The 288,358-nt window shown below is 39.4% G+C and overlaps 1 protein-coding gene and 2 long non-coding RNA genes across 56 annotated transcripts; 2 read left to right on the top strand and 1 right to left on the bottom strand.

Moving 5' to 3' along the window:
- Positions 1–76,476: 76,476 nt before the first annotated feature.
- Positions 76,477–81,727, top strand: LOC134297885 (uncharacterized). The gene is made up of 2 exons (XR_010004834.1): positions 76,477–78,068; positions 80,141–81,727. It is a non-coding gene; the product is annotated as an uncharacterized LOC134297885 (long non-coding RNA).
- Positions 81,728–82,768: 1,041 nt separating this feature from the next.
- LOC103278167 (uncharacterized) lies at positions 82,769–214,410 on the bottom strand. Of its 42 annotated transcripts, none has more exons than XR_010004807.1 (8): positions 213,448–213,587; positions 164,352–164,521; positions 159,705–159,796; positions 158,864–158,950; positions 151,024–151,206; positions 147,647–150,207; positions 91,368–92,882; positions 82,769–83,591 (listed from the first exon to the last, which is right to left on the bottom strand). It is a non-coding gene; the product is annotated as an uncharacterized LOC103278167 (long non-coding RNA). The 42 variants fall into 42 exon arrangements; XR_010004815.1 differs by lacking the exon at positions 91,368–92,882 and having other exon boundaries at positions 148,158–148,222; positions 149,647–150,207; XR_010004825.1 differs by having other exon boundaries at positions 149,740–150,207.
- Positions 211,188–259,498, top strand: slitrk3 (SLIT and NTRK like family member 3). 13 transcript variants are annotated; one of them, XR_010004790.1, is made up of 5 exons: positions 211,188–211,969; positions 216,708–219,506; positions 223,026–223,156; positions 231,287–231,373; positions 249,594–250,528. XR_010004790.1 is itself a non-coding variant. In XM_062976727.1 (4 exons), exons 2-3 carry the CDS (start codon positions 216,728–216,730, stop codon positions 223,130–223,132), a joined length of 2,886 nt encoding a protein of 961 aa, XP_062832797.1. In that variant the 5' UTR covers positions 211,188–211,969; positions 216,708–216,727; the 3' UTR covers positions 223,133–223,156; positions 250,573–250,806. The 13 variants fall into 13 exon arrangements, 8 of the variants coding, with proteins under 8 accessions (XP_062832797.1, XP_062832796.1, XP_062832800.1 ...); XM_062976727.1 differs by lacking the exons at positions 231,287–231,373; positions 249,594–250,528 and adding an exon at positions 250,573–250,806; XR_010004792.1 differs by lacking the exons at positions 223,026–223,156; positions 249,594–250,528 and adding an exon at positions 256,407–259,498 and having other exon boundaries at positions 211,189–211,969.
- Positions 259,499–288,358: the final 28,860 nt, after the last annotated feature.

Genomic DNA, 288,358 nt, shown 5'->3' with positions numbered 1-288,358 from the left:
ATACATTTTTGTCAATGATGAACAAGTTTTCTGAAGCCGTCACAGAAGAAGTTGACACTCTGTTTCCACAACCAGCGTCTCACAGTACCCATCGTGCACAGATCTTCCGATAGCCAAGCAAAGCAATAATGTAACCCACACGTTCTTGTGAAATACTGATTATGCTTGAAATTTCTCTCTGAGTGATACAATGATCATTTTTAATCAATCTGTCAACCTTTTGCTTGTGAAACTCGGTGGTTGCTGTCACAGGACATCCAACTCTTTGTTTGTCACACAAGTCAGATGTTCCTACCTCAACATCTTTAGACTTACTCGCCCAACGACACACAGTACTCACATCAACACAATCACCATAAACTGCTTGCATTCGCTGATGCATTCCTTTGGGGTGACACCTTCTGCTGTCAAGAATTCAGTGACTGCACGTTGCTTAAGTTGCATTGACCGACCGTCTATGCAGGATTCCATACTTCGCACTTTAACAACACAACCGTTCAATGCTAAGGCTTCCAGCCAAATGGAACTGTAGAGGAGAGTCTACTGAACAAGCCAGTACCTGCCGAATACTAGTATTGCCATCTGTTGAGTTACGAAGGTGGAGGCATTACTTTTCATTCAGCCCTCGTATGTTGGAGGGGAAAGTTATGATTGTGGTGACAGTATCACAATTGTGACTAAGTAGTGATTGTGAATATGGAACAAAATCCTAGCAACCACTATTCATAATTGTGACAATGTTGCCTCATTTGGAATCCACCATTTTTACGGGCCATTGGCTCCTTGCTGGTGGCATGGGTGAATGACATTTTTGTTTGATATGAGGAAGGGGGTGTTGAACCAGAAGAGGTTACCTAGTTAGAGTATCTTAGTTAGAGCTTACTTTATTCAACTGGAATATAATTTGCAACCCTTCTTTATGAAGTATCTAAACATTTTTTCAGATGCAGTAGAAGAGACCAGAGGAATTCAGTGTTCTCTGCCTAAGAATGGGATTGTGACTTCACAAAGAACAACGAGAGCCAAATTGCAAGAAAAGTTACTTTAATGCTGTTAATTTAAATATTGCTACCCTTTGTCATGGCTCCCACATGGGCAAGGAGTGGCATCTACCTGCATTGAGATCCTTCCAGGGCAACTGAACTGTAACAGAAACATCTGATACAAAATATTGGCTTCTGACATGAACACCATCACTTTTCTTTTCCTTTATGATTTTTAAACATCTTTTGTTGTCATTTAGGATTCAAAAGTAATGACTTATTTATTCCCATTTGACTTCAGCTGAAGGTTATTGACCAAAAAAGGGGTACTGACTGATTGACTTAAACATATTTTGCCTGAAACCATTGAAGCTTCAAACACTTGCATGATGCATTTTATGCTGTTTTGTGGATTTTGAATATTTAACTAAGTAGCTAATGCACAATACTATATTGAAATGTCTCATCCAAATTTGTTGAGTTTTCTTTTAGAATATGTGCAGCCAGTATGTTTACTCAGACATAATTCTCATTGAAATCAACTGACATGTCTCCGGTGATTATGTAAAGGATTGCTGTCTGATATCAGAAAAGAAGCAAACAAAATTCCTGCTTAGAGCATCTTATAAATACCTACATAGAAGTTAGTCCTACTGAGTTCAAAAGGGGATAAGCTCATGTATGTGAGTAAATGATGGTATTATAAATTAGTATTCAGACAATCCTGGCACAGCTTTGAATAGTATGATGGCTGGCCTCTCCTCAAGTAAAGGAATTTACTTGTCTGTCTTCCAAAGTTGTTGTACAGATAATTGAAGATAGATAGCACAAAACAGTATGATCAAATGAACTACACAAATCATTCTTTAGTATGGCTCATTTTGTCTCTATGGGTATTTTAATGTTTTTAAATTGATAAAAATATTCCTGTATAAATCAAAACTGTTACATGCTAGGGATTACTCATGGTTGTGCCTTTATGTTTTTAAAATGTTAATTAAAGATTATTTCAAAAGATATACTAAGAGCACAAAATTAAAATACAACACATACATCCATGTAGAAGCATAGCTGCTTAATTGTCATCATCTAGGGACAGTGAGTTTGCATATGATCATTCAATACTTTTATACATTAAGTGTAACACCTAATGCATTTATTTTTCCTCTTAACCCTTCTGTTGGTGGTGGTGGTGTTCTCTTTATCTGTATCCTGCCTTTCTCACAAAACTGGGAGTCATGGTGGTTTACAATTTAAAAGCATAAAACAGTGGTGCGTCTGCACCAAATTCTGTGGATGCTTAAGTCTTATTATAATAAATGACAGAATAAAATTGTGTCCCTTATATAAATAAAAAATCAAACTTTGTATATTGGATTTTTAAAATATTTCAAGTTGTGGATAATTCAGTCCATGAATACAGAATCCATGGATATAGGGGGCCATCCATATAACAAAAATACATTAAAAGGTAAGCATTAAAATAGGATTAAATATTTGACACTAATTCAGCAATAGTGACACTAGTACCTTTGATATTTGTGCCTTTGAACTAGGGGTTTAATACAGCCCTGAGCTAATTGTGCTGCTCTACCCACAATTCCAAATGAGTTACTCATACCACCATGCTGATTTCCTTGGCTATCTAGTAGCTCTAACAGAAGGATGTAGAAAGAAACTGCTACAACTGTTTTGTACAACATTTTTTGTGACAGGAAAGAAAAGCTTATATCTATGCTTGCTGCCCTGAGTTACCATCGCCATCTAGCTTGGACTTTCACAAGGATTTTGTCCAAAATCAGTTTTCGTGCTCTTTGGATTAGACAGCGTAATACAGAGTCTTTTGCTTCTGGGGATCAGGACTGGGACACAGTAGTTAACCTAGAGGCTAGGATAAGTAGCTTACACATATTGGTATTTCACTTTGTGCTTTTCTTCTTCCTTGCCAGCCACATAGTAAGATATCACTGCTGAATAGAGGCAAAATATTTAGGGGGCAAATGTCTAGTCAATATTACAGCATTACAATAACTGGGTATCATTTTATGGTGGAAGAAATGCATTCTTACTTGGTGCTGCAAGATAGTGATAGCTAGAAAACATGAAGACAACATTGAACAAGATTGAAACCTACATTTGACTCTTCTTGAAATGGCAGTATTCCACCAATGAATATTCCTCAGAAGTCTCAATATATTTTAAAATATATTAGTTTAAGAAGGACATTTCACTGCAGTAATTCCAAAAATAACTGTCAGATCATGTCTTGTGTATACACTTGCTTAAGAAAAAGCTTCATCTCTCAGGCAAAATAAAGAGAAACAGAAAGGTGTTGTAGAATGCAACTTCTCTGCAATCCTAGATTCAGGAGGAAAGATAGTCAACATTCCACATTTGTAGGTTTAAGTTTTGTACATTTAATTATTCACATATTTGATTCAATTGTGCTGCTTAGGAATTTCTAGGTCCTCCAGCACAACTCTATAGGAAACTTCTGCACTGGAGGTCCTCTATATCTAAGGATTTTGCCTACTTTTATAAGGAGGGACAACTGTTCAGTTAAGTAAAGTCCATTTATCACAATTTTGAGTCAAGCAAAAACATAGTGTGTTTTTGATGATTGGGGAGGGGAAGCTACTTCTGCTCTTGTTTGTTCGTTTCTTTTCTCTCTCCCCTCTCTCCCTCCCACTCCTCCTCTCTCAATGCCCCACTCTTTTCGCAAACATTGCCAAATTTCAAAAGGGTAATGGCAACTGAAAACAGGGAGAAGAAGAACCTAGATATTTTGAAGCTGTTCCCTACTTTCTGAGATTTAGAAGGGATGCTTTTTGAACAAATGGCCTTTGGTTGACAGCAGGGAGAACCCTGCCCACTTAAATCGAGCTGGCAAGTATATGACTTGCATTTGGAAGCTGAATAGCCTTTCTGAATTTCAACCCCCTTTTCCCTCAGCAACAATGATAATCAAAACTCATTTTCATTTCCAAAATAAAACTGGTGTGTGTGCAATAATGCATGGAGTTACAGTGGTGGGCAAAGAAATCTGTGCATCTGCCTTTCTATCCACCCATCAACTCTATTTCTTCTTTACTGTACATCTGCTGCTGATGACAAAGTCACATAAAAATTCTCAGCCATTGCCAAGTATTTCAGGAAGGGTGGTCAGCACATCTGAAGCACATTTACCATCTGCTCATTCTTTGTGTATTGAAGAGCCACCAGAGTAAGTGATCCAGAAATTTACTACCCAGTACTTGAAGTTAAGACTATGTAACACAGACTGGGTAAACTTTACATGTGCCAGATGAAGGAAAACAAGCAATCGATTATCTTGAGCTGAAATCAAAATATTTGGGTCACTTGCCTTTGTAACAAACTTCCTACTAGCATGTGTCACCTTTTTTTCCTTTTTTTAAAATCACCATTTCGTGTTTTGGTGCATGGGAAACCAAAAGCCTTTATTACATGGATGTAGTTCATTCCATTATGTTCGAGTTATATTTCAGACATACTTTGTTTTATGCACAGCTGGGGCAAAAAACTACAGATCCGAGAGGCAAGGGACCTCTTCACACGTCCCCTGGGGCTGTGCTGTTTTGCTGACAGTCGTGGTGTCCCACGTGCCTTCCCTACTTCTTCCATCAGATAGGAACAATGAGCATTTGTGCCTTGTTCCTGTCCTCATAAGATGGGAGAAAGGGCAACAATGCACATTGCAACATTGCCCTTTCCCTCATCACATGGGGGAAAGGGCCCAAAAATATGGGTAGCTCCATTGGGGCTACCCAAAACCCTCTTCCCTTTCCTTAGTTGCCCAGAAAGCATCTTGCAGCACTTCATGTGATGTCGCTCAGCAGGCCCCATCCCCAAAGTGCTTCAAAGGGACAAAATGCTCCAGTGTGATGAAGTGGCTAGTGTTGCTTGAGTGGTGCTTGGAGGCACAGTTCAAAACATGATATTTTCAAACTCTGTCTCAAGCAAGAATATATACATTTGTGTGTAATTTGTATTCTAAACTAGTTTAATGCACAATAAGATCTAAACTGAAACAGTGAACCATGGCTTTGTTCAAACTGCACAACATTTTTGTTGTTTTTTTATTGAATGCATGCTGTGGGGACAGTGCTACTCCCATTTTTAATTATTTTTCATTGCTCTTAGAGGACCCCATTTGTCTTCATTCTTAATTTTTTCTTAGTCTTCTTATTCAATAATCATTCTCTGATTGGGTGAAGTCGCTTTTGACCAATTTGGGAATAGGAAGGATGATGAATAAATAGCTATAGTGAAAAAATGCACAAAAGGGACATATAGCTGTGGGGAAAAAGTTGCCAAATAACACCTTTTAAAAGAATGCAAAGACATAGCTACATTAGTCTGAAATATTTTGTAACTCCATATAGGCAAGCTGAGAGACCAAAATTGGTAGCACAAATTTTGGTAGACTACAGGCATTCACAATGCTTATAATTTTGGGAAGAAATTATCACAGTCTCAAAATCATTTTGACCCTGCAAAACGATCATCTAAGCAAAAGCACAGATAAATGTAATAAAGCTTTGTATATGTTATTAAAATTAATACAATAATTTGCATGCAAAATAATCTGAAAGCTTGCTCCTGATTGACTATGGTTTGGGACAAATTAATCAGAGTCAGACCCTTGATGGATTATGCTTGAGATAACCAAGAAATTGCTGAAGGCTGTGGACATTCTCATGTTATCCAAATGAGATCAGTTCTTTGGTGAGAAATGATAAGAAAAGAAAGATATAGCAAGGCAGAAGAACTATGCTTTATAAAGCATGTGGTGTGTTATGGGCATAGAACTGGCATGGCTTCCATACAGCTATTTTTCCTATTTATCTAACCAGAGTAGATATGAAAAATATTTTAAGCTTTTGAACAGAGGTGTTCTCAAGATCACAGTAACCTTTGTCTCTCTTATAGTTTCCACGTTCTTCTACAAAACAAAACAAAACAAAAACAACAAAACACTAACAGAATAGCCACTGGGATTTACTTCTATTATCAATAATGTCATTGCATCCTTTCCTGCTTAAATATTCCTCATTAAATTAAGCTTTAGTCAATTAACAAAGCACCTGATGGACTGTGTATGGATCTCATGCAAGCTGTGGAGTGCCCTCAGAAGCAGACTATGACAGCAAGGAGAATTTAGTAGGGCTGTGCACAGACCCATTTTCAAAATGGGCTCCAGCTGATTCTGGTCTATCAGCTCTGTTGGCCAGACATAATAGCATGGGTGCTGCTCTTTTATTTCAGCTGCAACAGACCGCGTGACTGCCAGAGACAGCTACTGTGAGCCCTGTCTGTTGAGCCAATCAGAACAGAAGAAAGCTGTGACATGTCTTTAGTGAAGCTGGACCTCGATTTTTCTGTTGCAAACAGACCTCTGAGAGAGACTGATTGTTCTCAAGTCTACTGGTGGTCTAAATGCTCTGCATTGCTTGCCTTGCTTTTTGGCTCAAATAGCAATAAATAAGTGTTTGCTTTCTACACATTCAAGAAACTGCCACTGATGGTGCCCTTCACTTGAAGCAAGCTTCAAATGTGGGGAAGATGTATCTTGCCATTTCTAAAGCAGCCATAAAATGAGGAGTATATATATATATATATATATATATATATATATATATATATATATAGGTTAATTAATGGCTAATGCTCCTTTAGATGGAGTTGTTCCCACTGAAATAAGTGTTTAAAAAGGTTGCCTTAATTCAGCTCCATTGGAAGGATACTGAGGAGAAACAATGCCATAAAACTTGGTTTCTTAAGTCTGATGCCTTAAAACCAGGTCTTTATTGAAGGACCTGAGGAGAAATGATGCCAGAAAAAGTGGTTTCTTAAGACTGATTCCATAAAAATGATGAAAAGGGGAGCCTGGAAAGTTCCCCCATTTCCTCCAGTGGGCCGTGTCTTCCCAGAGCTAAAATGTATCTTTCAGCTGCCGGATCAAAAATGGATTTTGCCCACCCAAATTTGGGAGGCCCCCAAAAAATGGATCGGAGGGGCACCAATATCTGGACACTGAGAACAGCGTGGGGTTTAGCTGAGCTGCACATTTAGTAGAATTTAGTAGCTTCTTCATTCCATGTCCAAACATGTCTTAGGGTGCATCTATATTGTAGAATGAATGCAGTTTGAAACAGCTTTAACTGCCATGACTCAATGCAATGGAATTCTGGGAGTTGTAATTTGTCAATGAACTAGCACTCTTTAACAGAGAAGGTTGAAGATATTGTGAAACTGAGACTCCCAGAGTTTCATAGTATTGAGCCACTTTCATGGTCAAGAGCCACTTTTTCCAATTCAGTAGGAATTGTATAAGGACATTCACTGTTCCGTCCCCCAGGACGATGGTTTGCCTTACCTATTGGTCGTTTGTTTGTTTTCCCTCCTTTGCATTTTGTTTCAGCCTCTGGCTGCAAAAGCCCAGGAAAAGTGGCTTGGAGTCTGCAAGAGCTGGCTGCAGTTTTCTTTGCAATGATTGGTCAAAGAGTACAACATCTTAGGACCGCCCTTTTTTACCAGGGTCTAGTCTCCATTTTGGAGCCTCATTTTGGCTATAGTCTTCCAACGTGCTGCAGCTGTGCAAGCTAACTGGGACAAATCATCCTCAAAACCAGGCCAATCTAAGCCTATCCAAATTAGATAAGTATTGAATTATACTGATCTGGAATAGGAAATCTAGTTAGAGGAGCAGGGTTATTCCGTCGCTTCTAGAACTAATCTTTGCTGTAAAGATAGGGAAGGAAAGAGTTTCTCCTTCTAATATAGACAGCGTGATTAGGGTATAGTGGTTTTATAATCACCTTTGCCTTCTGGAACCAGGGATAATTCCGCAACTAAAACCTATAGAAATTTGTTTCATTTTCTGTAACTTTAAGATCTGTGCCAGGTTTACAACCTTGTATGAATAAACATCCTTTTTGAAGTTTTCCAGACTCAGTCGTTCAATATCTTTAGGACAGCTTATAGGGATTTGCAGTTCGCCCGGATAAAGGACGGCACGTTTCAGCTTTATAGTTTTTTTTATTGTCTGGCGAACGGCACAGTTTTGAGGACGATCAGCGGTTTTTCCGCTTGAGCTAGCCTGCACGGCCATAGAGACTTTGCTTTTGTTGGTCTGTTGCAGTGAAGCTTGCTGCCAGGCCGATAGGCAAGTGAGAGAGTGGGGCTCCATTCCTTCAGCCTCTGCAGTATCCTGCTCTTCAGCTCGCGTGTGTGCGAGTAGCCCCGCGGCTGCTTCTGCAATTGCACAGCTGTGCAAAACCCAGCAATCTACCCTGAGCTCCTTCGGCGGCAGGCATCGAGCCGCGGAGCTCCAGCAGTAGTTCTTGGGCTCACACGGAGGTGGTGAGTCCAGAAGCACCAGGCCGGGACCCAGATAAGCCTGGCAATTCCGAAAGAAAGTTCTGGCTGAGTCTTCACAGTGGCTAGGATCTCGGCCGGGACAGTCGCCTGGCGGTGGTGACCTGCCTCATCGTCCAGCAGTGGTGACCTGCCTCATCATCCTGCGGTGGTGACCTGCCTCATCGTCCTGCGGTGGTGACCCGTTTCATTGACCTGCGGTGGTGACCTGTTTCATCGACCTGCGGCGGTGACCTGTCTCATCGTCCTGCGGTGGTGACCTCCCTTCACAGCGGGGAGGAGGCGTCTCTTCTCTCCTCCTTTCCAAAGCCAGCCTCGGTGCTCCTTCGAGCCGCAGGCCTCGAGCCGCAGAGCACAAGGTGCTTGAAAATTTGGCGAAGTCGCCATTTTGGCAGTTTACGTCACTCGGGCAAGGGAGGTATCATGTGGCAAGTTGCTGTCAGTTGGCATTTTGCAGCTTGCCCACCAAAATCTGGCGCCAAAGGTCACAATCTTTGTAAAGTATAGTTACTTAGTGATATATATTGCTATGGTTAAGTGCTGTGCATTGTATTATATATTGCATTTGCTTTTATTGTAAATTTACTTGCAGGTATATTGCATTTGCCTTTGTTGTAAATTTACTTGCTATTAAGAATATATAATGTCTATGCAATTTCAAGATGATACAAATGGTATATCTCCTTCTGAGGCTGAAATTAGGAATGAAAGGCCCCAAAGGATAAAGCACCCTTCAGCCAAGATGCTAGCCCATCTAATAGATGAAAAGGAGCTCCTCCATGTGAGGTTAGGTTCGGCATGGGAGCGCATTGTAACATTAATGGGCAGAATAGAGAGCTTGGGTATTACAAGGGTGCCATCCATATTACAGACAGACCTTGAAGAGACCTTCGGTCTTTGGAGGGGTTTGGTGTCTAAGATAGTCCAGGTCCTCGAGCGCATTAACGCCAAGGATTCAGAGTTAGAAATAGTGAGTGTTTTAGCTGACACTAATGAGAAAGAAAATAGGGTGAGGGCAATCCTAGCTTCCTTATGCAGCCATGAGACCAATCTTTTAAAATCACCTGCTGTGGCACTTAGTCTTAAGTCCAACCGCTCTAGCCAGGTATCTAAACTAAGGGAGCGTGCATCGTCTAAACACAGCCACTCTAGCAAGTCTTCTGCTGCTGGGAGTGCCATCTCTTCCCTAGCTGCCTTGCACATTAAGGAGGCTGCACGTCTGGAGCTGCAGAGTAAAGTGGCGGGGGCGGAGGCTGATGCTAAGGCAGCTGATCTCACCCTTCCCTTTAAAGAAGAAGAGAAACGACTGCAAATAGAACAGGCCCATAGACAAAGCGAAATGCAAATAGAACAGGCTCGTATAGAGATGCTTAGAATAAAGATGGATGCCGCAGCCAAAAGGGTAAGGGCTGAGACTTTGGCCAAAGCCCTAATTGAGCCACTCACAGAAGAAAATGTAAGCCAGTTACCAATACAGGATCCTTCTGCCAAAGTGTTTGCGCACCTTGGCAGCATGAACAGCCAGTTTTCGGATGAGGAACAGGAAGACTTCTCTCCTTACCCAGAGCAGGGCCCCAAAGTCACTTTTGAGTTTCCTGCAGAGCAGAGCGTCATAGCGGGGAGCTCACCCTTGCTCGAGCTACCTGTGCCTCCTGCTAAAACCCTAGGTCAGTCAATCAGGGCCTCAAGGCCGAGTGCTAGTTGGCCCCTACAGACAGCTGCACAGGGAGCCATCGATTCGTCAGTGGTCGATGTCATCCCTCCAAGAGGCCAAAGGTTGACGCAAGGTGCACGGTGGGAGTCCACTCCACAACAGCAAACTCCTCAATTGTTCCCTTCGACGCCAGAGTCCCAGCTTGTCTCCATCATCAGAAGCCCCAGAAGAGATCTTAAGGACAAGGGTGTCGAAAAGTTTTCGGACAAGCCTGAGGAATTTCTTCTCTGGAAGGCCACCTTCCAGAGAGCAATCAGAGACTTAAAGTTATTGCCTGAGGAAGAACTGACTCTTCTGGCTGCATGGTTGGGCCCAGCCTCATCCTCACAAGTTAAGAAGATCTACGCAGCCCACGTAGCCGATCCCGACAAAGCCCTGGAAAAGGCCTGGGCCAGGTTGCAGCAGAGGTATGGGGCCAGCACAGAGATTGAAGCATCTCTTATGGACAAGCTCCAAAGGTTCCCAGCTTTAAAACTCAAAGACTTCAAACTCTTGTGGGACCTCAGCGATCTCCTTACGGAATTAGAGTCGGCCAAGGAGAATCCAGAACTGCCCGGTTTGAGATGCCTCGATCAGCACCTGTCCCAGAGGCAGATCTTGACCAAGCTGCCCTTCACTTTGCAAGAACGCTGGGGACAGAAGGTCTTCAACTACAAGGAGGCCCACTCCCAGGCTTACCCTCCATTTTCTCATTTGGTCCAGTTCATCACCAGGGCGGCCAGAGAAAGGAATGATCCACAGACGGGCCTCCCCACCTTATACCAAGGGACCCAGCCAGAGAAGGCACCTAAAATGGAGAAAAAACCATCCAGAGAGGCCAAAAGACCGGTTAGTGTTAAGGCCGTTGAAACTCAGCACAGGGCCAACGAATCCAAGTCAGAGGTGAAGGAGGTGCTCTGCCCCATTCACCAAAAGCCTCACAGTTTAGCCAACTGCCGGGAATTTGGCAAGAAGCCTTATAAAGAAAGACAACAGATTGTTCAGAAGCTGGGCATATGTTTTAGGTGCTGTGGAGCAACTCTTCACTTTGCATCCAACTGCAAAGAGGATGTCAAATGCGCAAGGTGTAACAGCCTTAAGCATTGCACCGCGATGCACAACTCTGACGCTGTCTCCCACGCCAAAGGGGACACGTTTTCCAAAGAAGGGTCATCTACTGAAGCCACCAACATGCAGGCCGCGTCACGGATGCAGGAGGATGCTCCATCGGTCGCCTGCACTAAACTATGCTCTGACGCGCACCAGCTCAGAGTCTGCCATCCCATCTGCCTAGCAGATGTATATCCAGCCAGAAGACCTTGGCTTAAAAAGAGACTTTACATGGCTTTGGATTCACAAAGCGACGCCTCCCTGGCGACTCCAGAGTTCTTCCAACTGTTTGACATAAAAACCCAGACGGGTGACTACACCATGTCCACCTGTGTAGGGAAAAAGAAGTTGCAGGGTCGCATAGCATCCGGCTTTGTTGTTTCCTCTTGTGACCAGAAGAGACTGTTCAAGTTACCAGACCTCATAGAGTGTTCCTCTATTCCCCGGAACAAAAGGCAGATTGTCACCAGAGAAGTCGTGGAAGCCCATCCTCACTTGCGAAGGCTGAAGAACGCCTTACCTGCTTTCCGTCCAGATGTGGACATTGCCCTTCTACTTGGTGCGGACTGCCCGAACTTGTTCTATGTGAACGACCAAGTTAAGGGACCTCCAGGGGCGCCCATTGCTCAGCTGCTACCACTAGGCTGGACAGTTACAGGCCCGGTGTGCATAAATAGGATGCACCCTCCATCGTCGGTGGGCACTCGTCATACGCACGTGCTTCAAGGCAGTCGCCCCACACTAATGCATAGCTGTTTGAGTCATATCTCGGTCTATTGTCAGGGGATAACACCAGAGTATTCTTCCATCTTTGAAGTCTCCGAAAGGGATGAAACTACAGCGCTTTCCAAAGATGAACAGAGGTTTTTAGAGATCATGAACTCTCAAGTTTCCCGGAGTCCAGAGGGAAATTGGATAGCCCCTCTGCCTTTTAAAGTAGAAAAACCCACTTTGCCAAACAACAGGCATGTGACAGAAAAAAGACTCTGGTCACTGAAGAAGATAGGATGGGATCAAGAGCTGACCCCATCGGTGAAAGCAGCTTGGGCAAATTGGACTTCTCAAGCTGAAGGACTGGAAACCATCACAGTTCCCAGACAATTTGTTCCCTGCAAGGCGATGATAGAACCCACCACAGAACTTCACATCTTCTGTGATGCATCGGAACGAGCCATAGTAGCTGTGGGATACATGCGGCAAAGGGACAAGAATGACTACCACGTTGGGTTCATCATGGCAAAAGCCAAAATAGCTCCTATGGGAACTTCAATACCCCGGCTGGAATTGTGTGCAGCAGTTCTTGCTGTCCAGCTCTGGCGCATCATCCAGCAAGAGATAGGAGACTTGTTTCAAGATGTCCATTTCCACACGGACAGTACAGTTGTGCTTGGTTACATCAACAACACAACCAAAAGATTCAAAGTGTACGTAGCAAATAGAATTAACAACATTCTATCTAGCTCCACACCTAGCCAGTGGCATCATGTTGCCACAAATGACAACCCAGCCGACATCGCTTCTAGAGGAGCATCAGCTCAACGAGTTTTAAGATCCTGTTGGTTGATGGGTCCCCGATGTTTAGCGGATGTCTACTTCCCGTTGGTCTTTTCACCTTCGGAAAGCATAGAATTACCAGAGTCTGTTCCAGAAATAACAGCCTGCAAGACCACCACTGCAATCAAGACAGGCCAAAGATCTTACCTGGAACTACACCGCTTTGAGCATTTTTCAGAATGGCGCAGTCTTCAGAGAGCAGTTGCTAGGCTCATACATCACTTAGTCTGCAAAGATAGTCAGCCTTTGCAAGTTCAGGACATGTTGAAGGCTAAGGGAGTAATACTCAGGTCAGTTCAGAGGCATGAGTTTAGTCTAGAAATAGCCAGGTTAGAACAAGGGCTTAACACCCCCAGCCGGAGTTTCTTGCGTGAGCTGAACCCATTTCTGGATAAAGAGGGCATTTTAAGAGTGGGAGGGAGGTTAGCTAAGGCTAAACTCAAAGTGTGTATAAAGAACCCTATCATTGTACCCCCCAATAGCCATATTGCTTTGTTGTTGGTTCGTCACTACCATGAGAAAATTCACCATCAAGGTAGAACTCTGACTGAGGCGACCCTTAGAAATGAAGGCCTGTGGGTGGTAAATGCTAAAAGTTTGGTCAGCAGTGTTATTTTTAAGTGTGTCAAATGTCGGCGACTCAGACGTAACAGTCAGAGTCAGCTGATGGCTGAGTTACCTCAGGACAGGACTTTGACAGACCCCCCTTTTTCCCACGTGGGAATTGATGTATTTGGTCCTTGGGAAATTGTTACAAGAAAAACCAGTGGTGTTGTAAATAACAAAAGATGTGCGGTTTTGTTTACTTGTTTGTCAGTACGAGCTGTCCATATAGAGGTTGCAGAGGGAATGGACACTTCATCATTCGTAAATGCCTTGAAAAGGTTCATAGCCCTCAGAGGGTCAATTAAGTCAATTTGGTCGGACTGTGGCACCAATTTTGCATGTGCAGACCTTAGCCAACCACTTCTGGAAGAGGTGGAAGGCCGAATACTTAAGCCAGCTTCAAACCAGATGACTCTAGCAAACCCCAAAGGGCAATGTCAAGGTGGGAAACCTTGTGTTGCTAAAGGACAAAGACTTGCCCCGCCATGCCTGGCCTATGGGCATTATACTAAAGACCTTTCCTTGCCCTGACAGTAAGGTTAGGAAAGTTCAGATAAAGACTCATAGTAAGGACAAAATGTCTGTCCTAGACAGACCAACCAGCAATCTCGTGTTGCTTGTCCAAAGTGTGTAAGTTTTATACTGTTTTATTGTTGTGTATACAAAGGTGTTTGTATGTTTTTGAGTGGTAAATTCCCACATCCTGGGAATTTAAGCGGGGAGTGTTCCGTCCCCCAGGACGATGGTTTGCCTTACCTATTGGTCGTTTGTTTGTTTTCCCTCCTTTGCATTTTGTTTCAGCCTCTGGCTGCAAAAGCCCAGGAAAAGTGGCTTGGAGTCTGCAAGAGCTGGCTGCAGTTTTCTTTGCAATGATTGGTCAAAGAGTACAACATCTTAGGACCGCCCTTTTTTACCAGGGTCTAGTCTCCATTTTGGAGCCTCATTTTGGCTATAGTCTTCCAACGTGCTGCAGCTGTGCAAGCTAACTGGGACAAATCATCCTCAAAACCAGGCCAATCTAAGCCTATCCAAATTAGATAAGTATTGAATTATACTGATCTGGAATAGGAAATCTAGTTAGAGGAGCAGGGTTATTCCGTCGCTTCTAGAACTAATCTTTGCTGTAAAGATAGGGAAGGAAAGAGTTTCTCCTTCTAATATAGACAGCGTGATTAGGGTATAGTGGTTTTATAATCACCTTTGCCTTCTGGAACCAGGGATAATTCCGCAACTAAAACCTATAGAAATTTGTTTCATTTTCTGTAACTTTAAGATCTGTGCCAGGTTTACAACCTTGTATGAATAAACATCCTTTTTTTTTTTGAAGTTTTCCAGACTCAGTCGTTCAATATTTTTAGGACAGCTTATAGGGATTTGCAGTTCGCCCGGATAAAGGACGGCACGTTTCAGCTTTATAGTTTTTTTTATTGTCTGGCGGACGGCACATTCACAGTAAAAAGCAGAGTATACTTACAATATATTTCAGATAACAGTAAAGATGCCTTGCCTACAGCAGTATTGGTAATCTGATGTCTAAAGATAAATGCTAAAGCAATATGTTAATAATGTATAAACTGTTCTACTAGAAAGAAGAAGAACATATTCTGCAACAGCAAGAAAGGTTGGTGGGTCTTGTTCCATTGCAAAGAAAGAAATCTAAAATATCTTTTCTGAAACTAAGTCCCAAGTTCTTAAGTTTCCCTGCCCAAATCCTTAGATTACCCTTTTGACTACTTTGTAGTTGCAAGATTTATTGAAATCTGTTTTAATGACTCATCTACCCATGTTATTATTGCAATTAATAAGGTAAGATGACTTGATATTATCCACCTCAAGAGTTTAAAGTTTCTCTTTATACCAAAGTATAGAAAACCCAGATAAATAAATTAAGAAACAAATATTCATTGAATAAATGAAGCAAAGCAGCCTATCTATTTTATTTATTTTTATTTAGTTTTGGTTTTTGCTTTAGGTTAACATATAAAAGAGTAAATAATTGAAACAACTGTTTTGGAAGGCTTAGACTTTTTTTCAGTGATCAAAGGCAAATAGGCTCTAATCCAGCAAGGAATGTAAAGATGCTATGTGAATTCCTCCTCCCACATTTTATCCCGACTGCAGATGAAATTGAAAAGCCTTTCCTCTGAGTCATATCTAGTTTAAAATCCATTAGCTAATAGTGTGTGCCCAAAGGTGAAAACAGAAGGTCCAGACCATATTTTAGATATATTTTAGGTCTTCTTTCCCATTTTACACAAGACTGCCCCCCACCATTTCTTCAGCAGATGAATAGATATGTGACACCTGAACTATAAATTGTATAACTGAACTCACTTAATTCTAAGTGGCAAATGATGGACACAATCCACTGAGATGTTCTCCTGAATATCATTCCCTCTGAAAGTGTGTTCAGTTGTTGCATATAAACACTTACAACCTCATCAGATGGGCTGTTGGAATCACTACGCATTGTGGCAAATCCGGTGGTGGGCGTGGGTAACCCGGCGCTCCATGGTCTGCATTGCCTGGCTTCTCCCCTACCGCACCCCACGGGGGAAGCGTCTGCCACCCAGTTTCCCCCCAGTTGACTCCAATTGAACATGGGAAGCCTCCTGTGTTGTCACAGTGACAGCATGAACCGGTTCCCATATCATTTTACAACAGAGCCCCACTGGAAGTAGTTCTGCATCATGGAATGGGAGCCTGTGGCACATGCCACTGAAAAATACCCCTTCTGATGAGGTCGTCTGTCTAATGAAATCCTTGGGTAAGAAGGAGGAATAACCAGTTGGCTCAAGGAAAGCCAGTTTTTCAGAAGTAAACAATAAAATGCATGGCTGGGAGTGCAGCAATATCACAATTTTACCAAACAAGGTAAGTGTGTGTGTGTGTGTGTGTGTGTGTGCATTTGGAGAGTGAACGTGGTAACAGCTGAAGCTGACATATGAGATCTGTAGCAGGGGAGCAATATAAAAGAGTAAAATGAATACTGCTCTTTTAGTAGTTGTAGTAATAGTAGTAGTTACAATAAGGAAAAGTAAGTTCACTCAACAAAAACTGAGTATAAGGGGCAGGAGGGTGCTAACCTGAGCCAGTGGGAGGTGGGAATGGTGGTGGTAACATTAACCAAACTTGGCTGAACTAGAAACAACCCCAGGGACTGTAAATTTTCAAAAGCACAAATAGAAATCCTAAAAACAATAAAAATATGTTTGTTTTTATTGTTGTTTTTTGCAACTATCAACCAACTGTTCCCAAATTCCCCTTTAATTGCCATTGAAAAGTGGTTTTTGAAATCTAGTAAGAGGCATGTGAACTGGGCGGGCTCAAATAATCTCTGGTTCCATTTTTCAGCATGCGATGCTTCCTGGCTCCCAGTCAGCTATATGTTAAATTCTGACTTCTATCCATGGAGGCCATCAAAGAGTCCTCTTAGATGCAGAATATTCCCTGCACAATATCAGGTGCAAAGTCCTTTCAACAGTAAGCGATCTTAACATAAATACCTGCAACAGAATGCCTAATTAATCCCTTGGGACATCATCACATTAGATGAATTCCCCATCCTATGACACTTCCTTGGCACTACCAGAATGGAACCTGCCAGATCGCATCCCACAATGCACATCTACCTCTGACGGAGCTCCATGCTGGCTTTGTTGAGGAAGCATGGTAGGAAGAGGAAACCTGAACACAGGAAACTATTTGTGTTCAGGTAGAGAGTCATGGGGATAACATAAGTGATGGGAAAGTAGGTGTTGTGGGTGATATGGGGCACTGGTTGACAGATTTGGCCTGCTGCCCCACAATTTGTTCTGCTGCCCTATTCCCCCCACCCCGGCCACTGTTCCCCACATCAAGGATTTCAATGTGATAAAGTCCTTGGTCTAATCCAGTGTGATTTTCTTTATGCTCTCCTTGGGAGACCTTACTTTAATTGCTTTAAGCCTCAAAACTATATCACAACATTATTTATTTAATATTTAATTATTTAATTACTTTATATTCTGCTCTTTTCCCTCAGGGGGACCCAGAGCAGTTTTACATAAAGGCAAAATTAAATGCCATATATAATATAACAAGTAGAAAAACCAAACATAAAACAGAAATAAAAGCCGATATCAAATCAAAACAAATAAAACCATGTGACCATTACAAAAGGGGAAGTTTCAAGCCAGAGTCAGAGCCAGTCTGTGTTCAAATTAATATTAATCCATCAGGTCATATCAGCTCATATCTTAGGATGGACCAAATGCTTGATCCCATAGCCAGGTCTTCAGCTGCTTCCTGAAAGACATGAGTAATGGGGCTTTCCTAATCTTCCTTGGCAAGGAGTTCCACAGCTGCGGAGCCACCACCAAAAAAGCTCGTCCCCGTTAACCTCACCTTTGATGGCGGCGGGACCAAGAGCAGGGCCTCACTCGAAGATCTTAATTTGTGGGACGTGCTGATGATACATTTTTATGTGAAACATCATCCCTGTTTTCTTAAACATATGGATGGTTTGGTTGTGTTTATGGATGCTCCAGTCTATAAATAAACTTTGTATTTCAGAATATTTCTATACAATTGAAAAGAAAAAAAATACTTTGAATAGCATTTAAAAGACTAATGTAGATTGGAATATTGGCAACACAATGCTCCAGGTGACAACTATATTAATTCTAACAAATTGCAAGTTATAATGATTATCTCTTCTGGCATATTTTTCAGCATGACACTAGTTATTCAAAAAAGAAAAAAACTCTCTACACTCATGAAGTGTGAAATAATACACCTTTGTGCCTTAAATAGTCCCTAACACTATATAATATTTTAAGCCAGCTAATTAAAATGGAATATTCAGTAGATTCGTGATAGCAAAGTTCCAAATTCTGCCAAAACGTCATTTCAAATATTCTGTCTCCCCTAGAAATCTTGGCAGCTGTCAATTAAAGATTATTTTTAATTCATCTCTAAGTGCATAGAACACTGATAGTCATGTAGGACTTTTCCTACTCATACAATATATTACACTCACATGAATACACACACACACACACACATACTTTTCTATGGGGGCATATTCAGACAATCATGAGTACTTATGAATTATGGGGAGATGACATGTTTTTGTTTTTGTCTCATACTGCATAATCTTTTTCAGGATATACATTTAAAGGATATGGGACTTTCAACAGCTTGGATTTGGTAACGGAATTGAAGGAGAGGGATATTGTTGCCCCTTTCCTGTGGACCACACCTGTGTGTGTCAAGAATAACAGAAATACAGTAGAGTCTCACTTATCCAAGCTAAATGGGCCGGCAGAAGCTTGGATAAGTGAATATCTTAGATAATAAGGAGGGATTAAGGAAAAGCCTATTAAACATCAAATTAAGTTATGATTTTACAAATTAAGCACCAAAACATCATGTTTTACAACAAATTTGACAAAAAAGCAGTTCAGTATGCAGTAATGTTATGTTGTAATTACTGTATTTACGAATTTAGCACCAAAATATCATGATATATTGAAAACATTGACTACAAAAATGGCTTTGATAATTCAGAAACTTGGATAAGCGAGGCTTGGATAAGTGAGACTCTACTGTACCACATATACTCCTGCATAAGTCAACCTCATGTATAAATTAAGAGCAGGATTTGAGGCCAAATTTATACATTTTATTATGATCTATGGATAAGTAAATGTCATTGTGCAGAGAAAGGAGGTCACCAGGAGACCAGCAGCCACTTGACACCACACTTTTGCTGCTTAGGCATCCACAAGGTCTAGAATTGACATCACAGTGGAGAAAATAGGTTCTGAGATGGATTAAACTCTCATCTTTAAGCCCCCTACCAGAGATTATTCATTTTAGAAGAACTAAAGAACTTATATTGATCTGTAGTTAAGTCAACCCAGTTTTTTTTATCTATGTTTGACTAAAAGTTATATACTTATGTATTATATATTAGGCCTGTGCGATCAATGAAAAAATGCTTCAATACTTATTACTGAATGGGGGGAAGCAAATTATTTCTAAAGTGTTTCTAAAATATTGCAAGGGGTCCATAGCATAGCTATGATGATATTAAAAAATGTCACTTTTTCGTTAAGTAATTACACAGATGGAAGCTTCCAGGGTTCCTTTCTCCCTCATTTTTAGAGCTATCAGGATGAGATTTGCTACAATGGTAGAACACATTTATCCTTGTTACCTCTCTAAGTTTCAGAATGTTTCACACATCCACTGACTTTTGGGAATTTAATAAACTTTTTATCAACAACATTAAAAAAAACTACAAAGACTATCTCCCCGAATTTCTATTTTCAGTGATACAACATAACTAGGACATAATTCCACCCAAGTTTCAGAAAGATTTGCACACCCACTGATTTTTAGGGAATGTGATCCAACTTAAACTTAACAGTACTATTTCACTGGAAGACCCCAGGGGCCATCCAGTCCAACCACTCCCAACAGATGCTAATAAAGCTTTTGAAAGAAGAAGAAGAAGAAGAAGAAGAAGAAGAAGAAGAAGAAGAAGAAGAAGAGGAAACAACCTAGTAGGTAAACTTTGTAGATACTGCCTCTCAACTTTGCTTACCTCTCAGGGTTGGTTCAGCACCCAACAATCCCCCTTTGTCTCGAAATTCCCTTATAAAATGAACATGGGTTTTTCCCCACCAAAACATTCAGGGAGGGGGAGGAGGAGGCAGCACAAGGCAGTAAGCAGAGTTCTGGGAAATGTAGTTTGGGAAGGTAAGAACCCCTGTGTCAGATAATTCAAAGGCCCCATCCTGAACTACATTTTTCATAATTCTGCTCATCTCCCACATTAAAGCCTCAATGTGAATGTGATCTCTGACTGTTTCTCTCTGGGCTGGCCATGTGCCAGAGGGGCTTCTTCCTTGCCTGGCCATCCAGCCAGGCATCCCTCTCTTTCTTCCACCTGTCCCAGGTCCCCCTCTCCTCCCCCTTTGGAGAAGAGCAGGGTTTCTCTCTCCACTCCAGCCTCACCATCCTCCTCAGGGCTCTTTGGGGAACCAAACCCAGTTCTTTTGGGAGAGACGTGGCACTCACAACAGAAACCTGGAGCCATTTCCAAGAACTTACATAACACTTCCAACACTCATAGATCAGTATTTTGAATCCTTAGGATTTTTGTGTGGCTATCCCTGCCTTTCTTAATATTGCTTCGTATGTAAAAAAAATTTGCAAAATAGATAGGACAAACGAATTGCAAACAAAGTTTTGCACATCCCTATTATATATGTTCTCTCTCTTCCAGACATAATTTCCCACACTTTCTGGCCAACTTCTGTTATTATAAGGTATTTCAAGAGAATAAGTCTGAATTTTTTGTGACACTGGAAGGGGAGGGGGTAAAATTTACCCATCAGGAACAGGAGAATTAAAGGGAGGGGGAGTCAGGATTCACATGGCATTTTGTGATACACATCATCACCAAAAGGGAGGGTACAGCTAAAATGTCAATTTGTTAGCCTTGTGTGTAAAGTCTTGAAACCAATTGAATTTGGTGCATTGTTCTATACAAATCAGTATACCGTAACAATCTTCTTTACCTACATCTTGCATCTTTGTATTCATTTCATGTAATCATTGTGACAACATGGCTCCAAGATTTCAACTGATCTGTAAGACAGTGCTGGGAAAACAAGCAAGGATCATAGGTTTTCATCGTAAGAAAATATCCCTGAGCATTTCAAAAGTGAAATTTCTGCATGGCTGCGCAATGACATTTTAAGAAGATACAACTGCTTTCCATGAATGGCAGCACTCAGTAATGAGGACAATATTGTTTTATACTTATTATGTTTTATGTGCTTAAAACCTTATGCTTTGTGCACATAAACCAGTTAGCAGATGCATGGCATGCTAAACAGGCTCTAGAAATTAGCAGTTAGGTAAATTGTCACGTAAAAGCTCTTGTAGAACTAAGGAAATGCATTTACCACAAGCACAGAAATGTAGAATCCCTCTCTGGCACAGAATTTGGAAGAGACATGATTAGGATGATTTTGGAGGATATAAGACCAGAATTCAAAATGAATCTGATTTTAAATTGGGCTCATTTTGAACTGATGAGACCTCTCTTGAGTTATTTATGACATTTTTATCCTATAGCCAATCCTCAGGAAACCCAGGGTTCTATAAAATCCAGAGAGCTTTTCCTGTGAAATATGTCTGCTTGAAAACTTACAGAGCTATGCCTGCCTTCTCAGCATGAGATCTTGTTGACCCACTGTGGCTATTGTAATTATACCACAGGATCAAGACAAAACCACTATGTGACAATTTAGAAACTAATTCAATAAATGGTGACCATAAGAACATAACACATATTAATGGAAAGCTCTGCATCTTGTTTTGCAGAGTGGATAAGCAGCTACCTCTAACTCAGAGGTAAGGAATGCAGACAACTGGTATTTGTTATTTCTTTAAACCTGAAAATTGCAATGTGGCTTAAAATCTTATTGAGTGGCTAGAGAATAGACCTGCAGAGTTGTTCAGAGTGGTCCGAAATCTGGTAAAATGCAACACAGATGATCTCCCATTCCACTCAACCACTCACTGAGAAGATCTTGCATCCTATTCACCACCAAAATTAGTCAGATTCGCTATGAGTTGGACACCATGGTTGCTACAGCTTCTGTAAATGTAACCAAACCACTATCTGGTCCTCTTTTTATGAATCACTTTCAGTTGGTTCTACCCAAGGATGCCGACAAGATCCTTGGAGAGGTCAGGGCCATCACTTGTATCCTGGACCCATGTGCCTCCTGGCCTGTTAAACAAGCTAGGGCTGCATACCTTGGATAAGGGAGCTCACCAACACCTCATTTCACCAAGAAAAGGTCCCCGTGGCTCTAAAAGAAGCAGTGGTGAGACCTACATTGGAAAAAAAATGATTCCTTAATCTGACCATGCTTGAGAAGTGTAGACCAGTGGTCAATTTGCCACACATCAGTAAAATCATGGAATGGGTGGTGGCCAGACAACTCCAGGGGTTTTTGGATGAAGCTGATTTCATAGACTCATTTCAATCTGGCTTTAGACCAGGACATGGAACAGAGATAGCTTTGTTTGCCTTAGTGGATGATCTATATGGAGAACTAGTTAAGGGGAGTGTGACCTAATTGGTTCTTCTTGACCTCCCAGCAGCTTTTGATACCATCGACCATGGTATCCTTCTGGAGAGACTGGTGGGAATGGGGCCAAAAGGAACTGTTCTGGAGTGGCTCCAGTCCTTTCTCTTGGATTGCAGCCAAAAGATGGTGTTGGGGAATTCTGCTTGACCCCATGGCCATTAGACTGTGGGCTCCTGCAGGGCTCATCACTTTCCTTAATGTTATTTAACATCTGCATGAAACCACTGGGAAAGATCATCTGGAGTTTGGAGTTTGGTATCACCTGTATGCAGATGATGCTCAACTCTACTACTCCTTTTTGCCAGAAAATGCCAAGGAAGCCATGCTGCACCTGAACCAATGCCTGGAGGCAATAATGGGCTGGATGAGGGTACACAAATTAAAACTGAATCCAGATAAGACAGAAGTACTACTGGTTTCGGGTAGGATGGATCCAGAAACAGGGGTACAGCTGGAGCTGAACTCCCCTTGGAAGTTCAGGTTCACAATTTGGGGGTGATTCTGGACTCCTCTTTAAACCTGGAAGCCCAAGTGGCGGAGGTTACCAAGATCACCTTTGCAAAACTTAAACTGGTGTGTCAACTGTGACTATTCCTGGAAAAATCTGACCTGACCACCGTGGTCCACATCCCATCTGGACTACTGTAACTCGCTCTATGTGGGTGTGCCTTGAAAACACTTTAGAAACTTCAATTTGTTCAATGATCGGCAGCAAGGCTGTTAACAGAAGCAGATATAAGATAACATACTATCCTGCTCCTGAAACATCAGCATTGGCTCCCAATTAGGTTCTGAGCCCAATTCAACGTGTTAGTTTTAACCTTTAAAGCCCTTCACAGCATAGGTCCTGATTATCTGAGACATCAGGTTCCTTTGTACACATCAGGGAGAGCATTAAGATCAAGTGGGGAAATGCTGGTGTCCTTAAGCATCTGTGACACTCTCCATTTGAAGATTGCTAAAAAGGGGTCCTTCTCAGGAGTGGCTCCCTCTCTTTGGAATGCCCTCCCAGGCGAGATTAGATCTGCACCCTCTTTGTTGGCATCCTGGAAGAGCCTAAAAACCTCAATTTTCAAGGAAGTCTTCAGCAGAAATTAGTAATATCTGAAGGTTAGGAAGGCCCTTTGACTTTGTTATGTATTATCAGGGTGGTTTTTAATCTATTTTATTGAGGTTTTATTTAGTGTTTCAAGGCATTTGCTAATATTTATGGTTTTAACATGCTTTTAATTTTTATATTGCATGTTTTTACTGGCTGTAAGCTGCCTTGACTGGCAAAAGGCGGAGTATAAATTTTATAAATAAATAAATAAATAAAGTCTGCATCCTTTCCTGGCAAAGAGAAGCTGTTCGATAGATCTTTATTTTTAATCTCAGCAGTCAAGATTTCCTTCCTAAGAATTCTGGGAACTGTAGTTTGATGAGGTGCTAAAATTCTCTTTTCCCTGGCATTTGTCACAGTACTACTGTTCCCAAGGAGGAGATGATATCACAATTAAATCAGTGTTTATTTGTACTGGGACTATGCTCTGTGAATACCATCTTTTTGAGATATTGCAGTTGGCATCCACTGCTAAGCATTCAAGCTTATACAAAACTGTCAAAATTGCCATTTCCAGATGGTGAAGGGGGATAAAAATAGAAGCAGGTTGTCTGAATTGAACGTTATATTGATTCAGATATGCAGCAGTGGAATAATGGCAACAAATTGAGGAAGCATGATAATATTTTAATTGGGGAATTGGATACCTTTGGACACATTGGGTGATTTGGTATTTTTCTCTGTGTTGTCTTCTCATGTTAAATATGCTCTCTTTCATTCAAGGATCTCTTCTTTTCACACCAGTTGTAATCAGAATGCATGAAAAAGCAGTGAGCCAATGACTTCCAGCATCGAGCCAAGTGGAGAGACAAAAAATCCTAGAAGCCATAGAGCAGCTGCAAGCTACATCAAACTTGAAAAATTGGAATTCTGAAGCTATAGTTGAACAAAAAGATAGCACATAGTCACCCCTTTGGATGCTTGAGAAATGTGTTTGTAATGAACACACTGTTGGCCATGAAAAATTCTTTTTCTTGATTCTAGGTCAAATTTCCCTACACTCTTTGATTTTGCTCTGCTTCCTGCTTTTTTATTCCATTTGCATATAATTAACAAGCCCTGCTTTGGTGTGTGATCAATTTTGTCCTGAATTCTAGCAAATAATCTTTCATTTTCTTTTTTTTCCTGCCTCTGTAGGTGGAGGATAAACAGAGATTGCAGTTTATTGATAGGTTCCTTGAAGTCTTCTAGATAGTAATTCTATCAGACTTATAATTATATTCTTTTACTGCTCTTGTTACATTCCTGTTCACTACTAATAACACCCCATTTCTTCTTAGATTTTCTTTGCCTATAACAGATCCCTTCCACACAGCCATATAATACAGAATATCAAGACAGATAATCCACAATAGCTGCTTTGAACTGAATTATCCGAGTCCACACTGCCATATAATCCAGTTCAATGTGGATTTTATACAGCTGTGTGGAATGGGCCACAATGTCCCATTGCTGTTTACTGTTTTGACCCCAAGTATTGTAATGTTCATACATTCCATTTCTTGTCTAGCTTTCCCTTATTCACACTTCTCATATTCCACATCCTTATAACATGTGCTGAGCAGGTTTGGACTTTGCTTTCACCTTTAATTTATTTATTTACTTACTATATTTATACCCCACCTTCTCTCACCCCGAAGGGGAATCAGAGAGGCTTACAAGTAGACACCAATTCAACAGATATAAACAAATATAAAATATAAACAGATATAAAATAAAATAAACATATACATTGAAAACTGAAAAGTAAAAAAAAAAATCTAGCAGTAAAACCAATTGTTTAAAGCCACACAATCCAAAATCATAGTCTAGGAGCCATTCCTAGCATAATTGAATTTTTTTAGTATTCAGTTATTGCACTGAGTTTACTGTCCAAAGGCTTGGTTCTACAGCCACATTTTTAATTTCTTTCTGAAGGTCAGGAGGGAGGGACCTGATCTGATTCTTCTGGGGAAGGAGTTCCATAGCCAAGGGGCCACCACTGAGAAGGTCCTGTCTCTTGTCCCCACCAATCGCACCTGCGAAGGTGGTGGGAACGAGAGCAGGACCTCCCCAGAAGATCTTAGCCTTCAAGGTGGTTCATAGAGGGAGATAGATTCGGACGGGTAAACTGGGGCAGAACCATTAAAAGCTTTATAGGATAAAGCCCACACTTTGAATTGTACTCAGGAGCAGACTGGCAACCAGTGAAGCTGACACAACAAGGGAATTGGATGTTCCCTATATGCTTCTCCAGTGAGGAATCTGGCTGCAGCCCATTGGACTACTTGAAGCTTCCTAACAGTCTTCAAAAGCAACCCCATGTAGAACACATTGCAGTAGTCTATTTGGAATGTAACAAGAGAGTGAACCACCATGACCAAATCTTTAAGCATGTCAACAACTGAATATCCTTTTGGCTTAAGTCCAGTTGCATCATTAGCCATGCCAGTATTCATAGTAGTCCTTTGCTGGACCCCAGAAGCTTGTTGTTTCATCTTCTGACACTATTTCTCATTCTGGATTGTCTCATCTTAGGGTTTTCATCATAAAATATATTCAAAATGGGTTTACCTGCCTCTCCTCCTACTAACAAGTATTAGCTATGGTGGCACTGCTGTTGCTCCTGAGAGATCCTCTGCCAGTGTCATAATCCACTACTACTGTTTCTATTTGACACATTTGGTCTAGCTTCTCAGCAAAAGCCTGTCTGACTTCAGCTTTTATATTCAACACTGTATAATCAACACATTGACTCCATAATCAACACTGTTGCTGTCAGCATAGCCAGTTGCCTCTCAGAAGCAGACAATCTCACCACCATGGAAAGAACTTCCTATGGTGTGTGTGCAACAAATTATTTGTTGACAAAGTTTAGGAGTAATGTGTTTCTCATTTCTCACTAATACTAAATAATGCAATCTATTAGAATCATGTTACTGTCAGTTTTATTTTTATTCATTTTTTTTACCCCAAGCCTGATGAAGTTGAAAAATGGCTACCACCACCACTCAAAAAAGTAATATTTCTGCAAGTATGACTAATATTATTGTGATTAAGTGTGTCTAAATATCACAGTACTGGCTTTCTTTTAAATATTACAATGAAAATAACAAATAACTCATTGTTATTATAAATATTTTATTTCCAAGCTCTGATAAACTTTCATGTGTGAATGCATCCACTTGAAAAGTGTGCACATTACTTCTGTGAAAATAAAACATCCACAAGGAATGGTGCAGATTGAGAGGTGGGAAAAGAAAAGAAAAACTCTGCAGATACTGAAATGACAACTTCGCCCATCTATATCCCCCAAACATTCAAATCCCAATTACATTCAGCCTATGGAGTTCCATTGCCCAGGCTGCAAAATATCGTTTGCTACGAAATGTAATAAAGTCCACCTGCTTATCAGGAGTTCCTAAATCCTTTTCCCTTGTTTTCTTCAAAGTAATGGTGAAATGTCAGTGTGGTGTAACAGTCTGAGTGTTTTTCTTCACAAAATTTGTTTACAGGAGGTTTGCCATCATGACCCCCTGAGACTGAAAGTGTGCAACTTGCCCTTTGTTCGACTTTGGGTGGCCTATATTTGTATTCAGCCATGGAATCTCACTGGCTAACCTAGGGCAAGTTGCACGCTTTAAGTCTCAGAGGGTCATGATGGCAAACCTCCTGTGAACAAATTTTGTGAAGAAAAACCTGTGATAGGGTTGCCTTAGGGTTGCCATAAGGAAGGAGTGACTGGAAAGCACACAAACAACCAAGCAATGAAGAAGAATGTAAGCAACCAAGAGGATAGTACTATCCCAATTCGTAAAGCCTGTTGCAAGATAAGCGCTATCCCTCCTTCATATGAAATCTTCCACTTGCTATTTTCCTACCCTTCTAACTTCCACTGACAGTACAATCCTAACTCAAGTAAGTGTTGGTTGTAGGGCATGAAGCAGCTCTTGAACACTGGCTCTATGAAAGTGAGTTTTAACTAACAAAACTTCAGATAATTAGAATTTGATATATAACTACACATAATCATTATTATATTATTATGAGTGTAATCAATTTCTAAGTAATGACAAATGGGTTTATCTCTCTCTCTCTCTCTCTCTCTCTCTCTCTCTCTCTATATATATATATATACACACACACACACACACACACACACATATACTGATTGTCTAACATTGCATCTATATATTTATTTCTTGCATTGACTTTGTTCATAATGAAGTTGCTTGAGGGATTGCATTGAATTTAAAAATGATTGGAAATCTCCCTAAAGTTCTGTTTTTCCTCTTTTTTGTTTCCTTTGCAAATGAAGCTCTAATACATGGAAATTTTAAAATATTTATGGATTGACTTATGAATCTGCAGGCATTAGCAAATTTCCCGTGAGAGCATGTATTCTTGTATTAAAACTCATCTGGTAACGGCAAGTGTCAAAATTATTTCTCCTCTGCTGAATCAGCTTAAGCCTGTCATCCCATCTCAGAGGAGAGGAAAATTAAAAAGGAATGTCTTTGCTTCATAGTTTCAAATATGAAATGTCTTGTAGAAATGAGATGGTTATGCCCGAACACTGATTCCAGATATTGGGTAAGCAATGCATACTACCTGAATGCCTCGAGACATCTTATAGATTCTTACAATTGTCCTCAAAGGAGCAGTGGGAATGGCTAGCCAATTTCACCTAAGACAAAATTTCAAATGAGTTTTGAGGATTCTCCTACAGGTATGAAACAGATATAGAAATGGAAGCAGCAGTATCACAAAACCCAATAAATATTGCAAACTTTTCAATGCAGAATGAAGAAAGTAAGAGTGATTTATTCAAGACATAGCTACCTACTTCTTGATCAAGTTCCTATCACATTGGCAGGTGTCAGAGAGAGGAAAAAAATGGGAAGATGCAAAACAAGGGTCACCTTCCTAACAAGATGATAGGAAGAAAGTATATACAAAGTTTTGACATTAACTTAACATCATGACTAGAAGTTCTCTGGCTTGGATTCTATTCCGAATTCTAAATAATTCAAGGAGTTGTAATAAGATATTGCAGTTGTTCCGAGTAAGAAAATATTTGCCTGAATTGGAAAACATTTAATAAATGTAGACCTTTACCTCATAATGTCAATTTAGGCAAAATTCAGTTGCAATCTACTTTTTAATTGGAATCAGTAGCATTGAATATTCCAAAATGCTTCACCCACTAATCCATTAAAATGCTCTGAGTAGGTGTAGATGTTTATTTTTCTTGAATGGGAGCTAAATTCATAATGAGACTGAAATACTCAAGTAAGTCATCAAAAAAAAGAAACTGCATATCTTTGATACATGATGAAATCAGGCTATTTACTTCAATGCTTAAATATGGATTTGGGGGGTCTGACTGTAGGCATTCATTTATGGTAATCTTGATGCTCAAATCTGTATAATTTAACACTGCCAACTGCAATGCACACATTGAGAGGAATTCCTTTTTTCTGCAGTTATTCCACTCATTTCAGTAAATAGGATTGCTAAACACTGAGATATGATTTAGCTGATAATTGTTTTTCCTGTTAGTGTGATGCTATTTGTCATAGATCCTCTGATGTTTCCCAGATGAATTAATGAATATATGAATGTATACACACAACACACACACACACGGGATGAGTGACTCATAGCTCTTCATTTCTGTAAGGCATGACATAATAATAATAATAATAATAATTATTATTATTATTATTATTATTATTATTATTATTATTATTATTTTTATTTATACCCGCCCTCTCTCCCCTGAAGGGACAAGGTGTGGCTTCTGCACAGATTTCAATCATGTAAACTCTTGATAAAGAACCTTGTGAGGTTTGACCATTCTAGCCTTCATACTTCTACAATGAAAGTAAATGACAAACAGACTGGATCTCATTAGCCATGGACTTTAGGAGAATCAGAGTGTACACCTGACACAGGTATATTCAACTGCAGCTCCCCTTACATATCAGTAAAATCAATCCAAAGTTATGTCTTTGAATCTGCACAATCAGGCTTCAGGAACAAAGTCCCTCAAGATAAGTTTGCCTTCCTTGGTGAGGCTTATCCAAATCAGGGACTTGGATCCAGGATCCAATCATTTCATGGCCTAGCACAGACAGTGGGAGATGGATATACTGGAGTAGAAGGAGTGCTTGCAGCCACTGGATTTGATGAGAGCAGGATTAAAAGGTTACCTTGGATGAATGCCATTCCTACCTGGGAAGCTCCTGATGACTACCTGTCCTTTCTCTGTCTCATCCAAAATCCTACTCCCTTCGCTAGCATGTCAGTAGGTTGCTGGAAAACTAACTATATACATGATGCTCAGTGTTTACATCACCTTGTGACTTCTGATGCGTCATAAAACCCCACAAGGTCTCTTGCAGCACCTGGCTCTTTTGGAGCAGCTATAGCAGTCCCCTGTTGGCCCAGTGGGTTAAACTGCTGAGCTGCTGAACTTGCTGACCAAAAAGTTGACAGTTTGAATCCGTGGAGTGGGGTGAGCTCCTGATATTAGGCCAGCTTCTGCCAAACTAGCAGTTTGAAAACATGCAAATGTGAGTAGAAATGGAGATGAGCATCACCCCCAGACTAGATTTTATGTCAAGGGAAACCTTTACCTTTTATAGCAGTCCCTTTGCATCTGGTTTTGAAGAGCCCTGAGGAAGTGTCACACTAGCAGTCTTACAGAGCACGTTTAATCTCTTTCCATTCATTCATAACAGCAAATCATCTGCTGGTTTAAATAATAAACAAAATAACCTGACATAGTCATGTTAGTCTGGATTAACAAGTGTTCAAAGGGATTTTGTAGCACCTTGGACCTGAAAGAACCAAGTTGATAGCATAAACTTTTGTAGACTACATCTATTTAGACTTAACATATACATTTATGCATAAATCAATTTTGTGTTTAAGTTGAGGGCAGATTTAGGAGTCAAAATTAAAGATTTTAATATGACCCAGAAATAATTTGAAAGTCATTTGATGGAGATGTGAAAGGGCCAGCACTGCCTAAGGGCTGCCCACCACCAGTGTTTTCCTTCCCAGGCATTAAAAAATGCCAGAAGTGGCAATGCAGCACAGGAAGCAGAAGGGATTGTACTTCTTTTAGATTTTCCCAGAATGGACTAAAGCTTTGCCTTTTACCACTCTACTTTTGCCATCCTTCCTTTTTTATATGTGTTAAGATATCGTACTCAGAATAAGCCATGGATAAATCAACCTAAATTGAAGGTTATTTTTGATTAAAATTTCTAGACTGTCTATGAAAGCATATACTACCAAATTAATTATCTTAGTCTTGAAGATGCTACCAAATAATCCTTGTTGTTAATGGAGAAGTTAAAAGTTCATCAGGCAAATTCAAAGTTCCAACCCTGTAGACACACCCTTTTTTGTGGACAACCACCTGAGGAAAATTGTTGCAAATTTTTGTCTCACCACCTTTATCATGAGCAATTAAACTGATTTTGGGTGCACTGGAAGTGACATTTGTAGCACTTCCAGTTACTATATTGGCCAAAAAAATGCTTTTAAGGGATTTTAGTAGTTTATAGATACTGGGAGTAAGCGAGCAACATATTTAATCAAAATAATGACAGGCCATTTCTGCAGGTTTGGAGCAAAACAATTGCTCAGAAATAGACACATTTTATTAAAAAAAATGCATAGAATTGGAAGGATTTCAAAGTCACCAGGAAGGCTTTGAAGAATGGCAATGGAAGTAAAAACTATTCCTGGTAGGAGATGCAAAAATATGATGGATTGACAAATTTTGCTGTAGAGCTTTGTTACATGAAGACTACTTTTGCTTATGGTGCATTGTCTCTCAGTACCAATCCCAGTTTCCTAGTCAGTGTTACAACTCTGCTTACATGGATGTGCTGCCATGCAGACACTGAAGTGATGTCAGGGAGGGGAATCTCCTCATCTCTCATTGTCTCCCATCCTTCTTGCAGTAATTCATTGATTTAAAGTTTATTTTTAAATAGACTTTCCTGGAATTGCAAAGTTGCTCTTTTTTTAAAAAAAATATTAAAAGCAACTTTGCAATTCCAGGAAAGTCTATTTCAGTGAAAGCTACAGAGAAGCAGAAATGTAGGCACGTGGAGTTACAAGGCTAAGTGGAATTAGGACTATGGATTGGTGAATCAACAGAATTGTGTGAAGGTGGAGAACTGCAATAACAAGGGTGATCATCCTAGTATGTTGCCACTATCCATGATCATGCAACTGATGTGAGAGAGCAGCTTCATGAGATAAAGTCAGTAATCATTCCATACACAAAAACATTTGTGGCTGGCTACTCCACATTTTCTTAATTTTTGTAGTACAGTTTATGGACCAGGAAAGAGATGTCATATGGTATCCTACTATTAAATAACTGAGAGTCAGAAAAATTGCTAATCTAATTAGAATCACTTAGAGATATATCAACAGATTTAACTTCTGCTCCCTTCCTTAGTGTGAAGATGAATTTCACACTGGGCTGAATATTATATCAAACATATTTAAATTATTATATCTTAGAGCAGGGGTCCTCAAACTTTTAAAGCAGAGGGCCGGTCCACAATCCTTCAGACTGTTGAGGGGCCGAATGATCATTTGAAGAAAAAAAATGAACAAATTCCTATGCACACTGCATATGTCTTATTTGTAGTGCAAAAAAAAAAACAACAACAACAACAACGACGAAAGAAAAATACAATATTTGAAAATAAAAACAATTTTAACCAATTCAAACCGATCAGGATTTCAATGGGAAGTGTGGACCTGCTTCTGGCCAACAAGATAGTCAAGTTAATTAGGCTTATTGTTGTTGTGTGCCTTCAAGTCATTTCAGATTTTGGGCGAGCCTAAGTCAAAATTTATTATTTATTTATTTATTTATTTACTACATTTATATCCTGTCCTTCTCACCCCGAAGGGGACTCAGAGCGGCTTACAATTTATATCTATATACAATATATTTTATTATTAGCATAGAACAATATTAGCATTATATATTACTATATTGAATTATACCACTATATTGTAATATTATTAGTAATATTACATGTAATATATAATATATAATTAATATTATATGGTATTATGATTGGTATTACATTGTAATATTTCTATCAATATTATATGTATATAATATTATATTATTAAAACTGATATAAAAATATTATATTATAAAACTGAGGGCAGGGGCCAGGTAAATGATCTTGGAGGGCCGCATCCGGCCCCCGGGCCTTAGTTTGGGGACCCCTGTCTTAGAGGAAGGGATTGCCTTTACATAGTTTAAATTACCCTTATACTGCTTGTGAATCACTACATTAATTGAGTATGACAAAAAATAATTATGATTATTCAAACTGGAGCCTACAACTCTATATTGTGGACTACTAGGAAGCTCAATAACCTTCCCATTTTCACAGCTTCGTTTTTCAAACGTTGGGTAGGGTACTCCACAATATGTAACTGGTGGGTTGGTTCAGCATGATGTGCCACGTTTTGTATAGGCCTGCTCCAATTGAGCTCACAAGAAAGTCCCTTCTACCAAAATCGTGAAGAGAATATTTTATGTCGTCTATCTGATCTTTCCATAGATAGTGTGAACACAAAGTTCTGCAATGCAACCCAAATAAACATCACTGTCTTTCTCAAAACTGGCATTAAATTTGTGACGTGAGAAATAGCCAGCACTTTCACTTCATGCTGTTATTTTCAAATCTCCAATGAGCTAATTAAAGCCATTATGAAGACACTACGGCATGAACTATAGCACGCTCAAGGGATGGTTTGAGGCAGGCAAATGATTGTAGTAGAAGCAATTGTTGTCCTCGTTTTAGGTCAAGAAGAATCTGTGTAGCTTCCAGAATTGTCAGAATCAGTTCCAGGGATTATTTATAGCTGAAGTCATTGTCACCAAATTCCCCTTTCAGCTTTGGCAGGCTTGACCAAAACAGCTGTAACACTGCAATTATCTGTCAATTAAGGAAGGGCCATAGTCAGATGTTGGACTAGATTTTGAAATGAAAATTTTCCAAACTAATGGAGTGCATGATGAAGACACGAGTCATTCCCAGTCTCAGATTTTTAATGTCTTTTTCAAAAGCTAATTAGAGTTTGAGGTTTCAAATTAATATAAATATCAATATTTTATGTTTATCTCGCAACAGAGAATAATGGCACTCACCCAGTCCACAATGTAAGTAAATGACATATTAGTTAAGGACTTTTTTTCCTGAAATTTCAGTTTCATTCTCTCTCTCCTTTCTTTTTTTCTTCTTTTTATAATATTTGTATTTAATATTTCCAGATTTTTTCACATAAGAAGGAAAAATGGACCAGTTGGGTAAAAAGGAAAAAAAAAGGGAGAGTATGGATAATGGAGTTATTGTTAGTAGGTTAACTCTACAAATATCTAGTATGTCACTGGGAAAGCATTGTACAGAATTATAGTTGTTACATCCAATTCTGCATCTTACACACATTACCTAAAGTATTGAAAATGTAACAAATTCCATATATCCTCTATAACAAAAAGAGGAATAGTATTGCCATCTAATTTTAAAGTCATATCTTCTTATATTTTCTGTATTATTCCATGTTCTTCTTTTCTTCTCCAGCTGTTCTTCATTAAAAGTTCATCTTGATTGTTCTTATTTAGCTTATTTCTTTTAACTATGTTATCAAATTTTAATTATTGTCTAAATATTCTAAAGCAGGGGACCCCAAACTAAGGCCCGGGGGCCACATGCGGCCCGTCAAAGCCATTTATCCGGCCCCCGCCTTCTCCCTTGCCCAGTGTGCGCCTTCCAAAGCTTTGCTTGTTTATAATAGTATTTTAATTATTATTTAATTAATAATTATCAAGGGGGTGCTTTGCTAGTGCTTTTGGTGCACAAAGGCAGAAGGGGGCTGGACTATATGGCCCAAGGGGTCTCTTCCAATCCTCATTATTATTATTATTATTACTATTATTATTATTATTATTATTATTATTGACACAAAGACACAGTATAACACAGCAAACAAGATACATATGCTGGATTTCGTATCACAAAATCACAAGTTCCTAAGAGTTTAGGGCTGTGTGATGTATTATTATTATTATTATTATTAACAACATTGAGGCTGGGTCACCATCTGTCAAGGGTATTGCGCCAAATTGCTATATATGTGTGTGTGTAAAGAAATCCTTGCAAAGATGTTTGCAGGAAATCTCTGCAAAAGAGCTCAGCTTTGCAGAGGCAAAGCCACGCCTCAAAACAATGTATCGGTTTGATGGCAGTTGGCAGATGGGTGGATTCGTCAGTTGGATTTTGAGCTTGGAGGGAGAGCACAGAAATAGACAGGCTCTCTGGCTATGGTCAAGTAGCTGATTAGATATGCTATGCTGTATATATATTGAATGCTGATTGATTAGTTATTGATCCTATGCAACTACAAGGACATTGTACGATTGCTGAACTGTTTATTTGAATTCAACTCAACAAGTAAAGTTTCCTTTTGTTCTTTTAATTCCTCTGCCTGGTCTGAGTCTTTTACACATGGTGTTAACAGGACTCTGCTGATTCTGCTGCACACTCACCTGATAACAAAGGGTGCTTGTGATTTTGGTGCACAAAGGTAGAAGGGGGTTGGATTAAATGGCCCAAGGGGTCTCTTCCAACCCTCTTTATTATTTTTCTTATGATTATGATTATTATTAATATTGAGGCTATATTTGTTCCCATTTGGGTTTTTTTTACTTCAAAAAAAGATATGTGCAGTGTGCACAGGAATTTGTTTATAGTTTTTTTTTTCAACTATAGTCCGGCCCTCCAACGGCCTGCGGGACCATGAACTGGCCCCCTGTTTTAAAAGTTTGGGGACCCCTGTTCTAAAGGTTTAGTTTAATCTGTTGGTAAGTTAATATTGTGCAGACAAAATTTACTGTCTCGTTATAATTCTTGCCAGCCCTTAATGATCCAAATCTAATTAGGGGGTACTAACTCCTCTATTATCCAGAGCTTCTTAAGTGAAGGGTAGAGGTGTGCAAAATTCTGGATGTCATTTTGAATTTTGAACAATTTCAGAGATTTGGAGATATGAACCACTGAAATACAATGTGTGAATATTGGATACCTACATTTACATACAGAGAGAGAGAGAGAGAGAATGAGAATGAGATATCCTGGAGAATCAAGTATACATTCATTATTGTTTCATACACACCTTATATATAGATAGCCTGAAGATAATTTTATGCACACTATTTTAAACAATTTTGGTCATGAAACAAAGTTTGTGGACATTAACCATCAGAAGGCAATGATGTCACCATCTCAGCAACCTATTCAGACAATTTTGGAGTTTGGAGTATTTTGGGATTAAAAATTTGAGATAAGAAGTACTCAATCTGCATTTCAGTTCATTTAGAAATAATATCATGAACAAAACAGCGAAAGACTACTAAGATAAGCAAAATTTTGAGTAAGGGAAGAGGAAAGAGTGCAACCTGGGCAGGCCCGTAACCAGGATTTTGTTTCGGGAGGGGCTGGGATTTTGGTTCGGGGGCGGCTGAGTTTGAGCGGGAGAGGATCTACCCTAGCAAACCTTTTGTATTGTTATCCCAATACCCCCATTCATATGGGATATATTAAGCATGGTGATCAGATCATGATATGAATAAACATAATAGTTGAAATAATAAATGTAAGGCTTTCTTGCGAACTACCCTGAGAATTTCGGGGGGGGGGGATGAAGCCCCTCAAGCCCCCCCCCCCCCCAGCTACATGCCTGGTCCTGGGTGAAAACAACATTTTCTTTTAACTATGATTTGTGACCCCATGTGGTCAGAGAAAAACCTGAAGCTTGTCATAGGCATGATTTTAAAAAAAACAAACAAACTTAAATCGCACCAGGTAAAGCAGGGGATTGGGCTTCTGTTATGAAGGCACAATCTTCCAAAGATCAGTATAATGATTTGACATAGAAAATATTTTGATTACTTTTAATGTTCTTCCAGCCACTATTTAAAGCTTGCTAGGTGTCCATTCCAGATTTAAGAAGGAAGATTTACAGTTTTTTATTCCTGAAGACTAAGACACCTGCATCTTGGAATAAGAAACTGTAACAAAGATTGATATAGGAAACTTCAAATGGAAAAATTATTACTACAGAAAGAATAAGGAGAAGGAATATTCAAATAAGCCTAAATCTCATTGATAGATTTTCCATACTCTTCCATTGTTTTGTAGCTTGACCAAAAGGTTGTCACAGATTTTGGTATCTATGGGGGTACTGGAACTAAATCCCAGGATATTCTAATGACCAACTGTAATTAGTTGTGTGGACCAAAGATTTCTTCCATTCTGTTTCATGGATCCATAGGTCCAATACTCCAGGTTATCTAAAACAGAACCTTAGTAATATTGAGCAGACCAAAATTAAGTGTATGAAAGAGAAGTCAATTCAATTTAAACACACTTCAAGTTCCTTCTGAAATCTGGAGACAGTATCAGTGGCAACTCTCACACAGATATGTGAAGACCGGATAAAGAAGCATGGATGAAGCTGTGAGATCATAGTGTGTCTGTAGCCATTAATAGGATTACTTGCTTTGTGCTGGACTAATCAGCCTCTTGTAGAAAAAGGGGGGAGGGGGAAGGTGTCACATTTATAACTTCAATTATTCTGCACAATATATGAGTATTTTGAGTAATGTTTCCCAGAACTGCCTTTTAGTAGTAAATGTGATATAGTGACATTCTGCAAACTTCTGCAATGTCTTTAAATTTCATGTTTCCATGACTGCAAAGGTCATAGACTGTGAAGGCTTAAGCCATGGAAGAACAATTTAAAAATGAGCTGCTTAGGTTTCGTCTCAATTAAACATGAATAAATGGATCTTAAAATGTCAGTTAAATGCACTAGTTGTTCTGCTATGCAACTGACAAAGGACAAATGTCGACCAGCAATGGCTCACTTTCAAAAAAATAAACTTATGACCCAGTTTGAATGTCATTAGGAATAACTATACCTTTAGATTGATGAACTTGGTGCAAAATATCACACCTGACTGTTCCATCTAATGTATATTTCTTCTGTCTCCTTATTTGCTTATGGTTAAGACTATAAAATGGTGTTTTTTGCCAGAAATATCTCAGAGAATCATCTTACCATAGCTCATATATTAATTACTTCAACATATTATTATATGCATTCATACCTTTGAAAATATTCTTCCAAGCTTGGATTTAAATCTACATGTAAGTATTTTTATAATATTTTTTTCTCAAAATGTACAATATTTTGACAGGTTTGAAAATGTTACTTATTACTATAATTTTTCAGTGCATACCTGCAAAAGTACACCTCATTTTTATATGAGGGCCCAACAAGGAATGAATAGTAACATGATGTTGAACAATTACAGTAAACAATTGGACACTTAAGGAACAGTCACAAGTAAAAGTGCCAATTTCTAGAAGTCTGCATTTCTGAGGAAGTGAAAACAGAAGATATTTCTGTTACAGTCTGTTATGCTAAAATCACATTTGCTAAAATTTTAACATGATCACTAGGAAACTTAAAAGGAAACAAATATGTATTTCAATGTAAAATAAAAGGACAACATGTGTTTACAAATGCATTTTTTGTCTCATGTGACTTCTAAGGGCTTTATCACACAAAGCCAAGAAACCATCCATTTAACATTTCTTCAAAAACATAACTTTCAAAATTCACGATTGCTAAATTAGTTTTCCTCTGATGAACTACTAAATGTGTGCATGGTGTCAGCACATGTTTCAGAGATTAGAATTAATTTCTGGGGTTCAGAAAGGCGGGGTAGAAATGTCATTTAAATAAATAAATAAATAAATAAATAAAGCTTGAGAATTCCTTGTCCAGAAATCCAAATCTGAAATGCTCCAAAATCCAAAATACCCACATAGTTGGTTGAAATAAGGACACAATGCCTAATAGTTCAACACAAAGCCTTTGTTCATGTAGAAAAATATTTAAAATACTTTGTATAAAATTATCTTCCTGCTATATGTGGCAAGTGTATATGAAACATACATTAATTTTATGTTTAGCCTTAGGACCCATCTCCAAGATATCTCATTATTTATGCACAAATTTTCCAAAATAAAAAATAAGAAATCCAAACCATTTCATCTCTAAAGCATTTTGAAAATGGGATACTCAACCTATACTTGCTGTGATTGTTTTCAACAGGAAACAAAATTTTCTGCTTAGTGAACTTTTTCTCTGTGTCTCTGCAAGATAATATTATTTTATTTTCAGAAAATACTATGTTCTTTTCAGAAAATGCTGCAATTTTGAGCAAAATTTGTACATGGTTGATTTACACATAAAACTGTGCAAGATGGATGTTTTTACACACAAAGCTGAACTAAAGGACCTGTAAACCAGTTGGGAAAGAACTTGCAAAACCGCTTGTATTGACTGAGGAAAGACAAAACATCAGGGTTAAGCTTTACAGCATATTGTTAATACCCACATGTGAAGTTATGTATTGATAATGTTTTGCAACCCTTATGTTCAATGGCAGAATTGCACAATTGAACCAAAATGCAAAACATTCAAACAAATTAGCACAATGTGTACAGTGCAAAGATATGTACTCTGCATATTGAATATTCATGTACAACTTTGAACTGAATGTGAATATATTGCATTGGACAAAATGGCCAATAGCTTCCACTAGAGAATTACACATGAATTATACAGCAGTAGGATCCTAGTCCATGCTTATTGAATCCAATGATAACAATCAAAAATCTCTTTTATACATTCAGCCTCCTTATTTCATACCCAGGTCTGTTCCCTTGATCATATTTTGCTTTTATCTGGTCAGATGATGCCAGTTCTGAATTACTGGTACTCTCTCAGGATGGACATCAAAACTGGATAGGGTCTATCTAGGATCTGTTCCTCAGAGATAAGCTCTGACGTGCATCTAGGGCTTTGAAATGTTCCACTATTCTTCCGCCAATATCTTATCACTCTGTTGACTGAGAAGCAGAAGCCTCAATTGGGTTTTTTTTTTACCTTTATTTCATATGTTTGTAGCACATATCCCTGCTACAGATGTGCAAAGCAGGCACTGACACAAATGTCATGTGCCATCTTTTCTCTGTTTCTTTCAAGCTGTGCATTTATTTTCCACACTTGCATAGCTTTATACTTACCTACCAGTGCAGAAATTAAAATCAGGCATATCATTAGAGCAGAAAAAGCAGTTTGTGTAAAAGATTACTACAAATAGGAGCTCTAAGGAAAGAAGTCTACATACTATAGAGTTTACATTTGGAAGCTTGACTGGAGGAATTAATGGCCTCTCATAGGTCTTGCATGCATAAGAATGGAACATTCTTTTAAAATAAAGGAGTATGAAGATATTCTATATTTATTCATCACATTTTATCTTGCTTATCTTGCATCATGGAATTCAACATTTGTATTCATATTTGTACATTTGTGACACATAATGTGTGTATACGCATAAACATATACTGACCTTCTGGTGCCTATGCAACAACTAAGATGCTTTACAAGACTTAAAGTCAAGACAATACAATGAAATATCAAGCAACATTATGTGTGGAGTTTTTTAAAGACACAGCTACAGTAAATTGCCTACTTGTAAAGTCTTTGCTATTTGGTGGAAAAAAGTTAAAGAGCCTCCTAGGGTAAAGTATTGCAGACTTTTGTGGCAGCCACCAAGATGGACTTGAGTCTTCTCTCCATCAGCTGCATCCCTGCCATAATTAGAACACAAAGAAGGACATTGACATCACATTTACATCACTAGAGAACAGGTAAGAAAAGAGATGTATGGAAACAAAACTTCCCTGATGGTTTTCTAATTAGATTTGAATCTGCTTACCATATATACTCATGTCTGGGTTGACCTCAAGAATAAGTTAAGGGCAAGTTTGGGGCCAATATTATGGATTTTGATATGATTCATGCATAAGTCATGGGTAAAAACTAGTGACATGTAACAAAGGATGTAAAAGATGAAGCAAAATAAAATGATGCCATAAAACTGGCCACAGTAGCCAATGGCCTTTGACTGCTATCACTTCTTCACCCAGGCATTCAAAAAGGCCAGTAGTGGTCACATGGCAGATAGAGTTGGGGATCGGTGCTCGTTTTAGGTTCTCCTGGGATGGACTAAGCTCTCGCCTTTTGCCACTTTACTCTGAGAAGGGAATAACATTAAGGTACAGTTCTTACATTGACCTATGGATAAGTTGACCTAGGGTTTTGGAGTGATTTTTGAACTAATATTTATAGACTTACACAGAGATATATACAATAATTTTAGTAAGGCTCTTGCATTGTGTCTATATTATCAGGATTCGTCATATATATTTTAGGGCATAAATTGGTGCAAGCAAGGTTCCTTGAACAACAGGCTAATACTGTGTTAGAAGAAATCAAGAAAAATGCCATCATACTATGATACACCAACTATAACACAGTGTTTCTGGTTACTAATTCTATTCAAGAAGTTCCCCAAACTATTTATGATTTTCCCTAGAATAAATAATCTCTTGTAAGCTTATTGAATCATTTATATTTAGCAATTTAAAGAACTGGGTTCATTCATAGATTTTTGTTTAAAAAATCTTGTTATACCAATTGCTTTAAATAACAGAGTGTGTTGGGAGTATGGGAAGCAAATAAAGTAAACCAAATGAGGGTTTATTGACAGTGAAGTAGCTTATATAAATGTAAATCTCCATCTTTGCACCACTCACATAAATAGTGCACAATGGCTGGTTCTTTGCTTAATCAGGTATTAATTGAAATAATTTGCACTTTATGGCAATTTGCCTCTTCATTTTAACTACTGCCCAAATGGAGAAATAAGTAATATGCCTCCAATTTTTTTTAAAAAAGATAATAAATTGAAGAGGTTGTTGAAAGTATGGCTGAAGGAATGATGAAAATGCCCCCATTAGGTGACATGAAAATTGTCACTGACATTTCTGCAAAAGCCCATAACATTAATAATAGTAACAAATCAATTTATTATAGCTGTTATTGCAGCAATGAATATAAAACGCTCTAATGTTGAAGCCATTAGGAGGGACGGTAAGTGAAGGGGTAGTAAAAAAAAAAGGCAACTCTGCAGATTTGCAAAAATTGGAGCTTTCCATATTGTTACTTCCTTGGTAAGATTAAGAAAATGGGGCACACTTTATAATGCATGTGATTGGAAGTCATTTTTAAAATCATGATATTCACAGCACATTTTGTGATTAGGGATGCTAGAGAAAACTGATCTTTGAATATCTCATTATAAATTGGTCTGTTCTGAACAAATTGGACTTCTGTGGATTTGAACATAGGAATTTCTGTGACTATCATTGTAATCCCCTCCAAATGGTTACTGTTCCCAGAGCTTTGGGTGTGTTACTAGCTTGGCTTTTTCATCACATTAGCAGGCCTGTATAGGTGGGGATGGGGAAGGAAAATGGCTCCAAATATGACTAACTGGCCCTATTTTGCAATTCTTAGCGTTGATGTTTATAGTTATACTAGCTTGGGGACCTGGCGGTGCCCGGGTTATTTGAAAAAGGCATTATTTGTCTTTGAATGTTACGTATTCTCAGTTTGGAGTGGGTGAACTACAATTCCCAGAATCGTGGGTCAATGCTCCCCAAACCCTGCCAGTATTCAAAGTTGACCATTTTGGGTCTGTGTACCAAGTGTGGTCCAGATCTGTCATTGGCTGGTCATTGCCTGGCTGCAGTGCTCTCTGGATGGGGGTGAACTATTACAACTCCCAGATTCCCGGGGCAATTGTCCCAAAACATCTGTCAGTATCCACAGCAGGCTATGCTGTGTCTGTGTGCCAAGTGTGGTCCAGATCTGTCGTTGGCTGGCTTCAGTGGTCTTTGGATGCAGGTGAACTACAACTCCCAAAATCAAGGCCCATTCCCACAAACCCCTGTAGTATGTTCAGTTGGTCAGTGTGGCTTCTCTGTGTGAAGTTTGGTCCCGGTCCATTGTCAGTAGGGTCACTGTTTCTCTGGATGCAGGTGAACTATAAGTCCTTTTTCCCAAAACTTGTCCAATATGTTGTATTGGTTATGGGGACTCTGTGTGGCAAATTTGGTCCTGGTCCATCATGGGCAGGGTTCAATTGCAGGTGAACTATAAATCCCAGTACCTACTACTTCCAAATGTCCAGGCTAATTCCCCTCAACCCCCCCCCCCCCAGTATTCAAATCTGGGCATATCAGGGATGCATGGCAAGTTTGGTCCAGACCCATCATTGTTTGGTTCATAGCGTTCTGGGTGTAACTGAACTACAACTCCTATAAATTCCCCAGTAGGAGTCACAGTGCTCTGACTTGATGAAGGGTGAACTACAACTTCCACCATGTGGAGTCAATCCCCCAAACTCCTCCAGTAAGTTTAGTTGCTGCTCAGTTCTGCTGTGTTTGCTATGCAGACAGATTTGAAAGGGAAGGGCAATAGGCGGGATCATGCAAATTCCACACCAATGGAGAACCCTGGGATGCCTGCATGTGGTGGAGGGAAATGCAAAATCTAGGATGAAATGGTCCCCAAACAAAAGCATTCCTTGGGTGGTGGGCCATAGTGTTTGGGGAGGACATTGGCAGGGTCTGGGCTACATGTTCATTGAGCTTGCTGTAACCGCAATGTCAGTGGAAAAGAGTGACTTGATGGCTCCTCATCACTGGGAACTGTAGCCTGTTTGTGGAGGCCGGAGGCTGTCTGCGTGAGCGGACACCCGTGCCATGTACACACATATAGGTTTTTGCTTTTATTATAGATTAGATATAGATATATATAGATATAGATAATTGTTACGTGGAACTTCAGACAGCCCTCCACATTTGTGGTTTGGCTTTTGCAGGTTTGATTATTCACAGGTTTGCTTAAAATATTCTCTCTCAGAATTCTAGGATTTTATGATAAACCTCTGCTGGACATTGACCACAGAGTTGCACCAGAGGACTGAGGCCCCTTCTACACTGTCAGATAAAAATCCAGATTATCTGCTTTGAACTGGATTATCTGACAGTGTAGACTCATATAATCCAGTTCAAAGCAGATAATGTGGATTATCTGATTGGATAATCTGGATTATATGGCAGTGTAGATGTGGCCCTAGAGATTCCCAGAGAGATATTATCTCACACTACCAATGGCATTTGTTTAATTCATAGTTTTTCCACTTTTGTGGTCTTGTTCCACCTAGGTTAAGAGAACTGACTGTTTATTATATCTTTTATCTGTCCTAATTGGGCAGAGAGAGAAATTTATTTTGTTTTTGTTTTTTTAAAAAAAAATATTGAATAAAATCTACAATGAATAAAATTAAACAAAACATACAGCACAAACAAGCTACAAACTGCAAAAACAAAACTATGCACAATAAAGAAAAAGAGAGAGATAAAATGTACCACATAGCCTACAAACAAACCAGAACTAACTATAAAAAAACTAAGAGTGGATGTTTTCCAACCATCTTTTCTATGATTAAATTTTAAATTGTACAATCCCAACATAAACAGTTTTTCAGTCCTTTTCAGGGCTGAAAAAGCCCCCCCTCCCCCAGCTTATACTTGAGTGAGTGTTCTGGTTGGCTTATATTCGGGTCAGCTTATACAGCTTATAGGTAATCAGACTTGGACAGACTTATCTGAAATTATATTTATATAAATATTCACAAACATTTAAGCATCATTTGTTTGATGTTGTTATTCTGTTCATATTTGCAAACATAGATCTGTGCATGTGTTAGCCTTGTAAATGCACATTTATATTTAGTAGTGCATTTAGTTGCATGTATTTTCATTTATTAATGTATTTAATATTCCAATTCTTTCCTGAATAAGATTCATTTCGCATATACTCTCATTGCATAACTATAGCAGTGTGATGCCACCTTGACTGCCATAACTATGCATAATCCATAGTGAGGAAGAACTGAGGAGCCTTATCACCAAGATGAAAGAAGAAAGTGCAAAAGCTGGGTTGCAGTTAAACGTCAAGAAAACCAAGATCATGGCAAATACACCTATTGATAACTGGCAAATAGAGGGAGAAAACATGGAGGCAGTGACAGACTTTATATTTCTAGGCACAAAGATCAATGCAGATGCAGACTGCAGCCAGGAAATCAGAAAAGGTTTACTTCTTGGGAGAAGAGCAATGGCCAACCTTGACAAAATAGTGAAGAACAGAGACATCACACTGGCAACCAAGGTCCGCATAGTCAAAGCAATGGCATTCCCCATAGTAACCTATGGATGCGAGAGTTGGACCATAAGGAAGGATGAGAGAAGAAAGTCGCCTTGGACCGCAAGAAGATCCAGCCAGTCCATCCTCCAGGAAATAATGCCCGGCTGCTCACTGGAGGGAAGGATATTAGAGGCAAAGCTGAAGTATTTTGGCCACATAATGTATTTTGACAGGAAAGCATGGAAAAGATCACGATGCTGGGGAAAATGGAAGGAAAAAGGAAGAGAGGCCGACCAAGGGCAAGATGGATGGACGGTATCCTTGAAGTGACTGGCTTGATCTTGAAGGAACTGGGGGCAGTGACAGCTGACAGGGAGCGCTGGCGTGGACTGGTCCATGTGGTCATGAAGAGTCGGAGACGACTAAACGACTGAGCAGCAGCAATCCATTTGTATGTATGTATGTATGTATGTATGTATGTATGTATGTATGTACATTCAGTTGCCTTTCTTGACAGAGCCTGTGTAGCACAACTCAATATATGGATGTTTATGATAGATAACCTAGGATTTCAGGCCAATCATCGTCGTCTCACTCGTTCAGTTGCTTTCGACTCTTCGTGACCTCATGGACTAGTCCACGCCAATTCAGGCCAATACCTTTTAATATTTAATGTTTGGTGACCTATTTGGGGTATCATCTAGGTGAACTGAAATAGATGCTCAATATTCTAAATTCACAGGTGTTGAGAAAGACTGGGAAATTCCATCAGCATATTGCCACTCCTCCATTTGTGCTATTTGCATTTATTAATTATAATCTGCAGGTCTTTTATTTAAAAAAAAATAAAGAAATACATAAACACACAGCATATTTCTCTTCAAGAAAGTTAGCTGGGAAGCATCGTTATATGTATCATAGTCCTCTTCTTATTCCCCCAATTATAATTAAAGCAGATATTAAAGCCTAGTTAATATACACATGTCCCAAACCTCTGTGGCTGGATATAATAATAATAAATCTCCTGCTCCTCCAGTCAGAAAAACCATCACTGATCCAATTTCAAATATCTGAACTAGTAATTGAAGGCTGCAGGAGGCTGTTCAGCAAAACTGCAGATTAGAGCGTAGTTGCCCGTGTCAGCAAACCACAATATCTCTGCACATCTCTTCCCAAATCCTGTGCAAGAAAGTGCAATGTGGGATAACTTCATATTATTACTAGCTGAAAATTCAATCCATGGTGAAGAAATAGAATGTCATGAAACATAACTCCAGGAGCTTGAGAAAAATTTTCATTTTTGATTTAAGAGCGAATAATATTCAGCACGAATTTTATTGTGGCAAGATTTAACTTCTTTCTTCTGTATAGTTCATCCCTATCCTTACAAATTTTGAAATGAATTACAAATCATATTTCTGCCATTTTGCACACCTTTAGCAGATATCAAAAGCCCACTGTATACCTGGTTGCAGAGTCTTTGGCACACTTCTGAATGTACCACAGATTAGAACACCAACTAGGATATTTTGACTTCTATTATTGCAGTTCAGAGGAGTGGAATATAGATATCTAAATACCTCATGGAACTACAGCCACCCAAGTTCTATAGATGAGAGCACAGCTTAAGACTTTTGTTGGCCCATGGCCCCTTTTTACTTGAGAAATGTTTATGCGGCCCCAAGTATATAAAAGAAGGAGGAAAGGGGGGAGAGAGAGGGGGGAAGTCAGAGAGATGCCCACAAAGACACAAAACAGATAAAGGAAACACACACACACACACACACACACACACACACAGAGAGAGAGAGAGAGAGAGAGAGAGAGAGAGAGAGAGAGAGAGAGAGAGAGAGATGGAGGGGAAGGTTTAAATAGAATCATAGACTCATAATAGAGTTAGAAGAGACTACTTGGGCCATCTAGTCCAACCCACTGCCATGCAGGAAAAGCACAACCAAAGTAAGAAAGAGAGAATGAAAAATAGAGAGTCTCACGCACACACAAGAGAGAGAGAAAGGAGAGAGAGGTGCTCGCAGGAGAGAAAGGAAGGTGACCTCAAAATACAGTTATAGTGATGCCCTTTGGGGTCCCGACCCATAGTTTAAGAAGCTCCGGGATAGAGCCACGGGGTGCATCTACCTTGTAGAATTAATGCCAACTGACATTACTTTAACTGCTATGGCTCAATTCTATGGAATCACAGAAGTTGTAGTTTTACAAGGTCTTTCAAATTATCTATCCACAGGTTGTATCAATATCCATAATTTTGCTCCCAAAAACTGTCCTTGATTTACATATGAGATTGACTTATATGTGTGCATGTGTGTGTGTATGGTAGATATATCATGCTTCTCTGAGTAAGACTATGGGGATTAGTTGTCAAACAGCACAATGATTTTTGTTTTAAAAAGCTGATGTTTAAAAACTTTGAAACAAAAAAACAGATACATGCTATTTATGGTCACCTGCATTGATCTTTGGAAAAATCTATGGCAATATGAATACAAATTCTCTTTTCAGTATTACACTTTTCTTTCTTGAAAATAATAGATAGATTTTTTTAGAAAAATAAACTGTGGAGAATAAACTGAATGAGCCCCAAATGGTACAGTGAATGCAAGTAATACTGTTGCGTCCAGGAATGACTGCCAGGTTGGGAGCTGTGTTTTTGTTATTGTCAGTGTTCTTGGCTCATAACATAATTAGACAAACTTGCTTCCCTTTCCTGAATGCACATTGGATCCAAACAAGAGGAGAGATAAGGACAGCTCAGCAGCTCTCCAGGTATTTTCTCATATTGTGAGCCATTTCAGAATATCAGTGTCAGTTTGCCTCTTGCCTACAGAGTTCTCAGGTGTGTGAATGATAATTAAGACATACACTTTGTGTGCCAAAAACAACTTTCCAGAAATCATCTGTGCTTTGCATTTTTGACACACACTAAGGACCCACAGTGAATAAAATGCAGCTATGCTGTTAAATCACTTTCATTGCATTGACATTTGTGGAAACACCATTTTTTTTACCTGCAATGTATACGTAAGAATTTTGTCCCACTTCATTTTTCTTTAAAAATTTAGCAAAACTTAAAATGGTTGTTTATGTAAAGAATTATAATAACTTGAATTTTTAAGTATTTGATTAATGAATGAAGGGAGAAACTTAAAACCAAAAAAGATCCATCCATCAAAGCCCAGGACTCTGATTGCTCACTTTCTTCTTATATGTCTGATTTTAGATTCCGGGATATTCTATTCAGCTGTTGCCACGTTGGATGAGGGTGGTGACATACAACAACACTTCTTTTTTTTCCCTTGAGAGACTCATCTTTAATGCAGTATGGAAAGTGCATAACATTTAGCCAATTGAAGTGAGACTCAAATGAACAGTTCAAGTTGTTATTTTAAAATGTTTTGATTACCTAAAAAGACAACATTTAAGATATTTTTTTATATAAGGTCATCATTTTAGAAGCAATCTTCCCCATTCACTCTCAAGTTCTATAAGGAATGCCTCATTGTTGTTGCTTTTTCCAGTATAACATATTCTAGTGTAATTTATACATCCCCTGAAGAGGGTTCAAACACTATATTGGAGTTTACCACTATTTCAGAATGACAAGAGCTCTATAAAGTTGCCATTTCAGACCACAGCCCCTAGAATCCTCCAGTCAACATGATCCAACTGGCTGGAGGATTTGTGAAGTTGTAATAAAAAGTTTTTCCCCCTTGAAGCTGTAATAGCTCTGGTTGAGGTTTTGAACTGATGGTGTTCATAAAATTGCCCTCATCTCAATTTATTCCTAAATATATTCTGTTTCAAGAGAGAGACTATGTCATTACAACATCTTGTAGCCATTTCTCCAGCTTCCTATACAACTTTTTTAAAATAAGAAAAAAAATGAAATATTTCATAGTAGCACTGTGTATTCCAGTTCAATAAGGGGTCATATGATTGGACAAGTCTTTTTTGTAATATTAAATACAAAAAATATTTTTTTAAAAAAAGATTGAATAACAGCAAGGTATTCCACATGAAAATATCTTGAATTAATGCTGAACAATTTCACTTTGCTTAATGGAACACTGGGAGACTAAAATGACATCCAAACACTGATACAGCTCTTTAGTTACCCATTTAGTTACCCTGAACATAATTTTTTACATTGGTTCTGTTGCCTCATTTTTGAACTTATGATTCAAATCTTATATCTATATCTATATTCATGGTAAGACATCCTACCTTCTGTTAGTGAAATCCTGTTAAATGTGTTGATATAGAATCAATTTGCATTAATTCTACAGTGTATATGCACACTGAAAGTCTGAGACCCCTTCTACCCTGCCATATAATCCAGGTTATCAAAGCAGATGATCCATGTTATCTGCTTTAAACTGATTATATGAGTCTATACTGCCATATAATTCAGTTCAAAGCAGATAATCAGAATTTTGTATTGCAATGTAGAAGGAGCCAGAGTTTCTCCAGCCCTCTTTCACCATTCTCCAAATGCCAATGTTGCTTAGGGATGATTGGCTAGACCTAAAAAACCTTCTTAAAAATGGATTTCACAACCCGATGCTTTTTTTTACTGAAATACACATGTAACAGCATTTTGTGTAATCCATGTATTTTGCCATGCAAGATCTTTTTCTCAGATTCCGCCACCTCTCCAGGTCTGCAGCTAGTAACCAATTCACAGCTTAAGACACAACAATGGCTTTTTTAACAAGGAAATATTTATTAGGCCCCCGAATTTTTTAACATAATATTAAAATTGCTCTGAAGTTTACTTGAGAAATATTTATTATGAAAGACATTTATGGTGAATTTTAATATAACTGGTTGCAAATTCCAAAGGTATCAATCTGTAAATGCAGTCATTTATAAATCTCTTGCATATTCATGATGCAATATTTCATAGTTTATGAATTACATTAGTGATGCATTCCATCATTTGGGGCAAAATGCCCCATGTTCTCGCAACAATACTTTTCTTCACAGACTGCTGGGTAGTGTTATTTTGAAGAACTTTTAAACCAATAGCTTTAATACCTAGACACTACCAGAAAGCACAAAACCTGGATGGAATCTAGGATGAACCTCCAAGAAGCCTCATCTCACTAGTATACTTTCAACTTTCAAAATACCTTACCAGTGATCATGTTAGTTAACTGGAATTCTGGAAGCTGAAGTTCATCAACATTTTTGATCCCATTATTGGAATCACTGGCTGCATGAAACACCTGACAGTTCCAGTTCTATGACATGGCTCTGTGCAGACCATCTATGGAATATGCAAGGACTTTCCTCCTGTCATAATCCAGTGAAACTATCAAAAAAAATGTCTTGTCAATGAAAGAACTAAAGATAGGAACAATAAAAACCCAACAAGACCAAAAATACTTTAACATTAATTAGCTCCGGTATGACTGTGTCACATTGCCAAGTCCAATATAGTATAACAACTGACCTTCACTCAGTTGTTATACCAAAAATGTAATTTGAGGACTGTCATTTTCTCTTATCTTAGTAAACTTAAATCATAGCAACCCCACATTGAACAGACAAATGGCTTATATCTGCAGGAAGGTACTTTTTGTAACTGTCTTCTGAGAATGGCTGGCAGGTGAAATATCAGCCTTGTGGATATATTGACTCTCAGCATTAAGTAATGTTTCTGTCTTATTGAATCACGCATCACAATTCACTAAGTACAGCATCTTTGTATTGCATATTGTTATTCCCCACTAGCTTTGGTCTACATAGATGCTATTGTGTGGTTATTTGGTTTAAATTTGTAGTTGTTCTTTTATAATTGATTAATTACAAAATGTTTATACAAATAGCAATGTTTTCAGTCATATGGCATTTATTTGCATCCCATCTGCATACATTCCCACTCATTCATCTCCTTCATTCCTTTTCATAGAGGATAAGAATCCTCCAAACTCAAGTTCATTTGGGATGCCTTCAAGTGTCCTGTTGCCTTATTTATTATTATTTATTCATTTATATCCTGCTTTTCTCTCATGGGTGGGATTCAAAGTGGCATACAGTGGTAAAAAACAGCAATTACATAAAATACACATTCAACTAGACACCATAAAAGAACTAATACAGATACCCAATTACCTAAACCATATACAATAAATTCATAACTTTCAACATATACCATTAAAACATTCCCTAACCTGAGGCCACTGTGGTTATTTGTAAACCGGGTTACACAAGATTTTAAAAAGAGTCCATTTTCATTAGCCTGTGTTACATTGCCAGATCCAATATAGTATTTAAGAGGTAGATATTACCAGACACTAGCTGGTAGTTGTCTATTATACACGGTGTTTGAAAAAGAACTCCCTATTTACCATTTAAATTAAATGGTGAATAGGGAGTTCTTTTTCAAACACCCTGTAATTCATCTGGAAAGGCCTAGCTCCACAAGAAGGTCTTAATTTGAGATGGAAAAGCCAGCAAGAAGGAGGCCAATCACACCACTCTAGGAAGGCATTTCCAGAGGTGCGGGGCCACCATCAAAAAGGCCCTCTCTCTCATTCCCACCAACCGCGCTTGTGACAGTGGTGGGACTGAGAGAAGGGCCTCTCTTGATGATCTCAGGGCACTAGTGGGCTGGTAGGCTGGGTCCAAACCATTTAGAGCTTTATAGGCAGAAACCAGCATCTAGAATTGTGCCTAGAAACAAACTGGCAAACAGTGTAGCTGCTTCAGAAGTGGAGTGGTTCTTTCTCTATATCCTGCCTCCATAAGCAATCTAGTTGCTGATCTTTCAACAAGTTGAAGTTTCTGTAAGCTCTTCTGGGGCAGCCTCACATAGAGTGTGTTACAGTAATCTAACCTAGATGTGACTAAGACGTGTGCTACCATGGCCAGATCAGGCTTCTCAAGGTATGGGCACAGCTGGCACTCAAACTTTAACTGTGCAAAGGCCCTCCCATCCACCACCAACACCTGAGCCTCCAGGGTCAGCCCTGAGTCCAGGAAGACCCCCAGACTGCGAACCTGAACCTTCAGAGGGAGTGTGACTCCATTTCAGCACAGGTTGCAGCCCAATATTCTGATCAGCCTTATGGCTGACCAGTAGTACCTCTGTCTTGCCTGAATTCAATTTCAATTTGTTATCCTCATCCAGTCCAACATAACTGACAGGCATCGGTTCAGGGTCAGGACAGCATCCTTATCATCAGGTGGAAACGAATAATAGAGTTGGGCGTCATCCGCGTACAAGTAGCATCAAACTCTAAAACTCTGGATGATCTCTCCCAACAGTTTTATATAGATGGGGGGGCAACAACATGGGGGGGGCAATATTGAGCCCTGTGGGACCCTACAGAACAAAGGCCATGGGGTTGAGCAGGAGCACCCCAGCAACACCTTCTGGCCCCTACCCTCCAGAAAGGATCGGAACCACTGCAAAACAGTGCCTCCAAGTTCCATTACCATGAGGCGGTCCAGAAGGATACCATGGTTGATGAGAGATCTAAGAGAACCAGCAGGGACACACACTCCCCCTATCTAGCTCTTTACGTAGATCATCCAGCAATGGTGACTCCATCGTTTTTATAAGGTTTTCTTAAGCAAGGAATAATCCGAGGAGATTTTGTAAGTTTCTTCTTAGAAATGTTGTCTGTATAGCATCTGGTTTTCATTAGTAGTCTCCCATTGAAATACCAACTAGGCCTGGCCCTTCTTAGCTTCCAAAGTCAGATGGGATCTGGTACTTTTAGGGTATTTTAATCCTCTAAAGTTAAACCCAAGCTTTTATTTTCCAAATTCGTGTTATATTTTGGTCAACTTTTTACTTTTACTGAGCTTATTCTCATCTCTTTATTACATTTTCTCCTCATTGCAATCTCTCAGGTCTGTTCTTTGCATTGAAAAACTTAGGGTGCAGCAAAATATAACAAATTACCAGATTTTCACTGTGTTATGCACTTGATTCTTGACTCCCCAACTCCCATGTGAAAAGTTGTATTCATCCTTTTGTGTAATTCACATACTTGTTTACATACCTTTCAGACAGCATCTGGTACTTTTTGTGTACATTCACCACAGGACTAAAGCATATTTGTATTTCCTTCTATTTTTCTACATTTTAGCTCTTCACATTTTAATACATATGCATATCTTATTCCCTTAAAGCACACTCCAAACCATGAGTATGTTAACATTTCTGAATGTGTCCTTTTTCCCTGAGCAAACCATGAAAGATATAAAAGGGAGAAGTTTGTGGAAGTTTTAAAATATTCTATTCTATCTGTAGTCTTGATTTCTGTTGGTGACTAGTACAACTTAGAAACTGTGAAAAATATAATATGGTCTGTTATCGGCTACTATAGAATATATTGTTTTCTATTTTTCTGACCAATTTCTAAACTAAACTGAAATCAATTTGCCCTTGCTATGGACATACCATAAAATGGCAATGAGTATGTTTGCGGTCAAAAAGTTCCTTCAATGCTCTGGGATACATTTCATCTGATCCTGCAGATTTGAACCTTTTAGGTTAACTAGGCGATTCTTAACTAACTCCTTATCAATCTTGGTTTGCAATCTAGATTCCTTGCCAAGGTCCTTGGTAATTTGTCCTTCAATTCTTTATACATCCTCATTTTTCTTCTCACTTCGTCCTCAAGTTTGCTATGTAGCCACATTGGCTTTATAGATGTTTTCCATTTTTCTTCCTCCATTGAATTATATATAATTGTGTTGTTGTATGTCTTTCGGGCTGTGTGGCCATGTTCCAGAAGTATTCTCTCCTGACGTTTCGCCCACATCTATGGCAGGCATCTTCAGAGGTTGAGCCATGCCTCAACCTCTGAAGATGCCTGCCATAGATGTGGGCGAAATGTCAGGAGAGAGTACTTCTGGAACATGGCCACACAGCCCGAAAGACATACAACAACCCTGTGATCCCGGCCATGAAAGCCTTCGACAACACATATATAATTGTGTTTTTAGCAACTTTTCATGAAATCCCACCCCTTTAGCATGTCTTGCCATGAGATTCTAACCAGTATTTACCTGAGGTTGAGAAAATCAACTCTCCTGAAATCCAAGGTTTGTATTTACTATACTCTTTTATCCCCTGTTCCACAATCATGAATTCTAGCATCACATGATTTGATTCCAGTGGATAACTCCTTCCTGTTGTTTGTGATCAAGTTCAGGGTGGCTCGCCACCTTGTTCTTTTCTTCTCCATTTGAAAAATAATCTTATCTTCTAGGCCAGTGATTCTCAACCTGGAGTCTCCAGATGTTTTTGGCTTACAACCCCCAGAAATCCCAGCCAGTTTACCAGCTCTTAGGATTTCTGGAAGTTGAAGGCCGAAAACATCTGGGGACCCTAGGTTGAGAGCCACTTTCCCAGGCCATTAGAAATTTGTTGGAAATCCTATGCTTAAGAGGTTAGGAGATCATTGAATTGTGTAACCAATGTGTAACTATATGAGTGTACATTTACACAACACAGGCACAACATAGAATCTTGGCTTGGATCAGAAAATACAGGCTTCACCACTTTTGGACACAAAATATTGAGCTGCAGTATGGATCCTCTTATCTTCTTATAACCATTGTGCAAGCTAATACAATGTGTTAAAGTGTAGTGAACTATATTCTGAATGGAAAATAGCTTAAGGACTTAGGTATGATTCATAGAGTGAAATGAGAAATAACATTATATTTCTTGCATAAGAGAAGAACTTATACTTGATCAGCATTCACAAAAGGGGGGGAGTTATTCTACATAATATTTCCCAAGACACAAGCTAAGCCTTTTATTGAAAAAAAACCTCTGTATTTGCCCAAAAGGAAATAAACATAGAGAAGCATATAGAAACACAATGAAGCACGGCTTCATGAATGATTTATGAAAGCAGAAATGATTTTGCAAGACTAGAGCAAGATGTGGCATCTTCCATGACATGTTAATATTTTTTTATTTCATAGTTGGGAGAAATGAGCAAAGGTAATAAAGAGATATGCAATAGCTTTTTACAATATGAAGTGACAAACAGGGAATTTAAACTTAATCAGGTGAAATCGGAGTGCTTCAGTGAGTGTCCTATCTTTTTATTCAGGAAACATGACGTTATCTCGGCTTACTGTTAAAACTAACATCAGCAGAATCCCTATTCCTTTTATAACTTTTTCTTGAAAAGCAAATAAAGGAAAATACCAAAGTTGTTTGCTTTGTAATTATTATATGTATATATACTGTATATTATATTTATCATTTATCACTGTCAATTTTTGCCTACTATAGAACTGTGCTATTCAAAATCCTTGAGACATTGGTGGTGATCCCTGGTGACTTTCTTGGAAGCCCATGGGCCCAGTTATGGAACCAGCCCTTGATACACAGGAAAGGCTACTGATCCACAACATGAGATAGTTTTATAAGAGCCATATTTTCTTAAGTCTGAACTTACCTATTTCAATGAACGATTAATCATTTTGTAGATATCAGTGTCAATATAACTTTCAGCTAACTACTAAGTACTCATATACCTTCCACACAACCATATAAAATCCACATTGAACTGGATTATATGACAGTTTAGACTCAGATAATCCAGTTCAAAACAGATATTGTGGATTATCTGCCTTTATATTCTGGGTTATATGGCTGTGAGGAAGGCCCTAAGTTGCTTTGTTGATTTATAGCAACCCAGCGAAATTTCTGTATTTTTCTTAGGCAATGAATACTCAGAGATGGCCTACCATTGCTTTCCTCTGAATTTAGCCTGTAGCACCAGGCATACATTGGTGGCCTCCCCTTCAACTACTGACCAAGCCTGACTATTTAATTTTGAGATGAGATGGGATACCTTAACCAATTTGGTATCCAATTATTGAGTTAAAGGTATAACTAATTGGTTTTCTACTAAGATTTCTTTGGCTTATGTTGTTGTTTTTTTGTTGTTTTTTCGTGTCAGGAGCAACTTGAGTCACTTCTGGAGTGAGAGAATTGGCCGTCTGCAAGAACGTTGCTTATGTTGTGTCTCATAGGAAAATACTGCAGAAGTGTTGATAAGTGAGCTTACTTAGAGAACATACTCGTTTGTATTTAGAATAAGTGCAGCGTTTAGAATTAAATGTAAGATCCAGTATCAACTACATCTCTAATGACTTAAATGGACTTTTTCTTCATTGCAAAACTTCTTCACATAACTGAAAGCAGAATTGAGTGACAATTTTTCATTGAATTTATGCTTCATTGAGAACCCACCTAATTGGTGGAGATTTTTGAAGGGATAGCCTTGTGAGTTTGCTCCAGCACAAAAAAAGGGACTTTAATTTTAGGGGTTTCTTTCTTTTCTTTTCTTTTCTTTTTTTTTTTTTTTGGAATCCATACAGCTCTTCTTTTGTAAGTATTTTACACTCCGCCAAAATGAAAGCATGGATAGACATGCAGTCACAACTCAAAATGTATATTTTCCTGAATGTCACAATCCCATTCCAACTATTTAAGAAGTACAGTAGAGTCTCACTTATCCAAGCCTCGCTTATCCAAGCCTCTGGATAATCCAAGCCATTTTTGTAGTCAATGTTTTCAATACATCATGATATTTTGGTGCTAAATTAGTAAATACAGTAATTACAACATAACATTACTGCATATTGAACTACTTTTTCTGTCAAATTTGTTGTATAGCATGAGGTTTTGGTGCTTAACTTGTAAAATCATAACCTAATTTGATGTTTTATAGGCTTTTCCTTAATCCCTCCTTATTATCCAAGATATTCGCTTATCCAAGCTTCTGCCGGCCCGTTTAGCTTGGATAAGTGAGACTCTACTGTACATACAAAATATGAAAATAAGAAACAGATAAATGCAATCATTTTCGTTATGTCAAAGACATATATGTTTCCAAAAACATGCACAGAAAAATGAAGTGTCCCAGCAAATTTGATGTGGAAAGAAGATGAAATGAATTTAGGTATGGAAATTCAGCAACCTGTTTCATAGAATCATAGAATCATAGAATAGTAGAGTTGGAAGAGACCACATGGGCCATCCAGTCCAACCCCCTGCTAAGAAGCAGGAAATCGCATTCAAAGCACCCCCGACAGATGGCCATCCAGCCTCTGCTTAAAAGCCTCCAAAGAAGGAGCCTCCACCACGGCCCCGGGGAGAGAGTTCCACTGTCGAACAGCTCTCACAGTGAGGAAGTTCTTCCTGATGTTCAGGTGGAATCTCCTTTCCTGTAGTTTGAAGCCATTGTTCCGTGTTTGGACTGAAAAATTGAGAATATCAACCACACTTAATTTAGGTGGAAGAGAAACCCATGTTTTGTATGGGCTTTTGTATGGACTGTGCACAGCTATTTAACCCTCTCTATTAGCCTTTTCATGTGTGCATCTACATTGTAGAATTAATATAGTGTGATACAACTTTAACTGCCATGCTCAATGCTACAGGATCATGACAGCTGGAAATGTACAAGGCCTTTAGCCTTTTCTGCTGAAATGTGTTGGTGCCTCACCAAACTACTACCCCTCCCCCCCCCAGTTCCATAGCATTGAATCATGGCAGTTATAGTAGTTCCAAAATGCATTACTTTTACAATATAGATGAGTGTTTTTCAAACTCAGGTCTTCCAGATGCTTCAAACTTCAGCTCCTAAATTCCCTAATCATTGGTCAAAGCAGTTGAGGTTTCTAGAAATCTAAGTCTAAAATACCCAAAGGACTAGAGTCTGGGAATCACTGGTACAGCTGCACACTATAATTCTTTTTGAGGTTCATTTGTGTAAAGATCTTCATAGATGAAATTCATGTATATGAATAGGTGCTAGTCATATATGTGTTTGTGCATGTGTATGTAAATTTAGAGGGGGGAATAGCTTATCAAGGGCATTGAGAAAAAGTCCATAAATCATAGTCCTCTTCATATGCCCACCATCATTAAGCATTCTCTTTTAGAGAGCATTCGTGTATAATTAATACACAGTGTGGTGCAAATGCTGAATTATTTTCTCGATCAGCTGAATAATAGGATGGACCTTGTTATATTACATAGTGTTTCAAAAGATACCCGAGGCCCGATCTACACTATCAAAACTATATGGTCAGTGCAAACTGTCATAGTGCAGTTCAATGAAGTTTATAGGCATAGGCAAACTTTCGTCCTCTGGGTATTTTGAACTTCACCTCCCAGAAATCCCAGCTAGCTTATTAACTTTTAGGGCCAAAGTTTTCCCATGCCTGAACTACATTGACCATATAATGCAATTATGATAGCATAGATGGGGTCTATTAAATTAGAGATGGTTAAAAAAAATAGAGACCAGCCAGCTTGATCTGCTAGACTTTGCAGTATGGGTGACTGAGCCACACCTGTAATATATAAATATTAGGCTTGAGCGATCCATGAAAAAATTGATTCTAAACTCGCTTCAAAAGTACGGGGCGCTAGCGTTTTGTTTCTGATGTCATTTCCGAATTTTGCCCCTCAAAAATTTCGAAATTTAACGAAAATTCGTTAATTTCAAAAGTAATTCGTTAATGGCGGACGCGCATGCGCAGTGGCAAAAAAAAAACAGCGGGGGGGAGACTTTGCAGGTCTCTCCCGCCCTCATTTTTTGGGCTATCTTCTTCAAACTTGGTACAGTGGTAGAACACATTTAACACTGATAGCTCACGAAAATTCAGAACATTTCCCTTATCCTTTGATTTTTGGCGAATTTTTATAGCTTTTATAATAAACCATTTTATAATAATTGCAGAAATCTGTTCCTGGTTTGGAAGTCTTATTTCCTGTTTCATTGGGTTGTCTTTACTTTGAAAGTCATTGTTCTACTTCAGAAACTTTATTTTTGTGGCTGAAACTTTGTTAAATTGGTGGACTCAGGAAACCATAATGCACTACACCAGGAGTCCCCAAACTAAGGGCCGTTGGCCAGATGCGGCCCTCCAATGTCATTGACCTGGCCCCTGTCCTAAACTTTACACTTAGGGTTGACTTAAGTCTGAAATGACTTGAAGGCACACAACAACAACAATCCTAATTTTGGACTATTTCACCACAGTCTGGCCCCTCAACAGTCTGAGGGACTATGAACCCCTGCACTACATTACACCATGGTGTCTCTCTCTCTCTCTCTTTTTTTATGAATGCTCCCATGAGAAAATGTATGGGTGAACTACAATTCCCAAAAGTCTTGGGTCAACCATCCAAAAACCCCCTAGGATTCACAGCTGGTGTGTGCCAAGCTTGGTCCAGATCCATCACTTTTCTTCTTATCCCAGATTATCTGCAGAGAGAACTCATATAATCCAGTTTAAATCAGATAATCTGAAACTAGATCCTGGGATATAGGTTTAAAGAAATGGGTATGGCTCCTTGCCCTTACACATAGAAGGCAAGATTTGCATTATTCAGTTATCTGAGCATCAGTCAGCCACCAAGATGTTAGAGGGTTTGCACATACCTTTCTGCCATGGGAACAGGATTGTCAAGTCAACTTAAAAAGTGTCATGTGCTAATCAAAAAAATAAGTACAACACAAAGAATAGAAGGCCTAATCAGTAATCTTCATGGAAGCTTTGGGAAAATCTCTTTCCTCTTCAAGGACCAGTTTTCATCAACCTTTTTCAAGTGGGAAAACAATTCATGCTGTTTTTGTACATACCTGCAAATATTATTTCCCACTCCACTAGTTACAACATTGTTAACTTCAACAAAACTGTTGATTGCCAATTTTTCGAATGGTGTCGAATGTTTTGGAGGGGGCAAGCATGGAGAACGAGCGGGGGAGAGGTCTGGGTGTGCTGGAGTGCTTGGTTGCTTGCAATGGGCTGCTTGAATCCGCTTTGGAGAACGAGCGGGGGAGAGGTCTGGGTGTGCTGGAGTGCTTGGCTGCTTGCAATGGGCCGCTTGAATCCGCTTTGGAGAAGGAGCAGGGGAGAGGTCTGGGTGTGCTGGAGTGCTTGGTTGCTTGCAATGGGCCGCTTGAATCCGCTTTGGAGAAGGAGCGGGGGAGAGGTCTGGGTGTGCTGGAGTGCTTGGCTGCTTGCAATGGGCCGCTTGAATCCGCTTTGGAGAACTAGGGGGAGAGGTCTGGGTGTGCTGGAGTGCTTGGTTGCTTGCAATGGGCCACTTGAATCCGCTTTGGAGAAGGAGCAGGGGAGAGGTCTGGGTGTGCTGGAGTGCTTGGTTGCTTGCAATGGGCCGCTTGAATCCGCTTTGGAGAAGGAGCGGGGGAGAGGTCTGGGTGGGCTGGAGTGCTTGGTTGCTTGCAATGGGCCACTTGAATCCGCTTTGGAGAAGGAGCGGGGGAGAGGTCTGGGTGTGCTGGAGTGCTTGGTTGCTTGCAATGGGCCGCTTGAATCCGCTTTGGAGAACGAGCGAGGGAGAGGTCTGGGTGTGCTGGAGTGCTTGGTTGCTTGCAATGGGCCGCTTGAATCCGCTTTGGAGAAGGAGCGGGGGAGAGGTCTGGGTGTGCTGGAGTGCTTGGTTGCTTGCAATGGGCCGCTTGAATCCGCTTTGGAGAACGAGCGAGGGAGAGTCTGGGTGTGCTGGAGTGCTTGGTTGCTTGCAATGGGCCGCTTGAATCCGCTTTGGAGAACTAGGGGGAGAGGTCTGGGTGTGCTGGAGTGCTTGGCTGCTGCTTACAATGGGCCGCTTTAATCTGCTTTGGAGAAGGAGCGGGGGAGATGTCTGGGTGTGCTGGAGTGCTTGGCTGTTGCTTGCAATGGGCCGCTTGAATCCGCTTTGGAGAACTAGGGGGAGAGGTCTGGGTGTGCTGGAGTGCTTGGCTGCTGCTTACAATGGGCCGCTTTAATCCGCTTTGGAGAAGGAGCGGGGGAGAGGTCTGGGTGTGCTGGAGTGCTTGGCTGCTTGCTATTGGGCCTTCTATTCTTTGTGTTGTACTTATTTTTTTGATTAGCACATGACACTTTTTAAGTTGACAATCCTGTTCCCATGGCAGAAAGGTATGTGCAAACCCTCTAACATCTTGGTGGCTGACTGATGCTCAGATAACTGAATAATGCAAATCTTGCCTTCTATGTGTAAGGGCAAGGAGCCATACCCATTTCTTTGCACATACCAATATACATACACCTCGTTTTTTCAAATGTCTTTTATACACAGTTACCTATTGCTTCTTGAAAGTAGTTGTTTATTTGCTGTATTCTTGTAATCATCTTCTAATTTCAATATAAAAGTATACCAGCAGATGGCTACTGTAATGTCATAGCCTATTATGTGAACTTAGCCTTGATATTCTTGCGTTAGCATGGTCTTCTACATCCTACAGCATGGAGGATCATTTTTATTCCTTTTTCTTCTATAACTTTTGCCTTCTTTGCTAGCCAATAGTAAAGCACATCAAACTGAGATACTTGGATATAGGTCAGGGTATAAATATTTTTACAATAAGATACTGAAATAAATAATAAATCTTAAAACATCTTAAAAGAGTGGTTCCAAAGCTTTGGTCCTCCAGATATTTTGGTAGGGATGTAATTCTTCACCAAGTTTCTTCTTAAAAGTAGCAATGAACAATATCGGCCATTTTTCCCCTCCAGGGGGATCATCTTTGAAAACCACAGTTTTCAAATCATATTTGCAATTTGAAACTTATTATGTAAAAAATTCATACAAATTTATTTTGTGTAGAAAACAGCATTTTCTGTGCAGGAAACATTTTCTTTCCAGCAATTAATAGTTCTGTATTGAAATATTATTTTCCACATGAAATATTGAGTAGATTAACTCACAAACTGCAAATATTTTTTGTCCAGGATTCTTTTCGTTAGCATTTCTCAATATACAAAAACATTTTTTAAAAAACAAAACCATATTCTAAAATATTTATTCCATGCCTGTGTTTTAGATTTCAGTTTCCTGATTTCTTATCTTGTTTACCAAGTTGACTATGGTTTTTGGGAGATGATATCCAAAACCCTGGAGGACCAAAGTTTGGCTACCACTGCCTTAAAATATTAACAGTAAATAGAAAAATAATATGGCAACATAATTACAGTAGGGAATGGAAAGTAGATGGGATGTTCTCGAATCATCATGATAAAGATGGATAAACAGGGGTTGAATGAGTGGTATACATTTGTGGTTTGGGGCAGGGGATTTTATGGTGAGCCTCCACTGGCAGGACCAATATGGAGGTAGCCATACTCACCGAGTGCGACCAACAGCTTTGAATACAAATTATTTTCCTTCTATTCTGCTTTCTTTCATTCACAATGCCAAACAGTACAAATTATCCTCCATTACCTTTTACTTCAAGAACTGAACTGACAGAAATCTGCAAAATTTGTGGATTGTTCCTTGGACGATTTGGTTGGGCAGGGTTGTCAATGACTTTATTTAAATAAAAAAACTGAAATATTCCAATGAACCAATACAGTTCAAACATTCACAAATAAATCCATTTCATTTTATTTAAACAAACCTTTAAGCTAGTTTGCTAATAAAGAGAAGAAGCAGCCTAACTGCCTAAGTATTGGCCATATTTTTTATTACTGTTAATTTGTTTGTTTTAGGTTATGTTTACATCAAGATTATGTTTTAAATTGGTATTTTATTATTGTTAACTGCCTTAAGTGCTTTGTTAGTGGAAAGCTGAGGTATACATAAAAGGAAATGAAGCTTCAATGGTCAATTATCTCTCCAAAGTCAAATTCACTTGCAATAAACAAAAGCAGTTTGATTGTATAACTGTTTTTGCCCCATAACAGAAGGCTTGCAGTTTCAAATGCATGTTAATTTTGTTGAATTCTTTTTCATCTCCTGCTGCTATCAGTGGCAGTGTGAAAATATCTATAGGGCTATGCACACTTCACAGAAAATGAGTTGCAGCTGTTTTTTTTTTCTGTGTAAATCTCATAATTTCTCAAAGTAGTCTGGAAAAGATTCCAGGTGCAGTATTTCACATGGGAAATTTTGAAGACGTTCTGCAGAACACCTGTGAAGCCCATAGATTTTGATTCTGTGAATCTTATTAGATATACTGGTCCCCATCCTTTTTAGTCATTATGATGTTTTATTCTGCTCTCAGATATCTCTTCCTACCTTACAAGGAATTTTCACCCCCAGTTTTCCTGCATCCAGAGTTTTGGGTCTTCAGGCCACATATGAATCTTGATTTCTTGGATACCCTCCATGCTCAAGTGGATGTCTAGGTTCCTTTTTCATCTCCTTCCTAAGGTGTGCTTAATCATCCTATGAGATTAATGACACTGAAAAAAAATATAAAACTGAACTATGTTCACTCAATAACATTATTGTTGTGTGTCTCCAGGTTGCTTCTAGCCTATGGTGACCCTGAAACACATCTACCATAGGGCTTTTTTTGGCAAGATTTGTTCAGAAGAATTTTGCTATTGTGATGCCTCATGGGCCTTGTAGTCCCATTCCTAGTGTCACTGTGGCAGATGAGGATGAAAACATGGGGTTTTCTCCGGATCAACAACAGCCGGACTCCTTCCAAATGCCTGATGTTGATGTTCTTGCCCAAAAGCCAATTAAAACCGACCTTGAACAGCTCTCACCTCCCTTCGCTAGGAGACATTCCTTTACTGCAGACAGGGGAGTTAAAGAGCGGGTTCGCAGGAGTTTAAGAATTGCTGCCAAACAAGACACTAATTAGCCATGTTTCCCCTGGGAAAATCCAGAGAGTCTCACATCTGCAAAGTTAGGTTTCGTTCCCTGTTCTCTAGGGAAAGAGAATGCTGAACACCTGTTTGGCGGGAAAACGAGACCCCAATATAGGTGCCTGGCACGTTAGAATTGTTGCGGAGTCAACTGAGCAGCTCCAGAAGCAACTTCGTGTTTCCAGCCTTGTGTGGACTTCGCAAAGTCCGCAACCCCAGTTCCTTGCTTCACGGATCAAGTATTCATGATTGGTCTAGTCTTGTTTTTTAGCCACGGACCTTGTTCTTAGAATCTCTGTTTCGCCTTGTTACTAGTCACGGACCTTGTTTAATGATTCAAGTTTGTTTCCAGCCTTGTTCTCAAGCTACCTTGGACTTCAAAGACTCTGGGCGCTTTCCCCACACTATTGCTTGGCAATAGTGTGTGTTTCGGTTACTGGATCTAAAACTTTGAACTCTAATATCAATTATTGGACAATACATTTCTGGACTTTATTTGACCTCATTTGATAGGTCAGCTTCTGAACTATATTCTTCACTTGTTTTTATTACTTTTATATATTTACTTAATAAAGATATTAGATAGATATTGGCCTCTGTGTCTGGTTCTTGGTGCTCCGCTGCCTAGGGTCTGACAGCTATTGTCTTCTTCTGAGGCTAAAAGAGTTTGACATGCCCAAGTGGGTTTCATACCTGATTGGAATTCAACTCCTGGTCTCCCAGAGTCATAGTCAAACCACTACAGCATGCTGGCTCCTTCATTCGTTAACTACATTTTGTATAATAAGAAATAGTCAGTCAAAACTATCTACCTTATTTGTAGGCAGAGGAAAAGGTGTGCTTTTGTGGCTAAGGTTGTTAGAGTGAAAAGTGGAGACAAATCCTGTACCTTTAATGATCTATTCTAGTAGTTGATGCTAGTAATCTGGAGGTTTGACAAATAATACTTTAGACAATTTCTTCTTCTACACCACCATTAAAGGTACAGAAGCCCTACAGTTTTCAGTCTGCCAATCCTACTCCACTCTATGTGAAATAATGAGGTTAGATTTCTCCTATTTATATGAGGTTCTTCATATGAGCTGGAGGTTGACACTACTTTAATTGTCATAGTTCATTGTTATGGAATAATGGGAGTTGTACTTTAGTAAAGTCTTTAGTCTTCTTTGCCAAAGAGTGCTGGTGCCTCATCAGGCTACAAATCCCAAAAGCCATAGCAATTAGAGTGGTGTCAAACTGTGTTAATTCTACAGTGCAAATGCACTCCAGGAAACCACCTGTCATAGTCACAAGGGGAAGAAAAATGAAGTTGTTCTCCATCTCCACTTTTCTTCTTTCCCCTTTGCACCCAATATGGCCCATTTCTTAGTTCCTTGAGTCATTCACCTCCCTCCCTCCTCCTGCTCTGACCGGTGAGTGGGTTTAGGATGATTCCAGTCCAGAAAGTTTCATAGCTGCCTTATGGTAGTGGGGAGAGGTTTTCAAAATGGTGTACATTATTTATTTCCCGCATGTGTACCCCGCATTTCTCACCCCAAAGGGAACTCAGGGCAGCCTTACAACAGGAAGCAATTTGATGCCATATGCATATAAGTCCATTGAATAAACAAATACAATTAAAATCCAAGCAATTAAAATATGAATTATTAAAACAACAATTAAAATCACGCAATTCAAATCATAATACAAGGCCTTTCCATTTGTCAATCACATAAATTTCTAATCATTTATTGCACATTAAGCTGTTAATAGTGCCTTCTGGACTATCCCAAGAAAAAGACACATTCATGCATAAATCTGAGTTATGTGTGCTTGACAACAACATAATTCCAACCATTATTTAATACAACTGTCATGGTACTCCTCTTGTGTTGGACAACACAATTATTTGTGTCAGTCAGGCTATTTGTATTGAACAGAGCTCCTCTGGAATCAACCAACCAAGGAAAACCAACCAAGAAGTGATTTGTAGCAGTACATTGCCATAAGGTGCATGCGAAAGGAGGGGGGTTTGAAACTATTTTTACGGGAGCTAATCTACCCCTATTATTTCCCACCATTTTTAATTATGGGCTGTGGGATTGTAGTCCAAAAGAGTATTCCCCCACCCCTAAATATTGGATTATGCTTTCTCAAAACATAACTGCTTCAAGTAATAAAAAATTGAAACAATATTCTGAGTAATCCTATTAAGAACAGTGACACAGCAATAGCAGAAGATTTTATCATAAAAAGGAAAGAAAGAAAAAAAATCATCATTTGCCAAATAAAAATATCCCCAAAGAGGTCAAATTCAACTTTTACAGATTGTCAAGGAAGTAGGTCTCAGTAATAAATTTGCTGCCTGTTTCTGTGATCCCAAAATGTCTTCTGCTTTCACACTCACATTTTCAGCTTGTTAGACTAGCAACATGACAGTACAAAGGGATGAGATATATATCTGCTCATGCATACTGAGAAAGTCATTTTCCAGCATCCTGATTTAGGATTTTGTAACCAAACAGGAAAGCAACAGTAACAAGCCTGTTCTCTCATTGTAGAAAAGATACATTTCTACCTCCACTTCCACAGGTAACTTTTGATACTTAGCGGCAAATATGCATCACCCTCCTTCTTTGCCTCATTGGTGGAGGTTGGGCTCAAACTGGGTCTCTGCCACTCACAGGCCATTCTACATACTCCTGTTCATTTCGACACAGGAAGTAGACTTGTCTCTTTCCATTCCAAATCTATTAAAAAGAAGATTTACACACGAATTAGACGGCATTCAGAGAATCCTTCAAGAAGAAAAAGACATTCCCATTTACTCTAATTTCCACTTCTCTCTTATATCTGCAAAATAGAGCTGGAATATTACTCAGTGAGATGTTGAGGAATACCTACCATTCTCTGATAATACTTTGTAATGTTTCTCCTGGGTTTAGTTCACCCAAAAGTGAATGGGGGGCAGGGGGGGGGTGTTTCCGGAAATAGCCTTAATAGATACTGAAGCAATTAGTGTTTATAGGAAAACTCCAGGTAGATTCTCATGTACTCTTTAAGGAGATGAGCCAGAAGATCCCTGTCTGACCTGGGGACACTGTGGTTAGATTGATGGCCTTCTCCACTTCTTTCCTACCCTTTCTTCCAACACTGCTCCATCACAGTGCAGATAAGCCATTGACACTTGCTAGCTCATGTTATTAACTTATTCCATCAGCTCCTTCTTCTGACACCTACCCCATTGATATTGTTCTACCTTTGTATATCCAGCTATCTATTTAATTGTCTATTCACTACCTGTGCCCTCTTCCAACTTTTATTAAAGCCTTATTAATTTTATTGACTTACAAGGCTGAACGTGATCACTGGTTTCATGTTTCCACTCACTCCCTGCTTCAGAAGTTTCTGACTTCAGTGTTAACAGGGAAGTAAACCTCTGAATTTCAGTACATTTTTTTTTAAAAAAAAATAACTATCAGAAGTTCTGGGCTATATCTCCAAATTAGTTATTTAAACTTAAGCTTAAGTTAATTTTAAATATTAACTAAAACCTTGAGGGAATTCACTGTCTGAATGACATCAGAGTCACTAGCCTCTGTTGATACGGAGTATCTCACAGCTTCGGGATTGTTGCCTAAATTTACATTGGCTGCGATACAAGGATGATCGGTTCAACATAGCTGGGCAGTCAGGACTCCTTCCTGCCTCTCCAGAGGCCTAGGAACTGGTGGTAGAAGCTATCCAGAGGATTGCAGCACTCCAGATTGACCCTGGGATATTGTGTCCATGTACAAGCATCCAGGGTTAGATTTTTTAGTTGGGGAAGCTATTTCACAGAACTGAGCTCTGCTCTGGTCCTTAAGCAGTAATGCATTTAAATTAGTTCTGTTTTGTATATTTTGCAGTAAATTAACCAAATGAACAAGAATTTGACCACTTTCTAATGACATCATTCCTCAGCCACAACCACAGCCACAATTACCATGAAGCCTAGGATCCTTCTGAAATTTGGCATTAGTCTTTCAAAGAAAAATATTTTTGTCTGTTTATTTGGAGGATAGCCAATGGCTAGAAAAAAAATCTGAATTTGTATAAATAGTGGGAAGTCTGATATAACTAACAAAACATTAAACCATTTTTTTCTTCAACTTTGTACACCAGTCCAAATTTTACCTTATCCCACTTCAGAGTAAATAGGAATCTGGAACTGGGGAGGAATCTGAACTGAGAAAATGTTAGTGCACTTTTTATCTGCTCTGAAACTGCCACCAGACAAAATCTGTAGTTTCCTAGGACTCTTGGAGAGTAATGAATATCTAATTGCACTGAAAACCTGGGTGGCGTGTGTCAGTGTATAAATCAAATAAAGGAAACACAATATATTCTGCTTTCTTCAGAAAATGATCTAAGCCTTGTCATGATTGATTCAATACAAATCTGGAGAAATTGCAAGGAGAATTGGTAAAAAGGTGGAATAAATGCATTTACATATTTTATACCTCCCTAAGCCATTGTGCACAAAGTATCTCCATGTGAGTTTAAATCTAAATCAGCAAGGCAATTGAATGCTCTAAAACATATGCAATTCATTATCAAAGCATTATTTACTTAATGCATATTAATGAAGCAAGGACACCCCATGTTCCTGCCTGCTACGCATAAGCTTCATAGCATACAAATTTTTAGTTTTTTATGTTCTAAATCAGGGATGGGCAATTTATGAATGTTATGCTAACATTAGATCTTATTTCCTATTCTTCTGTACCATAGTCTGTGCTGTCAAAGATGTATAGAAGCTCCAGTCCAATATCTATATATACCTTTTCTACATGATCCACACCCTTTTATTACACAATATCCCCCCCCCCCCGAATTAAATAGGTGAAATGAAATGTGTTAAGACAGAGATTTAGATTGTTGTAACCTTGGTCAGAATACTGTATCAATTGCTTAGTTAAGTATGTGAATTTATATTTCCATCAGATCTGTATGTGTGTGTGGGAGGGGGGGATTAGGCCAGGTAGAATTTAATTATGCAACCTCTCCTGGACTAAACCCAGATTTCTTTTCCCCCATGGAGCAGATCCCTGGTAAAGTAAATTGGGAGGGACAATAGTGTCACAATAGTAGCTAAGTAGCCATCATGAATGCAAAACCCTATGGATGAGTAAACCTGGGCAACTATTTTATATTAACAATCACTATTGAGTCATGATCTTGACACTATTTCCACAATTGTAACTCATTCCTTCTCCCAAAACTTACTTCATTAGACATAACTGTATGGAGAAAAAGTTTTGTGTAATCCTAGGCATGGGGAAGAAATGGATTCAGTTTGCACACAAACCTAACACATCTATCCCGGGTTATTTGCATTTATCACATTTGCATACAAAAATATGTACATTAGGAAAACGTGTACTCATAATGCATTGATTTTTTTAAAATATATAATGAACAAAATGCATTCAATTAGGAGAAATTGGACAGAAGTTAAGTAGTTAACGACTTCTTCTGGGTCTACCCATTTAAGCCTGATGGAAACATCATTCAACTCTGTTCCGATAGCCAGCAGAATGGACCTTCTTCTCCCTATGCAGTTGATGCTTGATAAAGAAGATTGAAGGATGAGTTATGATCGTGGCAATAGTGTCAAAATTGCATTTAAGCAGCAATCATGAATACAAAAAGTTACTTATCCATAACCGTTTCATATTCATGATCACACAGCGTCCATCAATATATCCATAGATGGATGATGAACTAGAAGTTCTACATATTCAGTTCCTCCTCTGATCCATCTGTGAAGGCTATGTGATTTTTTTTAAGTGTCAGTGATAAAACTGATCAAGTGAAGTTAGATTTAGGCCCCATCTGCACTGACCTTTAGTGCAGTTCAAAGCTAGATTAAAACTGGTGGCCAGACAACAAACTCCCAGAAAAGCACATGAAAGAAAGCTCTTAATATGCATCAGTGCAGTGTGATTTGTATAATCACTATCCAAGGCTCAAAATGGTTCAAGTATTTCCTGTGTAATCATCTGCACAGCAAAACCCATTTTCTTCAATACCAGTTTGAAACTACATTAAATGGTCAGTGTAGATGTCCCCTTAATTTTCCAGTTTTGCTACCCTTCTCTGCTAATGAACAGAATCTATTATGAAAACTTATTTGAAATTTGGTGGCATACCTTTACATACATATACATCAATAATGTAACAACAACAACAACAACAACAACAACAACAACAACAACAACAATAATAAAGTGTTCATAACATTTATGTACAACTTTCCCTTAGAGAATTTAAGAAATTGTGCATTTCCAAATAGTTGCCTTCCTATCTCTTGCTAAATTAACTGTAGTAATAGTGATCTTTCAGCTTTTTTTTTTAAATACTACATTTTCTTATAATGTGAAAAACTGCTATTGTTTACATTGCTTAATTTTGGAAACAGGCCTACCTCCCCACTGAAGATTTTTAAAAAACCAAAATATATCACAAAAACTAAAACATAGAATTTAATCATTGATATGATTAAAAATCCAAGTGAATTGATCAATAAATTTTACATATCTCCTCTCTGCTTTTTTAAGAGTGAAAGTTGGCCAGAAATACTTTGGAAAACAATTTCTCATTCTTGCGAAGGAAGGGTGAAATGTGTTCAGAAGCTGCAGAATATTTTGCTCTTACATCAGAGCAGGGAGATTACAATATTGGTCATTAGCATTAAATGCAAGAAAGGGGAGAGGGCATATAATATTTCTGTGCAAAGAAACCCAATGTATTTTCCTGACAATATACTGAGGTTTTGTATTTTGTGCAGAAAATACCATATTTTGCATAATAATATTGTTGTTATAAATATGTTTAAAATGTGTTTAAATTCTTCCAACCTCACCCAGTAGGAAATGTGCAAAAACCATATTTCTGGTTCCTCTGAACATGTACATCAGAAACAGAAATTACAACTATTACTTTTTATTGTCAAACTGAGAGAGCCAGGCTATATCATATCCTAGGTCCATTTTCAAAATGGTGCTCATGTTATTATTTCAAATGGGCAGTGTTGTTCTCGTTTTGTATTATTATATTCATCATTCAAAGTACTGACAAACTAGTTTCTGTTGCATGGTTTTTTTTTGTAAGTATTCCTTTTTCAAAGTGTTGACCAGTTTGCTATAGTATAGCCTGCCAGTCCATCATATATCTTCTACAACCACATAAAGAGCTTGCAAAAGAAATCACTGTTTTTGGTTTCTTTATTCATTTTAAATAGTTTTACAAGAACTGTTCTGAAATTTGTGAATACACTAACTACCGCAAATATGGAATTTTAACCTTAAGAAATTAAAAATAAAAAACATTTGTCATCTCTTTAATACATCTATATTTTAATGAGATATTTGCCACCTGCACCACTAAGTACAGCAAAGGGATGATACAGATTTAGAAGTGGGGGAAAAAATGAAATAACGAGGTAAGAAATAAATCCTGACATTTTTGCAACACATTCTCTAGTTTGTGAATATTATTCATGGACGTTAAAAGCTGGTTCATTTCCTCATCCATAACTGTTGGAGGAATGTATAGTTCGATAAATCTCCTGATGATAGCAGATCCCCTTTTGTGCAGATTGATAGAATTTTCCAGAGGGATTTCAAACATCAGTTATTTCCCAGGTGGCTTGATGTTGTTGTTTTTAAATGCATTTGGTGTCTCCCTGTAGAATTCAATTTCAAAATCAAGTGCAAAGAGAAAGGGAAATATTTCTCCATCTGTGCATTACAAATTATAGGTTTCATTATAAGTTTCATTACAAAACCTATGTCAGTTTCATCTGGAAGAAACCCTAGATTTGTCCAAAAGCAATTAATATAGTCTGTTTTCTTTCCTATAAATGAATTCAGTCCATGCTTATTTGCCATATGAACTCTACAAATATTTTTTCCACTTTTTTGATACCTAACTGCGATCCCAAAGTTGCAAAGCTAACTAGGAGATGGAGAGCTCATAAGCTGTATTGACATTGCCAAATGTACCTTTGCCATTCTGCTAATGAGCCATATTCCAGCTTCAAGCAAAAACAACTTGCCAGCTTGACAAGAGATTGGGAAATAGTTATGAGAAACGGGGGAAAGAAAGACCACTTCTTTGAGTGGTCCAGTCATTATTTCTTTGAGCAGAGAAAAATGCCTTAAGGAACTTGGTTCAAATTGATATCCTTACCAAGCAAGCGTTTCTACTAAGGGAATATCCTGAAGATGCTTATCACAGATTGCACTGCTGGAGGATTCCAGTGTGCTCATAATCAGACTGCAAAACAAGAATTGCAGAAAATTCGTTGCTTAATCATTTTCTAATTGCCCCAGACAACCTCCTGACCTTCTGGTCAGTTATCCCCATTCCCCTATCAGCCACAAAGATCTTCAAGTTATTTAGACTTGTGTGGGCAATGACAACCACAGTCCAGTTTATGTGTGACAGAAGGAAAAACACAGAGTTCCATAAGAAAGTATACCCTGTTATGGAACATGCATATTAATGTATAGTAGATTCCACACTTGCTGTCCACTTCTGCTTTCTGACATTAATCTATTCATTGACTCATCTTTATGAATAATACCACCATTAAATTGCCACTAGCCAGTGTTGTCCTCCTATTTTTGCATAACCTAATTGGTTTTTTTGGGGTTTTTTTGTGATTTGGAGGTTCCAGGGCTACAAGTAAATAGAGTGGACAGAAGTGAGGTGGCTGCCAGTACAATGAGCAAGATGAAATGGCAGAGAGCCTTTGGAACAACTGGGATCTGATTCAGCTGGGCATGGGGAAGCATTCTTCCTTTCCTCCCATACAGAGGCCACTTCTCTGGCAGCTTCAGGAGGGATTTCTGAGATGTCAAACTTCCTGGCCTGACAGTAGCAATAGGGATGTGATTCTTCAATAATTTTGTTCTCTAAAAACTCAATAGGTAATTTTTTTTCCCGGCTTTGAGAAAGTCTTCAAAACCAAGTAATTTTTGAATCACATTTACAATGTGTGACTTACTCTGTGGGAAATTTGCATAAGATTGGATTATATATTGGAAATAATATTGGGGCATACTGTTTCCTGTACATAAAAAGTTGCTCTCTGTGTCAATCAACCACATACAAACAAGTCCTTCATTACAGTATTTTCAGTAGAGAAACCAGGTTTTTCTGCTCAAAAGATTATATTTATGTATAGAAATTGCTTGGATTTTCTCCTTCAAAATGTTAGGACAATACAATACTATATGTTGTCTGCTATCCAGTTGAGGTCTATTACAGAAGCAGTTAGACATTGTTGTCTAATGTGGGACATCTACATTCAGTTTAAAGTTTGGAAAGTAGGGTTTTAAATAGACATTCCATTTGAATGCATTTTTCATGCTTTGTCTTTGGGTGTGTTTTTTATGCACATATATATGGACATTTTACTGTGTATATAGTTACACATGTAATATCTTCAAGCATTGCCTAACACAATTACTGTTTATGCTCATGTATAAGCCAGCCTCATGTATAAGTCAAGGGCAGGTTTTGGGGCCACAATTACAGATTTTGATTTGATCCATGGACATGTTGAGGGTTATTCTACAGAGAGGCAAAACCACTAGTGCACTCTAGGGAGCCAGACACCCCACTTCTACCATTTCCTTGCCAGGATATTCAAAAAAGTCAGAAGTGGTTTCATAACAGAGTGAGGGGAGGGAGTTGGTGCTTCTTTTAGGTTATCCCATGATGGACTAAGTGCTTCTTTTCAGAACTCTGTTCAGAGAAGAGGATGGTTCTTTTTTATAAGAGTTAAGGTAAAGTTCATCGACCCTTACATAAGTCAATACAGACAGTTAGGGTTGATTTGTTGACTAACATTTCTAGACTTATACATGTGCAGAAAACTGAATTATGATATCCAATTCTAATGTAGAATATTGACTTTTATTATTAGTTTCAATTTTCAATAGATCTTTTGCCAAATAAGGACAGTACAATGCTGCATGTTTCCTTAAAGAGAATTCCCCATGTATGGTTATATTGGAAGATTAGTGGCTGTATTCTCCTGGTAAATGTTTGAAAAAGCTAGTCAGGATGCTCCATGATGTGTGGGCATAGTCTCTTGTTTTGTTTGCTTTCTGAAATGTGTAACCTTTACACTCAGAAATAGTAAATGGAAGGTAAGAACATAAGAGAGGCGGGTTAGCTCCCGGTGAAAATATGTGGGCTGTCAGCAAACACCTGTACTTTTCCCTTCTTGTTGCCAGAACCCTGGAGGATTTTCTAACATTGTTAGTTTGATAACTGTGACTTTGGCACAGCTGGATGCTGTTTTGTGTGTTCTGACCAATTGTACAACATTTCTCAGCAATGATACGGTGCCCAATTGGTACAAAGGGCATCTTTTTGTTATATTTTGTACCTACCTTTAATAAAGAAATACAATATTTGTGAAAGATGGACAGAAATTATATAAGAGCCTCTGGGCATAAATATGGTCCATACTCAGTTAATCTTTAATTCTACTTGAATTGTTTTTGTGTCAATAATTAAAATCAGTTTAAGAATATAGTAGTTAAGTGCAGAAACCCTGGGCACAACCTTCTTTGACAAGAAAGTATGCTGCATGTTTTGCAATGGTCTTGTATACCAGGGGAATCCTCATATCTTAGGGCAGGTCACCATCAATTGAAATTAAAAATGAATGCAAGAGAAAGAAGAGTCATCTATTATTTCCTACTGTTGCTCCAGCTGCAATCAGGAGTAGCAACTGAGATCAATCCAGTGGGTTTGAAGAATTTTTGCGGCTATAAGGGAATGTTCCATCTGTGCACGAGCATTCAAAATGCCATCACAGGTTAACCTAATTCTGCAAGCAGGTGTACATGTTGCCTGAGAACGCCACTAGTGACAACCACTAGAATACCAAGAAAAAAGGTGAGTGGTATCCTGTTAATGATTTACACATGCATAAGATCCCATACAGAAGTGACTAGATATTATTCTGCAATGCAAAAGTCCGTGTTCAATTAAAGATTGTGGAAGCAGAGTTGTGAATGTGGAACTAGTGTACATGTATCTTGTACATGAAGTTATATCTTGTGTATTATGTGTTGCATCTGCAGATATACAGTTAAATTTTATTTTCACATTATATTGTACAATGTTGCTATTTATTAAAGGTAAAGGTTTCCCCTGATGTCAAGTCCAGTGATGTCTGACTCTGGGGGTTGGTGCTCATCTCCATTTCTAAGCCGAAGAGCCGGTGTTGTCCGTAGACACCTCCAAGGTCATGTGGCTGGCATGACTGCATGGAGCGCCGTTACCTTCCTGCCAGAGCGGTACCTATTGATCTACTCACATTGGCATGTTTTCGAACTGCTAGGTGGGCAGAAGCTGGAGCTAACAGCGGCCGCTCACGCCGCTCCTGGGGTTTGAACCTGGGACCTTTCGGTCTGCAAGTTCAGCAGCTCAGCGCTTTAACACACTTTGCCACCAGGGCTCCTTGCTATTTATTAGTGCACAATTATTTCTCTGAATATAAAGTTGTATTCAACTTCCTTGAAGTAGGATCTCTGCCAATATTTTTAATGGTAGGAAATAAGTTGGTAGAACAATTTGTCTTACTACAAGTGAATCCTCCACCCCTAGGCTACCTCTTCCTTAAACCTCTTATCTCATTGAGGAAGCAAACACTATTCTGTCAGTGTTTGTTTGACTGAAGTTTCCTTATAAATCTGCATTTCTTCAGCATAGTAACTCAGAAATAACTCATTTTTCTTTACTGCATTTCCATCATAATGGTATCTCAAGATACTGTTTGCTATTCATGAGTTGTGCTCTTGTGCCAACACAGGGTATGGCTAGTCTGGCAAGGCTTCACAATTATGTATCTTAAAAAACTTGACTGCTTCTTTACTACTTTATTTCTGACTTCATGTATCAGCTCAGTGCTAGACTGAAGTAGTAAGTACCAGCAAGTGGCAAAATGACTGTGTTGACCCATGGATTTATAGCTTACTAGCTGTGCCCGGCCACACGTTGCTGTGGCATAATCAATTGGCCACCTTGATTAGCATGTAATGGACTTGTAGCCTAAATGTCTGGCTGATACCTCCCTGGGGAGTTCTTTTGTTGGGAGGTGTTAGCTGGGCTGATTGTTTCCTTTCTGGAATTCCCCTGTTTTCAGAGTGTTGTTCTTTATTTACTGTCCTGGTTTTAGATATTTGTAATGCTGGGAGCCAGGTTATGTCCATTTTCTATGGATTTCTGTAGGTTAGAAACAGGCAGGCAAGTGTGGTTGATATACCTGTGGAATAATATACCTGTGGGAGAAAGAAGTCTTGTCTGTTGGAGGCAAGAATGAATGTTGTATTTGGTCACCTTGATTATCTTTTAATGGCCTTGCAGGTTCAAAGCCTGTCTAGTTCCTGTCTGGGGTAATCCTTTGTTGGGAGGTGTTAGCTGGCAATGGTTGTATCCTTTCTTGAATTTCCCTGTTTTCAGAGTGTTGCTCTTTATTTACTGTCCTGATTTTGGAGATTATATTGTTCTGTATATTATATCACAGTATTTATTAAATATTATCACATATATAATCTTATATTATCTGGTAAGAACTGGTTTCTATGAGGCCCATTCTACTCAGCTGCATAATATCCCCACAGAACTGGATTATATGGTAGTGTGGACTCAAGATTATCCTATTCTAAGCAGTGTTGCTGTGTCATAGGAAGCAGCCTAGCTTTGAAGCTGTAAGTTTTTCAGTGTTAATAAAGCTGGGCAACAAAGGGGTTTATATATTTGTGGAATGTCCAGTGTGGGGGAAAGAACTGTTGTGTGCTTGAGGCAGATGTGAATGTTGCAATTGCACTCCTTGATTAGGATTGAATAGCCTTGCAGTCTCACGGTCTGGCTGGTTATTACCTGGGGGAATCCTTTATTGGGAGATGTTAGCTGGCTCTTATTGTTTCCTGTCTAGAATTCCCGTTTTGGGCCCTCCAGGTGTTTTGGACTTCAACTCCCACAATGCCTTAGAGCCTCCCATCCCTTCCTTTTCCCCCTGGTCCTGACGCTGCTATGACTGCTTAAATGGGCTTGCTTGTAAAAAGTTATGCCGGTAGTCCTGAGAGTTGGAGAGGAGGTTTGAGTATCGAGGAGGGAGGGGTGAAGAGTGGGGTTTGAAGAAGCAGCGTCGAAGAGAGGGGTTTCTAGATGCGATGCCACCATGACTGCCTTAATGGTCCTGTTTGTAAAAAACCATGCCGGCAGTCCTGGCAGTTGGGGAGGAGGTAGGAGTACGGTGGAGGGAGGGAGGGGCGAAGAGTGGGGTTTGAAGAAGCAGCATCAAAGAGAGGGGTTTCTACATGCGACGACGCCATGACTGCCTAAATGGGCCTGCTTGTAATAAGCCATGCCAGCAGTCCTGGGAGTTGGAGAGGACATATGAGTACGGAAGAGGGAGGGAGGGAGGAGTGAAGAGTGGGGTTTGAAAAAGCAGTGGTGAAGAGAGGGGTTTCTAGATGCGACGCCGCCATGACTGCCTAAATGGGCCTGGTTTGTTGTAGTATTTGATGTAGGACTGCCACAATCCCAATCCTCTCCCATTGTCCCTAATAGGTGGTTAGAGATTGTGGAAGTTGTAGTTCGCCCACCCTCCTTCCCCCCCTCCCCCCCGCGCGTTCCCATTATTGTCCAAATGTCCCTCACGGATTAGTTTCAAGTTTCTGAAAGCTTGAGATGGGGAAAGCTTTCACCCTTTTTTTCTCTGCCTCATCATCCTCCCTTGAGTGAAGTAAGCCGTCTGGCTCAGCGGTTGGGCTGCTTGCGCACTGCTGCCTGTAATATCCGTATGTCTTCCAGGGGTGGGGGCTGGGGCCTGCTCCGTGCATGTGCAGTTTGCTGTTTTAGGATTTTGGGGTTTTGAGGGACATGGACTTCGAATTGTGTTTTCGTTTTGTCATCTAAACGCAGCAGGGAGGACCATGTGTTTTGTTGCCAAGTTTCATGGTTCTGGGTTTTGTAGTTTCGCTGTTTGTATTAAGGTATAAATGGAGAGAACATTTTTATATATAGATTTGAATCCAGCAGCTTCTACCCTTTTCCTCTTTTGTCAGATTACTCTTTGTTGGCTTGCTCTTTTACTGTTTCTCTGATGCTCTCTGGTTTCAGTTGTTGGAGTCACTTTTAACATTTAGATCACCAGCAGAGGGACCACACTCACCCCTGTGATGATTAATAGCCAGGTGCTCATCTGATCCTCTGATTATCATTGCGTGCCCACAAGAACATCTTCATGGTTTGAATTCACAGACTGAAGGCATACTATCATCTGACATTCCATCCTTATGATGGAAATGCAGTAAAGAAAAATGAGTTATTTCTGAGTAACTTACTTTGCCAGCTTGCCATTTGTCTGCTGCACACCTAACGGCTCTGTGGATGTAGTTACTGTATCATAGGACAGTTTGGCAAGGATACTGCTTAATAATGATGATTTACATTTAGGTCCTTGCCTGTCTCTGAACTTCTACCCGTCCATCTAGAAGATAGTAGGATGGTAAATGGTACCCTGAGTATGTTGACTTATGGGACTTAGAGTTGTTTTTCCTCAATTTGTCAGTTTGTCAGTCTGTAACACCAACTTTTTCTCTTTGCCTGATTTTTTTCTCTCTGCCTGAAGCCAACCTCACCTGAGCCAATAGTTCACTTTCTGCTGCTTATCATTATGCTCCCACTCACAGGCTGAGCTGTTTAACATAGGCTTGTGCGATTTGTTCATATGCTCATCAAATTTGGATCTAATTCAGATCTAAAGCACTTTTGAAGTGAGTTCCAACCTACCTGCTCACTGCCTTCTTAATATTAAGAATTTGAATCCAAAGGTGCCTTCGTTTCTTCTGTCTCTGATGTCTTCATGTGTAGCTGTGACCAAGGCCCTCTGAGAGGTGAAGCCAAACATGTTGGCATGCCTCTCAGCCAATTGGGGCTGACAGAGGAAGGAGGGAGAGGCAGGGGCCTCATTCTTGTAGCCTTTTAAAAAATGTTGTTTTAAAAAACTTTGAAAATTCCCCCAAAAATCGTGGATGGGTGAAACAATATAAAACTTGATAGGCAAAGAGTGATAAATCTGTTCCACCATTGTATCAAGTTTCACCCCAATACCTTTAAAAATGAGGCAGAACGGAGCCTCTGGAATTTTCCCCATTTATTTAATGGGAAGGGAGAAGCCACATGTCTGCACTGAACTACATTTCCCAGAAAGCATTGGGCTGGAGCAGAAGTTTCCCCAATAGTAAGGGTTATGGAGTATGCCTGCTTTAAAACTACAATTCCCAGATGTCCCAGTTCCTCTCTCCTCTTAATATTCCCCACCGCCTTTTGTCCTCACTCGTTCCTTATTAATAACATTTACCATCTTGACCAAACTTTTATCAGTGAATTCTTGGAAGGTATGAGAAATTTAGAGAGAGAGAGAGAGAGAAAGAGACAGAGGGAGAGGGAGAGGGAGGGAGAGGTTTGAGAGTTGGACTCTGATTATGGCTTGATTCCCCACTCAGCCATGGAAACCCACTGGGTGTTCTTGGGCAAGTTACACACTCTCAGCCCCAAGAAACCCAATCAAACAGGAAACAACACTTTCTAACTAGGAACAGATTTCCTTATTCAGAGGCTGATAGCCAATTTGTCAGGAGTGGTTTGATGGTGTGATATAATTTCTGTTCCTGGTTGATAAATGTCATTTCCTAATTGGTTCTGTCATAAAAAACATGGCAAAACTTTATTACACTGCCAAAACTTTGTCTTTGTGTAAGAGACTTTGTCCTATAAATAGCACATTATGGTTTATTGTGTCTTCATAAATTTAACAAAGTTTCAGCCACAAAAACAAAGTTCCTGAAGTAGAACAAAGACTTTCAAAGTAAAGACAACCCAATGAAACAAGAAATAACACTTTCAAAGCAGGAACAAATTTTTGTTATTATTAAAAATATTTTTTTTATAAAAACTTTGAACATTCACCAAAAATCTGAGGATAGGTCAAACCTTATTAAATTTTGTGAGCTAACAGTGGTCAGTGTGTTCTACCACTGTAGCAAGTTTAATCAGGATAGCTCAAAAATGAGGGAGAGAGAAGCCCCTCAAGTTTCCCTATTGACAGTAATGTTTTCCTTCATGCACATGAGCGTCCACCATTAACAAGGTATATACAAATATTTGGAAGTTTCAGAAAGTTTTGAACTTTTTGCCTTCAAAATTCAGAAATGACTTCAGAAGCGAAGCGCCAGCCCCCCTACTTTCAAACAGAGTTTAGAACCATTTTTTTCTGGATCGTACATGCCTAATAATTATGCTTATGTTTTTTGTGGTTCACTGCATATGCACCTCACTGTATATCTAATAGAAATAAATATTATTAACACTAGATTCCAGAGTGTGAACTAACTTCTGTGGCTGCTTTCTTCTTTCAATCTTAACACCTTCTTGCCAAATTCTTCATCATGGTCATGACCTACTTACATTGCATGGCTTTGCCTAATCACTGATCACTACTACCATGATTTTTATAGTGTCTTGATCTCTCTCTGGGTTCAAAAAAATAAATAAATCAGCCTTAGAAGTAAATTGACCTTTGCATTTTTTTCAGGTCAGGAGTGACTTAAGAAACTGCAAGTCGCTTCTGGTGTGAGAGAATTGGCCATCTGAAAGGACGTTGCCCAGGGGATGCCTGGATGTTTTGATGTTTTTTACCATCCATGTGGGAGGCTTCGCTTATGTCCCTGCATGGAGCTGGAGCTGACTGAGGGAGCTCATCCATGCTCTCCCCGGGATTCAAACTAGCAACCTTCAGGTCAGCAACCTTCAAGTCATCAGTTCTACTGGCATAAGAGTTTAACCCACTGCACCACCGGGGACTCCTCACTTTGCATGACTCTTAGCTCAAGTATGCTAGTAGTAAACTATGGTTCAGGTCCAAGTATTTGGAAGATCACATCTCCCTGTATGAGTCACGCCCATTTTGCGGAGTCAGGTGTTACACAACCCCAAATGGGGGAAAGCATGGGAAAGATAGACTCGACAGGGAAAGTTTGTGGGATAGCTGGCCATCTCAGAAGATGGACCGTGATGGGAGGGAACAGATGGCCAGTGGCAAGAGACAGAGGTGCTCAACTTTGCCATGAGGCATGGGGAATCCGGCATGCTTCACACTGCCTGCATCGCCGGGAGGGCGATCACATGAGGAGAAGCATGAACGCACAGTTTCCCACATAGATTATGGCAACACGGGAAGCTTCCCGTGTTGCTGTGGTAGCAGTGGTGTGCCGGTTCCACCCTCCTTCACCCTCGGAGCTGGCACAATGTTGTCTGATGGGAGCCGGCCAGCTCCATTGGTGACTGGGGCAAGGTTTTAGCCCCATATGATGAGGTTGTAAGACAGTTCACTCTGCTTTCCCCCATTTCCCCCCACTCATGGAATGAGGTCCTCAGTCTCACTACAATCATGGTTGGGGGAGACTATGGTTACCCCATGACTCTAGAATTCACTTTCAAGAAAGCCAAAATAACACATTTCATGCTGTCCTTCTAGTGGGAGACTAAAACCTTTTTATTCAGACAGGCTTTTTAAATCCAAAATGTTTTAAAGAATGGGCTTGGGAATGCTATAGCCAAACAGTTTTTAAGAGCTTTTTATTTTTAATTATATTTTAAATTTAATATTTTAATGAGTTTAATTCTATTTCAATATTTACATTTTGTATAAACAACAACTTTTCCCTATTTTTTAGCCAACATGTTTTTAAGCAGTTTTTAACTGTTGTAAATTTTACCCATTTGTGTGTTGTTAATCTCAATATTCTGCATCCCGTGTACGTCTATGGTGCATTAGGGATCTTTGGACCATAATAAAATGCTGTTGTTGTTGTTTTTGTTTATATTTTGCATACTTGTATTGTGTTTTTTTCAATTGTGAGTTGCTTTGCATCTCAATTGTAACAACAATGCATAGCATGATACATTTGTATCTATCCTACCTGGAATTAAAAAATAGTAAAACATGTAATGAATTCTCCTCTTACAAATCTGACATTGTTGTAAAATTATACAGAAAAGTAGGAAATTTTGGTAGAATGGCTAATGTAAATCAGATATTGAGGAATAAGGATAGCCCATGAAAAGGTTATTCTTCTAATGTCATCACACTTGACAATAAAAATAATGACATTTATTTTCAGTCAGGTTTACTCCCTACCTCTCTATTTTAAAACTTAGCTTTTTTTTCTTATGTGGAGAAATATCTATGGTATCCAAGTTTCATAATATTCCCCCCCCCCCCCATGCAACACCTCAAAATGTCATGGAGAAATGCAAATCCTCTAACAATGTGTAGATTCTCATTCAAAAAAGAAAACTGATGCACATTTCCTTCTGATACGTCCCTGTTTTCTTACTTATTCTCATTTCTATGCTATCTGTCATATTCAGAACAATAGCCCAAAAGAGATTAGAGAGTTAACTGTAGACTTTCTTGTTGGAATACCCTCAGAATGTAAAGGTCTATACTTATAGATGATATCTCTGCACTATTTATTCCATTAGGAGAGGAGACAGTGAAATCCTTCTAAACCTGCTAGGAAATAAAATTATTGGTAGTTCCATGTTTAAAAAAAATCCAGGCTGCAAAGCAGAAAAAAGCAATATATCTGTGGTAATCCTCTCCTAAGGGCTCCTATGACAGCAATTTCCATACAATTCTAACAAACAGGAAAAATATACCTTATGTGTTCATTTCCAATGATCATTAGTAAGCACAGATTTTTGGATCTTAGGTTCATTATTTGAACTAAATTAGATTGCCTCTGATTCAGAACAACAAAATTAAACTGTTCTTAGAACCACAACATAAGGATTCAAATGACCTGTGTTTGATTGTTATATATCCCTGATGCAAATGTCATTCAGAAATAAATAATCTGCCTCCATCTTCTGGCATGGGTGCAGCGATCTAATTAAGATCAGATTAGTTGTGATGATGGGGGGAAATGTGACCAAGGAAAGTGTGGCCATTAGTTCTAATTTGGAAACCATTGTGTCGGTAAAACAGCTCAAATTCACACTAACTAATTTTCTTGACCCAGAGGTCTTTAAAAAAAATATATTCCTGGCATTAGAAATATTATCTATTATGAGTATTGTACAGAGTTGCTAAGGGGTCCCTCCACACTTCATCTGAGTCATTGATACAAATCTAGGACACAGCACAGAGTCTTATGGATTCCTATTTCAGACTTTATTTAATGAGGAATCATTCTCAAGTGTTCTTTAAATAAACTGAAAATCCACCTGATCATAGCCTAGCCTACATTTAAGTAGTCTGCTAACTAAAATGTAACAGAGGAATTTGTCAGCTCTTTTGCTGAGATCAAGCAAAAATGTTCCCAGACTAATCTTCTACAGCCCACTTATGTAATAACCCAATAAAAAGAGGGAGATAAAGTTGGTGTGAAAGATTTGTTTTTGATAAAGCCATGCCAGCTTCTACAAACAATGTAGTCAGCAAATTATTATCATGGTGTTTATACTCTAGCTGCTTTCTTCTTCAATCACGCAGTCGTTTTGGTCAAGGTCAAGCCAGTCTCTTCAAGGATACCATCCATCCATCTCATCCTTGATCGGCCTCTCTTCCTTTTTCCTTCCATTTTCCCCAGCATCATGATCTTTTCCAAGCTTTCCTGTCTTCTCATGATGTGGCCAAAATACTTCATCTTTGCCTCTAATATCCTTCCCTCCAGTGAGCGGCCGGGCATTATTTCCTGGAGAATGGACTGGTTGGATCTTCTTGCGGTCCAAGGCAATTTTCCTCCAGTACCAAAGTTCGAAAGCGTCTTTCTTTCTTTGCTCATCCTTCCTTATGGTCCAACTCTCGCATCCATAGGTTACTATGGGGAATGCCATTGCTTTGACTATGCGGACCTTCGTTGCCAGTGTGATGTCTCTGCTTTTCACTATTTTATCAAGGTTGGCCATTGCTCTCCTCCCAAGATGTAGATGTCTTCTGATTTCCTGGCTGCAGTCTGCATCTGCAGTGATCTTCGCGCCTAGAAATATAAAGACTTATTGCTTAGAAGATATTTCTGAATGTTGCATAATAAGTTTATTAGTAAATGAACCAACTGTTTAGAATTGGCAGGCTGAGTTAGGGCTTTAGAGAGCTTCAATTCTTACCCAGTTGGTCCATTTACAACATGGAAGGGCAGTACCAAAGAGCTAAGCAAGAATGCTGTGCATTAACTAAATTCACAGACCTCCCTAGTCCTGTTCCTATATCCCAATGAAATCCTATCTTTGTTGTCCACTTATATAACCAAATAGACAACAATGATTTACAAGAAGTTATTTCCAACAAATATGAAATATAAACATGGTATTAAATATTACATTCAATCATCTTTTGTCTGTAAAAGAAATAATTGAAAGAAAAGTCTTTACGGTTCCAGCATGAACCATTTTTAAAGAACAGGCTAACAGTAAATGTTGGAATCACAGACGCCTTAAAGGGACAGACTTAAAAGTGTCTTCAAAGCAGAGTTTATTGAAACAAAAGGAAAAGGACGCAGGGAAACTTAAATGCAGTTCCACTGGTCAAAAACTCAAAAACCTAAACCAGACCTGGTCCAAAAGGTAAACAGAAATGTAATCCAGATCAACTGGATGCAAAAAGCAACAAGTCAAAGTGCTCTAAAGCAAAACAAAAAGGCACAGTACACAAATGGTTAACAGAGGGAATTGCAAGAAGAGAAGCATCGTCAGCCGAAGTCCAAGGTCGAAGCTGGAGGAATCTAAAACAGCATTGTTCCAGTGTTCACAGAAGCAGTGTCTCCAGCCAAACCGGTACAGGTCCAAGCTGCAGATCTGAGTCCAACACCGAACATGAAACAGGCAGCAGCAAGACTACAGGAAACTTTCCCATTACACAGCATCCAGCACACGAATGCACTAGGGTCGTCCAAATTTTCGTTATGTTTCTCGTTTCGTAATTATTTTGGATTGTTCTCGTTTTTTGAAACGAGTATTGAAACATTTTCCCTGGGCGCAACTGGCAATGTAATTCAAACCATCGTTGGCCCATTCTCTAATTGTTTCTTAAAATTTTCGTTAAATTTTTTCCTTACAAAATTTTTTAATTTTTTTTTGTTTCTGCAACCTAACATGAATGGGAGCCTAACATGGCCAATCCCTGGCCAATCAGAGACTTCCACGATGGCTAAAAAGGTGGGGGCTAGCGTCCTCCGCGTCTACGTGGAGGATCTCTATAAAAATCCCCTCCCCAACTGAGCCAAGCCATTCTGGGCTAGGATACTGAGGAGAGAGGGTGGTTCGTGCGCGCTGGGAAGCTGCTTGCTTGCTTGCTTGCTTGGGGGAGAGAGGGCTAAGTGACTGTTCTGGCTATAGGGGGTAGAGTGTCTGTCTGTTGTTGCTGGCTCGATATTGTGTTTTGTTTTGGTTTTTTGGGAAATTTGGCTTGGGGCTTGTGGCAGAGTCCTTGCTGTGGCTTTAGGGAACTTTTATTTTCCAAAGGACGTCTGCATTCCTGCAAGTGCAGAGCTTGGGGTGCTTTACTTTTCTACTCCAGAGGGAGTCCCTTTGCCTTTCTGTTTTCTTTTTTGGAATTTAGCAATCACCACATCAGCCCTTCTTTGCAATCCTGAAAGGGGGGGAACTTGAAAATAATAGTTTCCAAAGGACGTCTGCGTTCCTGCAAGTGCATTGCTTCCCTCCCGCTCCATTTGTAATCCCAAGCCCCCGGGCTGAGTGTTATTGCAGCAATCACAAAGACACACATTGTTTTCAAACCTAAAGGGTACATTGGAAGAAATAGTTTCCAAAGGACGTGGGGCACCCGCCAAGGCATTGCTTCCCTCACGCTCCATTTCTATTCCCGAGCCTTGGGCTGAGTTTTATTTCTGCAATCACAAAGTCAGACATTGATTTGATTCAATAGAGGGTCCACAGCAATTTATAGTTTCCAAAGGACGTTGCCAATCCTGTCAAGGCATTGCTTGGCGTGTGCTGCATTTCTAATCCAAAGTCTACACAAGTAGAAGAGGGACTTTTACAGTGATAAGAACCCAATTGAACAGGAAATAAGACTTTCAAACCAGGAACAGGTTTCTTCAAATATTGAAAAATAGTGTATTATAAAAAGTTATGAAAATTCACCAAAAATCATAGGAGACAGGAAACATTCTGCAATTTGTTGAGCAAAGAGTGTGGAATGTGTACCACTGTACCAAATTTGATGAGAATAGCTCAAGACATGAGGGCGGGAGACCCCCAGAAAAGTCCCCCCCCCCAGTTTCCTGTTTTTTGGTGATTGCGCATGCGCGTCCGCCATTTTAGAAACATTTTAGAAACATTACGAATTTTCGGAAATATCCGAAAATTTTGGGTGAAAAATTAAGAAATAATTTCTATATCGAAGAGCCGGCACCCCCTACTTTAGAAATGAGAATTGAAACATTTTTTTCCATCGATCGGACAAGCCTAGAATGCACATCAACACCTTGCCTTCTGCAAGGACCCCTCACCCCTGAACCCACCTTTATCTACAATCACCATCCCCCGCAGCTGCTCCCAGCTATTCACATGAATTCCCTTGACTCTCCCTTGAATTCCTTCATCTCCTGTCAAGACTTAGATCCCCCCAAGAATCAGTTGGATCCCCTGATTGCCAGTCTTCACTCCCAGAGAACCCCATAACGGTATCACTAGTTGTTGGTGCCTCACAAATAGCTTGCACTTCTCTTATCTTAGTCCAATCCATGGTGTCTCCTTCTTCTCCTTCACTCATTGACCCATCATCCCCAGATAATCCCTCAAACAACTCCTCATCTGTAGATGCTGTAAGTATGTCCCAGATCCTCTTTCTCTGCTGCTCATTATTGGATTCCTGCTCCCGAGTAACCCTTTTCCCCCTTCTGGCACCCATACTACTGTTTGTAATGTTACTCACGGGCTCTACTAAAACAGTAAATATTAAAAAACAAAAACAAACACATATCTTCACTTTTTGGGAGAATAAGGCCATCTGAGAAATATCACTAATTCTACAATAAATGTTTTGGTACTTTTGGAAATTCCTCTGATGGGCAAGAACCTCCCATTTCCCCATAGATCCACTTTGAGTGAAATTTATTGCAATTCTACATTAGACAGAACATGGCCAAAATCATATATATCATATTATACTATGTGTGGGGAATATTTTATACCAAGTGAAGGGGACATGGCTGAAGTGTTTCAGGTTCTACTCAACTGCAAACCTAAATGGACCCTGCATAATGTGTAAAACATCACTAAAACCATTGTAACCCATTGAAATCCACAAGGATCTGGACAATTTCAACAGAAAGGAGAAAACCATGAAAATGAACAAAATCTGCTTCACCAGTATTTACAAAGACCAGAATCAAGACAGTAAATAAAGAACACTACTCAGAAACAGGAATTTCAGACAGCAAACAATCAAGTGCCAATTAACACCTCCCAAAAAAAAAAAAAGGATGCCTCCAACAGCCAGGCTTTGCAGCTGCAAGGCAACTCAAGGTTAATCAAGCTGAATAATTTCAACATTCACACTTGTTTCAAACAGACAAGAGTTCTTTCTCCCACCCTGGATGTTCAATAGATACACCTCACTTGCCCCATTTCCAACAGACCTCTAAACAAACCGCTGAGGGTGCCTGCCATAGATTGCAGACAAAATGTCAGGAAAGAATGCTACTGGAACATGGCCATACAGCCTGAAAAACTCACAGCAACCCATCATTAAAACTACTCAGTGGAGTTTTGTTTCTGTCCCCAGTAATGATCAGTCCCAACACAGGATTGTTGTAATGATTTTGCTCTATGTTGAGAAATAATTGACTTTCTGCATCTCTGTAGTTTACAAGATTGAGAATAGCATGAATCAACAAATCACGGACGTTGGCTGCCAAACACAACACAATGGACATGAAGATACAAATCATCTTTAATAGCCCAAAGTCAACTGATATGAGCCCTTCATTGTCCCATGCTGTGACTTAAATTTTTGAAGCAAGGCGAACAGCTTTAGGGGTGGCCCTTTCTATAAATCAGCCACCAACCTCACCAACTGCTTCAGCAAAGAACTGAACTAGGTCAGCTGGAGAAAAAGCAATGTTTCTTAATTAGTGGCAGATAACATTCTAAGTCTAAGAGCAGATGCTGCATAGCCAGAAGCTAGTGAGGCACTGACAATTGTACTAATGATGAGACCCATAACTAGAAGGCACTATTGAGCAGCCACATTGTCCATGAGTCCAATCTACAGATGGTGAAACTGACCCCCAGGGTTTCATAGCCTACATGAGAAATGACTGGAAATCAAATAAACCTGCTAGTTGTATTATTCAGAGAAAATATATCTAGCAAGTGACTGATTGTTTGGAGAACTAGAGCAGGCAGTAGAAACAGAAAAGAAGTGAGAAGAGTATCAGAGGTATTGAAAGATGGCAAGAATAACCCCCATGGTTAATAAGTGAAGGACAAATAATGCTTAAATATATAGACAGCCCCCCTCCCTCCCAAGTCTCTGATTTGGCAGAATGAGAAGAAATATTCATGTTATTTCATATGATCTTGTGCCAATAATTCTACAAAGATTCAAAGAACAAGTATACATTGAACTCTCTTTCTTTTTAGAGGTCTTTTCCACTTCCCAGTTTATATCTGACCTGAATATTTGCATTCAAGGAATCTATTTTAAGTTTAGAATGTGTAGTGAAGCAATGAGCTATAATTCTACCACTGATTTGACAAAGAAAGGAAAAGTAATTCATTTTAATATGCATTTTAATGTAGTGAAGAGTGGTATATTTCAGCTTATTAATGAAAACTGAAGACACTATATTGTATTGTGTTGTGTTGTATTGTATTGCTTTTGGCGCTGTCTGGAAGCACCCTGATAGATGCCATTTCCAAACCAGGACAATTCTGTACTAGTACTTCCCATTTTATAAAGAAATACAAATAATTTTTCAAGACGTACTTCCACTGTTTAACTCATGTATTATTGTGCCTGGTCTGGGAGTTTGTCAGCAACAGGGCTCAGGTCTTATTGAGCTTCTCTCCAACTATCCTTCTGGATGCCAATGGAGGGCAAGTACCATTTCTTATTAAAACCCTTGCATGTCAGCATCTTTTTACTGGAGTCTGCAAACTCCAGAGCATATCTGGAGGTGGGAAGGAGATTAAATCAACACCTGTTGCAAGGCAATAGTGAAACTTCTCTGCTGTGAAAGAGAGAAAAAGCACCTATCCTTTTTTTTCTTTTTTGCCTGAAAGATTAAGAGCTTTATGAGACAGTTTGAGGTTTACAGTGTACACCAAACACTATAGTAATAGTGTGGAGAGATGGAGGAAGTCATCCATCCTTTCAAGAAAATCAAACTTTATTATTTTATTTATTTTATTTATTTTATTTATATACCACTCTTTTCCCCCAGTACTGTCCTTGCACATAGCTATCTATACCTATTTATTTAGAATTTGGGAAGTTCATATCCTTTGAACAGACTATCTGCTTGCAAATGTCATCCATTTCTGACAGAAAAAGTTGCAAGATATTGTTGATACAGTACACGTGCATATCTGTGGGACCAGTATACATCTGACAAAATATGTTATTTCTAAGCATTTTCTAGATACTCCATTGTGGGTCTATATAGTATTCTTGGTCCAGAAGTCCTTCATTTCAGTTGGGTTTGCAATTATCAATTGGTGCACACTGCACATATTCATGCAAATTTCAACAGTCTTTATTTCACAGACATGAGGGACATACTTGATTCCCATTGTATTCATTCACGCCTTGTGGACAAAGGTATGTATGACATTCTTGTGGACATAGGGCACTGTTCTTTATCTTGCGGGTTACTGAACTAGGAATTAATAGCATGAAGTTGTATGTTTTGTGATCTGAATTGCACTAGATGGCTAATCCTGACACAGAACTGGGACAGTGTTTACTTAGATCACATACAAATATACTGTGAGTCTACCACTTTTGCAAATTGAGATATTGAGTCAGGGCTGGCAGAGAGTCAGTTTTGATGGAATATCTTCTCACTCAAGTGGAAACATCAATCCAGCTTTCAGCTTCAAAAGCCAACTGCCACTGCTAAAACCCTTATACTAGATGTGCAGAAGTGCATCAAATAGCCTGACTGTGCTTTGCCAATAGCTTCATAGCATCCAATATGTGCTCCAACAAAAACTGACTGAAGCTGATTCAGATATCTTCTGAAATAGCACTTATCTTTCCCCAGGATGCAATTGTGAGCAAATGCATATGATTTGCACTATTTGCAAGTGCTTGCTGTATGACTAGCCCAGTGGTTCCCAAACTTAGTTGGCCTACTGCCCCCTTTCCAGAAAAAAAATTACTCAGCGCCCCCTGGAAAGAGAGGGCGTGGCTTAGAGGAGTGGGCGTGGCTCTTGCTCAAGAGGGCGGGACTGAGCCTCTCCTCAGTTCAAGATGCAGGGTTGGGAGGGGGAGGTGGGCAGGGCCACAAATGGGCGGCCAGGACTGGGATGGGAGGAGTTACGAGCTCTGAGGCAGGGCTGAGCTTCCATCCCTGTCCTGCAGCACCTGCCAGGGCACAGGGAGCGGGGCTGGAGGTGGGGGCAGGGCCTCTTCCCAAGTGCCTGACAGGGCACTCTATATCCTGCCCCCATGTTCTAACAAGTGCCTCAGGGGAGATATACAGAGGCTCAGCCCTGTCTTGCACTCTTGGGAAGAGGCCCTGCCCCCGCCCCTAGCCCTGCCCTTTAGTCCTACAAGGCCTCTCAGGAGAGGTATGGCTCAGCCCTGTCTTGAGCTCTTGGAAGGAGGCACCGCCCCCTTCCTAGCTCTGCCCTCTGTGTCCCAACAAGTGCCTCAGGAGAGGTATAGATTCTCAGCCCTGTCTCGGGCTCTTGAGAAGAAGTCATGCCCACTCCTCTAGCTCCAGCCCCTGTGTCCTAACAGGCGCCTCAGGGGCTCAGCCCTGTCTCTGACACATAGGAAGAGGCCCTGCCCCCAAATGCACCTGTGGCCATCACCACCCCCCTGGATCACTGCAGCGTCCACCAGGGGGCAGTAGCACCCACTTTGGGAATCACTGGACTAGCCAAAGAAATGACTTTATTCTGTGTTGCAAGAGCCAGCGTCACTACAGGTTGATCATCCATTATCTGAAATTCTTGGACCAGAAATGCAGGTATATTTCATATATATCTTAAAGACATAATATAAAAATATTTTTATACACAATATTTTTCAATAATTTTGTGCATGAAACAAAGTTTGTGTACAATGAAGCATCAGAAAATGAAAGTGTTACAATGTCACCCCACCTTTCCATGTTAGCCGCCCCGAGTCCCTTTGGGGAGATGGTGGCGGGATAGAAAAAGAAAGTATTATTATTATTATTATTATTATTATTATTATTATTATTATTATTGGATTTCGGAATAAGGTATGCTGTATTAATAGCATTAGTCTGTATTATCTACACCAGTATATTTTAGGCTGAAACTTGGATAAGGGAATCACCTTGTATTCTTGATCAAAGATTATGGAATGATGTCATATTAAAGTACTTTTGCACATTTTTATGAGATATATTTTTATAAAAGGTGAGCTTCCACAGGCTACTAGAAGTGACTGTTATTCCTTGAAAAACAAAAGTGAAATAAATAAGACTTGATCTGCTCTGAGAGTTTGATGCTACTTTACAAAATGATGCAACCGAAGAGACAGAAACAAAGTGAAATAAACCAGAATTTTTTAATAATAATAATGTACATACTTTCAAATAATGAGTAAGACGTAACATTGTAGGTTCCAAAATGAAGTTCTCTTTTTTTTCCTAAAGAGTGGTCGAGGAAAAAGGTAAGTAGTTCTTCCATCCAGAGCTTGGGCAAAATGTATTCACATCTTTGAAATCCAAAAGGGAAAGTAGAACAAAATGGAAGGAAGAAAAGGTTATAAAGTGCAGCACACTGCAGTCTGCATATGTGTGCCAAGAACCAAGTTCCATTTCACTCAAACTGGCAATAGTACATTTTTCTGATGTAATAGTTTGCTCAAAGATTCCATGAAAATTTCAATACTTCTTACATCTATATATTTTCAGAGTAGGCATTCTCATGCTGGGATGGTTTGGCTAGTCCTCTAACCACTAGAATCATGGAAACATAGGCCATTAAGTCCAACTCAATCCAGGAAATTCATCTAGTGTGTTCCCAGAAAGTATCCATCTAATCTCTTTTTTAATACACCCAGAGAGACTACACCATTTTTCTAGGTAATTAATTTCATTGTTAAACTACTCTTACGGTCAAAAAACCCTTCATTTCTGTGACATCCCTTTAGTTATTTAAAGAGGGCTCTCATGGCACATTCCTCAGTCTTTTCTTTATTAGTCTGAACATGCCAAACTCCCTCAATCTTTCCTTGTGGTGGTAACAAGATAACAATAAACTAAATAATTGACAGTTTACTGCACTTTAAAGGTTGCCAGAAATTTGCCACATGAGATGGGCTATTCACTTTCCTCACAGTAGATGCATCTTGTTTGCAGAATCTTTTCTACTCATAAAGAGTATGAAAGGTTGAGCTATACTTTAAAGTAAGAATTAAATCAAATTTCAGCATATGGTATGTATGTGAGAGAATTAAGATTTTAATTGTTGCTACAATAAAGGTTGCCTTGCTAGTCTGTCTTTTTGGTAAAAGGTAATGCACAATTAGCTCAGTTAAGCAAGAGTCTACATAATTTGGATATTATTCGAAAAAGCACATTTCCTAAATGCCCTTTTTTATTTTAGACTGTCTGAATTCAGGGAAATAGATTGTGACTTTTTACTGACAAGCTTAGTGGCAGGAGACATACTTTAACAACTAGAGTAGAACAAACAGTTCCCTTTCCTCCCATATCTTCCCCATGGTGTACTCATGGGTTTTCCCCACCATTCCATAGCACTGAATGTAAAGACAGCTAAAAATTCAAGCATTTGGAGAAAAACAGCCCTCAGCTATGTACATCTCTATCCAAAAATCTCTCTGCATGGATCCAAATTAGTCCATGTGGCTACATAGATACATGAAGTCTGATCTGCAGTCTCCCAACAGGCTCTCACTAACTTTGGGAACTGGGAAAGAGAAGTTACTGAATCTGTTGAAATATGTATGAAGTATATCTGAGGACAGGCTTTTCATTTCGGTCTTCTTCTTCACGCTTAGGTTTCAGCAGGAGTGTGTGAAGAGAGATGTCCTGAAACATTTTGGTGCCCCAGGCAGATTTCCAAATGTCACTTCCCTCCTGATGGCAAAGAGATAACAATAAAGTGAATAATTGACAGTTTGTTGTATTTTAAAGGTTGCCAGAAACTCACCATAGGAGATGGACCATCCCACCTTCCCCAACAGTAGCACCATCTTTACTCATAACGAATGGGACAAGTACAGTACATGTTTTGAACTAAGGATGAAGAACAAAACCCTTTATATCGCAGAGGGAAAGACATAGCACAAAACATGTTTGTTGAGACAATTTCATTTCAGAAGACATGGACCTCCTGAATGATTTTTTTTACCTATTAATGATCTTACTTATTAATTAAAGTTGTAGCCTTTAGATATGTAGAATCCTAGAATCCTAGAATAATAGAATAGTAGAGTTGGAAGAGACCTCATGGGCCATCCAGTCCAACCCCCTGCTAAGAAGCAGGAAATTGCATTCAAACTACCCCCGACAGATGGCCATCCAGCCTCTGCTTAAAAGCCTCCAAAGAAGGAGCCTCCACCACACTCCAGGGCAGAGAGTTCCACTGCCGAACAGCTCTCACACTGAGGAAGTTCTTCCTGATGTTCAGGTGGAATCTCCTTCCCTGTAGTTTAAAGCCATTGTTCCCCATCCTAGTCTGCAGGGCAGCAGAAAACAAGCTTGCTCCCTCCTCCCTATGACTTCCCCTCACATATTTGTACATGGCTATCATGTCTCATCTCAGCCTTCTCTTCTGCAGACTAAACATGTCCAGTTTTTTAAGCCGCTCCTCATAAGGCTTGTTCTCCAGACCCTTGATCATTTTAGTTGCCCTCCTCTGGACACATTCCAGCTTGTCAACATCTCCCTTCAATTGCGGTGCCCAGAATTGGACACAGTATTCCAGGTGTGGTCTGACCAAGGTGGAATAGAAGGGTAGCATGACTTCCCTGGATCTAGACACTATACTCCTATTGATGCAGGCCAAAATCCTGTTGGTTTTCTTAGCAGCCGCATCACATTATAGCTTGTTGTCCACAAGGACTCCAAGATCATTTTCATACGTAGTGCTGTCGAGCCAGGTGTCCCCATTCTGTATCTTTGCATTCCATTTTTTCTGCCAAAGTGAAGTATCGTGCATTTGTCCCTGTTGAACTTCATTTTGTTAGATTCGGCCCATCTCTCTAGTCTATTAAGATCATTTTGAATTCTGCTCCTGTCTTCTGGAGTGTTAGCTATCCCTCCCAGTTTGGTGTCATCTGCAAACTTGATGATCGTACCTTCTAACCCTTCATCTAAGTCGTTAATAAAGATGTTGAACAGAACCGGGCCCAGGACAGAACCCTGCAGCACTCCACTCGTGACTTCTTTCCAAGATGAAGACGACACATTTCGGTTCGTTCGCTTAGCCAATTACAGATCCACCTAACTTTATTTTTTTAGCCCACATTTTACTTGTTTGTTTGCCAGAAGGTCGTGGGGGACTTTGTTGAAGGCCTTACTGAAATCCAGGTACGCTACATCTACAGCGTTCCCTGTATCGACCCAACTCGTAACTCTATCGAAAAAAGAGATCAGATTAGTCTGGCATGACTTGTTTTTGGTAAATCCGTGTTGACTATTAGCAATGACCGCATTTGTTTCTAAGTGTTTGCAGACCACTTCCTTAATTATCTTTTCCAGAATCTTGCCTGGTATCAACGTGAGGCTGACCGGACGGTAATTGTTTGGGTCGTTCTTTTTTCCCTTCTTGAAGATAGGGACCACATTCGCCCTCCTCCAATCTGCTGGGACTTCTCCCATTCTCCAAGAACTCTCGAAGATGATTGCCAGTGGTTTTGAAATAACTTCCGCTAGTTCCTTCAATACTCTTGGATGTAGTTGATCTGGCCCTGGGGACTTGAATTCGTTTAGAGCGGCCAGGTGTTCCTGAACAACTTGTTTCCCTATTTGGGGTTGGATTTCCCCGAATCCTTCATCCATTTCATGTTGCTGAGGTTGAAGACGGCTTTCTTTTTGTGAGAAGACTGAGGCAAAGAAGGCATTGAGCAGTTCTACCTTTTCCCTGTCCCCTGTCGCCATCACCCCATCTTCTCCTCGCAGAGGCCCTATCGCCTCCTTGTTCTTCCTTTTTCTACCAACATAAGCAAAAAAGTCTTTTTTGTTGTTTTTAATGTCTCTGGCAAGCTTGAGCCCATTTTGCGCTTTAGCCATGCGAACCTTTTTCCTACAGGAGTTGGCTATATGTTTGAATTCTTCTTTGGTGATTTCTCCCCTTTTCCACTTCTTGTGCATGTCTCTTTTGAGTTTTAGCCCTGTTAGAAGTTCTTTGGGCATCCATTCTGGCTTTTTTGCACTTGTCTTATTTTTTTTTCTTTATCGGCACTGTTTGCATTTGTGCCTTGAGTATTTCACTTTTAAAAAACTCCCATCCATCCTTAACTCCCTTGTCTTTTAATATTGGTGTCCATGGAATGCCACTCAGTATTTCCTTCATTTTTTTGGAAGTCAGCTCTCTCAAAGTCCAGAATGCGTGTTTGGCTTGTCTTAGTTTCAGCCTTCCTTTGTATGGCAAACTGCAGGAGCACATGGTCATTTGCCCCTAAGGATCCGACCACTTCAACTGTATTGATCAGGTCCTCCACATTTGTTAAGATTATATTGTTGCCTCTTCTACCTTCTGGACCATAAAATTGTCTGCAAGGCAAGTGAGGAATTTGTTGGACTTTGTACTCTTGCCCAAGTTTGTTTTCCAGCAAATATCGGGATAGTTGAAATTGCCCATGACTACTATATCTCTTCTTTGTGCCTGTTTGGTCAGCTGTTGACAGAAGGCTTCATCAAGTCTTTCATCATGGCTCGGATGTCTGTAGTATACACCCATGATGAGATCTTTATGAGTCCCGGTTCCCTTGATTCTTATCCAGATGCTTTCAAGCTGGTTTCCCGGATTACAGTCTTGCATTTCTTCTGCAACATAACTGTTTTTGACATATAAAGCTACTACTCCTCTTCTCCCCTTTGTTCTATTTCTGTGAAAGAGGTTATAGCCCTCTTCCAGTGATGAGAGTCATCCCACCAGGTTTCAATGATGCCTATGGCATAGAACGTGTGATGTTGTGCTAAAAGTTGGAGTTCATCTTGCTTATTTCCCATGCTCTGTGCATTAGTGTAAAGACATGTAAGCCCCTGTGACCTTCACCTGAGCTGTTTATTTGGGGTTATTGTGCTTTCAGTACTTGGTCCTTGTTGTTTTTGTGCAGCCCTCCATTTAGCCTTTTGGCGGTTCCCTTTGGTCGTGGGTTATATAGTGTTCACCAGGCTGTTGTTCCCCTCCCCCAGTGGATCTAGTTTAAAGTGCGCCTGATGGGGTTTGTGAATCTGTGCGCAAAAAGATGTTTTCCTACTTGTGTGAGATGCACCCCATCACTTGCCAGTAGGCCATCCTCCTGGAAGAGTAGGCCATGGTCGAGGAAGCCAAAACGCTCCTCTTGATACCATTTTCTGAGCCAGTTATTGACCTGTACTATTTTTCTGGCCCTTGTAGAGCCGTGTCCTACAACGGGGAGGAGGGATGAAAAGATCACATGTACATTACACAGTTTTAGCTTTGTTCTGAGAGCTCAAAAATCATTTGTGATCTTTTGAAAAGTATGCCTAGCAGTATCATTGGTTCCTACATGAATCAACATAAGGTGGGGAGGGTGATGGGGCTTTAGAAGCCTGGTGAGTCTCAGATTGATATGGTGTATTTTTGCCCTCCGGGAGGCAGCATATTTCTCGAGCCATCCCATCCGGTCTGGAAACGATGGCTTCTGTTCCTCTAAGGAGGGAGTCACCTACTACCAAGACCTGTTTCCTTTGAGGATTGACAAGGTCCCTTTTGTGCAAGACAGTGTTCAGGTCCCTTTTGTGCAAGAGTGTTCCTGTTGAAGTGAATCGTGTAGGTGTAAAGTGTTCTCCTCCTCCTCAACATCCCCAGTGCATTCATCAATGACAATTCATTGAGATGCGTCCAAGAGCCCATCACTCTCCCAAGTGTGTTCCTGTTGCACCTGGGGATGGAGCATCTGCATGATTGTGTAAGTGTGAATGTAGTGACGCATCACCCCTGTTAGGGCTATCCGCCATGCATTGATCAAGGGTGGCCCACTGAGTGGTATCTAAGTAACTGGTCCTCCATAAGATTGTTTCCTGATCAGATGTTAGTGGTGTAAGAATTTGGAATCTGTTGTGTAAATCAAGCTGAGCAGAAGTATTCTGCAGAAGCTGCCTGGTCCTGTGTCTCTTTCTATGGGTGACCTCCTTCCAAGCCTGAGGGTTGTTCACATTCAAATAGATCTCCCCATAAAGTTCCTTATCATGCTGTTGGTCTGATGTGCGTTGTGTATCTGGAACAGCATGTTGTGCAGTGTCCAAGAAGAGCTAGATTTTCTGAATGTCCTTAAGGGTCTTAATACGGTCCTCAAGTTGTTGGATCTTCTGCTCCATCAGAGTCATCTGTTTACATTTGGAACAGATGTAGTTGACTAGTTTTTGTGTGAAAAAGCGGAACATGCCACAGTTGGTGCATGTGATGGGAAGGTTTTGCTTTTGTTGTACCTCTTGGGGAGTGAGATTGCCTAGCGGGATCTGTATAGTGTTAGGTAATGTGCATGCACTTTATGTGTAGACTGCCAAAAACCACCTCTTTGTGTATTTGTTTATGTTGTTTAGTTTTCTGTATGTACTGTAAAGGAGAGTTAATAAAGGTGTTTTACTAACAGCGCACGTAATGGTAAGTAAACTTCACAATGGGACTTTTTTCTATTTCAGGGATCAAATTATGTATTCCTTTAGCAGTTGTTAGATTGTTACTTCCAGTATTCATCACTGTTGGCTATACCATACACTTCAGCTATACCAATTTGGCAGAGACGGTCCCAATCAATCCTCTGTTGTCCCATTTTTTCAGCTGCTATGCACGTATGTATATGTCCCAGTATATCTCCCATACTCTCAGTCTCTCCCCTTTGTTTTCAGCTTGCTTCAATGGACTCAAATTGATTTCAAATTGCAAAAGAAATTTGCATTCAATTCAATAGCAGCAGAATATAGGAAGAGGCAGAATCTTGCCCTTCCCAGAAATATCAGGTAATAACAAACTCCAACTGCCCATCTAACATCTGAAGGATTGCATGAATCCCACCCCAGTTCTATATACATTTCTATGCACTGTTAAATAATAGAAATTGTGATAACACTAGCAATTAATTGTATATATACCAGTAATTCTAGCACCCAAGAGAAAATAGGCATAAAATCAGGAAGGTCCTTTTAGTATGACATCATAAAATCAAACTAATCAATGAAAAAATCTGTACATGCTAAGGTACCATTGATCTATACAAAGTCTTCCACATCTCCAGTAGGTCATGTAAGCCCAGAAGAGGTCTTTCAAAATATGCCAAAAGGCTCTCATACCTTCTAGAATCTTTCTTCTGAAATGAGAGTCAAGGAAGCTCACCAATGAAATTGCAGTCATCCCTCCACATTTGTAGTTTTTGGTTTTGAGGATTTGATTATTAAAAGATCTGATTTAAGTGTAAAATGTTATCTCTTGGAATGTTTATGTCCCCCACTGTGACTCTATGGTCAACTTTCTCCTGTAATATTTGGAGGTCTATGGCCAGCTTCTAGCTGGAAGACATAGAAATCTAGAAGGACTAGAAATATCCAGAGTGGTATTCTCTCAGGTTAAAAATATTAGCAATTTCTTTATTCACCGTTTTTTATTTTCATGGTGATCCAGTGCCCTTAACCCCAGAGAATGTGGACGGCTGACTGTAGTTAAAACTTAATTAAACGAGAACCTTTTAGATAATTGTTATTTCAATGATATATTCAAACTTTTTTTCAACCCCTTGGGGTGCAATGAGGGAGTCACATGTAGTCAATTGGTCACATTTTGCCTATTGGTTTCTTGTAGTATAGGTGCCTGAAATTGTGTTTTCTTAGATATGTTGCTATTTTTGTCTACCATAAGTGCTTTTATTTCTTGCTTGCGGTCAAGTATTCCAGATGGCAAGTACTGGCATTTTATTCTTATAGTAACAGTCCCATACTGTGCTCCAACCTGCTTCACTTGGAGAACTGAAGAGATGACTTATATAATACTATAATTCTTGCACGTAAAATATGACCTTAGAGATTTAATAATAGAAATAAGGTGGCAGTCCTAACCATCCTAATATGAAAATAAAAGCTAATGGAAACTTATTACTTTTATTTCTAGGAGATATATATATATATATATATATATATATATATATATATATATATATATATATATATATATATCCTAGAAATAAAAGTAATAAGTTTCCATTAGCTTTTATTTTCATATTAGGATGGTTAGGACTGCCACCTTATTTCTATTATTAAATCTCTAAGGTCATATTTTACGTGCAAGAATATATCCTAGAAATATATATATAGTTTCAATCCTCATATATATATATATAGTTTCTGTGTATGTGTGTATTACTGGAAATGATCTGGGAGGGTTTGGAAACCACAAATATGGCTGCCTAAAAGCTACACAGCTATAAATTGCCCACTCTAGTGTTACTTTTATAACATTTAGCAATGAAGCTCACACACACACACCCCAACCCCCAGGGTCTTGGCTGGTAGAAGTCTGGTACAGTGACACACAGATGTTTTTCAGATTCATTTTTTGGTCTGTCATGACATGCCTTACTGAAATGGAAGTTGTTAGCTACAATTTCCCAGATCATTAAGAGGCAAAACATGTCTGCTATAAGTGCTTAAAAAACTGCCCTCAGAGGTCTCTTTTTAAACAAATGGAGACAAGGTTGTGCCTGGCCTTCTTGATGGTTCCCAGGATGCTTGCTGTTATTGTCAGCCACTTTACTGAGCTTGCAATCTCTAGTAAAAGACAGTGCAATGTCCAAACTCCGGATATAGCAAACCATTTACCTTAAAGAAAACAATAATTTAAAACTGCTTAGAAAACTGATGTTTTTCTATCAGGGCAAATAATTGTGTCATATATTACCTGAATGCTTTTTAGGCTTCAATTTCCCTCTGGTGAGTGGGGGGAGGGGGCTCAGTTCATAAAACTTTATGGTGGAATCTCCTTCCTTGGAGGCTTTTAAACAGAGGCTGGATGGCAATCTGTTAGGGGTACTTTGTGCTTTTCCTGCATGGCAGCGGGTTCGACTAGATGGCCCATGTGGTCTCTTCCAACTCTATTATTCTATGACTGAAAGTTCTGCTCAAACCCCTCTCTTTTTCAAAGATAAAATAAAGAGTATGAATTTTATTCCTAGTTCTCATATTAATCCAAAGCAATTTGTAGAAACTAGAAGTGAAACAGAGATGTAAACCTGTGCAGAGTGATTTCTTGAATGAAACCAATGTTGTTAAAGACTATTGGTTAACTGCAAATGTTCTATATTCCTCATGGAAACAGGGAAGCTTCAACACTGCAGTGTTATAGCATTTGTGGACTTTGAAGATTAAAATGCCCTCCACTTTAACAGCCATGACAATATCCTATGAAATCTTTGGATTTCAGTTCAGGGAGGAGTATCTAATTTATTTACAGGCCTAGTACCTCACCAAACTTCGAAGTCTAGAATTCTGTAGGATGAAGTCATGGGGGGAAAAGTTAAACTCATACTGCCATGATTATATGTACTATGAAAGGGCCCTAGATGTTTTGGACTACATAATGAATGACTATCAGACATTCTGGCAGGATCTTAGCAAAGTTGTACTTTAAAACATATGAAAAAGAACAAATTGTGGCTATTGTATGGAATGAAACCAACATAATTGTTCATTTTGTAATATTCCTAGAATTGTTTGAGTTGAAGCCATGTCATGGCAGGGAAAGCCAATTACATGATAGATCAACCCTACCATTCAGCATTAATGGGTCAGAAACCACTGCCTGAAGAATTTCCTAATAATTGAGGAATGAGACAGATTAGTCATGGGACATACAAGCCTACCAGCCAGTTCATACAAGCTAAAATTTACAATGCATAATGGCTGCAGCTGTGTTGAGGAAATGACATATGCAGCTAATTACTCCATTAGCGAAATGTTGCTACATTGGGGAAAAGGCATGCCAGCTAATCATATGGGCATACAGAGAAATGTTGGCAGAATCACCTAGGATGTGTTTTGTTTGAATATCCAATCAGCATGTGTGGAATCATGATGATCATACATTAAACCTCACCTTGACAGTTCAATAAAAGGTAATTCATTGTACCATCCATGCTCATTTGGTGTACAATCGAATAGACAGTAAAACTGGGATGGACAATTGAGTTCACCAGAGAAATAAATGTGGGTCTTAATTAAAAGCAGGATAGAAAAATTGCTCCTTCGTATTTCAATTTCAGACTAAACCTCCAATACCTTAAAGCATTATTATGCAAAGGGATTATGTAGCACCTTAGAAACTGACTGAAAGAACAGAGTTGATGTCTCAAGCTTTTGTGGACTAATTCTATCTTCTCAGTTGCATGAAATGAAATGCCTAGGAACAGACCTTTATAAACAGTCTGAGTATATGAATAGCCATAGAAATGGAAAAACTGGGGTATGATGCTGAGGTGATAAACTCAGTATTAAGGATGGTTGTTGGAGGACAGAAATGAGAGATAAGATGTTGTCTAAAGCAAAGTGAGTAGATAATCATGTGAATGGTAAAGGCCAAATCTACCCAGCTCCCTAGGGCATGGTTTCTATATCCTCCCTCCCCCCCCATTTTGGTCACCCTTCTCTAGACACGTCCCAATTTGTAAAAATCCTTCTTGAATTGTGGTGCCCAGAACTGGACACATTGTTCCAGGTGAGATCTGACTAAAGCAGAATAAAATGGTACTATTACTGTACTTCCTTTTATCTAGACCAGTGGTTCCCAACCTTTGGTCCTCCAGGTGTTTTGGACTTCAGCTCCCACAATTCCCAACATCTGGTAAAGTATCCGGGATTTCTGGGAGTTGAAGTCCAAAACAAATGGAGGACCAAAGGTTGGGAATTACTGATCTAGACACTTCTATTGATGCAATCTACATCACATTGCTGCCTCATGTTCTGCTTGTGATCTGCTAAGGCCCCATACACACTGCCTTATAATCCAGTTTCAGAATGCAGATTAATTGCCTGGTATATGGCAGTGTAGATTAATATAATATAGTTCTGTGCTCTTCAATCTGCATTATATGACTCTACACTAACCATTATAATGCAGTTCACACTAGATTATATGGTAGTGTAGATAGGATCTATGTGTATTGTTGTCAAGCTAGATGTCACCCATCCTATATCTATGCATTTCACTTTTTCTTCCTAAGTTTCATACTTTATATTTCTCCCTATTGAAATTCATTTTGTTAATTGTGGCCCCACTCACCAATCTGTTAAGATTATTTTGAATACTCAAGCTGTCTTCTGTGGTATTAGTTATCCCTCACAATTTGATGTCATTTACCAATGTGATAAGCAAGCATGCCTTCTGCTATTTCATCATCTAGGTCATTGATAAAGATGTTTGAAAAGCTCCGGGCTCAGGACAGAATGCTGTAGCACCCACTAGTCATATCCAAGATGAAGAGGAGCCATCAGTCAACTAAGTACAAAACAGTTGCATTGTCTAACCCACATTTTATTAGCTTGTTTTGCTGAATGCCTTACTGAAATCAAGATATGCTACACATTTATCTATCAAGCTTGTCAGCCTATAAAAATATTTAATATTAGTCTGTCATGACTTTTTTTTTGAGAAACGCATGTTTACTTTTAGTGATCAGGTCATCACAATTAGGATCAGATCTAAAATAGATCATCCACTTGTTTTCCACTTTCTGCATAATGAAATTGTCTGCAAGGCAAATGAGAATTTATTGGACCTGAGATTCTTGGCAAAGTTTGACTTCCAACAAATATCAGATTAATTGAAGTCTCCATTATTGCTACATCTCTCTTTTTTTAATTGTATGGTCATCTGTTCTGGGAAGGCATCATTCAAGTCATTCGATCCATGGCTGCGGGGGAAACCGAACTCTGTGAGACCTTGCAGAAGCAAATATACCTATATAAAGAAAATTATGAACTTTTGCTTTGAAATCTAACAAAGGCTGGATCTACACTGCCATATAATCCAGTTTCTGATCCCATAAAATCTGTTTGAACTAAATTATATGGCAGTGTAGACTCATATGATCCAGTTCAAAGTCGATAATATGGGATCAGATACTACATTCTGTGGCAGTGTAGATCCAGCCAAAATAATTCATTACATGGTCAGAATATTAAGAACATAGAAGTGGAACATGTGGACATAGTTGTGGCATGAGACATTAAAGGCTTAGGCTTGCCATTTAAGAACAAGCAGCTCTGAAAAATAGCATTAAGGCAAATGCTAGGAGATGGTAAATTTCACCTACATAAAGAAAACAATAAAACTATTGATTACCCAATTAGTTTATGCAGAAGGATTGCACAGACTGAATTTAAGACATGTCACAGTCAAATAGATGCTTTGGTTGCAGTGACAAGGGAGGAAACTCAAAGAGCTCATGTCCCCTGCACAGGTTTTCCATTATAAAAATGAGATCCAAGTCCCATTTAATATATAAATAGACAGATATATGAAAAAATATGCCAGTCTTCTCTGCATTTAGTTTGAGACAGATTGATACCAGTTATACTCCAAAATGTTTTGTGCTCATGCTTGGTTGTCTTTATATCCCAATGTCAAATGAAATCCTTTAAAATAGGTCTATTTTAATGAGGTATTTAGTTTATCACATTGGTTTTCCAACTTATTACATGATGGTGCATATGTTAACTCAAGTGCACAGCTGCTGCTATTTGTGAAATCAGCCTAGTACAGGCAGAGACTCTTGTATAAAGATTTAAATGTTCGGTTGTCTGGGTCACTACATGATCTTGCTGGGTTTCAGTTATTAATAAGCCCAAAGGTGAATTTCTCTACTATTAATTATATCTCAGCTGGTTTGAAATGAAGAAAGCACATAAAATCACCAAGTGTTAAGCCAGCAGTGACTTATATTTAAAATGATGAAAAATAAAGGAACCAACTTGCTCATTTAAAGGGGTCAAGGAAAATAATGTATTCAAAGTGGGAAATGAGTACATGTATCAAAACATGCACATTTTGAACACTCTGTGCTAAAATAGCTTTGCCAGTTTTTAAGTTAGTCAGTAATTGTTTCTTTAACAGTCATTTTGATCTGCAGCAGTTAGCAAAGGATCTCCATTTAACTTTGGTTATTCAGAATCTTACATAATTGGGCAAAAGTGTGTGTTCCCATGGCTTTGGACCATACTCAACAGCATCCCAAAGTAATGGTAGAGAAGAGATGTAGCTTTCAAGATGGTTGATTTCACATTCTAACAAATTCAAACATCTTGGAAATTTATATTTCCCAGAATTATTTTTCAGATACTCCAGATACAGTGTTCCAGGTGAAAAGGGTTGGAAAACAAAGGCCTATATAAGGCTGGATCTAAAGGTCCTTCCACACTGGCCCATAACCCACGATAGGTCACGGGTTTACCTGAGGCATCCAAATGACTGCTTCAGTAAACCCAGACTAATCTGGAGTAAACTGTTTACTCTGGATTAATTTGACACATGGAAAAATCCAGATCTAAATGTAAGGTCCAGATCTTTCCAGGTGTGGTCCTATGGGGATTAGCCCTTGGGACTGCATTCTGCGATCCTGGGGGTCAATCCCCATTGCCATCCCGGTTCTTTGGGTTCTCAGAGCCTGAAGGAACAGAATGGCACCTCCATCCTCCCCTCCCAGATCCCCATTTTGCCCCAAAACCTATTGGAGGGGTCTGGCTGCATGTAAAGGCCCCTTGAGCACAGCTTCTAACACACCCAAATGGGATTTCCCTCCCCCCCTCCCGCCCACCTCTTAACACATCATTTGAATGCCCTTCTTGGCCAAGCTCTGTTTGACCTGGGAGGTCATGTAGCCACACACACACACACCAGGAAAGTGCAGGGTTTTGGGGAGGTGTGAGGGTTTAAATCTCCCAGGATTTAGCCCTGTCTGGATGGGCCCTACACTGCCCTAAAACCCAGGATCTAATCCCAGATTATCTACTTTGATCTGGATTATATGAGTCTATACTTACAATCTGAGATTATAAACCAGATTATATGGCTGTGTAGATCCACTTTAACTCTTGCGGCTGAATGCTATGAAATCATGTGAGTTGTAGTTTTACAGTGTCGTCAGCCTTTTCTACTATATAATGCTGGTGCTGCCCCTAACCACAACTCATACGATTCCATAGCATGTGTCAGAAATTAACTACCTAGGCAGTTTAGATTCTTGGCTGCCTGATGGTTTTTGACTACAACACCCAACATCTCTTACCATTAGCAATGCTTTCTTCAGGTGATGGAAATTGTATCCCTGCACTATATGGGACTCAATATTGCACCCCAGCAGTGTATGAGACTCAATGAGGAAAACTAACACTTTAAGGGCTGGAAAATTTAATTAGTAATGCAGCACTACATCTGCTTATTCAATGTTAGAAATGATTCTTACTGAGTTCATGGAGGTTTTCTCCAAAGGAATTGCATATGGGATTGAAAACCCATCTGGAATTGAGTAACTTTTACAAAGTCCAAGTGGTTTTAAAATAAACTATTTTCTATTTTTTGTAATTTTGTCATTATTAGAAGGTTTCTTCCTTTTACTTTTCAATGCCACTGAAACTGTGATTTCCTGAAATAGATGCAAACTACATACTGTGTTTTTAATTGCATACTGTGCCTTCTGGGTTTTCCCTCTGCCACCCCACTTCCCTAACATACGCATCATTCCAAAACTGTTCCATTACAGTTTGCTTTTCTTCTTATATTGATCTCATTGGTTCTCTCAATATTCATTAGATCATTTTAATTAGGTATCTCTGGAGACTTGATGAACATCTAAATCGGTGACAGTTTACCGAGATGTCTTTACATTTCAACTCCTCTAGGGTAGTACAAATAAATTGGAAGCAAGGAAGGAGCTTAGGGAAAGACCTTGCACTGTACTACTATTATAGGACACAAGCTGCTAACAGAGAACCACATATTGGACACATTGTTTGGGGCTATCATTTCCAGAACACCCAAGAGACCACTTCTAAATGCAACAAAGTCGTGAGGCTCTTGAGACAAAGGGCGATGATCTCAGCAATCAAGGGTCAAAGGTTTAACAAATGTATATATATCTTGACTGGTTAATCTAGCCTGTCATGGGAAACTATCTAACTCTGGTGATTGCTCTGGCTGGGAAAAGCCGGAGGGATTGCCCAACCTTTCCTGCTCAGGAAATGCCTCAATGGGCTTACAAAAAGGTGATTGCTCTGGGTTAGATCTTGCTACATTTTACAGGGAAACTTATACATTTTATATAAAGAAATGGATAAGATAGATACAAGATAGGCATAAAGGATACATTTTATTGAAGAGTTGAAACAATAAAATCTTAGTGGGGAAGGAGCTGCCGCCAGTCTGCTCCCAACCTCTGATGCTTCAAAATAGTGAAAGTTCAAAAAAGTATATAATAATAATAATAATAATAATAATAATAATAATAATAATAATAATAATATTTTTGTTATAAAGTCCTTGGAAAACTACAGATTTGAGGGTGGGCATTGTGGCTTGACAACACAAGGGTGAATGGCAAAATCAGAATGAATAACCATTCTGGCACCAATTAAATTTTCCTTCAGTCTCCAAATTCCTAGCCTTGCAGAGAGAGAGAAAAACAGTCGAATCTAGGAGTCCTCTATTTTCTGTGTTCTCTTTTATAACTTTGCCTACTTTCCTTTGTATTTTGAAAAACTCAACTGAACGTGTAAATTGCTAAAATACTAGAAATCTGAGCACAAAATGAACATTTCATTTTGTGGAGGGACAGGATTCTTTTTGTGGGGAGACAATGTCTTCATCCCCTCCTGCATAGTTATAACCATGCTTGAAATCTCAATGAAATCGAAGTATGGTAGCCACATAATGAGAAAGGTATGGTTTGTTGTTGTTTATTCGTTCAGTCACTTCCAACTCTTCATGACCTCATGGACCAGCCCACGCCAGAGCTCCCTGTCGGCCCACCACACCCAGCTCCTTCAAGGTCAAGGCAGTCACTTCAAGGATACCATCCATCTTGCCCTTGGTCGGCCCCTCTTCCTTTTTCTCCAGCATCATTATTTTCTCCAAGTTGTCCTGTCTTCGTATTATATGGCCAAAGTACTTCAGCTTTGTCTCTAATATCCTTCCCTCCAGTGAGCAGTTGGGCATTATTTCCTGGAGTATGGACTTATATCTTTGATCTTCTTGCACTCTGAGATATTGAAGAAGGATATACTGTTTGATAAACTATCAGCTCTCATGCCCCATCAAAATAAAATGATGGTCCTGTATTTTAATGGCACAGCTCTTCCTCTCTCTTTTTTATGAGCTTCGAAAATAGCTCATTAACAGCTTTGCAAATTAGCACAATAACTTATGCAGACACACTCATTTGTCCTCATTTGTGAATAGGCTTCATTGACAAGCTTAATGAGATATTTTAGGGAATTCCCAACTGCAGGAAGGGGGCAAACATTTCAAGCACCCCTCCCAATGGAAATGCTCTTGGGCACTAACTCTTCAATAAAATAAGGTGTAAAATGCAATTTCCTCTGAGCCCACGCCAACATTAGAAATATTTGCATCACATTTGCATGATAAATGTTAACGTTAACGTTTGGCAAACGTTATTTCTCCCCACTCAGAAATATTTGCATCACACTTGCATGATAAATGTTAACGTTAACGTTTGGCAAACGTTATTTCTCCCCACTCAGATCTGTGATTCTAGCACTTCCTCATAATTTGGGCAAATTCTCCAAAGAACAAGAAAACAAGTGTCTTCCAGTATCTAATTTGGATACATATTGGGGGACATTATTTTAATAATTTGGGGGGGGCATTTAAGTACAATTATTCATCTTCTGATGGTTTTTCGTTATCGTTCTAATTTAAATAGTGTTGGAATCTAAGTGAAAGGATACAAAAATACTCCACTTTGACATAAATGGTGGAGAGGGAAAGGGAATCATAACATTTGTATTGTAGATATTTGCATAACATTTGCAGTGTAGCTAGGACATTACATTCCAAACATTTTTGTTAAGATTTTATTTTATTTTATTGTACCCTTAGTTAAAGGAAAGTGGTTAATGCATAATTAGTGCAGTTTGCCACCATTTTAACTGCTATGGCTCAAGGCTATGGAATTGTGGGAGTTGCAGTTTTATAAGTTCTTTAGCCTTCTCTGTCAAAGAATAGAGGTGCCTCACCAAACTATAATTCCCAGGATAAATGGAAGGGTAACTAAACTGAGGAAAGACCTAAATTCTCATAAGGCCCCTCTCTAAGCTACATTTAGTAACGTGGACCAAAGATTGCACTGTAGAATTGAAATATCCAATTTTACTACATATATATAATTGAAAGAATACCTAGAATCTGGTAGTCAGATGGGTTGAGAATGGCCTCTTTCCTTTTTTCTTCTTCTTCTGGATGCTTCAGAGATAGGCCCTGCAGATGTTGTATTGAGCTCTCCTCTCTCTAATTCCTGGCTAAATGCCAATTGGGGATGCATAAAATGGCATCCACCATAACTTGAGGAACAATGATCATTTGGAGATAAAAGAAATGTGAGATACATGTCAAGATGCTCAAAAGATAGTTATTTGTTAATAGAAATGTCTTATTTTGTAGATTTTCTACCAATAATATAATCATTTGAGCATCTTATAGGATGTCTCGTGTTTCTTCTGTGGATCCCATTGGATGCTCCCAGTTTATTTTCATTTGGAGATGGACAATGTATTCTAAAGCTACCTTTGTTATGTTTTTAGAAGTTGCTTCCTTTCTTCCCTGCCTTTCTCCCAATACTAGAGCCCAATTCATAACATATTTTTCGAAGTCATGAATAACTAAAAGTATAATAATTTAGAATACTGATAAACAATTCTTGCTCTGTGTGTACCTTCGAGTTGTCTATTGACATATGTCAGCTCCATGAATTTCATAAAGTTTTCTTAGGCAAGGAATATCCAGAGGTGGTTTTGCTGGTGCCTTCCTCTGAAATATAGCTCAAAGCTCACAACCAAAAACTGAACAGCGTTCTTCCTATTTAGCTTCCAAGATCAGACATGATTTGGTGCCTTTGGGTTATATGCAGTTAAGCACATAATCATATTAAAACAACACTCAAAATAAGAACAGCTTAAAAGCACTTTAAGTTTTGGGAAAATTCATAATACACACACATCATTTAAGCCCTTCCTCAATCAATGGCTGAATGCTTCTTTGAGCAGAAAATCTTCAGAGGTTAACATGCTTTGCAAAGAAAAAATGGCCATGAAATGTGAAAAATCCGAAATATTATGTCTTGTCATGCCAGATGCATCAATGCAGCCTCCAGTAGGTGCAACAGTCCAAAATGTATTATTGAAAAACTGGACTATTTATTTATTATTTACTGTATTTATATCCCACCCTTATCACCCTGAAGGGGACCCATAGCGGCTTATAAGTAGGCAACAATTCAATACCGCATAAAACAGACATATAAATAAAAACATATACAGTAGAGTCTCGCTTATCCAACCTTCGCTTATCCAATGTTCTGGATTATCCAACGCAGTCTGCTCCCACCTGGATCTACATCTGTTTCTCTAGGCAGCAAGGACTGAACCTTTTACAGATTTACTTTCTGACATTGTTGTTACTGAAGCCATAGCTCGTACTGTAGTTAAAACATCACAAGTCTTCTGGGGTAGCCCTGTTCTCAACATATTTAATTAGGAAAAAATAAACCTCACTGAGCTGAGTGTTAGAAGTCAATAAGATTTTATATAGATTTTTTTTCTCCAAGTAAAAATGTGGTAACCACAGAAGCAGATGAAGATTGCAGTCTTGATCTTCTAATGCACAGTTTGTTCTCAGCTGCTTCTAGGCAAATGTGATTAGGAATGTGATGCTCTGCTTTATGGCTGATTGGAATTTAATGCAACATCTACATAACATTACTGGCCTCTGCTGCCAGTGAGTGGAGAGGTTGGGTGTCTAGTACTGATGAGGAAAAAATATTTCAGTTTCAGTTTAATGGGAACTTACCTACATTTCTCAGACCTGTGCCCGAGCTAAAACATAATGATCCTTTAACATCCATCCTCCTCAAAATGCTAGAATTCAGTTCTCTTCTAAGGAAAAATGCAAACAGAAATTCTGTATTGGACAAAATGTACACATAACATGAAAGCACTGTTTGTGAAAAAAAAGATGTGTACACCAGGAGCATTACTTACAAAATAACTGGGGGGGGGGGGGGTGTTGAGGAGAAATCCAACAATTGCAGAAATGATATGAACCAAGCTTAAGTTTGGAAAATAAGTAATTAAGTCATACTAAAACTGAAAGGTTTGACAATTTCTGCTGAACTCCAGACTGAATTAAACCAAGGACTTCATCGCATTAGGAATTAATCTGTTTCTATCCGTATGTATCCCATAGTTGTTTCTGACTGAATGCATACTGAATGCAGACAAGATGCATACGGACCCCATCACACCCAAATACTATGATTCTTACCTTCATAAAATGCTGTGATTCACACCACAGAAGGCTGGCTCCCCCCCAATCTGCTCAAAACACTCCCTATGTAACACCGTGATCTTTTTATTTATTTATTTATTTTTTAAAAATCTAAATCTATGAGGGACATATCCTCCAAGTGATTACTACTTCAGTTTTATGAGGCTGAACTCAAGGCGACGAAGAGGCACCAGCCACTTCTGATAATGCTGTTTCTCCTTCTAAGGAGGCATAATAGTTAAAAGTAAAAGTCTGTTGCTTCAATACAGATACGACAGTGGAAGAAATTGCACAGATTCCAGTTTAAAAATTGCAAAAATATATAATGAGGTAAAGCAGCAATTCCCAATTTCCTTAATCCTGGAGATCTTTTTCATTCAATGTCCCAAACAGAAATGGCAGACACTTCCATCATGAGCAGTTCAGGCTCATGAGACTCTGCCCCCAGACATGCCCCGTGATGACAAGTTGTATCGTTGTTGACGGGATGTTGATTTCCCGATCATATGCAAAAACTGTGATTTTGGGATGGAAAACTAAGAAGTTTTTAAAATGCTACGAATAGAATATTGTCTACTAATACTCAATTTCTGTGACTTTTGTAGATGGATTTCAACTTATTACCAATGGGATGGGGTAAACGTCATTTGAAGGGACCTGTTGGGAATCGTCCTCAATCAGTCTCAGAAACAGAGTATTTCCTAATGAGATGAGATCCCAGATGTATATTCTGACAGGTATATTGTAGGGACTTTTCTTTGCACTCCCATTCATTAGCAATATGGTTAGTGTTTTTCTTGCACAATGTATCCTAAGCACTTGCAGTATGTGGAAGGTCCTCTCAGTTATTAAATAAAAACGGTTCAAGATAAATATTTTTAAAATATTTTAATTCATTACCTTTATTTATTGAATATATTTTCAATTGATCATTTATCTTTTCCAGTTAAAACCTATGGAAAAATGCAGTCTTTGAGGAATTAGCAGTGGTTTTAAACCATTATAGAACAATATCGTATCAGATGTGATCTAGTAATGTGAGATTTTCTTTCAGACATGGTAAAAATGCTGGTAGGTGAATAAAATGGCATTCTGAAATTTTTAATTTAGAACACTAACATTTAGAACTTTAGAAATAGAGAACTATAATGTATCTCAGACTATTAATCCTAGGAGGCAGTCATGACAGTTAGTGCTACAATTATGTGCTGTGAAAGAGACCTTAGGCTGGCATTGTATTAGTGACATATGCACATATCTTTTATTTTTTTACTATTGTTTTTGGTGGTGGTGGTACTATGGAGATCAGAAGTCTCTTCCTCTCTCACATAACAACCAGAATATCCTCAACCCCAATACAGCTATTCACTTGAAGTGAAGAAGAGGAGAGGGACAGGTGAGAAGTATTGAGTTACGTGTCTGTAGCTGGATGCACTGTAATGTGGCATCCTAGGGATCTTCCAGAGATCATGGAAGATTGTGCCTTCATGATGTGTCCACCTATTGGCAATACAGTAGTCTCTCGCTTATCCAAAATAAATGGGCCAGCAGAACATTGGATAAGTGAAAATGTTGGATAATAAGGAGGAATTAAGGAAAAGCCTATTAAACTTCAAATTACATTATGATTTTACAAATTAAGCACCAAAACATCATGTTTTACAAACAAATTGACAGAAAAAGTAGTTCAATACATGGCAACGTTATGTAGTAATTACTGTATTTATGAATTTAGCACCAAAACATCACAATGTATTGAAAATATTGACTACAATAACATTGACTACTAAAAGGCAGACTGTGTTGGATAATACAGAATTGTTATGGGACCGATTCCAAGAGCTGAGTTTGCAAGCTCTTGAATCGGAGCCATAACAATTTACACTCCTCTACAGCTCCAACGGAACACCTGGCAATGGAGCATGGGAAACTCAGGAGAGAAAACCAAAACAATTTTAATGAGTAGTTTGTTTGTAGCGATGATGTTAACACGTGGTGTGAGTCTGTGGTGATGGTATTTACGTGTGGTGTGACGTTGTAACAAAAGTAATAAAGAGGATTGAATGTAAACATTATGCCATTCTCGACTTTGCCTAAGTCGAGTGTTCTTCAATAAAGATCCTGTTGATAGCAGATGCCTTTGATCTGTTTTCATGCTGGTCGTTTGAAGTAAGCCCGACATAAAGTCGAGAATCCCATTCTCACCCTCCTGCGGAGCAGCAGTGAAGTGAAAATGAGCGGAGGGGGCGATCGGAGCCCGAAGGGGGCAGAGGGTCCCTTGCCAGATGTTCGTCCGGAGGGAGGAGAAACGCCACAGGCCATCGCTTCCTCCACCGGCTACCCTAGGCCCAATGGAGTGACCCACAGAATCCCCAGAGGGGGAAGAGGAGCTTCAGTGGCTGCGGAGACCAGTTGGGGATCCGGGGGGAGTATGCCAGAGACCGTGGCACTACGGTTATCCATCCTGGAAACCAACCTATCCAGGCTATCGGAAACTGTGGGAAGATTGCCGTTGTTGGAGGAGAATCTCCAGAGGGAGCCCACCCAATACGGCACCAAAAGAGGACCGGGAAAGAGTGAAGCCTGGGGCCAAAGGGACCTGCGCACATCAACGCAGAGCCCAACGGCAGTTGGCGGTGACGAGGAGTATTGGCAGGAGCTGGAGTTTCGGGAAAAGATGGAGCAGGAGATGAATCGCCAGCGAGCCTTAGGGACTCTGAGGCCGCCAACCCCAATGAGAATCCCAACTCCCCGACTCGGTGTTGGAGTCGAAATACCGCTAGGGCCAGGGATCGGGTCCAGTGGATTGGTGGAGGAGGACGGAGAGGAGCCGGATGCCCATGGAGACGGAGAGGATGCGCCATCCGACGGCGGGGACGAGGGGAGAATTGGTAGACGAGACGAGGGAGCAACAGCGGGGCCTACATTTAAATGGATGGAGGGGCCTACGGCAGCATCGGGATTCGGAGGTCCACGGAGGGCAACTACAGGACTGGGGCGCGGCATGGTCGAAGAGACAGTTCAGAGGAACCTGATGCAACCCCTCCCCATGCCACCCGTTCAAAGGCACCCTGTCGCAGGGTGGGCACCCAGGAGAGAGGAGCTCAAATTAGAATATGGAGGAGAATCATCCGAACTGAACTTTTTCCTCATTTGCATTAGGGGATACATGGAAGACAACGCACGTACATTCCCCTCCGAAGGAAGTAAAGTTCGAGCCATCGGAAATACCCTTAAAAGAGGGGCAGCCAGCTGGTATGTACAATTACATGCTAGGCACGACCCGTGTTTGAGGTCGGTACATCGATTTCTAGCTGCCCTAGAGAACCGTTTCAGAGATCCGCTGGAGCAATTGAGAGCTCGCGACCAGTTGAAAATCATAAAGCAAAAGGACAAAACGGTGTCTGAATTTGCAGAGGAATTCCTCCATCTTGCGGAAAAGGTACCAGAATGGTCCGAAGTCACCAAAGTTGAGATGTTTAAGGAGGGACTGCGCCCTGAGATATTTAGTTGGGCGGCGCACAGAGATGATCCAGAGACTTTGCAGGGGTGGATTCAACTGGCAGGGCGCGTTGAATCTACTCTATCCCAAGTGAAGCGCTATTGGAGCAGCAGGGCCCAGCAGCGACCGCCAGCGAGGGGTCGAGGGGAAATGAGAAAGCAAGAACGCCCCGGGGGACGGCCCGGGATTGCTTCCAAGGGCGAGGACTACAAAACCAAACAAGGATGTTTTGTGTGTGGGAAAGCAGGCCATCGGGCGGCAGAATGCTGGGCCCGGAAGGGGGAACCGCCGAAAGCCCCGAAACCCATGCCAGTGGCCGGGAGACGAGCGGAGGAGGAGATACAAGCCCCAGAACCTCCGGAGAAGTTGGTGAGTCAAGACAGACGCATGATGGTAGTGCCAATTTGCTTATCGGGACTAGAGAATCGAGCCACCTGTAGAGCATTAGTGGATTGTGGCTGCTCCAGGAACATTATAACTCCGGAATTAGCCGAGGCTCTAAAATGCCAGCAGGCAATACTAAAAGTTCCAATTGCGTTCTCGCAGTTGGATGGATCGTTTGCGGCCGGGGGATTATCAAAGAAGGAAATACAGGGGATTCCATGTAAAATAGGCAAATGGGAAGGAAGAATACCATTTGTAATATCCCCTATCGCCACGTACAATGTAATACTGGGAATCCTGTGGCTAGAGCAGGCTAATCCCGAAGTAGATTGGAGGGGAAAAAGCATGTCTTTCAGAGAACAACAAGCGGAAGAGGAAATAGGCAAGATAGCAGTGGAAGGGAGCGAGGGGGATGAGTCAGAGGAAATAACTAAAGAGCTACTGCCCCCGGAATACAGAGACTTCGTAGATGTGTTTAATCAAAAGGAAGCAAGCAAATTACCTCCCAAAAGGGATCTAGAAGTGGGGATTGAAATAACCCCGGGAGCAAGTTTACCTAAGCCCAAAGTTTATCCCATGTCTGTTCAAGAAAAGGAAGAACTGAGGAAATATATTGATAAAAATTTGGCACGAGGATTCATCAAGCCTTCTGACTCCCCTTTGGGGGCCCCCGTTTTGTTCAGAAGGAAGAAAGATAATTCGTTAAGATTATGCATTGATTACCGAAATTTGAATGCCATTACAAAAGACAATAAATACCCCATGCCACTAGTAAAGGACCTAATTACCGTGTTGAAGAAAGGGACCATATTTACGAAGCTAGATTTAATCGAAGCATACCATAAATTGAGAATTAAGCCTGGGGATACTTGGAAAACTGCATTTTCCTGCGCGTATGGACTTTTTGAATATTTAGTTTTGCCTTTCGGATTAAAAAATGGGGGCTCCTGTTTCATGCAACTCATAAACGAAATACTCCGCCCATTATTATATCGAGGAGTATTTGTATTTTTAGATGATATCCTTATTGTGAGTGAGGGTAGGAAGCAGCACACTAAATTGGTCCGGGAAGTCTTACAAAAGCTAAGGGAAGCTAAGCTGTATGCAAAATTCTCCAAATGTGAATTCAACAAAACACAAATTGACTTTCTGGGGTATCGAATATCTTCAGATGGATTAGCTATGGACCCGGCCAAAGTGTCGGACGTACGGGAATGGGGAGTCCCTCAGACGAGGAGACAATTACAATCATTCTTAGGGTTCGCAAATTTCTACAGGTCATTCATAAAAGACTTTGCTCAGCTGGCGGCGCCCCTTACTGAACTTTTGAAGACGAAAGGAAGGGGGGAAACAGCAAAAGTAAAAGCCCCTGGCGCTAAATTAATTTGGATGCCAGAATGCCAAAGAGCTTTCAAAAGTTTAAAAGGACGCTTCACAGAGGAACCCATCTTAAAGCACCCAGACACGCAGAGTCCGTTCACAATACATTGTGATGCTTCAGACTGTGCATATGGAGCAGTATTATTACAAAAAGATCAAAACGGGAATTTGAAGCCATGTGGGTATTTATCGCGAAAATTTAGCGAAACTGAAAAATGCTGGCCCATATGGGAAAAGGAAGCATTAGCAATATTGAAAGCATTAGAATGCTGGAGGCACTTCCTCGAAGGGAGTGAAATTCCGTTCGAAGTATGGACTGATCATAAAAATCTCCAATATCTAAAATCTCCACGAAAATTATCTCCCAAACAAATTAGATGGGCACAGTATTTCAGTAGATTTAATTTTCAATTAAAATTTTTCCAAGGGAAACAAAACATTCTGGCTGATGCACTCTCCCGCATGCCCCAACATGAGGACACAACCGTAGCGAAAGAAGGGACTTTGTTTTCCGAAAAACAATGGGGATTAGCAGTCACTACGAGGGCACAATCGGAAAAAGAGGGTTTGGCCGCAGCCAAAATTACCGAAGGCAGTGTTTGGGAAAAGGAACTTGCACAGTCGTACGAAAAGGACCCATGGATTTTAACCAACCCAGACAAAGGGGAACAAAAGGGGGGATTATGGTTTGTGAAAAAAAAGCTGTACATCCCTGCGGCACTAAGAACCAAAATATTGAATCGTTTTCATGACAACCAAAGCGCGGGGCACATGGGAATTACAAAAACTACCAAGACAGTAGCGAAACAGTGTTGGTGGCCAGGAATGAGAAAAGACATAAAGAATTATATTACCCAATGCGACGATTGTGCCATGAATAAATCGCCGGGGGGGAGACCAATGGGACTATTACAGCCAGTGGCGGAACCTACCAGACCTTGGGAATGTGTAGCGATGGACTTTGTGGGGGAATTGCCTACCAGTAAGGGTTATCGTTATATTTGGACTGTGTTAGACCTATTCTCCAAGCAGGCTCACTTTATAGCGCTTGCAAAGCTACCATCAGCAGAAAAACTAGCTGAGTTATATATAAATCACATTTACAAACTACACGGATGTCCTAGCCGGGTGGTCAGCGACAGGGGTGTCCAATTCACAGCCAAGTTTTGGGGGAAGTTTTTGGAAATGTTAGGAGCGGAAAGGAGCATGAGTTCTGCTTTCCACCCTATGACAAACGGAGCGGTGGAACGCACGCAACAGACACTTGGGCAATTCCTTCGCATATATTCAGACAAAAGACAAAACGATTGGTCTAGGTGGTTAGCATTTGCGGAGGTGGCATTTAATTCTGCAGTTCACTCCGCGACAAATAAATCCCCATTTGAAGTGATTTATGGACATGAAATTCAGCCTTTACCCCAATTGCCGAAGTGGCCAGAGAACGGAGAAATAGGGGCAGGGAAATGGACAGCTCAAATGCAAAAATGTTGGGACCAAGTGACTGCGGCTTTGAAAGAAGCGCACAAAAAATACAAAACATTCGCAGATCGAAAAAGAAAGGAAGGCAATAAGTTGGAAAGGGGAGATTTAGTATGGCTAAGTACAAAAAACATAAAACTGGGTCTGCCTTCAAAAAAGCTAAGCCCTAAGTTCATTGGCCCCTTCAGAATACAGAAAATCATAAACGAAGTAACCTTCCAATTGCAATTACCAAAAAGCCTAGGGAAAATACACCCTGTGTTCCATCGTAGCTTACTGAAGAAGTATATGGGTACTTTGGATAAAATGGATACATAGTGTCTATGTCTATTTTGTTCCAGGATCAAAGCGACTGAGATGCAGAAGAAGTGGTCAGACGAAGGGGAAGTACCATGTCATGGGACCGATTCCAAGAGCTGAGTTTGCAAGCTCTTGAATCGGAGCCATAACAATTTACACTCCTCTACAGCTCCAACGGAACACCTGGCAATGGAGCATGGGAAACTCAGGAGAGAAAACCAAAACAATTTTAATGAGTAGTTTGTTTGTAGCGATGATGTTAACACGTGGTGTGAGTCTGTGGTGATGGTATTTACGTGTGGTTGTAACAAAAGTAATAAAGAGGATTGAATGTAAACATTATGCCATTCTCGACTTTGCCTAAGTCGAGTGTTCTTCAATAAAGATCCTGTTGATAGCAGATGCCTTTGATCTGTTTTCATGCCGGTCGTTTGAAGTAAGCCCGACACAGAATGCTGGATGAGGGAAGGTTAGATAAGTGAGACTCTACTGTAGCTAGATGCTTCTCTGCTGCCACTGACCCCTCACTCTCCACTGATAAACTATCATGGAGGTACAGTATGTAAAAAGGTAGGTTTATTCATTTATTTATTTGATTATTTTATAACTTATCTTTCTCCCATTCAAGGAGACATACTAGCTGGCATACCATTTTCATGAAGCATAGCCTGTGATCAGGAATGATGATGTCACAAAATGTGTTTGGTTGCCTGTTACCACTCTTGTGCACACATTTTTCCTTGGCTTTTAAGACTCATCAAAATGGGGGAAATTGGCCATCTAGGGTCTATAGTGGATATATTACACCATGAAAGTGGGTCATCAGATGTTAAGTCCAGGACATTTCCTAATTATCTGTATCCTTTTAGAGAGTTTCAAACTTTAAATGGTGGAACAAATTTTGAGGACAATGCACTTATACAAAATTACATAACATTTTTTAATATTTTATAATATTACTAGCTGTGCCCGGCCACGCGTTGCTGTGGCTTATGGGAATGCTTTGTTGGCCAGGTGGAATAGCAGTGAATAGCCTTGCAGCCTCAAAGCCTGGACATTTTCTTCTTACGGGAATCCTTGTTTGATGAGCTGGAATACAAAGGAATAGACTTGCTGCTTGGAAGGCTGGATTATATGGCAGTGTGAACTCAAGATAATCCAGTTCAAAGCAGATAATATAAGATTCTAAATGGGTTATATAGCTGTGTGGAAGGGCCTTGAGTCTACACTGCCATATAATCCAGTGCAAATTAGATTATCTGTGGAAGAAGCCTAAGTGAGGCCTAACTCTGCCTGTCCCCTGGGCTGAGTGGGTTGCTAGGAGACCAAGTGGGCGGAGCTTAGCCTTCTAACTGGCAGCAATTGGATAAAAACAATTATTCCTCTCCCTCTAAGTAGGACTTTATTTTTCTTTTATTTTTGTTGTATCAACCTAGAGGCGTGGATGATGGGTTGTGTCGTCAAATTTCGAGGTTGGGGGGCCTGTAGTTTGGTTGTTTTGTTGGTCGCCATGATGCCATCACTCATTTATATATATACTCATTAGTTTTAACCATTGTTATTTTATATTTCCAAGGAGACTTTATTTAATCTATTCATTTCCATACCATTTTATTCTTCAAATGTCATACTTCAGATGATAGTATATAGCAGTGTCATACTTCAGATGATAGTACATAGCAGAAATGGTGTGGCATGCTTCTTCAGCATATTAGGGATGGAAAGAATACCCAAATACTGGGGTCAGGGAAAGGTTAAAATGTTCTTGAAAACTGAGAAATCTGATAAAAAGATCATTCTTAATACCTAGTACAATATTTTACTCTAACACAAATTAAATAATTCTTATAATGCTCTGTTTTTGTGCACATAGGTCATCACCATGGCTGGGACAGGACAAGGACTGTAGGCACAAAACAAATGGCATCACCTTGCATGACTTCATTCATGGAAGGTCTCAAAGTATGCCTGCTTCATTGTGCAGTACCTATCAAATTGTAGATAGAAGATGTTCAGTTGCCTTCCACCTTACCACTCCATGACCGGAGGGGAGTGCAGGAAAGCAGCATATTCAGAATGGAGGGAGTCTTTCTTTCCACTGCAAAAAATCATATAAATAGCAGCTTAAAAACTATTCTTATAGTTGGGAGAAAACTGTGAGAACAAATTTAACAATGAGTCAAATCCCTACATTGTATCTTTATTGCTGCACCTGATTGAAGGCTTCATGCTGTTGTGATTTCTAGTGCCACAAAGGATATTTTATTAAGAATAAATGAAGCCCACTTATTCCTGATTAGACCAATTTTTCATGTGATATTGTGGGCTCTAATTGACAATAACTCCCTCTAGAACAGTGGTTCCCAACCTTTTGTCCTTCAGGTTTTTTGGATTTCAGTTCCCACAATTCCTAACAGCTAGTAACATGGCCGGGGTTTCTGGGACTTGAAGTACAAAACACCTGGATGGGAACCAGTGCTTTAGCACCTCTAGGAAAGCAAGTTCCTTTATTTTGTATGTGAAGGAGAAGCTCTTTCTCCAGTAATTTCAGGGAAAATTAGAAGGCCATGATAGTGAAACCAAGATTCAACACTCTTGAAAGAATGCATTTCTATTCCATATTCTAACAGACCAGAAAATCGATAAAATAAGATGTTGACTTCAATTTATGCACTGTGCATTACCAGAGTAATTTTGATACAGATGTATTTCTCCACCTCTATCCCTTAAAACTAAGGAATTGAGGGACCTTTGCCACTTGTTAATCTAGATTCTGTCTGGGACTCCATCAAGACCATCTGATTTACAGAGTGCCTAGTTCATGATGGTGGGGTTTTTTTCTGTGTCAGGAGCAACTTGAGAAACTACAAGTCGCTTCTGGTATGAGAGAATTGGTCATCTGCAAGGACATTGCTCAGGGGATTCCCGTATTTTTTTTGATGTTTTTACCATCCTTGTGGGAGGCTTCTATGATGTCTCTGCATGGAGCCAGAGTTGATAGAGGGAGCTCATCCGTGTTCTCCCCGGGTTGGATTCAAACTGTCAACCTTCAGGTCAGCAACCCAACCTTCAAGTCATCAGTCCTGGTGGTTGAACCAGACGGTCACGGTTATTATCAACACTCAGCTAAAGCATTCTTACATATTGGAATCTTGGGATATTTAAATGGGAAAATGTTATTGGGTGCTCTGTTACATGCATCTATGGAGATATACAGCATATACAGTCTCCTTAAAAAGAAACACAGGCATGTCAACAGAATGTGAAATAGCTGGGAGTTCAGCTTAAAAATATCTTTGTTTTTGTTTTAGAAAAATATGGTGCTATAGGTAGCCAGCCATACTTAATTACAAGAAAAGATTCTCCTGGAAATGGAAGGGGGCTTGGAAAACATTGGTAGAAGGGGATACATGGGATACATTTGCTATGGGCTTCCCACTCCTGCTTGATCTTGATGGATCAAGTTTTTATCCTTTATCCTTGTGGATCAGGTTTTAGCCAATGGGGTTTGCTATAGTTTAATATCTTTTTTAAGTCTGATTATTGCACTAGGATCTGTTTGAATTTTATTTCTATAATGTATTGATTTTAATGTTTTTATCTGAATCTTGTGTTATTGTCTCAGGTGGAGGTCACAAAGGTGACTTATAAATAAATATGTTAAATAAATAAATAAAGATGGATGGTAACATCTGATTTTAAGCGAACATGTTGGTCTACTTTTTAAATTAAAAGGTTCAATATGTGGGAACTGTTCCTCATATTGATGCATGTCAGATGCACCACAGTGCTCAGACTGCACTTTCCAAAGTACTGTATTTCCCATGCAGGCTAAAGGATTCTCAGAGTGGTAATCAAAAAGTTACTAAAAAGGATTTTTGGAAGTTTTGGTAGCAACTTGATTTGCCTATCTGACTACTTCTGAAATCTCTCTCTACTTCTATTTTCTCATTTTGATTTCCCCAGTGATTCTGATTCCCATAAATTCAATTTAGTCCATCCATCCATCCATCAAAAAGTGCTTCTGCTTAATTCCATAGCAGTCATGTTAATGGAAAACCTACATCAGTCAGTAGTTTTGGCTACAAAATGGTTTGGGCCTGTTTTCTACCCTGTATTAACAATAACCACACGTGCACTTAAGTAGTGATAAATGTTCAGAGGTACTTTCCTGACATCTACGGAGAAAATACTCTAAAACATGGTCCTTCAAGGACTGGAAATCGGTTTGATTTATGAAAAACTACTCTAACCCAACCTGAGCCTTTCCAACAGGGCACATTTTAAATTTAATGGAGACTTCAAAGCACCATATACTATCAAGTTGTTCTTCAGATTTTTAGAGATGGAGAAAGTAAAAGCTGATTCCTATTTATTCCTTTTATGATATATTTTAGAATTATTTCCAATTTCAACCATCATAAACTTAACCTTTCTAATGGATAGGATTTGCTTATGCTCAGTTTATTATTCCAGCATTTGTCTGTTGGGCATTGTAAGTCTGCCAGAATAATCTAGCAAATGCACAAGACAATTACAGATGAATATGAACAATTTAATATATTTTGAAGAAATTGCCTATCTTGGGAGGAAGTACCACATAGTTGTCACAACCTATAAACCTTTCATAATGTGGCATCTGTACTCCAGATCAAGTTCATTTGTTGCTGTAGGTTGGTGTATATTGGTTATTATATTTTTTGACTGTCTGGATAGGACTTCAGGTTTCTCAGGCCCCATCCCCAGCCATTTTGGTGCACTGCTGTCATCAGAAACAAATCAGTACATTCTCAGCTTTATGCTGTGCAGTATAGATTAGGGAGTCTGCATGAATACTATTTATCTCTACTGATTACCAATTTAGGAGACCCTCAAGCAAGATGCTCTCCAATGAGATGGAAAAGAAAATCACAATACAGTGGAACCTTTACTTAAAAATGTCCCAATATAAGAGTGTTTTGAGTTAAGTGCTGTCACTCAGCCCAGGTTTCGCTTTGATATAGGCCCAGCATTTTGAGTTGAGCGCTGTCACCAGAGGGAGCGCTAGCATGAGAGTACAGGACTTTAGGGCTTCAAGGGTGCAGCCTCTGTGCCTTGGTGCCTCATGGCTCCATGTCCTGTGCTCTTGTCCACTTTGGGAGATTGCTGTCTGCTTTGCTCTTGTCTACTTTGGGAGAAGGCTGCTGCCTGTTTTGTTTCCGCTATGAGGAACTTTGGGTTAGTTGATTTTGTATGGATTTTATTCCTGGTGTGTTTGGCTACATGGAGAGAGAGAGGGAGAGCAGGAATGGGAGGGAGGCTGGAATGAGTACAGTATGAAGAAAATGATGCTTCTGCCTCTTCACTTTGTGCTTTCTGCTTCCTTGCCACAACTTTGTGCTTCTACCATTTAAAAGTTTATCTTTCTTTTTTATTGTTCCATCTGAATGTGCATTTATACATTATTATTATTATTATTATTATTATTATTATTATTATTATTATTATTATTATTTAAAAACACATAACAAAAATTGGGGTGTTTTGGTGGGGCAGAACGGATTAATAGCATTTCAATGCATTTCAATGGGAAAATCACTTTGTGATAAAAACATTGTGAGTTAAAAGCTCTGTCACGGAAAAAAAAATAAACTCTTAAGTCACCAATTTTAAAAGGAATTGATTTATCTTCCACAAAGCCCTTAACAATACTATGTACAGGCAGTCCCCAAGATACAAACTTCCAACTTCAAATGAATCATAGTTAAGAATGGGGGTGAGACAATTGGAAGTGAAAGAAATCTACCCCTATGAAGGGAAATTCACTTCTGAAAGTTATAATGGAGAAAAGGTGTCTTAACTGAAGATTTATCACCAACCCTTGTTTCCATGACAAGCCAAATTTTTCAAAATCCAATTAACACAAGGACAGAAAATGAGGTGAACTCTTCTGAATAGGAGCACAGACAGCAAACCAAATGCCACTCTATGCTATTAGAGTGTTAACCCTTCACTGTGCTATCCAAATATATATGGGGCTGGAGTTCCACATTAAATGTACCTATTCTGACTTACATACAAATTCAACTTACTTAACAACAAACCTACAGAACCTATCTTGTTCATAAGTTGGAGAGTGCTGCATATATCTTTCAGTTTCATATTGTTGGGACGAAACTACAAGTACATCTCTCCCAACTTGTTACAGATGAAAACTAGGGCATATTAGGTCAAATGCCCTCAAGTTTTTGCTTGAGTTTACTGGGAAGGGAAAATCACTCACTGAAGGTTTTTGAATACAAACTATGATTGCATTTTAGATTCAGTTTGCAACCACTGAAGACATTAGCGGAAAAGGAGAGGAAAAGCTATTTTTGAACAATTCAAAATGGCATAAAAACAATAACTGGAAATTATTTTTAAAAATGGTTGAAAAACATGTTTCACAAGTGTCAAGAAGGCTTTGTGAGGAGAAACTTCACAATTCAGATGAGCAATTTTTCTTCTACAGGAAACAATTTTCTGCATGGCAATTAGCTTTTTTCTACAAAAAAGAAAATTTTGAAATATTATTTTCTGTGTAGAAAGTGCTGTTTCCTGTCCAAAAATGTCAAATGCAAATTTTGTGGGAAATAGCATCCAAACTTCAAACAGTCTCCAAAATAAGAACAATTTTGGAATGTTTTCTCACAAGGAAAGAAAATTGCTAACATTATATTGCTTTGGACTAGATGGCCCATGTGGTCTCTTCCAACTTTATTATTGAATGATTCTATGATTCTTTGAGAAGAAAATTAGTAGATAACTGCATCCTTAATTCAAAAATGCTGTGAAAATGAATTTGACAGACAATGTTAGTTCACAGGGAAAATGCGGACAAAAATATGTATAATAAAAATGAATATAGAAAGGAAGATGTGTTTCAAAATATGCACCTTTCTGTATAAGCAGAGCAAATGAAGTCTTGTGGCATAACACAAAACAAGGAGGGAGGTGCAAATTAAATTCAGAGATACTTTCCAGACTCTTTTTTACTAATTTTATTCAGAATAAAGGAAACATAGTAAAATAGTAACACTTACACAAAAAGAAATACATATTATATTGTATATTACTAAAACTAATAGCATCAGACTCTTAATGCCCCTCTCCCTAAGTCTTCCTCCTACACCTTTTCTTCCTAATCACAATAGCTTATACCCAGTTGCTCCCCTCTAGGCCAAGGTTCTTGAATATGTGGCCCTTCAGAGGCTGTTGGACTGAAATTTCTAAAGGTTTTCACTATTCACTATACTGACAAGATCTGATGTGGTTAACAGTTCACATTTCTAGCATTGCAGTTAAGCACTTAGAAATGTAGTTGATGCATCATCTCACAGAAAGAAAAGATGTGATAGAATTTTACCACAACCCTAGTTTTCCACTGTGGTGTGATTGCGTGCTTCTGCTAGGCATCAGCTCAGGTGCATTGTGACTGTGTTGTTGCCACCACCATTTCTAGTCAGCCATGGAGCTTCTTATATGTCCTAGAATGAGTCAATTTCCTTTTTTTATAAAAGCAAAAAACAAAGCAATATTCAACAGTATCACTAGGAGAGAACTGATGGGTTCATGCCAAGATTGTGTCCGAAATTAACATCAGATATTATTTCTTGTAATATAAACCAAGGAAACTTAACAATTCACCTCCATCTGCCAACTTTCCTTTGGACAACATGCCCTAATTCAATCTGATAGCAAGAATCTGAGCCAAATAAGCAAGTATTTTCCCCATCTAAATGTTGTCTGTCACATCATGTTACTCCAATCTGAGATTTTTCATGCTTTGTACCAACACGATGCACGATAAGTTAACATGATGCGTCACATGTGACATAATGCAATGAGACAGAAGAGCATAGCTGCACTTTCAGAACAAACACCTGCTTTTACAAATTATTCCAGCTCTTCTGAGGGCACTTACATAAAATCTCCAACTTGAATATTTGCATCAGATATTGCTTGTTAGAGCTATGTCAGTATTTGGCTTCATACAACTTATTTTCTTTCATAGTATGACCATTTTGTCTCCTTTGTCCTAGAATTTCATTTCTGCTAGTTTGGGGCAGGAGAGGACTATCAGCAATGGGGAGTGATTGCACTCTGAAGCCACATCTATACTGGTCAGCTTACATATGTGCTGAATTCAGGGCCAGTGTCTTGATAGGATGGAACCCCATCAGCCCCACTGGGATGTTATCTTGTCCTCCATATCACTGCCACCAATTCCAACTAACCATGGAACTCTCTGCAGGTGCTGATTACATGGGCATCCTTTTCTGACATCAACAGAAATGACCACAATGGTCAGGCACTGATTCAGAGCTCCATTGCTGGCAAGGTGTGATCATGCTGACATGAGAATGAAACACCGCCTTTTCCTGTGCTGCTCAGTACAAGTAAAGGATGATGGTGTGTTGTCCATATGGATAGTGCATTGGGCTGAATAAAATCTGATCCAGCTGTCAAGATAGCCACGAATTCTTGGGATGCTTTAGAAATACTAACAAATTCTGTACTATTCTCCAATTTTGTCTAAAGTAGAGCAAAGTTGAACTCAACCCAGAAAACCCAAGATACTCACTGGAAGTTACTGTGTGTCATGGAAACAGAGAGTGGTGCATTTCTGGTGAGTTCAGATTTTTTGGTTAGCATAGACAATCCTAAGTTTTCATTCATATTTGCAAAAATGCTGAATTTATTTTGTGGGAGACTCATTTGGGAATAAGATTTAGTATAGTAGGCTGCTAATTTAAAGTTTGGACTAAAACCCACATCAAACTGATCACTCCACCAGTCATGACTGACTACTAGCACTAGCATATGCATAAATTAATAAATGTGATGTTCCCCATACAGTGCAAAAAGAAAGGGGGCTGGAAATGAAAAATATCATCTGGATAGGGGACAACTAAAAAACCGCAATCTACCATATTATTCTGAGGAAGATAGTTTAGATTATTTACAAAGTGCTGAAATAATTTGAACTCAATCACCAGCTCCAATTTAATTCATAATCTGAGTTTGTAAACAATTGGCCCTTCCTGCCCTTGACCAGTCACAGCTTCTACCCTCTTGTGTGACCTCTAATGTCTGTGTATGAGACAACTTCACAGTTTTTCCCCACACACAACAGTGAGGGGACAAGGGATACTGAGACAGCTTCCAGCTCCAGTTTTGCAGCCAGGAGAAAAATGGATTTACTATTCCTATGGGTCTCCAGAATAGGTTTTCAGGTTGTGATTGCATGTGCTGACACTAAGATGCTGCTTTTGTATGGATGGCAAGGAGAAGTCATAAGTGTCATGTATGGTAAAACATCATGTAAGTATTATGCTCATAGTGTCACAGTCACATTCCATATCCTTTCAAAAGTTCCTGTTAGGAAATGACATTTTTTAAAAAGATTTTCTGAACAATAATTGGACACAGGAAAAAAAGACAATGTTGGGTGACCATTTATATAGTCCTTCACCATGGCTTTTCATCCCATGCTTTGCCCTTTTTATGGAGAATGAAAATCCCTAAAAATTAGCCTCTGATCCAAAATTAGAAACTTTTGTTTTTTCTGTGCTTTTTGTGATCTTGATGGCTGTGGTGACAATCAGATTTGGTACATGAGGACATTGGTGGAAAACATACTTGTTCTTTGGCAAGGCTGGGGCTATGGATTACAATACATGAGAAGTTGCAGTCTGGGAATTTCAGATTCAGCAATCTCATGTTTCCATGGGTGGTGGTACTGATTAAAACAAACAGCCACATATGGGTCAAAAGATTCCAATAATCAATACTGGGGGCCCTTGCCAGAGCATGTTCATTGGCACATACCTATGGCCATGCCCAATGCCCTTCAATTCTTAAAATCTCCCCATCTGCCTAGCCAGCGGATGGATGGATATGGATATGAAAGGGAGAGAGAACAAGAGAGATATAAAGAAAAAAAAATAAGGCTCCTTAAAGACAAGAAAGAGAATACATACCCACAACACATTTCCATTTTCCCATGCATTCAAAGTAAAAACAGGGAAATCTTTAAGACAGGAGGAATATGTGTATATACACTGGGGAAGGGTGGGAAAAAGAGGGACGTTTCAGTATGCCCCAGGCTAGTTGGGTCTGCAATAAGTGGGAAGACATCCTGATTTCCCAAGAGACAGAAGTTATTTTTACCAGAGTGCTTTCAGTCAGCAAGCAACAGCAGCTGGAATACAACACTGCAGCACTGGAACGTGCACAGTAAACATCATACTTGCATTGCAAGCTGCCCCTTAGGGCAGGAATGTCTCTCCTTCCCCCACCCAACCACCACCAACTCAATCGCACAGCCCTGACACATGGCTCTTTGTACTTGCAGGTTCGTTAGTCTGTCTGAATTTGTCCTGGAGGTAACACAGGAAGAATTAATATTAATGTCAGAAGGTGATTTGGTTCTAGGAAAGTGTCAGTCAGATAATTTGTTGTCTGCATAACTAAGCTATACGACACATTGTGTTTTAGAGTACGTCAGGCCTGATTCTGCAGACTTGTCCAAACACAAAATTCCTTTTGACCTTCACTAAACTAAGCACAACATGACAGTTTGAAGTAAGCATTACAGTTAGAAGTCCTTTAGCCAAATGCCCATCATTATGACAGGCACACCTAGGCAGTCTCTCTCTTTCTCTCTCTGTTAATTGCATATACCACCTTTTACTGCTCTGGCAGCCCTTACCAAAGAAAAGCAGACCATCTAGTAGAAATGATAATTGCAGGCAACCTTGCAAATAAACATTGAGGGCATATATTGAGACCATCTCTTGAGCAGGATTGCTCCACTCCCCTGTGCTCCCCTCAAACCAACACCCCTACTTCATGTTTTCTTCAAAAGTGATCCCATAAGTGGACTGCCTGCACCCAAAGGGGCCCTGCTTTTATCTACAAGTGTACTCAATTCATACAGCTGGAATAGATAATACCTGCTGTCAGAAAATGATGAATAACACTTGATGGGCCAGGGTCTGCAGGGTGCTGGGATGCTGAACAGAAGTCTTTCAAATAGAGTCAACCCAGCAACTGAATGTAACACTTCCTTTCCATTCTCTATCCTGTACAGATATTTTGGAGAGGGGGCTTTCCATCCTTGTAGAAGAAATGATAGGCTAGGAAGCAAGCAAAGAATTCTTAACATAACAGTGAGATGCCATTGCACTGTTATATCGCACATTCGCTAAGGTTCAAAAGTGTTTCACATGTAATTTAGCATTGCTTTGCACTTGTGGATGTGAAGCTATGGCATGAACAGAACAAATTAACTGCCTGCCTTTAGGAGATGGCAAGCCTCAGCACTGCAGCCACCTAGTGGTAACAAACAAACAGAGCCTCTAGAATTGAGTGTACAAGAGCCACCACAGTAGACATTGTCCTTCTGTCTCCATAAAAAATAATTCCAGGAACATGTACCTAAGGATGAATCCATGTTTGGCATAATTGGAGTTTGTTACGGTTTGCAGGTTGGAATTTCAAAAGTAAATACAAAAGTGATTGTTCACATTCTATTTCTCTTCTGGTTTATCCCCTAGTTATTCTTCTGAATTCTGGTATGAGTTCAGAGGATTTCTAAACCTAATTGCAGAAGATTCAATTTCTTCTATTTATTTGAATTCCACCCACTGTCCCAAGTTACCTTTGCTGATAGATTAATCCAGGGGTCCTCAAACTTTTTAAGCCGAGGGCCGGTCCACAATCCTTCTGACTGTTGAGGGGCCGGATTGTCATTTGAAAAAAAATACAAACAAATTCCGATGCACACTGCATATGTCTTATTTGTAGTGCAAAAACAACAACAAGAACAAGAACAATGAAAGAACAATACAATATTTAAAAATAAAAACAATGTTAACCAACATACATTTATCAGGATTTCAATGGGAAGTGTGGTCCTGTTTCTGGCCAATGAGATAGTCAAGTTAATTAGGGTTGTTGTTGTTGTTGTTGTTGTTGTTGTTGTTGTGTGCCTTCAAGTCATTTCAGACTTTGGGCGAGCCTAAGTCTAAAATTTATTTATTATTTATTTACTGCATTTATTTACTACATTTGTATCACACCCTTCTCACCCCAAAGAGGACTCAGAGTGGCTTACAAATTGTATGTACATACAATATGTTATATTATTAGCATAGCACACTATTAGCATTATATATTACTATGTTGAACTATACCACTGTACTGTAATATTATTAGTAATATTATATGTAATATAGAATATATAATTAATATTATTATATAGTATTATTATTAGTGTTATAGTGTATTACATTATAATATTATTATCAATTTTATATGTATATACAATATATTATATTATAAAACTGAGGGCGGGGGCCAGGTAAATGACCTCGGAGGGCCGCATCCGGCCCCCGGGCCTTAGTTTGGGGACCCCTGGATTAATCAATAAAACATTGTAAGAAAGCAGTGTTTGATGCTTTTTTCACAATATTATAGTTTTACAGTTAACTACCATATTTACTCAAATCTAGTGCACCATTAAATGTAATGCACACCTCAATTTTCAAAACCCTGGAACCAAAAGAAGTATTTGCTGGCTAATGTAATGCGCAGTGGCAAAAAGTGCACTCTTTGTAATTTCTTCCAAAAAGAGAGACAGGGCTTTTTCGGTGGTGGCTCCGCGGCTGTGGAACTCCTTGCCAAGGGAGATTAGGGAAGCCCCCTCACTCATGTCTTTTAGGAAGCAGCTGAAGACCTGAATGTGGGACCAAGCTTTTGGCCCATCCTAAGATACGGTTGATATAATCTGATGCATTTATTGGATTAATGTGAAATTGAATACAGACTGGCTCTGACTTTTGGCCCAATGCTACTGGCCCTGTTGTAACGGTCACACAGTGTTTTACTGTTTTAAATGGGGTATGATATTGGTTTTTAAGTGTGTTTTTATGATCGTTTGTTTTACTATATTTTGTATTATATGTGACATTAATCTTGCCATTATGTAAGACTGCTCTGGGTCCCTCTGGGGGAGAAGAGCGGTATATAAATTAATTAAATAAATAAATAAAAAGTAGGCATTTGCAGTTGCTGTGTGCTTAGGATTTCTCATTTAAAAACAGAAAGTGTTAGAAAACCAAAGCTTCCAGCAATGGAAAGTAAAGCCAGAGAAACAGGTAACCCTTCCATCAAGGGGACTCTCCTGTTTGTCCCACCTCAGCTTCTTTGGGCGAATCTAACCATGCAGTAGAATGAATGTAGCCTGATACCACTTTCACTGCCCTGGCTCAATGCTATGAATCCTAGGGGCTGTAGTTTAAAAGATCTTGAGTCTTCTCAGCCAAAGCGTGCTGCTGGCTTGCCAAACTGCATTCTATTAGAGTAAATATGGTCTGTCCACTGCAACTCATTGTGAGATTCCTGAAGCACAGTCTTCAATATTCATGTGTGTGCGCGTATGTGTGTGCTAGCTATGTATGTATGTAGAAAGAGAGAACACATATGTTTGAGTATCCATGCCAGATCCTGGATCCAAACCCCAGCAGACACCAAAAGGCCCACTGTGTGTGTTACAAATGGAGCTGCAGGGTCCTGAACTGTAAAGGACATGAACTCTGGTGAAAAAAATGGAAGGAGAATAAATCATCATTATAGGCAAAAAAACCATAAGTGAAGGCAAAATGATTTTTTTTCCTTTTGTGAAGTAGAAGATCCACTTTATGAAATCTCATGCTACAAACATCTTTCTCTCAATCTCAAAGATGTTGCAATATCTCTTTGCAATTTTTTTGGTCTTTTGTGGCCCTCCACAGTATCAAGCAGACATGGAATAATAGAATAATCATTGGAACAAACCCCATGGGTTATCTAATCCAACCCCCTGTCATGCAGGAAAAATACATTCAAAGTACCCCTGACAGATGGCCATTCAGCCTTTGTTTAAGTCTCCAAAGAAGGAGCTTCCAATATACTCCAAGGCAGAGAGTTCCACTGCTGAACAGCTCTTACAATCAGGAAGTTGTTCCTAATATTCATCTGGTCAAGGAAGGCTTCACTCAGTTCTACCCTCTGGCTTGGAGGTCTGTAGAAGACCCCAAAACTATATCTTTTTAGTCCTCATTCCCTTGATTCTTACCTGGTTTCCAAGATTGAAGTTTTGCATCTTTTCACAGGTGTTAATATTTTTGACATATAATGCTACTCCACCCCTTCTCCTGTCTGGTCTATTTCTCTGAAATAGATTATACCCCTCCATTGCTGTATTCCAATTACAGGACTCATTCCACCAGGTTTCAGGTATACCTATTACATTGTAACTGTCTTGTTGTACTAAAAGTTGCAGTTCATCTTGTTTATTTCCCATGCTCTGGGAATTAGTGTAAAGACATCTAAGCCTGTGGGACATTCCCGTTAGCTGTTTATTTGAGATTATTGTCCTCTCACTGCTTGGTACTTGTGTTTGTCCAACCCTCTCTTTAGCCTTTTGACCGTTCACTCTGGACCTGTTATACTCCGGGGCAAGAAGTAACTCTGTACTTAACCACCACACTCCAGTCCAAGGTAAATCAGCAAAGCAATTTATTGAAGATTATATAAAAAGAACTTCAGAAAAAAAACCCAGTAAAAACATCAAAGTCCAAATGTATGAAATAGTCCACAAGATTCAAGGCACAAGAGTAGATTCAAAAACACAGGGATACAAAAGAACCAGAATACACAGATTGTATTGAAATCCAATACAAAAATCCAGGAAACAATTCTTCAAAACTTGGAAGCATGAAACACGAACAAATGAAAACATGGAACTAGAATTCCCTGAGCAGGCTTGTCTTGGCAAGAGATGTAGCCTCAATAACCAACATTGGGCCCGGGTTGTGGCGCAGGCGGGAGAGCAAGCCAGCTGCAATTAACTACAATGAATCACTCTGATCAGGAGGTCATGAGTTCGAAGCCGCTCGGAGCCTATGTTTGTTTGTCTTTGTTCTATGTTAAAAGGCATTGAATGTTTGCCTATATGTGTAATGTGATCCACCCTGAGTCCCCTTCAGGGTGAGAAGGGCGGAATATAAATGCTGTAAATAAATAAATACATAAACATTGACCACACTGCTGGAAATTCCCTCTGGCCCCTCTAATATAGACATGAAATCGTGTCATTTTCCCTGACTACCTGATAACAGCTTTTTTTCTAACAAGTGCTTTGACCTTCAAAAGTTCTGCTGTGCAGTCCAAAGTTTATGAAAACGAATCCTCCTATCACCTCATTAACCTCTCCACCTGTGATTTCATCCACTGAACTAAATTCATCCCCTGACCTTGTTTCCCTAGAGAAACACTTCTCAGCAGCATCTGGGCCCCTCTCTGGAATGTGGCCTTCACTAGGTGCTGGAGACACAGACTTCTCAGTTTCAGGACTTAAAATCTCATGCTGGCTCGCAGGTCCAGCAGGTCCAGAAATCCCATGATCCACTTCCTCATTAACATGTGGGGAGATAGGAAACAGGAGCAAAAGAATTGATTTTTTTTCCAGTTGTAAGGGTTATTTATATATTTATAAATATGGTCCTTCTCATCTCAAAAACATGCCTGGCAGTAATGCAGGAGAAGGTCTTCTGAGTGATTGTTCCCAGATTCCTGTATTTGGAAGAAAACTTCATGTCTAGTTACGTAGGGGGCAGGCTGTTTCTTTGTACATCTCAATCTTTGATAAGATCTTCAAGTGAGGACCTCTTGAAAATACCACCAACTGTTCAGGCTCACTTAATGAGAACACAGCAGAGTGCTTTCTCCTGTGTTTCTTCCAAACAGTAGAATTCACTCTCTGCACAGATACCATTCCCGCCTACCCCTGTGACTGTTACAGACACATTTCTTCAAACTGCTCTATTAAATTGTTTTGATATTTATTAATTATTGTGATGATTTTAATATTTCGTACTGTGCTAATTTTAATGAGTTTCTTGCTTAATTTCTTTTTAATGATGCCTGTTAGCCACATCAATCACTTTTGTGAAAAAGGTAGGATTAAGATATTATAAATAAATAAAATAGAAATACTTGTTATTGTGGGGATGGTGAATCCAAGGTTTGGGAGATAAGCTTGTTGAAAAGAGCTGAGGTTTTTTTCCCCTAATAAAAATATCAGATACTTCAAAAGGGTTTATCTGACTGTTACTTAAAGTGAGCATTCATTATAAAGCCAGAAAATAAGTAGCTATGAAAAATTGTTAGTTGCTGTGAGTCTTTCAGGCTGTATGGCCATGTTCCAGAAGCTTTCTCTCCTTACATTTCGCCCACATCTGTAGCAGGCATCCTCAAAGGTTGTGGTTGTCAGTTTCTTTTCTATGAAATTGAGCAATTGTTTGCTGGTTTTCTGCTTGAGCTGCCTTTGGATATTTTCACTGTTTTCACCTGATTTGGAAAAAGAAATGAATTTCTCCAATTCATAATGTTTAGGTGTATCTTGAAAATAGGATCATTTTGCTTAGTTTTCCTCTGGTGTCAAGTGCAACACAAGAATTTTAATTGAGTCTGAAGCCCCTTCCACACTGCCCTTACATCCCAGGATCTGATCCCAGATTATCTTCTTATCCCAGATTATCTGGCAGTAAGGACTCATATAATCCAGTTTAAAGCAGATAACTTGGGACCAGACTCTGGGATATAGGGCAGTGTAGAAGGGACCCGAGTCATCGCAGAACTCATGAACATATATATTCCTACAGCTGCTAAGCATGTAAAGGAACATCAGGTAGTGGGGACTCATTTCACCTTCGATACTGTCATGAGCATTCTCCATAGTGTTGGAGGCTGGAGAAGCACTAAAACAGTAGTGCCCAACCTTTGGTCCTCCAGGTGTTTGAGACTCTAATTCCAAGAAGCCCTGGTCAGCTTGTCCAATGGTCAGGAATTCTGGAAGCTAAAGTCCAAAACTCATCCAAAACCTAAGCTAGGACATCACTCCTTTAGAGTTTCCATGATGTTCAGGGCCCCAGCTGTGTAGGATGACCAGACATTTAGTGTTCCAGGAGAAATAATTTAAGAGAGAGAAGACATGTAATGTGGCTTAATGTTGTGAAGGTTCCATGAAAAATATTGAAGGACTTGAAGAATATGGTAAGCATTTGGTATAAACATTTGTGTCTCCTTGTGCACTTGGCTATTTTGGGGCTTTACCTCTTCAAAGAAGCAACTCCAGAACATGGGAGAAAACTGGTATATTCATATATTCAGGTCCATCTTGTACAGATTGTAAGTTTGGACTTCAGATTTTATAAATCTAGGCTTCAGGCCCATTTTGGTACTGAATAGAGTTGCCACCTAAGAGGTTCCTCATCTTTTATCTCTATATGTCCAGTGAGCAAAATCTATTCCAGGAGAATAACTCTCTGATAGTAAAACATAAAGCAGTTATAGAACCCTCCAAAAAGGTCTCAGTAATTTTAAAGTCTACAGTTGCAGTATGTTTTACATTAATAATTTAAGCAGACAGTAATTACACTTGTTTATGCATATTCTGAAGAAATTAAGACCAAAATGAATATCCAGTACCACTGATTCATTAACTTCCCTAGGCCTTACACTTCTACCCATCTGTTGCTTTCTCTTCCTATTGCAAAACTGCAAGACCAGCTTCATCCCATTTGTTCATTTGCTCAGTAGTACTTTAGCACTCTTTTTTTCATCATAAGCAAATACTGTTTAGCAACACCAAGGGTGCGGCCCCAGAACCTGAAGCAAGAGCACACTTATGCTTCAGGAATGTGCAACTCAAGCCAGCTAAAGCATCTGGAAGCATGGCTCCGTTTAGGCCATTTTGTTCTTTATTTTAGCAAAACCATCCGCAAGTATGATTTTTTAATGCTACCCATGCCTTCATTTTTGTTTATCTCCAAAGGTAGAACATGTTCCTGTTCATATTCCTACAGTTTGTTTTCAAAAGAACATATCAAGACTTAGAAATCTCTGTGTATTCAAGTCAAAGAGACATGACAGTTGTTCTCATTCCAAGAGGAGACTTTGCTTGTACATGTCAATCTAGTGCCTTCATAATTGGAGCTGGGGTATAAACTGGAGATTTCCACAATGATTCTTGGTATCATTAAACTAGCACAGGTAAGTAGCAATATTTTTGGTGAATCTGGTGTGGTTAGAAGAATGGTAATTGAGATTTCAGGTGGAAATATATGGAGCTACAGGTCTCCTCCATCCCCATGCTCCAAAAGAACTGATTTCTTTTGGAGTATGAAAATGAGAGAGCCAAATGTGGTGTAATAGTTTGAGTAGGACTCTGAAGATCAGGATTTAAATTCCTGCTCAATCAGGGACCCCCATCCTGCACATATCACTCATTCTCAGATTTATCGGAAGGCCATAATAAACCTCTTCTGAAGAAAATTTACCAGGGAAAGTTTGTGAGATGGTTGCCATAAGAAGGCAAGTTACATCATCAATGGAAAATAAGTTTACAAGGAACATTACTGGCACAGAACAAGTAAGAGGTTGGGTAACTACATGGTTTGCTGGCATCAAAAGTTCCAATAAAAGGTGGAGGGGGATTGTCCAAATTAATGCTTAATTTAAAAATGCTGTTGCCTGACACAACTTCAAGCTAGTTTAAAGTACTATCAATTCCCAGATAATATGACCCTGAGCTCTCTCCAGAATGACTTAGAAATGTTGAAATATGATATTACTCATACTGCTATTCAGTGTAGGCCTTCCATTCAGCCATAAGGCTGATGAGTACCGTATTTTTTTAAAGCAGCATCAGTGTCATTTTCAGCAACAACAGCAATGAGAAGGATGGGACAAAAAAGGTGTAGGCTATGGAGCAAATGTGACTCCTGACCCTATCTCTGCACTTTTCCACTCTCCCTTCCTCCCATCTTTCATTTAAACATTGTGCAGATTTGAGGGCATTGTTGTCTCAAAATAATCTCAAAGGCAGCTTTAGATCTTCCATCCCCTGGGAGCCTGCAACTCTCTACCCCAAAATGGAGGAAATAGCTAAAAGTCATCCAAAATGGTAGCCAGGAGTGAGAACTATGTGGCCCATGGAAGGGAGTGTCGTGAGGTGAAAATTGCCCCTCTTGCCATTTTCCCAGAAGGAAAATCAACATCATTTGTAGGTATTATATTAGGTGGGTAATTTATTGATTTCCTTTTGAACATACAGCCTGTCCTCCAAGGAGCTCAATCATAACCCCACCATCATAGATGTATTCTGTTAGCAATGCACCTGAGTGATAATGTCTGCTATAAATCCCCCCCCCCCACACACACACACACCTGAGCATCAGGGGTGAGTGGAGACTTGAGCTGTGGGCCTTTAGGTCCCAGTCAAATACTATATTACTCCATGCTGTTACATCAGTCACGCCTTCACTGTAGACCTCCACAGATTTCAGTCAGGTGAGTTTGTATCTTCCCAGTTCATCAGCACACCTTGCTGTCTTTTTCTCCCTAGTGCTGTTCCTCTTTCTGTTTGTCTGTGACTGATCCAGAAAAGAAAGTATGAACCATTCTGATTTTTTTAAATGCATCAGCTCTTTGGAGGTTAGGAGAGGCGCTCTCTCCCCCTGATCTGTAACTCATACAAGATTCACCTATCCTGCAGTCAGATATCAATAGCCTAGAGATTACTTCTGTGGTTAAAGAGGGCAAGCTCAAAGCTTTTCTTGCTCTGCTAAGTTCCTTGCAAACACAGCAACTTAATCGTTTTGACAATTTGCAAGCAAAATGTGTCCCTAAACTGTTAACCTCCAAAAGTATCTGGCAACATAATAACATCTCCGATATCTGTCATCATAGGGAATAAAGGTGTTTGAAAATGGAATCCATTTACTATCTCAACATTACTTCCATCCTACCCCTCAAATGCTTGGAACTATTTTAGTGTCTTCCCAGAAGACTAAACCTGGGGAAATATAATACTCTTAGTATTTTCTTTCAGAAAAAAAAATAGGACTTACTAGGAAATCAGGTGTGCAGTTGTTTCCTATTTATTAAAGCCTCTTTTTCTTTCTGCAAGAAGAAGAAGGAGAAGGGGGGACTGCTATTATAAAGCAACTGCAATTGTTTTTATAGGAAAACAAGATTGTTGTTGACCTTGTTTCTTATACCAACCTTGTGAGAAGGGTCATGACTATCCTGCTTTGCAGTAGGGGAGTCATTATGAGCAAATCTGACTATTTACATGAGTTTGTGAGATAGCTGCCTAAGGCTACATTTTAAAGATGATCATATAGATCAGTGGTTCTTAACCTGTAGGTACCTAGGTGTCTTGGCCTACGACTCACAGAAATCCCAGCCACTTTACCAGCTGTTAGGATTTCTGGGAGTTGAAGGCCAAAACATCTGGGGACCCACAGGTTGAGAATCACTGCTATAGATGATTACTAAAGAGAATTAAATAGAATATTCATGGAGTTTCCCATAGAGGCGCAGAACCAAACCCGAATTGACACATCCACGATCCTTGACCAGGCACATTCTGTTACCCAAAATATGTGTACAAGCAAGTAATCCTGGGAGGCCATTGTCTGAAGCACTGGAACAGTGTTTTAGACAATGAAGTACAATCAGCGCCCTCCTTAATGGCCTTTCGTTCGCAAATTAAAACCTTTCTGTGGAGCCAGGCCTTCCCAGACAAATGATAATTTGATAATTTGATAATTTTTTAAAATAATAATTGACAAATAACTTCAGTGGTCAGAGGTTATGGATATCTTTAATATGGTGCTTGATGCAAGTTTTTAAAAATTGTTTTATTTGATATCTTAATTGGGTTTTAATCAGGATATGATTTTTAATTGATTATGTATTGCTGTTCAATGTATTTATATGAATTTTATATGCTGTACACTGCTTTGAATCCCATCCATGGGAGAAAAGCAGGATAGAAATGAAATAATAATAATAATAATAATAATAATAATAATAATAATAATAATAATAAGTCACAGTTGGTATTTATGGATATTTGGGCAAATACGCCACCATCACCACTTGCTGTGTGAATGACACTACCAATGTCCTGCAGAAATTCCAGCCCATCCACAATCTCTCAGGGAGCACTGTATTAGACACTATAGATACGGAATCTCCATATATCAACATTTCATGCAAAGATGGTTTAAGAACTCTCTGATGCATTATTCTACATTGAACCATAGCAAACTAGATGGCCCACACTCACATCACCTAGAGGTGTAGTCTTGACATGAATATCTGGATGAAAAAACAGTGAGTTCAATTTTATTACATAAAACAAAGACGGCATTTGCACTGTAGTACTCTGATTCTAAACTCTAAGAAGTCTTCTGTGCCACTACAATGTTCCCTCCCTACTTTGTAGTTCACTTTTTTCTCCCTCACTGCTTTGCATTTTTTCTGAGAGGTGGCGCATGTGCAAAGGTGCCAGTTTCCCAGGCCACTCTAGATGCCGATGAGAGAGAGGCGCATGCGCAAAAGGGAAACTGGCAGGCACCGGAGAAGAAGCCACCAAGAAGAAGCGCAGGAAGGCAGCTTGTGAAGGTGAGAAAGGCCTGCTAACAACTAATATATGTGTAAATATTAAAATAAATATAGCGCCCCTACTTCGTGGATTTCACTTATTACAGGTGGTCCTGAAACGCAAGCCCCGCAATAAGTGAGGGAACACTGTATTCTGGTACCATTTTGTGGTGGACCTTAATGTTCCAATGAAGAAACAAGGTAAGCCCATCAAAGCTGCAAAGATTTTACCTCGGTTTCTTGCCTTCTGTCTGGTATCCCATGTTGTTGTCTCCTTTTTTTAAAGAGCACCCAACTTGTTTTCAGCACCTGGTGGGCATATAATAGGGTAATAGGGAGAACACAACCCAAAAAAGGTACTCTAAATGAATTCAAGTCTCCAGGGCCAGATGAACTACACCCAAGAGTATTGAAGGAACTAGCAGAAGTGATTTCAGAACCACTGGCAATAATCTGAGAATTTTTGAAGAAAAGGAGAAGTCTCAGCAGATTAGAGGAGGGCAAATGCTGTCCCTATCTTCAAGAAGGAGAAAACGGAGGACCAAACAGTTACCGTCCAGTCTGCCTTACATCAATACCAGAAAAGATTCCGAAGCAGGTCATTAAGGAGGCAGTCTGCAATCACTTAGAAAGCAATATAGTGATTACTAAAAGTCAATATAGTTATGCCAGATTAATCTTATCTTTTTCTGAGAGAGAGAGTTACAAGCTTTGTACAGGGAATGTTGTGGATGTAGCATATCTTGATTTCAGTAAGGCCTTTGACAAAGTCCCCCATGACCTTCTTGCAAGCAAACTAATCAAATGTTGTCTAGGCAATGCTACTATTAGGTGGATCTCTAATTGGTTAAGCAGCTTAACCCCAAGAGTGCTCACCAATGGTTCCCCTTCATCCTGGAAATAAGTGAATAGTGGAGTGCCACAGATTGGTCCTGGGCCTAGTATTGTTCAATATCTTTATTAATGATTTAGCTGAAGGTTTAGAGGGCATGTATATCATGCAGATGACACCAAATTAGGAGGGATTCAGATGACAGGATCAGAATTCAAAATGACCGTAACAGACTAGAGAGCTGGGTCAAAACTAACTGAATGAATTTCAACAAGGACAAATGCAAGATACTACACTTAGGCATAAAAAATGAAATGAAAAGATACAGAATAAGATATGTTTGGCTTGACAACAGTCCATGTGAAAAAGATATTGGAGTCTTTGTGAACAACAAGTTGAACATGAGCCACTTGTGTGATGCAGCAGTTTAAAAAGCCTATGGGATTTTGGGCTGCATCAAAAGAAGTACAGTGTCTAGATCAGGGGTACCCAAACTAAGGCCCGGGGGCCGGATGCGGCCCTCCGAGGTCATTTACCTGGCCCCCGCCCTTAGTTTTATAATATAATATATTGTATATACATATAATATTGATAATAATATTATAATGTAATACAATATAACACTAATAATAATACCATATAATAATATTAATTATATATTCTATATTACATATAATATTACTAATAATATTTTAGTATAGTGGTATAGTTCAATAAAGTAATATATAATGCTACTATTGTGCTATGCTAATAATATAATATATTGTATGTACATATAATTTGTAAGCCACTACAGATAAGACATGTGCAGTGTGCATCGGAATTTGTTTGTTTTTTTTTTTTTCAAATGATAATCCGGCCCCTCAACAGTCTGAAGGATTGTGAACCAGCCCTCGGCTTAAAAAGTTTGAGGATCCCTGGTCTAGATTGAGTGAAGTCATGGTGCCTCTCTATTCTGCTTTGGTTAGACCTCACTTGGAATACTGTGTTCAATTCTGGGCACCAGAGTTTAAGAAATATATTGATAAGTTGGAATATGCCCAGAGGAGGGCGACTAAAATGATCAAAGGTGTGAAGACCATGCCCTATGAGGAGCATCTTAAAGAGCTGGGTATGTTTAGCCCGCAAAAGAGAAGGTTGGGAGGAGATATGATAGCCATGTATAAATATGTAGAATGATGTCATAGGAGGAGGGAGCAAGCTTGTTTTCTGCTGCCCTGGACACAAGGGTTCAAATTACAAGAAAGGAGATTCCACCTGAACATTAGGAAGAACTTTCTGACTGTAAGAGCTGTTCAGCCATGAAACTCTCTGCCTCTGAATGTGGTGGAAGCTCCTTCCTTGAAGGCTTTTAAAGAGAGGTTGGATGGCTATAAGGTACTTCAACTGTGTTTTTCCTGCCTGGCAGGGGGTTGGACTAGATGACCCATGTAGTCTTTTCCAACTATTATTCTATGATCCTGTGATTCTATGTACTAGGCATCTTAGTCAAATATTTGGGAAGTCTTTACAATTGTGTGGAAATAACTTACTGCTTAGTATTCTATAGCAGCTGTCTGTTCTAGAGACATTTCCTTCTCTTCAAAGTTTCAATTGGCTCCATATATTTGCTACAGAGAAGCAGTCAGCTGATGTTTACTGAATCACAATGTTATACAATTTGCTTTTCTTTCTGTGTTTTAAAATGTTACATTTTTATAATTGTCTGATCAATGTTGCCAATGTGTGTGCATGTATCTGTGCCTGTATGTTGATGGAGAAGGAGTACATCTGAAAGGTGTTCCATAAATTACTCCTATATTGCATTTTCATGAAGTTCAAAACATTGAAAATGTAGTTACATGTAACACAGGGCCTGAGGCCTCAAGCACACCTCACAGTCTCTCCAAATTTCCATACAACTCTTTTTTGCATAGCGGTATTGGTCAGCAGTGGGCTGCCCGATCCATGATCTTGGACCCATGCATGCCAGCCAACCCTTGTTCAATCAATAAACAAGTTGTGGCCATTTGTTTTCCCAACCCTGCATTTGCATCTTTCTTGGTTCTGTCGGCTGGAGGCATGTCCTCCATGCACACGCAAAGGGATATTGAAGTAAATTAATAGGTATACTCAATATAGCCTGGAAAGAAGAGCTAAGGTGTATTAACACCTTTCAGGATGATTTTGAAAAAAATCCCCATGCCAAGTAAGCACATAAACAGATATAGTTTTATTGAAGTGTTTGAAGTACCAATTCTCTCTAAGAGTCAAGCATGAGAGTTGAGAACTCTGCTACATCATCCCCTGAGACTTCTTTCCCCTAAATCTAAATCTTCCCCAGAGGCAATCTTGAACACAAAAACTCATTCAAAAACTGATTTGTCAGATGGAAAATTAGAATGAGATTCCATCTCTTTCTATCAGTGTTCAATAAAATGTATATTAACCAGTTCTCACTGTGTCAAGTACATGATACTAGAGAAAAATGCTTCGGCAAAAACGAAAAGAAACATCTGGCCAACTTAGCACAAGTTGGCAGTTTATAGCAGAATCCTAGCCACCTCTTCCTCACTTCACACTATCCGGTTCAATTAGTTATTTCCTCTTTGAACCCAACCCTATTTTGCTGTTATATCAGAACCAGTATATTTGATGTCATTTGCCCTTTTCTTGAGCATTTTGAAACCAGATTTAAAATGATGTGAGTAATTTTATTTTGTCTTCCAAGAGCATGCCAGTTTTTAGGTTTGCAGGCAATATCTTTGCTGTCTCAAGTTGATAGCAAGTTGGCCTCATATCAAATGATCAGGCATTCTAAAGTGATGCTTTGGTAAATGTGGGTACTTGTCATGAAGGTTACTGTAGGCACTGGGGAATCCAAAACATGCAGGCAGCTGCTTTGATCCCTATGTACACACCTATACCACAGAGCAAGCAGTACAAAGCAGAGTACCCCATCAATTAGGATCACCTCAGTCATAGAACACTGAACTGACAAATCATGGTGAAGTATGTTGGCCTTGGTCTGGAGACATCACCAGGAGAAAGAGAAAAGGAGGGGGACAACATATGACTAGCAGCACAAAATTTTCAAGAGCTTCTTCTCTCAGCCCCAAGGACAAATCTTTTGCTGTCTAGTCTACAGTTACTGTAAGCCTGACAGCTAAGGTTAGGTGAAAGGAGAAAGTCCAAGAAGAATGTAAGGGGAATATAATTTATGTCGTTTCCCTGCTAATCAAAAAAGGCTGGTGCTTTGAACCTATGATTTCTGAGTTTTCTATACCAGTGCAGTTATAAATGATGTCAGAACAGAGCCTGAAGATAAAACTATATCTTGTAAGTTGTTGTGGAAGTTACTGAACTGCGAAAAGGCCAGACTTTAGCTAGGACTTCTGTGTGCATTTTTAAACTGGAAAATATGTTGTCTCAATGTGTGTTTGAATGACATACTATGAGTACATGTGGTTGCACAATAGCCAATGGCATCATAAGGCCTTATCCCTAGGTGTCAGGTTCTGGTTGATAAATTTCAGAACCTGGAATGATCCCGAACTGGCAACCTTATTGCTGAGAAAAATAGCAACGTTATGCTGTCCTTCCTTGACCTCTAAAACAATACCCTTAGTTTCTGATCTTTTGTTCTTTAATAATGATATATTGGGCTTTTCTTTCTCTGCTCCACATATTTGGGTGTCAATATTGATAATAGGGAAATTGCATTATGCTATTGAGGTATGTGGTAAGTTGTCTTTCTCCTTACAAAGAGGGAGGGAATAATTTAACACCAGGCTGCTGTTTTGAGTTGGCAACACCTTGTATTTTTTATTTCGTTCACCCTAAAAACACTGTGTAGTGATTTGTGTAATTTACTGTTAGAATTTTGAATGTGAAGGAAACAGTTTTAAAATCAATCACTGATCATGCAAGAAGATTATGTTGCAGCCACATAAGACTGCTCAGGATATATATATATATATACTAGCTGTGCCCGGCCACGCATTGCTGTGGCGAAGTCTGGTGGTATGGGAAATAAAGTATTGAGGAATTGGTGGTAGTTAAGGTCAAGGGTAAAGGTTTTCCCCAGACATTAAGTCCAGTCGTGTCTGACTCTGGAGGTTGGTGCTCATCTCCATTTCTAAGCCGAAGAGCCGGCGTTGTCCGTAGACTCCTCCAAGGTCATGTGGGATGACTACATGGAGCGGCGTTACCTTCCCGCCGGAGCAGTACCTATTGATGCACTCACATTTGCATGTTTTTGAACTTCTGGGTTGGCAGAAGCTGGGGCTAACAGTGGGGGCTCTCTCCGCTCCCCCAATTCAAACCTGTGGCCTTTCGGTCCAGAAGTTCAGCAGCTCAGCGCTTTAACACGCTGCGCCATCAGGGGATATTATTTCCTAAAGGTTGTGAATATACAATATTTCTGATTGGTTTTTTTTGTTTGTTGGAGGCAAGTATGAATGCTGCAATTAGGAAAAATTATTAGGATATAATGGCTTTGCAGCTTTAAAGCCTGGCTGTTTCCTCCCTGAGTGAATTTTTTGTTGGGAGGTGTTAGCTGGCCCTGATTGTTTCCTGTCTGGAATTCCCTTGTTTTCAGAGTGGTGTTGTTTGCGATATTTTATGTGCTTCTACTGTCTGTGGCCCTGAGAAAACAGAGGATTTCCCAGACTTTGATGATGGGAATACTTTGTTGGGAGGTGTTAGCTGGCCCTGATTGTTTCCTGTCTGGAATTCCCTTGTTTTCAGAGTGGTGTTGTTTGCGATATTTTATGTGCTTCTACTGTCTGTGGCCCTGAGAAAACAGGATTTGCCAGACTTTGATGATGGGAATACTTTGTTGGGAGGTGTTAGCTGGCCCCGATTGTTTCCTGTGTGGAATTCCCCTATTTATTTACTGTCCTGGTTTTAGAGATTATATTGTTCTGCATTATTCTATCCCAGTAATTATTTCATATTAAAGAAGAATCTCACTTATCCAACATTCGCTTATACAATGTTCTGGATTATCCAACGCAGTCTGCCTTTTCATAATCAATGTTTTTGTAGTCAGTGTTTTAAATTCATTGTGATATTTTAGTGGTAAATTTGTAAATACAGTACAGTAGAGTCTCACTTATCCAACATAAACGGACCGGCAGAACGTTGGATAAGCGAATATGTTGGATAATGAGGAATTAAGGATAACCCTATTAAACATCAAATTAAGTTATGATTTTACAAATTAAGCACCAAAACATGATGTTAGACAACAAATTTGTCAGAAAAAGTAGTTCAGTACACAGTAATGCTATGTAGTAATTACTGTATTTATGAATTTAGCACCAAAATATCACAATATATTGAAAGCATTGACTACAAAAATGCGTTGGATAATCCAGAACGTTGGATAAGCGAGTGTTGGATAAGTGAGACTCTACTGTAAATACTACATAGCATTACTGCGCATGGAACTACTTTTTCTGTCAAATTTGTTGTATAATATGATGTTTTGGTGCTTAATTTGTATAACGATTACCTAATTTGATGTTTAATTGGCTTTTCCTGAATCCCTTCTTATTATCCAACATATTCACTTATCCTGCCGGCCTGTTTACGCTGGATAAGTGAGACTCTACTGTATATTGATAATCTTAAATTATCTGCTTAGAACTGGATTATATGAGGCCCCTTCTTCACAGCTGTATAAAATGCACACTGAAGTGGTTTATATGGCAGTGTGGAGTCAGGATAATCCAGTGCAAAGCAGATAATATAAGATTATAAATGGGTTATATAGCTGTGTTGAAGGGCCTTGAGTCTACACTGCCATATAATCCAGTGCAAATTAGATAATCTGTGGAAGAAGTCTAAGTGAGGCCTAAATCTGCCTGTCCCCTAACTGAAACCTGGCTGTCCCTTGGTTGCTAGGCAACCAAGTGGGCAGAGATTAGCCCTCTAAACTGGCAGCAATTGGATAAAAAATTATTGCTCTCCCTCTAATTAGGACTTTATTTTTCTTTTCTTTTTGTTGTATCAACCTTGAGGCGTGGATGATGGGTTGTGTTGTCAAATTTTGAGGTTGGGGGGCCTGTACTTTTGTTGTTTTGTGAATTGCCGTGATGCCATCACTCTTTTATATATATATATATATATATATATATATATATATATATATATTCATTTTTAGTTTCAGCTTTCAGTTTGCAAGTTCAAATTGCTTTTGCTTGGATCTTGCTCTGCTATAAATGCAAATTCATTCTGATTTTCGAGTGACCTGCGCTTCACTTCAAGCACACAATATCCTAATTAAACCAAGTCGTACAAGCCAACAACATTTTGGGAGAAAGTGCATATAAATGAAAATCAAGGGTATGACTCATTCATGCATATAATGGCAAAACTCTCCTCGACTCCCAAGTGGCCAGGATGCATTTCAGTAGGTCAGATCAGTGCTAGTGTATTAATTCCTTCTGTAGGCAAAGCCTATTTGTATAGGAAACAGAGCTGTGTGATCGTTGTGGGAGGAATTCAGCCTTTTATTTTTGCTTTCCAGTCATGAACATTTATGGAAAATCCAGCTGCCAGTTTGGATTTTGGCAGCCTCTGGTAAGCACATGAGTCAACACATTCAGTACAATGAGATAACAAACAACTTCCCTGTCATTATGTTCTTCTATCAGGCAGGGTATTGCAGAGAGTGGAGTTGTACACTGCATGACAGCTCCCCATTTGATTGCGTTGGGCAAATGATATGATCTGCTAAAAACAACAGACAGGTGTTCTGCACACCAACACCTGTTCTTTCAGTTAACACTTACTCTGGTTAACGCTAAACGAAGGGCATATTTTCTCTTATATAGTACATAGAATCCAACTCTTAGAGAACATTATTAGGTTTAGGCTGGTCTACACTGACCTTGCAAAGGCTAAACACTGCAAAAAGCTGCTCTGGTTTAACTTGGAGCAAAGACACGTGTTAAGGTGGCCTTGCCCCAGGTTGAACTAACTTGGGTGAAAGTTCAAATCCTAACCCAGGATTCTGGCTTTCCCAAGAATCAGGGCAGTGTAAGCAGTTGCACCACTTCATAACCAAAACCAGATGCAATAGTCGATGCTGCCATTCATGTTCCGCAGGCTTAGGCAGCCCGGAGACATGGGTTGGCAGCCCCTGATCATTATGCCCTCCCACATTGTGGCTGTTCCGAGCTGTGACACTTACTTACCTTGTTCTTGGGCTTACAGCATGACATCAGTCGGAGCACCTGTGTGCTGAGTGAAATGGGAGGGTTTTTTTGCCCCTCCCAGCTTCCTTAGCAAGTCAGCCAGAAAACCCAAGACCAGATAGGTGGCATGTTGTGTCTGGGGGCAGCTGTGACATGGAGATGGGGGTGGCTGCCCAGCAGCACTGAACAGTTGGGACTCTGTTACCTCTGAAGCAGTTCAATGAGTCCCTGTATAGCAACCATGCAGATCCAATACAGCATCCCAGATGCCAGATCAAGCTCTCATTAGTGGTCAGTGAAGAATGGCCTGTGTCTTCATAGTGCTGGTGAGGTCACTAAGATTGTTCTAAGCATGCTGTAAACTCCCTTAGATCCCATGTTAAGAGAAATGCAGGATAATAAATTAAATCAATGATTAACTAAATAAATAAATAAACAAGCACCAGATGTGGGGGCATATACAAGAGAAGGGTCCTACATGGAAAAAAAAGGTGGGTTACGACTAAAATAAATAAAATACTTTACCCTATTTTTCATCTCCTGGGCTGTTATAGACCAAAGTCATTCTTACACAACTGGAGGTAGCTAGTAGGTTGCATCTCATTTCCATCAATCACTGATGTTTTAATTTATCATCAAGACCTGGGAACTGTCCAGGATTTTGAACAGCTAAACTGATTTTCATACTTTTTCCTATAAGCAAATCGTATAGAAAAGGAAATTTTGGAACAAAGATTAAGATGATGAGGCTCTTAAGTAAACAGATGTTTTCCGTGATGTAGGCAGGAAAATATCTATCATGACATTTTACAGTCACTCACCTGAAAGCAGATCTAGTTCTTAGGAGGAATATAAAGGATTTTTTTTTGTGGTTTTGAGGTTCTCATTGAAATTGCTTTTTTCTTGTTTGATAATTCATTGCCCCAGATGTGTAAAGTGTGCAGTACTTTTACATTTTTTAAGCAAACACATAAGATGTGAATAGGTAAAATATGCACAAGCACTTATTAAATCAAAAAGAAAAGGTCATCGTTACCATCAACAATATCATTGACATCATCATCCCACCTTTCTGCTAATGCTGCTACTCAATTCAAACTTCTAGAAATTAAAAGAGACACATGTGTAAAAATTATTGATTGATTGACTGATATAAATGTGTTCATTGCAGAAAATGTACATGGAATATGTATATAAATTTCCATTAAAGAAGAAAAATATCATTTTTTCTACATAAGCACAGCAGCCAGACTAACAATAGCGAAAGTCTGGAAAGGGAAAAAACTTCCTACTTCCGAGGAATGGTTAATCAGAATCTTGGACATGATACAAATGGATACGCTAACACAAAAAATAAGAGAGGGTAAAAATAAAACAGACTGGACAAACTTCACAAAATTCTTGATAAAAAGAAGAATGGACTTCATGATAGACTTATCTACAATATAAAATGTTTTAAACGAAAAGAGACTAAGGGAAAATACCAATATGTAATCAACGAAAGAGAAAACTCTGAGGTCAAGATGGGAAATCAACCAATTTTTTTTCTTTCTCTTTTTTTTCTTTTTCTTTTCTTTCTTTCTTTTTTTCCCCTCCGGTTTTCTTTCTTCACCTATTTTCAGAACCCTTTTACCTCCCTCACTTTCCTATCAATATATTGTTCCACCACTTTCAATATATTATGTTTCTTTACAAAATAAAATAATAATAATGAGGAACAAGAAGAAAAATATCATAAACTGACACAAATAAGGGTAATATTCAGAGAAACACAACAAAATGGTCAACATGGTTGTGGTTTTTGGTTTATCCACCCCACTTGCTGTGGGAAGATTGAGTTGATTTATAACATGGACCTTTTTTTTTTAAATGACTTGTTCCAACAGATGGGCACATTGTTTTCGTAGAATGAATCTACCCATAAAACTTTCTCCTAAAATAATTTAAGATAACCATATATTAGAATAAGGATAGCTACTTCTCTGGGATTAGGGAATCACACCAGTCCTTTCTCATCATGTCCATAAACCATCCTCCTATATGTTTTTTAAACCATAAATTGGTTGGTCAATCTATGGAGCAATCTAATCCAGTTTCTTTTCCTGTGTGATTTGTTATCTTTCACAATGATTTGGAAATAATTCCCAATATTTCAGTGAAAGTAATTCATATTCACTTGCTTGTCTATTGACAATATACATCCTACTCTTCATATGTTAAGAGGCATACATAAATGTAGGCTCACTGCATTGGTCATCTCTTGATTATGTTACTTTCTGGGTCAGCTCATCTACTGAAAAAGGTCAGCTATTGATTGATTATTATTCTAGATGCTACCTTTCTCCCACATAGCACCCTAGCACCTTACAACATTAATTAACACAAAGTACATGATTGAAAACAACAACAAAACAACAACAGCAAGAATAAACCCTTTGAAAAATTAAATGCCATACATAAATACTGTAATACAATATAAAATTATTTTAAAACATTATAATAGCAATAAAGTGCAGCACACACACCTTGCTAAAAGCTCTTTCTTGATGGCTACTTAGGACTTTATCATACTGGCCTGTTGTCTTGCATTAAATCCTGTTAAACAAATGAAAGCATACCATTATTGGAATGATCTCTTTCATACTTCGGCACAAATGCACAGTGCTGGCATTTCGTGGATGCAAATTCCGTTCTTCTGTGTTCTGCACAGCCTGGTTTCTTACCGGTCTTTACTCAAAAATACTGCATTGCACACTGCTTTTTTTGGTTTTGTTGTTGTTGTTGTTGTTGTTTTGGCTAATCATCTTACTTTTTTCCCTTTGCCACAATGATGCAGTCACGAAGCTTCAGTGTTCTTGTAAGCAGAAGGAAATTATTGTGCCAGGAAGAGTGGCGGAATGACAGTGATACTTGATTCAGTGGCAGTGTTTTCCTGTCAGTTAAAAGAGGTGCTCCAATCATGATTCAAACACAATGCGTCTTCAGGATAGCCACAATATTGTATGGTAATTCCAATCAACAGATTTCTTTATCATTCCATAATTGCTCTTTCCCAGAACCGTGTGATAAACTCCTGTCTCCAATGCCTGTTCAAGTAAAATAACACAACAGCAAAAAGGACACCAGCTTAGTCCCTAGGGTCAAAAAGTTTGACTGCTTGGAAGCATATACCAGAAAATCTATCTTCTATGTCCTCACCAAGCATACCTTTGAAGGTAGCAAAACCAAGAAGAAGTCATTCCTTAAGGATCTTAAGAAAATGGCAGACTTATAAAGGAAGATATGAACTTTCATTTAGTTTGTGCCTAAACTCTTAAGGTAGAAGAGTCTAGATGCCAGTGAAATCAATGGTATATAAATGTGCATAATGAAGCTGAGGATTTCAGCCATAGGGCTGGCCAAAACAGAAGATGGTGGACTAGGGTCCATGTATCAGAGAAGCCTCTGGGTGACTTCAGAAGCAATCTGTTCTGACAGCTGCAGAAGGCAATCAGACAGACACCTTCCAGTCTTCTCTGTATTACTTTGACTTCTTTGTTGCTCTTTCCTACAATAAGAAGTGAAGTACTGCCAGAAGGCAAGTGAGTTGACAGAAATGAAAGAGAGCTGGAAGAGGGCTCTCTACAGGAAAATGTAGCAGCTGTTCAGACAGTAGCAACCACTTTTACCTGGAGGCATCTTACCATGTAGAGGCTCATTGCCAGACTTTTGTGTAAAGACTCATCCACTAAACATTTAATCTCTATTGACCTTCCATGGTCTTAACCCACTGTTACTTGGCATATTGTTCAGGGGGTGGGGGGATAAGTCTTTTTCACTTTGCATTCTGGCATCTTTCAGAACTTTTTTGAAAATGGTTTTATTGGAGCAGCTGAGCTGCCTTCCTTTAGATTCTAACTCACCCCTCATTCTTCCCTTCACCTCTCCTGAGGCTAAACATCCATAGGCTTTCTTCTTTTTGTATGATCTTACTTCGAGATATTTTTTCTCCCTTGTTGTTTCCCTTTCTGTTGCTGTCTTGGTGCTTTTGTGTAAGGCGACGGCAGTTCTTTTCAACTGGCATTCATGAAGTCTTCCAAATAGTCCTGGATAAGGAGATCACTAGCTTGTTGAAAAGATCCACTGAAATGCTATATACAAAGGCAAGTAAACAAACATTGCTTCATTACACAGTTCACTACACTCAGCAACTGATAGGCAGTCCCTAGCCTCCTATCACATACAGTATTTCAGCAGTAGTGCAATCCAGAAAATAAAATGTGAACGAGGATTGCTAAAGCAAAGTTTTAAGAGTTACACTGTTTGTTTAGGGATAAGATTCAATGTATGGATGATATACTGATTTAGAAATGTGTTTAGATAGAAATGTGGGGTTCCCCCTCTCCTCCCTGCCACCCACCCTTACTTCACTTGAGGCTGAAATCAGAAAGCTTGGTAAAAGAAGATTGTGAAAGGTTTGGTGGTACATAAAATAAATCCAGCTTATACTTTCAGAGAGCCCTCTGGCTGTATAAAAAGATGATGACAGTGACAGTGGGAGAAAAATTGCTTATATCTACAATTCTCCATTATTTTCTCATTAACTCGAGTTTTAAAGGGAATCATATTAGTGCCTCCAGAGGATGAACTATATAAACAAGAACTACAGATTTATCTGTGCATTAAAAGAAATGCTATGGTAACAGGGTTGATTGCCTCTGCTGCAGTTTAAAATCCTAAAGGATGAATTATCCTGAGATAATCTCACCCTTGTATCCTTTTCTATATTGTATTTCATACCTCTAATCCTCTAAGGTTATGACTATCTAATAATAACCTTTCCAATTTCCTCTTGTTTTTCCATGCTACTGCTGAAAGTATCTCCTTGCAAGTCAACTAAACCACATCAGTTAATTTTACTTTGATTGCCATAGATGCAGTGAGATACTATGCAAGATTTACATCTAAAAGATTTATAGAAATTAATATGCATTGTTAGATGGGGAAATATTGTTTCAGCAACTTCCATACTTAAAACCATATTTAGAATGCTAGAATACATCACCATCTTGATCTTTAAAAACATTAGTATCATGTTGGCCATCAAGCGATGTAAGACTGGTAAAGCACCTGGCCTAGATGACCTGATGATGGAGCAAATCAAACACTTGGGCCCCAAAGCTGAAAACTGGCTTTTGAAATTCTACAATCAATGCTTGGCACACAAACAGATTCCCAGAGCATGGAGGAAAACTAAGATAATTGCCATCTTAAAACCTGGTAAAGATGCCTCCAATGCCAGGAACTACCGACCAATCTCCCTCTTATGTCACCTATATAAAGTCTATGAGAGGATGCTATTAAATCGACTAGGACCTGTTATCGAACCCAAGCTTATTGCACAACAAGCAGGTTTCAGACCAGGGAAAAACTGTACAGGTCAAATTCTTCATCTGACTGAACATATCGAGGAAGGCTATGAGAAAGGCTGCATTACGGGAACAGTTTTTGTGGACCTTACGGCAGCCTATGACACGGTGCAACATAGAAAAATGCTGCATAAAGTCTACCATATCACCCGGGACTTTGACTTTACAAAAACTGTCCAGACCCTCTTAGAAAACCGCAGCTTCTATGTGGAGTTTCAGGGCCAGAAAAGCAGATGGAGGAGGCAAAAGAATGGTTTACCCCAAGGCAGCGTTCTTGCACCAACCTTATTTAATATCTTCACGAACGATCAGCCACAACCACCACTCACAAAGAGCTTTATATATGCTGATGACCTTGGCCTTACAACACAAGCAAAAGATTTTGAAACAGTTGAAAAGCAACTCACCAATGCCTTGAAAGATCTCTCCAGCTACTACAAAGAGAACCACCTGAAGCCTAATCCTGCCAAGACACAAGTGTGTGCTTTCCACCTATGTAACCGCGAAGCCAACAGGAAACTGAAAGTTACTTGGGAAGGCCAAGAGCTCGAACACTGTTTCCATCCTAAATGCCTTGGTGTCACCTTAGACCGAACACTAACATATAGGAAACACTGCATGAACACCAAGCACAAAGTAGCTGCACGCAATAATATCCTGTGGAAACTGACTGGCAGCGCATGGGGAGCAGACCCACAAGTAATAAGAACATCAGCCTTGGCCTTGTCTTTTTCAACTGCAGAGTATGCCTGTCCTGTTTGGCACAAGTCTGCCCATGCAAAGCAGGTGGACATAGCACTGAATGAAACATGCAGAATCATCACGGGATGCCTTAAACCTACACCTGTTGATAAACTCTACAAGTTAGCTGGCATTGCCCCTCCTGACGTGCAACGGGAAGTTACTGCTAACGGTGAGAGAAAAAAGGTCAAACATTGTGAAAGCCACCCACTGCATAGCTATCACCCTCCTCCCACCAGACTCAAATCAAGGAAGGGCTTCATGAGAACCACCACTCCTCTTGATGTTCCTCCAGCAACAGCAAGGGTATCTCTCTGGGCAGCTAAACCTGGCAATTCTAACTGGATGGCCCCCCAAGAGGGTCTTCCTCCAGGGGCAAACCAAGAATGGGCAACTTGGAAGTCCCTGAACAGACTCAGAAGTGGAGTGGGCAGATCAAAAGACAACTTGGCATGGTGGCACTACCTGGAGGAATCCTCCACCTTGTGTGACTGTGGAGCAGAACAAACAACTCAGCATATGTATGCTTGCCCACAATGCCCTGCCTCATGTACGGAGGAGGAGTTGTTTAAAGCTACAGACAATGCAGTTGCTGTTGCCCGTTTTTGGTCCAAAACTATTTAGTTGCTTGTGATTTTTTTTTTTAATGTCCATTATTTGAAATGTATTTGTTGTACAATGCTTTTGATACGAAATAAATAAATCATGTTGGTTCTTGGCTATTTTAGATATGTAATGTATGAACATGATAGTGAATAGTAGAGGGTCTGAATGAATTCATTGGATTTGAGTTCTTTGGAAACTATTGTCTGGCTATTGTTTTCACACATGAAATTAAAGAATCTTGGGTATTTTTCCATGCTTATAACTGGTAGGGCGTAATTAAAAGCAGAAGCGGGATATTTATTTTTGATTAAATTTTTATTTTTAAAATTATTCTAACTATTGTAGGCACTCTAGAGTAATGTAGCAAAACATCACTTTAAGGCTGCTTACTTGGGAGCAAGTCACCTTTAACTTCATGGGGTTATTTCTATTTTGAGAAGACTACACAAGTTAGCTTGTACACTTTAACACTACAAGCATGTTCACATCTATTCAGAAGTATGTCTCACTTAGTTCAATGGTTCCCCTGTGAATACTGGATTTAAGCCACAGACTATGTTTACAGCCCATGGCTGTGAACCATAGGGGTAAGACCAAATAAAGTACAAAACAGCCTTTGCTATCCGTGTTTTAAACTGAAACACAATTCATAGAGGCAATAATATGGTTGCCTCTGGTAAAGTAAACGGTATGAAGAAAAGCTCTTGTTGAGATGTGAGCATCCCTTTAGAGCAGGCATGGGCTACGTCAGGTCCTCCTCATTTTCCCTGTCCTCTTGGCAAAAGGACAAAGTGGTCTGCCCTGTCCTTATGCCAAAAAGATGGGGGAGGAAGGCATGTAGCGCTCTCAACTACCATGTGTCTTACCCTTCTCCCGGCATAAGGACAGTGCAAGTAACCCCATCCTTATGCCGAGAGGATGGCTAGAAGAAGGCACACGGTGGCTGAGACCCCGCTGGAACACACTCAGCCACTGCCAGTCTCGCTCTTCTCCTGGCATAATGCCAAGAGGCCAGTCCAAGGATCGGGGGGAGGGGGGAGGATGGGAAAGGGGATTGGGGCAATCACAGTGTATCCTACCTTCCCTCCAGCATAAAGATGGGACGAGCAGCCCTGTCCTTATGCTGGGAGGACAACACGAGGATGACCTGGGCCCTGCCCTGCCCCCTCCTGGCCCCATCCCTTCCCAGGCCCTCCTTATCCAGGGTGTGCCCGGCCCCCCTCCCTCCTGGCCCAGCTCTCCTGTCTGGGCCCACACTGCGCCCCCAAGGCAAAAAAGTATGCCCATGCCTGCTTTAGAGGATCTTCATGATGTTCCTTTTTCCTACCCACTAAAAATGAATTGTCTTATTTGGAAACTTTCAGGACTGCTGATATTTTAAAAAAGATTTGTAGGAGTCTCTGCATTATTTAAATATGAAAGAAACCCACTCCATTTTTTCAATGTTAGCAGAGGACATCCAACTATTAAACTGAGATAGGCAAGTACAGAGGGTACAGAGTGGCAGCCACATCATTCCCCAGGTCTTTCTGCCAGATACAGCAAGCTTCAGTTTCCCACCTTAAAAAAAATTATTTCAGTTCCCCTGCCCGGAGCAACTTGAGGTTACATAGCCTAATATAGAGGAATGCCACTGCTGGAGTTTTTTTTTTATTGTAGTCTAAACTATTTTTGGGATCTGGGATGGGGATGGGAATAAATCATTTTTAAGCATCTCCATTTTGCAGACCAAAAGGTCACAGGTTCAAATCCTGGGAGCGGAGTGAGCGCCCGCTATTAGCTCCAGCTTCTGCTAACCTAGCCATTTGAAAACATGCCAATGTGAGTAGATTAATAGGTACCGCTCCGGCGGGAAGGTAACGGAGCTCCATACAGTCATGCTGGCCACATGACCTTGGAGGTGTCTACGGACAACGCCGGCTCTTCGGCTTAGAAATGGAGATGAGCACCAACCCCTAGAGTCAGACATGACTGGATTTAATGTCAGGGGAAACCTTCACCTTTACCTATATGTTAATTAAAAGCTGATCAGCTAAACAATACAATACTACTTTGATCTTTAAAACCTTTCAGTTTTAAAAGTCTGTTTTAATAAATAGGTTTTGGCCTGCTGCAGGAAGGACAACAAGAAGGGACCTGTTCTGGCCTCCCCAGCCACTGAGAAGGTCTAGTCTCACCTCCCCACCAACCATCTTTGTGATGGTGTTGAGTGAAGGGCTTCCTTGGTGCTCTCAGAGCCCTGGCCGGCTCCTACAGGGAGAGATTATTTACCAAGTAGCCTGGACCTGACCTTATAGGGCTTTGCAGCTCATAGCCAGCACTTTGAATTGTGTCCAGAAGCAAAGTGGCAGCCAGTGGGACTTGCAACAAGGAAGTTCTATGACCTCAAGAAAAGTGAAGGTTGTATAATAATTATTAATCCTTGGATGTATTTTATAAGAAATCAAGTTATCTCTTTAACTTCAAAATATTTTGCAGTGCTTATGCAAAAAGTATCCAAACTGGTTGTTTTCTTTCACATGCTAATGATGCACTGTTAATTTTGGATTAAAACTGTGCAGAAACATGCCAAACTTCTATTTTTGTGCTATAGAAAGCTATCCCCATTTAATATCTATTTTATTTCTACCTGTGTTATCAAATTTGTTTGTTAATGAAGTAATACCCAGGAATACATTGGCTTTACTTGAGGTATGCATTTTGTGGCCACCATGGCCTGAGTTGACTTTGAACTGCATTAATATAGACCAGGGGTCCCCAAACTAAGGCCCGGGGGCCGGGTGCGGCCCTCCGAGGTCATTTACCTGGCCCCCGCCCTCAGTTTTATAATATAATATATTTTGTATACATATAATATTGATAATAATATTATAATGTAATACAATATAACACTAATAATAATACCATATAATAATAATAATAATAACAATCATATATTCTATATTACATATAATATTACTAATAATATTACAGTATAGTTCAATATAGTAATATATATAAAAGAGTGGCCTCTTCCACACTGCCTATAAAATACAGACACCACCAGACAACGCCACAGCAATGCGTGGCCGGGCACAGCTAGTAGTAATATATAATGCTAATATTGTGTATGCTAATAATAATAATAATTTTTAAATAAACTTTATTTGTACCCCGCCACCATCTCCCCGTGGGGACTCGGGGCGGCTCACAATGTTACAAAAGTAACAGCACAAATACATTAACAATACACACAGTTTAAAACACAAGAAGGTGATAAAACAAGTTAAAACAAAGATTTAAACAACAATAATAATATCAATAGTAATAATATCAAGCAACCACCAATGCGATTCAGTCAACTTCAAAGGTGGGGGGACTATAGCAGCAATATAAGATAAAATCATTAGATTAAAATATCCCAGTGAAATATAATATATTGTATGTACATATAATTTGTAAGCCACTCTGAGTCCCCTTTGGGGTGAGAAGGGTGTGATAAAAATGTAGTAAATAAATGCAGTAAATAAATAAATAATAAATAAATACATTTTAGACTTAGGCTCACCCAAAGTCTGAAATGACTTGAAGGCACACAACGACGACAACAACAACAACAACAACAACAACAACAACAACAACAATCCTAATTAACTTGACTATCTCATTGGCCAGAAGTAGGAGCACACTTCCCATTGAAATCCTGATCAATGTATGTTGGTTAAAATTGTTTTTATTTTTAAATATTGTATTGTTCTTTCATTCTTCTTCTTCTTCTTCTTCTTCTTCTTCTTGTCTTTGCACTACAAATAAGACATGTGCAGTGTGCATCGGACTTTGTTTTTTGTTTTTTTTTCAAATGATAATCCAGCCCCTCAACAGTCTGAAGGATTGTGGACCGGCCCTCGGTTTAAAAAGTTTGAGGACCCCTGATATAGACAGTGTAGAAGGGCTCTTAAATTGCATAAAAACTGATATTATCAAGCATAGGAAAATACTGAATCCCATGGCTAGAGATCTTAAAGACATCCAGTGTGCATGAGATATTGTGGAAAAGGAACTGCTAAAAGCATAATCACAAACTAGTTCATAGAAGTAGCAACATGGGAAATAAAAACAGTAAATTTGGGGTGGAAGAGAAATGAAAAGAGTATGTATAGATGAATCTCCAAAGAAGAATACACACGTGCAGTCCAAGCTTGCAGCAATAATGTAAGGAAAGTTAAATATTATTGTGAGTTGAGGCACGCTACTTAAGCAGGGAACAACAAAATGTCCTTTTTAAAAAAAGGATTGAGGCAAAAGAATGATATAGAAAATTGTGGGACTGCAGCTCAGCAAACATAGTAAAATGATAATAGATTATACAGGAAAGGCAGAATTGCTCTATAGGTTCACTTTATTTCCCCTCTTTCTCCTAACAATATCCAAACCAATTTTACTTAGATTTCTCACATGCCATAACATCGGACCCTACATAGCTGTAGCACTATGATTTTAACTCTTATAGCAATGGGTTGATAGGGTTTGTACTGTGGGAGAGCACTTGAGCTATGTGTCTAAGAATTCTGAATACCCCTCCCTTAACTACAAATCCCAGGAAACAAAAGGATGGAACCAGGGCAGATAAAAAGAATCATGTGTCTATCACTGCCATATAGTGCAGTGTGAAAATGCACTATATGGTCAGTGTAGACTCTTATAATGCAATTCAATGTTATATGAGTCTGCACTGATCATATAATAAGGTTTCAAACTGCATTATATGGCACTATAGGCCGGGCTGTTAATAACCAGCAGCAATAAATCACCACTGGCCATAAGGTTATTGATTCAAAGCCTGGGTCAGGGTTAAGCTCCCAACCATAAATAGCCTAGCTCACTGTTTACCTAAGCATCTCGAAAGCAGATGTGCCTGCAAGTAGAAAATTCTAGGGAGGCTAATTTAACTTAATTTATGACACCATAAATCTGCTGACAGTGGGTGAAGAACATGAGGAAATACTACCATCAAAAGGACTCGGTGTCACAGTGGATGATGAAGCGCCAGCTCCCGCTGTGGCTGGAATCGAGCATACCCTCATGAAGCTGGAAGCTGGAAAAATGGTAAATAGCTTCTGTTTGTCTGTCTGTATATGTTGTATGTCTGATAATGGCATTGAATTTTTGCCATGTATTGTAATCCACCCTGAGTCCCCTTCAGGGTGAGAAGGGCGGAATATAAATATTGTAAATAAATAAATAAATAAATAAATATAGACTGGGTCATTGTGTTATAAGATAAAATGTGAAAATGCCCCTGGAGCCAAACCACACCATATAATAGAAGGCCATAAAAAGCATATCAGCCTTTGCTCTCAAAGCAAGTTTAGTTCTTTAAGTTAAATTTCACCCCATTTTGAAGCAATAGTATTTTACTCACTTAGTGATTTGTATTATTCACTTAGTACTTGGCATTTGAGGGGTGGATTTATCATGATATTTGCTATTTCTAGTGCAACTCCCAATGTTTCCAGTGATCTAAGTAGATTTATTACGTAAACTATCCCATTCAAGTATAAAATAGTACTGAAATAGATTATACACTGAATCAGAGAGGCCTTATTAAGGAAAACAGCTTCTCTATGTTTAAGGCAGGGCCCTTGAAGGCTCATGAAACCATGCCACATTGCATAAAGGGTTTATTTTTGTCTGCTTTCCAGGGTCTAAATTGGCTCTGTGCACACCCCTACCTGTCAGTAATGAGCAGCAATTCCATGTGTCATGAGCTCCCACCTCTTAAGGCCAAGCCTTGAACGAATCACTGTTATTATCTCACAATAACATAGAATAGAACAATTGTAACTTACCAGATATAATGGAAAGCAATTGTGAGCAGGAATAGGGATTTCCGACTGGTACATATGCACAAATGTCCATTTTCATATGGAAATGATAGGTTCTGTAAAGGCAAAAATACAACTTCCTCACGGTTATTCCAGAGGAATCATTCAGAAAACTCTCATTCACAGTTTTTCTACAGGCAGAGAGTTCACCTGTTTTCCTACAACTGAACCTAGAATTTCAAGACACATCCACAGAGTTTCAGGGTAAAGCTGATACCAAAAACAAGCTTCCACCCATGGCAGCTTTAGACTTTGGTATAAATCCTTTTGTAAGACCTGACTAGAGAAAGGCCATTGAATTGATAAGATATAGTTGTTGACTCACTATTCAATAACTGATTAAGTGGTTCTCCTCTGGTTTGGATCCACCAAATAGATGGCAGCACATATTGTATAGTATTGTGCTTATGTGTTTGTTTATGTGTAAGGTGGGGCAGGGGTGGGGGTGAAAATGGGAGGAGAGTATATATTGAACATTTCCTGGAATATATTATGATATAAGATGCTTTAAATTAAAACAATTGTTAAAATATAATGCAATATAACGTATTATCTTGCATTGCAGTATTATAACATATTACTACACTTTCCTATTAAATATTATGATACAAGCCTGATGTTTAGGATTGGTGGTGTATACAAGCAACCCTATATATATAGGCAATATGGGCCAGATCAGATGTGGCACTGTATAATTTGGACCCAAGATGCTGATTTGAAATGGATGCGCTACTTTGTGAGTATCAAATTTCTTCCATTTTGAAAGGGAAAAGGAGAAACACTGATTCAGTAGGCACCCAATATAATTTGGGCAGGATCCCCAAGTATACTTGTTCTCAAGATCTACTAAACAGAAGTATTTTTACTACTTTCTCCATAGATTAACACAAGTTTTTAACTAGATAGTTCCTTTTGCTCTGTACGTAACAGCTCCACAATAAATACTGTCATTAAAGCATTATGAATGAGAGCAATCTTAATTAGAGGCTTTGCAACAAATCAATGCTACCTTAAGCACTTAAAACAAGCTGCTTGCATCATTATCCTGTCATTGTTGCTCTCAGGAATTGTAATGTGATTCTAAGTCAATCAGATGCAGTAACGGAAAAGTGTGCTGGAGGCTTAGGTCCATGACTCAAACATGGACATTGTTCTAGCCTTTCACCCTCTCCTCATGAAAGAGGAAACAAGAAGTACATCTTCAGTGATAGCAGAGACAGAATTTAATTTGTCATAATAAGTGATTCTCATCTTTCATTCCTAGTTGGAATATGGCTGATATAATACATTAAAGAGGCATAAATCAATCCTCTTCCAAACACACATTTTCTATGTACATTTTTTCTATGTACACCTGTGTTAATTTGAAATGATAAGCTAAAAATGCCACATGGCTGAAGAAAAGTCAGAACTCTGGTCTTCATGTCTCTGAGGAAACATTCTCTGCTATGGAAGACATTTTCATACCTTATCTTATCCAAAATGCTTGGGACCAAAGGTGTTTCAGGTTAGGAATTCCCCCCCCCCCAAGCCCATAAATTTTGAATCATTGTATTTGTATATATTTCACATAATGGAATAACTTAGTAATGGTGCCCAAGTTGAAACACAAAATCCATGTTATACATGAAACGAAGTTTGTGTACACTGAACCATCAGAAAGAAAAAGTATCACTATCTCAATCATACATGTGGACAATTTCAGATTTTAGATTATTTTGATTTTCAAATTCTGGATGTTCAACCTGTATAAAGTTCAGTTTCATTTTTGGCAACTAAAGACAGTGAAAACCAAAATATCTTGCTCTTGATAGATATTTTCAAGTTAAGTTTGTTATTTGGTTCAAAATCAACATATCAGCACTTTATCAGCTATCTACCTATCCATCTATCTACCTGTCTGTTGTAATTGTTGTGTGCTTTCAACTCATTTCGGATTCATGATAACCTTAAGACAAATCTATCACTGGGATTTCTTGGCAAAATTTATTCAGAGGATGCTTGACCTTTCTTTATATATGAATGATTTGGTGGGAGATCCAGGGGACTGAGAGTTGCCTCGTTCTCTCCAGCAGAATCACATGGACTTTACTTTTCCAATTAAGTAGGGAAGACCAATTATTAATTCCATGCATATATGAAGCTGCATGTGAAGAGGATACAATTACAGATCTAGATGAAGGGCTTCATCAGAAAGGCCAGGCAAAGTCTCCAGTTTTGCTTGGATTTGCCAAGAAAAAAGGGGCAGTGGGGCAAATCCATCACCTTGCGTGATGCTCTCTCTCAGTGACACTTTCCCCATAACATGAGGAAAGTGTCACCCTCCTGGCATGGCCTCATGCTGGTTCCAATGGAGCCAGCATAAAAGGGAAACCTCTTGTGTTGTGAGGAAAGCGTCTAATGACGCTTCCACCCTGGTTGAGGGTGGGGCCTCCATCAGAAGTTCCCAAGACAGGGTGGAAGAGTCCTTGGACACTAAATTTTCCTGGTCTAATGAGGTTCTAGATTGGTAGTCCCCTCTACATAGGCCAGCATGAAAGGACAAGAAAAACACCAGAAATATTAGTAGTACTGCTTTTATATTTATATTCTTCAATTATTATTTTTAAATGCTCTAGAATTGGTATAGTTCTGAATTGTGGAAGAGAAAGAAACAAAAAAAATCTGCTTGTTACCTGACCAAAATTTGTGTCCTTCACTTCTGCCTTTCCTCAACTTATTTATCCAACTTGTTTGCTTTCTCTTATCCATGCACATGGGCATAAAAATGACTTCATTTGTATTCTAGCAATTGACAACCCAATTTATCCTGACTTGCCAGCTTATTTAAAGTCCCTAAATATGAAGTCATATAAGACAGCTGACTCCTTTGAAATAGGATATTTAAATGCAGGCTGACAAACATTCCAGCAGACGGACAGCATCTACAAGTTCCTAACTGACCTTTCTCTGCATTCTGCATGCTCAGTTTTAGAAACAAAATCCTTGTTTTTCCCTCCACCAGATGTCTTAATTAAAGGACACCATAACAGCTATCTACTACAAAATAATTCAAGACAGAATTTAAATGATGTGCATCAAATGTTCATTGCCTTGCTTCCAAGGAAAGGAACAGCAAATGTAACATTTCCATCAACGGACAGCAAAAGCAGCAGTGAAAAAGACCTTGGGATTTTTGTTAATCATAATTTGAACATGACCCAGCATATGATGCTATAGCAAAGGCAAATGATATCGTAGCCTGCATTAAGAGAATATGTTCTCCTAGACAAGGGAAATAATAATCCAACTATATTCTGTACTATTTTAGGCTTCATCTAGAGTACTGTAGTCAATTCTGGGTACTTCATTTTAGGAAGGCTATAGACATGTTGGAGAAAGTTCAGAGAAGGGCAAGAAGAATGCTTAGATATCTGGAGGTATTGCAGTTTGTTCCTTTTCCATTCAGATAGGAACATCATAAGCTTTGGCACAAATGACTGAAGCTTCCTTTAACCATTTGGGTAAAAAAAAAACCACAATGAGGTAGTCCTCAAGCAAAAGCAGGCAGGCTTATCAAGATACTCAGAATAGTACTTTTATTTCGTCTTCATCACAGACAGATTTAAGGGCAGATCTCCTCATCCTTCTCTCCCTTCCCTTCTCTGCATCTCCCTTTTCAATCTCCCTGGCCCCACTTGTAACATGCGCCTCCCTTACAGTTACTTAGCTGATTGTCATCACAGTTCTTGAACCTCAGCTCAGATCTCTTTCTGGTGAATTAAGGGAATATATTTTATTTTTCCCAAGGACAGTTCCCTCCTAATATTCACACTCATACCAGAGAAAAATAACAAAAGTTGAGGGAGTTGAGCATGTTCAGCCTGGTGAAGAAAAGACAGAAGAGTGACTTGATTGTATTCTTTAAATATCTAAAGGGCTCTCACAGAAAGGTGAAGTTTATTCTATGCTGACACAGAGAGTAGATCAGGTTAATGGTTTTAAATTACAAGAATATAGATTTTGATTAAACATTAGAAGTAACTTCATGAGAATAAAAAAAATGGAACCAACTACATGGATAGGTGGTGCGATCCATTAAAAAAGAGGATAGATAGCTTTATGCTGGGGATGTTCTAGCTGGATGTCCTTCATTGACTATGTGGTTGGAATCAATGACTCTTTCCAACAATATGATTCTATTATTCTCACAGCCTAGATCTTACAGCCTAACGAGGGCTCCTATGTCATTTTATAGCTTGGCTAATTTAAATAAATACTGGGCTACTGAGGACTACCTAGTCTCCTCTTCTCACCTAAAAGCTATTAAGGGCTACCTAGTTCATTCTGACTACCAATGTGAAAAATGTGACAACTAGATGAAGGCAAACAAGCATGCCTGAGGTAGAGTATGGGTAAGATTTAGAAAACTAGTAGAACAATTGTTAATGCTAGTGGTAAATGTGACCCACTCCTCCCAAGTATCACTGTGATAACAATATGTGATAATAAATCCAATGCTGAATTGCTTTCATCTCATATTGAGACTATTCTTCACATATCAGACGAAATTGAGAGAACTGGGTGGTCATAAACCAAACATTAATGCATAGTCAGAAAAGTGGCACTTACATTTGTGCAACTGCATCTTCAACAGTGCCCCTCTTTAGATCTTCAGGCACTACAGACCTTTGGGAACTGAGATGTGAACATCAGCACATTTCTACTCCCACCGCTTCTCCATGATTATAATTTATGTCTGGAGAGACCTCCACATACCACTTGGTACAACACATGACATTCTGCAAAACAAAGTTTATATGACATAGATATAACAGACAGAGTTTCATCCTTCTACGCATTTTGTACCCCCATCTACAGCCCCAAAAGATATCTCAGATGTGTTCCTGACTAAACAACAGAAATCCATATGTGCCTTGCATGTTTACATTGTGTCTTATGTCACTAGTTAGTGCTCAGGAGCCTTGTTTTAGTACTTTCAGAATACTGATAGAATAACTGCATATGTCCAGCTTATTAACAAGATGCCATAACGATAATCCATTTTGACTTTGAGAAATTGGTATGGGATGAGGAAAATCTTAAGGGGCAGTGGAAAAGTTGAGAGAAAAGAGACTCTAGATTAGGGCTTTTTAAAGCCAGTTTTAAATTGAGATAGCCCTTGAAACAGGTTCACATTTTGAGGATGCTCCTGGATTTGGATTTGAATCTAAATGATCACGTCATGGTAATTCAGATCAATACACAAATATCTGAAGATGTCAGGCTTGACTATAGTGACTGACTACACCAGCACTCAGGAAGTGTACCAACAATAGTAAGGGCAGTAATGTGCACACATTGAGTCAAAATATAGCAATATTACAACTTCTGAATTCAGTGAAGGTTTGTGTCACTATACAATTTTAGCTGTTGGTGATCACCTGCAAAGACCAAAATTGGGTACAGGATACTTTAGAGATTGATCCCGTGGGCCCCCCCCCCCTTGCCAAAAAAAAAGAGAGAGAGAGAACTGCTAAGATTCAAAAGAGAGAGCTTTTTATATCCGACTTATGATTGATAGGTGGTTGAAGGTAAGAAATGTCCTATTCATTTTACCCTTTGACATAGATAGGCCACTCTCTAGTTTTTATAATAGAGCTGGTGAAGCCATTTATATTCTTGCAGGCTTTCACTTGCTAAATATTTGTTCTCTTTCCAGGCTGTTTTATCAATAATCTCCGCCTCCATATATTTTATTGAGTGTATAGTTTTATATTGTATTGTGGTTTTAAATTGTTACGAGCCGCTCAGAGCGGTGCATGCGAGCTAGAAGGGCAGATATATATACATTTCCCTACAAAGAAAATAAATATTAAATTGCCAATGCAGAAATTTGATCTAGAGAGTCTCTTCCACAGAGACCAATTTCTTGCAGCTCTGTAGCACACCCGCTCTAGCCCTTTCCATCTTGAATTTCCCATGGTGTCATCTTATCTAATCATAGCTTAGCAAATGCTATCTCCATAAGACGCCTTGGATGGAAAATGAGAGTTCATACATCTGTCTCTTGTTGCAAATATTCATGAACAGCTTATGGCTCTTCTAGTCCATTCAAAAACCAAGTACTCCTATTCCAGCTCTATTATGAATGGAGAAAGGTGGCAAAGGTTTTTTTTTATTATTTTAAATAGGAAAAGGGGAAATAAGAACTTTTAAGGCAGTTAGTATTCATTCCCTCAATGATCTTTTGACAGCCTTTAATCTTTAGATATTCTACTCTATCTGAGCTGAAATCGGAAGTGTTTATTTGTATTTTTATTTTTTTAAATCCATGTTGTGGTTGTTGCTTTATTCACTTGAAAGGAAGTAGATTACAAATTGCTAAAGCAAGTACACACACAGTTTTTTATGCTGTGTTTGTGTGTGTATGTGTGTGTGTGTGTATTTTACTGATAGTGGTTAGTTGATATGTGTGTGTATTATTCAGTATCCCTTATCCGGAATTCCAAAATCTGAAATACTCCAAAAATGGGTGATTGATGGGTGTTACCTTTAATTTCTAATGGTTCAATGTAGACAAATGTGTTTCCTGCACAAAAGCATTAAATATATTTTGTATAAAATTACCTACAGGCTATATGTGTAAAGCATATAAAATACCAATAAATTTAATATGCTCCCCTCTCTAAGATATCTCATTATAGATATGCAAGTATTAAAAATCTAAAAAACATTTCCAAAATATGGAACACTTCATTTCAGATAAGGAAGGACCAATCCCCTCTACTCTCTCTGCCACAGTACCAGTTCTAGCCTTTTTGCATATCTGGAGAAAATAAATGGTAGCAGTGGCCTGGGCGGTGATACTGCTTTCCCCTCTCTGCAGAATGTGTCATATCAAAATCCACAATTCTTATCCCAAAAGTATCATAAAATTCATTGAAAAGTAGAATATAAATAACCAACAAAACAACATAACATTAAAAGAGTATCACAGTCAATTCCTAAAAACCTGAAAGAAAAGTCAAGTTATGAGAGCAAAGAGGAGTCCATACCAGTTTCTCCAGGGACAGGGATCCAAAACCTCAGATCAGCCAAAGAGAAAGACTTCCCCTTTAAAATAATATTAAATATTCTGCAGGTAGTGGGTTGTATTATTGTGCCAAATATTTAAACTGGGTTGCTGGGATTGGGGGTCACCAAGAACTCTATTCAACCTACAAGCTGGGTGATTTGTACATCAGCTCGAAAAGGCAAATATGTGGAGTTTTTTTTTTATTTATCATGATAAATGGTGAAATTGTTAATGAGAAAAGCACCAAGTCTGTAAAGGACTGTTGCCTATGTGCACAATATAAATACAGTTATACAAATGCAATTTGAGCCAGGGCTTATAATGGCTTATATTACCCCTCTCTTTTTAGACAAAATTATTAGCCACATTTACATTAATCATTTTTAATGAGATAGTTGTTTGCCACTTTGAAATGAAATCAATAAATATTAAATGTATTACAGGTCTATTTTAGTGACAAGGCTTGTGTGGGAGAAAAATATACTCTTAGTGATCAAACTAATTGCAGTTTGGTCTTTCTGTCCTTTCAGAAAGCTGTAACAAGGTGTAGGGGGCAGGCATATTAAAATATAGCCAGGACAGCAGCTTTTCTAGAAAGCTTATAATACAATAATAATTAACATTTAATGTCTGTTTCAATCAAAATAAAAAGCCATTAAATCAAGCAAAGTCTTGCAAAATTACTGGCCAGCTTTTGAGCATCAACATTTTAGTTGCTGTAACATAGCTCTCTACAATGTGCAATTATTTTCAGGAAATTGCCAACACAAAGAACTAAGCAATATATCAGCAAACCACTATTACATCAGTCTGTGATGGCTTTCTTATATTTCTGAAGTGCTTTAGTGAGTTAGAAAATCAATACAAAGCTTCCAAACTTTTCCAGAGGTTTTGTCCATTAACTAGATCATCAAGAATTCAGCTGCAGCCTAGCAGAATGTGTCAGCTGTACATTTATTCGCCTTTCTTTCTTTTTAAATAAATTGATTCTAGATTTATTGGAGGTTTTTGAAATCACAAGTACTGAATGTACAAAGAAAATTCATTCAAAATAAATAAAGTTACCTTCAAATTGGAGAATAGCTCTCTTTTTTGCGGGATAAAGGATATCTCTGTCTATATCATACTCTCATACATTTCACATATAAAAACTAAGACACTTATAGCTAAACAATATCACTGTGGCAAAAGTTAGACATTAGGAAAAATACATAAACTAGGGGAGGCAGTAGTGTTTTGTTTTGCAATGGCTACTGGGAAGATCAAGACACCATCCTACCCCATCATCCTCATCTCCTCTTTCTCCTGCTCCGTTTACTGAGGATTTTATTGCAAGACAGAGGCAAACAGGAATCCCTCTCACACAGTATAATATGCATCCTATTGCTGGGTTACCTGCTCCTTGCGATTAACTATGAATCAGCACTATTGCACTTATGGGAGAGTTGTGAAAATGAGGGTGATCATGCCAGTATGTATCCGCTATCATTGCTTGCATGACTAGCATAATGGCTTTGTGTGATAAAGTCTTGACTGTAATACTAAAAAAACTGGGGAATGTTAAAATCAGCTCAAAAAGAGGATTAATCATGACTGTTCCTCCTAAATGGGGACACTTGGATGATATGCTATATACATATACATATACGTATCTAATCTATACATTTTTAAAAAACTTCTGAGAATCTGCAATCCTTTGCATGCTTACATAAGGGTAAATCCAGTTGAAAATGCTGAGTGGGACTTCGAAGGAAGCATGCTTGAAATTGAACTGAAAGTGTATATGAGGAGCAAAATCCAACTGCTAGTCAAACTTGATATCAACATAAAACAAGCAGAGTTTCTCTTCAGCAATTCAAGAATCTAGAATGGTGTTTTTTCCCCTCAGCTGCTATTATTATTGCCTGATAAATCAGGGGACTAAGGATGCATCTATACTGTAGAATTAATGACATCACTTGATTCAATGCTATGGAATCCTGGGGTTTGTGGTTTTACAAGGTCTTTAGCATTCATTGCCAAAGAGTGCTAGTGACTTACCAAACTACAATGTCCAGGATTTCATAGCATTGAAGCATGACAGTTAAACTGTATTCATTCTACAGTGCAGATGCAGCCTAGCTAGATTAATGGACCAAATGATTGCACTACTAAGCCCTGCTGAGATGCCTGAGATAGAGCAGCTGTAATAAGAGTCTGGTGCTACAACTAGTCCATGACAGCTTCATAGACTCCTACATCAATTAGACACCGCTGGGCCCTTTCACACTACACATTTGTACCATTTTGATTGTACAGGCAGTCCCCAAGTTATGAACAAGATAGGTATGTTTTTAAGTATAACTCCAGGCAAATATATCTTTCTGTCCCTGTGATAATAGGATTTTGAAAAAAAAAATTCGCTTGCTGTGGAACCAAGGATTTGTGAAAAAGCTTCAGTGAAGTCACATTTTCCCTATGATAACTCTTTCAGGAATGAATTCCCTTCCAAGAGTTACATTCCTCTCACTTTTATTTTATTTATTATTTACTGCATTTATATTCTGCCCTTCTCACCCCAAAGGGGACTCAAGGCAGACCATATAACATATACACAACAAACATTCAATGCAGTTGGACGTACAGGACAGACACAGATGGCATTTTTCCAACTTTGGCATCCTGGAGGTTGTGCTCAATTCTGGCCACAGGGGGATGCTGTCACACCATCCTCGTTGTTCTTTGATCACCAGCATTTCTGATATTTCCTTTTTTATGGTGCTGTAAAATACCTCCCCGCTTAAGCGGTGCCTAATTTCCCCACTTACAGCTCACAGCTGTTTTCAAACTGCTTAGGTGGACAGTGAGTTGGACTGAAAGTCAGATGCTCACCCCGACCTAGGCTCAAACTGCCAACCTTTTGATTGGTAAGATCTATTGCTGCTGGTGATTAGCCAGCTGTGCTAAAGCACTTGCTGTTGTCTCACCCTGTTTGTAACTATGTGTAATTTGTAAATCAGATGTTTGTAACTCAGGGACTCTCTGTACAAGCAGCCCCCAAGTTATGAACAAGATAGTTTCTGCATGTTTGTTGTTAAGTTGAATTTGTATGTAAGTCATTGAATTTGTATGTAAATTGTTAAGTTGAATTTGTCTTTGCATACTGATGATAAGATCACTGGCTCACAAGGTTTAGAACAGAGGGAAGAAGCTTGGCTAGGATTTGTTATTGAGACTTGAACAGAGTTGATTTGCTTGGAGGTAAAGTTGGCATCTAGAACATTTGGCTATGGTGCATGGAGGAGAACAGAACATTTGGGTGTTGATCTGTGACTAAAGATGGGAAACAATTTCATTGGTTGCATACTTTTTTAACAGAAAGTGTCTATCTCACAGCTCCTAAGATTCACAGCAAGACAAAATCTGCATTGACTCCAAGATCTGCATGTTTACAAAATGTGTTGTGCATTTCAGAGAACATTACTGCGTATTGAATTACTTTTTCTGTCAAATTTGTTGTAAAACATGATGTTTGGTGCTTAATTTGTAAAATCATAACCAGGGCCGGCCCAAGGAAAATTTCAAGTGTAAGAGAAACAGGATTTTGGTGCCCCCCCCAAAAAAAAAAACCCCAATCACCGAGAAATAAAAGGTAGAAGGTAGAGGTGAATAGAATGGATAAAAGAGTTTACCTTACAACCAGAAGTTTATTAACAACATTATGTTCATATAGTAACATTACATAGAATTAACACCAATCTTGCATTTTAATAAATAAATATTTTAATAAACTTTGCAACAATTTTAATTTTTTTGTTATTTCTAGTCTACAAGTACTACATAAAGGTTTCCTGGTCATGATATCTCTTCAGAAGATTTTTCAGACTTCGGACTAGCTTCAGATCAGTTTTGTTTGGGAGAATGCAGCCCCAGGACAATAGACACTTCCTTTCTCAGGAAGTGAACTCTTGTCCTTCAGAAGTGCCACGCCAGCGTGGACCATTGTAATGAGTGTAGCAAAGCAGGGGAAATCCAGTCATGAATCAATCAGGGCCAGCTAACACCTCCCAACAAAGTATTCCCATCATCAAAGTCTGGTAAATCCTCTGTTTTCTCACGGCCACAGACGGCAGAAGCACATACCATATCGCAAAGAACACCACTCTGAAAACAGGGGAATTCCAGACAGGAAACAATCAGGGCCAGCTAACACCTCCCAACAAAAAATTCACTCAGAGAGGAAACAGCCTGGCTGTAAATCTGCAAAGCCATTACATCCTTATCATTTTTCCTAATTGCAGCATTCATACTTGCCTCTAACAGACAAAAAAAACAATCATAAATATTGTATATTCACAACCTTTAAGAAATAATATGCCCTGATGGCACAGCATGTGAAAGCGCTGAGCTGCTGAAATTCTGGACCGAAAGGCTGCAGCAGGTTTGAATTGGGGGACCAGAGTGAGCCCTCACTGTTAGCCCCAGCTTCTGCCAACCCAGAAGTTCAAAAACATGCAAATGTGAGTGCATCAATAGGTACTGCTCCAGCGGGAAGGTAACGCCGCTCCATGCAGTCATCCCACATGACCTTGGAGGAGTCTACGGACAACGCTGGCTCTTTGGCTTAGAAATGGAGATGAGCACCAAACCCCAGAATCAGACATGACTGGACTTAATGTCAGGAGGAAAACATTTACCCTTTAGGGTTGTTGTATGTCTTTCGGGCTGCGTGGCCATGTTCCAGAAGTATTCTCTCCTGACGTTTCGCCCACATCTATGGCAGGCATCCTCTGAGGTTGTGAGGTCTGTTGGAAACTAAGCAAGAGAGGTTTATATATCTGTGGAAGGTCCAGGGTGGGAGAAAGAATTCTTGTCTGTTGGAGGCAAGTGTGAATGTTGCAATTAATCACCTTGATTAGCAGTGAAAAGCCTTGCAGCTTCAAGGTCTGGCTGAATTTCCGTTTTCAGAGTGTGTTTCTTTATTTACTGTCCTGATTTTAGAGTTTTAAAATGCTGTTTGCCAGATTTTGTTCATTTTCATGGTTTCCTCTTTTCCGTTGATATTGTCCACTTGCTTCCTCCTTGCCCAATTCTCCCTTCTTGGACGCGGCCGCAGGTCCAGGAACTAAGGGAGGATTGGGCGATCTCCAGGAACTAAGGGAGGATTGGGCGATTTCTGCTGTGTGCATGCACACAGCAGAGATCGCCCAATTCTCCCTTCCTGGACGCGGCCGCAGGTCGCCAGGGCGAGCTGCGGCCGCGTCCAGGAACTAAGGGAGGATTGGGCAATCTCTGCTGTGGCGCTATGGGCTGCTGTCGACGCCTCGACAGCGCCCCTAGCAGCCAGCGCCCGAGGCCGCCGCTTCAGCAGCCTCATATGTCCAACCAGCCCTGATCATAACCTAATTTGATGTTTAATAGGCTTGTCCTTAATCCCTCCTTATTATCCAAGATATTCGCTTATCCAAGCTTCTGCCGGCCCGTTTAGCTTGGATAAGTGAGACTCTACTGTAGATGTATTCCCAAATTCTCCAGGTCCTAAACATTTTGCATAATCAGCCCGTATATAAATACATTTTTTGAAAATGGGAGCAAGAAATGCACACACTTTTTTGTGAGAAGGGAGCAAAGACTAGACAAGAATGCAGGTCAGATTTAGAGAAATACAATGACACCACAATTAAAACCTTTACAGGTCTTCCTGTGATTTTAAAAGACAATTGTGTTTGAATAATTACTTATTGGTATATATACAGCAAAAAATTGACACAATTAATTTCATTACTTACAATAAGCCATTAAAATATATTATTACTATTGATAAAACCCACTGAAAATGGATGCTTAGGAAGTTAATGAGTGAATCTGCCAATTTATTTTTTAAAAATCATTTTTCATGAGTTACCAACACTGAACTTAACATGCATCTGAGAGAAAATTGCTTGGAAGCAATAGGCAATTCCAGGAATAAGCGGAAAAAATAGAAACTAAGTGGAGAATCAAAATAAGGAAACAGGTTGACAGAAACCATAGCAGGTGACTAAGATACCTGCAGAGTTGAAGCACTGCAAAATTGATGGTCTCCACAGGTCTCATTCTTATTGCTTTTTGGTAATAGGTTTCTGTAGTTTATAAACTTCAAACTACCCAGTGCTACTTTCCCCAAGTATGTGTAATATGTTGTTTATTAGAAATGTCTTATTACTTTGCAATAGAATTTGAGTGTGGATGCAGATCAATAGTATGGTCTTAGGGTCTTTCATTCATATTCTTGTGGGATTCACTTTTTCCTATTTAGTAACCTCAATTTCTCTTTCCCAGTGGAATCTAAGGACACATCTACACTGACACATTATCCTGAGGTGTGTGTGTGGGCAGAGAGGTGCTGCTCCATAGCAACAGCACAACACATGAAGCTGATTTGGGTTAACACTGGACAAAGCTGTTTAACACTGCCTTGAACTGTGCTAACAAAGGTGTGGGTTGCTCCAACTTCTCCCTGAGGATATGGAGCAAACTGTGACTTTGGTTTCATGTAAACAGTTGGATCAGTTCCAAAACAGAACTGACCACAACTGTTCACATAACCATCCCTATTCTCAGTCTTGGGAACATGAAGTTGCATTCATTCTTTCCCTCCCGTTCTCATTGTTATGGTGGTCAGCAGATTTGACATGGTTAATATCTGTCACCAGTTCCCTGGAGTGACAGGATTCCTTCTTGCCTCCAAAATGGGCAGGGGCTGGTAATCAAAACCATTCTGAGGCCAATCCAGCATTCAACACTTCAGATCAACACTGAGATAAAGCATCAATGAAGAACTGCTCTAAATCACCTGTCAGAAAAATGTCAGACAGCTCTAATATTTACTCCAAATCTATAAAACTTTTTGAGGTTCTCCAACTAGCAAAATCTATTTGTTTCTGCTCTTCTAAGACTTAATGGGGGAGGTCTTTAATAATGGACATGAAAACAAACTGGTAGTCTGTATATACATTTTAAAATTGTGAATTCGTTACTTCTATTTGTCTAAGTTAAAAAAAAATTACCACTGTATTTTGTACTATAGGAAGTTTTGAACCTGCATACTATCCAAGGAGAAAGCATGATCACAATCCAGTCTGATGTTGACTTTTTATGTTCTCTGATATTCACTTTGTTGCTGACTTGCTCCTTTAGGTGGTCTTCAGTGGGAAGGAAGGAAGGAAGGAAGGAAAGGAAGGAAGGAAGGAAGGAAGGAAGGAAGGAAGGAAGGAAGGAAGGAAGGAGAAGGAAGGAAGGAAGGAAGGAAGGAAGGAAGGAAGGAAGGAAGGAAGGAAGGAAGGAAGGAAGGAAGGAAGGAAGGAAGGAAGGAAGGAAGGAAGGAAGGAAAAGGAAGGAAAAGGAAGGAAGGAAGGAAGGACCTGGGATGAAAGTGAGACCAAGGAATCCTCTCACAGCTTGATTAGGCAGCTGTTACTACAAGACTAGTGTCTCTGGGGATAGGATTGTGTGCACTAAACTTTAGCAGGGAAAACCTTGGCTGCGGGCTGTGGTCTGTTTTAATTCACCAGCTAGGTCCAAATATTCCAGAGGCACTGAATTAAAATGATGGCATGAATCAATTATGTGCTGTATCAAGGTGCGAGAATCGTTTCTTGCACAAATTGTTCATCTCCTTCGGCACTGCATGTATATTGCATACATCTCTCTGGATATACATTTTACATTGCAATCATTAGGAATCGTGCATGAGTTTCACCTGCACTGGAACAGCTCAAAAATAGAAGAGGGAGCACACTCTGATCTGATGTTAAAAGCACCTAGGAACAGAGTGAGAATAGATATCGGTTTAAAGAGTTGAATGAGACTCCCGAGAAAAGTCTTCTTCAATAGTGTATTCTGTGGCTGAACTAATTAGGGGAAAGCTGCAAGCCATTCCTAGGGAGAAGAGGCATTTGTGGAGGTTTTCTCCCACTCACAAGGTTGCAAAGTTCCCAAACACAGCCTGTTTCATCTTTCAGACAGTTCCTCCTGCCTGCGCTAAGCAAAAATCTTGCGGAGGTGGTGGAGGTAGTGGGAGGGAGGGACAACATTATGTAAGCCAGGAAACATTTATGGAATAAGATTTGGATGAACAGAGGAAAACAGAGGAATCTCTTCTAAGCTGTTGCTTGACTGCATCCTCTCCTCCCCCCTCCCCGCCCTGGAAAAAAAAACCTGGGGAATAGTGTGTGACTAATTCAGAGAGGCTGCTGCTGTCCCTGCTGTTTCGGTAGGAACAGTCTTCTTTGATCCTCAACCTGAATCCCTCTCTGCCAGTTGGATCCTCTCTTTCCTGGTTGCTTTTTTTGTTGGGATGGGAGAACAGAGCGTGCCAGCGCCACCTGGGGGTGAGTGGAGGCCTCTGCGGGCTTTTTTCCCTGTGATGACGCATTAGCATTTTTAGTGGGTGGGAAACCTGAGATCTCCATTTAGATGAAAATCAACCTGGGCAAAGCAGATTTTGCAGCTTGGCTTGTGGATGCCAGAGCGTTCGCCTGTTCTGTTCCTTTATAACAGCTGAGGGTCCTAATGAGGGGGTTTGATTTGCATATCTTTGCAAATCAAAGAGCATTTAAGAGCCATATTTAGCTGAGCTGTGAATGTTTCAGGAGATATTTCTAGCAGGATTATGAAACCACTCTTCGTTCCCTATCTCCTTTTGAAAGTTATTAAATGCTCTGTATGCGTGCAGGGTCATTGACAGACAGCTAGAAGCTTCAGTCATCCCAGATTCACTGGGGTTAGGTGCACAGGACCCCCGTGAAAGTGAAAAGCCATAAATACAAAAATGTTATTTTTTAAACCTGAAACAACATCCCTCTAGGAGTTTCTAGGATTCCAGCATGACTTTATGATCAATTTCCACTGGAAAATGAGTGGAAAATACATTTTTTAAGGAATGAGAAACCCTGACAAGAAGGATCCTTGACCAACAAAAATCTTCACAGCTGAGAGCATATTCTGTGACTAATTTGCACATGAATACTTCACACATCATTTTCTACATAAGTAACAGTTCTATCTGCTCATAAAATAAAATTTCAATGTAGAAATATTTATTCCTGCATAGAAAATGTTGTTCTATGTACAGAAAATGCTGTGATTGAGGATGAATTCCAAATAATATTCACAACTTAAATTGTATTCAAAATATTTGCACATTCTCTAAATTGGAAGTCATTTCTGGTTATTTTGTGTTTGAGAAAAAGGCTTCTACTAGGTCCAAAATGGCTATAAAAGTGGGCTTTTGATTCAGGGCATATTTGTAAGGGCATGTAAATCTGTGGGCAGTCTGAAGCATTGCTCCGCTTCTGAACCACAACAACGGCAGAAACGGAGTCCTGACTGTCCTGCCAGGTGCAACCTGTTTCAGCCTTGCTGGATGGTCACTCTTCCCTATTCCATTTTTGTCCTTGCCTTCATCCATTTTATCTCCATTCTGAAAAGATGATTGCATGCATCCAAACTCTGTATACTGTTTGCTAAATACATGTACAGACGTATGTGCCAGCATTCAATGAGATCATGAAGGAAATTGTACTGGAATGGGAAGCAGTAGTTTCCTTTTATTTCACAGTTCTAATCACAGTTCTGATCAGAACTTGGGAAAAACCTTTAAGATCAAAGTGCTAAAATACAAGGACAGAAATAGCTTTTGGAGGTCATACCCAAGCCTGAATGGAAATTAATACTTACTGCTTTCCCTGCAGATGGCCCTGGGTATTATCTAAATCGAGAATTTTATGTGAGTTCTAAGGCTGCATCAATCCATGATAAATGCTTAATTGGAATAATCTTGAGCAAAGCTCTGTCTGTCGGAAATAGCTGTTTAAGTGTGTGTATATATAAATTAAAATCTAAAACTCAGATATCAGGTGTGAAAGTAGAGAGAGATAGAATTTGGCAATAAGGCTGTGACTGCAAACCTATCCTTCCCCAAACCCATCATTCCCTATCAACTTAGTACGCTTGAGATAGTTGATGTCTGTGGTTGCATTGTTACAAATCTCTTTTGATTAGTTTTGCCATGATATGACTTTGTATTTTTTTATATATCAATGAAAAGTCCTTTGGATTAGTGCGCCCTCAAATCTTGGTAAGCAGCTTTCCCTAAAATGTGCTTTATGGGGATAATTCATAGAACTGCATGAGATAAAGCATTAATTATTGCTCTAAAGAAGTAACTTTATTGTTTCACAGATCTATTTTGATGCGCTCTTTCACATCTTTGCATACATGCAAACAATGTGGGTAAAACTGAAAAAGAAATTCAAAACATCTCTAGCCTGTTTTTTAACTACAAATGAAAGCCAGGAAATAAAAAGACCCACTTTTGTTCCTTTTATCAAGTTTACTTCAGTGAGCTTCATTTCGCGCTGCCTTCCATCTTGCTTAAACATATACTAAATGGATGCTCCAGTTTCAATTGGATAATAAGGAGCCCCTGGTGGCACAGTGGGTTAAACCCTTGTGCTGGCAGGACTGATGACTTGAAGGTTGGGTTGCTGGCTTGAAGGTTGCCAGTTCAAATCCAACCCAAGGAGAGCCCGGATAAGCTCCCTCTATCAGCTCCAGCTCCATGCGGGGACATGAGAGAAGCCTCTCAAGGATGATAAAAACATCAAAACATCTGGGCATGCCATGGACAACGTCCTTTCAGATGGCCAATTCTCTCATACCAGAAGCGACTGCAGTTTCTCAATTCACTCCTGATGTAAAAAAAAAAAAAAAAAAAAAGGATAATAACTTTAAATCTTCTTTGAGCAAAATTCATGGTGCAGGCTGAGATACAGTTTGTTCATTCATAGTTTTCTGTCCTTTCGGCACAATGCAACATTTCAACAATCAGGTGACAAAGGTGCTTTGAATGCAATTTTCCTGTTTCTTGGCAGGGGATTGGACTGGATGGCCCATGATGTCTCTTCCAACTCTATGATGATTTTTATTTTCAAAGTCTGCACATTTTAGCATTAATTACAACAGTACAACTGGGTGACATCATCAGAGAGGGTGACATTAAAATTGCTGTCTATTCTTTTTTTGTAGACTGTTTCCATAGAAGTACATTATTTTTGATTAAAATATCCCTGTAGTAAGATACAACCACAAAAATATTTTTGTAAATTTACATGTACTGCATTGATATACCATAAATGCTAAAACACTATGCCAATTTACTTTTTGAACATTCTAATGTATACATACTCTGGTCAGTACTGTCATTATCACCCAATTACAGTGATTACACATGGATTCTTCTGCATGGGCTACATGCACATACTGTTGTTTCTGTTGCTGCTCTTTTGTGATATTTTCTGATATTTTCACAATATTATGGTGTGGTGTGGTCTGGCATGGGAGGAAGTCCATGGGTTGATAGCATGAGTTACTACTGCACTGGGTGACACTACCCCAAGAGATGCTAGTGTCTTCCATCCTAGTACTAAATGCAGACTTGGTCTTGGCCAATGTCAGGAACATATAGTAGGTGTAGAAGGGGCATCCTTTCCCTGCTTTCATATGCCACATTGTATAGCATTGGGAAGGGTTAATTAATGCCCCTGTGGTGTTTGTTTTGCTCTATGTGCTTCTGTTCAGAAGATTTCACCTCACTTTCTGTCCCTATTATAATCGGATTTTGAAAAATTTGACTTGTTATGGAAACAAGAATTGGTGATAAACACTTTTCCCCACATGATAACTCTTTCAGGAGTGAATTTCCCTTCCTAAAGGTAGGTTTCTCTCGTTTCCTTTTGTTTCACTCCTGTTCTTAATTATGAGTCATTTGCAGGGCCATAACCAGAAGAAAAAAATTTGGGGGGGGGGGGTGAACTTTTTTTTAGTGAATCATGAGAAGTAGTTCCACAACGCAAAATAATTTAGAAATCAGGCTCCATCGATAAACTTCAGTAGACACTCATAGGGATTTGTTTAATCAGTTAAAATTCATGAGTAAACCAGGTTTTTTTCAAACCTGAATAATTGGGGGAGGGGGTGAATCCCAACCCCCCCCCCCCCCCTTGGCTACAGCTCTGGTTGTATGCCAGATGTTTGTAACTCGGAGACTGTCTGTCCTCAATTAATTCAACATACAGGAAAGTACAAGAGAGAAGTGGAGAGATGGAATCTTAACCCTTCCCTGTAGACTCTGGCTATAGCCAATTGCTGCAGCTTTTCCTAGCTTGGCTGTCTCATGAATAACCTTGACCATCTTGACTATATTTCTATGTGTCTTGACCACATATCTCCAGGTTGTGAAATGTTGGATGGAAAGAAATGACATTTTGAGGCCTGCCTCTGTACTCTCTTAGCTAACCTGACATTCTTTCACATGATCTAGTTATAATATTGTACCCTCTTCAATCCTGCATTATCTCAAAGTTTCTAGAAAGCCATACTGGTGGCCAAAGTATATAACACATATATGAGGAATTTCCCCTTTTCCTAGTCTTGAAAGAAAAAATGCCAGAATTGTGCCTGAGAACATAAAGGCATATCTGGAGTTAAGAAAACTCCAGAGATCATGTAATCTTAAAACTGGATCAAAGGCACAAGAGAACACTTCTTTGTTTACATTTTCTGTTTATCTTTTTCCATATATTTCTCATCAACTTTACCTTGTATTCATGGTGGCTTACTCTTATGACAGTGTATATTTTGACTCTAAATTGAGCAGCAGCCGGGTCTGCAAATCAATACACCAAAGTAAATGGTATTTCAAAATGATGGGCCCAATTTCAAAGCAGTATGGCATCATGCTACAATTATACAAAAAGTTAGAAACAGTTTAATGAGTTATCAAGTTTTACTAACCATTTTGAGCCAGAAGCAAACATAAAAATTAACTCTACAAATGCAGAATATCTCATTAGGTCTTATGTTGCAGGGCACCATCTTGCGAATGACTGAGGCTGGGAGCTGTTTGTGCACTGAGAGAAGCATCTAGCAGTCATAATTATTTGGGCAGTTTGTGACTGCAGAGATATAGCATCATTTTGAAAAGCACTGTATAAACCCCAGGATTCATACAGTGTAGTTAACACAGAACCAGAGCACTATCATTGGTAATATGAAAGCACCTGCAATGTGTGTCAGTGGTTAACATTGGTTCAAGTACTTTGTCTCACAGATCCATGAAACTCACTGGGTGAGTTTCACTCTTCTTTTCTAAAGTGAGGGTACTGCAAAGTGGGGTGAAGAAGAGACATGCATGATACACTGGTTTGTGGCAGAGCTTGAAAACATTGTCTTTGGACTGCCACTTCCCAAACTCATCAGACAGCATAGCAAGCTGAATCCAACTCAAACCAATGGGTGTTTCTATCTTTAATCCCTCACACAAAGAATGATCAATTTCATACCCGATCTTTCTATATGCTTCACTCTTTGAGATTGTGAGCCTTGTTGCAAAATGTATTCTGTTTACTAGAACAATTTAACATCCTAAGAAACAGCACTACACTGATGGTTCGCCCTGCACATAAACAAAGCTATACATTTTATTTCAGTTTGTGGTTCGCAAGTAAACAACCCAGCGCCAACACAAGTATAACTGACAGTCAGAAGAAAGTCACTCTCTTTATTCCTCACAACCTGCACAGACTTTGCTTATTATTAGAAAATCAGCACCAAGTCCTACTCTTTCAGAACTCCTAATATTTAATACATTAAAAGAAAATATGGATATTATACAATATGCCACTGTGTTAATATGTTAATATCTTGGAATTTGTCTGCAATCTCTGCTGCTGTGTTTTAAGTAAGTTGTTAAGATGTTGAATGTTACAGTGTTAAACAGTTTATTTGGACCAGCTCCAATTTCCTTTATGGATCATTATTATTTGAATGACACAATGTGTTTACTGAAAGACTGGTTAATGAATAGCTTTGACTGACCTCTATGGAAATGCTCCCTTTGTAAAGAGAAATTAGAGAAGTGTGTTTATTTCATTCCCTAATGTAGAGAGAATAATTGTTGTGGGTGAATAAACACAGGGCCTAATTGATTACTCAGACAGCAAAAACCCCAATTAGAGGAGAGGAAGGAAGCAAGGAATTCACAAGGATTTGATTAATTTATCAAGAAGCCATCTTTTTTTAAAAGACTGTTTATCATTTTGCCAAAATCAACAAATTTTGAATGATCAAATAAAAACATTTACTAACCAACTAAAAGAAAAAGCAAGTGTCTTCAAATTACAGCTTCTGAGGAAATGTAAATTTTGGATTTATTAATTTGTTTAGAAAAAAGCTAACAGGACAAGCAGGCCAAAGCTCTGGAAATTTGGTCTGTCCCTATTTCATCACTTTGATTGAACCCTTTCTTGCAGATAACATTGATAGAAATTAGGAAAGGGTGAGGAATTACAGCACGGCTAGGCAATTCTAATGGAGACACTCCTAGTGTTCCTCTGCCAGGACTCTTTCCCTATTCATTGTCTTCCTACCCTACTCATGGTGATTTTTATATTCTATATAGGCTACAGGCCACCCAAATCAAATGGAGGACTTCATTGTGAGTCCTATCATCCCGCATAGCAAAAAGAGATTGAGTGGAAAATCCATCTGTTGTAGGACTCATAAGACTGCCCTGAGCCAGCTGAACTAGGAATTGTCATGAAGAAAAAGGCAGAAAAAGCCTTGGTGACAACCACTTTTTGATAGACTGAAGACTGATCAGAGCTTCCACCTTTAACAGCCCAGTTTCAAGTCTAATTTACAAATTAGAAACACTGGGGACCTGTATAAGCAGTAGTTTTCAATCTCAAACTCAGTTCCCATGCTTCAGCCAACACGGCCAATGATCAGGAATTCTGGGACCTGAAGTTTGAGATATCTGGAGGACCAGTGTTTGAGAACTATTCCATTAAAGCAGTGGTTCTCAACCTGTGGGTCCCCAGATGTTTTGGCCTACAACTCCCAGAAATTCCAGTCAGTCTATCAGCTATTAGGATTTCTGGGAGTTGAAGGCCAAAACATCTGGGGACCCACAGGTTGAGAACCACTGCATTAAAGGCTTTTAGCTGAGAGTTCTACATATATCATTAAACTATAAAACTGAGCATTCCATAGGATGGATTGCAATAGCAGTTAAAGAGCTATAAAAGTGATGTATGCATCATGGATATACTTCTCATGTGTAAAACATGGTGAAAAGCTTCAAATCATATCAGGATTCAAATAGTATCTGGAAAAAAATGTTGCAGCTAGTTGAGCCTTTAAAAATAATATTTCTACATACCACTCTCATCCCCCCAAAAAAGACAACATTTTGTGGCCACTGAACAAGCTCAACACTCAGCCCCATGCAAAAAGGCATCTTCAATAGTCTTGGAGCCAATCTACCTTTTCAGAGACCCACTGTGATTACAAGCTTTGAAAATGGTTTTCAAGGACCATTTAATCACTATTAACTCTTTTTGGGGAGCGGGGTATTTGTGGACATCAGATACAAAAATGACCAAAGGGAATATGTAGGACTATCACATGAGGCTGATGTAGCACAACTACAGCAGGATAAAAGTGTCTATGAATAGGGCTTGCTGTACAACATCATATCTATCCAGTAGTCACACTGAGCTTCCGTTATAATTGGATCATCCCTTTTCATTGATGGAGGGAAAAAAGATCAGTGAATCTTTTTAATATAATTTTTATTTATAGATTTATCAATCAAAATGTATAAGTATACATTATTTGCTCTTTTTACAATATCTTAGACAAAGGAGTATGCCATATTGTATACAAGCCAACAGTAAAAGAAAAAATCAAACATATTTTTAATCATATTTCTTATCCGTTTTTAACTTTTCCATTATAACTTTACCACATATTTCTCTACTACACACCTTTTATCTACTTATATGTTTTATTTCATTATTATTATTATTATTATTACTGACACAAAGACATAGTATGACACAGCAAACGAGATATATATTCTGGATTTCATATCACAAAATCACAGGTTGAACACTTCCCAAGTGTTTAGGACTGTGTGATGTATTTTTGGATGATGTATGCAGATCCCAGTAAGGTGTCCTTTTGCAGTTGACAGATCGTAATTTTGTCAATGTTTATTGTTTCCAAGTGCTGGCTGAGAGCTTTTGGTACGGCACCCAGTGTGCTGATTACCATCGGGACCACCTGTACTGGTTTATTATTATTATGATTATTATTGTATGACACAGCAAACAAGACAGATATGCTGGATTTTGTTTCACAAAATCACAAGTCGAACACTTCCCAAGTGTCTTGGACTGTGTGATGTATTTTCGGATGATGCGCACAGATCCCAGTAGGGTGGCCTTTTGCAGTTGGCAGATCATAATTTTGTCAATGTTTATTGTTTCTAAATGCCAGCTGAGATCTTTTGGCACGGCACCCAGTTATTATTATTATTATTATTATTATTATTATTATTATTATTATTATTCCTTTCCCCCCTTCCCCTTCCCCGAAAAGGAATATGAGGAAAAAACATGTTTTGTGTTCAAAATACTTTGGTATGAAGCAAGGCTGTACAGCAGATTGATTGCAGGGATTTGCATCAACAAAGTGCCACCATTATTGTAGCAATTGCGTAAGTGTGTGCTATTGTGAAAGTGATTATTCTAGTAACAATATGTTCTTGTTTGCTTAAAGGATACAATTGGGACAAGACAAAAGGTTAGTGTGATAATGTTTATAACTAAGAAGCACAATTTACCAAATATTGTTTTCTTATAAATTTTTTTACTGGAAATAAATGTAATGGAAAACAATGGAAATTCTGAGTAAATTTGGATATGAACAGATTGCTTGGCACCTTGTACAAGTTTCTGTCATGTGAACAGTTGATTTTTAGTAACTTTCTTTGTGAGGTCTGCCAGTTTTTATTGTCAACATGAGGAAGTGGTTTATTTTCCAGATAAGGAGAAGTGTGTTTGTATGTGCATAAGCTTCCAATAACATCTTGAGCAATACAGCAAATGTATTGCATGTTGTTTTTTTCCTATGCTGCCTTTTATAAAAAACCTTCTCCAGCAGAGTGTGAAATGTTCTTTTAACTCCTGTGGAGTAGAATTCCCACTTCATGCAGAGACATAGAAACTGGGTTTGGGAGTGGATGCAGGAGAGGGGTTCTGAACTCCTCACCTACCTTAGCAATTGTGAGCCTCAGAGGATCATTACATGGAAGTCAAATGTGTCCTTTCAATCCCTCATAAAAATCATTAAAAGGGTGTTAATGGGGATAATTCATTTGACTTCAGAGAACTCATGTATGTGCCCTTGAATATGAGAAAAGGGCACATACATTGGTTCACTGAGGCCAAATAAGAAACCTCTTTTAAATAGCAGCAGTTAGAGATCTCATTTTAGTGAAAACAATAAATGAAGGAGAAGACATAATAAAGAGGGGATCTATGCCGCAAGAAAAGCAGCTTTCAGTTCTGGGAATTGGGAGCTTCAAACACTCAGGGACAGAGATGCAATTTCTTGTTTTATCTTAGACAGCCAATTGTAATGGGCCAGATCTTGGCTGGTGGAGTGGTTCCTAATGGCAACTAGGAATTTTGCTCTAAGCTGCAGCTGGCTGCAATTCTAAGTCTCCCCATATCAAAAGCCAACAAATCACCACTATAGGGTGAGCTTTATTAATGGCAAACCAATGTAGTAAGTAATTGCTATTGCAGCCCAGTAGCAATGAGTCCAGCACTCCTGCATAGTGAGTGTAAGAATCAGGCCTTTAAGCAACAAATTCTAAACGGCCAAATATATTTTGCACAGAGCTTGACAAAGTTATGTTTTGGACTGCAACTCCCCGACATTTTCAGGCAGCATGGTGACTGGGAGCTGCAATTGGATTTGGGGCATTATAACTCCCAGAATATGTGATTTTGGTCAAACTCTAACCTTATAACATGAAAACAATATATATCAAAATTCTTCACACAGGCAATAGATCTCTGTTCAGGAGGATTTCCATTCCACTTTAATCCTAAAATCGTTAACAAGTTGTTTCTTGTACCAAGCTTCAACTTAAATTATTTGATGTTCTTACCATATGGAAAGGGTTTCAGGCTGCTGTATTTTAGAATTGGGTTTGTGCAGCTGCCAAAAATTCTGGGACTTGTAATGGGAATCTCAGGATCTGGTGGATGATGCTAGCCTAGTAATATGATCATGAGTTATATGTGGCTTTAGAGTCTTTCCCATGTGCAATGGTAAAGAATTTTCTTTCTTTTTAAAATTGTCAGGTAAAATAAAACACCTGGATTTAATGCATGTTTGTGTTTAATGTGTTAAGGGTCCTCCCCCCACTTTGTTATGGGGCAAAAGGGGAAGAATGTGGCTGCTGCTTGCACCCCTGCCATGCCACAGACTAACAGATGCTTTTCACCCTAGGAAGAGATGAACAATACTTCCTTTGAGGAGTACAAATTCAGGGGGAAGTTTAATTGAGATAATAGTGAAAAGGAAGAGTAACCCCTTCCTGACAGGATCCCTGTCTCTTGCCCAGACAGAGCTATTGTTGTTCATTTGAAATAGAATATTCTCTCCAGCAGAGTATGGCTACTTATTAACTATATTCATAATTATTTGCTACTCTGCTGCTGAATATGCATGTCCAGTGTGGAATGCATCTCACCACGTTAAAATAGTGGATGTGGCTCTTAATGAGACATGCCACATTATCACAGATGTATACTCTCTATACCACTGGAGAAATTATACTGTTTAGCTGCCATTGCACCACCTCCCATCCACTGGGAAGTAGCAGCTAGCAATGAAAAGAACAAGGCAGTGACATCTCCAGCCCATCCCATGTTCAGATATCAGCCAGTATGCCATTGTCTTAAATCAAGAAATAGTTTTCTAAGATCTACAAACATACTCACAGGAACATCTCAGCAAGCGAGAGTCCAGAAGTGGCAGGCTAAAACCTGGAACCTCAACCCATGACTGATACCGAATGAGAGACTCCCTCCTGAGCACACAGAAGACTGGGCGACTTGGAAGGCACTGAACAAACTGCGCTCTAGCACCACGAGATGCAGAATCAACTTTAAGAAATGGGGCTACAGAGTGGAGTCCACAACATGTGAGTGTGGAGAAGAGCAAACCACAGACCACCTATTACAATGCAGCCTGAGCCCTGCCACATGCACAATGGAGGACCTTCTTATAGCAACACCAAAGGCATTTCAAGTGGCCAGCTACTGGTCAAAGGACATTTAGTATAATGCCAAGTTACAACTGTACCCTCAGTCCACTTCAGACACGATTAAATAAATAAATAACACATAAATTACACTACCTCTTCTGAAATCTCGACGTTTTTGTCTGATGGGGAGGATTAAATTTCTATCACTTATATATGCATGTGGCACCATATCGAGTTTTCTCTTCATAATCTCAACAAATTTGTCTCAGCCCCTTCTACACTGCCATAAAATTCAAATTTTCAAAGCAGATAATTCAAATCATCTGTTTTGAACTGGATTATCTGAGTCTACACTGCCATATAATCCAGTTCAAAGCAGATAATCTGGATTTTATTTGACAGTGTAGAAGGAGTCTCATTCCTACAGGGTACAGTCCTGCCCCTTCAAATTTGTTTTCTAAAACTTAAAAAAAAAAAAAAGCTTAAAAAGGTATGACATATGACCTTGCTCTTTGGGGCTTTCAGGAACAGCTATTATTCTTTTGGGAGGTATTCTAAGTTTCCCAGTTCTAGAGCTATGGAGACAATATGGTCTTTGTCTATTTTATTATTACAATAATTATTTTCAAATTGGCATTACAAGTTGCACTGTTCTTCCTTCTATTGTATGTGTTGAATGCAAAGCCTTTTAGAGATGTCATTTTATCAAAGAATATATAGGGAGCTCATCCATTCTTCAAGGATCAGTATGTTCACAGTGGCACTGTGTGAAAAATGTCTTTCCTTAAAGGCATTCCGGGATGCTGTATTTTAGAGGCAAAGCCAGCTCCAGTCATGTCTGTGAAGCATAACAGCACCAGGAAACTAAATTTCTTCACTGTAACAGAGGAAGTTGATAATTTCTACAGCTCTGATGGGAAGATGTCTGATAATTCCCTCAGGGACCTACTCTTCCTTTGATCCACATACGAAACTCCTTTCCCCATCCAAAGAAGTTGCGCTTGCATAACCATGGCAATATATCACCCTAATAAAGGTCAATGAGACATTCACACAGTAAAATAGAACGCAGGGTTTTCTGGAGCTCTGAATAAAAATGTGATTGCCCAGGGTGGACCAAAATGTTATTATTTGAGACTTCAGTTGTCAAAGGCAGCTAGCATGGTATAGTGGTTTTGAGTGTTGGATTGAGATTTTATGAGGCCAGGGCTCACATTTCTGCTCAGCCACTGAAATCTACTGTGCGACCTTGAGCAAATCGCTCTCAAGAGACCTAAGAGGGAGGCAATGGTAAAAGGTCCTCTAAGTAAATCTACTTTTGTTACCCTTCTGCCCCCTTCAAAAAAAAGAGAGAAGGAAAAATGACAAAGAATATAGCTATTGGGGACTGGGGCTAAACAAAACAAAGGCATTGCTATTTCAAATAAGACATCTGCCCTTCAAAGACAACTCCTTCAGCCCCAAATGTCTAGTATCCCAGAAAGTGAAATATTGAAGACCATTTGTTATTTGTTGAATCATTTGTTTTACAATTGTGTAGTGAAATATTATATTTTTATATTTCTTCCTCCTTTCTGTGTATGTGTATACACATATATTTTTGATTGTACAGCTTTGGCCGACCCACAGTGTTTGGTTGTTTGATTTGTAAGGCACCACGTACATTGACGGTAAGATATCAACAATAATAAAAAATAATGTACACATTTAATGCTTCTGTTTGCTGTTTTTGCATTCCCTTCATTCATAACTGACCTTGTTCTCTGGACATCTAAACTGTGTTTCTAAAGATGATTCTGAAGTTTTATCTTGTAATCTTGCCAGAAATTTGGGGAATGAATGAAAAATTCATTTGGGAGTGACAGAATTCTTATGAGGGGTCAATGCTCTCCCCCCTATAGTTTCAGCCTGAGAGTGTCTATGTGAGAAGATCCAGTTTCCAGTTTCTCTATTTTAAGAAACTGTTTCAGGCTTTGTTTTTGCCCAATGTATCCCATGGCAGGGACTGACAACTGATTGACAGTAATTTGATGACAGATGGAGTGAATAGCTCAAGTAATCCTGAAGCCTGAATATGTTCCTCACTCTAAGATTCGATTCCTTCCTCAGAGACCTTTGGAAAGAAATTAACTCAAGACATTTCAGTTCAGTGCCTGAGACATAGTATCCAGATCCATGATTCTACACATTGACTATTGTTATAATACAGGGGTCCCCAAACTTTTAAAGCAGAGGGCCGGTCCACAATCCTTCAGACTGTTGAGGGGCCGGATTATCATTTGAAAAAAAAATACAAACAAATTCCTATGCATACTGCACATGTCTTATTTGTAGTGCAAAAACAACAACAATGAAAGAATACAATATTTAAAAATGAAAACAATTTTAACCAACATAAATCTATTAGGATTTCAATGAAAAGTGTGGGCCTGCTTCTGGCCAATGAGATAGTCAAGTTAATTGGGATTGTTGTTGTTGTTGTTGTGTGCCTTCAAGTCATGTCAGACTTTGGCCGAGCCTAAGTCTAAAATTAATTATTTATTTACTGCATTTATTTACTACATTTATATCCCACCCCGAAGGGGACTCAGAGCAGCTGTATGTACATACAATATATTATATTATTAGCATAACACAATATTAGCATTATATATTACTACTAGCTGTGCCCGGCCATGCGTTGCTGTGGCGTTGTCTGGTGGTGTTGGTGAGAAATTGTTGAGGTAGTGGTGGTATTGAATGTCTGTTGTATGGTTGTCTTTATGTTTAGTATGCACACTGAAGTGGATTATATGGCAGTGTGGACTCAAGATAATCCAGTTCAAAGCAGATAATATGAGATTATAAATGGGTTATATAGCTGTGTGGAAGGGCCTTGAGTCTACACTGCCATATAATCCAGTTAAAATCTGATAATCTGTGGAAGAGGCCTAAGTGAGGCCTAACTGTGCCTGTCCCCTGGGCTGAGTAGGTTGCTAGGAGACCAAGTGGGCGGAGCTTAGCCTTCAAACTGGCAGCAATTGGATAAAAACTATTATTCCTCTCCCTGTAGTTAAAACTTTATTTTTCTTTTCTTTTTGTTGTATCAACCTAGAGGCATGGATGATGGGTTGTGTTGTCAAATTTCGAGGTTGAGGGGCCTGTAGTTCTGTTGTTTTGTCCGCTGCCCTGATGCCATCACACTTTTATATATATATATAGATAGATAGATATTGAACTATACCACTATACTATTATATAATATGTAATATATACCATATAATTAATTATTATATTGCAAGATAATAATAAGATTATTATCAATATTATATGTATACACAATATATTATATTATTAAAACTGATATAAAATATTATATTATAAAACTGAGGGCGGGGGCCAGGTAAATGACCTTGGAGGGCCGCATCCGGCCCCCGGGCCTTAGTTTGGGGACCCCTGTTATAATACTTAAAATGGACTCATACACAAATGATGGGGGGAAATCCTCAATGGTCTGGTATGTATGTGAGGTGGTGAATCTACTATGGGATATAGTTGGAATGTGAAAAGTGTAGTATCCTTTTCTACAGATCCCTTAGATCACTTCTTTAAAGTTCAAAGTAAAACCTGGAGCAGATGGAAGTCACCAGTAGCAAGCTAATGCACCCTATCCTAGTTTAGATCTCCCTCCAACCTCAACTTGTCCACCCGTGTAAGTATGTATGCCAAAGCTGCAAAAATCCTAGGTTGAAACAACAAAAAGAGGGTGTCAAATGTGTGGCTGGACTAGAACTCTCATCACCCTTGACCAACACAACTAGTTAGCAAGTCATATGGGACTTGCTGCCAAGAACATGTAAAGGGCTAGAGGTTATCTGTGAGATGTATGTGTGTGTGTGTGTGTGTGTGTGTGTTTGAGCTACAAAGGCTCCTATGTGGCTTGATGGATCTGGACTACATTTGCCACATATTCCCTTCATCATTCAACTTGAAACAATTGAAATTGTGTGTGTAAAGGGGGGGGGGGGGTGAAAGAGGACAATAGGAGGTGTAGTCCATCCATATGTGGAGAGTCATGTAAATTCCACCCTGAATGGATCTCTTCCAAACTTGGTACCCATCATAGTCCATTTTAAACTATTGGTGGGATGTGGGTGGGGGCTGATCGAGGATTATGGGCATTGTAATCCAGCCACATCCAGACAGCCATGTAAATCGCACTCACGAAAGATCTGTACCAAACTTCATGATCCATGTTTAAAAACTGGCAGGGTTTAGAACACAGCCTGATTCAGGATGATGGGAGTTGGGGTCCAGCCACATTCAGAGACCTGTGTCATTGACGGTTGCAACACAGCCTGATGACATTTCAAGCTGGTCAGATCTGGGGCTGATGAGAATTGCACCCTCTCACAATGACCACACCTGGGGTTGTTGGGATTTGCGGCCTCACCAGGGCTTGGGCTAATGGGAATTCCAACCCACCAACTATTTGGTTTTATAAAAGGTCTCATTATACTGGTATACATTTTAAATGAGATCATTGATAAAATTGTAAAACTAATAATGAGTAATTTCAATTAATAGCATTAGAATATGCATGCCTGGGCAACACTGGATACATGAGCTAGTCCTTAAAAAGGAGTAAGCTAACATAAGATATTGTTCTAAAATGCATAGCTTTCCTTGCAGCTTTGACAGAATCCTAGAATGTGTCATTGGGTTTAACTGAGTCTTATTCCCTCCTCTTGAAAAATGCCCTCCTGCTATATCCTATATAGTACCATGACCCCTACATTCATGGAGAATGAGACTATCAATGGGTACTACTTTTGACAGTTATCTCTTATCTGCAGTCTCAAAGGCAGACCTCTGATATTTCTGGCAAAATCCCTTTTGCTCTTTTGCTACCCCAGTGAAATCTGCAAAAGCTGAAGAGACATCTGAGATGTATCCAGACATCTGTGCATGGAGACAGGTACAGCTTTAATGTGCCTCAACAAACCTCTCAAGACCAAAGAAAAATACCAGATGTTCCTTGATACTTCTTAATCCTGTCAGCATGCTGAGCCTTGACCCATGCCACTATCATCCTGAAACCACTATAGTTTGCCAAAGAACTGCCTCGTGCTTCGCTTCTAAATTCCCATCCTTCCTGTGAAGAATTATGTAAGTTTTGTCCATTGGTTTGGCAAAGGTGTCGCAGCTCGTTTGATCTAAAATGCCTCCAACCATCAAAAACAGTCCACTAATCTGTGTCTTTCTGAATGCAGTTTGAATGCCAGTTCTGCTGCTTTCTGAAGCTGGTGGGTTTTTTTCCTATTTAAAAAAATGTAAAACACAATGAGTCAGAATCTGAGAGAAATTTTACTCGTGGGAGCATTTTGGATAAATTTAAACTCTGCTCCATGTGATAAATGATCTAATGAAAAAACCCACCAGATTTATGTTTGTAACAGATTGTTCCTCAGGGCTGTGACAATATGTGGAGCAAAGACTCAGTGGAAGTGGGTCCTTTCTGAGTCAATGGGTACAGATGTATCCCAGTGATAGATGGGACCAGTGACAGCTGAGCGAATTTCAGCCAGAGAGAAAACAAGAAAGTGAGAGGAGAGGGATGCAGGGTGAAATTAATTGCTCTGATAAGAATGCTGTAATCTAGGAACCATGGCATGCTGGTCACTTTGTCTGCAATGGGCTAGTCAGATTTATATCCACTTTTTCGCAGGAAATAGTCATTTATGAAATTGACAGAGTCCCCTTCAGCTGTTCTAAATCTCCAAGACAATTGGGAGAACTGAATCCACCATCTGTACTTACACTGAACTATTTGCAGTAAGACTAGCTGTCTCCTGGAATGTATCCATATTATATTTTGGTAACACTTTAATTGCCATGGTCCCATCATATGCAATTCTGGGATTTGCAGTCTCATGGGGTACTACTCATAATTGTCTACCAGAGATCTCTTTTGCTGTAATTCAAGAAAGTACACTAGACAAGCAAATTACAAATCCCAGAATTCTGTAGATGGAAGTGATATTTAAAGAGGTATCAAACTGCTATAATTGTGCAGAATGGATTTACCCAGGATGCTAATAATACTTACAACAGACTGAGATCATTTTAAGTGGATTCATCCTACAGAATCTAGGAATTTTTAGTTTGATGAGGTACTCAGAAGTCTTGCTAGAAAGCTCAAGTGCACTCCAGCAGTCAGATTCTCTAAAAAAATTTAAGTACTTAATGCTACAAATTCCAAAAAAAAATCCATACCCCATGGACCCATGCCAAAGTCAAATCCTGCTTCAAAAAGCCACCATTCATAAGAGAAGGGAAAGTGAGGGAAGGACCGAGCTAGTACCATCCTCACTCCTATCCCCCTTCTTGCAATTCTGATTGCATGAAATATATTAATTCCTGGAATGGGCTGATGCAATGGGACACTGTTGTCTAGATATGGAAGCTCTCAAAATGAAATGGAAACTCTCCAATGGGAATCTTCTGTTTGAATGCTCTCCCATACAAGAGGAAATATACATATAGAAAATCATCACCTCTAAGAGAAAGGTAGACATTTTCTTCTAGATATACTATGTATGCTAGGCAGGGGTTCTTTCTGTGAAAGAAAGTACGACTATTTTTAGAGGTGTGCCTTAGCTACTTTCATAATAAGGATATATGAGGCTTTGTATTGCCAGTCCACCTAACCAGTCTTGTCTGTTTTGACTGAAATATGACTCTCCATGTTTTCATGTCAATGTCTCACCTGGGACCTCATCATATGTGCCTCCAGAATCACCACAGATCATGGCAAATCCAGCAGTGCCTGGCAGATGAAACCTATCACCTCATGCCCTGCATTGCCTAGCTTCCTCCCTACCTCATTCCACATGGGGAAGTGTTTGCTACCTGTCTTCCCCCTGTTGATCTCAATGTAACACAGGAAGCTTCATGTGTTACTGCCATGGTGGCAGGGCCGGTCCAACAATGAGGCAAATTAAGCGATCGCTTCAGGCGTAAAACATACGGGGGCGCAGTCGAGACTGCTTTTTCTGTTGATTTCTTGTAAAACATGATGTTTTGGTGCTTAATTCGTAAAATCTTAATGTAATTTGATGTTTAATAGGCTTTTCCTTAATCCCTCCTTATTATCCAACATTTTCGCTTATCCAACGCTTTTATTTTTCAGTGATTGGTTTTTGGGGGGGCACCAAAATTCTGTTCGCCTACACTTGAAAAATACCTAGGGCCGGCTCTACATGGTGGCATATGTTGGGTTCTCTTTAGTTTTGCAACGGAGCCCTGCCAGAAGTAACTGTACATCCTGGGATGGGAGCCATTGGGCTCTGTTGCAAAACTAAAGAGGAACCAGCATTGCCATGAAATTTACCCCATTTGATAAGGTCAATAGTCAAGAGTGAGAAACCTCTTTCAGCCCAAAAACTAAATTCACTTTTTAAAAAGCCCTCAGAGGTTTCCTTCAACTGCTGGGTTAGAAAAAAGAATGGAGACCTTAAATATCATATGTTAATTTAAAGCTCTTGTTGTTAATAACTAATGTTTTCATTACAATTGGAAAAAACACCTACACAAGCTAGGAAACCACCACATGACAGTAGCATTGAAAAACAGACATGAATTTCTGGAGAAACTGAATATTGAAAACTGAAACTGGAAAAGGGGGCTAAATTCATGCCTGCTTTGAATGGAGTACTTGGAATTTCAAAATGCAGTTCAGCTACTAATCTTTGAATTCTAACCTTGGTAGTGTGAAACTCCCTGTAACAAATCTGGCCATTTTCAAAAAGTCTTAGGGCAATTCCATTCAGCGGAAATCTCCATCCCGATTCGGGTTTAAGAAAGCAAGGTCAGGGCAGACTGTAGTCTGCACACAGGCCCCAAAAGCCCACGCTTCTTTGCAGGGGGTGTCTAGATGTCCTCCCAGTATCTTCCAGGAGACAGGAAAACACCCGAACCACCTGCCAAAAAAGACTTTAATAAAATAAAATAACTTACGGGGCCAGCATTTCCCTGTTGCCAGCCCTCTCCTGATGTGTAGCAGGGGAGCAGGTTGATGCCCTCACACTTTTCCAGGCTGAATCAGCCTGGAAAATGCAATAGAGAAGTCTGGACTTCCCACTCACAAGTCCAGGACTTCTGAGGGTGCAGTCCAAACAGCAGCCATAGTGGGTTTGACCATGCCTTTCAAGAAGGTGCGGATCAAACCCACTATCAAATTACTTTGGCACAAAGCAGGGTTTTCCTGCTATGTGCCGAAAGCATTCGTGTTTTTGTGGAGCTTCTTTGGACACGCCCTGCAAATATCCAGGAGGGTGGGCATTTTGTACCCTGTCTGGATGGGTCCTTTGATGAAATTAGGGATCTTCGGATGGTCTTCCTAACATTCTCCCAACTGAGCTACTTTGAATGATCTAATCACATGGAGTTGTGTTTTTGTTTTTTTTAGAGTCCTAGGCTTTTTCTCTGCTAATCCAGCAACAGATGGATACACTGCCCATCACATGATGTCTCTGGACCTCTGGCAAAGGCCCCACCCACAACTGGAGTGAAAGTGTCATATGATGCTTCCCTTGCAACATGGGAGACTTCCTGTGTTGTGCTGGACTCCACAGATCCATGATGCTTTGGCAATGCTTCCCCTATGTGATCTTTTAAGAGTCACTGCAATTATAGTGACATAGTCACCCCTCATCCCTGCCATTTCTTCATGGAGGCTGGCAAAACTGTACAGGGGGAGTCCCCCCATGTGATGAGGTAATATTTCATATCCTACCTGTATGTAACCATCTGTCCTTGACAATCCTGCTGTGGTATTGAAAGTCTATCTCTGCAGGTTCTTAACACTGTAGTTGGAACCTTGGTACCTGAAATTGCTTTCATGGATTATGGGTGAGTTATTCCCTTGCTCATAATTATCTATTCTCAAGCTGTTTATACTGTATTGCACCACATAATCAGTTTAATTTTCCTAGTTGACTCATAATGCCAGTACACCTGGCCCAGATTGCAATTATATTATACAGATACCAGAGATGAGAACTGTGCAGCCGTCCAGGTGTTGATGAACTGTAACTCCCAGGAGCCTCATCTGGCAATGGTGAGGAATTCTGGGAATTACAGTTTGACACTTCTGATGAGCCACACAATATATTTTGTTGTTCTAAACACTCCAGGTGTACGTATGTACCTGCAAGTCATCCGTCAACCTATGAATTAAACAAAACAGTTTATAAAGCAATACTTAAATATTGTAATCTCCCAATCCTCAGTGATATGCTGTCACCTGCATTAAAGATGAAGGTATTTTGCTATGCTATCATTCTGTTATAAAATAATTATGTTTGCATGGGATTGTCCTAGACCACACTGCAGACAGTCCCGAGTTGCAACCATCTGACTTATAAAAACAGGAGTGAGACAACAGGAAGTGAGAGAAATCTACTCCTAGGAAGGGAAATTTACTCCTGTAAGAAATATCAAGGTTACCTCCCGGAAGCTTTATCATCATTTCTTGTTTCCACAACAAGCCACATTTTTCAATTTTTCCCCATTATTATAGGGAAAGTGAAGTGAAATCTTTTGAACAGGGGCACAAACAGCAAAACAAACACCACAGGAGTGTTTACCCTTCCCTATGCTATCTAAAACACACACGGGTACTTGTTCAGACCTATATACAAATTCAACTTAAGAGCAAACCAATAGAACCTATTTTGTTTGTAACTTGGAGATTGCCTGTACTGTTATCTCTGTTTAGGCTATAGATCTCTGTTAAGACATCTTCTCTAAGTCCAGAAGCAGGAAACTCCAGCAGTGCAGACACATGCTTATTTGCCATCACTGCAGCTTGACAGCCATAAGAGAATGACCTGGACAAAAAGAAATGCCTTCAGGATAATGCCTAGGTGAGCGTTTGTGGGGCACTAAGAGAAGATCCCCTGTGAATCAAATCCACCAAGAATCAAATATACAGTATGGCTAGAAGTCTTAGCTACTAGAGCATAAAACTGCTCTGTAGAAACTGACTGAAAAACAGTGCTAGTTCTATTACCAACCATCCTGACTGGCAGTTTGATATCACTTTGCAAACCAAACCCAACTTAGATCATTCACATAACAGAATAGAAATTTTAGGTCCGGTATCTAATACTAAAGTTAGATGAAGATACATCTACAGTGGATGTCCAAACAAGCTGGGGGGAGAGTGAGAGAGAAGGAGAGGGAGAGAGAAAAAAAGAGAGTGAGCAAGAGAGAGGGCAAAAGCCATTTTGTAGAGGAATGCCCTTGCCATACAATCTGTATTTTATCTATTACAACTCAAGTTACATTCCCATTGCTTGAACTGGTGATCTAGTTTGGGGTACAGAAACTGTAGCCTTTGCCATGTTTTAGAATCGACGCCAGTCAGTCCCTGCCACCATGGCAAATAATAACGGATTGTAGGAACTCTTGTCTAAAACAACTGAAGGGACAAATTCCTCCCACTCTTGGCTGGGGAAGCTTTGTTTCTCCTGATCCTACACCATGGCTGGCCATGCTATTGTGGGCTATTGTAGACTAAAATTTCCAGGGAGCCAAAGCTTCTCCACTTATTGTATAATTTTACTAGAGCTTTACATCAGAGGTAATGGTAGAATCATGAATGAATTCTTGCCTGATGTTTCTGAGGTTTGGTTTTCAGTCTACAGTCAAACCACTGTGAATCTTAACTGCAGTGAAGTAGAAGCTGTCTGATTACTTGAATGGCCTTCCTAGAGATTGAAGCCGGAACTGTAAACATGATCATAGGCAAAGTTTTGTGTTCTACCATTGAACTGTAGGCCATCCCTTTACAAGATGGCAGACTTGAAATTGATTTCTAAGACTCATTGACAGTTGATCAGGTTTTTATTTCTAGTATTTTCCCCTTTATAGCAGCTCATAGTTTGTGAACTGATCTGTGTGGAAGTGGCGTTTGGGACATAGATGGCTTTTTTTGGCTCCATGCTGATTTGTGACCTTTTCACTCTCACCATGGTTAATATGTCTAAAATAACAATGTCCCAAATGCCAGGATGAGGAAGAATAATAAATCTAAGTGTGACCATTTTCAATGTATTTATCTTAACCAGAAATACATATACATATTTAGGTACATTCTATAGTAAACATGAATGGCTCAGTAGTCTGGTAATCAGATTCGAAAACTTTCATCTCTTAGCCAGTAGTTAGAAGCTATTTCAGATCATAACTGACTCCAAGGCACTATCACAAGATGAATGCCCTATGCACTGGAGTTTTTTATTCTAGTGACTGACTACTCCTGTCCCCATTTCACTTAGGGAGAATGTTGCCACCATGCCAATCATACTACAGGTTGATTGTCCCATATCTGTGCTTGGGACCAGAAGTACAGACTCCATTGTAGTAGGTGGTCTGTGGTTTGCTCTTCTCCACACTTGCATGTCATGGACTCCACTTTGTAGCCCTATTTCTTAAGGTTGGCTCTGCATCTCATGATGATGATGATGATGATGATGATGATGATGATGATGATAACTTTATTTTTGTACCCCGCCTCCATCTACCCGCAACTACTCGGGGCGGCTAACATGGGGCTAAGCCCAAATTTCCACAATAAATAAGATAAAATGCATTCAAAATAAAACAGACATCACTGACATTTAACATTACACAATTAAACCAACATTTCAACAACTATATAATGGTAAAACCACCAAATAAAAACAATACAGTAGGTTATAATAGTAAAAGGCTGGGCAGTAGAGCGAGGAGTACATGATTAAAATCTGATGAAGTAGATAAAAGTGCTGTAGTAAAGAGGAGAATTAAGGGTGGGATAGACGAGGAAAGAAATTACCAAATAAGGGCAGGAAACGGTACATCAGGCCCGATAATACCAATGCTGAGGAGGTTATTCTTGTGATCAGTTGTTGAAGGCACACTGGAAGAGCCAGGTTTTTAAGTCTTTCTTAAAGGCTGCCAGTGTGATCTCCCTGGGAATGCCAGAGCGCAGTCTGTTCAGTGCCTTCCAAGTCGCCCAGTCTTCTGTGTGCTTAGGGGGGGGGGGGGGGTCTCTCATCCAGCGTCAGCCACTGATTGAAGTTCTGGATTTTAGCCTGCCACTTTTGCACACTCGCTTGCTGAGGTGTTCCTGTGAGTATCTCTGTAGATCTTAGAAAACTAAGAACCACAATCAGAAGCAATGAAGGCAGAGGAAATCATTTTAATTCAGTGGCACCTGGAAGCTTTCACGTCTATGAGCTTTGAATTCATCCAAAGTATTTGGCCATATTTACAGGTGCAGAACCCTAACTTCTCAACTATACACTTTGGATAGTTCCTTTAAAGTTCCACTGACATCAGAACAGCCACACATTATTGGTCTGATAGGATATTCCTCCTTCTTCAAAGGTAAATAATTTATTTATCCTAAAAATTCACCAAAGTGAAAAGCCATGCACGTTTCAGCAGACCATAAGTATAGGTGGTAATTAGATTGAGTAATAGTAGAGGACTTCAAATGTCATTACAATCTGTCTTAATTTAATTCTCCTGGCATTGAAGCACCTGTGCTAATAAACTCACAAATGTTGCTAGCATGTAGTATTTTTTGGTCACCTGATGGCAGAAGAGGGCTAGATGCTTCAGCTGTATGTTCTATGTGGACTGCAGAGGAGGTGGCCTACCTTTTCTCTCTGCCCACTTGATTTTCACACTCAATACAGGAGAGGGATGGACACTCACTTTCCTATATAGAATCTACAGAGATAAAAAAAAAATCTTCCATCTCTTTTTTCTTTTTGTCCTCAACAAGAACAGGGTGTCTTTTACCACACCATGGCATCTTTTTCCAGAAAATCATCATCAGCCTTGGGATTTTTGGTGAAAGTTCTGTGAAGAAATCCCACCACGGCTAGCATCCTGTTGAGCAGTTACAGATGTTTATGCTTATTTACACATTTGTTTGGTAGTCATGTTTATGACTGTGGTACTATTAGCATGTTCAAAAATGTCCCAAACATACCTTAGCATCCATCTGACACCCTGTACAATAGAGGCCTGTTTTGCTGTTGATTTTGTAAGAAAATCTTCAAATGTGAGCATTCACTGGAAACATGCACTATTTTGTTTTATAATTTCTTCTGAGGAGAATTTTTTTTTCCTTGAGTGCAACAGAGAAAATTCACATCCCTGATATTATTCCATATATTCATCAGGATACTGTTCCTGGTTAAGAGCACAAGCTTGATTAAATCATAATAAACTACTTTATGCTTTATTGAATTGAGCAGTCTATAAATCTTAAATAATTACAAACATCTGCCAAGATGAGTAAAATGCACTTTTCTAGTAATACAAAAAAATGAACCCTTTAAAATAAATGGCAAATTCAAGATAGTGTACCTGTGATTCAGTGATGCTTTTGGGCACTGATTCCACATCACAAAGAGGATTAGCCTTAACAAGACGGCTGCCACATACCTTTGGTTAACTAGTGACACCTGAACTTGATCCTGGGAACCTCTGCATATAAACTATACCTTATATCCCTGAGCAGTTGCCCCTTCTCATTCAGACTATTCTCTGGACTTCATCCATTTCTCTCAAAGTAATTGGGCTTCACCAAATGAATCAGCTTCACGATTCTCTTGTCTGTGTTTCACCCTCCCACTTAGAATTGCCACATGTTTGCCTGCTCTGATGAATCTCATCTCACCACTGAACTGAACCCACTCTGTTCTCTCCACATAGAACGTGCCTGCAAAGCTACATATTCATGCTTGTTCTGAGGATATTATTAGAAATGCAAATAGAACTTGAAATGCTGCATTGGACGCATGAGGCTCATCTCCTTCCAAGCCTATATTTTCTTATCCTTTTTGAGCATAGCCTTTGACTTAATAGTCTCACAACATTATTGTCCCTCAGTATGATGTTTCTAGTTAAGGTTCAGTGGGAGCTGCCGCTTAATGATGGCTTGCCTCTATTATTTTCTTTGCATCTTTGATGTCAGAGAACTCTGCATCTGGGTTACAGGCTTACCATATTTTTTGCAAATTAGAGAAGCCCTATTTAGGCATTATGCTTAAACAGAGCACACAAATGCATGAGTAGGGGCATGAGTAGGGACCGTGTGTCAAGTGGGCTATGGCCCCACCCTGTCAATTCCTGAATTTTGAACAGGAATTATATTGTCAAACATGAGAAGAACTTCAGCATGCTCATGAACCTTGCTTCATGGGCGTACCTGATTACAAAAGGAGTTTTGCATGCATTCAAGGAAATGCAAGCACATGTTCACACAATGTTTAATTCTGAAAAATCAGGAACTGAGAGGGTGCAAGTATGGCTCCATGTTTTTACCCACCCATTAAATGTGCCCTATTCAGGCTTAATACACAAATAGGACTAAAATGAGGCTTGAGAGTATGAGGCAAGATCTATTAATTAAAGATTGAACAAAAGCTTACCCATGGAGTGCAAAGATCTAGTCCAGTCATTTGTATTTTTAAGCCTGGGGACATGATCCACTTCTGCAACAGAATCATGATTCTGTCTTGAGCCATCTCACTTCCTTTCTAACAATTTTAGTTCTGTACCTTATACATGAGAATAATAGGCCCATGCTGTTCATGCTGGTTACTGAGCAGGATTTTTTTAAAAAAAAGACAGCAAAGTGTTTAGCAAATGAAATTAAAAAGGAAAGGTGTCAAATAGGTATCAGCACAATGCTTCAATAATAATTATGGCTCAAATCCAATAACTCCAAATTTGTAAGAACCATGGTAAGTCAACACTTATCTGAAATTCCATTGATTCTGTTATAACCATTCAAATATAATATTTCTTTACAAAGTGAATAGCATTGGCTAGAATTCAATGGTAGGTTGTTGGACTTAAAGACAGTTTCTCTCTATAATCTCCCTGAACTTGAAATGCATCAGAAAAAACCACTTACACAAATCCATGGCACCACCACATATGGAATACTTTGTACAGTTCTAGTTGACCTATTACGGAAGACATTTCATAAAGCCATAAAAGGTACAGAAATAAAATATCAAAAACAGGGTGATTTCCATTACGAAAGATAGAAGTGCTTGTGGCTTTTTATTGATATGATAAAAGTTTAAAAAACTATACATAGCAAGAACAAAGTTCAGAGCTGGAGGAACATTCATTCTTCACAGAATGGCAAAACATAAATATTTGCTGCCATGAAACCTGGTGATGGGCTTTTTTATCTTTTTATTTTTAAATTTGCATATCTATCAAATAGAATAAAAATCTATGCACACATTTATGTGTGTGGTACACATGAACCAATGCAATATTTCCTAACATCTATACAGCAATTTTACTTGATGATCATTGGAGGGAATCCCATCCATCCTGTTATGGTGACTTCCCATCCTTTCGGCTAGATATAGTACAATTTTGTTCTTCCTTCCTATTATAATATTTTTCAATACTTAAGTCTAGCATAATAGTTATTATTTATAGATTCCATACACAAGTTAGAAATCTTCTATAAAAACTTTTTCCCCTTTCTTTCATTTTTTTACAAAATGTAAAAATGGTTCCAAGCTTTTGATAAAGGATTTTTGTTTTTTCTTTCTTTGTCATTGCCAATTTATTAATTTATGATATTCTAAAAATGTATACAAGCCATTATTTTATTGTCTGCAGGTATGACTTTTTCCAATGTTGTGCATATGGCATCCATGCTGCAACTATCACGTATTTTGTTTGCTTATTTAACATTCCCTATAAAAATAATTCAGGCTCTAATTATATCTTTGTCCTTTAGTGTTTTTTTATGTACCTTGTCCCAGAATTCCCTTGCTTTTTTACAAGACTACTACATGTGGTAGAAAGTTTCATCATGTTTTGTTTCTATTGTTTATTATGGCACTGAATGTTTGCCATCTTTTGTTGGAAACCGCCCTGAGTCCCCTCAGGAAGATAAGGTGGGTTATAAATAAAGTTTTTTTCTTCTTCTTCTTGATCGTTACATCTCCAACACTTGGTGTTTCTTTCCTTATATATTTTAGCAAGCTTTGCTGAGATCAAGTACCATTTGTTAATTTTCTCTACGGTCACAGCACAATTTTTTCTTTAACGCAACGGTCCACATTTTCCTTATTTATGTAATTCTTTGTTGTGTCCAACATGTTGTGGCCACGTAATCATACATTCCTTTACAGTTCTGGCTCCATCCTCAGTAATGCTTTATATATTTTTCCAATAAGGTGTTCTTCATTAGTACATGATTCCTTTTCAAATTTTGATTGTTCTCTTTCAAATCGAATATTTTTCCTGTCTAATGTAAATCTTCCTTTCAGTTGCCATTATCTGTACAATTGTAGGTGTAGTCCTGCATCCATCTTGAGTTTTAAAATTGTATTTGGTGATGTACCTTTTGTTAGATAGTTTTAAAAGAATAGACAATTCATGGAATAATGACTTTCAGTCATACTGATTGTATGCATTATATTAGGGAATAGTCAACACTATGCAACCCCCCCCCCCCCCACCCTGCCATGTATATAGCGGTTCACTTTTCATGGATTCACTGTTTTGCGGTTTTTCAATAAACTCTAAAAGAATATTATAAATCATAAAAAATTACAATTTACAGCGTAAGGAGGGGAGGAAGGAGAAACCAAAGGGAGAGAAAAGGAGCCCAAGTGGCAACGGGAGAAGAAGGAGGCAATTTATCAACACACAATTGGTTGATAAAGACTTAAAATAGTGTATAACTACTAAAATAATGTATAAATATTAAAATAAATATAGTGTCCCTACTTCATGGATTTTAACTTATTGCAGGTGGTCCTGGAATGTAACTCCCTTGATAAGTGAGGGAACACTATACATTGTAAAATGGAACCTTTTTGGTTATCTGGCTGAAGAAGGAAAGGGATAATTAGAAAGCCTCTCCATTTCAAACTGATAGCTAATATCTTTACTGAATGCCATTATTTATAACTACCAGGTGTACTAAGAATTATTGAAAAACCAAATACCTTCTGAAAAGGTTCTCTCTGTCCCAGCATGTTGCCCTACAGTCAGTAAACAAAGCATTATAGTCAGGAAATGCATTAGGGAAAAGGGATATCACTTCTGCGACACAGGGTGATCAGTTTGACACTTCTCTCTTTGCTAGCAAGGATAACATAGTACTGTGTCTTAGGTGAGGAAATATCCTGAGACAGTACAAGCCTTACGGACTTTTATTTTGGAGATGTTTTAAAAGCATCACAAATTCAAAGGCTGCTGGTTCTGGGAGTGGAGTGTACTTCAAACATAAACCAAAATCCCTGATCTACCTCCTCTATCTGAAAGCCCATTTCTGAAATTGCAGCTAAACCTTGGATCCTTTTAAGATGAAATAACTCTTTCAGCCCCCTCCCTCAAAGAATCTGGGATTTTGAGCAGATCATTTCATTAGCTCACTTTCTTTTTCAAAGGCCTGACTTTGGTTTAGAGGAATTTGGTTAGCACGTTCTTCTTTTCTATAAATTGTTCCACACAAAGCTCCCTGGATTTTTTCCAAGGAAGGTTCAACAAGACCAAAGAGAAGTATCTTTTTAAATCTCTAAAATCCATCTGGCAGTGTGTGTGTGTGTGGGGGGGCGGGGGGATATCTATTCTCATTTCCAGGGTCTTCCCATTTTTCTCCTCGTTCTTTGGTGTTTTTGTGTGAGGTCTTGGGATGGTATTGCATTGTTCTTACTCTTCAACCTCTTTCTTTCTCTCTCCAATCCCTTCACTTAGCAACATTTAAAGCTTCACATTGCTAAATTGTAAACCCTCAAACTTGCAAATTTGCTCACTGGGAGTCAGTATTTTCTCATCTTAAAGAAACGGTGCTGATGCTTGTATGTATTCTGCATACACTATTTGCCATTTATGGAGTTCTACTACAATATCTGCTATTCCCCCACCCCACCACCCCATGCAATTATTGTGTTTATTGATTACTGTATGTTCAACAAAATACCTCTTTAAGAGCTCTGTGTGAATATGGTTTACTGAATCCAATTTGCCTAAGACAGTGATTCTCAACCTATGGGTCCTCAGATGTTTTGGCTTTCAACTCCCAGAAATACTAACATCTGGTAAACTGGGATTTCTGGGAGTTGTAGGCCAAAACATCTGGGGACCCACAGGTTGAGAACCACTGGCTTAAGACATATATATTAGCAAGATCACCAGTTCAATCATTGCCATACATGCTCAGAACATGTAAGAATTCATGTGCTCTGAGGGCATCCAGTAACAACAATGCTAGCATAGATCACTTTTTAAAAAAAATCTAGTGGAAGAGGAACATGGCCCTGATATTTTGCTAATGAGCTTCCTAGTGACATCTGGTTTTGCAATAGAATCTGCTAAAAATGAGGCACCTTTGCTTTGATCCAGCAAAACTGTTGTATAGTAATCACTATCTAAACTTATTCTGAATTACATAAATAATGGCAAATGTTTTATTATGAGAAATGTTGACTCAATGCTGTAGGGAGAAATTGAGGCATTGACCCACGATCTAGAGAGGCTATTACTAAGTAAAATAGTTTTAAAGATATAGTTGGATTTATTGAAGAAAGATCTGTTTCTTCAAATAGGTCCTTTAAACCGTTTTTATTATTATTGTGATTTAAATGACTTTGTGGTGATACTTTAATTATTTCATCATCTCATTTGTTTATAATTTGTTTTGAATGTTGTTGATAGCAAGCAGAAGTGTCATTCACTAACAGAAAGGTGGCAAATGAGGCAATAAAATAATATAACAACTACTCATTATAATAGCCAAGTTCAGAGGTTTAGTATACCTCTGAATACTGGATGCAGGGCTTCAACAGCAGGAGAGTGCTGTTTCCTTCATTGCATCCTTCTAGGATTCCCCAAGAGAAGAAGAAATCTGGAAAAGTTGAAAGGGGTTTTTCTGTATTAGTAATTATTTTGGCTTAATTTACATGCAGCAGGATAAAAACTACATTCAGTGACTCATGGGACATTTCCTAGTCTCACTGAAATTAAAATGTTTTAGCATTATGATTGGGATGAAATGTCAACTTCTTGCATTTCCTGAACCCACTGAGAATTCCAATGTCCTCCATAAATGGGGCTAAACAGGGCATGTCACTTTTGCTTTGAGGCATCACAGTTGCAGAATAATGGCACAGGACATTTTTGTCCCAATGGCTGAGTAAAAAGAAAATGAATCCTAAACTGGAGAAGGGAGTAAAGATTTGTTGGGACTGTTTCTTTCTGTCCACATGGCTGTAATTTGGGCACAAATTTTGAACTCTACAAAGCTAAAGCATGTATTTGCGGAAGATCTATTTCTGTGGTGTATCTGCAACAAAACACCACTAGTGCCATCATGGTACTTTGAATAAAGTGGGCCATGCAAACTGAGAATTTTCTTGTGTTGCTGTTGAACATATTTGTGATCTGAGTAAATGGGAGCAGTTTCACTGGACTGGTGGGCTTCTTGCTAGTTTTCATAATGATCCTCGTCCTTCAACAACCTTTCCCTTGTTGCTTGATTCAATTTTATCTCTTGGTTAAACTTCTCCATCTTCTTTCCTTCCTCTCCCACATCTATATTTTCCAAAGAAGTATCAAGGGAGGACCTATTTGAAAAGACTATATTACACAGCAGATTGAATGGAACATTAAATGACCGCATTAAGGAAGACTGCAGTGAAGTTAGCAGTAGCCTCTCCTGAAAATACAATGGTCTACTAATGCTCTGAGAAAGAGGTATTTCCTGGACAGTTTGGATCTGTGCAAAAGGGTTTATGACATGAAGAATTGCTTTTCAGAGGTGGGCAGTCAACCGAATAATCAGAATATCATAATTTAAAAAGGTGATTATACATATAATTAAAGTTGTACTTCAATATAGTAGCTCCCTTTCTTCTGAGAAAAGAAGCTACTATATTCCTGTATGACTTGGTGTGAGAAAAAGAAATATTATGATCATTTAATGTTTATTAATGCTGATCCACCATAGGATGCATTATTTATATGTATAACTTCTTCTGCCCACCAAAGTTCAAGGCAATACTTAGGAATATGGAAAGAAAAGCTATAAAACGATCAATAGCTTTTAAAATCTCAGCGATTGCTAGATGGACAGGCTGGAAAGAAATTGCAAAGCATAGATGAATAAAAAGAAAGAAAAGAATTGGGTAGAATGACAACAATGTTTGTAATAGCAATATCAATACAAAAATATTTCAAGGTCAGCATTTTGTACATTTGAATATCCTAAAGATCACCCTTGCTAAGGCGATATGTTTTTGTAGTGTAATATCTCCTAGGCTCTTTTCATTTCCTCATATAGCCCAAGCTCAGTCATTTTACCATGAATATTTTTGATGAGATTACATTTGAACAAAACACTCTGGGGGAAAAATAGGATGCTGTGCATGAAAGAAGCTTCTTCTTCATCCCATGACCTCTACCAGGAATTACCTTCCTATTTGTGTTATCTACATATTTAAAAAAAGAAGGCAATACTGTATATTTGGGGAAGAAAACTGACCACCTAAAAATCTAGTGTCACCTCTTCCAAGGTGTTTTTTTTTCCTTGCATGCTACGCACTTGGTCTGCTTTCTCCTGAAACAAGGAACCCCTCTATGGACAAAATTAAAAGTTTGGACATAAAAACTGGATTCATTATTGACAAAATCAAATTGCAATATATTTTTTTCATCTACCTACCAAAAGAGCAGTATATTGCACACTTTTATCTTCACAAAGATCATGCAAGGAAGGTTAAGCTGACATGTAGCAACTGAACCAAAGGCATTGTGAACTTCACAACCAAGAGTGAATTTGAACTTGGATCTCGCCAGTTTGAGACAGGCATTCTAATTATAGTTCCCAAATTGTGGGTTCCCAAATGCTGTTGGATAACTTCCAAAATTCCTAACCACTGGGCTGGCTGCAAGGAGGGGGCTTCCACTTCAGCATACCTGGGGACTGAAATTCAGGGAGTATTGCAATGACTGCTGCGCAAGAGAGCAATTTGCTAACGTCATTACCAACTTTGTCTCAGTTGAATTCAAAATGTGGCTCCTCTGTAAAGAAACCAAAACAAAGGACCATGCTGCAAATGACCATATCTACTCTACACTAAGCACTCCAAATATACGTACTATCTCTATAGTGATATATCTAAAGTAAATAATAATAATAATTCGCAGTTCTCTCATGATATATATTGAAAAAGTAAGAAATCTACCATTTGAACACTCCAAGGAATCATGTTTTCTCATGCCTTAGGCCTACTAATTCAAAAAACCAAGCATAATTAGGTACATTGATGTAAAAGATGTACCTCACACATACATACACACACATACGGTGTTCTCTGAACTCTGGCATAGTTCTTCATTGTTTCATTTTGCATTCTTTCTTTGCCTATCTGGAGATTTCTGACATTCTCTGGTGATGTCCCATCTAAGTACTAATTGCGTGTAATTATGGTGGGGAGGATTATCCTAGGGTACTTCAGGGCAAAGGGATATCAGCCCCCAAAATGAAAATGCATTGTGTAACTAATTCATTTTTTCCATCTGAAAGTGCATCCAAACACAGTTTCTACTCTGCAATTATTCTGTCTTGTTAATGAAAATGTATAGGCGTTCTTGACATCATCATTTTCACTTTTGACCCTCACACATTTTCCCAATATTGTTCCATTTTCTTAGCAGAGAAAATGCACTAAAGAAAAAATCAAAGTACATGTACAATGGTTTTTAATAATATGAGCTTTCTTTCTGTAAGTACCCACTTTGTTTTGTTTTGCTGTTGTTGTTTTTGGTAGCAAATAAGATAGATAAAGTAAGAGAAAACCACAGGGCAATAAACTGACAAAAGTATCATCGGTTCCGCCTCATACAATTCTGTGAAAGAGGTGGTGTGTGTTACATAATAGTAGTTGTAATAATAATAACAATAATATACTTTTAGGAAGCCCCCCAAAAGATGAGTATCCAACCTACAGCTGAGTGATCCAAAGCTTGAACTTGCAGCAGGCAAGCACCATGTAATTATACTGTTGAGCATGCTTTAGGGACAGACAGATGGAGTATCCTCTTGGGTAAATCATCACCTGCATCCTATGATTTTGAAAAGAGGGATCCTATCTAAATCACATTCACCATGGCAGCAGGGGAGGACAGGCTGTCACTCAGTGGTAGAGCACATGCTAAGCTTGTAAAAGAGCCTTTCCCTCTACCATTGCTTGATAGGCCCAAGAAACCCCTGTCTAAAACCCTGGAGAATTTCTGGTGATAACAGCAAGGCCAGGGGACAATTTCCTGCCCTTTCCAATTGTGGGGGACACACAAATCTTCCCTCAAAAATGCAACAAAGAGCCACAAAAAATATAAGTAGACTCATGTACATTTCTAGTTTTGAAAAAAATGATTTGTTGAATAGTTGGTATAAGATCTACATTAGATTGTTGGGTTTGGTGGGACGAAAACACACTTGCTCACTTGACAAACATAGCTCTCAGCTTTACACTGAGAGGACTGAACAGTTGTGGTGAATCCAAAGAAGCAACCACTTAGAAGCTGCACCCCAAACTGGACTAATGTTCAATCCCAGGTATCATTGGGTAATGCTGGGAATTCAGTTTAGATCAGGCACGGGCACCTTCTGACCTTCCAAATCCTAGTTGAATTGAAAGTCCCATCACTCCTAGTGACCTTAGCCAATATCCTTAGCCATGTCTTTGGAGTGTAAGAGGATTCATGTCCATAGTATAAATAATACTATCTATCTAGTATTAGGAATTGACAGCTGTGATCCTTTAGTTGCTGCAGGATCACAACTCCCATCACTGTTGATGACTATGATGACAGGAAAATGGCAGCTGTAGTTGAACTGCCTCTGGAGGGTCATAAATTGCCCATCCCTCACCTAGAAAAGACCAGTGACTTAGAATAAGAGGTGGAAGGGGAAGCATGTCAATACTATGCAGATAAAGAGCCAACATGTTGGAGTGGGTTGAGCATTGTACTTTGACTCTGGAGCGTAGGATTCTAATTCCCACTCAGCTATGAAACTCACTGGCTGGCTTTCAGCAAGTCATACTCTCGGCCTCAGAGGAAGGCAATGACAATCCTCTTCTGAACAATACTTGTCAACAAAAAACCCTGTGATAAGTTCATCTTAGGTGAAAGCATGCTACAACAAATAAGCCCTACCCTTGTACTTTCAGTGTTCTTGCACAGTTGTCTTCCTCTGCGACCCTTGGATGAGTGGCATTTCTGGGAACTTCTATTACACTGAAAATTGAATGTAGTTTGACACCACTTTAACTGTCATGGCTCAATGCCATGGAATCCTGGGAGTTATAGTTTAGTGAGTCACTGACACTAAAGTGGCTAACGACCTCCTAAAACAAGAAATTCCATGATTCTATAGCATAGAGCTGTGGCAGTTAATATGGTATCCAATGGAATCCATTCGTCAGTGCGAATGCATCCCAAGTGCATCCCACTTGAGCACCTTGCTCCCTCATTCCACAGCCCTGTGATATCCCATCATTTTCCCAACCCAATAGCCTTGGAAGTGGGTTGCTGTGAGTTTTCTGGGCTGTATGACCATGTTCCAGAAGAATTATCTCCTGATGTTTCACCCACATCTATGGCAGGCATCCTCAGAGGTTGTAAGGTCTGTTGGAAACTAGGCAAGAGGGGTTTATATATCTGTGAGAAGTCCAGGGAGGGAGAAAGAACTTTCGTCCGTTTGAGGCAAGTGTGAATGGTCCAATTGGCTACCTTGATTAGCATAAAGGTGATTTTTTTTTGTGTCAGGAGCAACTTGAGTCGCTTCTGGAATGAGAGAATTGGCCGTCTGCAAGAACATTGCCCAGGGGATGCCCGGATGTTTTGATGGAGTGAGAGAATTGGCCGTCTGCAAGGACGTTGCCCAGGGGACGCCCAGATGTTTTGATGTTTTTACCATCCTTGGGGGAGGCTTCTCTCATGTCCCCGCATGGAGCTGGAGCTGATAGAGGGAGCTCATCTGCGCTCTCCTCGGGTGGGTGGCTTTCAGGTCAGCAACCCAACCTTCAAGTCATGAGGCTTTAGTCCACTACGCCATCGGGGGCTCCTATAAAGGTGATAATCAAGGTGGCCATTTGCACCATTCACACTTGCCTCAAACAGACAAGAGTTCTTTCTCCCATCCTAGACTTTCCACAGATACAGTATATAAACCCCACTTGACTAGTTTCCAACAGACGTCATAACCTCTGAGGATGCCTGCCATAGATGCAGGTGAAACATCAAGAAAGAATGCTTCTGGAACATGACCATACAACCAGGAAAACTCACAGCAACCCAGTGATTCTGGTCATGAAGGCCTTTTGACAGCCCTGGAAATATTTTAGTCCCTTTACTGAACTCTAGAGTAGTGGTTGTCAACCTGTGGGTCCCCAGATGTTTTGGTCCTCAACTCCCAGAAATCCTAACAGCTGATAAAACTGGCTGGGATTTCTGAGAGTTGTAGGCCAAAACACCTGGGGAACCCAGGTTGAGAACCACTACTCTAAAGGAAACACAATTGGCTTGATGTCCCCAAAGACTAGGGTAATGTTAAAGGTTTTCCCCTGACGTTAAGTCCAGTCGTGACCGACTCTGGGGGTTGGTGCTCATCTCCATTTCTAAGCCGAAGAGCTGGCGTTGTCCGTAGACACCTCCAAGGTCATGTGGCCGGCATGACTGCATGGAGCGCCGTTACCTTCCCGCCGGAGCGGTACCTATTGATCTACTCACATTGGCATGTTTTTGAACTGCTAGGTTGGAAGGGCGCTAATTCCGCTCCTGGGATTTGAACCTGGGACCTTTTGGTCCGCAAGTTCAGCAGCTCAGCGCTTTAACGCACTGTGCCACCAGGGGCCCCCTTACTAGGGGTAAGGGGGGGGGGCGGTAATAAAAAACAAGGAACCCAAATAGAGATCTAGGAAACAGAGCAGTGTCCCCTCGATCCCTAACTGCTCTTTGGCCTTCCAGGTGTTTTGGACTTCATCTCCCAGAATCCCTTGTCAGTGGCCCACGCAGCGGAAGCTTCTGGGAGTTGAAGTCCAGAACACCTGGAAGAGTAGAGTTTGGGGAAGAACCCTGCAGAAGTGTTGATGCTGCTGCCTCACTTGCAACCGCTGGATTCGCACAGCGACAGACTGCAGCAAACTGCCATGCTTGCTCCCTCCCTCTTCAGGACCCCCTGCCTCCCCGGAGCCTGAAGCGGGGCTGAGGAGTGGACCTGTGGGCAGCCTCTCCCCTCGCCTGCTCCCTCCCCCCTCCTCCTCCTCGGAGCCCCCCTCCCCTTCCAGGAAGGATGCGGCGGCGCCGTGCGGGAGCCCGAGGAGGCTGAGCGGCGATGTCCCACCTCCTCCTCCTCCTTTTCCTGCCTCCTCTTTCGCCGGAGAAGGAGCGCGCGGGAGAAGCCGGCCAGCCCGCCGCCCCGATGCTGCCGGAGAGCCCTTCGGAGGGAGCGGCCAGGATTCCTCCTCCTCCTCCTCCTCTTGCCTCCCATTCCCTCCGGGCTCCCACCCTCCTTCCCAGGAAGCCCGGGGCGAGAGGGGGGCGTCCGGGAGGCGCGTTTTCTCCCGCCCCGGAGGCGCCATGACCTGCTGGGCTCCGGATTGGCACCCTTCGCCTTCTTCATCTTCCTCCTCTTCCTCGCCCGCTCCTCCTCCTCCTCCTCCTCCTCAGCCCAGCTTCGGGGATCGGATGTCATCGGCCAAGACCCAGGAGCAGGAGCGGCTCCCTTAAAATGAAGGCGGCGGGTCCGGGGCGAGGCTGACGGGGTCTTCGGGGAGGCGCCCCTCTCGCCCGCGGATGGAGCTTCCCGGCCGGGAAGAGGGAGGAGGAGGAGGCGGCGGCGGAGGAGGAGAAGCGCCGGCGTCACCACGGACGGAGCCGAACCAGGAGAGACCCGCCAGCCCTGCCTTGCAGCGGGAGCCTCTTTAGGTATTCGCCGCCTTTCCTTCCTTCCTTTGCTTTGAGGAATGAGAGATTTGGGGATTTATTTTTTCTGTTGGAAGGGTTTTCCTCCCATCCTGCGCCCTGTTATGTCTGTCAGAGGAAAAAGGTCCCCGTCCTCCCTGGAATGGGATGGAGCCATCTCCTAAAGCGACTCTCCCTTGAATCTAAGGGCCTTTTCCACACAACCCAGAATATCAAGGCAGACAATATCGGAGCCCAACCCCCCCCCCCCCCCGTTAAACCCTTGTGCTGGCAGGACTGCTGACTGAGATGTCGGCGGTTCCAATCTGGAGAGAGAGCGGGTGAGCTCCCCCTGTCAGCTCCAGCTCCCCATGCGGGGACATGGAAGAAGCCTCACACAAGGATGGTAAAACATCAAAGCATCCCCTTGGGCAACGTCCTTGCAGGCGGCCAATTCTCTCACTCCAGAAGCGACTGGCAGGTTTCTCAAGTCGCTCCAGACAATGTCTGCTTGGAACTGGGTTATCTTGAGTCCACACTGTTCCAGTTCAAAGCAGATATGGTGGGATTTTCTGCCTTGATACGCTGGGTTATAGGGCTGTGTGGAAGGAAGGGCCCTAATAGACAAAGAGCTTCGCACTCGCATCGCTTGCCTCCTCCTTGATGATATTAAGCTTCGTCGGATTCAACTCCCTCCCTCCCTTCCATCCTTCCCCCTCCCCCAAAAGAAACCCCTGCTTAGCGAAATAAACACTCCTCCGAGCTCCCCATGGAACCGATCACCCCTCAGAGAAGCCAAGAGAAGAACGTTCCCCTCCAGAGAGAGAGGCCGCTTCCCCTTCGCGACGGGGCAGGAGGGTTCGGGGCTGCCTGGAGGGAGGGAGGGAGGGGGCGCCTCGGCCGGCCTCTTGCGAGATTCCTTCCTTCGTCGCCCAGGCCCTGGGGGTCCAAGGCATCCCGGCTGCCATCCCCGCCCACGACGGGTATCGGGGCCCCTTGGTCCCTGCAGGCAGCAGCGGTTGCCGAGTCTCCCGCCTTCACGGGCCTGCTCTGCTCGCCTTCAGGGACCGCGAACGCAGCCCCTCCCAACCCACCTGTCTTTTGACATTGTTGGGGAATCTGAGCTGTTAGGCTCAAAATAACCCTCGGTTGGGGTGATGGAAACCCAAGCGACACCCACAGCCCATGCTTTTGTGCCTGCTCTCCGTGAAGCCCATTCCCAAGAGCAAGGGAAGCATAGAACTGGGAGGGATCCCAAGGGCCACCCAGCAGTCCAACCCCCTTTGGAGGCAGGATGTCCTTTCTCAAAAGGGTAATTTGGAAAGCTATAGCGAGGACAATAAACCTGACTTTAAGCGTACTTGGCAAGTTAGCCTGGATTGTTGAGGGCACCTTCCTTCTTCTGCTGGTCCCTCTTGTGAGGAGACAACCCCCCCCCCCTTTACCAACTTAAAAAATTAACCCTTTGCTTTCTAGAGAAAGAATAAAATGGATTCAGTTACCTTTTGGGGATTCTTTGTTGTCCTCTTCTTGGATCCAGGAAGAAATTAGAGTGACAGCTTTCTCCTTGTCTTGTGCCAGATGGTGTATGGAAGCCAGTAGGGTGTGGGCAGGTGGGGGGTTAGAAAGAGGAAGGGAGATTTGATCATGGGAGGGCTGGTGAAGGAGCGAAGGGGTTAAGATCATGTCCCTCTTTTCTTCTTTGTGGCAAGGCGAGATCTAAGACGCTCCCTTGTCACCCAAGTGCTTCTAACACTTGGCTAGGTGCTTTTAAAAAAAAAAAGCTTGCAAGGAAACAGGTGCCTGTTAGGTCGAGTAAGGGGTGGACTGAGACTTCCCAGCTGGGAGGAGGAGTAGAAAGAGGGGGTGGGGTAGATGGGAAAGAGCAAAGGAGAAAGAGAGGCTCTTATCCTATCCAAGTTCTGCTCCACCTCAAGATGCCTTTTCCTTTCCTTTCCTTTCCTCTGCTGGGACAGGATTAGGTGTGATGGAGAACTGCAGGCAGTGGCTGGAGAGAGAGAGCTAGCTAACTAGACCTCAGACTTCCTAAATTTAGAGAAGGCTCCTTCTTGGCTGCGTTCAGGGGGCGGGTATCCTTCCTCTTAATGGCTGCAGCTCTCAAGGATTTGCTGGAATTTGCACATTTAGCAACCCAGCCCGGGGTACATTCCACACAGATATAGATGCCTCCTTGATGAAGCCCCCCTCCCCGCCCTACCTCATGCACTCATCGGAGGAAGGAGGGATGTGACCACCCTCACCCATGAATGATCACTTCTCTTTTGGCTGCTCCTTCTTTCCCCCCAAGTCATCTCGGATTCCCCCCATCCCTCCCTCCCCCCCTAACTCATCCTCCTCCCCACCCCCTCACAAAGAGAGAGAGAGGGGGGGAGGGAGGGAAAGGAAGGGGGTGGCAAACCCTGTACAGTCAGGGCTTCCCATGCGCGCGCCCCCGACCTGGTGCCAAGCGCGTCCTCCTACATTTGTTCCTCTTCCTTGAAGCTGGGATTCATGACGTGGGGAGCAAGAAGCCTGATCCAGGGGCAACAAGGCACACCAAGAGGCACACACACACATACACAGGGAGGAAGAAGTAGCGGCAAAGGGGAGATGCCCTAGACTGGGTCTTTCTGCCTGCCACAACCTCCTCTCCCTCCTTCTGGAAGATGCGCCGGTGGTACCCAGGGAAGGTGGTGGCAGCGGCAGCAGAACTGGGAGCCTGCAGCAGCCCCCTTCGTCTCCCTCCTCCATTGACTCTGCCAGGCAGCATCTCTGCATCCTAAAGAAGCTCATTGCATTCCTAGCACGTCTCATCTTGGCTTGCTCGACCCCCCTTTCCTTTTGCCTCAGCCCTCAGCAGGAGTATAGAACCAGAACAGAGAGAAAGGGAGAAACCAGCAATCATTTTTTTTTTGTAAAAGATACCCTCTTAATTTCTATATGTGTCTTTATATGTGTATATTGATACATATATATGGGTTTGGCTTTTTTTTCTCCTTCCTCTCCAAATGTGCTGAAATCTCGCCTTCAAGCCGGTAAGTACAACCTCTTTCTGGATTTCTCTCTCCATCCACCCCTTTTTTTCCACTGGATAGAACATTATGTGTGTGTGTGTGTATGTGTGTTTGCTGAAAAGAACTTAAGTGGCTAATATGTATCTATCTACAACCAAACAAAGGGGGGAAAGCAAATGCCGAAACGAGACTTCTCTTATTTTCCTGTTCCTCATTTGAAGCATAGCTGGTATTTTCCAACCGACTGCTCTGGTTTTCCTACATTTCCAGATCAATCTCCTTTGGTTTTGTTTCACTCAAAATTGTAAACATTTTCCCTGCTTCTTTTTCTTTTCATAAATGTGTCCTTTTCTTATTCAGGGTTTTCTTTTGTCCTAGTGGGGAAGGAGGAATTCCCTTCCCTTGCATGGAGAGAGTGCAAGATAATCCATATCTGTGAAGCTGCTTTGCTACAAAGAGAGAACTAAATGCCAGGACTCTGGCGAAGCCTTTGAATGGCCAACAGCAAGTAGGGCTGCAAAGCTAGTAGCTACCATTGTCAGGATTCATAGCCTTTAAACTGTGATTTACTCCTCTTGTGTTGGAATGATTTAGGAAAAAGAGTAAGGAAAGAAAGATCCCTTCCCCCAATGAAGCAAGACGTGTATGTCAGAAGGTACCAATCAACCTCCCCTAAGTTGGTCTTTTTGTCAGCTTTGGACAGTAAAGAGAGTTATTTTTCCTGTATAAAGGGTGTCTTTGTCTTACTTTCAGGCTTTCACCTCTCTTTCTTTCAATGGATCACTCATGGATAGTCCTACAGCCATCAGACATCCTAGTTCAAAGAATCCCCCTATACACACACACACACACACACACACACACACACAACACACGTTCAACATCAGCCTTTTGGATTTTTAGCCTTCAATTGTCACTTCCCCCATGGATATAGGACAACACATGCATGTGCGTCCCAAAGATTAATCATCTCTAAATGCTTTAATCAGCTGAAATGACTAATATGGAGTGTGCATTTATCTGCTGCTATACCAGTTGCATTAATTCATTCTGCTTGCTTGGAAGAAAAGAGACTTCTTCACCTCCCCCCTCCCTCCAATTTAGAGACAAGCATTGCTGCAAACTATATAGATTTATCAAATCCCAGCTATGAACATTTCTTCAGGGATCTGAAACATTGCCAACTTATTTGTCCCCTTCTTCAACAATGCTTAATATAGTACTAGGCACTTTGGCTACTCCCCCACTTGAACCAAAACCATGGGGAAGTTAGTTGTTTTTATGTCATTATAGACTGGATGTGTTTATCTCTACTAGATAAAAAATTGATTCCCTTCCCTTCTTTTTTAATTGATGCAGTGGGGGTAAGACTGATATTACATACCTTATGTTCCTTGAACATTGGCTTTTGTACTGAAAAAAATGTCACACTTTTCACAATCTAGGGCCTGTAGGTTTTTGTTGGTGTTTTCTTTATGGTTTCTTATATCAAACAGCCTAAATAAGGATGAGCGAATAAGTGGGTTAAGGATCCATTGTATGGTTAAATGTTTTCCCCATATCACACACACACAAAAGGTTCAGTGTGGCAATATTGAATTTGCTTTTTGAATGAACTTTGAAGTAATCTAATGATTTTATTTCCCCTTAATTAGTTTAGATTGTTGATTTTTGATATATATATCAGCCTGAAAAAATAGTGATTGACTGTAATCTGTTTGTGTGTTTTTTTGTAAACCCTGCTGCAGTTTTATAATCCATCACAACCATGAAGTCTCCAACAACCGATCCACCCCGTAAAAGAAGGATGCTGTGGATTATTCTTCTAAGCACAATTGCTGTAGCATGGACTACCCCTATTCCCTTGATAGAAGACTCGGAGGAAATTGAGGAACCTTGCTTTGATCCCTGTTACTGTGAAGTCAAAGAAAGCCTTTTTCATATACACTGCGACAACAAGGGATTTATAAATATTAGTCAGATAACGGAGTCGTGGTCAAGACCTTTCAAACTTTACCTGCAGAGAAACTCTATGAGGAGATTATATACCAACAGTTTTCTCCATTTGAACAATGCTGTTTCTATTAACCTTGGGAACAATGCATTACAAGACATTCAGATAGGAGCCTTTAATGGGCTCAAAATTCTGAAAAGATTGTACCTGCATGAGAACAAATTAGACATTTTCAGAAACGATACTTTCCTGGGATTGGAAAGTCTGGAATATCTGCAGGCAGATTATAATGTCATTAAGCGGATTGAAAGTGGGGCATTTCGAAATCTCAGCAAACTTCGGGTCCTTATCTTAAATGACAACCTTATTCCCATGCTGCCCACCAATTTATTTAAATCTGTGTCTTTAACTCACTTGGACTTGCGTGGAAACAGATTGAAAGTGCTTTCCTACCGAGGAATGCTGGACCATATTGGCAGGAGCTTGATGGAAATCCAGTTGGAAGAGAATCCTTGGAACTGTACTTGTGAAATTGTTCAGCTAAAAAGCTGGCTTGAGCGCATCCCTTATACTGCCCTTGTGGGAGACATAACCTGTGAGACTCCTTTCCACTTCCATGGTAAGGACCTGAGAGAAATTAAAAGAAATAAACTGTGCCCTATGCTATCTGACTCAGAACTGGTCAGCATTGGTGTTCCTCAGCTGCCATCGAGCAAGGAGAATGCATGGCCTACTAAGCCTTCTTCCATGTTGTCCTCCTTCCACTTCACTGCTTCCTCTGTTGAATACAAAACTTCTATTAAACAGCCCAAACCTACAAAACAGCCCAGGGCACACAAGCCACCCCCTACACCTCGAGGCCTGTACCCTGGGCCCAACCAAGCTCCTGTTGCTGCGTATCAGACTAGGCCTCCTATCCCCATCATATGCCCTACTGGCTGCTCCTGCAATTTGCACATCAATGATTTGGGTCTAACTGTTAACTGCAAGGAAAGAGGGTTCCACAATATTTCTGAGCTCCTTCCCAGACCTGTCAATGCCAAGAAATTGTACCTGAGTGGAAATTTGATACAGAAAATTTACCGTTCAGATTTCTGGAATTTTTCTTCCTTGGATCTCCTGCATCTTGGGAACAATCGAATCTCCTATGTGCAGGATGGGGCTTTTATTAATCTGCCCAATTTAAAGAGTCTGTACTTAAATGGCAATGACATCGAGAAGCTGACTCCAGGCATGTTTAGAGGTTTGCAGAGCTTGCATTACCTGTACTTCGAGTACAATCAGATCAGGGAGATCCAGCCTGCCGCCTTCAGTCTCATGCCCAACCTGAAGCTGCTCTTTCTCAATGACAATCTTCTGAGGACCCTGCCTACTGATGCCTTTGCTGGCACCTCCTTGGCCAGGCTCAACCTGAGGAACAACAAATTCCGGTACTTGCCTGTGGCTGGTGTGCTGGAACACCTCAATGCCATTGTACAGATTGACCTGAAGCTCAACCCTTGGGATTGCACATGTGACCTAGTGCCTCTCAAGCAATGGATTGAGACCATCAGCTCTGTCATTGTTGTGGGGGATGTTCTTTGTGCCAGCCCAGAGAACCTCACCAACAGAGATATACGCTCTGTGGAGCTGGAGATGTTGTGCCCAGAGATGTTGCATGCTGCCGCTGCCTCACCAGCCCCTCCAGCGTTGGGCCACCCCAGCCCCACAAGTCCCTCACCTTATGAGCTCCCTCCAGATGGAGGAGGTCCGGTCCCTCTCTCTGTGCTCATTCTTAGTCTACTCGTACTGTTCTTCTCTGCAGTCTTCATTGCTGCGGGCCTTTTTGCCTTTGTCCTACGCCGACGGCGCAAGAAGCTACCTTTCCGGAACAAGCAGAGGCAGGAGGCCCTTGACTTAACAGGCATCCAAGTGCAATGCCACCATCTATTTGAGGAGGGAGGAGGTGGAGGAAGTGTGGGAATTAGTGCTTCCCCAGAGAAGGCACCCCCAGTTGGCCATGTCTATGATTACATCCCACACCCAGTGACCCAGATGTGCAACAATCCCATTTACAAGCCACGCGAAGAGGATGAAGTGGTAGCAGAGGAGCCTGGGCAAGCCGGGGACATGCTTCTGGGAGGCGGAGGTGGCAGCTGTGCAGGGGAACAATTTGCTGACCCTGCCAAGGACAGCGGGAGCAGTAGCTGCTATAGGACCTTGCTGGAGAAAGAGAAGGAGTGGAGGTTGGCTGTGTCCAGTTCACAACTTAACACCATAGTGACCACCAACCATCACCCCCACCCTCACCCCCATCCCCACCCACCTGGAGGGGGAATTGGTGGAGGGTTGCCTCTCATGGGGGAATTAGCGCTGGTGCCACCTGTCTTCCATCATGAGAAGAATGGTGGGGTGGTGCTGTTTCCTCCTAGTGGTGCCGTTCTAGACAGCAGGGAGAGGCCACCCTTAGCCCCTCCGTGCACAGTGGGCTTTGTGGACTGCCTCTACGGCACAGTGCCCAAATTAAAGGAACTGCACGTCCATCCCCCTGGCATGCAATACCCAGACCTGCAGCAGGACGCCAGGCTGAAAGAAACCCTGCTCTTCTCGGCTGGTAAGGGCTTCCCAGACCACCACCAACCCCCCCAAAGTGAATACCTCGAGTTAAGGGCCAAACTCCAAACCAAGCCGGATTACCTCGAAGTCCTGGAGAAGACCACTTATAGGTTTTGAAAATGTCTAGCTTTTACCGCCAAATCCTAGCCCCCAGCCCCTCCACACACCTTCCTTGGTCCCAATCCTCTCCTCTCCCCTTCCTCTCCCCAGACCACCGCATGCTGATACTAGAGGATACAGCTCTGTGCTTTCCCCCTGCCAGATGTTGGTTTGGAGGAGGGGCCCAACTCTCAGATGATCATTAATCGATAAAAGTGCCTTTGCAGACTTTTGCCAGCAGATGTTAATCAATCATTATTTTTTATACTGAAAAAGAAAAAAAACTTGAGACTTTGACTGTGCCATGTTGTCTAAGGTATAGAATATTATTATATTAATTAGTATCATGGGGGATCTTCATCTCGATCCTGACAAAGTAAATTCATTGTGTATTGCGCTATCTCTCTCTTGCGTGCGCGCTTTTTTTTCCCTGCTGTAGGGCTTTTTTAAAAAACAAAACAAAACAGAAAATACAAATCTTTCCGTTCATCTTTTTTATGTTGGGGGGAGGGAGTCGAACTTAAAGACAGCATTCTTTTGTGGCTTTGTTTCTTCTTTCCCTCACCATGGCACAGATTTCTGTACATTGATTTAAAAGAAAACAAAAGGGGAAAGGGAAATAACAACAAAAATGCAGTTTGCTGCATGTCTGGAAACTGCAGTAGGGGAGGGGGGTCTTTTTTGAATGTTCTCACTCTCATGTCTCTCTCTCTTTCTCACCTCCATGCACACAGATCCACAGATCCCCAGTTCTAAATTCTCATCCCTCCCCTGTCTCCTTCATAGCCATTCCAGTTTGCCTGCACCCTTTCTGTTCTCCTCTCTCTGTCCCTTTCCCTTTAAATGGGTGCCACAGTAAATTCTCCTTCCTTTTGCCGAAGTGAGACTAGAGACTCACTGCTTACCGGAAATCTGCTTCTTAAGTGAAGAGATCCTTTATTTGTTCAATCTTGTGGCTCCCTTACACTAAAGGAAAGGTCATTAGCATTTTGTTAAATGGGGCCGGGAGAGGGGGGATTGGAGGATATCTGCCTTTATAATTAAAGTGACTCCAGCATAATAACAACATACAGGTGGGGGAAGGAAAAGAAAACTTACTGGGTGCCTATCACAGGCATTTCTATTGAAGAAACACTGTTAACATTATCTCTCTCTCTCTCTTCCTTGCTCACACACACAAACAGCCACACACAGAAATTCAAATGTGCATATATTTATTCTGTACTTTCAAGTGAATATAAATTGTAAAGGTAATGTTTAATCATTGTACAGTGATGCGTCTGGTATAGCTTTCTTAATAAAACATTTTGGAAAAAAATAGATATATACTAGAATATAAAAAGCTTGAATCTTAAAACTTCAGCTATACCCTTCTACCGATGCCTCCTTTCTTTTTCTTTAAGCCCCATGCTATTTTATTAATACTAGCAGAACCCACTATGACGCTTAACAGAATATAATAACAAAAATAACAATTTGCTCATTTTTTTGTTCTTCCAAAATACTATTCTGGAATTTGAAATTAATTTCCAACCTCCCTCTTTCTCTATCCTCTCTCCCTCCTTTGTTTTCCCATTTTTATTTGTTATGCTTTTAACTTAGTAAGTTTGTCATCATAAATGGAAATATGCAATATAATAATTTTTTTTTAAAAAAATGATAATTTTACTCTTAGGCTTTTTTATGTTCCATTGTAAGGATATGAGAAAAAAAATGGTGGAAATCTCTCTTCCCCTTCCCCCACCCAGGGCAGTTTAAATTGGGTAGAGTATTTAAAAATGCATAGAAAGAAATGTGTTTCTTGATAGAGGGGTACAGGATGGTGGGTATAAGCTGTATATCTTTTTAGAAAGCACTGGTTTGGCATGTTTTGTATGATACCTAAAACAATTGAGAAAATTAGGCCTAATACCACAGATTCAGCCTTTTGGTTTTCCCACTTGTTTTACTGAGATGTGGGCTGAGGATAAGATGATGAAATGGTTTTTCCTTTGTGTGGTGTGGAGTTTTAATTTATTGTTTTTCTTTCTGTCTTTTTCTTTCCTTCCTTCCTTCCTTCCTTCCTCCTTTCCTTTCCTCCTTCCTTTTATTTGGCAGTTGATATGATGTTGCTTAATTGACTGGTTAGAGAGTGTTATATTTTAATGGTTTTGGTTAGAGTGAAAAACCAAAGAAGAATGGGAGGATTGTTTGTTTATTTCATTCCTTTCCAAGGTATCTAGCTGGTATCTTGTTTCTTGTAGAACTGGGTTGACACATGAATAGAGCCGAAGGAAAAAGCTTTGTTTGGTGGAGGAAAAACATCCAGTATGGCCAGTAGATGGCGTCCGAGCTCCAGCAATTGCCGCACAGAGACCAGAGGTTACTTTTGAATTGTGCACAGCCCATCCGGTGCTTTCCGCTTGGACTCCTGAATCTGCCCTTAATAGAAAATCATCACGTTGAATGTAATTCACCAGACGTCACTAATGCCTTACATCGAGATAGAGATCAAATTAAAGGGGAAATGTGGATATTAGCTCCTTTCGTGTGTACAGATGTGATGGGGCAAAATCCATATTCTGAAGATTTCAAGCAATGATTTTTATATTTATATAGAGATAGAAATATACACACCTACAGAAAGAGAGGGAAATGTATTTAAAAATAAACTAAATTTTAAAAAATCTATTTATTTGTCTTACTAAAAAAATGTTATCCAGGGAAAATGAAATGTTTTTACTGCAGAGGAATGAAAAGAAACTACAGCTGCCTCCAATGCTCTTGTATCATACTGTGGTTGTTATTAGTTTTGTTAAGGAATCACTGCATAAATGTCAGCTTTTGGAACAAAATAAGAATTTATCCAAGTCATAATGTCATATATGTGCTAATCACGCCTATTGGAAACAGTTTGTTCATTTTTAAATAATAAATATTTTTAAAAGCTGGTATACACATAAGACACACAGAAGCACCCATCCCCACATCTGTCATGATCCAGAAATCAGTACAAACAAAACCTTTGACCTTGATTTAGTTTATTTCCAGAATGTCTGATCTTTGCCAGCTAGAGATTCACAACAAACATGCCTCACTTGCTGCAGTAGAATTAAACATTTAAGCTCCACTGACTGACCCAGACTGTAAGTTTGAAATTGTCAAATTTAAGTAAAAGCTTTCTAATATGCTTTGTATACAGGGCACACCAAACTGAGATAAGGCCACACATATGGCTGAAAATCTCCACAAAATGTGAGTGTTTCTTACACTGTGGCCATAATCAGGACTGGATTGGCTATTATGCAAATTTTGTTATAACGGGGATCTAGCCACACTAGATGCCTTGTATTCAAGGACTCAGAGAGATGAATGGACCTATGTTTGAATGCAGGCTCAGGCCATTGGTCCTTCTAATCCAGTATTTTCTATTCTGCAGCCATTCTCCAGGCTTTCCCCCACCCTACATATCAAGATCACTGGATTTATGAGAGATTGAACCTGGAACCTTCTGCATGCAAAGCATGTAGATTACTGAAGACCTAGTCTCACCCACAAAAGCACGTTCAGGTATTGACCCAGGGGCCTTTCATATCTTTAAGGTGAATATGATAACTTCCCACTCAGCCCATGTCAAATTCCTAGGTACAGTCGTTCAAAATTACCCTTTAAAAAAGCATCCATCTTCCTAGATGTAGAAGGGTTAAATGCTGAGAATGTGGCTTGGAATAGTGTTATAGATTATACCAGGAATGTAATAGGATAGGAATGAAGAACATTATGGGGAGGTAATTTTGAAGGTCAAGAGGCATAGGGTTGCTGCATTGCTCTATGGATCATGGGTCAAAATATACTAATCCGTTTCGTGTTTAGACCCTTGTCTTTGACACTTATGTCTAAAAAGTATGTATCCCTGAATTTCAGATACTGAAAAGTCTACATAAATCTTTCAGTCATTTTTATTTTTCCAAGTTATAAAACAGATATCAAGCAAGTATGGTTTCATACTGTTTTCTTCTTACATTAAACATTAAGCACTTAAAAATGGGTAGGCACGCATGCATGCACTTTTTAAAGAAGCATTATAAATCATAACATTCAAGGGCAGATACTTTAAAAGGCTATCATTTTCGCATTTACAACACTACATGTGTAAACATTGTTCAGTATTGTAGAGAACGGGTTAAAGTCCAGATCTTACCATGTCAAGGTGCTCAACACATTTGAAAAACAGTCTTATTTTCCAGCACTCATCAAGAATAGCACATATCAAAAAGTGGGAGAAATGTTATAAATAATGTTTATATATTGTTTATATTACCAATGGCAAGAGCATCACAACTGAAATATAAGGAAACAATTTTCACCTGGAATAGCGAAGCAATTATTCAGTGGAAATAAATTTATGAGATTGGAATTTTTGTATTAAAAGATATACTTTTTTTAGCTAATATGTTGTTATATCAATTTTTGTTTCATTGCTTAGGCAGTTTCTGTCTCTTGTGTGCTCTAAAACTGCTAAAATATGCTGTGTGTAAGGAGGATATTTATCTGATTTTGACGTAGAAACTGGAGACTGAGTTGCTGATGGACAAAACTGCTGTTGCTCGTTTCTCAAAAATGGGTATTTGAATCATTAATGTCAGTGAAGGGTGGAAATGATTTATCACTATTAGCTTTATTGTTGGAAATGGAGGGGGACAAAAATATATGCATTCATGGGTAATGTTTCCAAATGATGGAGTATAGGTGGCTGTGTGTGTTTGTGCGCACACATTGATGTACATGCTCCTTCAGCAAACAGTTGAAGTTGCTAGTGCTTGTGCTAAATATCATATTGTAGAATTTGTTTTTTTTTTTCCGAGTGTTGTCTTCATTTTATGTCCTCTGAGATGTGTGATAATCCTAACTGGGGGAGGAGGTGTAGGCTGGTCAACAGATGGGGGTGGTGGAGAAATGTCAGTTGCTTAGCAACTATGGCATCCCTGCATCCTCATCACCATAGCTATGTAAGAGAGAAGTATAGACTGCATAGAGATTAAAGGTGGGACATTGAAGCAAATTCCCATCTTGCTTTAGGTATGTTTGTCAAACATTGGTGGAAAATTCAACTCCAGAGCAGTTGCATGGGTTGGCTGTGTTCATGATGGCTTTATAGCAGAAACCAAATCCTATTCTTTTTGTATCTTAGTTTCCTTCTATATCTTTGGTCATGACATGTGGACAGGAGTCCGTATTTGGAGTCTTACTTACCAACTATATGTCTTTGTATTAGGTTAGATTGGTGGATATCGATACTTACAGATAAAAAAAATCGTGGGCAATTTTAACATTTGGGAGGGGAGGAGAAGAGAGATAAGATCATATTTTTATTGTTCAATCTTTGTGTTACATCTCTATATGTGCTTAGTAAAATGCCTTTCATGCATGTAAGAAAAAATATGGGAATGTCTTGAGATTTTAAGGATGCTAAAGCAGAAAGTGAGAACAGTGTCTATAAAGTGTTTCTCATTTTTATAGGCTTTCATTGAAAATGAACTCTTGGAATAAGTCAGTCAATAATGGTTGTTGTTGTGTGCCTTCATGTCATTTCTGACCTATGACAACCATAGGGCAGAACTTCTCATGAGATTTCCTTGGAAGATTTCTTCAGAGGAGATTTGTCATTGCCTTCCTGTGAGGCTGAGAAAGTGTGATTTGTCCAAGATCAGGCAGTGAGGGATTCAAACCCTGTTCTCCATAATCTGATGCTCAAAGTACATTTTGAGATTTAGTCACATGTCAGTCCAGTTCTTCATGTTCATCAGTTTGGAAGTGAGCAGAATTTTTTTAAAAGGACAGGATGGTACTGTTGCACATTATTAATGAATATTAAATATTATTCAAAAATGATATAAATTGGTTTTGGTGCTCCACTCCAGAAATGGGATACTGAGGAGCATGCAAAAATGCTGTTAATTTAATGTTGGGGTAGAAATGCTGACATAACCTTTAGACTATTGATGTAGTACAGTTTTAAGCCACACTGCATGCTGAAGTATCTGTTGTCTGGCTGGCTGAGAAAATATTGTCCTTGGAAAAGTCTGCAGCATATGACGGTGTTTGGACTTACTCAGGGAATGGTGCAGAGAAATTGATGTGAACCTACCAAGGTCAGGCCTAAGTGTCATGTATGAAAGCTTATTTCAAAAGTGGTTTATCTTACTAAATTTATGTAGATTTATATATTTACCTTCCAGCCTTTGAGACAGTTCACAGTTTTAAAAAAAATCCTTACCATCGTCTTCCTGGTTTTCAAAATAGCAGTAAGGGGCAGTCAGAATTCATGATATGCAATTAGGAAGTAGCTATTAATAACTTGGTACTTTGCCTAAATACCAAATGAAAGTATTGATTTCCATTAACTTAGTCATGCATTTTTCTGTGACATTAACATTGTCTGCAATCATAAGTGTGCACACATTTCTGCTTCCATGAAGGATTCGCACCACAAAATTCAAAATGTTTCAACATTTTGTCAAATCTGTATAAAAGGATATTTTTTCCAACTTTCAAATGGAGGGCACCCCTTTTTATAAGGGAAACAGGCAGATTGATAAGGGACAGGCTTTCCTGGTCTCAGATAAAGGTTATGCCTTAAAATAATACTTAACAAACCTATTAGGAGTAGTTGTAAAAGTAAAGGTTTTCCCTTGACATTAAGTTGAGTTGTGTCCGACTCTGGGGGTTGGTACTCATCTCCATTTCTAAGCCGAACAGCCAGCGTTATCTGTAGAGATCCTTCCTGCCAGAGCTGTACCTATTGATCTACTCATATATGCATATTTGCAAACTGCTAGGTTGGCAGAAGCTGGGGCTAACAGCAGGAGCTCATCCTGCTCCCTGGATTCGAACTGCCGACCTTTCGGTCAGCAAGTTCAGCAGCTCAGTGGTTTAACCCACTGCATCACCAGTGGCTCCTATTGTTATTATTATTATTATATTTATATCCCTCTTTTTCTCTCCATACGGAGACTCAAAGCGGCTCACAACTAAAAGCATTGCAATACAACTTAAAATGTACAAGTATGAAAACAGTATCAAACATCATTGAAAGCTTATAAAATCACAGCAGCTCCTGATGATCTTAAAAACCTTTTTAAAAACCTAGGTCCTCATGATTAACCTTAACCATTATAGCCAGTGGTCAAGTATGATGGGAATTGCAGTTCAGCATTTGGAGAGTCACAATGTAACATACTTGGGTTCAAAACAATAGATGTCATGCAAAAGAGACAGGAAATAAACAAAGCCAGGTGCTATGACAATTGAATGAGGCAGTTCTGAGAGAGAAGACTCAAGTGGCAGTTGTTTTATACTAGACTAAAGGATGGCTCCTTCTCTCACTTCTCTCTCTAGTTGTTTGTATTGCATTTGTTGAAAAGATACCCAGGAAATACAGTGTTCTGATTCATCCTTTGATGTCAGCAACAGTCAATTAAAATAACTCTGAATTTGCTATCTCCTTTGCAGACTCGTTTGAACATTCTAAAGTGATATATGAATGCAATTTCTTTTTACAAAAGATTATTAGTACATGGGAAAATATTCACATTCATTTCCCATTCTTACCCTAAAGAAAACCTCTTGACAACAATATTTTGCAGATCATTTTCTGAAAACACTCATCATTAATATTTGACTCAGCATTCTATAAATAAATGAGATGGATGGAGAAAGAGCTAATCAGTATAATAAAGTGCAGAAGGTACAGGCTACTGGAATGCTGAAGCTGTGATTGTGATCGGTTTTGGAGTCAAGGTTCAACTACTTGACAACCATTTTGTTAAGTAGTAGTTGTTCAACTAGAGTTCTGTTAATTGTAAACTCTCTTATATTGTGTGTGCAAAACATTTGTTTTAGGTTGTTTCACCTATTTTCATTATACTTGTTTCACAGAGAAAAACTATATTTTTGTTATTATAGATATGCCATTTACCAAATTTTTATTTTGTTGATTTGACCTATATTTCATTCACTTTTGAATTCATAGTGGCAAATAGTAGCTTATATTAAGAAAAATAATTTACATTAGGCTAAGCATGTTGATCTTCAAAATGTGTACAGCTCAGAAGAAAATACTTCTGTTTTTGCATCAAAATATTGAAAATGTTTACTCAGACGCAGGACCAATTGTGCTCACAGAGACAAACTGGAAACTAGGTGTGGTAAAGTACTGATCATATTATACACAAGGTTCATTATAGGTTAAATTTGCAGCTCCTGAGATAAATTCTCACTTTGAGAAAGATATCCCTATGAGAACTCAGAAAGGTAGCAGCAATTAAAATAGGCAAGATTGAGGCAGATAGATTAATGATCTAACCAAAAGTGGTTTTTTTTGTTTTGCTTTTTTTTTCTTTCTTTTTTGTATACCAGCCACACCCATTCCTTGGAATGTCTGATTTGGCTACAGGGACACATTGCTATAATGTACTCTTTGTGAAGCTGCTTTTGAAGAATCTTTGGAAACTTGAACTGTTCCAAAGAGCTGCAGCCAGATTGCTAATATGTGCTGTTTTCATGGTTCATACAACTCCCTTGTTGCAACAGCTCTACTGATTGCTTCCAGACAAAATACAAATGCTGGCTTTGACTTATATAACCTCAGGTCCACCCTATGTGAAGAACCACTTCTTCCTATAAGAGTCTCACCGAGCTTTTAAGAGGCACTTTGTTCTATCCCACCATCTTCACAGTTACGACTGGTGGAAATGCAGGAGAAGATGTGATTGCTCCCACAGAGGGGGGAACTCATTCCCTAGGGAAGCAGATTTGGCTCCTTGTTCTCTATTTCTTGAAAGGTCAACACGTACTTGGAACTAGTTTTTTTAAACAAGAAAATAGATTTCTGTAATATTGCACTGTTATCAATCTTTGTTTTAAAGTAAACCTTTAAATACTTTTAATTCTGTTATTGTTTAATAACTGTTATAATCTTAATATTGTATGTTTTAACTGTATGTATTTTTATTGTGTTTTCTTCCTTTTTATGAACTGCCTTATGTCCAAGTCTGAGAGAAAGTAGATCTATCTAATCTAATCTAATCTAATCTAATCTATCTATCTATCTATCTATCTATCTATCTATCTATCTATCTATCTATCTATCTCAGGATGGATGGATGGATGGACCAGTATTTTTAGAATTCCTTAAGGAACATAGGGATTCTGGGAGCTAGGGTACCAAAAAAAGTAACTTTTCAAAGTTCTCAATTTGACCAGCTGCTGATACGTTTAAATTAATTGAAATCAGAAAATATAGCATATCACAGATTATATAATAAGGTTCTGATTTTCCTCCATGCCAAAAACAAAGTTGTCCAGCTTTCTCATTTACTTGATTTCAGTTTTCTGAAAACATGTTTTTAAAAAAATTATATGGGGATTGGCATTCGAACTAAGTACTCTCAACTGAAAGCCAACATGTTATAGTCCAAGAAAAGATGCTTCACTGTATTTCCAAACATTTATTTTTATTATCACTGACATATATCTGATACAGACAATACAGATGTCTACATGAACTGAAAGCTACCCATTTAATTCTAGTTACTGGAACCTGAAACTCTTTATCACATGCTGAATCTAAGTCAGTGGTTCTCAACCTGTGGGTCTCCAGATATTTTGGCCTTCAACTCCCAGAAATACTAACAGCTGGTAAACTGGCTGGAATTTCTGGGATTTGAAGGTCAAAACACCTGAGGACCCACAGGTTGGGAACTACTGATCTAAGTGCTATGATGTTAGCAAAATAATTGTCATATGCATACTATTATTAACATCATATAATGTGAATGTGTGGATTATTTTAAATATGTTTGTTTGCTTTTCTGTGGCATAACCATGACCCTGAATTTATGAATTATATATCAACATGCTTCCCCTGGATACACTAGTGAATGTTTGGTGTAACTACCAATCAATGTGTAACCAAAACAGTATTCCCCAGTTTCCTTTTGATTTTCATTGTCATTATGCATGTCTCTTTAAACATTGATCATGGACCCACCCATTTTGCATAAAGGCAGTCTCAAGTTACAAACATCTAACATACTTGACTCACAGTTAGGAATGGGAGTGAGATAACAGGAAGTGCAAGAAACCTACTCCTAGAAAGGGAATTCACTCCTGAAAGAGTTACCATGAGAAAAAAAGTGTCTCTACTTAAGGTTTATCACCAATCCTTGTTTCCGCAATAAGCCAAATTTGAATGTGAGGTGAAATCTTCTGAACAGGGGCACAGACAGCAAAACAAACACCATTTACTCCTATGCTATCCGAAGCTAAAATTTACATATAGTTGGCTGTAGTTACACTTAAAAATGTATCTGTTCCAACTTACAAACAAATCTACAGAACTCATCTTGTTTGTAACTTGGGGACTGCCTGTATATGGGTGCTGCAGTAATGGCTACGGTTGTGAATATAGATGGGAGAAGTAGATAAATGTGTAAAAGGGGAGGGATTATTGGGCTCTACTATTGAAACCTGGAGCTGCATGGTGGATATAGAACGCATGAGATATGAGGATTGGCCAACAGCAGCATTCAGTGTGCTGAACATTTATGACTACTGCCATATAATTGTATCTGCACCTTGTGGCATATAGTCCATGATCTGTATGTTGTCCTTTCTTGTGCCAATAGCTATCAAAGCAGTTTCAGCTTTTGAAAATAGTAATATATTCATTATAGAGTAGGTAGAGTTTACATTAACAAGAAACCATAAACCGAAATGAGAGAGTTTGTGTAAACATAACTCAATATATACGCCAAGGGTGATCTGGAGATAATTTCATGTTCATGTGTGTGTCTGTATAAGTGAGCAAGTTTGCAAGTGTGCATGCATATGGTCCAAATCTATTAGTTATTGTTCTTCTCAGCTTAGTTCAACATGCCACTGTATCATGGTGTCTAGAGTTTTGTTTTAGAGGAGACAGGTCTGGTTTCAAATCCCTTATCAAGCATGATGTTTACTGAATGAACTATGACCAGGAATTCACCCCTGGACTAACTTGCCTCACATGATTGTTGTGACAAATGCAAGAAGACAACTATATTAATTACCCTGAGAAAAGATGCTAAAGGCTAGGATAAAGATGCATGACAACATATTATTCTATGCAAATCAATACATGTTTTGTGCCAGTTCATACCCTGATCCAAAATATCCATCATTAGACTGTTTTTTAAAAGGTCCCATCACCTGACATGTTGAGTGTGTAAAGAGAGATCATTAGGGAAAGTACATGAGCAGAAATAGGTTTATGAAGTCAACCATTCCTTATTCAGATGAGATTTTCTCAATTTTTGAACTGAATTTTACATTGGTGCTTAAAAGGAATCATAGTCTGAATATCTATTCCATTCTAGAAATTTGACATATTTAAGAAGCTTATGAGACATTTCAGATAAGATTTTGTTTACCACCTATGTGGAGATGTCTTCATAAAAAAGCATCATAAAGAGTTAGGAAAACATAACTTTCCTGCAATTGCATGTGTTGGAGAGCTATTATTTGCCTTTATGGAGAGGGGGGGGGGAATCATGTGTGAATTGATTTTTATGTTATTTGTAGGGCTTTTCACTGTGGGAAGTATAACCATAGCAGCACTTTTCTAAAAAGCACATATGTTCTCAACATCTCTCTACATTACAGACGGGGATTCAGTGGAGCTTGTGTTTGTTGTATAGCCTATAATGTCTGCTGACCTCACAAGGATGGTATGGCAGTCAGTGAAGGCTGGTATGTAAAAACATTTCTCTTTCATTTACAATCCATTTGATTTCCTGTTAGAACATTAGTTTGTATTTGAGACAAATCCATTACAAAGTATGTTTACAAAATTGGTGGAGGTTACTTCTCCCATTTTAACTAGTGGATTCCTTCACATGGTTGTGCACCTTTCCATTTATGGAATAAAGCTCAGGATCCATGACAGAGAACCTAGGAATATATGAACTGAAATTCATTCCATCTGGAAATTTATTAAGTCAGTGCAAGTTATGCATTCATTGAGTTGCTAAATTGCCATTTCATCAATTGGTCTATTATAGTTGGAAGAAACAATAGAATATAATACTTGATGTTTAAAATAAATTTAAAATCCTACAAATTCAGAAATTACTTGAGAGTCAAGTTGTCATAAAGTGATTTAGGTTTTCTTATTATTTCTCCTTCAGCAGTATAACTCTCATACTATATTTTCACATTTAACCACAAGTAATTTCATGTAATCAAGGAAGTGATGACCTACATTCTAGCTCTTGAAATTAAAATTGCAAATATGGACAGTATTCTTTTGAAGAGAGAATTATATTAATATAACAGGAAAGATACATTAATTACACTAATATAGCAGATTTATGTTAAGGATTATTTCTTTAAAAAAAAAGTGTGTTCTGATAATATAGCATCTCTCTTTCTGTGTTTTGGGTTACCAGATCAAAAATGTACATATAATTCTATGTTGTGTCTAGATTGTATGTTGAAGGGATGCACCACTTTGTGTCTCTAGAGGCCAAAGAAAGTATAAAAATGCTCGAAAAATGGGAAAAGAAAGAACAAATTGTGAAAAAAACAATATTGTGATGTAAACAACGCAAATATTGAAAAGATGAATTTCCATTTGTGGAAGCTTCTAAAAAAAAGGAGTTCTCAATTTTTTAGCTAAAAAAGCTATTGTCCACAGACGTCAAAATAATTGCCCTCAAAATAATCTTGAAGGTTCTTTGTCCATCCCTGGTTTATGGATAACTATTCTATGATGAAATTTTGTATACTGGTGATGTTCTTTATCAAGGATCAGTTCCTCTGCCTAAATAATGCATCAGGATGTATGATAACATTATTAAAGGCCAAGGATAGAGTATGCAAAGAAGACAATTTAAGAAAAAAAAAAAGAGAAACTGGGTCTTCAACATGCATGGCAAAATTTCAATGTAAATGTTTCAATTGGAAAAGTGAGTAGGGAGATACAGTTGAGTTTCATTTGCATATGGCATTAAAAGACATGAGACCTGAGGAAGTCACACAGTAAAAGAAATATTAGTAATAGACAGAGAAGACCAGAAGGTCAAAAACACATACCAGGGACCCCAACAGAAATATTACAGCAAAATTAAGAAGAAGCCCATTTGAGGACAAATCAGAAGTATAAAGATAGTCAAACAGAAATGAACAGGATGTACTCATGAAAGTCAAAACATCTTATATACCATGCTGGCAGCTTTAATAATCTTTTCAATTTGTCCACTCATAATTTTTACTCTTCCAGTACCTTAGATCAATACTACATTGTTTTATTTATTTCATTTTGCAATTTTATAATATGAGGCACAACAGTATGCATGCCGTGGATGAATGAATGTGTATCTTGGCAATATAGAAATGACAATGTTTCAAAGCAATCAAAAAGATTGCAAAGTGCCATGGATATTCTTCTGTTTCACAGTATGAGATAGCATTCTTCCAGCTAATTGTCCCCCCTCACACACACACACTTAGATTATGCAAATACTTGTTTTAACATAAAATCCTGTTAGGAAGCACTGTCTCATGTGCTACTGGCTCTCTGGGACATCCACTCACCCAAACTGCCTCTTCTTTCTGGAAAAACAAAGTAAGCGATCTGGTCCAGCAACATAGAAAATGGTATAATCTCACACTGCAAGATAGCCAGTCAGATTATGCAATATCTGGAAGGGAGATGAGCACATTCTGTGAAAGAATAAGTGAAGTCATTTGGGCAGGGGATGGATTAAAGAAAAATAACAGTTTCCCTCAAAATAAGCTGCCAAAATATGCTAACGTCACAAGTAAATTTGGCTCAGCTGTTGCTATATATTCATGATTGCAGTAATGCATAATAAATAATGTAACTCGTTAATGCCCGTTTGTACATCTAGATGGGTTGGAAAAGGCTACCTACAAAGGAAATGCTTTTTGTTTCATGTAAATTGTTTGTTGACCCTATAGGAATCAGCTTTCTTTTTCATCGGCAAAATGTGTGTGTATATGCCTTCAAGCCATTTGTTGATTTATGACAATCTCATGAATTTCATAGGATTTTCATAGGCAAGAAAAACTTAGAGATTTATCTGCCAATCATATCATTGTATGTCCCCCCCCCCCCCCCCCCGGAAATATAACCACAACATCTGACGTTTGTTAGGAGTTTTCCATCCAAGTATGAAGCAGAAATCACCCTCTTAAGCTTCCAAGAATGCACATGATCACAGGCCACAAAACTGCTTATTCTTGATAAAAGCTGTTTTGAAATGTTCATGTGCCTCTTTTAAGAAATTGGCAAATGTAAGGTTTCTTGTCTCCTATATGAAAGCTACAAGCCCTTTAGTTTCAGTCAGGGTTTCTGCAATTTGACCATGGTGCCTCTGTATAAAACTAATCTTTTTTTTTCCTTTGTGAAGACACAGACACAAAACACAGAGGACCTGATTCCTTGATCAAAAAGAGACAAACAACTATTCAGTTCTTATTCTTTTAAAAAGTCAGTTCACCAAGGCAGTAGGAATTGTAGTCTGCATTATGCAATGTCAAGCACAAACATCACAAACATGAATAGCCCCTCACTGAAAATACATAGAAACTATTACCATCCTTTAGATAATGAAAAACATTTTGAGCTGCCTCATTTTAGCACATGGGAGCAAGTAAGTACAACCCCATTTTATATAACTATAGTTATGCACATCAAAATTTTAGTGAGATGGCTCAATGGTAGAGCAAGCACTTCGCATATGAATACCACAGTTTAAATTGTGAACCTCTGTAATAAACCCTGGCAGCTGCCCTACCTTGTAGATGGGTCATAGGGTTGTTATTGATGTAGATTTGATTGTTTTTTTTTTCTTTTTTGGCATTTTTCATGGGATAAATGGAAGAACATTGCCTAGAGGAGTAGGGAGTTTAAAGTGTTCTCAAAGATTTAATAACATAATTAATCAGATCACCCTAGTAAATGGTATTCTAAAGTACAGGAGACTATTAGGTCTATAATTCTTCCAAAGGATGGATGGATGGATAGATAGATAGATAGATAGATAGATAGATAGATAGATAGATAGATAGATAGATAGATAGATAGATAGATATCAGTCCAATGAGGTGACCTTTGATCTCTTTCCTCTCAGAAAGGACTTACTGCAGTGCCAGCTATTTTTGAGTCGAGGGAAGGAAAAAGGGAGTTTGGGAAGCAAAAGACAGCTGTTTGCTTACTTTGTTATCATAGATATGTGAAAAATTTCAAAAGATTTTATCACAGGAAAAAATAACAAGAGTTCTGGCAAATTTGTAATTTCTTTGGCATTTGTAATCTTCTGCAGACATTTTTGGAAAAGCTTTATTTCTAACAATGTTAGGTTTTGTGTAAAAAGAAATATTTTTGCAAAATACGACATTTTGCACCAGCATCTTTTTCTTTTTTGTTATTGCTGCTGCTGCTGAAAAAGTGCTGGTCTTCTGTTCTTTTCTTCTGGTGTTTTCTTTTCTTACAGAAGCAAAGGGCAAAAACTTGCTGTGATGGGCAGTTTTTTGAATGGGGTGTCTCTACATGTCAAGGCATCATTTTTCATAAAGATGCAAATATTCTTTATAACCCTAAATGGCTAGAATGATTTACAGGAAGTGAGGAGGGCAGCCAAGAACACTTCTTGTGCTTGGATTTTGCTTCAGATAGGAGAAGAACATTGGCCTTGAAAATTTCCCCCTTTCAGCTAGGTTTCATCGCTTTTTCACATAGTCTCTGAAGCCTGGTATTTTGTTCTTGAATCTCTAGGTCTTATCATCTATGTCTTGTAAGGTATAACCAACATGTTGGCTTGCTTATGGAGTACTTCTAGTTTGCAAGAAAGCAGTGAAAGATAGAAACAATGTGCTGTTTTGTTTTGTATTGTGGAAAGACAAATTGACCCATGGTGTAGTAGAGCTTAAAGAGCAATGAAAAAGGTTGGGGTGGATAGGCAGAGGGTCAGGTCAGGGATCATGCTGAACTCTTTGCAGACAGCTGAAACTAGGGCAGGGTCACATTAGTTCATGAGATAAAAAGGGCATTTTGTTAGATAACCAGTGTGCTGTAATGATTTCCAAATGTCAAAGGCAAGGAGGCTTGATGTAATCTGAGCATTGCTTGCATTGGGTGGCAATAATATAGAGATGTTAGAATCCACATTTGTAGGCCACCAAGCCAAAAGTTAATATATGGTGAGAGTTCTATGCAGTTGCAAGTGTCCAAGTCAATACTGAGTAAATAAATACCCAAATGGTTATTGTATGAAGGGTGGGGTGAGTGGGCGCTATTTTGTCTTTTATAGCAAAAGATCTTGGGCTCTGTGATGGGTAAATGAGGTATACAGTATGTGCATCCATCATTGGCTTTGACACTTTTTCTATGCTGGGATGCAGTCCAAGAAGGTTCAACATGGAAAAATGTACATTTTTGGATTCAAACGTTTCCCTGTTGTTTTCTGCATCATGTTAAAGGTGTATTTTGCTGTTTCTAGCTGAGGCTAATCAGATAGTTAGTGAGAAGAGCAAAGACCACTGAGTTTTAGAATGTCTCAGATATGCTGGAATATGTGGCCAATGACAATGGAGAGTTCTTTAAATGCCATAGCTAAAAGCCACGAACAGAACTATAGTAGACTCTCAGGATGAATCCACACTGACATATACTGTTGTTTCAGAAAGCAGATTAATTGCATTGAACTGGATTAAATGGCAGTGTAGACTCATATGATCCAGTATAGTGCAGTTAATCTGCATTCTAAAACTGGAGTGTAGATCCAGCCTCAGCTAACCAGAACCCAAGCAATGGGATATTCTAAGCAACTCCCCCCCCCCCCCAAAAAAGAAATAATACTTTTTTAAAGTCCTGTTTTTATAATACAGTCAAACACTACAACTATTATATTACATTAAGTTCTCTTTTATTTGTCTTAATTTGTTTTCAATTTCATTATTTCAATATTACTATCAAGTCAATTCAGAGCTTATGTTATGGTATAGTATGGGGTATAGTGTTAGGCCTGTTTTTAAGATTAACTCTCAAGTTATCAGAAACTACATTTATTCGGCATCTAGCAATCCCCAAGGAGCCCCTGATAGCACAGTGGGTTAAACCGCTGAGCCACTGAACTTGCTGACCAAAAGATCAGCAGTTCAAATCTGGGGAGCGGAGTGAGCTCCCTCTGTTAGCCCCAGCTTCTGCCAACCTAGCAATTCAAAAACATGCAAATGTGAATAGATCAATAGGTACCTCTCTAGCAGGAAGGTAACAGTACTCCATGCAGTCATGCTGGCCACATGACCTTGGAGGTGTCTATGGACAATGCCAGCTCTTCGGCTTAGAAATGGAGATGAGCACCAACCCCCAGAGTCAGACACGACTACACTTAATGTCAGGGGAAAACCTTTACCTTTACTTAGCAATCCCCATGAGTGCCAGTTAATTGAGAGACTACTGTGCTTGTCAATGAAACACAGTTGCTTTTGGAATTGTAAACCTTAAACATAAACTTCAAGCTGGCACATTCAAAGTATGCATTTATAAATATTTCGTACTAAGTGCAACATACGCCTGCAGAGTAGCAATTTGGTCTTTTCTCTCTGTGCCTTCAAAATGCCAGAGTTGACAGCAGCCTTTAAGAACAACACAGAAATTGTATTGGGGAAGAACCAACCAGTTTGGTTTTGTCTCCTAGCAAAAAATAACTTTGTTCTTTGAATGATGCATTTCTAAAAAGGATTTGTGTGAGGTAGAATGTGCCCTAGTTACTCCTCTGCCATAAATATTCCTACCTGTCTCCTGATGGTATGTTGGTGCCCTGAAGGGAATTCAAATTTCCTTTTGGAAGTTTCGTAAATGTGGAGGAGAGAAAAATTTAGAGGAAAATAATCATGCCTTTCTTGGATGAATCTGTTCCACATGCTCATATTATCTCTTATTTATCTTCCTAAAGCTGAAGGTTGTTAAATTATCTCCCCAAATCTGACGATTAGATTTGTATACAGGACTAGTATGTGATATGACTCTTCTGTTCTTCATACATAAGGGCAAAAATGGAGAAAGAGAGATAGGTTCATTCAAACATCAATTATTGTTTTAACACCTTTTTAAAAAATTAAGAGAAATATAATTAACTATACCTTAAAATATAAAATACATATTTTGCATGAAGCATTTAAATATGATCCTTGCCCCACTGCCTTGGGGGCAAAATAAAAACAAAAGGAGAACATTGGCAACAGTAGTCTAATTTAGGAACAAAACTTATGAATGGCCACGTGTGAAATTGACATGGGCCAGAAATAGAATTTCTGAAAATGTTAAGGTAAATATATAATAAATATTTCATGAAATTAAAATATTTAAATATGCATTTAGGTGGGATTCTCCTCCCCCTAAAAATCGTATCAGTGGCAAACCAGCATAAAAGCTCATATGAATGGTCACATGTGAATTCAGTATATACCAGAAATAAAAATAACATGACCATATGTATATTTATAAAGTACTATCATTGCACACATGCATGCTGCTAAATTAGAAGAAGAAAAATAGACAGGCGTTAAAGGAAACGTGTGACAAAGTCTTGCATCAACAAGACTCAGAAATGTGTGTTCTTTTAGAAATCAAAATCTTAATATTTTGTTCTGAATCCAGTTGTATCATTACTGTGATGGCAGGTTGTCGTATGCTTGCAGAAGTGAATTCCCACTTCTCCTCCCTCCTTTTTTCTCCAGAACATAGGGACAAAAAGACAAATTCTATATACATGCTGTTCTGTCCCATTGGACAAATTGCACAGCCTGTGTACATTCTCTGTTGGCCTACTACTTGAGCAGCGGTAAATTCCTGTGTGTGAGTGCAACTCTGCTTTTCCCTCTTTCAGCATTACATTACATTTAATCCTTTGGTTTCACTTTAGAAACAAGGGCAAGTGAACTCAAGGGACTATAGGTCAGTGAATACAGTACAACCCTGTTTTTTTTTCTTCCTGGAGGGCTATTGCCATTAGAAGAGACAAATGGTCTACTGTAGAATAAAGCAGTTTCCGGTGTTCATATAACTAGCTAATAGAGAACACAAAATGCAGTCACAATTTGAAGTTGATGAGAATTTTGGAAGCATTCTTATTTTGAAATTAGACTGTTTTCTGCTTGATTTAAAGAGCAGCCGGAATTAGTCTTGAATTTCTACTTTGTATGGCTGGTGGCAAAAATATTCCAGAGCAGTGCATTAACACAGAGAGGGAGAATTCCGTGATCATTTTGTTCATGCAGTAAATGAAAAGAGCCTTGAGAGCATTTAAAGCAAAGGTATGTCAAAGAGATTTCAAACCCAATCGCTATGGATCCAGTGAAGTGTACTGGGTAGTTCAGAGGATCTATGAAGCTTCAACAGTTCAAAGGAAAAAGGCCGAGGACTCGTATCATTTGTAAGTGATTCCCTAGGCTGCATAACTTGAGATGATTCCTGATAGCTAAATTTTCATACGCTTTGTCAGATTAAAAGTAGGTCATCACAACATGGACTCATGATTCAGACTCTTGCTTCCTTGAGTTAAGAAATGTTAGGATCTGTGGTGGAGCCACCAGGGTGAACTGGGTTCTCTGCTTTGTGAGGTAGGGTGGCAGGCAGGAAGCAAGCAGGCTTTCTGTCTCCTTCATAGCCATTATAATACAATCTGGCAAATGCCAACCTATCATCATTTGGGCATTCTGACATTAGTAAGGAGAGATGGGTGGCACAGCAGGAGATAGACTGAAGGGGAGGGAATTAGTTTTCCCCTTCTGTCTTTTGTACATTTCAGTGTGGAAATCAAGCAAACATAAATTTGAATTATTACTGTGGCATGAAAGTTATTTCTTCCCCTCCTCTTAAAAATGTTATATCAAACCTTTCTTACTTGACTTTGCTTTCTGACTTTTTTTTCTGTCAAAAAGCATCAGCCTTACTACGAGTCAGCATAAGGTGACTGCTCAGAGAACAGAATTCACATATTAAGAAGCAAATCATTAATTGTTTACATAATTGTATTGCTATTTCCTACTAGAATTGAGAAGTGATCACGGAACTTTCTTCCTTCTATGTCAAAAGAACTTGATAGGTTGACTGTATCGCTCTATTTGCAACTCAGCTTAAGCCAGGAAAATTCTGCAGTCAATAACTTTCATATTTCTTGGTCCTTTATAAACACAATTAAAAGCACTAATGCAAGTCTTTCAAGTTCTAAAAGGCATTCTGCTTGGATTACCTGAAGGATCAGTATATCCCACATGAACTTGCTTGTATACTTAATCAGAAACTGAAGTTAAGCCAGTGTTAGTGGAGAAAATAGCCTTTTCAGTAATGGAAACCAGCCAGGAGAATACTGTTCTTAGGAAAATCTTACTCTGGTTGATATCCTTTGGCTCCAAGCCCTTTCAGTCATCTTCTAACTTTTGTTAATGTGAAATGTATCACCCTTTGCTTTTAAAACATTTATTACTGTGCATTGTATTTGCTATGCTGAAACAAGACGCTGGCAATATAGCTTTTTGTTGACTACAATTCAGATTGTTCTGCTAAGGCCAGGAATCTCCTGGTCTGTAGAGCAGTGGTTTCAAAGAAATATTCATTAATAACTATCCTGTATAAAAATGGTCCCACTCAGACTTGGAAATTTTGTCTAAGAAATATCGATGTGAGACTTGCCAGAAACTTTTTTTTCTATCCCCAGGGATGTAGCTATGGGAGGATGGCCATTACCAATAAGGGTTCTGCTTCATAACGAATTTTTCCTTCACATTTCCAACATTGCAGATGGTGAGATACTGAAAATAATCCACACTTAAAACTCTTAATATTTGTTTTGTCTGGAGGCAATGCCCTTATTTAGATCCCCTATAGCTGCATCCAAGCCTATGTCTCCAATTGATTCATTACTAATCTTTTTAATGGTTTATTTGAAATATACCCAGTTCTTTTAAACAAAGGTCACCAGGTGGCTTTTTTTTTTTTTGAAATTTCTTCATTTTTTCCACCTTGGAAATGTACATTTCTATAGCAACTTACGATACACACCTCTCATTTTTCCTCCTAACTGGAACAATTAGGAATTGTTCCTTCATGATGGCATTTTAATGAACTCATATTCATCATGACCTCTCTTCTCGTTTAGCGTTTCTAGCCATGGGATCACACCCAGTATTTCCCTAAGTTTTCTGAATTCAGTTTTCTTAAAGTCTAAAATGCATGTTTAACTATTCTTGGCTCCTCCTTTCCTCAATGTAGCAAACTCTATGGTCATTCTCACCTAAGAATTCTGTCACTTCCACCCTGTTAGCCAGGTCATCACTGTTGGCTAAGATCAGATCTAAAATGCCCAATCCCCTTATTGTATCTTCCACCTTCTGGGTAAGGGAAGTGAGAAATTTGTTGGATATATTTAGCAGAGTTTGCTGATATTTTGGCAGAGTGATTTCCAACAAATTGTCAGAATAATTGAAATCACCTATTACTACAAAATCCCTCCTTTCTGAATATTTGGTCATCTGTTCTAGGAAGGTATCAGCCCAGTCTTTAGTCTCACTTTGGGGTTGACAATGGACCTCCATAATGGTATTACTGTTTCTTTCTTCTTAATTTTTACACAACAGTTCTCAACCCGACTTTCAGGATTTATACAACAGTTCTCAACCCGACTTTCAGGATTTCACAGGTGTAAACATATTTGGCATGTTATGTTATATCTCTTACTTTCCTATTTGGTCTATTTCTCTGAAAAAGATTTTGGCCTCCTTTTAAGTACATTCCAATTATGAAACATTGTCCATCAGGTTTCAGCAATTCCTGTTATATCATATTTGTTTGTTGTATTCAGCGTTAAAGTTCATCTTGTGTTTTTCCCATGCTCTGTTCATTTGAGCTTTCTGAATTTGAATAGTGTCATCTAATACCATTGGTTATTTCTCTTAGCTGTTTATTTAAGGTTTGTTTTTCCTCACTGTTGTGTACTTATACTATTTATCTAGTTTTTGATAACATTCATCTCCAGCACCTGACAAACTCCTGCCCTTAAGAATACTGCTTCCTTTCTCCACATCATTCCATTTAAAGTCCTCCTGATCAGGTTTCTGAGCCTCTTAGAAAAAACATCCCTGTCAATTGATGTAAAGTGCAACTCATCCCTTGCCAGAATTCCATCTTCATGAAACCACAGATCATGGTCTAGGAAACCAAATAATTACTGACAGCACTTTCTGGGAAGCTAATTGTTCACTTACACCCTTCTTCTGTCCTTCCCTGTGAAGTGTCCTTTAAATAGAAGGAGAGATAAAATAACGGTCTGTGCATCAAAGTCCTTCACTTCCAACCCAGAACCCCATAATCCCTTGTGATATCCTGAAGGCTATGCCTTGCAGTGTCGTTGGTTCTCAATTACACAAAGACAAGCATTAAGCTGGATCACCCTGTGAAAAGGGATAAGGCTTCAATGAGCAAAAAGGGACCTAACACATCATCTGCCAACAGTTGATTTTCGTGCTTGCAAACAGCTGCCTTCTACACCTTTTCCTCCTCTTCTTGCATAAATCTGATATTCAGCAGACATAACCAAGAAAAACAAAGGTCACTTCCTTACAAATGTCAGAAATTTTTATGCAGAGAATGTGCTGAAAGTAGATAGCATGTATAGTGCCAAAGTAAGCTTTTGCAGGATTTTTCATTTCTATTTTTGTAGCTACCATATTTAAAGGATGCTATTGATGAATCATTTGTTATGTATATTAAAACAGATAAAATGGGTGAATAAAGAATCATTGAAGTAAGGGGGAACATAGAACCTATTATTATTATTATTATTATTATTATTATTATTATTATTATTATTATTATTATTATTTTATTATGACACAGCAAAAAAGATAGATATGCTGGATTTCATATCACAAAATCACAAGTCGAACACTTCCCAAGTGTCTAGGACTGTGTGATGTATTTTCGGATGATGCACGCAGATCCAGCAGGGTGGCCTTTTGCAGCTGGCAGATCGTAATTTTGTCAATGTCTATTGTTTCCAAATGCCGGCTGAGATCTTTTGGCACGGCACCCAGTGTGCCCATCACCACCGAGACCACCTGCACTGGTTTCTGCCAGAGTCTTTGAAGTTCAATCTTGAGGTCCTGATAGCGGCTGAGTTTTTCCTGTTGTTTTTCGTCAATGCGACTTTCACCTGGGATGGCGACATCAATGATCCAAACCTTTTTCTTTTCCACAACTGTGATGTCTGGTGTGTTGTGTTCCAGAACTTTGTCAGTCTGGATTTGGAAGTCCCACAGTATCTTTGCGTGCTCATTTTCCAATACTTTTGCAGGTTTGTGATCCCACCAGTTCTTTGCTGCTGGGAGGTGGTACTTGAGGCATAAGTTCCAATGAATCATTTGGGCCACATAGTTGTGCCTCTGTTTGTAGTCTGTCTGTGCAATTTTCTTACAGCAGCTGAGGAGATGATCAATGGTTTCATCAGCTTCCTTGCCCAGTCTGCATTTTGGGTCATCAGCTGATTATTATTATTATTATTATTATTATTATTATTATTATTATTATTATTATTATTCACTTTATCTCTCCAAATGAAGGGCCTCCCCTGAAGATCTCAAGGCCCAGGCAGGTTCGTACAAGGGGTTGTGGTCAGCCAAGTAGCCTGGACCCGAACCATCTGGGGCTTTAAAGGTCATAAGTAGCACTTTGAATTGTGTCCAATAACAGACTGGCAGCCAGTAGAGCTGCTTCAACACGGGGATTGTCTGCTCCCTTCAGCTAGCCCCGGTTAGCAACCTGGCTGCAGCTCTTTGGACCAGCTGAAATTTCCGAGCAGTCTTCAGAGGCAGCCCCATGTAGAGCATGTTACAGTAATCCAGACAGGATGTAACTAAGGCATGTACCTCTGTGGCCAGATCTGGTTTCTCATGAAATTGGCACAGTTGGTGCACAAGTTTTAATTGTGCAAATGCCGTCCCAGCCACCTTAGATACCTGGATCTCTATGTTCAGCGCTGAGTCCAGGAGGACCCCCAAACTGTGAACCTGTGTCTTCGGGGGGAGTATGACGCCATCCCCTGATCTGTCTTCCGACTGACCAGGAGTACCTCTGTCTTGTCTCAATTAAGATTCTATTTGTTCTCCCTCATCCAGTCCACTACTGATGACAGGCACAGCTTTAGGATCAGGACAGCTTTCTTGGCATAATGTGGAAAGGAGCAATAGAGTTGGATGTCATCTGCATACAGGTGGCATAATACTCTCAAATTCTGGATGACCTCTTCCAGCGGTTTCATGTATATGTTAAACAGCATGGGCGACAAAATGGAATCCTGAGGAACCCCATAGAACAATGGCCAGGGATTTGAACATGAGCTCCCCAGCACCACCTTCTGGGTACGGCCCTCTAGCAAAGATCGGAGCCACTGTAAGAAAGTGCTTTCCCGTCCCATCCCAGCAAGATGACCCAGAAGGATACCATGGTTGATGGTATCGAAAGCCACTGAGAGGTCCAGGAGAACCAACAGGGACACACTCCCTCTGTCTAGCTCTCTGCAGAGGTCCTCCACCAAGGTTACCAAAACTGTTTCTGTTCCTTAGCCAGGCCTGAAACTCAATTGAAATTAATTTAGATAATCCATTTCAGCCAGAAATCCCTGGAATTGGGAGGCCACCACATGCTCCAAGAACTTGCTCAGAAAAGGGAGGTTGGACACTGGCCAATAGTTATCCGTTATAGAGGGGTTTAGGGTTGGCTTTGTAAAATATAGGTCTCACAGTCGCCTCCTTTAGGAAGGTTGGGATTTTGCCATGTTCTAAGGAGGCATTAACTGCCACCTTTACCTATTCCGCCAGACTCCCTGTAGCCTGTTTGATCAGCAAGGAAGGGCAAGGATCTAGAATACATGTGGTAGCTCTCATATCTCCAAGTATTCTGTCCACATTATCAGGCTGCACAAATTGAAAGCCAAAGTTACATCCATTGGAAAATTTATCAATAACAGCATCTGGATCTCCCGGCTATCACATTCAGATGTCCCCTGGGCAACGTCTCTGTAGCTGGCCAATTCCCTCACACCAGAAGCAACTTGCAGTATGTTCTCAAGTCACTTCTGACATGATTTTAAAAAATCTTTACATGGAGATTCCATTCAGATCATAATCAATTGTTATTGATAACTTTATTAATTTTTGACTATACTAGTAAAGTAGGCCTGGGGAATGTGTGGTTCTCTAGATGTTGGATTGCAATTGTTATCAGCCCTGACTGGCATAATCAGTGATTGGTAAAGAATTGGACTTGCAGTCTAATAATATCTAATACTGATGCATGATGTGACTTGTAATCAAAGGGCCAGAAGTTCCTCCTTTACGCATGATACTAACCTTAAATATATCCAAGAGGAGATTTTAGAACTCTAGTTCCTTCCCACGCCACACCCATACCCACACTCAAATGTCTTTTAAAGAAATGAACTGCTAAAGAGGACATCACAAGCGAGATGTGGAAATTGTAGCTGTTCTTGGCTATATATGAACAAACTATGAAATCGCTGAAACATGTCATTCACTGTGTGCCCTATTTTTAAGTGGAAACAAATTCTACAGCACTACATATCTACTCTCAGAAATATGCAGTTACATTTTCATTTTATAGACATGAGACTGAAGCAGTTTGATTAGGCAGTGGAGCACTTAGATAATTCTAGATTTGGGGAGCAAACTTCTCATCCCTGGATGAGTGTTTAAGAAGTCATTCAGTAATATGACTGCCACCCCTTGTGTGTGTGTGTGGGAGGGGGGAGGAGATCTCTATCCACATAGAGTAATTTCTGCTATAGAAACCTTCATTTGACCAGTAGTAGGAAATTTCACTATCGCCACAACTCTGGTGGCTTCTAGGGCAGGATGGAGATACTCAGAGGGCATTGCCAGGAAGACTGTGGATGTACCAGATGCCGACCTCTGCCCCCATCCTTCATACATGCCCCTAGAATGAGTGAACAGTCTAAACCAGCCCTGAAGCTGGTATAGTTATTTTCTCTGTCATTAATGATCAATTAGAATAAAATATTTGTAATCAAATGTATAGAGCAGGGCTTCGGAAGTCACATCCCCTACTATTATCATAGCATAGTTCTAATAAGGGCTATATGTGGCCTTTATACCTGAACTTAATGAAAAACTGTTCTGGCAGTATGGAGTGAAGGAAGTAGATGGCACCTTATCAATGTTATCAATCCATATCAATGTTAATTTTGATAATTTCACAATTTCATTTCCTTTAAGCAGGCAAACTTTAGATGGTAAAGATTATTTCCCTTAAATGTGGCAAACTAGCCTGAGGGTGACTGAGGGTCTTTCTACTCACTCATTCTTTTGAGATCCTGGATATTTCCTTCCCAAAGCTCTTTCCTGAGATTATTTCTTAATTGTAGCCACTCAGTAAATCCACAACTAAGCAGAAACTCATGACTTGGTTCTGGTGTCCACATTCACCATATCACATGCTGTTTTTATATAGTTCTCCTGTGTTGTCGATGTGTTCTATTTTATTGAATCTCTGTGATCCAATCTAAACCTATTCCATCTTTTCTTTTGGGGGAAGTTTGTTCTTGTGTGTAGGTCAGTGAAATTCCAGCTTCATTTACCTCTTAAATTAATGTGAAAATTTGGAGTGGTGGACCAAGAAAATAGTTGTATGCTTATGCAAAATTAAACCTTTTCCAATAAGACAATCTTTTCTCAGAGATTGTTGAAGCATTCACAAAAGATAGAGTGAACCTTCATGACAAGGAGCTAGAGCTCTTCATGGAAGGAATGCACACCATCACTACGGGTACTCAGTAAACATCCCATTGGTGATAGATTTGTTGCTTGCTGATAACATTTTATTAATTTATTTACGTCATTTCTATCCTGCCTTTCTCACCTGTAGGGACTCAAAGCGGCTTACAGGTCTGGCAAAAATTCAATGCCGATAAAAACAACAATACAATAAAACATAAAAAACTTAAGAAACAATTTGCATTAAGCATTTAAAGGCTTCTTCCCAGCCATTTCCAGCATTTCACTTGACAGCCACAATTCTTTCATTGGTTCCTCCCACTAGCCTGAGTTGTTCAAGGACATAGAAGGAACTTCATGTAGCTAATGAGCTCAACTTGTAATTTATCCTGAAAATAATCCAAAACATTGTGTGAAAATACCAATGAAAGCATTGTTCTTACTCCATTATTCCCTCAGCAACCATCTGTTGATTACACTTAAACCTGTTGGCACCAATCAAATCATACCCCCTTCCCAGTCCTTGATTTTATTCTTTATGCCCACTGCCAAAAACACAAGTTGAGAAAGAGACAAAATATGCTGTCACCCATCCAGGAACAATGGAACAATAGCCCATGTCACCCTGTGATAGTAGAAGACTATAACTGCATGATGACATAAAGAGCTCTTTTTAAAGATCTCAAAGCACTAGTTCTGTGCTGACGTGCATTCAGGAAAAATTAACTAACGTACGGCATACCCTACAGTGTTATTAGCTAACTTCTTCTATTTCTGATTTTTAAAAGCACAATTGTAATTTACAAAATTAAAGTATCCTTATCACTGTGAGAAAATTCACTAGTGTTGAAATTCCCCAAGCTGAAACAATAACACATCTCAATATTTTTTTCTTTTTTTTACTTCATTGTTTGTAAATTTATATCTTCCATCTGTGCTGGAAGAACACTAAAGTCAACAAACATTGTAAATGGAGCAGGAGTGGGCAATGCCAACAGTTCCAGGAGCCAATTTTCTGCCTTAGAGAGTGCCAAAATGCATTAAAAAATAAAGCCAAACCAAATCTGAAGTGGTCAGAAATCCACTCTGAAAAATGGAAGTGGATGCATGGAAAGCTACCATTCCTGGAGGTTTTTAGAAGAGGCAAAGACACTGATGGTTCAAGTAGTCTAGAGGAATCAATATAGATCACAATAAAAATAACTTTGGAAGTTATATACAAGCCTTTTACTGCCCTTTGCTTACTCTCATGTAGGTGTAGACTTGTAGAAAGTAGAGTGATATTTGAGGAATTAGCACAGTGGTTTCCAACCTTTGGTCCTCCAGTTGTTTTGGATTTCAACTCCTGAAAATCCAAGCCAGTTTACCAGCTGTTAAGAATTATGGAATCTGAAGTTTAAAAACTGTTTTAGCATGGTATGTCATTTTAAATGTTGGCTTTTGATGTATTTCAACAGATGCTCATGTGATGGGACATAGTATAGTATGAATCCCAAACAATGTATGACTGATTGACTACCATGAGTATCAGATGATGTGGATCCACTGCAAGAAATTCCTACTGTATTTTGTATCCCAATTTTGGAGCTCAACACATTGCTGTTTTTTTCCAGGCTTTACTTTGAGACCCATTTATTTTCCAGTTCCCATAGATACAGATCCCAAAAGCAAAAACACATATCCATTAATATTTGTCAAATAATGTAAACATCACTTGTCACATCTCCCTCCCCCACCTCAAATTTTAATTAGAATGCTTTAAATCAATGTATAATTTCTGGACGATAATGATTTCAGTGTAGATAAATTTGATCATTATCAATGCTTGCTTACTCTTGTTGAAGACATCTTCCTTATGATTTAGAAGGAAAAGCAAACACTTAAACTGCCATCTACTAAAGATAAAGACCACACTCACGGGAAGGAATGCTCATCTTTAATTCCCTTCCCCACCATTTTAAGATTTGAAATATAAAACATATGTAGTATATTCCTGACCCACAGTTATAATAGTCATCACAGTAAAAGGAACTGATGTTAATTTCAGCTGTAGATATTCTAATTCATCCTAATAATACATAATTCTTCTTTAAAATTGTGCTGTGTCTTATTAAATTACTTGGCTTTTGGTCACACTCTGCCAAATGCTTTCAAAAGGAAGAGCTGTACCTTAACATTTTCCTTTGAGAGATTCATTCTGATGAAGAATGGCATTCTATAGCAGATGTATTATCAAATATAAAATATTGCATATTTACTAGATTGGGGAATAATATATCCTTTTTATCTTCTCTCTCTCATCCCATTCTAGTGAATAGAAGAGACTACCTTTCCAAATCTGAAATCAATTAGGGTGTCTTTAGGGCAGTGGTTCTCAACCTGTGGGTAACCAGGTGTTTTGGCCTACAACTCCCAGAAATCCCACCTAGTTTGCCAGCTGTTAGGATTTCTGGGAGTTGAAGGCAAAAACATCTGGGGACTCACAGGCTGCTTTAGGGCATACACTAGGGCTGTATGAAGAATTTTAAAAAGTTTCAAAATTTGGGGGCACCAACGTTTCGTTTCGAAAGGGTTTCTAAATAGTAGTTGGGAACATTTTGTTACAATAATGAGAGAATTTAACGAATTTGATACAACTTATGATAACTAATGACAAATTTGCATACACCTGTAAGATACCGTAAGAGGAAGAAGTCATTTGGCCCATTTGCATGGCTACTCCATTTACAACTTCCTGGTAAGAAGTTCTACATTAGTAGAGCTTTTCTGAAGACACCATAGGATCATAAAATCATAGAGTTGGAAGAGATCACATGGGCCATTAAGTCCAACCCCCTGCCATGCAGGAAGGGCACAATCAAGTATCCCTGACAGATGGCCATCCAGCCTCTGTTTAAAAGGTTCCAAGGAAGGAGCTTCCACTGCACTCCGAGGCAGAGAGTTCCACTGTTGAACAGCTCGCATGGTCAGGAAGTTCTCACTAATGTTCAGGTGGAATCTCCTTTCCTTTGAACTCATTGCTCCAAGTCCTAGTTTCAAGGGCAGCAGAAAACAAGCCTGCTTCTTCTTCCTTATAACATACTTTCACATATTTATACATGGCTGTCATGTCTCCTCTCAACCTTCTCCTCTGCAGGCTAAACATACCCAGCTCCTTAAGATGCTCCTCATAGGTCATAGTCTCCAGACCTTTGATCATTTTAGTGACTCTCCTCTGGACAGCTTGTCAATATGTGGTGCCCAGTATTCCAGGTGAGGTCTAACCAAATCAGAATACAAAGGCTTACCTAGATGTAGAAACTATATTCCTTTTGATACAGCCCAAAACCCCAATGGCTTTTTTAGCTGCTGCATCACACTGTTGGCTCATGCTCAATTTGTTGTCTATGAAAACTCCAAGATTTTTTTACTGTTGTACCATACTGGAGGTTGACCTGGTTCAGTTTTCAGCAAACTCACAGAGCATTACTAAGGTATATGTACAAAATAAGTTATTTTGGAGATAGTATCCAAGTCTAAACATAAAATTCACTTATGATTTGTATACACCTTATACACATAGCCTGAAGGCAATTTTATACGATGTTTTAATACTTTTGTGTATAAAAGTAAGTTTCTCTACACTGAACTATCTATCAGAAAGCAAAGATGTCACTATATCAGCCAGGTGGACAATTTAGGATTTTGGAGCATTTTGCATTTTGGAGAAGAGATGCATAACCTGTATTATTTTGAGTTTGCAGATATGCATATAAAGTAGGATATTCAGATTTTGTGCAAATCCTAATCCTCTCTGTCCTCATTTTTGGTAATGCATAGACAGCCATCTATTTTTGTTATGTGCAGACTAAACAAGAAGCTTGATAGTCACGCCAATTAAGAATAGCTTATGAGCAACATATAGTAGTTGTGAACTGTATATGACATTCAGATTGGAAAGTTACTTTGAGTAGCATTTCAGGTTCTGCATAGGAGTGAGCTACATGTAGAACTGCAAGTTCTTACGTTTAGTCCCTGTAGCTTGTATTACTGGCACAATTGCAATAAACTTTGGCAGGCTGGATGCACACAGTATTTCTTGCTGCAGTAAGCAATCCTTATTCCTGTTTTCACAGATGATGGACATGAGGTTGAAAGGGGAACAAGCTGACCAAGGATATGCCGTGTGAACTTTTGGATGAAAAGGGATTTGAATCTGATTCAAACTTCCTATGCACTGAACCATGTTGCCTCTCAGTTCAAAAATTAATATGTACTCATTTCTATTTCTTTTTGTTGTGCCATTTGTTACAAATTGTCCTCAAAGCAACTTGTAATTAAAGTTAAAAAAAATACCAAATCTGCTTGGAGCTGATGTCCCTCAACAATATCAATCTCTTTGGCTAATTGTTGATAAGACCCCTAAAATAGATTTTACAATCAATAGGAAAAACGAGAAATGTATGTTATCTCGAATCACCACAAATGGTAACACTCAAAACACTCAGAAAAGAGAGATCCCAAAATGCTGATTTTTCAATGGTAATGAGAAAGAAGCTTAGATAATCCCTTGGCAAGCATCCTCTAAGACAATTGTGACTTTTCAAGAATCAAAGGCTCCTTCCCAAGTTTTTTCCCACTGATTCTTAGAAGCATGGTCTTGTTTCTTATATCCCAGCTGTGATGCAGGGGAGCCTGACATTTTCAAGGGTGAAAAAACAGACACTTTTTAACTGCCAGAGACTAAGACGTGGGTGAACAACTAAGCTGAAATGGGAAACAGCTCCCCCTCCCTGAGGTCCAAATGATCTGCCATGATCCCCCACACAAACAAAAGCGGAAAATGAGTTAACATTACTTTTAGTGCCATTTTGGGCATTTCACATGATCTTCATACATGACTTGAGCTAATTCTAGAAAAGAACGACAATCTGAAATGCCATGCAGTCTCTTCAATTGTCTTTTTTCTACTCAATGGATGACCATAATTATTGTAATGTCCTTTTTAAAATACTTATTTGTATATGACCAATGTTTCGATCCCTTTGGATTCCTATACACATTTAAAAGTATCAGTGGTTAAAAGAAGAAAATCAGTGATAGCTCTTAAGTATTTGTCTTAATGACGAAATGGTTCAATGTTGACAAGCATTCTTGGGAAAATGGAGGAGCCCTACCTGCACACAATTTCCTTTCAGTTGAAAATACTGACCTATGAGTTAGAACAGTAACATACTATTTTTGTCTTAATGTCTGCAGGTATTGCAATTTTCTTTCATCTGTTCAGGGCCCAATCAGAACATCACATATGGAAAGATTGTGGATTAACAGAAAACTGCATCTTCCTCTGAATTAAATTTGGGAGAAGGTGACATTATTGCAGGAAAATAGAAAAGGGAGAAACTTGACCAATTGGAAATTAGAAGATCCTTCCCAATAAAATTCATTTTTGGATGGTTTGGTAGCATCATTCATAGCAGTGAACAAGCTTCATCAGGACTGAATGATCCAGTATTTTATAAAATGTTGTTTGCACATCTTCAAAATATCATTAGCACAACATTAAATAATTTCATGAATTGGTTCTAATGGTATGTAGAGTTATACAACACAGCTAAGTTTGCATTCCAAATCTAACCCTGCTTGTAGATATTCAGAATCATGTCTCACAGGTATGTATAGTACTAATCATTTGGAACATGGACATGGTATTAAAATCAAAACTGTACCTTGTGGATAGTACATCTTTACAGATATTTTCTTTCCTAAATTGAAGTTGAAGAATTATAAGTTTCAGTATGATGGAAATTAACAGAATTACTACAGAAGTTTGAAGCAAATGAGATAGGAGACTTCTCTGCTATCACAACTAGAATTTATTGAAATTTAAGAGGGTTTTGTACATGTAGCCATGCTATACACACATAGTCAGTTGGTCACAACTCTGATATGCTCATCCACCTACATATATCATGCTGAGGATGTTAACTAAATAATTGATTACTTGATTATTGGGAAACCTTGAGGGAAAGACTCCTTGAGAGATGGAAATCTTCACTGTTTGAGACTTATTCTGCATTAAAAAAAGCATACAGGCTTTTTTTTATACAAAAAAAGGAACATGGCTTCAACAAAAGCTGCTCTTTGTACAGAAGCATTGTCTTTTGGCACAGAATGTCCCTAATTGCACATAGTCTTCAAAACTGTGCAGTTTTTAATGCCCTTTTTATATTGGGAAGAAAAAGTATTCATGCCAGCTAGAATTAAATTTACAAAAATTTACATGCTTGCTTTGAAACTTGTTATATGTATAACACTTATTCTCCTGCATGCTTAATCAGTTTTTAAACTTAAAAGAAAAACAATTAGGATTGTTGTTCCTTTCCTTCAAGTCATGCGTGATTTATGATAAACCTTGGAAGAATTTATTCAAATGAGGTTGCCTTCAATTTCCTCTGAAGTTACGAGAGGATATAACTTTCCCAAGGTCACCCAACAGGTTTTCATGGCCAAGCAGGGACTTGAAGTCTGGATTCCAGAGTCATAGTTCAGTGCTCAAATCACTACACCATACTGGCAAAGCAATTGTGCCAGTAAACACATTACAAGCTTCACTATATGAGCAGTCCAGAAACAAAAAAAGTTTATTCTTTCTCATTCTTACAGTGATTCTTTTCAATCAGTAGTAACAATTCAAAATAACAATGCAGGAGTCACTTGCTAGAGTGAACATTAAAAAGTGACACATTGGGATTGCCAATACCTATTACATGCAATCTGGTTATCTGGCTTCATAATACAACTACTATGTGCCAAGCATCATACTAGGGCGAAACTAAAGAGAACAGTAGTTATCTGGATCACTAAACCCATTCAAGTTTTCAGTCAAAGAGAAGAAAGATCGAACTGGTTCTTTATCCATAGTTCTGCTCACCTGGAGTTTGGCTAATTGTCCAACAAAAAGTAGAAAGTGTTCCAAATGCTGTGCATGATAGATACAGTATGTATAGCTAACATTTCCCTAGGGAACAGCAAACATCAGTTGGATTTGAATCATGTTGGCTCTTATATGTATAGTTGGTGCTGCTGGTACTCTTGCCATGGCAATACATGTCAGAAGTAATGTTTGCTTGACTCCTGCATGCAAAAACACTCGCAGACCACCAGTAGATAGTAGCGGAGTCATGGGCAATCATTTGTGGTCAGGTAAGATTGTCTTTCAAAGGTAGAGTCTTGGCAGTGGGTCAGAAAATGACTCTGAAGACCTATTCTGAGATATTATTCAACTTTTGAAATCTGACTTTCATTTGAAAGAGAGATGTGGAATTCCACTGTTATGCCAGTTCATTGCCCTGCCTGAATAAAACAGTGTCCTAACCCAGAAATGACACATATGTTGGCAGCAACTGTTGAGGGCTGGGGCTACATGGCCTCCCCAGGATGCCCTGGAAAGCTGCATGTCGAGGCCACAGCCCCTGAAAAATACATGTTGCTCTAGAAGTGTCCCAACATCAGTTGGGACCATGAAATACAATTTCACAGTTTTTCAGTCCTCTTTGGGATATTTTCAACATAGGATATTAATTTGGAGATTACTAGATGTAAATTTAGAGATTACGTCTTTATTCAAGAGGATGTGGTAAAATTGCCCCCCACATGTTTTTTTTAAGTTGGGGAGACCACCCCTAGGCTGCACTTAGCCTGCTCCTAATATAGATGCTTCTAATATAGAAGTTCATCACCACAGAGTGTCTGTGATTCAATACCAGAAAGTGACCCTGTGGGGTAGAGCTCAACTTCTCTAAAATCATGCCCCTGGCATAAGCTCAGAAAGATTATCCTAAAATTTACTAAGGTTAATTGTATAAAAAGGATTTTGAGAGGAAGAAGGGTAGCATCACAATCCCTGTTCCCTACACAAGTCAGTCAATTGTGTGACAAAAACTGATTGTCTTCCCAAACCAAGCCTGAACATAGACTGGAATGCAGCATTCAAGAATATTAGTAAAATCATAGAGATGGAAGAACCACAGGGGCCATCTAGTCAAACTTCTTGTCATGCAGAAATACACAATCAAGGGACCCAAACAAATGACCAATCGGTATCTGTTTAAAAACTTTTAGAGAAGAAAACTCCTCCCCATTCCCCTGTTAAATGGTTCTTACTATCAGCAAATTCTACCTGATATTCAGGTGGAATCCCCTTTTCTGCAGTAGAGATACAACCACTCTCTGTATAAAAATCAAGGTTTAAAGAATTTTACCAGGAATTACTGCATCACTTTTGACCTCAAAGCCGTTAGGACTTCACCTTCACACAATGATTGATTTATCACTGTCCTGATCTTCTATGGCTAGCTTGAAGATGTCACGTTGGGCAGGAATCAAGAGACTATCTGGTGGATCAGACAGATGGAAGTATCTTGTCTACAAGGAGACAAAGCACTGAAAACCGCAATAGACATTATATCAATAACAGTGTTTAAAGTCTGCGTGAAAGTGGACAATTTTGTCATCAAAGTGCTTGGTTTACCTTTGAATGCAGGTCATTAATCTATGACAGCCAAAGCTTGAATTCTTCCTGCACCATAAATTCTCTCAGCTCTTTTGCTCATTCAGCGCTACAAGGAAAGGTTCACATATAATACAGGGTGTTTGTTTCAAGTTTACAAAAGAAATAATAATCCTGTTTGAAAGATGTATATTTAGAAGTGAGGAAAAATACCTGTGACCATATCAGAGGGATGGATTATACAAACTGTCAGATTCATTGCTAGTATAAAAATCTGAATGGAATTACTTGCGATATACATTAACATCATGTAGCAATAGCATCAGTGGTATGCAAAAACATCATGTGTGTATTTCCATTGAACAGAGGACTAACAATTAGGTGCATTCAGAGGCGGTCCAACCATAAGGCGAAATAGGCACTTGCCTGTGGCGCCATCGTCCTGGGGGCGCCATCGTCCTGGGAGGAGGGCACCACTCTCCACCTCCTTCTCTTTCGGGCCTTCCGGAGGCCGCACTGGGCCTCCCGGTGCCCGTGCTGGGCCCTCCGGCCGGCGCGGACCCACCTTCGCACCACGCGAGCCCACATTTGGGGCCTTCAGAGATTGTGAGGTCTGTAGGAACTTGGAAGCTAGGTATGTGGGGTTTATATATCTGTAGAAGGCCCAGGGTGGGAGAAAGAACTTTTCTTTGAAGCAGGTGTGAATGTTGTAATTAATCACCTTGATTAGCATTTAATGGCCCTGTGGCTTCAAGGCCTGGCTTCTTCTTGCCTGGGAGAATCTTTTTTGGGAGGAGTTAGCTGTCACTGATTTGTAAAATCATAATGTAATTTGATGTTTTATAGGCTTTTCCTTTATCCTTCCTTATTATCCAACATTTTTGCTTATCCAACACTTTTATTTTTCAGTGATTGGTTGGGGGGGGGGGCGCCAAAATTCTGTTCGGCTACGCTTGAAAAATACCTAGGGCCGGCTCTGGGTGCATTCTTCTACCCAGACTACTATTGCCTAAATGACATGGCCAATATCAGCTTTGTAGTTAAGTAAACCCCCACATACCCATGGGACCATACCCACAGTTTCATCTTTCAACATCTGAGAAAATATGGACTCTTTAGGAATTTTCTAGGTCCTCACTTAGCTGGTACAGTTCTTTAGCATTTTTGAGCTTGAATATTTTTATTTCATTTAACTGAATATTTAAGCACTGCATCTTGTGGCAAGTGTTGCATGGCATAGATTATTTGGATCTGAATTATGGTGAGATCAATAGTAAGGACCTAAGTGCAGTCTGGCACCAGTTTCCCCATATAACAATACAAAATTAAAGAACGGAAGAATAGACGGGATAATTTTTCTTTAAATTGTTATGTTTATGATAGATTTTCTGCACCTTTTCAGATACAAAATGTATATTTGAAACAAAATTATTGATTTTAGTCATTTCCTTTCAACAGAAGCCTCTTTTTGAAAACAAACAAGCATTGCTGCTGCTGTTGTTTTATCCTTCACTCTCAGACTCTCAGCATCAAATATAACATTATCCACAGGGCTAAATTATTGTCTGGTGGCAATATTCAAATAATACATTGATTTGGCTGACAGGAGAAGAATCTGGTTTTTATTTTATTCTGTCAGCAGTTTTGTGTATTGATTGACAGTTGAATGATGGAATGTTGCCAGAGATGGACTCTACTCTGCTTTTATTTTGTTTTTTAAAAAAGGTCTTTCCCTCAACATGGAAAAACCAGATTGGCAAGGATCTTCAGACCATTAAAATTCATAGAGGGAAAATATTTTTCATCCTTCCTTCCTCCCCTTCCTCCTCCCCTTTCTTCTTAATTAGCATTGTTTTGCTTCCATCCTTGCTTGTTCCCTTGTTCATGTCATGGACAGCTTGGAAAATATGGATGAGGAGATACTGCTGGATGGCTCAGCAGTAGAGCTGGAGCTCAGTAGGTCCCTCAGCCAAGCTTTGAAGCAACATCCATGAACGGAGCTACTACTCAGCCTGTTGAACAAGTACAAGTTAGTTCCTCTGAGAAGGCTGAGGAAGAGCTAACTGTTCCAACTTTTATGGACATGTAAAAAGAGAGGCCTCTCCTGTACAGGTCATTGGGATTACCTGAGAAGAGAGCCAACAACATGTAGCACCCGTAAATCTAGGATTTAAGGAACTGAAGACTGGTACCTGGTTGCTGGCTGCATTGTCAGTTCTAGAAGCTATCACCCTGGACTCTTGATATCTTGTGCTTCCTGAACACTGGACATACCTTGGATATCGACTTATGTTGTACTTTGGACACTCTGGTAATGAGCTCATGACCTTGGAACTGACATTTCCATTGTTTTCTTGTGTTATTCTGTTAATTATTGCATTTCTGTTGAAATAACAGCTTGACCTTGGACTATTAATGTATTCTCTGCTGGTATTTAGAGGTCAAGGCTTTGATAGTTCTTTGAACTGGTAATAAAACAATCTAGATCAAGGAATTCATCACATGAGGCATTACAACTGGACAGTCACCATAGGTGATGGACCTTATTACTTGATGCTGTATGCAGTGGGTCCATTCCACTTCTGTGCTGACACACTGGCAGTAAAGTGATGTTGGGGATGGAATTCTCCTTAACTCTTGCTCACTACTCCCAAGATGCCAGTTTTCTGTTTATTTTAGATTTTATAGTTATACCTATCTTTTTGTAGCTGCTTTTTAAAACTGGAATATCAAAATTCCTCTAAAATAAAAATTAAACAATTACAGTATAGCAGTATTGCAGATATGCAGAGTTATAAGGATATGCAAAAGTACAATAATGGGACCAAGAATTGTGAAATGTTGGCAAGTGTGTGATTGAAGAAAGGTGCAACATCGAAGGTACTCATCGTGGTATGATAGCCAGACTGCAGTGGAATAGCGGACTTATGCAACAAAGTTCATAATATCATTCGATTATACATTATCAAACATGGTCTTATAACTTTAATAATAACTTTATTCTTATATCCTGCCCCATCTCCCCGAAGGGACTCGGGCGGTTTACATGGGGAACCAAGCCCAGTGGAACAAAAATTAAAATACATCACCATAAAATACATTTACATTACAAGGCATAACCAAAAAACATGCAAAACATCATAAAAAACATAAACCCGAGAACAACTGATACCAGTAGCTGAGCCCAGTAAATATGGTATTCAAGTCAATAAGGAGTTGGCTTGTAATATATTTGGATAAGAGCAAAGGAAATTCATTTTAAATGGGAAATCTTGCCCATTTCTATATAGAATATACATCCTCTTTCTTCTTGTTTACATTTTACCACTGAAATTAAGGCTATTTCTTCCACAAGGAACATACAGAGAGCTTTTTTGGAAACCACTGTTCTGTCAAACAATGCAAGTTTTTAAATTAAAATAGTCCATCACACACCATGCTTGGAGCAACGGGTTATGAGCTTCTTAATTTCATTGGGATCATTATAATCTAATAGTTTATGAAAATACAAAAATTAAAATAAAACAATGCTGTGTGTTACCAAAGTATGGCAGAGTTTTCTCTGTTAGGATTTCCCGAATGTGTTGCAATACAAAGTATTCTCTCAAGGAGTCTCTAGATCATAGGAGTCCCTCGAATTATCACAATACATTGCGCCTGAGTGTATTGAGACAAAACTGCATTTGGAATGTAATTAAATCTCCATATTAAAATAGATTAAAATCACCCATCAAACTACCCATTTAGTTTAAGAAAGTTATTCAGCATCCACAATAGAAAATTAAATGGATTAGTTTATTAGAAAACAGGTAAGTTCAAAATTTGATTCCAAACTTCATATTATAAATTGGCTATATGTTGTTGTTTTCCAGCTAAAAAGGCAGTCCACAGGGATGTAGTCAGATCCGAAAGAGGGTCTAGATGGATAGTTAATCCTTCTCTTCTAGCTGTTAGCTCAAAATCACTGATCCAAACTGCTTTCTACTTTCTACAAATCCATAGACTGAAAGTGGTTTACAAACTCAAGGGTTTTTAAAAAACTTTTATTTAATGCATCTGAATCTATGTTTATTTTACATCAATTTCAGATGGTTTGTGGAGGAATTTTTTCATCTCCAGGCTTGACTCCTCCAATTCCCCCTTTTTTTGTTTCTGTTAATTTAGAGTCTTGGGGGTGCACTTTCCTAACATAAAAACAGTAATTCCAAAAGTTTCCAGGATCAGAAAAATTATCAAGACAAAAATGGCCCCTGAATCATAGCCTGCATAAAACCTGTTTTAAAACTATAATTGTTCAGTTTATGAATAGTTTTGAACATAACACACTTTGACATTACTCTATGATGATATGCACAGATATGTGTCACTGCTTCAATTGCTATTCTGTATTCATATAGGATGCCATGGAAACTGAAGCAGGTCATCTTGAATTAACTTTAAGTATTGCAAGTGTGGTAGGTAAAGATGGATTGTGCTCACACAGGTCTAAATCCATTTGTTAATCCCTTCTAAAGTAGACATGTTGAATAAATGGAAACTTGCTAAATCAACACTTTTCTGAGTTTTTTTTCAGTTTATATATTCTAGTTGGGTTTAACAATTAACTTTGTTCCTGCATAGAAATTGGGACCAATGGATAATGATGTTGAGGGCATTTATTCTATCATTAAAACTTAAAGCAGAATATAAAGATTTTTTTTCAAAGCAAATTAATGTCTATTAGAGGATATATTCCAGAAAATGGGGAAGGAGGTCATTTTTAACTACCTGGTTTCACCTCTTTATCAGTTCACCTGTCCTTTTTAGAATTTCCACTGTGTGGGAAGTGACTGAAAGTGGAAAATAGGACAGCAAAGAACAGATAAAAAGAAGAACCACAATGAAGAAGACTATGGCGTACTTCCTCGTTGTCCAGTATGCTCTTCAGCAGCCCCATTCTGGAGTCCAGAAGTCTAGACTCAAAAGGTCTCATATGCTTCAGCATGAGTAGTGTCTACAATGTGCTATGCATTTTGCAGAGCCAATTTCATCCTAGATCCAGGATACACTGACATCTGCTACAGCACATTTATTTAGCTGAACTTGGACTTTCCTAGGACTTTTTAATGCACTCATCTTTACCCCTAAATGTGTCTTGTAGTGTGCACTGATGGTCTGCATTTTGTGGTCACTTAGGCTTTGAGCAATTTCAAAGCTGCATTATAGTGTCAGTGTAGATGGGGTCATGGTCTCTTATGAAGGTCAAACTAGATGCCATGTTTATCATACAGCATGCCTTTACAAGACCGATTTTTCTCTATCCAGTAGTTAATAATGGGAGTCCAAACAATTCAGAAACACAGCATGCAAGGTGAAGCTTTAACCTTTGTTCTGTCACACTTTAAGCAAGAACCTCTGACTCCTACCATCACTTGTGTTGTTGGGAGCTTTTCTGTCAAATCAAATAGCAGGCATTGGTGTAGGAACTTATTTTGATCAGGACTTGTTTTGTGGAGAAAGTACTGTATATTATTGTACCAATCTCTTTCTTCACTTATATCAGCTTTTGGTTAAAACAACTATGGAAGGCAAAATAGGATCACATCTTATTGCTAGTTTAGCAGTACACAAGCCTTTGTTCCCTGTAGATGGAAACAAAAGCTAAATCAAAAGAAGGTTCATTTGTGTTATTCTATATTTAGTTGCTTGTTCCTGAACAATCAGGTCTGGTACCTGTAGTACAAGGACGGAATACTCTGCACTGGTCAAGGCATTCAATCTTCTCTAGACTGATGATAATAAAGAAAAACCCAGCTTTCTTAAAAATCCAGAGAGCAAGGGATATTAAATCTTATTTCATCAACACACAACTGGAAGGAAAATAAAACTTACTGTTTCAGTCTTTTCATTAGTAACTGTTTTTCCCAAATAAAATGTTGAATCGGCATGGGTAACTACCATTTTTTTCATTTCAACACTGTCTTTTCACTGATTTATCCTTGTTTTTACCTTTATTAGGAGTTTCACAGTTTTAGTTTACCAACTCCATTGCTGAAGCTGGGAAACTGTGCATCTCAGATAAATGGAGTTCACAGCAGTTACAACTTGTAGCCATGCAAACTGAGGTCTATTCATTTAGTACCTGGTCAACTCAAAGACTCAGCTATGGGGCCTGTATCAGAATTTAATGCCATCTTGGTTTCATAAAGACCTGATGCATGTTGCTGGTTTTCCACTTCCATGTAATGAAGCCTGTCAATGTCCCCTGACTGTGCTACAATCCCAGGACTTACCTCATGTGATGAAGGCCCGTTTCTTTTGTGGTGGCATCTGTTCCTCTACTCTGAAGAATTTTTTATTTAACAAGAAAAGAAAAGAAACAAAGGGAAGGGAAGTGGCACAGTAAGAGGGTGGAGCCATGCCTCCCACTGCTGAGGCATTGTAAGATTGTGACACCAGCAGCTATGAGATGACACCCATTTTCAGGAGGGTAAGTAGCTGCTATCCTACGTTGTGGAAAATCTGCAGGATAGTGGATCGTGTGTGATAATGTCCAGAGGCTAACAAGACAAGAGGTAGAAGTTGGCCTCATTCTGGGATTCATAGTAACTGTTCTTAACTGGAAACTGAACACCTTGGATCACTGTGTCTACTAAAACAATAAATAAATAAATAAAATTACAGAATGTATAGTAGAGATCAACAACTTTCTGTTCTTTCCTGATCTTCTTTTATAATGAAGCCAATGAAACTTTGAAATAGTGTTAAAAGATTCAAGCTGTTCTGCTACTTTTTTTTTTGTATGTGTGTCAGGAGCAACTTGAGTTGCTTCTGGAGTGAGAGAATTGGCTGTCTGCAGGGACGTTGCCCAGGGGACACCCGGATGTTTTGATGTTTTTACCATCCTTGTGGGAGGCTTCTCTCATGTCCCCGCATGGAGCTGGAGCTGATAGAGGGAGTTCTGCTGCTTAAGAATTATTAGCAAATCAACAAATGATTTCTCAAAACAAGCCAAATAACATGTAATCCTGAATGGGTCATTAGCATTGTCTTAACAAACAACGATTTGTTTGTTATTCTTCCCACTTCACATGGGTCTCTCCTCACCCTACAGCATAATTCAGGGGTTGGAGAATCACTTCCCTCATGATATTCTCTTTGCAGGAAACCTCAAAGAAAAAGAAGATTATTGCTGTTGCTGTTGCTGTCAGAATCATGGTGGGACAGGAAAGGGTTAAATTGTGGGTTCGGAGTTGATTAAGGACTGGAGATTTAGCAATAATCACACAAATGTTATGTATTGAGATGAAAATGGCCACAACCATTTATTAGTTTCAGTTATATAGGATTAGCTTCAACATGACTCCAGATCCAGGCATTGGGTGACCCTTCTGCTGACCAGTGGGAACTAACAACCTGTCTGAGTATAGAAACCTACTCTGCTAGTTAACCTGATGAGTATACCTTTGGAATGACAGCTAAGAGATTCCACATTGAACCTTCAATGGCTCCCCTGCCAGCTTAAGATGGATCTAGCTGCCCCCTGGTAGGCTAGACCTCAGCATCTCAATATGGAACTCCCAATTGGATCTGACAGGCACCCATCCTTTGTCTGCCCCAACTGGATCTGGCCCCCATGCTAAAACCACTACAAGAAGTGAGTTCCACCTCCCATCTCCTACCAATCTTTCTGCAGCTTGAGCAAGACTATAGCTCATACCATATTGCATATGCCAAAGATCAGTTTCCTGGTAACCTGGTTCAACCAATGCTGCATTGAAATAGATGCCCTGGTTCCAAATCCACCAGTCCTCCAAAACAATATATCAAGTGTCTAAGCAATGCAACCAAATTTCCAATCATTGTCCCATTGCTTGATAACAATGGACTTTTCAGATCATCCAACATGCTCAATTTACAAGCACATGGAACTGAAATGAAACAATTCATATCAAAATTGCATGAGCATATTTATTATTCTCTGCAGATCTTTATTTATCCTAAGTGTTCTTGTTAATCCTTCCCAAATAGAAGCTGGAAAATGCCAAGATGGGCAAAAAGAACAAACCCCCCCTACTGTTTCATAAAATCATAGAGTTTGAAGAGATCACATGGCCCGTCTATTCCAACCCCCTGCCATGCAGGAAAAACATAAAGTACCTCTGATAGATGGCCATCCACCCTCTGTTTAAAAGCCTCCAAGGAAGGAGCTTCCACCACACTCTGAGGCAGAGAGTTCCACTGTTGAACAGCTCGTACAGTCAGGAAGTTCTTCCTAATGTTCAGTAGGAATCTCCTTTGCTGTAATTTGAACCCACTGCTCTGAGTTCTAGTTTCCAGGGCAGCAGAAAAAAAGCCTGCTCCCTCTGCCTTATGACATCCTGTCACATATTTATCCATGGCTATCATATCTCCTCTTAACCTTCTCTTATGCAGGCTAACCATACCTAATTCTTTAAGACATTCCTCATAGGGCATACTCTTCAGACCTTGGATCATTTTAGTTACCCTCCTCTGTATGGCTTCCAGCTTGTTGGATGCCGCCCAGCTTCTTTGGTTTAAGATATAGTAATTGATAAAGTGGAGGCACTGAAATCAATGAAACAAGAATAATGCATATAAGGTAAGTCATGATGTGGGCTAAGGATAATGTGATTCGTCTAATATATTTCAAGGGCATATGACTGATGAAGACTGGAGAAGGCTGGTCTTTGGAAGAAGGGAAAAATCTACAAAAGAGGGCACCTTGCTTTATCTGGATCCAGCTCATTAATTTCAAGTTAGCAAAATGATGATGCAGACAATGTCACACAATGTACCTGTTTTTCTTAACATCTCTTTTTTAAAAAAAGAAAAGAAAGTGCACAGCCAATTTCATCTTCTACATTATTCTTACCATAAGTCAATATCATGCATATTAAACCCAAGCATTTAACTCCATTACTAACACACCAACCAGATCCACTATGGCCAAGATTGTCAATGAAGCCATCAAATGAATAGAAACCATTAAGCTACAATTTAATGCACTTTTAGAGGTGAGTCCATGTCCAATGTTATTGGTCTAATTCCTTTGAAAACAATAAGACTGTCCCATGTAAGTGCTGCTAAATCTTACCTCATATGTCAGTTGAAAACAGTAAATTTTATTCTCTCATAAAGCAGGTATGAAAAAAGTATATGATGTGGCCTTCAAATACTGAGCTTGATAAACTTTGTCAGAAAGAAAATGATAAGGAAATGGTGTTTTTTTTATTGTAGCACCAAAAGAAATACAATGCAAGTGATAAAACACAAAGGGGAGATAAGAAAACAACATATCAAATAAAGATAGGAGGAACCTTTTTGAAAACTGCAGATTTGTTCAAACTGACAACTTCATCAAATATATATTTAATTATAATTTTGATTATAATTCTCCATTCTGAGTAATGTTGCTATTTTTCATCAGCTAATAAATATTGGTAGGTGTTAATTGTAATTTAGTATCAAGTAATTTGCTTTCAGTTTATGAGTCCAGTTTGAAATACTGAGCCCCCTTTAGTGCCTACACAGTTATAACATTGTGATTCCACTTTAATGGCCATGACAATGTTGTCCGGAATTCTAGGGGTCCATTCCTGGTGAGCCTGGTCTGCCAGGGATGCTTTGATTGTGCTTTTCCTGCATGGCAGGGGGTTGGACTAGATGGCCCATGTGGTCTTTTCCAATTCTATTATTCTAGGATTCTATTATTCTAGGGGGAAATCCCAGATCTGACATGCCATCCATTTACAGACTTCAGTATTTTATAGACATTTGAGAATAATAGACATTGTTCTGATTGGTACAAATTACAATCTGCTGTTTTATTGGTTTGAAGTACATTCATTGGAGGAAAATCTGAGTATGACCTCTTCCACACTGCCCCTATATCCAAGGATCTGGTCCCAGATGATCTCCTTATTCCAGATTATTTGGCAGTGGAGACTCATATAATCCAAAATAAAGCAGATAATCTGGGATCGGATCCTGGGATGTACAGTAGGGCAGTGTAGAAGGGGCCTATGTCTGCTGTGTTTGAGTTCATCCTCTTTATGCTGGAGGGTACTTTCCAGGTGAGGAAATGGGTCCTAATTGGGAACAATGGTGACAATGATCACTATCGGGAGGAATGACCCTTAGGTGATGAGATCTTCTAGTCCCTCTGATGAAACAATGGGGAGCGGGCTGTGCTGATGAACTGAGTAGTGTGAAAAGGCTGTATATTTTGAAAGAATCTAGTAAGTGTTAAACCTGTTTGAGAGTAGGGTGCAGCACACCAGAAGACCCCTTTGGATCTTTTGATTACAAACTAGAGCAAATTCATTAGCCCACTGTCAGAGAAGGCATTGGTCACCATTGGTGCTACTCATCATAAATGTTAGAAGCAAAATCCCACATGCATATGGGATATTATGGGAATGTTTCTTCTGCAACTTCATTAGCAATATTTCCAATAGCACATTTTGCATCAGATCTGAAGACAAAATGAGAATAAACAGCTAGAAAGGAATAGACTGGTTAAAGCTTCAGGAACATGTAAGTGACACACCACCAGCGAAAATGCATACCAAAAAGAGAAAGTGCATGGAAAAATTTACCATTTACTTTGACATACTCATACTCCGAATTTACACAAGGGATTCACTGCACTTGTGACATTACCTTCCTACTCTTAGAGTTCAACATTTCAAAACAATATTGAAAAAGAGTGCTGAATAAATTGCATGTCTATCAAAGGGATATAATGAGTGCTGAGGAGAAAAGGTTTCACAGAATCAGTTTGAAAAAAGACGATTGTAATTGTGTGCAAGTATTTGTCTGAAATATAGATAGGATTAAAATAGGGATGGGATATATGTGAGCTTCTCTATATCCACTCCAAGCTACCTCCATGTTCTTAGCTACACCATAGATGTCGAAAGTCAGACGCCAATTAGAGAGCAAAATAGAGTTTATTAAAGCAACAGCCCAAAAAATAGCTCAACAAACTAAAAAGACTTAAAACACTTAACTTTCAGTGTTATTAAGTAGAACAAGCGGGTAAAACCCCAAAAAACAAGAACTGGCAAATAATCCGGATTAGCCAGAGATATAATCCGGGTTAAACTTAAAGTTCTAGAACTTGACCCAAAAGTTCACAATGGGCTGAAAAACAGAGGAATGAACTAAAGCATATAGTATTGAAGCCCACAAACCTTTCCCAAAACTCAAAAGTACAAATAGGAGTTTAAAACAAACAAATGCCCTAACTGAGCTAGGGAACTCCCAGTTGAGAGCAGCAAAGCCAGCGAAACAGCGAGATGCTGGCGAGTTCTCAGCAACCACTGCTGGAACATACACCAAACCAAGAGTTAAAGGAGCAGAGCAGGAAAGCGTCGTCAAGCCGGTCTGAAGTCGGGAGAAACCAGCAGCGCCAAGCTGCTGCAGAAGCAAACGCCAAGCCAGGAGTTAAAGGAGCAGAGCGGGAGAACGTCGTCAAGCCAGTCCGAAGTTGGGATAAGCAGACAGCATCGGTATCAGGAGTGAAGGTAGTAGCCAGTAATACCAGACAGCCACGGAATAGAGAACGACGCCAAGCCACGGATTGAGAGCGAAGAACAAAGCCAAGTCAAGTTCCAATCCAAGGTCCAAGGTCCGAGAGGTTGAAGTCATCCAAGAAGGTCACAACAAGAAATGGCACAGAGAGCCAAAGCAACGAGGTCGAACAGCAGCTAATACAAAATAGTAATAACAGTACAGTCCAGTAAAACCCACACAATTTCAGCCCTCCGTTGCAGAATAACCCAGATTAAACTTACATCCGTTGCAAAGTCCCAGTCCAGTCTTCAGTAACACACACAGGAAACCCAATGGCGCCCAGAAACACCTTGCCACACGCAAGGTATAATGACCAAACAACCCCAATATATCCAGGTCTCCCTGGGCTTCCAAACTATCCACGCCCAAAGAGCAGGTGTCTCAACTTCTTAATCTGAATCAGAACTCCACACAGCCAATGCTGTGGGTCAGGTGTTCCGAATTCCTCATCAGAGTCCCAATCATCCTGCCCATGCCCAATTCTATCCACACCTGTGGACCCCCTCTCACTCCTCCAAGCAGGCCAAGTGGGATCTGCTTCTGAAGACACCCAAGCTTCCCCAGCATCAGCAGTATCCATGGGCCCCAATTCGTCCCCAAGCATCTCTGGTGCCCGTGCCCAGTCCGTGACCAATTCCTCCATTAACACCTGTTCCCCAGCATCCATTTCCCCCTCAGGATCCCCACATGAATCCTCCTCAGAAGACTCCCCATCAGTCTTCCTGACCCTTTTTCTCCAACGAGCCCTCCTCGCGAGGGTTTTTCCTTCCTCTCCTGATCCCACCACTATCATTCAGTCTCCGAAGGCGCATTCACAACAATAGATCTTTGGGTGTTCATCAGGATACAGCAGAATTTCTAAGTGCAGGAGCTCTGCAAATGTATTCATTTATTTATTTGTTTCTTGAAAACCTCCAATATGAAAATTCTTCATAGCTATGCTATTAGAGGAACATAGAAGCGTTTGTTATAGAACTGTTCTACCCTACTGGTGTCTCTAGGAACCACAATTGACCACCCAACAATTACAGCTGGCAAAGTTTGCAAGAACCCAGAAACAGCCTCTGAGAAAATCCTCTCTTTGGTCCCCACCAAATATATCACTAAGAATAATGAGAATAATTGAAGGGATGTCTTCAAAAATTTTAAATTCCAAGTTAATTCTTCTCCAAACTGACCAGATGAATGTTGGAGAATGTTGTTGTTATTATTCTTCTTGCCTTAATAATTTCTTCCTTATTGTGCCCCTAAGGTGAACCCACCTCAGAGTTTTCTTGGTAAGTTTTTTTTTCTCATTGCACTTTATCTCCAGTCCTCACCTTTTTGGATTTCCAGTGTCTTGATGAGATTGCTCCTCTTGCCCGTATCCTTGATTATCCCTGTACTTCCCATGAACACTACTTAGAGTCCTGCACTAGCCACCCTCTGCATATGCTGAACTTGCGGTGAGGGTTTAAAGTAATTGCTGTGTTTTATGCTGTTGTATATTTATTCCATTTATATTGTTTTAATTCATGTACTGTGTTTTTAACCTATGTTTTGTTGGGCTTGTCCCCATGTGAGCCGCCTTGAGTCCCTTCGGGGAGATGGTGGTGGGATATAAGAATAAAGTTGTTGTTGTTATTATTATTATTATTATTATTATTATTATTATTATTATTATTATTATTATTATTTCAGAGGGAGTTTGCCATTGCTGAGGCTGAGAGAATGTGACTTTGCTAGAGTTACCCAGTGGGCTTCCATGACCCCAGGGGCCCTTTTAGATCAATGTTTTTTTTTGAAGTGTCCAGATGGTTGGCAAGATAAGACACGGTCCAATGTTAGATTCCCCCTTCATACTATGGAAGATGCCCAGAGCTGGCATACCTTGTTAGGCATACTGTTTTCAAAAGTAAGAAACTTTTTATTTTGTTTTATTTCTTAAAATTACCACAATAAAACACTATTTATTTTAAGAGATGAAAAATAGAAAACAAATATTCATTGTTGCTTGAACAGCAGCCACTCAAGGCATTCAATATTTATTGTAGCAATTTGCAGCCAACTTGTAGCATTTTTCCTTTTCTATTCTCCCTTAAATAATGAAGACCAAGCTTTTATGATGTGTCAATGACTGTAGATACCATGAAAGGTTACGTTTTCAACACTTTACTGGTATAAAAAGAAGATGGCAAAAAAGAAGAAAAAGGAAAGGGGAAAAGAAAGAAACTGTCACAGTACAGTTTATCTTAAAAAATACAAGCATGCCTTTCCAGAAATCCCACATATGATTTTTGAAAAAGGATTTCACATTATATCCAAATATAAGTATCAAAAAGAACATGGGTCTGATGCCCATCCATAAATAGTCGAATTGTAAATTATTTGCTAGGTTAGGCCTAGAATACTCTGGTTCCACCCCAAGTTTCACCTTAAGAATAGACAAGCATCTCGAGCTGTGTGGATTACCTGAGAAGGAATTGGTCTAGAGCATTGCAGCACTCCAAAATACTTTGGAGTTATCCTGGACCATGCTCTAAGAAGCACTGCCTGGCTATCAAGCAAAATATGGGTGCTACAAATAATATCATATGAAAGCTGACTGGCACAACCTGGGGATCACAACCAGATACACTGAAGACATCTGCCCTTGCGCTTTGCTACTCTGCTGCTGAATACACATGCCTAGTGTATAATATATCTAATGAATTTCAGGTGCCACAATTCCTGCCCATTTGACAAGCTTCCTAGGGTTCCATTGACCTACAGCCTTTTACCTTACTAACTATGCTTATCTTTTCTATTGAGTCACGTCTCCTCATTATATGTCCAAGCTATGATCAATTCTGTTTTGGATGGATCTTGGCTTCTGGGGAAAGCCTGCTTCTGTTTATAAATGTGAAAATCAAGGATATATTACAAAGTCACATGAAGAACATGTATCAGAAATAATAATAAAAGAATCCATCCAAGTTTTTTTCCATTAAAGAGGTAATGTGCTGAAAAGATGCCTAGGTGCCCTTCATGTCATTATAGAGTGAAGGAATATCTTTTTGCAAAACAATGCAGCTGTTTATAGAACTGAAACATTCAGATAAGAAAGAAACTCTTTTCTTTTATTTTCCTTTGTCAGCAACATTAGCAGTGGATTATCCAGAACAACCTAAACGTTGCCAGGAGCTCCATGCTGTGTTCCCCTCATCAATTGCAGAAGTAACAAGAGAGCAAAGTGCCAAGAGGAAAGAAAAATAATAATTTTCAGAACGAAAAGCATCAGATTAGAACTAAAAACCACCAAGGGTCCATATCCATGCACAATTTTAATATACTTAATTAGCTTCCAAGAGTTTGGTGAACAAAATTTCCTTGTGTTAGGTTGCTTGGTACTTTTTTCTTCCTGGAATGTTTGCTATAGATGAAAGGAGAAGAAAATACCAATTTTATTGCATTTATGATATTTTAGAATATACACTTTGATAATGTTTTAAAATATGCCAGCATTTCATCAATGTTTTCAGTTGCTGGTTCGAAATCTTCAAATCTGAAAGCTAATTGAATCATAAAGTGCCAATTTATCAAGCTTCCATTGATTTGATAGATCTATCACATTTAGCATGAATAACGCTGGAGGCATGTGGTACATTAATTTATTATAGTATAATAATGACCCTAAAGGCCTCAGATCTTGCTGAACTTGGAAACTAAGCAGGGTCAACCCTAGTAGTTAATATTTAGATGGAAATGGCCAATGAACTGGAGTGGTTTATCACTGCCATCCCACCACCGACATAAGAGACCATAAAACAGCATGGATTGAACTATAGGCAACTTTATTAAAATGTTACCTGAATTAACTTTATGTGACTTGCAACATATAACTAAAAGGGCATCCACCTGGTGTGGATTTATAATGTATACAAAATTATTTATCCACAACAAAAAATACGTGCAGAATACATGCCTTATATTAGGGGGAAAGTGCATCAAATATATTCTATGAGAAATACAAACACACAAAAACATAAAAACCTTCATGCAGACATATTTGGATTAGTTTTGCCACATTTACAAATTGATGCAGACAAGGGCCAAAATACATTTGCAGTCAGGGAAATGAGAAATTTGGCAAAACATCCCTAACATATAGTCTTCAACCATCCATTCCCCTGTTTATACCGATAAATGCAGAAGCTAAAATGCTTTCCAACTGTGCAGTTTCACTAATGTAGAGCCTGAATAAGAAGCATTTACTACATGTTGTATAATTCATTTTCCCACTTCCATTACCATGGTAACCTGCTGTGTGGCTATATTTTATATAATTTCTACCCTAATATATAAAAGTAAAGGGGATTGATGAAAAGTGAACTTTCAGAACCAAAAAAAATGATCACAGGCATTCCTGGACATTAATGTTATAGAGAAAATTGGTTTCCCTCAAATCCAACACATTTAAATGTAGCAGGAAAATACCTTTCCACTTTCGAATGAAACTGACTTTTTAGCATAGGCAGCTGTTCTTTGCAGCAAATAAATTCTTCAGGGTGTGAAGAAATGTAGCTCCTGCTCTCATTTTCAGCCTCCGGGGAAGAGTGTTTTCCCACTAGTCTCCAGTGGGAATGACTCCTTTTGAAGTGACATCCTTGATTTTGAAAACTCTACATATCTCTAAATTGCTGTCCTCACCTATAAAACTATTCTGAAAGCCTACTGAAAATCTCTTTACATGACCAGGAGGCCCATCTTCTCAAAATGAATTTCAAGTTAAAGTCTATCCTCTTTATAAATGAACCAATATTTGGTAAATATGACTATTGCCCAGCATTGCCCCTGTCTGCCAATGATAAAGAAATGTTATTGTTACTTCTTCCATCATTCGCACATCACTGTGAATTTCATAAACTCAGGTATAATGCCTCTTTGATTACTTGTATGGTGATTTCATCCAATCTACAAAACTCCATAGTAGTGTCTTCCCTAATTTATGGTCCAACGTTGCTATAAAGTACATATGAATACAATGCAGGTAAGCTTTGTCACAGATGGGGAAGAAGCAACTGTCAGCAACTTTATTACACATCACTGATGGGAATTGAAGTCCAGCTATATCTAGAAAGTCACACGTTCCCATTCCTGACACAGCTTCTCCTCATCCTTTCTTGTTTATAATAATAATAATAATTTAGAAGAAGCCATCTGATTGGCCCTAACCTATGCTGTGGGATCTTTTCATATAGAAGCTACTCCAGAACAATGTTGAAAACTCCACTGTGTTATGTAAAGTTCTACATGATAAGGAACTTCTCTTATTTAGTCACTTCTTCCAGATAAATCTGGATGGACAGGTGAGATGTCAATCCTCATGTGTAGGCTTCAATCGTTATTTAAATATCCCATCCCCTATGGATACCATGGTATTATGGAGGACTCTTTAATTTTCCAGGTAGAGTTACATTTCAGATTTAACTGCATGGGGCATGCATAGTGAAATCATAAATAAATTACTTCCTGGAAGATAATTTGACACATAATCCCCTTTCCACATCAAAAATATACATGGCTTGAGCCAGAGAGGCATCTGTCCTATGTTTAACTTCTTGTTTGAAGCTCTAGTTTATGACAGTGTTTACATGCCTTTGCAGTCTGTTTCTGTTGTTAAAAGGGGAAGCTATGCATGAATATAATAAAGAGGTATAATTATCAAGATCCCCAACAGAACAGAAAGGGTAGTTCATGAAAATGGAAGGTCAGCATCAGTGACAAGTAGAAAATGAATTTGGATTCTTTTTAATCAGAAGCTTCTGTTTGGCATGCCCAACTGTACACCATCAATTCTCAATAGACAGGTCATTGTGGTCAGAAAATGAGAAGCACAATATGGTTTTTCTTTTCTGTGCAAGTCTGAGTAAGTATGAAGCAGAACCAAAAGTATTTCAAATATATAGAGAAGGAAGCGGCAGTAGGGAATATTAGAAAACTATGTCATAAAAAGCAAGCTTGCTGATAGACAGTAACAAAGACTGAAAAATGTTGACTGGAATCTCTTTGCTTAATCCCAGTCCCTTTGACCAACTGAATCAAGTGCTGAATAGTGAGACAATGTGTAGCTATATTCCACTGTTCAACAAATATAGCTACACATATTAGTGTGGGTAAACTTTTCTACTCATGACACCTTTCAGCCTGAGAAATTTTTGCATGACCCTGGGTATATTGGCATTGAAAATAGATATATAAAAAAATGTACTGATAACAAATTAGAATTTTCAAGGTTTGCTACAAGGCTAATTTTCCTTTTTATGAAGTACAGTTGAAGTATCTTCTGTAGAGTCCACTGTAAACACTGCACAACATAGTCATGCAAATGTGTAAAACTTCCAGTAGGTGATGTTCATAAACGTTTACTGTTGCCAAAAATGTTAGGGACCCCAACATTAAGCTAAGGGGACCCCATTGAGGTTGACACCCACAGTTTAAGAATCATAGACTCATAGAATAGTAGAGTTGGAAGAGACCTCATGGGCCATCCAGTCCATCCATCTGCCAAGAAGCAGGAAATCCCATTCAAAGCACCCCCGACAGATGGCCATCCAGCTTCTGCTTAAAAGCCTCCAAAGAAGGAGCCTCCACCACAGTCCGGGGGAGAGAGTTCCACGGCCGAACAGCCCTCACAGTGAGGAAATTCTTCCTGATGTTCAGGTGGAATCTCCTTTCCTGTAGTTTGAAGCCATTGTTCCGCATCCTAGTCTGCAGGGCAGCAGAAAACAAGCTTTCTCCCTCCTCCCTATGACTTCCCTTCACGTATTTGTACATGGTTATCATGTCTCCTCTCAGCCTTCTCTTCTGCAGGCTAAACATACCTAGTTCTTCTGCAGGCTAAACATACCTAGTTCTCCTCATAGGGCTTGTTCTCCAGATCTTTGATCATTTTAGTTGCCCTCCTCTGGACGCTTTCCAGCTTGTTAACATCTCCCTTCAATTGCGGTGCCCAGAAGAAGTGCTCTAGTCAACATATATAGGTCAATGGCTCTGCCTTTGTCTTATGGCAGATAATACCAAACCAGGCCAGCATGTCTTAGGCTAGCATGGACTCAGATAGCAAGTACCTTAAAACACAGATAGCAAGTACCTTAAGCATGGTCTCAAATGAAAACTAGAAAATGTATGTCTGAGCTACATCAGAGTATAGTCAAAAGGATGTGACAGAAAAAGTTACAATGGAGGAAAAACACACTAAATGTCTATTTTAAGCAGAGAAATCCTGGTATTTTTTGTGGAGGTGTATCTTAGTTAATAAAGTAGGGCTTCAGAGCTTTACATCTTTAACAAAAACTCTGGCACAACATGGAAATAATAGGATAGTGTCAAACACCACAACAAGGCACAGTTCAACATGTTTCTGTAATGTGAGAAATGAAGCAACTAGGTCAAGTAAGCTTTCAATGAGCAAACAAAAACATTTTGAATCTTCTAGAGGCCATCTGAAAGTTTCTTCCAAAATGCATCCTAGGAGGACTATTTTCTTTCAATGCCCCCCCCCCCCCCCAATTTTTTCTTATGATTTTAATTTTGGCGGTGAAACATATACGATGTTTTTTTCAACATGCCAGGGTAACTGTTGAAGCAGGCTAACTTTCCCCCTCTGTTTTGCTTTTCACACATGCTCAGTAAGTGATTCTGGAGGCAATTTTCTATTTTGTCTGTTGTAAATACAGTAGAGTCTCATTTATCCAAGCTAAACGGGCCGGCAGAAGCTTGGATAAGCAAATATCTTGGCTAATAAGGAGGGATTAAGGAAAAGCCCACTAAACATCAAATTAGGTTATGATTTTACAAATTAAGCACCAAAACATCATGTTATACAACAAATTTGACAGAAAAAGTAGTTCTATACACAGTAATGTTATGTTGCAATTACTGTATTTATGAATTTAGCACCAAAATATCATGATATATTGAAAACATTGACTACAAAAATGGCTGGGATAATCCAGAGGCTTGGATAAGTGAGGCTTGGATTAGTGAGACTCTACTGTATGCACAAACTGGTTATATACAGAAAACAGCATTTTCTGTTCAAGAATTAATATTTCTGTGTTGAAATATTTTCAGTGAAGAAAATGCTGCTTTTTTTTTTACAGAAAATGTTATTGTTTGTGGAAAAATACCACGTGCAAATATTGCACAGAATGAGTCCCAAATTGCAAATAACCTTCATAAGCTGCATAGTTTTCAAAGACCTTTTTGCAGCAGGAAAAAGATGACTGAAATAGCTCATTGCTACCTTCTAAAAATTGAGTGAAGAATTAAGTTATGGGTGAAAAGCAATATCTGTGTTTCTCCCTAAGGCAACAAAATATCTTAGTTCAGCCTGATTCCGCATCTTGTAAGGATCCATTTCCTGTTTAAGAAGCACATGGAGGCACATAGCAGATTCTTTTTATAGTACCTGTTTCTTCTATAAATTTATCCTTTGCTCTCCAATTAGATCTAGCTGAGTCATTTTGATACCTTTGGTATAAAGCCCATATGCTACAGATTTCAAGTGACTCTATCCTTGTCCTTTAAATTGAAGCCCTCCAGTCTATCAAAAAGTTTAGCATTCTCCTGTCTAACTTCCTAACTTTTAGTCTTACAAAAAATTATCTGCAAAAATGAATGAATGAATGAATAAATAAATAAATAAATAATGAGACAATTAAAATAAAGTTAGCAGGGATTTCAAAATGAACTTCCGCTTTGCTAATAGCATGCTTTCGCTCATCATGATGTAATTTTGAATCAATGGTATACATGATACATGTTTAATGAATATAATTAATTGTATTAGTCTGCTGTAGAGTTAAACACTATTCATTAGCCAACTCTCTGCAGCTGTAGTTAATGAATCCATGCAAATGTTCTGATTTGCTGAGCGTTCTTCAGACTTGTTCATTAAAAGCATATTTCTATCAATTTAATCCTATTATTATAAATTGAAAGGAAATAATTGCATGTGTGTTTTCCAACCAACACATTGTTACTCAAAAGGTATTTGCTTTTTTAAAAGGTAAGGTGTTTATCATTTGTTTTAATAAAATGGAATACAGCACAATATTTTTATTCTTCTTAGCCTTTATGCACAAGAATCTAAATAAATACTTCAGTTTTCCATATGTCTTCAGCTTCTAGTTATATTTCCCTCTTCTCTTTGATAGAATAACTTTATTGTCATTGTACATTGTACAACAAAATTAAATGCTTTCTCCAGCACATATCACAAATACAACATGCTCATCCCTCCATTCTCCTGAAACCACCACTGCACAGCACCCAATGCCACATCAATGAGAAACCATGAACTTCAATATAGTTATAGCTCTAGGATAATAACTATCTTTCCAAATGTTTGTCCTTGTCTTTGTCACTCTGTATGGTCTGCGAGAAGGTAACAATTCTGAAAAAGGATATACTGGTGAGATGGATCCTTAAGAATGCTCTGAGATTTCTTAAGGTTGCAGGATTTATAAAGTTTTTCTAAAGGGGGGAGAGGGCAATAATAATAATAACTTTATTTTTATACCCCGCCTCTATCTCCCCAAAGGGGACTCAGGGCGGCTTACATGGGGCCAAGCCCAAATAAAAACAATAGCAATATAGAACACAACAATAGACAAAAGACATGAACAATTATAAAAATTTAAACATTAGCCAATAAAAACAAATGACAAGAACTAATAAAAACATGGATTAAAACAGAAAAGTTGTAAAAGTAGACTGGGTAAGGTGCACCATATAAATATTGTAAACACAAGGTGACTGATAAAGTGTTGCAAAATCTTGGAAGTGCAAATTGGGATGGGAATAGACCCTGTGTCTATATCAAGTTGACAAAGGTAAAAAGTGCAAACCGGTACAAGAATGGTCACAGATACAGGATTGTTATGGGGATGAGCAATCTTTATCCAAAGGCCTGAGTGAAGAGCCAGGTTTTCAAGCTCTTTCTGAATGCTACTAGGGTGGGGGCTTGCCCAATTATTCTCTTTGCAATAGTGGTGACCCTTTGGAGCACCTTCCTATCTGCTGCTATGCAGTTACCAAATCATGTGCAGATGCAGTAGGGTTAGTACACTCACTATAGCACAGCAGTAGAAAGCCACCAGCAGTTTTTCATTCAGTTGCTAGTTCCTTAGAAGTCTCAGATAGTACAGATTCTGCTGAGTTCTCTTAACCAATGCTGCCATATAAACGCTCCAGGTCAGATCCTCCTTAACAGTGACACTCAGGAACTTAAAACTGGCCATCCACTCCACTTTGCCTCCATTTATGACCAAGGGCTGGATTTCTCATCTGTTCTTTTTATAGTCCACTAGGAACTCCTTGGTCTTATTAATGTTAAGAACCAGATTATTGTCCCTGCACCATGAGAGCAGCTGATCCACCTCATCCCAATAGGCAGACTCATCCCCTTCAGAGATAAGCCCCACTACTGTGGTATCATCAGGGAATTCAGGGCTCGGGCTGTGGCACAGACTGGAGAGCAGCTGCAATGAATCACTGCAATGAATCACTCTGACTAGGAGTCATGAGTTCGAGGCCTGTTCGGAGCCTATGTTTGTTTGTCTTTGTTCTATGTTAAAAGGCCTTGAATGTCTGCCTATATGTGTAATGTGATCCGCCCTGAGTCCTCTTCGGGGTGAGAAGGGCGGAATATAAATGCTGTAAATAAATAAATAAATAAATTCAGTAATGATATTGTTCTGATGGATGGGGGTGCAAATCATATGTGTATAAAGTGTAAAGCCCTGGGCATCCCAGTGCTGTTTGTTCAGCTTCTGTTGTGGCTTTCTCTATGGTCCATTTCCCTTCCTAATGTTATGGTCCTGAGGTGACTGATGAGCCTATGAAGATCCTGTTGTAGTCCCTGACAAAGCTAGCCAAAGAAGCAACGGTCAAGATGACACCTCCTTTGCTTCATGCACAAAAGCTGACTGATGTGGCAGTTGGACAATCCTTCATTGGCAACAGGGTGGAGTTGTTTTGGGACATCTAAGATCTGCAGACTAATTTATGGGGTGCAGGACACACAAAGTCCTGATGACCAGAAGGCTCATAAAAATACCAAGAAGCTTCTCCTGCTACCTTCCTATATCTGCCCCCAGGTTAGTTGCCTCATTTTGCCTAATGATGGGATATGATTCTCTTGCTACCAGGCTCACTTTCTGAAGCTCCAAATCTAGGGGGAAATCACCCTGTGTTGATTCCCTTCTTATATCCTACAATGAATGGTTTCCTCTTTCCTGCTACTTAAATAGGGTGGATCTTCACTGTAGACCCTAAGATGTGTAGTTTGGAAGAAAAGGCTAAAGATTTTATACAACTACAACTTGTATGATTCCTTCACATTGAATCACAGCAGTTACAATGCTGTCAAACTGCATTAATTCTACATTGTAGTTGCACCCTAGTTCAACTTTGCTTCAGGGCAAAATGTCCTTCACCAAAGATGATTTACAGATTGGCATCCATCATTACTAGGCTTGCTCAAATAATTCGATTTCCCCGTTACCCGTTATTAATTCGTTATTTTCGTTAGTTTTGAAGCAATATACGGCCTTGATTGTCCACACGTCTGGATATCGCGGTTTCGAATCGCGAGAGGCCGTTTTTTCTTATTTCGTCGTTTTTTTCGTTAGGAAAAAAAAAGCTTTTGCAAATCACCCAACCTCCCACCATTCAGTCCGTTTCCTTTTGCCCCTCAGCAAAAGGGGCGTCACGGGCTCAGCCAATGGGAGGGGGCGAGGGGGAAGGAGGCCGAGGAGGAGGAGGAAGACGGAGGGGGGAAATGGCCGCCGCCGCCACCGCCTCGCCTCAGCTCAGGCCTGGTGTCTCTCTGTGAGGCGAGAAGGCAGCGGATGGAGCCGGGAATGGAGAGACCGAGAGAGACAGAGAGGGGCCCGGCGGTGAGGAGGAAGAGGCCCGGGATGCGAGGGGGTGTGGGCCAGGCCCGTCCTCGGCTGCTCCCGGGGAGGGAGGGAGGACTACGACTCCCAGGGGCCCAGATTCGCACCCTCCCTCCCCCCAATACAGGTCTCCATACGACGCTACATGAACTTGAATGGATACTGTGGTTGTGTTGTTGAAAGCTTTCATGGCCGGGATCACACTGTTGTGGTATGTATTCCGGGCTCTATGGCCATGTGCCAGAAGCATTCTCTCCTGACGTTTCACCCACATCTGTGGCAGACATACTCAGAGGTTTTGACGTCTGTGCGAAGCTAGGCAAGTGGGGTTTATATATCTGTGGAAGGTCCAGGGTGGGAGAAAGAACTCTTGTCTGTGGGAGGCAAGTGTGAATGTTGCAATTGGTCACCTTGATTAGCATTGAATAGCCTTGCAGCTTCAAAGCCTGGCTGCTTCCTACCTGGGGGAATCCTTTGTTGGGAGGTATTAGCTGGCCCTGATTGTTTCCTGTCTGGAATTCCCATTTTCTGGGTGTTGTTCTTTTACTGTCCTGATTTTAGCTTTTCTGTAGCTAAAAATGCATATAAAATTGATTCTATAGGGAGGATAAATGATTGGATTTCAACTCCTACAGCTTGGCTTTCTCTGCCAATAATGGTACCATACCAAACTAAACCTCCCAAGATTCTGTAGCAGTGAGCCATCTTGGATATTGTAAGGGATTTATTATTATTATTATTATTATTATTATTATTATTATTATTATTATTATTATTATCAGACCTTGCTCCCAGGAAGGTGCCTTCGCTGTGGCTCCCAACTTATCTATCTATCTACCTTTCCACATATTCTCCACATTGTGTGTATGTGTATGTATATTATATATACATGAGCCCCGATGGCGAAGTGTGTTAAAGCACTGAGCTGCTGAACTTGCAGACCGAAAGGTCCCAGGTTCAAATCCCGGGAGCAGAGTGAGTGCCCGCTGTTAGCTCCAGCTTCTGCCAACATAGCAGCTTGAAAACACGCCAATGTGAGTAGATCAATAGGTACCGCTCTGGCGGGAAGGTAATGGCACTCCATGTAGTCATGCCGGCCACATGACCTTGGAGGTGTCTATGGACAACACTGGCTCTTGGGCTTAGAAATGGAGATGAGCACCAACCCCCAGAGTCAGACATGACTGAACTTAACGTCAAGGGATACCTTTACCTTTACACACACACACAAACACACACACACATATGCAGGGACTATATATATATATACACAGTATATATCACACACACACCAATTTAACAAAGTTTCAGCCACAAAAACAAAGTTTCTGAAGTAGAACAATGACTTTCACAGTAAAGACAACCCAATTTAACAGGAAATAAGACTTTCAAACCAGGAACAGATTTCTGCAATTATTAAAAAATGGTTTATTATAAAAGCTATGAAAATTTGCCAAAAATCAGAGGATAAGGGAAACATTCCAAATTTTGGTGAGCTATCAGTGTTAAATGTGTTCTACCACTGTACCAAGTTTGAAGAAGATCACTCAAAAAATGAGGGTGGGAGAGTCCTGTAAAGTCCTCTCCCTCTGTGCTGTTTTTGGGAATTGCGCATGCGCGTCCGCCATTAACGAATTAATTTTGAAGATAACGAATTTTCGTTAATTTCGAATTTTTTGGGGGGCAAAATTTGGAAATACCTTCAGAAACGAAACGCTGCCCCCCTCTAGTTTTGAAACGAGTTTAGAATCAAATTTTTCGTGGATCGATCAAGCCTAATCATTACATATGGGTGTCCCTCAGAAAACTATGCTAGCAAGTAGCCCAAAGGAAGACAGTGTTTAACAACATTTACAAGGTCTTTAAACTTCTCTCCGAAAGAGTTCTGGGATCTCACCAAACTACAAATCCCATGATCCCATAGCATTGAGCCATCACAGTTAAAGTGGTGTCAAACTGCATTATTTCTGCAATGTAGATGCATCCCTAGTTTCACAATTCTTTCTAGAAAGCATAAAATGAAGGTGTGGTTCTAAGTCTATAGGGTGTGAAAATGCCAACATTCAGCCACATTTTCACATTATTAGCTGTGGCTAGGAGCCCCCGGTGGCGCAGTGGGTTAAACCTTTGTGCTAGCAGGACTGATGACTTGAAGGTTGGGTTGCTGACCTGAAGGTTGCCGGTTTGAATCCAATCCGGGGAGATTGCGGATGAGGTCCCTCTATCAGCTCCAGCTCCATGCAGGGACATGAGAAAAGCCTCCTATAAGGAAGGTAAAAACATCTGGATGTCCCCTGGGCAACGTTCTTGCAGATGGCCAATTTTCTCACACCAGAAGTGACTTGCAGTTTCTCAAGTTGCTCCTGACACGAAAAAGGGGGAAAAAAAGGCTGTGCCTAGAATTAGGCATGGCTGTATCTATGGGTTACCCAAAGAAGAATATTTCCTCTTATATTTTTCAAATATTATGTATTGATTGAGAATCATCCACATATTTGCTGGGTTCCCATTCCTTTGATACTTTTACTTGTCCCTTTTTGTTTGATACCTAAACTGTACTTCTAAATGCTCAACTGAAGCTTGAACTTGCTGCAATTCTAGAAAACTGACAAGCAAAAGAATGCTTAATTTTTGGCAGGAAGAAATAATCTTTAGTTGAGAAAGCAATGGCTACATTTTGCCGCCGCCACCCCTGCTATCCAAACTGATGAAGTGAATACATTTCAGACTATAATCCATATTTCAGAAGAACTTTCCATTGAGTCCAAATTATTTTGGTGAGAGGATTCAGCATTTTGGGTAGCTCTTGTAATGTTTAGACTGAAATCTCGTGTAGATTTACATCCCCATTGACATGGGGAGGGAGAGAGAGTAAAGGTATTATAGTAAGTCTGGGTGAAATCTGTATAAAGATGAAAATCAAGAGATGCTTAACAATTTCTTCCAGGCAGATATGCTCTACAATATCATGCAGATAGCTCCAGAACTTCCTCAATGTGCACCATTGAATTCAAAGCCAAAAAAGTGTCACAGGCATTTTTGATTCATAGGGAAAGTATGTAAAAAACATCAATTTACCTGGGGCAACATTGAAAAATTTCTTGCCGATTCAGAAGCAACAAACAAATCACTACATCTATATCAAGAAGATGGCTTTCACCTGAAGAAAACTGCAGCTTGTATCAATCTAGAGGCATGTCAGCAACAAGTCTATTTTATATTGTAGCATGATAGGTAAAATATTAGACACAGTTCTTTCGTAAAGCATTGAAGAAAGACATCAGCCAAAGTCAGGAATGGAAATATTGTTAGGCTACAACTTCTATTATTCCTGACCCTTTGTCATATTGTCTAGGGATGATAGTGACTGGAGCTAAGTAACATCTGGAAGCTTATAAATCTCCTATCCCTGGATTAAATCAACATGCTTTTTTCTATTTTTATTGTTATTATTATGAAGCCTGTTTTTATATATATACAGGTATTATTTCTTATATATTATTTAATGTGTGCCCTACCACCTATTTTCTTGACTACTGTTTCTCTACACGAAATCATTTTTATTTTAATGTGAGAACTTAACAGACTCACTGTGTGCTAAGTCTAATAATTCAGTCATGAAAAATTGTCAATTCATTTGAAAGTTTCACTGTTTTAACCACATCAAGGGGCAATTTTGGTATTTTACAGAAGTAGCAAGAAAAGTATAATTAAAGCACACTACTTATTTGCACTCTTCCCAGTCATTTCCCAGTCACACTTTCGCCTATGCTTTTCAATCCTTGACTCTGTGCTATCTATGGACCTCATCACATTAAGGCTGGGATTTGCCATGCATCATAGCTAATCCAGCGGGGGGAACCCATTGCCCTGTGCCCCGTATTGCCCACCTTTCCCCTCACCCCATTCTATGGGGAAAGTGTCCACTGGCCAGCTCCCCACTATTATTTGCCATGCAACACAAGAAGTCTTACATGTTACTACTGACGTGGCTTCCACTTCACTTGCGGCATGGAACCCTGCCGGAAGTAAATTGATGTTGTGGGATGGGAGCGAGCTGGTTCCGTGCTACAAATGATGTGGAAGTGTCATATAATGGGCAACTTTGCCTGTCTTATGAGGCTATATCACACCACCCATGGAACAAAGGTAATTTCATCTTTTGTACTTTCTAGTATGCATTGATATTAGGGTTGGGCAAAAAATTCGAATCCTTCTGATGTCGTATCCATTTCGTTTGTTTTGTCACTTTTGAACCGTGTTTTGAAAAAGGTTATCCTGTCGTATGTATCCCACGATATCGAACCCTTGATTGCGAATTTTTCGAATGGTGTCGAATGTTTCGGAGGGGGCAAGCATTTGCAAAGGGCTCCTGGACTACTTGACTGCTTATGGGGCACTTTAATCCGGTTTTCAGAACGAGCGGAGAGAGGTCTGGGCGTCCTGGAGTGCTTGGCTGTTTGCAATGGGGCGCTTTAATCCGCTTTGCAGAACGAGCGGAGAGAGGTCTGGGCGTCCTGGAGTGCTTGGCTGTTTGCAATGGGGTGCTTTAATCCGCTTTGCAGAACGAGCGGAGGGAGGTCTGGGTGTCCTGGGGTGCTTGGCTGTTTGCAATGGGGCTCTTTAATCCGCTTTGCAGAACGAGCGGAGAGAGGTCTGGGCGTCCTGGAGTGCTTGGCTGTTTGCAATGGGGCGCTTTAATCCGCTTTGCAGAACGAGCGGAGAGAGGTCTGGGCGTCCTGGAGTGCTTGGCTGTTTGCAATGGGGCTCTTTAATCCTCTTTGCAGAACGAGCGGAGAGAGGTCTGGGCGTCCTGGAGTGCTTGGCTGTTTGCAATGGGGCTCTTTAATCCGCTTTGCAGAACGAGCGGAGAGAGGTCTGGGCGTCCTGGAGTGCTTGGCTGTTTGCAATGGGGCTCTTTAATCCGCTTTGCAGAACGAGCGGAGAGAGGTCTGGGCATCCTGGAGTGCTTGGCTGTTTGCAATGGGGCTCTTTAATCCTCTTTGCAGAATGAGCGGAGAGAGGTCTGGGCGTCCTGGAGTGCTTGGCTGTTTGCAATGGGGCTCTTTAATCCGCTTTGCAGAACGGGCGGAGAGAGGTCTGGGCGTCCTGGAGTGCTTGGCTGTTTGCAATGGGGCTCTTTAATCCGCTTTGCAGAACGAGCGGAGGGAGGTCTGGGTGTCCTGGAGTGCTTGGCTGTTTGCAATGGGGCACTTTAATCTGCTTTGCAGAACGAGCGGAGGGAGGTCTGGGTGTCCTGGAGTGCTTGGCTGTTTGCAATGGGGCTCTTTAATCCGCTTTGCAGAACGAGCGGAGAGAGGTCTGGGCGTCCTGGAGTGCTTGGCTGTTTGCTATTGGGGCGCTTTAAACCTATATCCCAGGATCTAGTTTCAGATTATCTGATTTAAACTGGATAATATGAGTTCTCTCTGCAGATAATCTGGGATAAGAAGAAAAGTGATGGATCTGGACCAAGCTTGGCACACACCAGCTGTGAATCCTAGGGGGGTTTTTGGATGGTTGACCCAAGACTTTTGGGAATTGTAGTTCACCCATACATTTTCTCATGGGAGCCTTCATTAAAAAAAAGAGAAAGAGAGAGATTATGGTGTAATGTAATGCAGGGGTTCATAGTCCCTCAGACTGTTGAAGGGCCAGACTGTGGTGAAATAGTCCAAAATTAGGATCGTTGTTGTTGTGTGCCTTCAAGTCATTTCAGACTTAAGTCAACCCTAAGTGTAAAGTTTAGGACAGGGGCCAAGTCAATGGCATTGGAGGGCCGCATCTGGCCAACGGCCCTTAGTTTGGGGACTCCTGGTGTAGTGCATTATGGTTTCCTGAGTCCACCAATTTAACAAAGTTTCAGCCACAAAAACAAAGTTTCTGAAGTAGAACAATGACTTTCAAAGTAAAGACAACCCAATGAAACAGGAAATAAGACTTCCAAACCAGGAACAGATTTCTGCAATTATTATAAAATGGTTTATTATAAAAGCTATAAAAATTCGCCAAAAATCAGAGGATAAGGGAAATGTTCTGAATTTTGGTGAGCTATCAGTGTTAAATGTGTTCTACCACTGTACCAAGTTTGAAGAAGATAGCTCAAAAAATGAGGACGGGAGAGACCTGTAAAGTCTCCCCCCCATGCTGTTTTTTTGCCACTGCGCATGCGCATCCGCCATTAACGAATTACTTTTGAAATTAACGAATTTTCATTAAATTTCAAAATTTTTGAGGGGCAAAATTCAGAAATGACATCAGAAACGAAACGCTAGCGCCCCCTACTTTTGAAGCGAGTTTAGAATCAATTTTTTCATAGATCGCTCAAGCCTAATTGATATACTAGAAAGACTTTCCTGGGTTAATTCTGAATTGGTCTTGGGAGGCTCCATTCACCACTAATGGCTAGTGATACAATGAAACTCTTCATGAAAGTGAAGGTTTACGCCATATGATGCAGATTTCCTTGTAATGTAAATGCCTGTTCTGATTTTCCAGTCATATAAAATAATGTAACACCTTCTAGCATTCACCTTTTATATAATCAGAGAAAATAGATATTGAGTTTTGTGTTCTGCTGCAATTATGATTGAGCAAAAATTACAATGGTAGCATTTTTGTGCACAGCATGTTGACCTTTGGCTCTGATAATAAGAGATTAAAATATTTCCTTTGCAGTCATTCACTGATCTTCCAACAACTGCTTATATGAGGCATTCCAGTTCAAACAGTTGCCATATCAATCAAGAATCAAGTACACATCAATCTTTGATGTTCTTCTATAACCTGTATGATTTATTTTACAGCACATTGAGAATGAATGCATTTCTGTAGGTGCTTGCAATCATCAACATACATTTGTCTGCATTGGAAAGCTGATTTATTATCATGCAAAAAGTGTTTAGTGATAAGAGTAATGTTTTGAATCTAAACTGTTTATGTACAAGATGCCTTTGAAGTTTATTTTAATAACCACTTTGATGCTTAATATGTTATTTTGCCTGATAGTCCATTTTAAGCATCTGAGCTCTTCCTTCCCAAAAACCTATACAAGCATCTGTCAACTCCACATAAAGAATTATTGAGCATTCACCTACCACACTGTAAGTGTTCAGAATGCTTCACATACATTAATTTCATGAAATCAATTGGAGCATTTTTTCAATACATGAACCACAGATATGGGGGAAAACCTGAGGTCTGAACTAAAGCCTCCTTCTCCAGCCCTCAAGGGTTTTAATTAAGATCATCATCATTTCATTATTATGTTAGCAGGTAAAACAAAAGCAGTGATAGAAGCAGGTTGCTATATATTAAATATGATATAGTTATTGAGACAGTTGTACCGACCAACTCACCACTTATGAACTATTATGCCTCATGTAACTCATAAGGAAAGCATGACAACATTCTTCCTGTTTTACTATCAGTGAGTGACTTGATTTGGTCTGGTGACTCCCAGGTTATATGTATACAATGTGCAGAAGTTTGTATACTGGTCTGTTCACCCAAGTAAATCTGAAGTTATTTGTTTGCCTAAAGCACTTTATACTCTTAAAGGGCTCCTAATACTACCAGTGAAAAATAGGTGTTGCAGGATTTAGAGCTATTGATGGTTTTAACCTGTTAACAGTTAGAGATGGTATAATTATGTGGTGGGGGGAAGGAGGTTGGGAGTGAATGAGTGACTGAAAACCAAACCCACTACAAAAACTAGAACTATTTGTTGCAATTTTCTCTGTTTGCGTTATCCAGTGGGCTGTCTCCTTATAAAATAGTTTGTGAGATTGCTAAATTGTTTTGGAGAAATAAGAGCATATCAAAAGCCATGCAAACAAAAACGATTCAATCCCACATTCATATTGTTCCAACCTAAAGATAAGAACGAGGAAAGCTGAAAACATGTGTACCACTTTCAACATAATTCTGGATGAACATCACAATCTGCAATTGTTATGTAACATCACAATTGTCATCTGCTCAGAGTGTCGATGTCTTCCTCTGTTGTAAATATCATTTTTGCAATGAGAGAACTGGTCCATAGAGCAGATCCATGTGATGACACTGATATATGGGGAATGTCCAACTGCATATGTCTTCTTCAGAAGAATCAGAAGGAGGATAGGATTTTTGTGAAATTATGGACTTGGGGAGGAACTTAAAGGAAATAAAATCAAGTGTCCTCTTAAATGCAGGAAAAATATGATTAAAACATCCTTTATAGATGGATATTTGGTCTCTACATCAATATTTCAAGAGAAAAAGATACAATTTTCACCCAGGGGAAAAAAGCTCTTTATTCAGACGTTTCTTCTAATGTTTCCATTCAACCTCCCTAAACTACTTTGACATAAATGATTTCTGGCAAAATAAAAAAAATGCATCATCTTCCGTGTTGTCCATTCAGGAAAAGCTTGTAATAAAATTCCTGAGACGCTTAGAAAAATTGTTATTTAACTGTTTCACTTATCTTGGCAGCACAAAAGGATCTGTAGGTTCAGTTTAATTTTATTGGTATCCCTGAAATAACCAAATGAGTCACTTGCTGTCACCATCTACTCATTTAAAGAGCAGTGGGATTAAGAAAAGTGAGTTATAAATCTGCCAGCTGCTAGTCTGCCTACTCAAGTCCCATAAAGGATTAGCACACTTTCATCGTAACTTGGCTGGGAAGACTACATTGCAATATAGAATGAAATAATGATATAATATTTGGAATTGGTGCAGACCAGAACACATGCGTTTCCTTCAAACAAAAGTTTCTTTTGGAAAAACAAATAAACAAAGAACATGGTATTGCAGTCAATGAAAGAAAGAGTAAATACGGGCTATCACAACATTTGTTTTAGCAGATATAATACAGTGTCTCATGGGAATTTCTTATGTTATCAGGGAAGTCTTTATTTTTTCTTCTACATGAAACATTGTTTCAGACTTGGCAAAATGAAAAGCATGGATTATATACTGTTACTTCTGATATTTGAATGATCCATCACTATATAAATCCAACAAAACACCCACTGAGACAAAATGAAGAAAACTATCAAAAAGGTTTCCAGTTCTGTGACACTTAAGCGGGGAAATCCATATAAGTAGCAAATATTTCTTCAATGAAAAAAAAAAAACCAATTTCTCCGAAAGTAGTTTAAATGCACACACATTATAATTTTATTGTTTTTAGAAGTGCATGTACACTGTGATTAGAATAGAATCCTGGGAGTTGTACTTTGATGAGCCAGTAGCACTCTTTGGTGGAGAAGACTAAATACTTTGTAATAATTAACTCTCATAATTACATATCATTGAGCCATGGCAACTGAAATAGCATTAAATTACATTAATTCTACAGTGTAGATAGCCATATAAAACTTATGCTCTTGTCTTCATGCTAGTAAGAATGCAGTTGACAGAACCTGCTTAGGTGAATACTGTAGAATATTATTTAGGAAAGTAACACAGCAACTCAGATAGGCCAATATACTTCCAGAATGGAAAACATTGTCCCGATGATAGCCAAATCAAATAATGGTCATCCTATTCTGTTAGCCTCAATCAATATCTTTACTTAATTCTTGAAAAATTTACAAGCCTGGTTCATAATGTTTGTTTCTAAAAGGAAATAATCAAGAATCTAGATTAAACTACAATGCAGGTTGACCTCTTAGCTTGTTTTGCAAGAAATAATTAGTCCAACTGCTTATTTTGGCTGAAATCCCCAGAGAGGCACCATTCTTAGTGAAGTTAGGAATGGTGCCCGTATTTGACAAAACTGAAGTGCTAGGGCTCCACAGCCAACTGCTCAATCTGGTGTGAACAACACCATGGTACTATTAATGTTTAACTGTAACCAACCGGCCATAAAATGCATCAGATCTGATCTCAAGTATTCAGAACAATGAATCTGCA

This window comes from Anolis carolinensis, chromosome 3 (genome assembly GCF_035594765.1).
Source record: "Anolis carolinensis isolate JA03-04 chromosome 3, rAnoCar3.1.pri, whole genome shotgun sequence".
NCBI classification, from domain to species: Eukaryota; Metazoa; Chordata; class Lepidosauria; order Squamata; family Dactyloidae; genus Anolis; species Anolis carolinensis.
The sequence above is the reverse complement of the archived record's forward strand: the minus strand, read 5'-3'. Positions and strand labels throughout refer to the sequence as shown.

Coding starts and splice junctions, on each gene's coding strand:
- slitrk3 (XM_008106078.3), top strand. CDS start 216,728: ATGAAGTCTCCAACAACCGATCCACCCCGTAAAAGAAGGATGCTGTGG.